At 38.5% G+C, this 276,712-nt stretch overlaps 6 protein-coding genes and 1 non-coding gene across 14 annotated transcripts in view; 4 read left to right on the top strand and 3 right to left on the bottom strand.

Annotated features, from left to right (window-relative positions):
* The first annotated feature begins 40,058 nt into the window (after window positions 1-40,058).
* On the top strand, window positions 40,059-176,827 carry LOC127619103 (nucleolar protein 4-like). The gene is made up of 11 exons (XM_052091859.1): window positions 40,059-40,394; window positions 70,680-70,835; window positions 73,697-73,808; window positions 82,555-82,664; window positions 115,252-115,399; window positions 171,006-171,340; window positions 172,033-172,209; window positions 173,128-173,316; window positions 173,609-173,731; window positions 174,131-174,335; window positions 175,655-176,827. The coding sequence occupies exons 1-11, from the start codon at window positions 40,059-40,061 to the stop codon at window positions 175,870-175,872; spliced, it is 2,109 nt and encodes a 702-aa protein (XP_051947819.1). The 3' UTR covers window positions 175,873-176,827.
* Window positions 176,828-185,662: 8,835 nt separating this feature from the next.
* Window positions 185,663-201,541, top strand: LOC127619340 (tyrosine-protein kinase Srms-like). Its single transcript, XM_052092223.1, has 8 exons — window positions 185,663-186,467; window positions 189,685-189,806; window positions 190,532-190,698; window positions 193,360-193,507; window positions 195,521-195,679; window positions 199,312-199,493; window positions 199,576-199,732; window positions 200,434-201,541. Exons 1-8 carry the CDS (start codon window positions 186,121-186,123, stop codon window positions 200,631-200,633), a joined length of 1,482 nt encoding a protein of 493 aa, XP_051948183.1. The 5' UTR covers window positions 185,663-186,120; the 3' UTR covers window positions 200,634-201,541.
* A 203-nt stretch (window positions 201,542-201,744) lies between these two features.
* LOC127619338 (protein-tyrosine kinase 6-like) lies at window positions 201,745-226,483 on the top strand. The gene is made up of 8 exons (XM_052092222.1): window positions 201,745-202,153; window positions 214,869-214,990; window positions 215,191-215,351; window positions 216,576-216,744; window positions 219,888-220,046; window positions 221,260-221,441; window positions 225,940-226,093; window positions 226,257-226,483. The coding sequence occupies exons 1-8, from the start codon at window positions 201,762-201,764 to the stop codon at window positions 226,445-226,447; spliced, it is 1,530 nt and encodes a 509-aa protein (XP_051948182.1). The 5' UTR covers window positions 201,745-201,761; the 3' UTR covers window positions 226,448-226,483.
* A 10,170-nt stretch (window positions 226,484-236,653) lies between these two features.
* Window positions 236,654-239,599, bottom strand: LOC127619348 (pancreatic progenitor cell differentiation and proliferation factor B-like). Its single transcript, XM_052092242.1, has 5 exons — window positions 239,401-239,599; window positions 238,831-238,905; window positions 238,633-238,710; window positions 237,291-237,390; window positions 236,654-237,094 (listed from the first exon to the last, which is right to left on the bottom strand). The coding sequence occupies exons 2-5, from the start codon at window positions 238,883-238,885 to the stop codon at window positions 236,971-236,973; spliced, it is 357 nt and encodes a 118-aa protein (XP_051948202.1). The 5' UTR covers window positions 238,886-238,905; window positions 239,401-239,599; the 3' UTR covers window positions 236,654-236,970.
* A 260-nt stretch (window positions 239,600-239,859) lies between these two features.
* trnae-cuc (transfer RNA glutamic acid (anticodon CUC)) lies at window positions 239,860-239,931 on the top strand. The gene has a single exon. It is a non-coding gene; the product is annotated as a tRNA-Glu (tRNA).
* Window positions 239,932-241,270: 1,339 nt separating this feature from the next.
* tpd52l2b (tpd52 like 2b) lies at window positions 241,271-259,111 on the bottom strand. Of its 8 annotated transcripts, XM_052092228.1 has the most exons (10): window positions 258,741-259,111; window positions 255,063-255,214; window positions 254,750-254,898; window positions 253,307-253,366; window positions 250,455-250,502; window positions 249,759-249,860; window positions 245,799-245,825; window positions 245,362-245,406; window positions 243,587-243,635; window positions 241,271-243,494 (listed from the first exon to the last, which is right to left on the bottom strand). In XM_052092228.1, the coding sequence occupies exons 1-10, from the start codon at window positions 258,757-258,759 to the stop codon at window positions 243,408-243,410; spliced, it is 738 nt and encodes a 245-aa protein (XP_051948188.1). In that variant the 5' UTR covers window positions 258,760-259,111; the 3' UTR covers window positions 241,271-243,407. The 8 variants fall into 8 exon arrangements, with proteins under 8 accessions (XP_051948188.1, XP_051948189.1, XP_051948190.1 ...); XM_052092229.1 differs by lacking the exon at window positions 253,307-253,366; XM_052092230.1 differs by lacking the exon at window positions 253,307-253,366 and having other exon boundaries at window positions 245,362-245,403.
* Window positions 259,112-274,534: 15,423 nt separating this feature from the next.
* The window catches only part of LOC127619342 (tripartite motif-containing protein 54-like), a 13,846-nt gene continuing 11,668 nt past the window's right edge, over window positions 274,535-276,712 (bottom strand). The window contains exons 7-9 of the mRNA XM_052092225.1: window positions 276,327-276,451; window positions 275,966-276,219; window positions 274,535-274,881 (exon numbers count right to left, since the gene is read on the bottom strand). Coding sequence (XP_051948185.1) covers window positions 274,813-274,881; window positions 275,966-276,219; window positions 276,327-276,451 — 448 coding nt within the window. The 3' untranslated portion in view covers window positions 274,535-274,812. The remainder of the gene's footprint in view (window positions 274,882-275,965; window positions 276,220-276,326; window positions 276,452-276,712) is intronic.

Here is a 276,712-nt window from a genome sequence, read left to right as displayed (position 1 = left end):
AACATGTAATTATGCTACAAACCAAAAGGCTTAAAAAACATACTAAACAATGGCTACATTACATTATGGCTATGGACAGTTCTCGTAAACCACAAATACCAATGCGTGTGTGTGCGTGCGTGCGTGCGTTTGTTTTGGGACCAAGAGCACATTCCACATTGATGTTCTTCACTGGTAATAACCTGAAAAACACAGTTAGCTGAATAAACTTGTGATTAATTTCCACTGCTGTGGTGTTTATTAGTGCTGCTAATGTACATGTTTTTAATACTTTGTTCATCATTATACATACTCTCAATAATAAGCTACACTGACATTTTCTGATGTCGCACATCTAGAATGTTTTGGAATTGTGCTGGAATTTGTATTTCCTTAAAACAAAAACAGAAAATATGAAAGAAATTCATCCAGAGGGTGTGAATTTTAATCATCATACTGATTTCGTCTGTCTTTACACATTTATTTTTTTGCATCTCCATACATCTCTCCAAATAATACTGTGTAAAACTTAACAATCGAAAAGGAAGAACCTGGGACCGGCTTGACCGGCTTGAAGAAACACATAGACATTTATTTACACTTTTTAGTGTGTAAAGAAACAAACACGCACTGCTTTTCAGCCAGCTACGTCAAATCATAAAAACTCCAAAGAATGCGGACAAGCATGGGGGCCTGGTTAGCTCAGCGAGTAAAGTCGCTGACTACCACCCCTGGAGTTCGTGAGTTCGAATCCCAGGGTGTACTGAGTGACTTCAGCCAGGTCTCCTAAGCAACCAAATTGGCCCAGTTGCTAGGGAGGTTTGAGTCACATGGGGTAACCTATAATGTGGTTCGCTCTCAGTGGGGCATGTGGTGAGTTGTGCGTGGATGCTAGGGTGGATGGCGTGAATCCTCCACATGCGCTAGGTCTGTGCGGTAATGTGCTGAACAAGCCACATGATAAGATGCGTGGATTGGCACCTCAGACGCAGAGGCAACTGAGATTCGTCCTCCGCAACCTGGATTGAGGGGAGTCACTACACCACCACAGGGACTTTGAGCGCATTGGGAATTGCGCATTTCAAACTGAGGAGAAAGCGGGCAAGAATTGTACATCTCTCTCCCGTGTACTATACTTCCGGCTCCCCTCGCTGGATGTCACACGTCCCCGCCCTGCTCACCATAGAATGAGCATGAAGTGATCGTCTGAGTTCCGCAAATGCTTTTGGGTCCTTGAATAACGTGTAAGTATTGGCAGCCGGTGGAATTTCTGGTGCTCTCTTTGGGTAACATGGTGCCCCCTCTAGGGTGTTGGTGCCCTACGCATACTGTGTAGTATTTGTATAGGGAGCGGTGGTACTAAGAACAGTACACTGAACTGAGAAAAAGGTTCAGACTCAGAGTCTTGGACATGTCCACTGAGAACCGATGAGCTGCTGATAATGAGCATGCGTGAACCGATAACTTGAATGAGGGGACGAAATGTAAGTTTCTTTAAGAAGAAACTTTTTTAAGTTGATTAAGAAGACTTTTTTACTTTATATACTTTAGACATGTAGCTAAAACATCTGCATTTGCACATCATTGCCCTTTTTGGGTGCTTTAGTTGAAAAACTTTAATGTAGGAAACTTATCCAAGATTATTATTATTTAACTGAATAAAATGTAAATCAGCTATATGCACTCCCACAAGGCTTTATTTGAATGTGTTTCGACCGTGTATTTTGATCCGCTGGGATAATAGCATTACGTATTAGTGACGTCATTACGTGATGATGTAAACAAACTTGTGAATCTGTTTTTTGAACCGATTCATTGAAACAAACTGTCCGAAAGAACCAGAACCAGGAGCATCAATGGGTGATGCTATGAACAGACCTGTGCATGCCTGGGAGGGTGAACAGGGTGAAAGAGATGAGAAAGGGAAGAAGGAGGATGGGAATAACAAAAGGTAGAGAGAGACAGGCTTGCCAGCACGGACATGCCGTCGACTGGCCCTCAGCTCGCTGTCGTGCTACCGTCTGCGACGCCGGGCGATGGCACTGGACTCCTCAGCCATCCCTTCCAGTTGCCAATTGATGCAGTGTTCCAGCGCCACCGGATCGAGCACTCCCTCTGAGTTGCAATACTCAGTCAGCGGCGAGGACTCCTTGACGGCGTGTCCTTCCTCCTATCCGGGTTTTGGCACCAGTGTAACACTGGTTAAAATGGGCAAGGAGGAGGCAGGAACCAGACGAAGCATCAAAGTAGTATTTTTTATGAAAACTTAAACAAAACCACAAACATGGCAGCTGCGGATGTCTCTCTCTCTCTCTCTCTCTCTCTCTCTCTCTCTATCTCTCTCTCTCTCTCCTGAACTGCCACATCCAGTTCGGCTTTATCCCTCTCCTCGGCTGATTAGCCCAATTGGGGGCTAGCCCGGCCCTCCTCCTCGTCACATACTGTGTTCTCTTTATTCTGAGAAGTCTGTTCCATGCTCGTTTTCTTGCTCTCTTTCACTCTTTTCCTCCAAATTTTTTCTATCATTGACTGTCACTCTTCAATCTGCATGTCAGAGCCTGTTCTGTACAATACAGTGCTAAACAAGAGGTGTGAAAAGGTGAATGGATTTCATTAATCAAAAGAAACGGTAAGGACTTGCACAAAAGAGAATAGGGATCAAAGACACAAAGAGAGTTTCTGAATGTAATTTTTTATAAAAGCAACCTCAGTCATAATTTATCTTTGAACTTTTCCTATTAAAACATTTAAATAACCCTAGAATATGCATATGTGGATCAAAAATGAACCAGCGTCTAGTTTTTAAGACATACATTTTTACATGAAGTGGTCTTTTGCTCTGCCACTCCAAGTATTCCTCAGTTAAGGTGTCTTCTATCATTTGAACTGATTTTGTTTTATTATTATTTAGTTGATTTTTTGTAATAATAATTATAAGAAAATTTGCATCAATACCCCTAGAATTTAACACTGGTATTATTTTTGTAATAAATTGATTGTTTTCAGTTATGTAGTTAAATATATGTTAAATATCATGTTCACATTTATGTGTAGTATGCAAGTAGAGAAAGTTTTAGTTCAGCTGATAATTTATCCAAAGCGCTTGACACCCATTACATTGACAGTTCCCATGGAGCAACCTGAGATTAGATGCCTTTTTTACAGTAAGCGCACAATGACAATAGCTCGTGGGCCAATTCTTAATGTGCTTGAAACTGCAACTTTTCTTTATTCAGTACTCCTCTCCACTCCAAACAACAACAATTGCTACACAGAGTAATATAGGAGTATAGTGTCATAGTGGCAAGTTTATTTATATGCACATTTCAATGGCAATTCACAGTGCTTTACATAGAAATTGTAAAGAAAGTACAAGATACAGTGGATTTAAAAAGTCCACACATCCCTTCTAAAACAGCATGGTTTTGTGATGTAAATTTTTTTACAAAGATAAATCATATCAGAATTGTTGCACCTTTAATGTAAAAATTACAACCTGTGCAATGCCACTGAAAACCAAATTGACAAATTTCAGAGAAAAAAATACAATAAAAATAAAAAATAACCTAACTGCATACGTGCACATTCCTGAACTATTGCTTTGTTGAAGCACCCTTTGATTTTATTACAGCACTCAGTTTGTTTGGATAAGAGTCCAATAGATTGGCATATCTTTAATTGGGAATATTTTCCCACTCTTCTTTGCAAAAACATTCCAGATCTGTCAGATTGTGAGAGCAGCTCCCGTGTACAGCCCTCTTCAGGTCTCCCCACATATTTTCTATAGGATTCATATCTGGGCTCTGGCTGGGCCATTCCAAAACATTAATCTTTTTTGTTGAAGCCATTCTTGTGTTGATTTGGATGTGTGCTTTGGATCATTGTCATACTGAAAGGTGAAAGATCTCTTCATTTTCAGCTTTTTAGCTGATGCCAGAAGGTTTTGTGCCAAAACTGACTGGTACTTGGTGCTATTCATGATTCCCTCCACCTTCAGCTGAAGAAAAGCAGCCCCAAAGCATGATGCTGCCACCACCATTCTTCACCATGGGTATGGTGTTCTTGTGCTGATGTGCTATGTTGTTGCCAAATATACCTTTTACAATTTTGGGCAAAAAGTTCAATCTTGGTCTCATCAGACCATAACACATTTTTCCACATGTTTTTGGAGATTGGATATAGGATGTTGCCGGGCTTGGATGTTTGTTTGTTTTTTCTTCAGAAAAGGCTTGGTCTTGCCACCCTGCTCCATAGCCCAGACAGATGAAGAATACGGGAGATAGTTGTCACATGTAGGGAGCAGCCAGTACTTGACAGAAATAGCAGCAGCTCATTTAATGTTGCTGTAGGCCTCTTGTCAGCCTCCCTGACCAGTTTTCTCTTTGTCGTATACATTTTGGAGGGACGTCCTGTTCTTGATAATGTCACTGTTGTGCAATAATTTCTCCACTTGTTGATGACTGTCTTCAACGTGTTCCATGGTATATCTAATGCCTTAAATCAAAGCACTCACTGTGCTTTCCCAGCTAATTAGGTGTGAAGACCTATGTATCAATATGAAAATGCAAAAAGGTCTGCACTCTAAAAATACTTTTATTAAGTTCAAACAGGAGATGAACATCGTCACTGTACTATCTAAGAGTGTGTGTGTATATATAAAATGCCTTGGAATTCTTTTTTTAGGGATACATTTCAACAATGAGATCCAATTGATGCTTTGTAAGCTCTTTGTGGCCCATGGCTCTTTTCGTAGCATGCAACCAAGACAACCTCTGCAAGAACAGCTGAGATTTATTTGGAGTTAATCAGAGTCACTTCAGGTGAAGACAGGTGTGTACTATTTCACATGAGCTTGTCGATTGGTTGATTCTGAACACAGCCACATAATTTATTACAGGGACAATCCCCCCAGAGCAACCTGGAAATAAGTGACACAATGGTGGTGTCTGTGGGGATCGAACCAGCGACCTTCTGATTAGCAGGTATGTGCTTTAGCCCACTACGCCACCACTGATTTTCTCTGAAATGTGTTACTTTGGTTTTCAGTGGCATTGCATAGGTTGCAAAAAGTCTGATATGATTTATCTTTGTTTAATTTTTTACGTTACAAAAACCTGCTGTTTTAACAGGTGTGTAGACTTTTTATATCCACTGTACATAAAAAAAATTACTATTAAGAACATGAGAAAAAGATCAAATAGAATAATTAAAATGAAAGAAAGACAAAAGCAAAACGATTCAGTGAAATCAATAATTGCAGCACAGTGCTTAGTCAGAAAATGCACAGTTAAACAGAAGTGTTTTCAGTCTGGATTTAAATGTGGCTGCTGTTGGGGCACATCTAACATCTTCTGGAAGCTGGTTCCAGCAGCGGGTGGCATAATAGCTAAACACTGTCTCACCTGGTTTTGAGTGAACCCTCTGTATGTCTAACTGACTTGATCCTAATGATCTGAGAGGTCTGTTAAGTTATTATTCTATAAACAAATTGGCAATGAATTTAGGTCCTACACCATTAAGTGATTTATAAATGAGAATAGTTCTAAATGTAACTTGAAGCCAGTGTAAATACTTAAGGACTGGAGTAATATGCTCATATTTTTTAGTTTGGGGGAGAATCCTGGGAGTGGCATTCTGAATGCGCTGCAGGTGTCTAATGGTCTTTTTGAGAAGGCCGGTTAGGAGTCCATTGTAGTTGTCTAACCTAATGATGATGAATGCATGAAAAGGCTCTCTAAGTCTTGGCTGGATACAAAACATACTGTCTGTCAAAACTGTCTGACCTCAGTGCAACATGAGGATGAGCTGATCGCCATTCTAATATAATTTATCTTCTTCATGATACAGTATTATTCTGTCAGAGAACATTTCACAAGCAAGCTGTGTTGGGTGGTTTGTTAGTCTCTCTACAGTAGCAAAAAGAGTGCGGTGTTTTTTATATTGCTGTTAATAATGTTTGAGAAGAAGGTCTGTCTAACTGTGCCTAATTCTAAATTGAAAGCATGAATGCTGTAATGTACTTCAAGTTGTGTTTTCTACCACACTCATTCTGCTTTCCTGCATTTTCTTTTCATGTTTTTCACTGCTGTTGTGTTTCTCCAAGGTGCTTTACGCCTGCCAGTGATTGTCCGGACCTTTACAGGAGCAATGCCATCAATGGCATTTTTTACTTTTGAGTTAAAGTTATTGAGGAGATCATCGAGTAAAAATAATTGATTGTGACACCTGCATCATTGTCTGATGGCATATGTGTGACAGACCTCCAAATGAAGAGAGCAAGACCTCAAACCTTTTTACGCTCTCGACTGGTCTCAATGCTTTCTCTGCACCGCTGTCAATCCCACAATTTACTTTGCGAGCATGGCGCTTGACTTCCATAGGAATTCATTGAAAACACCCACTCGGGTGGGCCTGGGTAGCTCAGCAAGTAAAGACGCTGACTACCACACCTGGAGTTGCAAGTTTGACTCCAGGGTGAATCCAAGGCGTGCTGAGTGACTCCAGTCAGTCTTCCTAAGCAAGCAATTAACCCGGTGGCTAGGGTGGGTAGAGTCACATTGGGTTAACCTCCACGTGGTCGCTATAATGTGGTTCTTGCTCTCAGTGGGGCATGTGGTGAGTTGTTCATGGATGCTGCGTGGATTGACTGTCTCAGACGTGGAGGCAACTGAGATTCTTCCTCCACCACCCAGATTGAGGTGAATTACTACACCACCATGAGGACCTAGAGCGCATTGGGAATTGGGCATGCCAAATTGGGGAGAAAATACAATAAAAAAGGGGAAAATAGAAAAGAAAACGCCAATTCAACTCAGCTCAAAATGCACCAGTAGAAATGAACGGTCAGAGAAGCACGGTACGGTCGCTTTTTTGCTCCATCTCATGAACAGTTGCTGCATAACTGCTCCTCTTGTACACTCTCATGAACAAGCACAGGACAGCAACGATCTGTTAAAAGTTTCATGAAATAATACCTTCGATTTCGGTTTGTTTCTCACCAAACCTCATCGAATGCATTCAGAATAAGACACGAGTCGAATACAGTAATTCATTAGACTTCTTAATTAAACTTTTGTGTCAAATTTGATGTTTGAAGAGGTAGTCACAATAAACTGCAGTTGCATTACATCACTGAACAAAATCACCATTTCAGTTCAATGGACTGCAAGAATTGAAGCTACAAACAGATTTGAAATATTGTGAAATACTAGCTTTTGTTTTAAACTGAGTTCGGAAGTCAAAAAGCTTTAGGCAGTGAACTGAAGTAATGAATCCATCAGTAGGCAATAAAATATGATTGAGACAGTGATAATACATGTATGATGTTAATCTCACCCTGTTTGTATAAATTCCAGATTCTTTGACCTGAAGTTCTTTGATTTGATCATTTCTATTTATCCAGGCCAGTCATGCTTGTTCACACCTGTCATCCATTAAACACCTAGTGTGTGTGTGTGTGTTAATGGTATGTGCATAACTGCGAGTTGGAAAAGTGATAGGGAGAATTTACTGTTACACTTTTCAGCAAAAAGAGAAAGTGAAATTCCCACAAGGATTTACTAGTAGACACCCTAAAGCAAATCCCTGAACATCTGCCACATACTTATGGCAGGTTTTGAGATAAAGATTCTCACTGTCCACTGTGTGAATGTGTACTGTGTTTTATAATATTTGAGATAAAGAAAAGATGCATGGTATGGACAGTTTTTGACTTGTGGGCCTTTAAACACTGAAATCTCATCAAAAGCACCTGTTTTCAAAATAGCCCAGTGTGACAGAGCTCAGGATTTTAAAATGAGTGAGACATTTTTAAATCATTACTGTTTGTCTTTTGAAAAGTTTAATTCAGTTTTTTTTTTTATCAAACACTGCAACAAGTTGAAAATATGCAGTCAGTTTAGAAGTGTTAATGTAAGACCAAGTTGTTTTGATATGTAAGTTGCCTTTATCAGAATCCGAAGTTAGATCAACCATATAGTTGTAGAATGTTTTGCTACGTAAGGACATAGAGTATTTTATTCTCCTACAATGGCTTTTTATGTTGGTTTCAAATGTCTAGTTTATACTCATGTCTGAAATTGGAGTAATGTTTGTGAATTCTATCCTCCAAATGAAGTTTCCAATATCATCATATTTTTATAATAGCTCTTGGGTAGACAAGTGAACACAACAAAACCATACTGGCATATACAGTGCTAGTACTGTTCAAGTTTGTAGCATGAATTCTTGAACTGAAATGGTGATTTTGCTCAGTGATGTTATGCAATGGCAGTTTATGGTGACTACCTCTTCGAACTTCAAATAGGATGCAAAAGTGTAATTAAGAAGTCTAATGAATTGCTGTATTCGACTCATGTCTTCTTCTGAATGTATTCGATGAGGTTTGGTGAGAAACAAACCGACACAACAAAGGTGAGCTATATAATAAATGTAAGGTTGAACGCTGTTCCAAGGAATAGTTTTTTCCCATGTGTTTGCATGTTGTAATTTTATACAATTTAATTATAATTAATACAATTTTTACAAGTTTTGTTACACAATTGTTTCTGTTTAAATTTTTCTGAAAAACCTAAAAATAGGCTATTTAATGGCAGATTCACACTGAAACAGCTAGCCTCAGCCTCACATATCTATCAGGTTTTTCCTGGCAGTTCGCCCATTCACAGAATGAGGTGAACAAAAATTAAAACCAACACAAAAACTGAGCACACAAAATAAAAACTGATACCCAGACTACAGCCACCAGGGCTGGTAAATAAAAAACCCATGATAGGATCAAATAACAAAGGAAATGAAAACAACAGGGAGCACTGGACCCGAATCTGGCTAAAGACCAGAAAACTACTTCACCTAACCAACAAGGAACACCAAACGGGAGCAGTGACAATGATCAACAGGTTAAGGCAATCAACTAATAATCAGACAGATAATCAGGCAAACGAGGGGGCGGGTAAATCACAAAAGACACAGACAGGAGTGCACATGGCCATGAAAAACCAAACAGCCAAGTACATTTGCACAACAATTGACAAGGCACAACAGAAACAATACAGAGATGAGACTGTAAGAATCCTGCCACAACAGCAAGGTGTAACCACAATATACACAGTGACATGTCCCCTCCCAATAATCAGATAGGGCCAGATAGCACCACCCCACCCACTATTCACCATTCAATATTTGGCAAAATTTGCTGTTTTTAATAAAAAATATGTCACATACAGTATGTGATTCGTATGTCATTCTTATTTTGAATATGAAAATGTTAACAGAGCAGTTTTCAGCATATCAGGCATAAGACAAGAGTGAGTGTGTGTGTATATCGTAAAGGAATTGAATGAATGTGTTTATCTGACAAGCTTCTGAAGTACCATTTTTTTTTAATTTATTTATTTATTTATTTTTTATTCACTTGATATTGTCTTAGAAAATTATCCATAACACAAAGTAGAGGGTTTTCACTCTCAGATTAAAACTAAGACCTGTGACTTGTGGCTTCAACTGAGTTTTTGGGTTTTGGCAAGGACATAGTCATATATTTGTAATTCAAATATTATTAGGTAATAATTTAAAATCAATTAAAATAATTTATTTGTCTTTTAATTCAGATTTTTGTCTCCTAAGAATCTTCTTTTTTAAGAGGATGAGCCACCAGTTAAAGTAGTTCACTTAAAAATGGTAAAATGTACTTTTACTCACTAATTTAATCACCCATGTGTTGTTCAAAACCTATATACTGTTTTTTTTCTTGGAACATAAAAATAGATATTTTAAGCAGCTATATGCCATAAAACAGCAGTTTATAGTGAGCAGGAGCTGATGAGCTTCAAAAAGGACAAATACTATAAAGCACTTTTAAAGGTTTTGTGTAAAGACATCATTACAGTAGTCCATGTGACTCATGCATTATATTCCAAGCTTTCTGGGGCCACACAACAGCTATGTGTTGTATGGACTACTTTTATGGTATATTAATAATGATTTTTATTTCTTTGGACCTTGACAGCAGTGATCAATATTAATTTTATTTTATTTATTTGCATGGAAAAGAGCATCGATAGGATTCTTGAAGAAAAGTTTGTTTTAAGATTCTACTGGGGGAAAAACACAGTGAGAGACAACTTGACAGCATTAAATAATTTTGTGAATTTTTTTTTGCTTGCCAGTTGACACAGTCATGTCATTTTACAGATACATCAGTGATGAAAAGAAATTCAAATTATATTAATCTTTTCTTTGATATAGCACAAAAAAAAAAAGAAAGAAAAGATGACTGAAACTGGCAAATTGCTTGCAATGTAGACACAGTGATAGTCTTGTCCTGTGTAAATTTCTGTGTGAAAATAATCACAAATAATAAAACCTAAAATGTTGGGACTTTATTGCATTTAAAGCCTTTATTCAGAAAATGATTGCATTCAGAACCGTTACTGTTTTAAAGGACCAAAGATGGCAATTATATTTGTGACCTCAACACCCATGACCCCGCACCCCCAAAATGGTTTGTCTCCCCCCTCCCCAATGTTCAAGTTATGGTTACAGCCTTGCACAACAGTAAAAACAAAACTACATTGAGAAGGCAGGATCCTGACAGTACCCCCTTCCTGGCATCCCAAAACGAACAAGGAAAAAACAAAAACAAAGAAAACCAACCATACAAGTCCAGGCAGAGGGGGCAGGGCTGGAGGGACAGACCAAGGCATGACCGATGGAACAGTCCAAGGCTGAGCAGGCGGGACAGACAAGGGCGTGGCTAACCAGACAAGGACCGCCAGGAATGGAGGGCAGAAAATAGACCAGGGAGGCGCATGCAGAACCAGCCAAGGGGGGGTGGAAACCAAAGGTGGTTTCTTAAAGGTGGGAATAAGATCTGGCGGGCAGGGAGGAGGATCCAGATATGGGGCGGGGTCCAGTGGCAGTGGAGGTGGCTCCAGGAAGGGGGTGGGGGCCGGTTGATCCAAGACATAATGAGGTATGGCGGCCTCAGGACGGGGATGATGTCAGGCAGCCTCAGAACGGTGTCAAGACAGGGAAAAGGTCAGGCAACTCCAGAACAGGGTTGAAAGGAAGGGTGGCAGCAGCCTCTGGAGAGGGGTTAGACTGGGTGCCGGCTGCAGGGGACTGGACTGGATCATCATTGTTGCAGCCAACAGAGCTGCAGCCGACTCGGACCCAGGGATCCATCTCCTCCTCCTCCTCCTCGAGGGTTGTTGGAAGAGATGCTGCAGGCTCGGGCGCTTCATGGGAAACAGTGGCGAGGAAGGCCGCCTCCTGGCAAACAGTGTCGTGTAAGGCCGCCTCGTGGTGAGCTGCTGCAGACTTGATTGAAATATGTGTGAAATATTCCAGAACTTTAAATTGGCTGAAAATTTTAATTTAATACTTCTTGGGGGAACTCAGAAAAAAAAGAAAAGAGAGAGTGAGAGAATGTGAGACAGAGAAAGAAACTCTTTAGGGATTTTTCTCCTCATGTGGAGATGAGTCTGTCAGACCTCAGGTGAGCGTTTTTGGCTGCGGTGCTGCTTTTTCTCAGTGTGGACAAATAAATTAATCTTGAAGGAGACAGGACAGAGTCAGGGTGTAAAGTCAAGTGAAGAGGGGTTAAGGAAACATAACCTGAAGTAAATTGTTGTTCCCAAACAAAAGCATGACTCTTGAGAGTAATTAATGACCAGATGAGGATTTGAAACAATTAACAGTAATTTTGGGTAAACTTTATCATACTTTTGTTATAAAAATCCATGAGGGGTGGAGAACGTGGGGCACTGCTCAAAGACAATGTCTGATAGGGGGAAAGTTTGTAAGAAATGGTGCTTAATATAAGGTTTCATAGCCCTTCTAAATCATTATGTGGGTTGAATGAATTGTTGATGGTTTGTTCAGGTCATGGTCCAAGAAGCTTGGGATTCCATTCATTCTGCTCTATGAACTGTCTATTTAATCTATTTTGTAATGAAGGACAAAATAGATTTTGCCATTTTGAACTGTCAGAATGTTACAATTCTTTTCAATGTTTTAATATTTCTGCTGTATCTGTTTTGTTACCCCTGTGGGGGTTTTATTCACTGCACTCCCTGCTCTGTCCATGCACAACATGTTTGCCCAGAACAGAACCATACTGCCAACAACCAACAGATTGCTTAAATTACAACAGTCAGTTCTGGTCCTCAAATGTGATTGGATGAGAGAAGTTCCATGAGTACTGATGCCTCAGAACATCAGCCCTCAGACGCTTCACTGTGTGTATCACTCCGCTTGTGTTCGTGTGGTTCTAAACTAAAGTGTAAGAGCAGTGCAGATGTGTTAAGAGCTATATGTGTCTCTTTACGTTTATTTTTGTGACATCACTGATTTTATCCAGGAGGTGGTGGTGGCAAAAGACCATTTTTGTGTGTAAAATAAGTAATATAAATATAAGCCATATCAGGTGACGTTAAGTGAGTCAGCGTCAGTCAGTGTTTTTTTTTATTTATGATTGCTTGGATTACTACTACACTACTAAAGCTATGAAATGGCTTTAATCAATGACATAAAAATGACATTATCTTAAGAAAGCTGACAGAATCTCTGCTTTGGAGTGTGCAGCAGGTGATCACACATGCTCCATCTCTCCCCAAAAATGAAAATCCAGTCATTGTTTACTCACACCTCTGTTGTTAAAACCCTATCTGGCTTTATTTCTTTTTTTTTATACAAAGGGAGAAATTGTGAAAAATGTTGTGCTCAGTGATGTCAGACAGTGGCAGTTGATAGTGACCTATGCTTATTACATTTTTATTTAATAGGAGGAATGTGACAGGGTGGAGGGCGGGGCCGGGTTGTGATTATACACGCCCGGTCCCTTATCTGGCTAATTAAGCCCCCGAGAGGGATAAAGGCCAACTGCGGATGGTGGTGTGATGGAGAGAGATTGTTTACGGGCAGCTGACCGTCGTGTGTTTATGTTTGAGTCTTTTGGTTTATTTCGTCATACGTCAAATTGTTATTTATATTGTCAAGACGGTTCTCACCTCCTCCTTTCCCTTGTCTTCAGCACCAGTGTAAAGGGAACAAGGGAAAGGAGGAGGTGAGAACCGGCTTGACAATAAAAATAATAGTTTAATGACGAAATAAACCAAAAGACACAAACGTAAACACGCCGGTCAGCTGCCCGTAAACAATCTCTCTCCATCACACCACCATCCGCAGTTGGCCTTTATCCCTCTCGGGGGCTTAATTAGCCAGATAAGGGACCGGGTGTGTATAATCACAACCCGGCCCCGCCCTCCACCCTGTCACATTCCTCCTATTAAATAAAAATGTAATAAGCAAACTTTGTGGTTACAGTGAGGCACTTACAATGAAAGTGAAAGAGGCCAAATTCTAAAAATGTAAAGCTTATAATTTCATTAAAGTACTTACATTTATTCTTCTTTTTAAAACTTGTGTATTATTTGAGCTGTAAAGTTGTTTAAATTGTTGCATACTTGGATTCCAGGGTTTATGGTGTTACATCGTCATGGCAACAAATTTGTCAAATTGGATATAACTTTACACAGAAAAGCTTAGTAATTGGTTTTATTAATCATGTTTACATGCATATTGTTTATGTCTTGTGGCTATAAGTTTGAAACAAGTATTTAAACATTTACTTCCATTGTAAGTGCCTGACTGGAACCCAGATTTTAGCTTTGTTAAAGAAAAGCAGGGATGATCAACATTATGCCATAAATGCTGACAATTGAGCTTAACTTGCATTGAACCCGGAATATTCCTTTAAAATTACTTAGACAGATGCATGTTGTAACAATATGACTCTGGGAAGCTGAGGTATAACAAGTCAGAGCTTGTTATTTGTCCATAGAGTCTTCAGTCATGAATGCTGGAAGGGGAACCTGCTCCACTTACTCCAATGATCTAACCAGTGAAAATGAAAAGGTAATATAGAAATAGATACAAACATCAGGAATTGTGTCTCACTCTCTGGCTTTCACTACCAGTAACTCTAGAGATTAGTTTAGAGTTTTATTTTTATAAAACAGCTTTTTCCAGTTTAACAGCTGTATTACAGCACAACCTAAACACTTTACTTGACCCTATGATCCTTTAAAATTTAGCATCTCTCTAACAATGTCTGTTTATTTGCTGGAATTCCAGAAATGTGACTGTGGCAGGGCAGAGGCCGGGGCCGGGTCGTGATCCTACACACCTGGCCCCTAATCAGGCTGAGAAAGATAGTTAGGGGTAGCTGTGTGTGTGTGTATGTGTGTGGGGTTCAGTTTACTATTAAACTATTATTCATATTATCAAGCCGTTTCTCGCCTCCTCCTTCCCTTGTACCCCCTTTACACTGGTGCCGAAACCCGGGAAGGAGGAGGGATGCGCCGTAGTAGAGTCCTCGCCACTACTATCCACCCCAACGGAGCAGCCGTGCCCATCTGCCGTGGGACGGAGTAGCCCGGCTGCCTGAGAGCAGACGAACAGTCGGCGACCGCGAGGGGAGAAGGGGCACCTAGCTGACCGCCTGGAGGGGTCAGGGGCAGGGGGGGAGACCCCTACCAGCTGCTAAACGCGGCAGGGTCATGGGAAGGTGCTCCCAGCCGACTGCCTGGAGCAGGAGAACCGCTGCCAAACGTGGTGGGGTGTTCCGTCTGCAAGGGGCCAGAGGACTGCCTCCAATCTGCACGGGGAGGCGTGGCTGTCGTCCATTAGAGGGTGGAGTAGTGGTCGAGGACCAAGCTATGGCATATCGGAGAACCGGCTAGTAAGTGTTTTTTTCCTCTCTCTCTCCCACTGCCACTCCGTGTTGTTTTTTGGCAGTACTCCACTGTTACAGTGAGTACCCTGTGTTTTAATTATAATTTTTTCCCTCCCCCTGTACCCTCCCAGATTCAGGAAGATGGGGATGACCTACCGGCAGACCGGGATATTTTTACAGAAAAACAATTAAAAAAAATTCTCATTAAGAATACGATTTTTGTCCCTAATATTAAAAGTATAACTAAAGAAAAAAAAGCTACGATCTAACGTGTATTTTCTTGATAAAAAAATATGATTGTGCCTGGTAATGGGTGCATGTAAATGGATAGAAATAGCACTTTAGCTTAGCATAAATCTAAATGTTCACATGACAATTTACACAAGGTCATATGAATGTTTTTTTTTATTAGCCATTTTTATTGACTTTATGCAGCAAATCAAATAGACACAACAGAATATGCAGAAACAAACCACATGAAATCATAACTTTTCCACCCGAACATTAAACCCCAGAGTAAACATCAGGATTCAAAACAGTAGAAACATTCAACGATCGACAAAGGAATGGAGAAACAAACAGGGTTTGAATACACAGGATGATCACAAACGACAATCAGGTGCGAACAATGACAGAGTGATGAGGGCCGAGAACCATGGGAAATGTAGTGCAACACGGGGCAGACAACAGGGGATTGTGACACTGCCAATCTCCATGTACCTGTTACAATGAGTAGGTAAAGGGTGAGGATCTAAATGCAGTTGGTTTTTATTAAATGTGAAAACAGACAAAACAGGAACAAACGAAACATCCACGATGGGAAAATAAAAATAAAAGCACAAAAACATCAAGGGACCACGAACGGGGAGAACAGGTTGAACAGGGCGAAGAACAAACATCCGTACACATCAACAGTCGACAGGGGAATGAAGAAACAGCAGGATTTAAATACACAGGAGACATGATGACAAAACGAGACACAGGTGAGAACAATGATGCAAAGATGGCAGTGATGAGATCAGGGAATTGTGGGAAGTGTAGTTTAGACAGACAAGTGGGCAGACAACAAAGAAAATGTGACATGGAATGTGATCAGTGACGAGTGAAACAGAAAACACGGGGCAGACAACAAGGGAATCGTGACATAACCCCCTCAAAGGAGCGGCTTCCAGACGCTCCTCAGAAACAAAAAGAAAAAGGGAATACTCAAAAAAATAAAAATCGTCCAAGGAGTAAAGGGGGGGGGGCAAACAGACGGACCAGGATCAGGTGGTCTGGGAGCTGGCCACAGAGCAAAGACAGGTTCAGGAGGCCTGGGAGGCGGCCTCAGGACCACAGCCATGGGGGACTCCGAGGGCGGAGCCGAGGTAGGCGGAGCCGTGGACTGCTCAGGAGACCACATTGTAGAAGGCTCCGGAGGTGGAGCTGAGGGAGGCTCAGGAGGCGGAGCTGAGGGAGGCTCAGGAGGCTCAGGAGGCGGGGCTGAGGGAGGCCCTGGAGGCGGAGCTGAGGAAGGCCTAGGAGGCTCAGGAGGCGGAGCTGAGAGAGGCTCTGGAGGCTCAGGAGGCGGAGCTGAGGGAGGTTCTGGAGGCTCAGGAGGCAGGGCTGAGGGAGGCCCTGGAGGCTCAGGAGGCAGAGCCGAGGAAGGCCTAGGAGGCGGAGCCGTGGGAGGCTCAGGAGACAGTGTCGAGGAAGGCCTAGGAGGCGGAGCCGTGGGAGGCTCAGGAGACGGTGTCGAGAGAGGCTCTGGAGGCTGAGCCGAGGAAGGCTCAGGAGGCGGTGCCGAGGGAGGCTCTGGAGGCTGTGCCGAGGAAGGCTCAGGAGGCGGAGCCGAGGAAGGCGGCACCGTAGGAGGCTTTAGAGGCGGAGCCCTGGAAGGCTCAGGGAGCGGAGCCATGGGAGGCTCAGGAGGCAGAGCAGAGTGAGGCTCGGTAGGCGGAGAGCTGGAAGGCTCTGGAGGCGGAGCCGAGGGAGGTAGCACCGTAGGAGGCTCTAGAGGTGAAGACCTGGAAGGCTCTGGAGGCGGAGTCGTAGGAGGCTCCGGAGGCAGAGCCAAGGGAGGTGGAGCCGTAGGAGGCTCGGGGGTGCAGCCGTAGGAGGCTCGAGGCTCAGGATGCTTGGGAGGCGGAGCCCTAGGAGGTTCTGGGGCGGAGCCCTGGAAGGCTCAAGAGGCTCAAGAGGCAGAGTCCTGGAAGGCTTGAGATGCGGAGCCCTGGAAGGCTCGAGAGGCGGAGCCCTGGAAGGCTCGAGAGGCGGAGCCCTGGAAGGCTCGAGAGGCGGAGCCCAGGGAGGCTTGGGAGGATCGAGAGGCGGAGCCCAGGGAGGCTCGAGAGACTTGAGAGGCGGAGCCCTGGGAGGCTCGAGAGGCGGAGCCCTGGGAGGCTCGAGAGACTTGAGAGGCGGAGCCCTGGAAGACTCGGGAGGCAGCACCCTAGAAGGCTCAGGAGGTGGAGCCCTGGAAGGCTCGAGATGCGCTGGCTCTAGGACGGTCATGGCTACAGGTGCTGGCTCTGGGACGGTCGAGGCTACAGGCGCTGGCTCACTGACGTTCGAGGCTACAGGCGCTGGCTCACTGACGTTAGGGGCTGCAGGCATTGGCTGGTTGGCCGTGGTTAGCGGAGGCTGGAGAGCAGAGGCCTTTCTTCTCCTCCTCCTCCTCTGGGCGGATGAAGTTGGCAGCGCTGGATCGTTGATCACGGCAGGCGTGGGGGTTGGCTCACTCACCGTGGCTGGCGAGGAAAGCCCAGAGGCGGGAGCCGGGATCAGGAGAGGTGGCTCCCCGGCAGCGAACTCCTCCATGATGAGTCCCACATACTCCCGCCAGGTGCAGTCTCCGGTCTCCGGCAGTTCCCGCCACCAGTGTTTGGGAATACCGAACCGGTACGCCACCTTCAGAGTGTGGTCATCCCAGCCGGTGTAACTGGCCACGCTGGTGAAAAAGTGGGAGAACTCCCGGACTGTCCGCCTGTGTCAGCTCCGTGAGGAACCCTGCTAGATCCATTGTTGGTTGACTGTTCTGTTACAATGATTAGGTAAAGGCAGACGAGGGTGAGGATCTAAATGCAGTTGGTTTTTATTAAATGTGAAAACAGACAAAACAGGAACAAACGAAACATCCACGATGGGAAAATAAAAATAAAAGCTCAAAAACATCAAGGGACCACGAACGGGGAGAACAGGTTGAACAGGGCGAAGAACAAACATCCATACACATCAACAGTCGACAGGGGAATGAAGAAACAGCAGGGTTTAAATACACAGGAGATATGATGATGACAAAACGAGACACAGGTGAGAACAATGATGCAAAGATGGCAGTGATGAGATCAGGGAATTGTGGGAAGTGTAGTTTAGACAGACAAGTGAAACACGGGCAGACAACAAGGGAATCGTGACAGTACTACTCCTGAAATGAGGGCACTCCACCTGTCTACTGATCATAACACTTCCTAGAACACAATTTTTTATGTACTTTATCCCCTATATTAATGACCGCCCCATTGTCTAAAATACAGAGTCTGAGGCAAAATGAAATTTGAGTGCCCAATACATCACACATTAAACTCTGAACCCTCAACCAAAAATCTTGGATCTTAAAACACACCAAAAAACATGGGTTGTGTCCCCATCTTCTGATTGGTATTGCCAGCAGGTGGATTTGTATTTAAGACCAAGCCTATACAATCTAGAGGGGGTCCAATAGAATTGATGTAAAATCTTAAATTACATAAGGCACACCCTTGCATCTCTAGATATAGACTTGATTTTTTTTAGAATCCTAGCCCACACTCCCTCCTCCAATACCCAGTTAAAATCTTTCTCCCATAATCTCTTGAGAGAAGTTGAAGCTCTGTCCCCCAGACTCTGTATTAGCAGGGAGGAATACACTAATGCCTCATGGACTTTTACAAAAACAGTAATCAACACTCCCAGAGTATCTGCTGCTTTAGCAGGGTGTATGCTACTCCCAAAAATAGTACATTGCAGGTGGCGTAGCTGTAAATAACTAAAGAATTGAGACCTGGGATCCCAAAATGTTGAACCATATTTTCAAAGGATTTCAACACTCCACTCTCATATTGGTCAACAAGCGTATTAACCTCCCTCACAATCCACTCTGTCCAGCAGAAATGGGGTTCAGCCATATGCTCGAAGCAATATTTAAATAAATGTCTGAATTAAACACTGGACAGTTTTGTCCATACCACGTGCAAATGCGAGATAATGGGGTGTAACATAACTTCTCCGGTTAGTTTGATAGAATGGCTTTGCAATGGCGAAATAGAAGCAATAACTTCCTGTTCAATACAAAACCAGGGAGGGGCTCTCTCAGGAGGAAGCGACCAATGTCTGAGACCAAATGCATAATAATAAAATGAAATTATGTGTAGGCCTAGCCCACCTGTGTTAATTGGCCTATGCAACTTAATGAAATGTAATCTGGGACGTTTACCATTCCAAATGAAGGACATCACTATGCTGTCAAATTGCTTGAAATATGAGAGGGGGACATCTACAGGGAAAGATTGTACCAGGTAGTTACATTTTGGAATACATAGATCTACATCTATCTATGATTGGGAAGGTTAATACAATTAAAATGAATTGTATTCCAAAATGTAACTACCTGGTACAATCTTTCCCTGTAGATGTCCCCCTCTCTTATTTCAAGCAATTTGACAGCATAGTAATGAAGCCCACCTGCTCACATCCCTAGAAAACCTTTTTTAATTAAAGGGTTAAAATTTACTCTTACTAATTCACACAAATTTGCTGAAAATAAAATACCCAAATACTTAATGCCCTGTTTGGGCCACTGGAAGGTGCCCGGCTGAAAAGCTGTTACTGGGCAGTACGCTTCCAGAGCAAAAGCTTCGGATTTAGACTGTATTCTGAGAACTTAGAAAATGAATGAATAATTCTTTGGAGGCAAGGTATAGATCTAATAGGGTCAGAGATGATAATAAAATATCATCTGTGTAAAGCAAAAGTTTATGCGCTGCACCTCCTGCCATCACCCCTGGAAAATCACCCTCCTTTCATATCGCAGCTGCTAATGATCCCAGGGCATGACAGAACAATAGTGGGGAAAGAGGGCAGCCTGGTGCCCCTATCCAGAATAAAATAATCTAATATTAGTCCTTTTGTTTGTACCGCCGCTACCAGGTGTCTATAAAGTAACTTAAGACATCCAATAAAAGTATTCCTGAACCTGTACATTTCCAAAATCATAAAAAGGTAATCCCATTCTACCATATCAAATGCATTTTTGGTGTCAAGTGAGAAGTAGAATTCTTTAAAAGCATTATTAATATCAATAGCTGAGGTAAATATTTCACCACCAGCAGATTTTACTGAGGGAATGGTAGAAAAAGACTCTCTGTTATATATATCTAGCCAGAAGTTTCCCTGACTTGTCCCCCAATAGGTAAAACTTCACCTTACATGACAAAATAGTATTATATCTGTATTTCAAATGGGTCAATTCCCTGAGGCCATTGGATGACATTCTGTGCTTCAGCTTTGCCTCAGCACTTTTAATATTTCCTTCCAATTCCATTAGTTCTTGTGATTTGGATTTTTTGGTCAATAAGGCATACTGTATGATCCAGCCCCTAAGAACTACCAACTAGCCACGCCCACAGATACTAAGGACCAGATGGTCTCCATATAAACATTGAAATGCCTTTAGCATTTGTTATAATTCAGATTTTTGCAAAAGTGTTACATCCAACTATATGATTTCTTTTTCTCTGTGTGTGGCAACACCTCTAAACACACCAGGGTGTGATCTGAGACTAAAATGTTTCTAATTGAGCAATCAAAAACAGATGAAATGAGGGACATAGATAACAAAAAATCTATTCTCGAGTAAATTATGGACTGACGAAAATATAATCCAAACCAGATGGGTTCAAATGTCTCCAAATATCTGTGATTTCTACACATCCTGTGAAGCATCAATGTTGCTCTAGGGGGCTTACACACTTTTGCTTCACTATTATCAAGGACTGAGTCCATCAAAAGATTAAAGTCTCCTCCCAGCACTATATAAAAAAATGCCCACCCTGTATTTTCCCAAAATGTTCAGCTTCCTACAGAGCAAGGTGCATTTCTTGAAGAAACACTATATCGTATTTCTTATGTTTAAGAAGATAAATAACCTTCCTTCTTTTTATGGGGTGCCCCAACACATTCACATTCCATGTGGAGAGAGACAATCCACTCATATTAACATTTGACATTTTGACATATAAAAAAAAAAAGTGTGTCAAAGACAACATTATAAAGACCACATTCCAACATTAGTGCCACAATTAAACCCTGAACATCTTCTAGAACAAAACGTGCACATTAACTGCACATATCACAGCGCCAACTGGCACAGTAAATGCACTGCTACGAGAGCCCCCGCGAAAATCTTGCCAAGTCCGGTGATTCAATACAAATTTTGTGAGACAGAATTACACAGCAAATGTTCAAATATTGCCAAAATTTTGGCTAAACGATTAAGTAAACTTATGACATCTCTTATACATATAGATCAGGTGGGGTTTATTCAGGGCCGTAGCTCTTCTAATAACATTAGGCATTTCAGTAATATCATGTGGCCAGTAACAAATGAGCAGACTCTGGTCGCTGCCATCTCACTTGAAAAGACGTTTGACATGGTAGAATGGGATTACCTATTCAAGATTTTGGAAATGTATGGGTTTGGGAATATTAATTTTATTGGGTTGATTAAGTTACTTTATAGACACCTGTTTGCTGCGATTCAAACGAATGGGTTAATTTCAGATTATTTTACTCTGGATAGGGGTACCCAGTAGTGTTGCCCTCTTTATTCTTTATTGTTCTGTCTTGCCCTGGAACCATTAGCAGCCTTGATAAGGATGGAGAATGATTTCATTTCACAGGTGGCATAGCGCATAAGCTTTTGCTTTACGCAGATTATATTTTATTATTTGTCTCCGACCCTACTAGATCTATGCCTTGCCTCCACAGAATTATTAGTTCTCAGGATACAGAGGGAATTGGTCTAAATCCGAAGCTTTGGCTCTGACAGCGTACTGCCTGGTAACAGCTTTTCAGCCGGACCAGGATTTGTCCCTTCAGCCAGCCAGACCCTTTAATAAAACGTTTTTCGAGCGATGTGGGTAGATGGGCTTCATTAAATTTATTTATGGCTGGAAAGATTCATGTTATTAAAATTAATTGTATTCCAAAATTCAATTACCTGCTACAATCTCTCGCTATAGATGTCCCTCTCTCTTATTTCAAGCAATTTGATAGCATAGTGAAGTCCTTCATTTGGAATGGTAAGGATCCCAAATTACATTTCAGTAAGATGCATAGGCCGATTCACCTAGGTGGGTTACTACCCAAGTTTTTGTTTTATTATTATGCACTCTGTCTCAGACATTTGGCTCATTGGATGCTTCCCCCTGAGAGAGCCCTTCCCTGGTTTTGTATTGAACAGGAAGTTCTTGCCCCTATTTCACCATTGCAAAGCCTTTCTATCAAACTATCCAGAGAAGATAAGTTATACCCTGTTATCTCACATTTGAACTCGCTATGGACAAAAGTGTCCAGAGTGTTTGATTCAGACGGATATTTAATTGTTGCCTCGAACATATGGCTAATTTATAAATTAAATTATATATTAATAAGTCTCCTTTCTGCTGGTCAGAGTGGATTGTGAGGTTAATACGCTTGGTGACCAATATGAGAGTGGAGTATTGAGATCCTTTGAAAATATGGTTCAACATTTTGGGATTCCCAGGTTTCAATTCTTTAGGTATTTATAGCTGCGCCACCTACTCTATACTATTTTTGGGAGTAGTATACACCCACCTAAAGTGGCAAATACTCTGGGTGTTGTGATTATTGCTTTTGGAAAAGGTGATGAAGCATCAGTGTATTGCTCCCTGTTAATTAAGAGTCTGGAGGACGGAGTTTCAACTTCTCTTAAGAGATTATGGGAGAAAGATTTAAACTTGGTATTTGAGGAGAGAGTGTGGGCTAGGATAAAAAAAAAAAATGCCAAGTCTACATCTAGAGATGCAAGGGTTCGCCTTATGCAGTTAAAGATTTATTCTATTGGACCCCCTCTAGATTGTATGGGCTTGGTTATAAAGACACACCCACCTGCCAGTCAGAAGATGGGGACACAACCCATGTTTTTTGGTGCTGTGCTAAGATCCAAGAATTTTGGTTGAGTTTTATGTGTGACATACTGGACACTCAAATTTCATTTTGCCCCAGTCTCTGTATTTTAGGCGATGGGGCTGTCAATGCTAATATTGGAGAAAGATATGGGGGGAGGGGTTTAATTGATATAATTTGATTCCGTATTTTCTGTTATGTTTATTTAATGGTATAATGTGAATGGAATCAATATAAATTGTCAATAAAAATAATAATAATTAATGTGGTGGGTGTATACAGACCACCCCCAGCAGTCTCTATTGCAATTAATGAATTAGCAGACTTATTTGTATGTACAGATGCTGGTTCTAGGCAACTTTAACCTAAATTGGTTAGCAAATGATTGAAATAGTCTAAAAGAAATGTGTGACAATCTCAGTCTATTAGTTTAATGATGAACCAACCAGACCTAATCTGAAGGATCCTTCAAGATCAACATTGATAGATTTGATACTGTCCAACAGGAGGGACAAAATGATTGATCATTGTCCTCTAGCCTGCATTAGAGGTGCTAGATTGGATCATGCTCTAGGATTTTTATTAAAAGAAATGTTAAAACTTTTAATGAACAGGCTTTCCTCAGTGACCTTGCTGATAGTAATATAGATGCACATCATCCTTGAGAAAAGCAAAAGCCAATTATCACATAGAAAAAAAATTGGAAAGCAGTAAACATAAATAAAAACAAATCTTCTATAGCAATTCCTTCTTATGTCACATTTAATGACTGCTTGATAAATATGCCATCAGAAATCTGTTTTGCCTTTCATACATATTTTGCTGCTGCAGGGAATCAGTTTGATATGGTATACTCAGGATCTAATCTTAATAGTAAACCTTTGGCTCATGAGCCCTCCTTAAACCCTACCTCTCTATTCACTCTACAAGCCTTCACTGCCTCAGTTGATAGAGAGGCACTTCAAGCTATCGACTGTAGGAAAGCAACTGGGGAGGATAAACTCAACCCTTGTTTTTTTTTATTGATGAACAAATTCTGTATCTTTTAAATCTCTCCATTTCTACTGCAGTTATCCTTCAGGTCTGGAAATCTGCACATGTAATCCCTCTGCATAAGGGTGGTGATAAAAATGATCTTAATAACTATCGTCCAATTTCCAAATTGTTAAAGTTCTGGAGTCATTAGCTAATAATCAGCTCAAATCATTCCTCTAAAGAAATACTGTGTTAAATCCACATCAGTCTGGTTTCAGAGCTAAACATAGCACTGTCACTGCTATTCCCTTGGTTACAAATTATATTTTATCTGCTGTTGACAAAGTGAAATATTGTGCTGCACTCGTTGTCGACTTATCAAAAGCATTTGACACTGCTGATATTGCAAGAGAAGCAATGTGATATTGGTTTGGATTTCAAGTCCTGTAAATGGTTTCAGGACTACTTGTCTAATAGGCAGCAATGTGTGATGTTGAGAAATGATTGTTCTGTATTTTTACCATTGTTGAAGGGGGTTCCACAAGGTTCAATATTGGGTCCTATCTTGTTCACAATTTATATTAATAATATCACATCTTCAATGCCCATTTTTATGGGGATGATATTGTTTTGTATTGTTTTGCTAATACTGCACATTTAGCCATTGGAATCCTACAACAAGGCTTCAACAAATTGCAAGAAGCACTCTACCACTCTTAATGGACATAGTATTGAGAGGGTCTCGGAGTATAAATATCTTGGTAGCTGGTTGGATAAAAAACTCACATTTATATTCCACATTGACACACTGGTAAGTAAGCTACAACAAAAAATATTTGTACAGAAACAGACCTAGTTTTCCTCTGCTTAGTAGGAAGTGGATAACTGAAGCATCTTTTTGTCTGTCCTGGATTATGGTGATGCTAACTATAGACATGCGTCTGCCTCCACTCTTAAACCCTTAGATTCTGTTTATCACTCGGCCCTAAGATTCATTACCGGTGTCATTTATTATACTCATCATTTCATTCTGTATGAAAAGGTTGGATGGGTATCTCTAAAAGTAAGATAGTACAGGTATTGGCTTCACTTTCTTATTAAACTGGACCCATAATCATTACTTGACTCACAAAATGATTGGTTATTGATCATTGTCCCATGTGCAAACACTAAACTTGGGAAAACTGCTTTTAGTTTCAGCGCTGCACATATTTGGAACATTTTCCAACATGCATTAAAACGTACACTTATATCTAGGTCAATTTAAAACCATGATTACAAACTACTCCGTTTTTGGATGTAATTGTTTTTTACTCTGTTTATGTTGTTGTCTGTGTTGCTTTTCACATTTTTGTGTGTAATTCTGTTTTAATTATAATCTTGACATCACTGAAAATGAGGGCATACTCTCAATGACTTCTCGAGACTTTATCAAAAATATATGTTGAATGATGCTTTTCATATGGCTTTTCATATGACTGAGATTTTCAAAATTAATCTATAAAAATCCAGTATAAATATACAAATTATTACATGTCCACAGTGCTAAAAGTGCCCGAAGTTGACTTAAGATTACTTTAGGTACAGTAATGGATAAAAGTAAGCTCATGTGCCAAACCATGACAACTTAATAACTTAACTTCATTGTGTCTGACAAACCAAATGATCAGCATTGTAATGCTGGTGACATAGGACTGAGCACTTGAGATGGATATAATGACAGTTCTATGTGCTGTCTTTGTTGAAGTGCTAACTGAATATGTTACAGACGAACTTAGCTACTGTACAACTGTTTTGTGTCATAAATATACATGGTGAGAAACGGTGTGTCGGTGCTGAAACAGAAGTTCAGACAGGAAGAAGGGGTTTATACACACTTCATCAGACACACACGGGGGCTTACTGGGCAAAACCCCAGGAGTCTCTGATATTCATCCCACACACACATGTTGGTGCGGCTAGCCTTATGAGGACTCTCCATTGACATAATGATTTTTATCAGTACAAACTATAGATTCTATCCCCAAACCCTACCCCTAAACCTAACCCTCACAAAAACTTTCTGTATTTTTACATTAAGTTTCTCTCGGGTGCAGACCACAGATGTAACTGTGCAGGGTAGATTGAGTTGTGGTGCACAGGTGGACTTCCTGCAGTATTTCACCCCAGGCACTGCAGCCCTAATCTGGGCAGAACAGACCGCCTGTGCAGGCCACTTTGAGGGAAGAAAGGCCTCAATATGGGTGCCTTGAGGAAACATAATGCAGAGGGCTTTCTGAATATTAACACTGGTGCTGTATGGTGACATGCAGGTGCACATGGTTTGTATGTGTATTTGTTAAAAGAGATACAAATACTCAATTAAAGGGAACGTTGACCTAAAAATTAACATTCTGTCACCTTTTACCTACCCTAATGTTGTCCCAAACCTATACAACTTTATTTCTTCAGTGGAACACAAAGGTTAGGCAGAATGTTAGCCTCTCATTCACTTTCAGTGCATCTTTTTTTATACAATGAAAGCATTCAAGTGTACAAAACATTTCCCCAATATTCAACCATTTGTAACACTGTAAATGTGTCTATTTCTGATTATTCCAACTCAAATCTGTTGTTTGCCCTTGTTACTTAGTTACCACTCACCTCTGCAGTTCCAGCCTCTCTCATCGCCCTGGCAACCGAGCCATCTCATCGCTTACCTCCACTAGTGTGCCGGGCCTGTCCCAAGGCTGACCCCTCCCCCTCACACCCCTCCATCTCTCCTCTCCCTCCCCACTGCCTAATTTAGCAGTCAGGGGGGTAGGGCACAAAATTATGGCAATAACGAAACACACACACTTGCTAGAGCACCTCTCTCTTGTTATAATAATGAGAATTATTCCTTCCAAGTGAGAATTCTTTCATGATTTCATTTCCACGAGCAATTCATGCTAATGGGAACTATGGAATGAGAAATTAGTAAAACCATGAGCATTTGCCCATAATATCGAACATTAGAAGCATTTGCTCATTTAGAAAGATGGGTAAAATTTCATAGAACAATCGCATAGGATAATATATAGTGTAATATGGTGAACACACCAGAAATTAAAAATGATTGACCCCCAATATTCAGATTAATGGACAATCAACATGGGTTTTTCAATGGGATATTTTTAAACTTTGACATCGGGTCGCCCGTCATCTTAAATATTTGGTTTGACAAAGCCTTTTATATAGACAGCTTATATTGAGTTCCTCGTGTATTATGTGAATCCCAGATCCAATTAATCAGGAACGTGCAGTTAGATGCATTAGACACTAGAGGACAGTATGGGCTTTAATGTTCATTTAAAAGTATGGCTCTCGTCTGGACAGTGAGTGACAAAAAAAAGACACAAGAAAATAAAGAGCAAATCAGGTTGCTGAAATTGCAATGTAGAACACAAAAGATTGAGCTGGAGTAAGATGTGAACGTGGTGATAGAAAGAGAGGGGAGACTAAGGAGAGACTAATTTAAGTGGTTAGAAAATGGTAATGGAGGCAAGGCCAAGGGCATTGCTGCTGCTGACACACTGCTGTAGCACCTCAAACGAGACAACAACAACAATAAAACACTCCCTCCTGTGTGATGACGTGCAGAATGTACAGAAAATAGCAAAAAAGAACTAGAGTGTGTGCATAAACTGGAGAGAGAGAGATAATACAAGAAATATGTGTTACATTTACAATTATTAATTAAGTCATTATTATTTGTATAGTGCCTTTCACAACACACATCGTTTTCGAAAATCAAACATTAACAGAAAATGAAACTGTAATATCTATAATGTCTTAGAGTCATCATTGTGTAGTTTGATTAAATACAATTATGAAGTGTGTATAAAAATAAGTAATTAAATAATAATTGTATTTATAACCCCATTGAGCAAGCCGAAGGCGACTGTGGCAAGGAACACAAAACTCCAGAAGAAGTTGATTAATGGAGAAAAATAAACTTAGAGGAAACCAGACTCACTCTGTGGGCCAGTTCCCCTCTGGCTAACTTCATGAATATAATGCCAATATTGCTTCTGTACAGTGCAAGTCATGGTTTAAAATTAGTAAACTAAGTAACTGTTAAGGGCCAGTGTTGAAACAAATAATTTTTAAGAACTGTAAGATTAATGATTTTGGATTTTTTTTATCCTTTGTAAACATGCACTGTAATGTTTTTTGATAGTGCATCTTGCTGTTTTATCAGCATCTAGCACAAAAGCACCTCGTTTTTTAGACGCTGTGTTAAAAAGACCTTCAACTGTTTTTTTTTTTTTTTGTTTGTTTTTTAGCGCAAAGAACAGGTTAATGTGAATGATCCTTTACAAAAGAGGACGCAAGCAGAAGCAAATTTTTAGCAAAGTTTTAGACAAACTTGTTGGCTTGACGAAGCCTTTATTCTAGCTTGCTAGATAGTCAGACAGACTGTCACAGAACATATATACAGTATATATATATATATATATATATATATATATATATATATATATATATATATATATATATATATATATATATATATATATATATATATATATTATACTGTAGGCCTATATATATATGAGAGAGAGAGAGGGAAACTTATAACAGAATAAAGGCCTTTTGTGGGTTTCATTTGAATTTTTGACAGTTGGCATTTAAATTAACAAGCATTCCGTTGGCCCATTTGAACATTACGTCAATATAATGCTGCATATGAATATCCATACTTCTCTACTATATAGTATGCCAAAAACAGTATGCTAATTTAGTATGGCCGAATCCACAGTATTCATGAAGCAGTAAGCGAGAAATACTCGGATGACCTACAATTTCCGGCGAGATTTTGAAGTGCGGATCAACTGGACAATTTATCATCCCTTAATCCCTCTGGAGCTGAGGTGGTCACTTTCAACACACTAGATTTAAAAGAACGGTGGTGAATCGTGAGCCGGACGGCTCTTCTCAACTGTAAGTGTTAAATGTACCAAGATAATTGTTATTTGTGCTTAAACGGTGCTTGTTTAACAAAACCTGATCAGATTGTTGTTATTACATCATATATATTCGTGTCACAAGACAATGCCCACATCCCCAGATGAAGTATGTCCAAAATCTATCCATATTACTCGCATACATACCTAAAAGAACATACCGGTACTGTTTTGCTAGCAGATAAGTACATCCTTCATCAAATACAGTACATACTGTAACAGTGCGCGATTTCGGATGCAGCATAAGTTTTTTCCAATATTCGATTGTCAGCTAAATCTGATGCGAAAACCGTAAATCTGATCAGTTGAATAAGTAGCACACTGTTCCAGAACAGTTTGTCAAGAGAAAACAATTCAAGTAGTACAACACTAGAGTAGAAGTATATGTGTTGAATTTTTTTTAGGAATTGTTAATCAAGCAATTGTCATCCATCCATCCATCCATCCATCGTCAACCGCTTATCCTGTGTACAGGGTCGCGGGGGGCTGGAGCCTATCCCAGCTAACATTGGGCGAAAGGCAGGGGACACCCTGGACAGGTCGCCAGTCCATCGCAGGCAATTGTCATCATTAAACCCAAATTTAGAATTTATTTTCTTTCTTCTGTGGAACACAAAATTCGATTATAGGGAGAATCGCTCACCATTCACTTTCATTGAGTGTTTTTTCCATAAAATAAAAGTGAAGGTGACTGAAGGCAACATTGTAGCTAACATCTCTTTTTGTGTTCCACGGATGAAAGGAAGTCATATGGGTTTGGAGCAACATGAGGGTGAGTTAATAATGACAAAATATTTATTTTTTAAGTGAACTATCCCTTTAAGTGCAGATAAAGCTTTGTAAACTGAAAACAATGGCTGTAGATTTTCGTCTCTATTCTCAAACATTCTGGAAAATAACAGAATCAAAAAGGAGAAGGGAAAAGTACAGGGATAAAAATGGGAGGGGAGGAGAGTAAAGACAAAGCCCAACCAAAAGGATTGGCCTTTGAGAGAGAGACTTATTCTCCCTTCTAACACTGATACTTGCACACATTCTGTAAACACCTCAATACAGGCAGTTAAGACTGGTACATGTTAGGCTGACATCAGGGCACAAACTGGAGGTAGGTAAGATGTCAAAAGTCAGATGAAAAAAGGTCTGACCCAGAAGACTCGATATGACCGAGCATGTTGAGGAAAACTCAGAAGACTTTTATAGTAGATGATGCAGGAAGAGAGATTTGTTTATTAGTGTGGTTATCTGCAGATGCTTGTGAGTGGGTCTCCATAAATGTATTTGAAATCTTCATCTGACTTGTGGTATTGGAAAGGGCAGAAACAACCTAACGAGTTAGTTTATACAGTACTCTTGCTGGTACTCATATGCATATGAATACATCTGTGCCCTGTAGCTGACTTAATTGCTTTACAGAGACCAGCTAGACAAGAATGAGTATAGATTTGGTACTACTACTCAGGAATAGAGACTGTATACAGTATCTCATGAAATCAAAATTAGGGTTTTTTGTTTTTTAGTCCATGTTTGTTAGCTTTGAGGTCATCTATATGCTAGTGTTCTCTCAAAAGTTGACAAATGTAACTTTTAGTAGTGTGAACATTTATCATTTTGTAGAGTGCTTGTTCGACTATTTAAAAGAATGACAAGCCCTTTGATATGATCAGCTCCCACTTCCTGCCCGGCTGAAAAGACTAGACCAGCATGAATTTCCAGCATTGATAAACCAGCATGGTTTGGTGCAGGCATAGAACTGATTAGCCATGCTGTTCATTAGAGAAAAAATGGTCAAAAAGCATTGTTTTTTATCAGTGAAAGTGGTTGACCATGGTAGTCTTTTTGGTTAAGCATCAAAAACGTAGCATGTGCTGATGACCAGCAATGTCCTAGTATGACGTATGAGCCCCATCTTTGTTCCTTTATCTCCATCTCCATCAGTTAAGCCACAAGCCTCTTTCAGAGTCAGTTTTTCTTTGTCTTCTCACTTAAGGGCCGTTCACACAGAAGTCTTCTAACATTAAAAGATTAGACCCAGCGCAATTTATGGAACAGAATGCAGGTGTCTCGAAATGTTTTTTTTAAAAGTTGAAGATATTTACATTTTGACAAGGCATCTTTAAAACTCTGCACTAATGTCATGAGACGCTTAAAAAAGCAGCAAGAAGCCTAGTCTAGCACATTGCAAAACAATTTCAATACAGTGCTCCTGTGTGAACCACCCTTAATATGATTGTCTTAGTCAGAGTCTTAAACGATGAAATTGAGCTATTGACCAAGCAGTCAGGGTGTTGAAGCTGCAGGTATTTGTAACATTGAAAGCAAATTTGGTGGGTTTACAAAGACCAGAGGTAGTCATTCTCATTGTTGCACATGTACTCAACCAACTTTCAAATTTAGGAAGCACATAACAAAGAAGCATAGAGCACTGCTGTCAGCATTCTGGTTCATAGGTCATGAGGACACTGCTATGTCTCTTATACTGTTGATAAATGTTAGAGGGAGGGTAACACATTTTTAGTTCAAATGGTTTCTAAGTATATGGACACTTGTATAATCTATAACATCTGATAGAGGAATAATTCAGTTAGCAAGGGAAATTTCACCAAAAATGATAATTTTGTCATTATTTACTCAACATTTTGCTGTTTTTATTCTAAGAATGTGCAGGTCATGCTTGGCATCTTTTTTTGTTTTTTTCTCTTAGACCTCATGAGCAACATGACACATACATTTCAAGTGGATTCCAGGTCTTTGGTGTCTCCAGGCACTATTTTGATTATGGAAGATGGATAGAGGATCGTTAAACAGCTATTATGGTCGTGTACAGTCTTAGGACAGCCCGGTAATGAGGTGCAGTGCAATGGATTGATGGGTGTTTGGCTCCACACTATTTCAAGAGACCAATGTTGCCCTAGTTTCAGCCACTGGGACACCACAAAACAGACAAACAATGAATTTACATTTACAACAGATCATGAGTTAGCCTGTATTTGTGATGGCCTTTCATGCAGAACACAGTTTAAACAATACAACATAACCAGACATCTATGAATATTTAAGCCGAAAGATGTTACAGATTTAGTAGCGAAAACATTAGTTTGCTCCCATAGTTTGAAAATACAATATAATGGAGTTCTCAGTTATGTTTCATTTACGTATCAACTGTGTCTCAGATATTACTACAAAAATTGCTGGCAATTGTTGACAGTAAGAATATAGAAGAATTATAAAATAAATGTTGATGGCATAGCTCAGATAATTTGTTTTTGAAAGAATTCAATTTCCAACTTTTGATTGCAAACAGTATCTTGGCGAATCTGAACACAGTTTGAGACATTGTTGAGATCTCTACTGAAACTAGCCGAGACGCATGTGAGATCTTTTACTCAGGAGAAATATCTGAGAAGTGGGAGTCTTGCAAAAGTCTCAATTGGCTCTCTATATAATGTCTTTGCTTCTGGAGAGACAGTTAAGGTTTTAACAAGATCTCATTTATGATTCTTCCCTTTCTTAGGGTCTGCACAATACATTTGTTTAAGTTTAGCCCTGCTGTCTTGCTATCGGTCTACATCTGTCGATCACAACATCGTATCTTTCTAAATCAATTTCAATACTTCTATTTTCAACTTTTGGCCTAAATCACAACCAGTAATCTGCCACACTAAGCTCATGTGATGATTCCGCAAGATAGACACATCGAGTGTTTCCCCTGTTCAGCTTCCTGTGAAAAATGAGGCGAGAGGTCTGCGGGTGCAGCGAACGGCCCTTGGCACGCAACTGAATGGAGCCATGGATGTTTGGGGTGGATGTTTCCTTCTCAAACCAAATTCTCAAACCTTAAAGATGTTTAAGGGCAGTGATGATTATGCAATATCAGTACTTTCTACATGGAGGGAAACCTTTATATCACAGAATCTCTCTATACTGCTCTTAGTTACATGTGCAATTTGTAATAATGTCTCTTCTTACCTCATCAAATCTTATTTGTACTGTTATACATTTATGTGCAAATTATCCCTTGTGTGAACTTCAAATTTTTCAGATTGTTCTCACATTGCATTATATTGTGCTTTATTTTTTGTTCATTATATTTTGTTCCTACGACGTCTCAGGGCACCAGCCTCTTTGGAGGCACCCTCTTGTTGCTCCACACATTGTTTAAGGTAGGAAGTGTTGGCTAAATATTGTAATAAAGAGTAATCCCATCTTATTCATTCCAACCCAAATATCCCATTTTCTCCACAGGGGAATAGATATATAACAATAAGTTATATGTCATATAGACCTTTTCAGGCCACTTCAAGTGTCAGGCCTGAATTAAAACCATGCAGTGCTTGAATTTGAATTTGAATTGAAACAAGATCTATTCTATAATCAGTAAGACCTTTTGCATTAACAGAAATGGAAGCAGAGACCAAATTACAAAAATTCGTGCACACATGTAAGTCAGCAGGGATAAGCAGCACACTGTACCCTACACCCACTCACAGCCTCTGCTGATGACTGCCGTCATAGCAACAGATAGACATAACTACCCACCGTTACGCACAGTCCTGTATAGAGCAGAGCGCTACACACACATATCTTCACAGTCCCACAGCTAGGCACATATTGAACAAGGACAAAGGAGGATAATACAAAGCTAATGCATTATGCACCCATTTCATGTAGTTTCAGCACCTTATGGGCTCCTGTAAACTGTCTTCTTTCTTATACTGTATGTAGCGTTGGGTCTGATTCATTTCAATAAATATGATGAAAAAACATTCATCAATTAAAGTGCTGCAGTCCCTGTGCTGAATTTTATGTCTTTGTTGCAAAAATACTTTGTTCAACGCTGCTTGTTCATAATTTTTCCGACTAAATAAATAGGGTGTTTTTTGTTTTGTTTTTTTGTTATATTTAGTTTAAATTGATCAGTTCAAGTGCAGTCATCTTAATTGAGATCTTCATTCATTCAGTGCCAGATAAATACTGCTCTGATTACAGAAAATATATGATATCCAATATTTTTACATGTATATAAAAATGATAATGATACCTACCCAGTTGCTTCAGTCAGTACATGTACATGCACTTTAAAAGTTCAGTTGGACTAAAACAATTATTTGTCCTTGTGATGAGGAGGAGGGGGTGGCCTGGCTGTGATGGAGCCCTCCTCCTCGTCACACTCCTCCCCTGCCCGATTCAGACCAGGGCGCCACCGGTCTGACTAACTCCCCCCCCTTCTCTGGAGGGAGGTCAGCCGTTGGTCCACCCTGCCTCCTGCGAACCTGGGGGAGAGACGATGGGAGGCGTGGGGAGAGGGAAAGGGTGAGCGGAGACACACAGAGAGAGAGAGAGAGAGAAAGAGAAAGAGAAGAGAGAGAAGAACTTGCTCGCCAGCTCCCGGACATGCTGTTGCCTGGTCCTCAACTGCTCCTCTGCCCGGAGGCGGACGCTGGCTTGCTCCTCCCCCAGAGAACGGCATCGAGTCCTATGGCCCCTGGTGAACAGAACCACTCCGTCCCCCAGGGAGACGGCCGTGGCTGCTCCCCTGGCGGATGGCAGCAACGAGGACTATGCGACAGAGCATCCCTCCTCCCTCCCAGGTTATGGAACCACTGTAACAGTATAAAGGACAGGCAAGTAGGCGGGAACTGGCAAAACAGTCAACGTAACCTTTAATGAGAAACTCAACTTAAAACAAACATAAACAAATACAGACACATATGCAACGTGGCTGCGTGCGTGTCTTTCTGTCTCCTGAACCTGCGTTTCCGGTTGCCCTTTATCTCGCTAGCCTGCTGATCAGCTGATTCAGTGCCGGCCGTTCTCCATCACAGCCCGGTCATGCCCTTGTCACAGTCCTTTTTAAAATATAATTAAAAACACTTTAGTCCAGCTGAAATTAGTCCAATTTCTGCGAAGACGGACTAACATACCTAGACTATGCAATTGTACCTCGGCTTCATCCAGCATGTAACCGCGTAAATCGGATCCCTCTTGGCCTCACCGCAGTGCACATGCTCTAAATGACAGAGGTGATGAAGTGTATTTAACATTTCCTCGGCCTTCCTTCAAATATTCAAGTACACATTGTGTCATGTATACAGTACTTTTATATAGGGCTGGGCGATAAAACATTCTCGATATTTATTGTGGAAATAAAATCCACGAAATCGATTATAAGCTTTTGAGTAATTTTCGATATTTAGCCTGTGTTCTTCATCTAGACGATCAGGTGCATGCTGCTATAAATGCAAGCAGTACGGCTTTCTCAGTCTATATGCAGTTGCTAATGATTAGGCTACACATGTCACCGTGTTCTGGCTCCGGACCCCAGATTGATTCCATCTGGACTATAAGAAATGATAAGGATGGTTGTGCCCTTTCATCGTCTCTAGTAAGCAGTGTGACAAAACAAAAGTGTGTGTACACCAGATCTGATCTTTCTGCACTGTATTCTTGATTATTTTTCTCCTCCCTTCATGCATCTTACTTCTTTTCCCTGCATGTGAGTCGCAGCTTTAGACTATAAAAATATTCCTTCTAATTTTAGCTTTATTAATCAGCATATTTTGAGATTTAATATTAAACCAATTGATTTCTGTTCTCATTTTGTGGCATTAATCATATCTGGCATGGATGACAAGAAAGACAATAAATTTACCATTTTGTAGTCTAGTCTTTCTCACTGTAATGAAAATATAAAATGGTCCATTTTACATTTTCTACATTTTCTCTCAGAGTTACCCCTGAACCCTCATATAGTATCATACCTCAGGCACAAGGACTTCTGTGCTACAATACATGGGAATCTGAATGTAATGAAATATCAAATAATTTCAATATAAACATTATATGCTGTCATAATTCTTCAAAATAAACAGATGATTCATGAACAGAACATTCATGTCCAACTGCACTTGATTGATAAACTCTATAAAATATTTGAATATTTTGGTAGAAGTTCCCTTGGATACAACTGCTTTGACTTTCTCTGGGCCCCCAATGCAGTTTTGTATTGACTATTTTTTACTTCTGCAGTTTGGAAATAAAAAAACAATTTGCAATGTGCAAATGTGAATGTATATCGTGATAATATTTTTGGCCATATCGCCCAGCCCTACCTGGACAGATAGCTAGGCTACACAAACATCTTACTTTTTGTTAGTTGCTTGAAATGTAGTGAACTACTTCTTCTAAAGAGTAGCTTGACTGTAGTTTAACTCTGCCCCTTAACACAGCTCTGAGTGTGTTTTTAAAGTTTTCCTGTTTCAGTGGCATTCCTAAAATGAAAGTTTTTTTTTTTTTGGACAAAAAAACCAACAACAACAAAAAAACAAAACAAAAATAAAGAGGGGTCAAGTGTTTGGCATCATTTAAAAAAAAAAACTTTTCACATTTTTAATTATATAGGTTATATCAGCATATAAATTCTGAGACTTTCAGCCTATTACTTATTTTTCTGATTTTACATTATATATCTCCGGGTGTAAATAAGGTAGCTTTGAAAAACGTTTTGCTCCCAATCATGCCACCTGTAACTGAGTAAAATTTGTGTTGATACAAAAGCATGATTACACAACAATGACTAAAGGTATGCTCTCGCTCTAAAGCATGCTGCCATGAGTACTTGTACTTGGCGCCATCTCCTGGTGGCCATATGCAAGAGTGAAAGATCCTCTCTGCCCATATTTGGATGACTTCCACATCTGGTTGCAGCGATCTGAATCCTAATATGATTGGTTTAGCATTCCACGATGCTGGACAAAGTACTTTAATTTCCGATGAAGTCATCTGATCCAGGATCTGATTCTAACATGTTTTAGCCAGATAGCACATTATGTGCTGCGTGCACATTGTGTGGATTAGCTAATGATCTATACATACGATTGTAATATTTTATGCTATAACTATGCTATTTTCTTATCTATTACTTACTATATTTGTGTCTGTAATTAAAACAAAGAGGTTGACTATATTCTACTCTTTGAGAGCTTTCCAACGACATAAGCTATTTGATCAGTTTGATGTTTTTACTGATTACAATAATATGTGCAATGTACAATTATTATCAAAAAGGAACAAAGAATCAAAAAACCTTTCTGCATATTTTAAAGCACTTGTTCAGTTTTAGTCATATTGCCCAAATGCATTGTAAAATACAGCTTCTAAGCATTAAAACAATACCTATTTTGTGTTGGTCAAGACTGTAGTTATTAATATTTTCAATTACAAAAAATCCTCAGCTGGCCCACCTGTTATGAGGTTCTCCAACACTGCTGGTCACATTCTTACATTTCAGTGTTTATTTGAGGCACATGGCTAAACCATGAGAGGTAAAGTCGCAGTATGACACACAAACTGTTCAATACTAGAAATCACAACAGTCCCAGATCACAAACTAAATTTCTTAGAGGCCAGGGATGAGAAACAATGCAGCCCAAACCAGCGGTTGTGATTTCGACAGACTAGAGTGACAAACATTTTAGGGGAGAGACTTGGGCAAACCACAGATTGACCACTTTTGTCTTGAAGCAGATGCTCGCTACTCTCTTGGGCCAGATCTGAAAAGGGGAAAAGGAGGCAGGGAGGGAGATGGCAGAGTTTTGAAACCCACTTTCACTTCCCAAAGTAAAGGGCTATTTCAATACAGCTCTTTCAACCAAATTTGTTTCCGTGTGCTCATTGATAGTTTTTGCTGAAATGGTAAGTTTAGGCCCAGGGCATGTTCTGGAGACAGATCTACCAGTAAAAATCCTTCTAATAGTAGTTTCAGCATATTAAACTGATATGTAAGAAAGTATTTTAGCAACTTAAAAAATGACTAATTTCACCTTTAAGTTGTTCATAGATTTGCTAATTTATTCAGCACCTCTGCATTTACTTGAACAGGGAAAAACAGAATACAGCTTTTAAAGGAACATCAGTGAAATGTGGATCAATATAAAAAGATTTGAAAGCACCTTTTTAACTATGACACAATTGTTTGCATTTTCAGCACACTATATGTTTGTATATCTGTGTTGTGTCTGATTCAGACACAAAGCACTTGCAGCTGCACAAACGCACTCAACCCAGAACATAACATCCATGGTCGCTGTTCTTCAGGTCTCCTGGATCGCCTACATTAATTCATGATCTGGAATAGTATTTCTCCACTCCAGTCACTTCATTGAGTACTCTAGGAATTTGTGTTGGTGGAACCCCCACAGTTGATGATTCTGATTTAAAGGTTATTTTTCATTCACTTCAATTCTTTTTTATATTTCACATTCATTTATGGCACCAAATAGTGCTATTGGACTGTTCATTTTCAGAACAAGATCTAAACTGAACTGAAGATATTTGTATATTACTAATACAAAACCTCAAAGCTCTTTGACAAGTTATTAAATAATTTAATACAACATTTCATAAAATACACGCTCAGCAGTATGCGCATGTTAATAATCTAATGTGTTTGTGTTTTTGTGCAGCTCTTAATATTTTTTTATTATTGTAAATAAAACCTCCTAAAGGAATATTCTGGGTTCAATACAAGTTAAGGTCAATCAACAGAATTTGTGGCATAATGCTGATTATCACACAAAAAAAATATTTAAACTTGTCCCTCCTTTTCTTAAAAAAAAAAAAAAAAAGAAAAGCTAACATCAGTGAAGATTTAAAAATGGTTAATGGGGCCAATCCATAAATGTTAAAATACTTCAAAAGTATAGCCACAAAACATAAACAGTATGTGTGTTAACATGTTCTTTGTGTGATAAAATCACTTACTAAACTTTTCTGCATAAAGTTAGCCAAATTTACAATGATCATGCACTGTCAAGAAACCCTAACACAACTTTTCATCTAAAATAATACACAAGTTTTAACAGAATAGTTAATGTAAGTGCTTTTATAAAATTATAAGCTTCATATTCCTGCCTTTAAACATTCCAAAAAATGGCCCCATTCACTTCCATTGTAAGTGCCTCACTGTGACCTCGATTATTTTTGTAATTTTTTTTAAGGAGGGACCAGTCGAAATTATTTTTGTGGTACTCAAAATTATGCTAGAAATGCTTTCAATTCATCTTAACTTCTTTTGAACCCGGAATATTTCGTTAAGTGTCAGTTTGCCAATTGTAAACCATTCTGAGACACTTGTGTGTGTCCATTTGAACGTTAATACCAAATTAGCTTCTCAGAAACATATGGCCATCAAGATAAAATCATTTGAGAAAATAGGACTAATATGTTGAAAACATAATTTGATGAGTGATTTTAAACTCATATTACGTATATGCTCGATAAATGTTTTGTGTTTTTTTAATTTTATTATTATTTTTCGAAGCTGCAATCTAAATTGAATTTGTTTAGCCTGGAGTCTCTAAACTCCAATACAAAAATGCAATGTAGCCTAAATTAATAGCCAGGTCGAAAATTCAGTTGCCTCATTTGTGCGGGACAGTCATTTGCTTTGTGTTCATTTGGGCTATCTGAACGTGTGCACTTCCTGGATCTGGACTGTCTGATGTGCACCTAGTGCCAGCGCGCGAGGGACGCCCTCTCGAATCTATTCAACACACCGCCTTATGGGTCAGGTAGTCTGCCTCATATCTCATATTACAGCGAACAAGCACAATCCCGACCCACATCGAGTCGGTACAGGAGCACCGAGAGTCGCCCTCATTCTAACAGGTGGTAAGCGATTTCAGGTGGAGCTGAGGGGGTGTAGCTGTTCATTTCACTGAGCCACCGTCGCTACATCTGCCGGACCTGTGCGCGTCTGCGCGAGCGTCAGTGAACACTAAATACGGATTTCTCGGTTAGCAATCCCTGGGCGACTATATTTATTTAAACAGCTTATTTTGTATGTATATGCTTTAGGCTTTTTCCGCAGCAATTTTTTTCCTGAAAAGGACAGGTTGGTTTTAATTAGCCTTCGGCTTCAGCATACAGGTGGGCGAAAGCCGTTTCTAGGACGGCCCCCTTCTTTCAGTTCCTCAACGGGGGACTGTCATTTGTTTGTCATCCTTTGGGACAGAAACAAACGGCTCAGTTAACAGGTGCGGGAATAGACAGATACACTGACGTTAAGTCGTGTGTTTTGTTTTGCGTGGCACGCGACTCACACATTTGAAAAATACATTGTTGTTCGCAGCTAATTATTAACTTTCTCGGCATTTCTGACTGAAAATAGCATTTTTAACGAAGCCTCTTTCGTTTAAAAGGAGGGAGACAACGATATGTCAACCAAAAAACGGATGGATTTATCGAGAAGGAGCCGAAGCCCCGCGGTGTCCGACGGCGAGATGTTTGGGGATTTTCAGGAGTGGTGCCTCCGCACTTACGGGGATTCCGGCAAGACAAAGACCGTCACCCGGCGAAAATACAACAAAATTCTCCAGACCCTCTTGCAGAGCGACGACTCGGAGGGCGTCTATATCGAGAGCAACCACATCAACGCCAAATTTAAGTTCTGGGTGAAATCCAAAGGTTTCCAAGTGGGGAACATTGACGGCGAACAGAACGAGAATGGAGCAGCTGACAGACCGGTCCTGTACGTCCCCATCAAAGCAACGGTGAGTACGGGACCTTTTTTTCTCCCAGTCTGCGCTTCCCACGCCAAACAAACTCGTAATAGCGCGCAATATTTGCCTATGCAAAGCCACGCGCACAATGGCGCACATTTCACGCGCTCTCACAGCCGGTACATTTTGCTCCCGGTTATATTTCTGTAATTGTGCTTCCTCTCAGGTCTCCAGTAACCACTTGTTCGTGTGCCACTCCTCCCGGTATCCACGGGAACGAATGTGAATGTGTTTTAAAATGCTCAATTAAGAAATGAGTCCAGTCGTATGTGCCCGTGTCTGTCTAGTATTGGTCAGACAATCATTCTTATTAAAAAAAAATGTCAGTGTCTTTTTTAAGCCCTTTTCTATAAGTGTTGTCAATTCATGCAGGTGTTTTTGTTTAAATACCATCCCGCATTTAAAGATTGAATGGAACTGATCATCAAATAGACAAAACATTGTAACATGAGCATAATAGGTTTCCGACAAGTGTGTTTGTGATATCCTGTGTTGGAAACCTTATGGATGGGTGATAACATGGTGCTGTTCCATACAGGACATTGCCCATTTCTTCAGACCTAGAATTTAATATCATAAAATGATGCAGCAAACAGTTTTTTATTCATCTACCACATTTAGAATGGCACTTATGCAAATAAAATAAAAAATTATAAGGAAAAACATCTCAGATGTTTGATCTTCAGAATGTCTTTGTCTATTCCAAAGTGTTCAGCTTTCCAAACCGTTGACTTTATTATAATAATTGACTAAACCCAAACACACCTGCCGATTTGGTTCACCTGTGTAGCGTAGTGAGACAATATGGTGGTGTGTGGTATTATTGGTGAAAAAACAAGCTAGAAATACGTGTTTGTACGAGAGACTGAAAGCAATCAAGTGAGACCGAGCGAGGCATAGACAAGGTGAGTGGGTCAGCTCTCGACAGAACAAATGAAATAATGAGGAACCCAGATGGAGATTCAGCTCATAGCCACTTCACTGATAAAGGAAAGGAAATGGGTATGATGGAAAAGTTAAGATGGATGTGTACCCTGATAATGAAGTGGCTGCCCCAGATTTGTCCTATTCAAATACCATTTCTCTCTCTCTCTCTCTCTCTCTGAGTATGTGTGTGTGTTCTGCTTTCTTTATGTGACACCCCCTATTTAAATCACACAGGGAGGCTAATTGACAGTAATAGGAGAAACTGAGTGAGAGAAAGTGATTCCCTCACCATTCAATTAGCAGTACAGGGCTATTTTTGACTGTGATGCAGCGTGCATATATCTTAACATACTGATTACTGATTCAGACACTCGGATGAGTACTGACCTGCTGGTGCGCTCAGCTTCGAACAAAATCTGCTAGGGGTCAGTGAGGTCACTTTGAAGAACCACCAGTGAATGAGATACTCTCTTTCAACATAATATGGGTATTGCCTGCAGACTTTACATTGAATGTGGGAAATGGAAAATCTCTTAAAATGCAGATTTTCACAAAAATGAAACTTGTGTCAAAGATCACCTGAAGGCTCAGATGTTGTTGTTGTTGTTGTTGTTGCATGAATTCTAATGCCTGTTACATTAAGCCATTTCCGTGCAACCCAGGTAAGTTTGAGTTTATTTTGAGCAAACTAGTTTTTTCAGTCTCAAGAAGGCGAGTCGGTTTCTGAGATGCTCCCTACAATTGTACAGAGCGGTTATCTGAGTTACCGTAGTCTTTCTATCAGTTCGAACAAGTCTGGCCATTCTCTGTTGACCTCTGACCTCAACAAGGCGTTTCCATCCGCATAACTGCCGCTAACTGGATTTTTTTTATTTTTGGCACCATTCTGTGTAAATTCTAGAGACTGTTGTGTGTGAAAATCCCAGGAGATCGGCAGTTACAGAAATACCCAGACCAGCCCGTCTGGCATCAACAATCATGCCACGGCCGAAATCAATGAGATCACATTTTCCCCCCATTCTGTGAACATTAACTGAAGCTCCTGACCTGTATCTGCATGATTTTATGTATTGCACTGCTGCCACATGATTTGCTGATTAGATAATCACATGAATAAGAAGGTGTACAGGTCTTCCTAATAAAGTGCTCAGTGAGCGAATATGTATATTTAATGGATTCAGATTTATATATTAGGCTATATATTAAGATATTATAAGATTGTCTATTATGTAATATTGCATTTCTTTCTATTTCTTTACATAGACACACACACACACACACACACACACACACACTAGAAATATTTAAACAGAAAAATCATAATTTGAATCTGTAAGACTTTAACCAGTTCTTTTAATCGTCATTTTCTATGTAATTTCATAAAAACGGCTTTCTATTTGTTGATTATATTATTGATTTAGTATCAATACCGAGGTACCAGGGCTGGTATCGTATCAAAGCCAACATTTTGGAATTGGAGCAACCCTATAGTCATCATTAAAATAAATAATTAAAAGAGAGTTAATTAGACACATTAATTAGACACAGGCGCAAGAACCACATATGCAAGTATGCAATGCATAGGTGCCCCCCACGCTAATTAGGGGACTACACACCCATTTTTTGGGCCAGAGAAACTAAGTGTACATTGTGTGCATTATGAGACGTTATACATACAAATATAAAACAAACTGAATGCTGAAGTTTAATTTGCTGAAGTTTAAAATCTGACAACTATTAATTTCTCTAGGTGACATTCAATCCTGCCTGCAGATCACTGAACAGCCACGTCCTTCTCAGTCTCTAAAGTGCACACACTTGGTCTCTCTTTTGTGGTTTCGTTTTTGACACTGGTTTAGATGAAAATGTGAGAGCGTTTTTGGCCGATGCAAAGAGATATGGCCTGGCCCACCAAACAGCTTTCATATTACCAATTCTTCAAGCGAACCATGCCGTTTCAGACTAAACTGCTAGTGTGAAAGCCCCCTACTCTATGTTTTGTTATCAGTAGAACACAAAATGAGAAAATTTCTTAACATCTCCTTTTGTTTTCCATGAATGACAGAAAAACAAATGGATTTGAAACAACATGAGGGTGAGTAAATGATGCCAGAAATGTTTATTTTTGGGTGGACTATACCTTTAAGGCCTATTTACTCCCATATTGAAATGAAAAAGCACTGCATCATATATTTGCTTTAATGCAAGATACAACCCTTCTGAAAATATAGATTTCACTTGCTTTAATACCAAAAAATTCCATCTGTACGGTGCCGACATGAAATGTGCCGCCGGTTTTCAAATATATTTCATAGCAAATATTCACTCTCGATGTGAACAGGCCTTTAGCTTTGAAGTCTTAAAGTCTTGCCTTTTCATTTAGATCAGGGATTACCAACCTTTTGTCAGCTGAATCCATATGACCAAAATTATTTACTTGAAGTACCCCCTAAAATTGTAATTAATGCTTCTCACTCAATCAATGGCTATAATGATTTTTTACATTTTCACATGTTGTTATTTTGCAACAATTAAAGCAACATTTAAAAGTATAATGTAAGTGTTATATTTGATACATTTGATGTTTTAATAATGATACACTTTTATTCAATTTAATCCAGCACTGGAATTTCTATTACATTCTCGCAAACCCCTATGCAGTTCTACATTGTTTTATTTACCTCTTATTTGTATGTCTTGATGTAATAGTTTCATGTTAGACTAGATTGATCAGCTGTTCGTAATAAGATAATGATTAGCCTGTCATTATGACATACTGCATTCTCTCTCAGACACACAGTGCATTACTCATCAAAACACTTAGCTTGAAAAAGTTATTTCCACATGTGTTAATGGCTCCTCATCTGACTCCCCTGACCTTAAGCGACCCTTAGAACAATTTCATAACATACTGTATGATGAGTGAAAGAGAGAGTTACATGATGATTATGGGATGAAAATGTTTATGGATGGAGGGAGAATAGAAAAGATTGAAAGATGGAAAGGATTTTCCCATATCAACACAGAGAGAGGCATGATTGTGAGAGAGGCTGGGAGAAAGCAGAGGGGATTTCAGGGAAGAGAGAAAGAAGAAATTATGTTGAGAGAAGGAGAAAGATGTGGCTGGAGGAAACAGTCATACAGCCATCACATGCAGTTGACACCAGCGTCTGTGGACACTATTAATAGCCCCTAACGTTTCTCTCTTTCCTCATCTCTCTCTCTCTCTATCCAAAACATAGAGCAACTGTTGCAGAAGAGGGCTTTTTCTCTTTTGCTTATTTTGTCCTGAAGCTACCAGATTGGGGTTTTGTGGGGGTGGGTGGACCAGAGAAGTGAGAATACCATGGAAGGATAAAAATACAGGGCAGTAACCACCATAGACTATTCATAATCGTGGTTGATCAGCATGGGTCATGAATATGTGTGTGTGTACAGAATGTGATATTGTGCATTGTGCTAAAACACGCCAACGTTCCCTAAGTCTGAACTCTTTCTCTCTGTCCTCAGTTGTGTGTGTGTGTGTGTGTGTGTGTGTAGTCTAGTCTAGTCCCAGCTCTGCCTAAGGGAGCATCTCAACTGGGACGGCCTGTTTTATCAGTCATTTCATCTCAATGCCCCAAAGGAGCCCCAAACACTGAGATTCATTTCTGAAAAACCTCCCTGAGCACACTCAGTAAGAGTGTTTGATGGTTTGTGTGTGTTTGTGTTCAGCCATGTGCAACTGTAGAGAGTAGAACATGGACGTGCTTGTACAGTTTGTGTAAATTGACAACATTTCTGATATCATCAAGGGCCTCACTCCTGCAGTTGGGGCTGATTTTGCAGCTGATGTCTGACATGCCATGATGTGTTTACCACTAGTACATGTGCAGTCCACATGTTTTGTGTCACCTTCAGTCTAGGGATGTGCAAAACTACATTTACCAATCAACTTGTCAGTTGCCTGAACCTGATTCCAATCAAGAGTGTTTTGCTTAGAGCAGGGTTTTTTAAACATGATCACGCAGTAAGTCCCCATGTTGTTTCCCAGAGATCCAATACCCTAGTATCGGCCACATTATGCCGACTGACTGACAAGCGCCACCTCCTATTGGACATTTTTGCATTGGCTCAATTGTGTTTCCCATGTGGTGTAACCAGAAGCCTGTTGTGTTAGCAACATAAAACCTGTGGGTACCCGGGTTTGCTTCCCGTTTTGAAACCAGGAAGTAATTTTGTTTGCATGCTCAGTGATGAACCCTATCCCTATGGCCAGTCTGCCCTGCCAGGTAGTGCTAGGGGGTCTGCAGAAAAGTTAAGAGAAAAACATTGCAAAATAAAGCTATTTAAAAAGTTAGCTACCGAAATTATTACTGTTTCATTCGGCTATCTATAATACAAAGAAAATATTTCAAATAATATGTTAATTTAATATGGCTTTAGTACAACAATATAAAAGTGATTTGACCAAAAAATTGCAATCAACATGTCTTTATAATATCACTTATTATTTTTATCACACAGTATAAATTGGTCTGTATAGGCCTACTTGAAAATATATTGCTGCCATTACAGTATATATTATGTAGGTGGTCCCTCTCAAGGGGATCATCATATTTTGGGGCCTTTGGCACTTGTTTAGGGTGCTTTTACAGAAGTCTTGTTAAAAAGTGTGTTTTGTTTGCACATCAATTTAAGGCATAGTTCAACAAAAAAAAGAATAAAAAAATTATTATAATTTATTCACATGCCATCCCAGATGTGTATGACTTTCTTTCTTCTGCTGAACACAAACAAATATTTTTCAAAGAATATCTCAGCTCTGTAGGTCCATACAATGCAAGTGAATGGTGAACAGAACTTTGAAGCTCCAAAAAGCAGAAAGCGGATGCATAAAAGTAACCCATACGACTCCAGTGGTTAAATATATGTCTTCTGAAACTACGCAGGCACTTTGAGTGAGAAACAGATCAATATTTTAATCCGTTTTTACTATTAATCTCCACTTTAACTTTCAGAATGTGAATATATATTATGTAATATAGTAAAAAAAGCAATTAAACGTTGATCTGTTTCTCACCCACACTTATTATATCACATCTGAAGTCATAGATTTAGCCAGTCTTATGGATTACTTTTATGCTGCCTTTATGTAATTTTTGGAGATTGAAAGGTCTGGCCACCATTCACTTGCATTGTATGAACCTACAGAGCTGAGATATTTTTCTAAAAATGTCAGTTTGCATTCTGCAGAAGAAATAAAGTCAGCACTAATTGACTAGACAGTTGTTGGGGGACTAGTTAATTAGTCAACCATTGTGACCCATTCAGAAATGAAACATTAATTGATCAGCTAATTTGAAATTCTTTAAGAAACCTAAAAAAGGAAAACTTAATTTTGAATGTGCCACTTTCCCTTTCATGTTATGGACACTAAGGATGAGCTACCTACTCACAACACCTCCTTCCCCCTGAGTTGCTGTTACCCAGGGCTCAAATATCTCAAAAACACTCTCTCGTACACACAAAGCAGGTGTAGGGGAGCAGCTGGTAAGATTAGTGTCTGTTTGTTTTTTGGTGTTGTATGAGGACAATGCTCTGAGTGGTTAATCATTTAGAACAAGTCAAGAATGGTCTGGCAGGGGATCCAAAGTGAGAGTTTGGTGTACACAGTCTGGTGTAGTCCTTAGTCAGGAAAGACACCACATTTAATGTTATTGTGATTGAAAATGAGGCCATGAGCGAGGGAAAGCCATGCAGTCCTTTCAGTGGGCTGTACTATCAAAATAGTAGAGCATCTAAATAACAGATGTGTCCAAAATCATATCCATCTTTTCTGGAATATTTTGTCCACAGGCCATTTTTGAGATGATTCATTTGAATGAAAGACAGCAAGGTATTAAACAGTACAACCCATTGAAGAGACTGTACATCTATCTCGCATTACCTTATTCTCAGTCATGAAACAATTTAATATGGTGTCTACCCTGACTAAGTACTATGGTCAACAAGTGCTCTCGGTTTATTTCTGTAATTTAGAGATGAGAAAACCAGATTAAACATCTTTTTCACACTGTCCTCTCCTCTTTTTCTCAGATTACCACTGCACATGCTTCACAGCCACACACACACACACACACACACACACACACACACACACACACACACACACAGATGCAGTGGTCCTGACCCCCCTCTGCTAGTTGAGCAGCTGTAGATGTTGCTCCAGCAGTAATTGTGGTAGTGAGTGTGAGAGAGGGAGTGGATGAGTGCAGGGGCAGAAGATGAGGAAAAAAAATAGTAATGCATAGAAATAGAGAGTAGCGCTCTGCTATAGTGAGGGGATATATAGAGGTTTTCAGGGCAGATAGTGGTCAGTGTGTTCTCTTGTACACTCAAACACACTGTTCTGTTCTCTACAGGACTTTTAAGAGCTGCTACAGGTAACAGAATATCAAACAATAGACCTTACTCAGGGTAGATGCCTTATTTGATTTGGCATGAATGAAAAAATTCTTATACTTTGATTGAACAAACTACAAATCCTTCAGGTCATTAATTACTATATCCAAGCTCTTAACTACACTTCTATAGACAAGGGGGGTGTTGCATTCCTCCCAATATTCAGAATAGTGGTCGATCAATATAGTTATTCCAATGGCCGATTCTTAAACTTTATATTTGGACCCTGGAAAGCTAAATACGTGGCCACATACTTGCATCTATCCCTCACAGCCTTATTTTCATTCCTGCCAAATGATAGATTTCATCCACCCTGACTAATGTTTGTAGAATAAATAAAGTGCTCTTATTACAAATACATTGCTTATGTTCCTCATTTGTAAGTCGCTTTGGATAAAAGTGTCTGCAAAATGTCTAAATGTAAACATTGACATTAAGACTGTGCATGGACTGTGGAGAGAAAGAATTTGATTAGAGGGGAGCTCTACGTCACACTCTGTTCTAGTGGAACTAATCGATTTTAATAAACTTGGTGTGAAGCCACCTTTGATATCTGCAAATCGAGTGACTCAAACTGAATATTCATGGGATATTCATAAGGTTTTGCGATCAAGGCACCTTCAAACAAAAACAAGTGTTTCATCTGAGAATGGTTTATAATTTGGCCTCCCCTGGTGACCAGCCATGTCAGTGGCCCATACATCCAGCTCTGCAGCAGTGACCACAGATTCAAGACTGAGAGGGTGATTATTTATGAATTAGAGGAAAGAGGAACTGTCGTTCCACTACACTGGAAGTCTGACAGAAACACCCACACACAGATGGGAGGGGGGCTGCTAATGACAGGCCAAAATGATTAGTTTCATTTATCACCCGTGAACAGAGAAATTAAATAAGTCTAATTTTCCTGTTAACTAGAAGGAGATTAATGTTATGAGACACAATACTGAAACCCTGCTTTAAGTGTCTGGTCTTCAGTGTCTTATTCTAGTGCCAGACTTCAATGGTCTGTGCCAATGCAGATATTTACAGAACAGGGTGGCACATATTAGCTTGAATCCTAGCTTGATTCTCCTGAAAAGTGTAAACACTGTGATGCTATGAAACATAACTCTGTTTCTTTGAGTGAACTGACTAGCCTGACATAGTAATATTGGCTCAATAAATGGCATAAGGTTAGGGCAGGAATAGTTAAGTGGTGAATAGTGAACATTTTGTCACAATTTGCTCACCCTCATGTCTTAGGTTTTGGTGAGAATGTAATTTTTCAGCATTAAGCGAAAGCTATGTTATGTGTTCATGAGCACTATGAGAGAAGCTTGTTCACAGTGGCACACATGCTCACGAGAGAATTTGAGTTGTTTTTAGCTATAAACTTATGTAATTATATGAGCAATTCAGGGTTGTTTCTGATCAAAACCTATCGAATGTCTTCAGAAGACTTGGAATATGATGCAGAAGTCGCTTAGAACAACTTTTTTGGCACTTTTGTGTCCTTTAACACGGCTCCAGACTGCGACTAAAATGGTCGCAAACACGAGTAAAAATAATTGATTGCGACAATAAATTCAAATCTATTTGGCGACAGTCAGGTTGTGTGCGTTCATATGCGGTTTCATCAGATATTATCTCATGAGTTATTGAACAGTAGCAAATTCTCAGTGCCAGCAAAGTCTTCTCTGCAGGCCTAACATGACAAATATATAAATATTTTTCATCCTTTCATTCTCAATCACCTTTTTGCCTATGCATTTTTAATCTCTTTCCACTCTTAATTAATCTACAAACAAATAGAGAAAATCGCAAAAGATTATCCAGTCAGAAGCCTGAAGCAGCATGTGAGTTTGAGCTCCACCCCCTCAGGCTTTCAGAACTTCCACAGAATCCCTCAAGTGAATAGGCATCTTAAGTCAGATTGTCAGATTCATCAGCCAATCAGATTGATTTATTTGTTCTTGGTGGGTGTGATCTTTAGGATATGTCCTGTTCGAGGCCTTTAAACTGGCCTTGAGTGACGCAATCACGCTTTAAGTGACGTAATTTTAAAGTGAAGAGTGCGAGATCGTCATCGATGACACTATCGCCATTGAGAAAGAGATCCTTATGGATTTACAAACATGAGATGTTCTGCATGACAGTGTGATTGCTTAATTTATGAAACAGGAAAGGAGGACTGATTTCCACTTCCAAAAAATTGTAAGTCAGTAAGTGATTTTTGCATTGTTATAGGAACATCAAGAGTTTTCTAAGTGTAAATTAGGTTGCTTGAGCATTCAGTGTTGAATCAAGTTTTGAAAAGCGCTGCATTCCATTCAACTCGGAAAGTCATATTTTACAACTTCCTACTAGGAAAAGTGCAATGGGATGCATCTTAAAGTCAGAATTACAACTTGTAGGCCCCTGCAGAAATTCTCAACACCAATTTCACAGAGATGCAGGTGCATGATGTCACACTTTGTATATCTCCCTGCGTGTCGACATGTTTGTAAGTGATGAACATTCACTTTATTAAGTAATATCGATAAATGAATTTGTTTCCACATTACATGATATTTAAGCTTGTTTAACTAATGCCTGCAGAAACAGGTGTATAAAACATTATAATCTCGTTTGATAATCGTACACCTAAAGCACAGATGGTAGCGCCACAGCATTGTTTATCAGTTGGGTTGCTAGGAGACAACTCTAATGAGAGTCAAACTCCTGCTAAGCTAACGGGAGCATTGCAGTTCCGAATATCGGGGAATGGAATGCATTTATGGTCTGAGATATCAAGTAGGAAAATCCCACATCCAACTTGAATGGAACACAGCTTAACCGTGTATACTGACGGAATGAAATGTTTTGCTAGCAACATTTTAATCGCAAATGTTATGAGATCGATTTTACCTCCTTGATAGATTCATATGAAAAATGTGTTTTCTTAATGGCATGAATCACAATGAAGGCCTAGACTTAAAATGCACAGCCGGCCGCTGTTATTGAATAAATTTTTAGAGCACACACTAGTATGTCTCGTGCTGCTTTTCATCCTTTCTGTTGTGATTAGCTTGCTGCATGCAGCAACAAACCCAGGGCGAGAGAGTCGTGAACAAATTACTCTTTTGAACCAGGTCTTTTTCATGAATCACCAAAAAGAACCGAGGGTTTAAACTATTTTGATTATCAGTTATAATCGGAGTCACTTTCTCAGTGAATCAGATGTAGTGTCAGTGAGTTCACAACTAGGAGCGCATACATTTCAAAATAAGAGTCCCGTGTGTTGTTGGGGCTTCTTTATAATACAAGTCCCGCATTATGTACCACTTTTATTCTTCTTCTGGTAATTATTGATTGGGAATGTAGTAACACAATAAACTGCATCTGGGACTTCGTTCAATTTGCACTCGTGTGTGTGTGTGTGTGTGTGTGTGTGTGTGTATATATATATATATATATATGTATATATATATATATATATATATATATATATATATATATATATATATATATATATATGCACCATTTGGAGTAGATTCTAGAGAATGTTGTGTGTGAAAATCCCAGGAGATCAGCAGTTACAGAAATACTCAAACCAGCCCGTCTGGCACCAACTGAGATCACTTTTTTCCCTATTCTGATGGTTGATGTGTAAATTAACTGAAGCTTCTGACCCGTATCTGCCTGATTTTATGCACTGCTGCCACACGATTAGCTGATTGGATAATCGCAGGGATGATTGTTGATGCCAGATGGGCTGGTTTGAGTATTTCTGTGACTGATGATCTCCTTGGATTTTCACACCCAACAGTGTCCAGAATTTACTCTGAATGGTGCCAAAACAAAAAACATCCAGTGAGCGGCAGTTGTGTGGACGAATATATGTAATAAATATATTTACTTGTTTATTTATTTATATATACAGTATATGAGCTTATGACACTTAGGACAATTGAGGGACTTGTACACATCTATTACACAAGGTGCACACATTCATTGATGCTCAAGAAGGTAACACACTACTATATGCATACTACTTTATGTAAATATCTGTAATGTTGATTCTGAAAGGCAGTACTAAATAAAAAAAATATTTTATCTCTTAAATTTGTATAAATTATGAAAACATTGTGAACACTTATGAGACAAAAGGGAATCCAAACTTATCTTCTCAACTATACATACTGTATAATAAGCCTCAGATTAATGGGCTTATATCAGCAATTTTCCCTCTCTTCAGCTTCCTATTTTGTTCCTTAATAGCAATCTAAATCGAGCAATTCTGTGATTTGGCAACTAAAAACAGCCATTTGGCTTCTTAATATTTCAGTTGAGCCAAGTCATTTTTTTAGTCTGGAGCCGTGTTAAAGTGAATCACAATCCACTGCCATTGTATTGCAAAGATATGGGGGATTACCATTAAAACATCCTTTTGTGTTCTGCATAAGAAAGAAAGTCATATGGGTTGGAAATAATACATTTTTGATTGAACTTTTTCTTTAATAATCAGCAATATGAAGATATTGGAACTGATTATGGAATCGGCCAAGCATGCATGGTTATCTTCCAATATCGATAATGACAAAAGCCCCAAATATTGACTGGTGAATCTTTTTGTGCCTTATGCATGCCTGTATCACAGGTAAGAATACAAACCCAGGGCCTGGGTAGCTCAGCAAGTAAAGTAAATGCTGACTACCACACCTGGAATCGCAAGTACGAATCCAGGGCGTGCTGAGCCAGTCTGGCTTCCTAAGCAACCAATTGGCCCGGTTGCTAGGGTGTGTAGAGTCACGTTGGGTTATCCTCCTTGTGGTCACTAGAATGAAATTCTTGCTCTCAGTGGGGCGTGTGGTGAGTTGTATGTGGATACCGCGGAGAATAGCATGAAGCCTCCACACGCACTATGTCTCCACGGTAATGCACTCAACAAGCCACATAATAAGATGCGCGGATTGACGGTATCAGACGCAGAGGCAACTGAGAGTCCTCCGCCACCCGGATTGAGGCGAGTCACTACGCCACCATGAGGACAGTGAGTGCATTGGGTATTGGGCATTCCAAATTAAAATAATACAAACCCAGTGCTAACAGTAGACCTTCACCCATCTTCATTTACACGGTCAGCATCTCACTGCGTCTGCACACACTGTGGTGACTGTAGGACAGCCTGTGGGGTGAGTGACTGTATTCTGGTCTCCCTGCATTCCTTCAGTTGCCATGGTGAAGAGACTCTGTGCTCTAGAGGAGGATAAATTAACAATGTTTTAATTGGCTCATGGCTTGGATTTACAGTGTGCCTTATCTCAATACTGTCCTTTTGCATTACCATACACTCTGCATACAGGTATATGCATTCACTATGGTAGGTATGTTTGAGGCCTCAATAAATCCTAATAGAGAAGTGTAACCTCAAGTGTGTGTCCAATCCTATTTCTCTTCTTCACATGAAACTGAAGTGATTAACTGTGCTTTTTCCAGCACACACACAGCGTTTATACCCTGAGACCTAATACGACCAAAACATACAATTTCATTGCAATTGGGAACTCTGAGTACTTCACCAATAGAATGCACAGCACTCTATTGAGCAAACTAATCATGCACAGAGAAAAGACGACAGATGGACAGGGAAATACAAAGTTTGAGGGATAGAAAGAGCAGGAAGAGAAGGGAAAGAAAGTTTAAGGTGGGGAAAGAGCCTTATGGGACTGAGAAAGGGGAGATGTAGTGAGTTGCTTGGCTGTCTTCTGTCTACATAGGCAGCTGCATTATAAGTAACGTTTCACACCTAATGCATTTTTGTGTCCATCTGTGCTGCTTTTCACTTTTTACTATGTAAACATGCATTATATAGACATCTTTGAACATTTTGCCAGTTTTTGCTTTTTTTCAGCGTCTCACACAGGGGTGCCACCATTTTTTAGATGCTGTATCAGGTCAAAAACATTTGTAAAAATGCGACTCGAGACACCTTACTTCTTTTCTATTTGTAGCCCTGCGACTTGTGGAATGACATGTTCGGTCTGAAATCTAATACTGCATCATAACTGAGATGGAACGTCATCAGTGAATTATTTGCCACAATATTTTCATAGGAAGCAAATGCATGCCACACAAATAGCGCTCCTCACATGAAGTGCACATAAGACTTAATTTGCAATTGATTCCAGTAGAGTTTGATGTAAGCATTGAAATTGCACACAGATATTTGGTAACAATTTTTATTTAAGTATATTTGTAATCAACATATTTCTTAACTTTATGTGATACTACATGTGACTTTACCTTGTGGCAATAATGAGGTATCTTAGGGTGTACTCTAGGCAATCTGTACCGTTTCCGAGCACGTTTGACCCCCAAAGTTCGTTTGACTAGTGTGATTGCTCAGTACTGTGCCCGGGCACTGTATGCTGAACCATGCCTTGGCCCGCTTGATGAAGTTGGCTCAGGCATGGTTCAGTTGGCTCAGGCTTGATACACATCTAGTGTGATCACTAACCGTGACTGAGCACGGAACTCGAAACATTATGTCAGTGATGCAACTGTTTCATTTAACAAACATGCCGGCTCTCTAGTACTGCTTAGTTCTTCTGAAAACAATGAAGATAGGAAAAGGAAAATGTATATTTCATGTATTAATGTAAAAGTGTGGAATAGGGTTGGGTATCACCTGTCACCTTACAATACGAAACATATTGCAATACATATGTCACGATTTTATATATTGTGATACATCACAATATCATAAACTGATTCGATTACGAATAACTTACAATTTCAATTCCAATTAATTTGTGTATATTACAGTAATATACTGATGTCTAATGAAGAGCATGTACCTCGAAACATCACGTTTTTGTCTCTTGATTTGGAAGTAACAGTGTGCCAACTTTGTTGTGTGTTTACAAGACATGAATTCACAAATAGCTGAATATAAATATTGATACATGGATCTAAAGTATCAATACAATGACATGAGAAAAAGTATTGTGATGTATAGATATTTGATTCTATCAACATAGCCCTAGTGTGGATGTGGCCTTAGATGGCAACATAATTATGCTACCAACCTTTTGAAAGAGCCTTTGTCTACATCCACACTAATCCGTTTTTGCTTTTTCCTAACTTCATAGTTTCCGGTGTGCGGTAATGGAGAATGTTTCAAAAATGTTTTCGGTGGAGGAAAACAGTTTTAATGTGGATGAGAGGTGTAAACTGGTGAAATCATTGCGATTTAAAAAAATAAAAAGACTTATTGGTTTGCAAAAAGCCTTTGTGTACGGAGCACTCTTGTGATTCCCGACAGCATTTTAAGGAAAGGCAGCGCACTAGGTTTAGGAACAGAGCTAGCTTGTGTGTTCCCTCCCCGAGGCTCTGTGGTTAGTAAGTCAGTGTGGACACACAGGCTCCATCATTTATCCATCAGTTTGTTTACCTACGCAGCTATTTGCCAAGATTAGCCCATAAACTGTGACCGTCTGTCACAATTAGCGCTAACCCAGTCAACCTCTTTCTATTCCCACTCGATCCTGCCCATCTCTCCGCTATAGATAAATCCCTCTCTTCGCGCATGCCCTCAGAATGTTGCCCCTATGCTACACATTCCCTTTGTTTTCGAAGTGTGCCAAACAGACAGCACTTGTCCTGAAGAGGGTACAAACCCGTTGTTGAGACTTGGGACAGGCAGATCTGCTCAGGCCCCCTGTCTGCTGCTTGGGGTGCGACTGTATTTGAGCACTATAAATGTTTGTGTCAGTAGCTATGTTTCCATCCAAGTTGCACATTTTATTCATGCAAAAAAACATAATATTGCAAAAACTACTTGCGAATAAAGCCACGTTTCCATCATCACTTCCGTAGAAATTGAAGCCACTGTGACTCTTTTATTAATAAAATATTGCAGTTTAGAGCAATCAGACAAAACACTGTTAAGAACTATGTCCACCTTACAGGTAAAATAGCCAATCACCTTTTAGATACATACGTCACCTGTACAAGCTGGGAATTTTTATTTTTTTTGTTTTTTTGCCTAATCTGAGATAAAGAAGTACAATTTATGATTCAAGTGTTGTCAGATTTTACTGCTGATTTGAAATATTTTCTTTTATCATAATCTTGACCAACCATTCTTTTTTTCTTTTTTCTCCCCAAATTGGAATTCCCAATGCACACTAGGTGCTCATGGTGGCATAGCGACTCGCCTCAATCCAGGTGGTGGGGGACGAATCTCAGTTGCCTCCGTGTCTGAGACCGTCAACCCACGCATCTTATCATGTGGCTTGGTGAGCGTGTGTGGAGGCTTCACACCATCCGCCACGGCATCCACGCACAACACACCATGCTCACCACCGAGAGCGAACCACATTATAGCGACCACAAAAAGTTACCCCATGTGACTCTATCCTCCCTAGAAACCGGGCCAATTTGGTTGCTTAGGAGACCTGGCGGGAGTCACTCAGCACGCCCTGGATTCGAACTTGCTAACTCCACGGATGGTAGTCAGTGTCTTTACGCGCTGAGCTACCCAGGCCCCTTAACCAACCATTCTTGACATTTATGTGTTCCCCATTCAAGTACTGTAGATACTGTAGGAGCTGCACTTTCATGACTATAAATAGCTTCCCGAGAGCGTTTCTAAGATGGCCGCTAGTGGACTGACTTGCTAGAAAGACTTTGGTATCAGCTATATTTTGATATTAAGATTTGTAAGACTATGATAAGCTAGCTGGCTAACATCAGTTATCAAATGAGTGTGAGTGGAGTTGGTTGGCACATGATTATTTTTTTTGGCACATTGGTCTGGGGCTTTGTGGGGCCCTAGGTAAAATCATTGCTTTTCAAATAGCATAATTGGAGGTAAAGAAGAACAATTTATGATTCAAGTGTTGTCAGATTATACTGCTGATTTGAAATCTGTTCTTTGATTGTAATCTTGACTAACCGTTTTGTAGATTTCAGACCTTCTTCATTTAAGTTATTATCTGCTCTCGTATACCGCTTGTTTACAAAGAACAATAGCTGTCAAATAGCATTCCAAAGATGGCCACCAGTGGACTGACTTGCTAAAAAGACTTAGCTCTTTTTTTATTCATCAGTTTCAGTAAATGTGTTTCCATCATTGGTTATGTGCATTTCTTCTTATCAAATATAACCTTTATCAACCTCAAGGCAGAAGTTTTTATCAGCATTTTGGAGATTTAATTTGCATCTTGGTGTTTCCATCCAGCAGTTTTTATGAGATTTTTCAAAATGTGCATAAAAATGCATGGATGGAAACCCAGCAAGTGTCAGCAGGTTTTTTGCCCTCCTAAGAATTGGGCATGTGCTCAGCATGTGGTGCAGGTGTAAGTTTTTTGTGAGAGAATGCATCCTTTGTAAACACACACTAAGAAACTAAAAAGCTGCCTAATTATTCAGGGCTTCCTTAAAGGGATAGTTCCCAAAAATGTCAATTTCGTCATTGTTTACTCATCCTCATGTTGTTCCAAATCCAAATGACTTATTTTCTTTTGCGAAACACAAATGGTGATTGTTATGAGACAATACACAAATTCTACATTATAGAGTTGTTAGACAGGATGTCATCCTCAGTCACTATTCATTTTCATTGGATCCTTATTCCATAGAATGAAAGTAAATTGTGACTGAGGCTAACATCTTGTCTTACATCTCCTTTTGTGTTCACTGAAGATAGAAAGGGTTTGGAACAATTATAAGGGTGAGGAAATTATGACAATTTTCATTTTTGGGTCAACTAACCCTTTAAGACCAATTAGTTGACTAGTCCTTAAGGCAACCCACAGACTAGTCGACTTTGAAAGTATATAGTTCTGCACATCCCTGTTGTGTAGTTACTGTTTGTTTGGAAGTATTGTTTGGAAGTAAGGGGTTGGTGTCTGTCTCGTCCTTTTGGCTGAGCACACATGTCTAAAGGGCTTCTTCCCTCCACCGCACTCCTCTACCATCCCTCCATCTCTCTGTTTCCAGAGAGGCGGAGATGTGGGGGAGCTGTCGTTACCGCCGTTGTTACCGCTCCTGCTCCGACCCAGCTTGTCTCCTAGCAACAGGGCTGTTTGGTCCGGGACTAGGGAGTGGAAGCAATAGAGAAAAAGAGTAGCAGAAAAGGAGAGAGTGTTGAGAGAGAGAGAGAGAGAGAGAGAGAGAGAGAGATTAAAAGGGAAAGGGAGAAAACCGTAATTATCTGGTGCTGCTGAAGGGAACGAGGGTCTGGAAGAGCAAAGGAGAGTTAGAGTAAGGGAAAAACATTGAGGTGCTAGATGATAGGTGCTGGCTGCTCGTAGAGGGGGGGAATGTGAGAAATGGAGGGAATGAGGGAGGTATAGCAGGAGGGATTGAGGGAGACTAAAGAAAAAAGAAATGATTCTGTAAATTTTTCAGCTACTCCATATGTGTTTTTGGCAAATCAGGCAGTCTTTGGCTGAGTCCGACAACGAAGGTATCTGCTTTGCTGTCCAGTCAGTCAATGACTTGTCAGGCAGTGTTTTTGTACGAAGCATCTTTGAAGGAAACTGGTTTCAGACAGCCTTCCAAGGAACCGTAACATCACATCTAATGATCTAGAACCAATTATTACTGCTATGCAAAATTTAAGAGCAGTAATTACCATTTTCTCAAAATTGTGGCTTTCAGACTAGAGTGTAAATGCAGTAACTACAAAATTCACACTTCAAACTTTGAAGCCAATTTTCTCATTTTTATAAAAAAGAAATTGTCCCCAATTTGAAACGCCCAGTTTCCAATGCGCTCTAAGTCCTCGTGGTGGTGTAGTGACTCGCCTCAATCCGGGTGGCGGAGGACGAAACTCAGTTGCCTCCCCGTCTAAGACCATCAATCCATGCATCTTATCATGTGGCTTGTTGAGGTTGTTACCGTGGAAACATAGCACGCGTGGAGGCTTCACACTATTCTCTGCAGCATCCATGCACAATTCACCAGGTGGCCCACCGTGAGCGAACCACATTATAGTAACTACGAGTAGGTTAGCCCATGCTACTCTAACCTCCCTAGCAACCGGGTCAATTTGGTTGCTTAGTAGACCTGGCTTGAGTCACTCAGCATGCCCTGGATTCGAACTTGTGACTCCAGGGGTGGTAGTCAGCGTCTTTCCTCGTTGAGTTACACAGGCCCCCTAAATTTTCTCTTTTTAATGTCTGTGCAATAACTGCGCTTTGACGTTGCAGGGCCGTAATCAAGCAAATATTTAAATAATTCAATGCTTATTTCTCAGTAGATGTTGAGATGAACAGCAGATATACGAATATATACAAGTATAAAAAGTAGTTAAACAGTATAATTGACAGAGCATCATTAGAGTGGGCGGTTGTTGCAGAGCTCTTTTGGCATGCTTCTTTTGGTCGTGATTCTCAGATTGCTTGATTATTTCTCTCCAGGATTCACGGGTAGTGTAGTTCTTCACCAGACATTCTGTTCATAAACACATTTTGTTATAAAATATGTAAACAAAAATATGAAATAATGTGTGCTAATTGTTTCAAAGGAAGCATATACTTTCAATTAACAAACTTTTTATTTTAAGTTTGATAATTTACCGTTAGTAATCAATTCCCCTATGGAAAAAATTAAGTGGGGTTTTTACATCCGGACCCACACTCTTGTATCTCAATAGAAGGGATGTTACACAAACATTGAATTCAGACGTACCTTGATATCTCCCTACCATTTTACAGGTCTCGGGCTGTGATTTCTAAATGTTTTGGTGCAATAAATGTGCACCTAATTTAAAGAAATCAAAAAAATCTGTTCTTGGCCTTTCATTCACAATGCATGTTTGTTGAGCTCATGCATGTACAGTAATCTCTCCAGAACAGTGTGCACAAGATGCCATGTTGCAGTGGCACAAAGAAAATGCAAATGTTGGACTGTGAGTGTGCGTGGGAGCAAGCCACAAAGCAGGACAGTCTGGGTTTACCCTCTCAGGGTTCCGTGACTTTGACCCAGTGCATTGGGGTGGGGTTTGCCTTGAGGTGCACCCTGTATGAGCACGTGTGCATGTGTATGTGAGAGAGAGTGTCCTGTCTGCTGTGCCTGAAGGTGCTGTGCTGCCCCACTCCCTCCTGTGTCCCACATTGGCAAGCGTAGTTGAGCTGCGGCTGTCACACACACTATCATCCCAGGCCGCTGATGTGCCCTGCAACGCTGGGAAAAGGGGGTGGGGGTTGTGAAGGCTGGGCAAGCATCATGCTACAGCAGCATCTCTAATAAACACACACACATTGGCCAAGCCTGGCACACGTGTCCTATCTCCTGAAGTTAATGTAGTGGACTGGAATCCAGCAGTAAACGTGTGAGTGTGTCACATAACTGCAGCGGCTTGCGGATTGTCAGAACACACCCTGTGCCACCATCTGTAATTCTGTGCCGATGTTTATCATATAACTATTCTTGCCTTTGCGTCACATGGATAAGACTTTAAACATGATTAATTGCAGGTGGATTATGAGTTTAGCTGCCTTTTCACTGTCTGCAACTTACAGATATGACTGTGACAATTCGCCCCCTAGTGGCAATCATAATGAACTTACAGTTTTTTCGCCTACGTAAATGTGATGAATCCAGTAAAGGAACATGACAGCAAGAGTATTTTCTCTCAGCTTATTGACCATGTTGTGATAAATATATAATTAATTAATTGGTATCCCTATAGAACAAATGAACGCTAATATTTTGCAAGGAATATATCTCTACACGGGACGCACGGCTTCCCCTAACATTTCTTAAGAAATGCAGCAATGATGAGTTTAATTAACAGTATATACAAAAAAACTAAAAACTAAAAAAAAAATATACATTTAAATCTGAATCTTTTTGCTAGAAAAAACTAACTAACCATATCACTCTTAATAAATTAAAAAGTCTTTTTCACATGGCTAAAGCAATAATTAAAAAAAACTATGCATTTCGGCATGGGAGTCACACAAACAAACTTCACAGGAGAGAATAACACTCATCTAGTAAGTCACATTATTACCTTGATAACCCTAGTGTTCCATATTCGCCAATAACTACTTGTTTCCATAGTCTACAATTTCATGGAAATTGAGCTTAAAGGTGCACTCTGTAAGTTTTTGTTCATGTTGTCTTGGACTTACACTGCCTGACAACTAGGGGTGTAGATGCAGCATCATTCAAACACAATAGTTTTCAGATAAAGATGCCAGAGTAGACAATCACTATTCACAGTCAGATTAATGATTAATGTAATCCTGAATAAATAACCTTTTATAAGGTTACTGATATGACTGCTGTCTTCTTCTATTTATTTATTTATGAGTAAAACTTTTAATGAGGAAATAATAAAATAATAGAACAACAACACCTACACTAGTAATCTGGAGAAATCTGGATATAATTCTGAAAATCTAAATATCAAAGAAAATGTATAGATATGGACTAAAATCTTAGTCCTCATTTAATCCATGATATTTCATAGCATTTCACTTTTATATACAAAAAGTATATTTTTGATTAAGTTTTTGTTTTCTGTTGAAATATAAACATGATCAATTCTTTGTATTTTAAGAGTAGATGGATTACAGGTGTGCATAGATTTAAAATGTTTAACCATAGGATACTCTTCATTATCCCTCCCAATGGCATATTTATGCTCAGCCAGAACAAAGAAAGACTACATTGTGGACACTCCGATCTATAGATAACACGAGTCATTCTACAATTAATAAAATGTTTTATAGTATAAACCTTTTCTGATATTGCATCTAGAAAAGTTTTCCTTACCCTACATTCTCACAATACTAAAATTTATAGCATTTAAAAGTAATCTGTCACTTAAAGTAGTACTTTTCTTAAAACTTAACAATAAAGAGTCTGAGAAGGTCTCTCTCAAAAACTCATCACTCATCTTTTTCTGCAATTGTGCTATATTTTGTTTCAAAATGCACTTTAATAGAGTTTTTTGGCTCTGATTTTCCTTTTCAACAGTTCTATCCTTCTCATCTCTTGCACTCATGTGTTTGATTTTACAACAGATTACTATTGCACCTCCTTTATCTGGTGTTTGTAAAACAATTTAATAATTTCTCATCAAAGATGTAAGAGCCTCATTTTCCTTTTTAGATGAATGAATCTTTTGACACGTCCTATTATTCTACTTGAAAAGCTCCTTAAAGTAGCATTTTGAACCATAGGACAAGAAGTAGATTTGGGTTTAAAAATACAACCTGGTATAGTAGAGACATGCTGTATTGTGTATTGATGTATTGTGATCTAGACAAGGATTTGATATATACTATGCTTTCAAATGCACATTTCTATAAAAGCGGAAAAGGTCAATTTTGTATCAGATTGCAAATTCATGTATGTTGGGGCAAAATACAACCCTTTGGATAAGACTTTTACACAGTTCTTTGAAAGATGCTCATTGGAGATGTGAATCACAGTTTCAGTCTATTCCTGCTCTGTGTATAAGGGTGATCTTGGCTCCCTCATTCTTCTCTCTTCATATTCCTCTTCACTCTCTTTTGATCTATCTGTGTGTTACCCCTCTGAGTGATAAATTTTTTTAATGTTAGTTGTTTTTAGAGAAACCCTCATTCTCAATACTAGTAAGGCTGAAGGAAACTTTCCTTGAAGTCATGTGGGACGAGTGTTGGTTTGACTAGTGCCATGCATAGAGTCTACCTTCTTTATGGTCTTTTTCATCTCTTTTAAATTTCATCAGTTTTACTTTAGTTCTCTCATCTTTGCATCATCTCTGCATGTCTTGGTATATCTTGTAACTTCAGCAATTTGAGCTTGAACAGTCTGAATGTCTTATTTAAATTCCACTATTAGAAGCAGTATAAAGTCAAAAGAACATTTGTTCAGAAATGCTTCCCTCTTATCTCTAAAATGTGTTCTATTTTGTCTACCATATGCTGGGAACTTCTTGATACGGAGCCTTCAAGGGATCAAACCATTTCTCAAATAATCTGAGAGTGTAGTAGCATATAGATTACTTTTAAGTAGGTACTTCAAATTAATTTACAACATCTGATGAGGAAAACATCTGTCTATTTTCTTAAAAAATAGAAGGGATAATTATCCTTATTCTATCTTCATCTGAATATAAAAAAACATGTTATTTCTTGTTTTGACTCCATTCTGTGTAGCGAATATTCCACCACAAAAACAACAACACAACGTAAAGAACGTTGTGGAGAAACTCTCCAAAAAAGCCAACCCTTATGTTTGTAGTCAATACTTAAACAATGTTTTGATATATAAACTTTATAAAAAGATTAAAAAAAACTTTCCACTCTTTAAAGAGCCCATATTATGCTAATTTACAGGTTCATCGTTTTATTTTGGGGGTCTCCTTGAATAGGTTTACATGCTTTAATGTTCAAAAAAACACATGATTTTTCTCATACTGTACATTTCTTCTCGCCACTTCATCCTCTGGCTCAAACTATTTGATTTACCTCCTGTCTCTTTAAAGCCCCCTTTCCAAAAAGCCCAGTCTACTCTGATTGGTCAGCTAGCCTAGTCTGTTGTGATTGGTCAACTGCGTAGAGCGTGTGTCGGAAATGTAATGCCCCTTACCATAACCGAGTTTCAGCTCCCAAGTCTTCCTGGACAGCTCTGTAAACACTACTGTAACTATGGTAACAGTGTGGTCGGTTTTTGCCATACCAGTTTGAGCCAGAGTCCGAAAATGAATTAAATAATGAAAGTTTGGAAGAACAAGCTGATCAACCCAAACCACCTTCGCAAGCACGACTTGAGCAGGATGTTTAACAGTGGTAAATTTTAATTTAGTAGCTTTCTTACAAGTACACTTTTATTGTTAACCTAACAAAGCTTCAAGTTAAAGACACGTAGTACATCTAAGTTAATCATCTTTTGCTGGAATGGGTGTAGCAGAACTTTTTTTGCCAAGATTTGAGCAGAGAACAGAGGCTTACTCCCTATTAGTGAGCAAGTTAGCCATTGACTACCATGGATAGCGGCTGTAATATTTCAGTTTGTAATTATATAATTATATAAGACTCTTGAGATCGACCATTTTGTTACACAGTTTTAGGTAAAAGCTGGCCTACAGCTGAATAGTAAACCCTTACCAAAACAATAACATTACATTGCAAGATGTAAAATGACCGTTTGTAAAAATAAATCCATCTCCACACGTGATCACATGAACAGTCTGCATAATTCTACGCAACTGTAGGTAAAAGTGGGCCTGCAGTTGATTAGCAAAACTATTTCAGCACAATAATATTAGCTAACAGGTTAGCAGAGGCCTGCAGCTGTGCACTGGGTGTACACCGTAACTACAATACAAAACTCAGCATTTGAACTCTCGGTTGCAGATAAATCCACAATGAATCAAACATACTTAAAGGTTGTGATCATGAAGCGCCAGATTGTCCCAACAAAGTGGGAACTGAACCATCTTTCAGGAGTAACTGTCTTGAAAATCCGGCATCAGTTAAGGTTGTACTGCTAAATAATTAAAACAAATTTGAACCACTGATGCTTCAATTCATCTGCCTTTGGATGTCCAAACAAAGAGGTTTTGCTTTTGCAGTGAAGAAAATAGCATCTTCTTGACATGGCGACAACACTAACTCAACTCATCCTGGCCTCTACTAGAACTACGTTTGTTTGAGGACAGCCCAAAGTAACATGGCGGGCATTATGCAAATGTGTTACATAGTGGCATAGATACTTCACAGAAGAAATGGCTGAATGACAATCCAGCCGTTTCTTGTAGTTCTTGAGCAGTGTTGTCTTTGGGAGGACGTTTTGCTTGGACTTTGTGCTTTGAAACTTTGCAGACCTTTTACATGCACAAACAGCTATATTACACACTAAAGAAAAGATAAAATCCCAACAAGCATAATAGGCTCTATTTAATATGGTTTAATTAATGGTATTAATAATGTGGCCAAAGGATGTGCAAAACTACCAATGTAAAACTGTCAGCTAGGCGACTAGTTAGTGCCAAGGAACCCATGCATTAGGCTGCATTTTATCCATTTGTATTCAACAAATAAATATAGGCTAGGCTATATGATATATAATTTTAACTTGGCAAACTAATTTTGATATTTTAGAATATAAAATATAACTTTATTACTATAGGCTATTACTATTATCATAATGATAATTTTGCAACATACAAATGGAGGCTAAAGAGTAAACTTGTTCAAGAACTGTTGCTGGGGCTGTTCTGAATTATGACACATGACAATTCCCCTGTAGTCCCGATGTCATTGCATGTTATTTGTATATGCATCCCGAGATAGTCTGAGATCCTATGCAGCGTTCTCATAGACAGCACTATTCTTTACAAACTGCTCCCAGATGACTGACAGAAAATGAGAACTCATAATTTGCACATGTTCCACGAGACACGGTAGCGCTGCGCGTGTTGGCGCCAAAGCACAAATTAACTTCCGAGCACGAATGCAAATCAGACGCGCATCGACGACATTCCTTTTAAGGTTTTCTTCAAAATAAAATCAGGTGTGTTTCCTCAAGCACTCGACTTTGTGTCTAGTGGCAGTTTTTTGTTGACAGTGGCCGTTAAATGTGCGAAATCACCTGCCACAGTGCATGAATTCCCTGGCTGTTAGATTATAAATATTGCAGGGGCGCAACATAGTTTACGGCATCAAAACTATTTATTAAAACAGTGTCAGACAGAATCTGAAGAATAACTTCTGACAAATACTCTCCACAACATCTCTCAAATTAACTTTTGGATTATGAATAATAACAGGAACATTGATCACAGCATTTTCATGTCCGACAGTAAACAAACGGCGCTTTGATGGCTGTAGCAGACAAAAACGTCTAAGAGAGAAAATCTGTTACGTGTAACTCTGCACAAATATAGCATCCTATATTTATCTATTAATCACTGGTGCATTAAGAACAACGTGTATTTTTTATTAAATAAAAAAAAAATGTCACTAGGGAGACTTTTAAAATTGTTTGGCTCAAGAATCGCGATTTGTAACAGAATACATTTTTATTCCCCAGCCCTAATATTTTATCAAATAAAAGTGTAAAACATCACATCACTATCATGCTGTTCGTTCAAGTGGGAGACTGGGGTTTAACTCCCGCGTTAAAACCAGGAAGTAATTATGTTTGCATAATAAGTGACGCCCGCGATTTGGAGGTTCCATATTCCCTCTAACATAATTTATTTTATTCACTAACCATTAGGTTTAGTTTTGGGTAATGAAATACATTCCTTTTCACCGTATTACTTCCTTCAGAGCTTAAAACAACTCACTGTACAATTCGCTTTTGGTGCCTCTCGGTGGACGCAATTCAAAAACACTTCCTGCTTTGGCCACTGGGGGCACCGCTTCAAATTTAGGTAATAACATACCGAGTTTGGCTGAAGAAACCTCAACCTATTCTTTTTGAATTCACTCCGAGATCAGTCTGCAAATACGTATAGAAAAAAAAATGCAAGGGTTTGCAAAAGTGATGCTCCATCAAGTGACCAACTTTTGAGAATATTTTTGCTGCAACACACTCTGATGTAGATAGTGAGAATCTCCAGTTGTGCTTTTGGTAATCCAATTTGCTTTTACACACCGGTTTGATCACACGGCTCAGGGACATGATCTAATCATAAGTGCGAGCTTAGCGAAGTTACTGCGAAGTCATGCATTTGTACTTGGAAAAAAAATTAAACAAGTGCATCGTTCGATTTTTTTTTAGAAGAACGGTAAATCTGTAAATGTTAAGATAAAGCATTTAGATTAAATTAAGTAACACTAACCCCTGTGGCCCTGTAGCGGCAAGTGGGAAGTGTCTGAGTGGGGAATGTGATGGAGGTGAAGGACCAAGGCTGGAGGAGAACATCTCTGCATTTGATGCAGGCATAGCATGGAGCAGCAGAGAGCTCTAACAGAGCTCTAACATATGTGGATAAGCTTGGTTAACATATGTGGATAAGCATGGTTAGCTTGCTTGTTGGCCGCTACGACTCCAACTTTGACTCTGAGGCTTTATGCATGTCACATGACCCTTCAGCCCTGCACACCTACCCAAGGGGCCAAGTGGTTACAGTGGTAACAAGGTTGGCTATCCAGTGGGAGCAGGAAGCTGGATCCCCAAACACGCTTAAAGCTCTATTAAACCTAATGTTGTGCACCTTGGCACAACAAATGTCTGCAAGGCATGTCTACAATTATTCAAAGTAATTTCCATTCACAAAAAGTACCAGTATTACTATAACATTATACCTTGGAAAACCATGATGTTAATACCATGGCAGTTTTTGAAGTACCTCAAAGAACAATTTTGTTTGTTTACCAAATTCAAGTAAATCAGTAAAACAGAATGATTACCATATTCATTTTGTATATGAAATGCCATGGTATTGTAATCTGATACCACCACTGAAACATGGTACAGCCAGTCTTTTTTAGTTAATAAATCTTAGTTGATGTTCACTATTTTGGGTGCCACAACACTCAATAACTGATCAGAAATACTGTATATTGTCCTTATTTTAGAGTCTATTCTGTAAGCCATGCTGTGATCCTATCCGCTTTACCGATGAGGCACTCCACCTCTGATCTTCTTGTGGGAGAGGTGAAAATTCTCCACAGAATTCTAGATTCAATGCTCTTAAAGGTCCAACTGAGATTCAGGGCTTTTCTTGTTTCTGTAGAATTCACAACATGTGTCATACTGTATATCAAAATCACAACATTATATATAATCAGCACTTTAGTAGGAACACATTTACACCTACATTCATGTGATTATCTAATCAGCCAAACATGTAGCAGCAGTGCAATACATAACATTATGCAGATATGGGTCAGGAGCTAGGGTTGTTGCGATACGATAATCATGACTTATGATACTATACCAGGTAAAGGATCATGATACCACACGATAGTGTGTTAATTCTTACACAGTTTGTCATGGCAAAGGTGGTTCTTAGAAATTCCACTTGTTGCTCTGGAAGTGGTGAAAATAACTGATGGATGTACAGGAAGAAGGCTCAAATGGACTAATTTGTTGTCTAATACATTCTTGGATGAAGTAAAAAAATTACATTAAAATAAAATCTTCGCTGCATCTAAACAGCCAGTTCAAACATCAATGTCTTTAAACTTTTATTCCATTATTTCTGTGATAATTTGAATGTTGGTAACATAAAAATAAAGATATTGTTATGTTGAAAATACTTTTTTTGAGCATCTGTTTCATAATTATAACCACTCTCTCCTGGTAAACAGCAGCACAAGTGCAGATTACACACACACACTGGTTCGATCACACAGCTCAGGGATGTGATCTAATCATAAGTGCGAGCTTAGCGAAGTTACTGCCATCATGCATTTGTACATGTAAAAAAATTAAACAAGTGCATCGTTCGATTGTTTAGAAGAACGGTAAATCTGTAAATGTTAAGATAAATCATTTAGAATAAATGAAGTAACACTAACCCCTGTGTATTCTGCAGAGGCAGTAAGATTTGTGTCCAAAGGTGTTTAATAAGGTTGCTGTTGTTTCCCCCTTTTGACTTGAAATCTCTGTAGACATTCACAGCCGATGGGTTTTTCTGGTCTCATCAGCCAAAACCCATAATAATTCCAAATCTTGCTGCTTGAATTGTGTGTTGAGACACGACAGCCAAATTAACACGCTGGGATTCTGACATGTGTGTGAAGCATGGGAAAACCACTCATTGAAAAATAAACAATACCATAAAGGGGGCAAATTCTAAACCGCATGTTGCGTGCGCTCTGAAAGGGCACTGCGTGAAGGGGACACCTCTCAAAGACAATTTTTTTTTATACACTACCTGTCAAAACTTTTGAAACACTTGACTGAAATGTGTCCCATGATCTTAAAAATCTTTTGATCTGAAGGCATGTGCTTAAATGCTTGAAATTAGTTTTGTAGACAAAATTATAATTGTGCCACCATATTAATTTATTTAATTTTAAAACTAAAATAAATACAAATGTTTTTGAAATTGATGACTTGGACCAAATAAAGAAGAGAGGCCAATAAGTGCCCAACATAGATGGGAACGCCTTCAATACTGTTTAAAAAGGATCACAGGGTGATTCCTCAAGAAGTTGGTTGAGAAAATGTCAAGAGTACATTTCTGCAAATTCTAGGCAAAGGGTGACAACACTGAAGATGCTAAAATATAACACAGTTTTTAATTATTTTGGATTTTATTTAGTCACAACATAATTTCCATAGTTTAATTTATGTTATTCCATAGTTTTGATGACTTTACATTCTAAAATGTGTAAAAAAAATATATTATCAAGAACGAGTAAGTGTTTCAAAACATTTTACCAGTAATGTAGGTCTGAATTAAATGAAGGTTTTAGCAAAAATAATACTTACTACCGCACATATACTGTACAACATATCTTACAGTACTATAGTATTAACGCTACTATCGTTTAAAAAAAATACTGTGGCACAACCAGTATTTTGAAGCTTTAGTGTTGCGATACTACCGTAGCACCGGTCTGTCGTGTAACCCTATCAGGAGCTTCAGTTAAAGTTCACATCAACCATCAGAATGGGAGAAAAATGTGATCAGTGATTTGTGACATGAATGTTGGTGCCAGATGGGCTGGTTTGAGTATTTCTGTAACTACTGATCTCCTGGGATTTTCACACACAACAGTCTCTAGAATTTACTCAGAATGGTGCCAAAAACAAAAAACATCCAGTGAGCGGCAGTTCTGTGGACGGAAACGTCTTGTTGATGAGAGAGGTCAACGGAGAATGGCCAGACTGGTTCAAGCTGACAGAAAGACTACAGTAACTCAGATAACCACTCTGTACAACTGTAGTGAGCAGAATAACATCTCAGAATGCACAACACCTCAAATCTTGAGGAGGAAGCAGAAGACCAAGCCAGGCATTATATTAGGACCTAATGTTCCTAATAAAGTGCTCAGTAAGTATATCTGTACACAACAGATAGATAGATAGACAGACAGACAGACAGACAGATAGATCGATCACAATACATCAGGGGCTTGAGCCCACACCCCTTTCATTCTAAAATCTAAAGGTGCCCTTCTGGACGTAAACAGAAATAAATAATTAAAAGAAAAGAATTGAATAAAAATGGCATACTAACAGTAAGTATGTGTCTATGTGAGATTTCCTTTGAGTGGAAGTGGCATTACTGTACATAATATTAGGCGCACAATATCATGGTATATGAATGTGGTAATCAGTTGAGTACCATTGTATGTATCTGATACATCACTGATGCATGGTTCCGCAACAGTATGGTTACAAGGGATATTACAGTCCTAATAATAAATTACAGAGTAGTAAAATATAATTATTTTAATGTGAAAAGAAATAAAGTGAATGTGTCAGTTGAGAATGATGATATCAGAGTGGAAGCAGCAGAGATGAGAGAGAAAGTACAAGTAGTGATTAGACAAGAAAAGATAAGCCCTAAGAGAAAGGACTGTAATGTTACATTAGTAATGCCAGGGTACTGGATGATAGTGATTACCATATTCATATACCATGTTTTATGGTATGGTTTTAATGTGGTACATATAAAAAACAAGATATGGACCATGTCTAAAAAACATTGTAATACTATAGTACATTTTTCAAAATTGAAAGATAATAGAGTAGGATGTTGTAGGTGATGAATTATATTCATGAATTGTAAATTATATGATATTAATTATATAAATTCGAGTATTTATATAATAAATGAAAAATATTTAAATACTGTAAAAGTTGTTTAAAATTAGTATGTTTTAGTAGTACTCATCAAATAGTTTTAGTATACTTTTGTTTTGTATATCTTTCCGCCCCTGCTGAGGTCTGTGCACGCAGTTGTTTTACAGCCGTGATGTTTAAGCTAAAGTGAATTTCCTTGACTTTGTCTGATTGCAGTGTGTGGACGGGGGTTCAGGGCAGGATAGCTGCTCCCTGAAGAGAGTCGCTGTGGTGGAGGACTTCTATGACATCATCTATGCCATGCATGTGGAGATCAGCTCCGACCCGGCTAAAGCACCCAAACATGCCGGGCAGAAGAAAACGTATAAAGCGGTGAGTAAAGAGAGGAACTTCTAAGTTCTCTTTCTCTCATTTTCTTACTTCTGATCAGACATGAAAATATATTTATGGTCTTTTACAGTTAAAATGGAACACCCTATGTGACCACCCCCTTTGCTACTGCCTATTTCTGTCTGTCACTTAAAGTCTCCTTTACGTTGACAGACTGATCTATTTCCCCTGTGATTTTTATGAAAAGAAGCATGTCGCCTATGGTGTGTGCTGCGCTCCTGCTGTGTTGTTGTTGTCATTGTGTGATTTGTGGGACAGAAATTCTTGCTTCTGTGATTTTTGGGTGATTCAGTCTGAATGCACCACATTACCCAATAAATGAAAGCTGTAGGCTGTATGCTTATTGTAACACACACACACACACACACACATACACTACACATGCACTCTTTCTTTCATTGTTTCATATTCTTTTTTCCTGTTTATTGGTTTATTAATAATTTTTGAATAATAATTTAATATTTTTGTTTGATTGTTTGTTTGTTTCATTCCCTTTGTTTTGTATCCTTTCTTTTTTCTTTATTTTTCTTTCAATTGTTTTCTTTTTGTTTGTTTGTTTTGTATCCTTTCTTTTTTCTTTATTTTTCTTTCAATTGTTTTCTCTTTGTTTGTTTCTTTTCTTCCTTTATCGTTTGTTAGTTTTTCTTTCAATCGTTTCTTTTTTTCTTTGTTTGCTTGTTCATTCTTTTATTTTTGTTGACTTCTTTTTGTTTATTTCTTTTGTTTGTTCATTTGCTTGTTAGTTTAGTCTTTCGATTATATGTTCTTTTCTGTCTGTCCTTATGTTGATCAGTTAAAATTAAAAACGTGTTTCTTTTTGTTTGTTTGTTTGTATCTTTCTTTCTATTGGTTGCTTTTCTTTTGATTGTTTGTTCTTTTTTCCCTTTGCTTATTAGTTCATACATTTTTTTGTTTGCTTCTTTTTGTTAGTTTTTTGTTTGTTCTTTTGTTAGTTTTACTTTTAATAGTTTGTTAGTTTTTTCATTTTATTTCTTTTTGATTTCTTTTTTCTTGTTAATTTCATTATTTTAATTTGTTTCTTTCAGACTTTCTTTTGTTTGCTTGCTTGCTTGCTTGCTTTCTGTTGCATTGTTTTGGTCCGAGATGAGGATTAACTCACATTTATAGGCTATATTTATGTCTACAAAGAACATATATAGCACTCTGAACCACATATGGCTGACAGGGAAACATGGGAAGTGAGAGTGACATGGGATGCTCTCACCTATTGTGGTTTTCACCCATTCTAGAGCATCTAGTGATGCTGCCCTCTCTTGGTCAGTTACAGGAGTTAATGTTTGCTCTCAAAAGCGATCTATGTATCATTTCCTCTTATATGATATTTCCAATAAATGCATAAATAATCTTGTTAGATTTTTTTGGTTATATTTCGTTAATCATTTATTTGATATGTGGTTTAGATTGACTAACACACACTGTTTCCTTCATGCTGTTCCTCGTTTCTCTCACGCCTGACAGCTGTTGGTCTACTAGGGGAGGGCAGGGCTCTGAGCAGTGGCTCTTCTCGCTGAGCAGAACTTTTCACTGGGCATCAGGATTTATGTGCCTGCTTCTCCCAGGATCTCCTGAAGAATGCTTGCTTTGGAAAGGAGAAAGCTCAGTTTCTTTTACAGTTGTATTGGCAGTGTAATGGGGTTTCTGTGTTTAGATGCACTCATGTTACCATTACACACACACACACACACACACACACACACACACATGTTGTGTTTCCATGTTTTATGGGGACTTTCCATAGACATAATGGTTTTTATACTGTACAAACTTTATATTCTATCCCCTAAACCTAACCCTACCCCTAAACCTAACCCTCACAGAAAACATTCTGCATTTTTACATTTTCAAAAAACATAATTTAGTATGATTTATAAGCTGTTTTCCTCATGGGGACCGACAAAATGTCCCCACAAGGTCAAAAATTTCGGTTTTACTATCCTTATGGGGACATTTGGTCCCCACAAAGTGATAATACTACACGCACACACACACACACACACACACACACACACACACACACATGTTTTTGCTGTACCCTCCAGCTGTGGTGCCATGGATGCCCATGTTTTTTTGTTTCCCCATGGGAGAATGGAGAGACATGAGGGAGTTTAAATGAGGGGGTTTATTCTCTTTCTTTGTCCAGTTTACTAACAAAAGGGAGAAGGATAAATAAATGAGAGAAGAAAGGCAGTTATAGAGGAAGAACAAATCAGAAACAGATACTGTAGTTGAAAAGTATATAACCAAGAAACCAATAAAAAGCTTCAAATGTTTTGAAACGTCATGGTGAATAAACAGCTCTTTTTATTGCAGAATTTATTGCTTTTGTTTACTTAATTGTAGAGGAGGATTTAAAAGTTGTTAATTATGTGTAACTTACAAATGGATGCTCTGTTCATACACTTGTTCTGAGTGGTAGTCTCTGATATCATAAAAATATAAATTCCTAGTGTTAAAATATTGATACCATATTGTGTGGTAAAACACTGCAATACTTTTAAATATGAATTTCCACTCCACCTTTAAATCCGACTTATGTGTGTTATTCCTTTAATGCATAGGTATTTGTTCAGTAATTTTCATTATAATCCTTTTTGCACGTTATTTTCGGTGTCTTTGAAGTGAGATCAATCAGATATTAAGCAGGAAAGCTCTGACACTACTGAGCTTGGATACTAAAAACACTCAGAGTTTGTAGGATCAGTGGGTTTGATTGATCATAAGTTTGAGTTTAATATCGTGTGTGTGTGTGTGTGTGTGTGTGTGTGTGTGTGTGTGTGTGTGTGTGTGTGTGTGTGTGTGTGTGTGTGTGTGTGTGTGTGCAGATAGCAGAGACGTATGCATTCCTGCCCAGAGAAGCGGTGACCCGTTTTCTGATGAGCTGTGGAGAATGTCAAAAGAGGTTGCACATCAGCCCCAGTGTAGCAGAGTTCAAAGGTACCACATAAAAACTACACGCACACAGACCAACTTAGACTAGACCATGGACCTTACCAAGAGTCTAGCTTGGATAATTTTGCCAAGAGGCTGTTTTCCTGTATCAACATTCTTGCTGATTCTTGAACAACACTTCTATTAACCAATACGATTTTAAATATGCACTAGATAGACGTCTTTTACCGGTGTCTCCAGTTGTATGTTTTTTTTTTTGCTAAATGAGTGCCCTTTAACCCTTAAATGCATGGGAATGTCACCAAACACTCATTACATATTTGGGTCTTTAGAGACCCAGCACGTATTTCTATCAAAATGGATCTACAAAATGCCCAGATATTGTAACATTTTCAAAATATTTTCAAGAATATTAGAAAGTAATCAAATAAAATATATTTTTATATATTATTTTTCTTATTAAAGAGATAATATTGACAAATCTAGAACATTATTCATTACTTTCACACTGAAATTTCATGAGACACAACTGGTTGTCAAACAAATATTGAGCTACACAACACATAATCTACACATACCGTAATTTCCGGACTATTGAGCGCACCTGAATATAAGCCGCACCCACTGAATTTAAAAAAAAAATATTATTTTGAACATAAATAAGCCGCACCTGTCTATAAGCCGCAGGTGCCTACTGGTACATTGAAACAAATGAACTTTACACAGGCTTTAACGAAACACGGCTTGTAACAAAAATAAATAGGCTTTAACGAAACACGGTGTGGCAGCGGGGGCGTAGTCAAGCGCCCGTCCGGGAGAGAAAAGCGGTAAGGGTGCTTACATCAAGTGCTGAAAACTGTCACACTGGTGCCAGTGTGACAGTTTTCCCAAGAAGGACACATGAAGCAGGGCACTTGACGTTCCAGGTAAGGCTTTTAATGGCCACAGCAATGTTTACAATCAATTTTATAAAGTTTCTCAATTCTTCTATGCGCCAACACTAGACTGACGTGTGTCTGTCTGTCACTCACTCACTCTCTCTCTCACACACTCTCTGCTGCCTTTTTATGCCGCTCTCCCCACGCTTACTGAAATTAGACACAGGTGTTAGACATTAGCTCAGGTGTAAGCGCCCTTACCGCTTTTCTCTCCTGGACGGGCGCTTGACCACGCCCCCGCTGCCACACACGGCTTGTAACAAAAAATTTGCAGTAAACAGTAGCCTAGCAAGAAAGTCATTGGTCACTATCTTCCTCCGCTTGTGCACATGAAACCACTGAAGTCATCTCCTTCGGTGTCGGAGTTTAATAGCCTCAGCTTTAGTTGTCTTTTTGCACTGAGTCAATTCATCACGCTGCTGTTTCCAGCGTCTCCCGTGCAGCAGCTCTATTTCCTTTTCCAACAGCCAGATCAATCGCATTCAACTTGAAAGCTGCATCATATGCATTTCTCCGTGTCTTGAGGGTGACAAAATGACTACCATAATCAGAATGATGGGAAGTTTGAGCGCGCTCGATTTAATCTAAACAGTAAACAAAAAAGTTGTTTGACCTTAACCAGTTCGGCAATTTCATTGGTCTAATGAAAGCTTCATGCCGCCAAAAAACTGAGCACGTCACAGAATGTTTTTTTTTTTTTTTTAAATAAAATTTGAAAGCGGGAAAAATCCATATATTAGGCGCATCGTTGTTTAAGCCGCAAGGTTCAAAGCGTGGGAAAAAAGTTGCGGCTTATAGTCCGGAAATTACGGTAATTATTTTCTCGGGCGCTTATTGAGTCTAAATAAATGCACAACTTGCATAATTTCAGTAGGATACCCAAATGACAATAGTCATATTATTCTGTTCATGTGTTGTACTTGCTATAGTTTAATTCTATGTTGTTTCTTCATCAAATAACAATTAAAATGTAAATCAAGTCAATTGGTGAAACAACAGCACCACCTTGAGTAAGAAATAGCATGTATTTTATGTATGTGTACACATATGTGGAACAGATAATTCATCACAGATAATTCTGTTTCACAGAAAATCAACATTGTATAGTAGACATGTGTATGAATATAATGCAAATTCCTCTTATTTAGACTTATGTAGATATTATATAATCATTAAAAATATAATTTATTGAAGGCCGACTGCAGATATGGAAAGCAGCATAACCGTGCACCCTGACAAATCAAAATTGCTGCAAAAAAACAGTCATGCTGCAGCTAAAACAAGGCTTGTTTGTGCATTAAGTTTCATTTCAAGTTTTGGCTTTCGTGCGTGGACGTGTTTTTAAAATGTCAGTTGGTTTTACTAGTTGACTGCCACATAATATATGATGGATATGGCATCTTATTCATTGTGAAACTGTGTTTTCTTAATGGCATGAATCACACTGAATGCTTAGACTTAAAATGCACAGCCCACAGCTGCTAATGACCCTATACACTTTTGGTATGTAAAACATTATACTTTAATACTTAAACATACTTAAATACTGAAAAGAAAATAACTCTTAACAGTACTGTAACTGTAATCTGATTACAATAATTTGAAATGTAATGCACTACTCTACTTTTAGTACCCAAAATTAATACAATTACAGTAATTAATTTGAAATTATATTACCCCCAACACTGGAGGCAACATGTCTTTTCCTGTTTTTTTTTTTTCTTGCGAAATGAGTGCCCTGCTTTAAGGACACAATCTCTGGACACGTGCGTTGTGTCTATGTAAACATGCACTAGATGGATGACTTTGACCGTTCAAATTTTTCTCACAAAATATGTGTCATGTTATAAAACACTGTCCTAAGTTAAAAATGATTCAAATAAAAAAAAGCATGTTCCAATTCACCTGCATTTTATGCCATTCTGTTACGCTTTGTCTAGCTTTTTGTAAATATAATAGTACTTCGCAAAATCACGGTCACTGTTATACAGAAGGACTGCTCTAGGTATACAGATTAAAAGTATCAATAACATAAGTATCAACTTCATTGAGGGTTGTCTTTATAGCTAAACAGACATTTCCATTTAAGCTATTTCATCCATCACTCCAAAGAGATCCACAGAGCCAACAAGCCAAAACGCATTCATCCTCATACACTCATACATATTCATTTTCACAATGCATCATTGGACAATTCATTGTCTTTGTTAGGAAAAACCCCTCTCATCCTTTTTGCCCCCCCCCCCCACTCCCCTTGTGCCAGCCTGAAGCTAATGAAACCCCCTCTAGCCACGCACACACACACGCACAGATCCAAACACACTCTGATTAGGCTGCAGTCACTGGAGTGTCCCGTTAGCCTCCCTACACTTTGCAATTAGCCCAATTATAGGCCTTTTAACAAAGAAAATACCTCTGAAACCAGATTATTTCTATCGAGACAGACTGATAGAGGGAATGTGAGTGGAATCCATTGGGGGAGGAATTTGATTGGGAGACTTTCACGGGGACAAAGAAATAAATGGAGAAATGGGTAAAATTCTTCATTCTTTGTTGTCAAAAGTCATTACAGCAAAGCTGTGATCCTAGTTCATCCGCAAACCTAGCAGTGTGTTCTAGAACCGATTGCCAATCAGATGAACTGGCTTCAGATATCCCGCTTGCTGTGAGATAAGCAGAGAGAGTGAGCGAGAGGGAGAGAAAACACCTCCTAGGCCTGAACTGTCAAAGTGTTGTGTCAATGTTGGACTTAGGTTGGGTGTTGCTCATAAAGAGAGAAGCTAATTGGCTTCTTGCCCATGGGGGTGCGCATATCACCCCACCCCACCCCACCCCCCAAGCCTGCTCCTCTCAGCTCCAGAAGCCCAGACTAAAGTTCAGTGCTGAATTATTAAAAGTAATTAATTACTGTACTCTCACTCTATATTTAATTGACACTCAGGCTGTGGTTGACATGAGCTTTTTTGTCCACATATTTGCTGTTGTTGCCGTGTGGCTTAATGCAGAGATTTATATATAGGTACTGTGATATTAGTGGCACATGTTGAGGATGTGGCAAAATCATATCTACACACTTTTTTCTTAGCTTTGAAATCATTTTTCTGAATGACAGATATGTGAAAGGCATTTAGGCTAAATATAAAAAAATCTAATATAAAATAATATTTTATATTACGTTAATTTATACTTTTGTTTATTTTGAATACTTCAACATTATCTTGAACCTATTAAATATTTTCCAACTGAGAGAATTTGCTTTGAAGGAGAATACTTTCTTTTGTGTTTCTAAATAATTAATGAATGTTATGTTGTCTTAATCATGGAATTTCGTCTATTAATGTTGTCCTGTATATGACAAGGCTGCTATTCTAATATTCCTGGATTATAATCCTACATTTTTATATTATGGATTATAATCCTAAATTTTAAAATGGTAATCTGACCCAGAGCCTGAAATAAGTTTGATAGACTTAGCCAGGAAGCACAACATAAATTTAAGACAGTGTGGTCCCGTTCCTCATATAACCACATATAGAAAAACATTTTTTTAAGTTGCATTTCTAAATGAATACACAAATAAATATTAAGCTGTTTGTTTTTGCACCCTGCTCCGAAAATCAGTTTCAAGCGTTTCAAACTAGCTCTTGAACACCTGTCCATAATTTTAGACACTCTTCTGTAAAAACACATGTTGAAAAAAACATTTTAGAGGTGCTGGTCACATGTAACTTTGTTATGTTTTTACCATACAAATGCACTTTGGCCCATGCTTCAGGATGGATAATGAATATCATGAATCATGAATAATTAAGAGGAGGTACAAATCTTACATTTCTACATCATATCTAGAGATATTCTCAAATTTAAAAAAAAAAAAAAAATTTTATTCCCATTTCTCCCCAATTTGGAATGCCCAATTCCCACTACTTGGTAGGTCCTCATGGTGGCGCAGTTACTCACCTAAATTTGGGTGGCGGAGGACAAGTCTCAGTTGCCTCCACTTCTGAGACAGTCAATCCACACATCTTATCACATGGCTCTTTGTGCATGACACCGTGTAGACTCTGGACGTGGAGGCTCATGCTACTCTCTGCGATCCACACACAACTTACCACGCGCCCCATTTGAGCGTGAAAACCACTAAACGCAACCACGAGGAGGTTACCCCATGTGACTCTACCCTCCCTAGCAACTAGGACAATTTGGTTGCTTAAGAGGCCTGGCTGGAGTCACTCAGCACGCTCTGGATTTGAACTTGCGACTCCAGGGGTGGTAGTCAGCGTCAATACGCACTGAGCTACCCAGGCCCCCTGATATTCTCTCATTATTAAATTAAATCCAATACCTATTCCTAATTACAACAATTCTAACAATAATTATTTTAGAATGAGAAATACATGCATGTTATCATTGTCTTCCATCTTGTGTAACAGCGTTCAGTTTTATGACCCTTTAAGCACCTTTGTTTTACTCAGGAACTGACAAATAGCAAGTTTCCAATTAATTTATGTTTTCCACAGATTAATGTAAGGATTGTTAATTGTTACTAAAAGTGTGATATTTCTGCACAACTAGTGCCAGCAAACAGAACTTAAAAAAGCATACTTTGTTTTCAAAACAGCTTTCTGAAGGCGCACTGTCTGCTGTTGAATAAACAAACAGATAGTACCACCCCCAACTCATGCCATTGGTCGAGTCAATGTAAATAAAACTAACAGAGGAATTTTCATAGCGCCACAGAGACATAGTGTTTACAGTTTTCAAGACAATTAACCTATGAATAGTTGTATCTGCATATTAAGCTGGTATAGGAGAACATATTTTAACACCCAATAAGCTACTCACTTGAGCTTTAATACATTTAAAATAAATGAATATATTTTCATCAATAAATGGAATAAGTAATCCAAAACTAAACAGATTATATTACCTAAAAAGTGTAATCTAAAATATTATGTCACTGATTACAATTTAATTCATGTAATTTGTAATTGTGCTGCGTTCCATTCAACTCGAAAAGCTGGAATTTCCAACTTCCTATTATGAAGAATGGAATGGGATGCCTCTTGGTGTCAGACATCCAACTTCTTGAAAACCCTTCAACCCGTATTTCGCCGAGATGCAGGTGCGTGACTTCACTCAAACATGTCGGCATGCAGGAAGACATTCACTTTTATTAAATAATCTCCATCAATGTGTCAAAATCCCTATATTACATGATAATTTAACCTGTTTAGCAAACATTTGTAGAGACAGGTGCTCAGAATTCCATAAAATATACCGTATTTTGATAATCATACACCTGTACAACAAATGGTAGTATTGCAGCATTGTTTGACAATATGGTTGCTATGAGACATCTCTGGTGACAAGCAAACACCTGATAAGATAACGGGAGCATAGTAGTTTTGTTTGCTTTAGAGGTCGACCGATTTTGGTTTTTTAATTGCAGATGCTGATATCACATAAGAGCAGGGTTGCAGATAGGCCAATAGAATTCTGATATATCACATAGTTTAATACAAAAGTAATAATATAATATACTTAAATTGGCAAAATTATAAATTAACTTTAATTTAGCATTCTGTTTACTCCATTTCACTTTTTAACTTTGTTAAAATAAAAATAAGTTTGTGTGTGTTTTAGATTTTAGATTTAGGTTTCTGTTTAGTCTTATCATTTTAGTAATTGTGTGCACAAAGATATTGTAATACATTACAATACATTTACATAAATTTCTTACAAAAAGACAGAGTCAATCTAGTTGTACATACAGTGAATATGACATTTACTGTCGGGGAGTAATGGAATACATGTAACGGGATTACGTATTTAAAATACAAATTATAAGTAACTGTATTGTTTCAATTGAAACCCTGCATGCAGAATTCTGTACAAATATTCCACAAGTACACCGGCACATAACAAGTGATGCATGCAGGGCAGAATTAGGCAAATATCCACTAATTATAAAAATATATAAACGGCAATCAAATTCTGGAAACATCTAAAACTCAGTGACCACCTCTCACACCAGTATAAAGCCCTGCATTACCAAGAGTTGAGCATAGAAACCAATTCCCTCTCTCAACTGGTCTGGAGCTTTAGTCCTGATGCTTCACCAATATCTACTAACCCTCATCGCACTGGAAACCTGGACCAGAACAATACAGCTAAACTAATTATATACAGACAAATTACAGCACTAATAAAACATATCACTTACTGCGAAACTCAAACACAAAAACAGAGTAAAATGCAAATATGCAAAGCTATCTGGCAAAAAAAGAGAATACACCATGGCAGACTATCTGTACACAGTGACAGATAAAACACCTTGACAAGGTACAGACTCAGTGAATGCAACCTCACTATAGATACAGACAGACACAGGAAAACATGGCTGCCACAGGAAGAAAGGTTGTGTCCACACTGTGATCCAAACAAAATCGAGACAGAGCTGCATTTTCTAACAGAATGCACAAAATACACAGCCATCTGGGAAAAACTTCACCACAATATGAAACGTATTCACAGCACATTTGACAGTTTAACAAACATTAAAAACTGCCCTTCTTATTCTGCTACAGAATGAGGGACAGTGAGTAAACTGACCCGAGTCTGCATCTCCAAAATACTTTACTTGGCCTTTTCTAATAATGTTTTAGTAATATTAAAATTTTCCTTTATGTGTAACTTTAAACTTGTGTACATTTTTATATTTAACTTGATCCTTTTTACCTTTATTTGTCAAGAACACATTTTATATTGTTTTTTTATATAATTTGTACATTGTTTTATTTGTATGCAATACGAATGTAAAAATATTTGTCAGAGAGAGAGAGAGAGAGAGAGAGAGAGAGAGAGAGAGAGAGAGAGAGAGAGAGAGAGAGGAACGTCAGCAGGTAATAGGCTGTTTTGTGAGGTTTAGGGGTAGGGTTTGGGGATTGAATCTATAGTTCGTACAGTATAAAACATTTAGCATTATATATTAGAGCATATTATTATTTATGTCTATGGAGAGTCCTCATAAGGATAGCTGCACCAACTTATATTTGTGTGTGTTTAAAAGTGAGTGTGTATGCATCACCGTAACATACAAATACACATACTCTTACACATACAAATTAAGCACCAAATCAGTCATCATTATTTTCCCTGTCAGAATCATTATCATCATGATCCTCACACAAACATTCACATTTTTTTCACACCAATCACAGGAAATTGAAAACAATGTAGAGGCCTTCGGTGGAAATACTGCAGCTGTGGGGGGAGAAAGGGCTTAAATGTCTATGCATATTCATGTGATTTGCATATGTATGTTTTTATAATTAGGCATTTTGTTATTTTTAATTGGACAAAGAGACAGGAAACACTGGGGCAGAGACTGCGCTCTAGTGACAGCTTACAGAAATAACACAAGACTCCATACATTATGTGCAAAACACTTAGCCGTGCTTTTTAGAGAGATTGACATGTTAGATATACTGAATCTATAATATACATACATATAATAACCATCTATTTTTTATATTATACTAGGGAGGGCGGGGCCGGGTCATGATGCTACATACCTGGCCCCTTATCAGGCTAATCAAGCCTCTGAGAGGTGTAAAGGCTGACCGGAGACGTTGGTGCGACAGAGAGAGAGATTTACGGGCAGCTCTCAGACACCTGTGTGTGTGTGTGTTTGTCTTTTTGGTTCAGTTTTATATTAAACTATTATTTATATCGTCAAGCCGGCTCTCGCCTCCTTTCCATTTAACCCCTTTACACAGTGATTTACTAACCACCTCTGAAATGTCATATTTACTCATTTACTCATTTTTCCATTTACCTTTTTTTCTCAGAAAACAATCATCCAACCTCTCTGGCTGCTGACCTCATAGACTACAACATGCCACTCACAACAACCTACCTGAAACAGAAGAAATTACAATGCATGAACAACAATGAGCAGGTACAGGACAACTCTATCAATCTCTCACAGTTCATTTGGCTGATCCTTTCTGTTTTTCCTGACTGATATACTGCAAATATTTTGCATAGACTGCTGTGTTTCATTTCAGTCCACCCAGATTGTGTGGGATTCATTTTGGGCATTTGTATATTACTGACAGGAGGTGTTGTACTTAATTGGTTTGCCAAGAATTATGACCAAGAATATTATATTTTATAAATGTCAGAGAGTAAATATAGAGTATTTTCTACTGAGGTAGGTATTTCAGGCACACACAAACACTGCCTTTAAGCATGCACTCCTAATAGGCATTGATATGAGCCCTGCCACATTAGCCACTTGTGGGTGGGGTGGGTGGACGTGACTTTGTGTGGAATGATATTTAGAGGGAATGACAGTTCGTTTTATTCTAATTAACAAGTGTTTTCAGCAGCTGGCTAATTAGCTGAGGTGTGAGAAAACCAGTGAAGTGCCAATCTAATGCAGAAAGGCAACCCATTCTTAGAGTCATGCGCACCTCGATTTATACATACATGCACAAATGCGTTTAACTCTTCCTCACCTTTCCGTGCTAATTTTACTTGTTTGTTCAGTTGACACTTGCTTGCTGTAATTATTGCTGGTTATACTCAAGACCTTTCAAATGGCATTACTGGGCAATAAAGTAATTGGCTTGTCTGGTTAGAGGTGCATTTGTTCTGTTTATATTAGTTACATTTTCCTCACCCCAACCTGACCAGCACCACGAAACTCTCATTTTCATGCTTCAGTTTTCTAAATCTCTTTGGCCGAAAAAGTATAGCCTGAAGATACTTGCAGGGCTGGTCACCAACATACTGTATGTTGAGATTTGGATGCACGTGTGCTTTACCAGCCAAGTTTTGATTGTAAATAGTATGACTGTACTGGTCCACCAGCATAAACCAGTCTAGACCTGCATGGAAATTATAGTTAGTCTTTGCTGGTCTTTTAAGCAGGGCTCTTATTTCAGTACACAAACATCTCTTTAAACTCAATATTTTTTTTGCTTACGAATACAAGCAAAGAAATGATTTGTGTTGCTGCAATTTGATATAATTTTCTATAGAACCAACTTGTGCACTCCAGTTGTTTGCTTTCAATTTTGCTGTGCAATTTTTCAAAGAGTTTCTTTAGAAAAAAACAACAACTCATGATGCTCGGAAATATGCATTCTGAATACATACTTTGTTTTTATGTGTCACTCTTTGTGAGTGTTTACTTTAAGAAAATAAAAGGTAGCACACAGGAAGTGTACAAGAAAATTCCCCAACTAATTATACCATGGGCTGTATGTATAAAACATCTCAGAAATGCTCTTAGAAAATGGTCTTAAGCTTTGACTTATGTGTCAAACATATTTAACAAAAAGTAGGACTTGTGTAAATAAGCTAAAAGTTACTTTAAGCAAAGCCTAAGCCTGATTCTTAAAGGGATGTTCACCCAAAAATTAGAATTCTCTCATGCCATCCCAGATGAGTATGACTGACTTTCTTCAACACAAATGAAGTTTTTATTGAAGAATATCTCATCTCTGTAGGTCCATGCAATGCAAGTGAATGGTGACCAAAACTCTGAAGAGAAAGTCTGGTGTCTCATGCGCCAACCACCTGTGAATGTGTGCACAGTTGTATGGAGTATACTTTGACAGGCTCACGTTCGAGTCTGTCAAAGTATACATCAAAATGGTAGTATATCTATGGCTGTACATTGAGGGACTTACAATGGAAGTGTATGGGGCCAATCTATAAATGTTTAAATATTCACTTTTTACACATGATATAAACAGTATGCGTGTTGGGGGATCTGGGTAGCTCAGCGAGTAACGACGCTGACTACCAACCCTAGAGTCATGAGTTTGAATCCAGAGCGTGCTGAGTGACTCCAGCCAGGTCTCCTAAGCAACAAAATTGGCCCGGTTGCTAGGGAGGGTAGAGTCACATGGAGTAACCTCCTCGTGGTCGCTATAATGTGGTTTTCACTCAAGGTGGGGCGCATGGTGTGTTATGCGTGGATGCCGCGGAGAATAGTGTGAAGCCCCCCACACACGCTATGTCTCCGTGGTAACGCACTAAACAAGCCAAGTGATAAGATGCGCGGATTGACTGTCTCATACGGGGAGGCAACTGGGATTCGTCCTCCACCAGCCGGTTTGAGATAAATCACTATGCCAACATGAGGACTTGGAGCTTATTGGAAAAAAGGGGAGAAAATAAATGTAAAATAAAAAACAATATGGTTGTAAACAAACCTATTTGTTGAATGTAGTCAACAAACCCTAAAACGACTGTAAAAATGATGCTTTTACATTATAAGCTTCTCATTTTTGCATTTAAACTCCAAATATTGGCCCCATTCACTTCCATTGTAAGTGTCTCACTGTAACCTCGATTTTAGCTTTTGTTTAAGAAAATTTTAAATAATTTTTTTTGGTAATCAACATTATGCCACAAATGCTGTCGTTTGAGCTTAACTTGTATTGAACCCACAATATTACTTTAAGAATTAAGTGGGTTTTATACATACGGCCCCAGAGCTGAGATTTGATGCAGCCGGGTAAGTGGGCATATGACATTCAGGAATTTTGAAAACAGCCAAAGTAATGGCATCCAAAAGATTAGGCAGGGGTCTTAGGTGACCCTAGGGGGTCATGACGGTACTACAGGGGTACTGCAATTATTGTTTGATCTCAAAAATGGTTTTGTGAAGTAATAAAAATATGTGTTCAACAAAAGTTTACATTAATAGGAAGAAACATATTTAGATATAGTTAAGTTTAAAAATGCACACAATTTTAAATAATATGTGACGGAATGCCCATACTCAGTCTCTCTATACTTCAAGGGGTCCTAGGAATTTCTGTTAGAAATGTTAGAAATTACATTTCTAAAGACCTCAGAGTAAAATCTGATGGAGTAAAGCAGATCAAGAGACTGAGACAAAGCTGTAGAAAATATATATATATATGTATATGTGTCTGTGTATATGTAAAAAGAAAAACAGATAATCAAAATCACACACGTTGTCAGAAAAATTAACTGAGGTCTCAGATGAGTATAAGAGAGAGAGAGAGAGCAGAGAAGCAGAGGATGTGGCAAGGAGGCTGGTCGGCCCTGCAGGACATGTGTGTCCAGCTCAATTCAATAAAGACGGAAATTAGCAGCATCCTTCCTGCAGGCTGCAGACTCCGGCCTCTCACGGGGGGATGGAGGAGATTAAGGAGAAGGGAATGTTCATTATCGTTTATGTCCCTTTTTTTCCCCATTTGCTGTATCTCCTCTTCAGGAAACTCATTTCATTTTCACTCTCTCTTTCTTGCACACCCACTCTCTCTCTCCCTGGGGAAGGACATGAGATCTTCAAATATTCTCTCTCTTTCTTGCTCACCCACTCTCTCTCTCTCTGGGGAAGGACATGAGTTCCTCAAATATTTAAGTTGTGAATTATAGTCATATATGAACAGATTTTGTATTTTATACCTTATACATTCTCCCCTTTTCGTGTGTTTGTTATTTTGATGCATACTCAGCTCAAGATGTTGTCCTTCATGTGACAGTCAACATTGCAGAGAAATAGCTGCTGTATTTGTAACGTGTTGTAGATTTTGTCCATTGCCACATTATGAGTGTCACTAGTAATTGTGATAAAGTAGGTGACAATCAGGGGACAAGTTTTGCAGTGTGAGAGTGTGGAATGTGTCATTTGTTCTTGAGAAAGTTGCATTGTCCTATTTTGTCTGTAGGTGGCAGATTTATCAAGCAATTCATACTGCTAACTGCTAAACAGAGTTGGTTCATTATATTTCAGGGTTGTTTCACAGATCAAAAACCACTAGGAATGTGAATACTTATTTTATAAAGAATTATTCTGTCTAAAATAATAATTTATTAAGAACCAAGGGCATTTCTGTTACATTAACAGATTATCTTATTGTATTTGGTGACACTTTTGATTAAATACCATTTAATTTTATAAGCTAATCTCCTTTTGTCATTTACAAGACCTTACTTTATCAGTTTACCTTGTAGTAAACTGTAATTTAAAGGACAATTACTCTGATTTTCCTCTTTGCTCTTATAAATCTAAATATAGAGCCTGGTGTTGTCTTCTATACGCTGGCATGTATGGTTTGTATTGTGAGCTAGAATACAATTTTCCGATTCCTTTGAATTTATGAACTTCTCTTGAGGGCTCCATTAGTGAATCATAAATCAAAGTCTGTGTATGTTCGTGCACTTAGATGTTCGCTGGGTAATTGAGACCGTATCAGGGTGGAGAGTTGGCCAAATTGATCTATAGGAATAGAAGAACTCGGCCGACCCTTAGCTGCACTCTTTTGTGGAGAAAAGAACAAGCTTTTGGAAACAACAACACCAACACATCCCTCTGCCAGGACAGAATAAGTCTGCTGAATATTTCTCAAAGCATTTGCAGCCAACAGTATTTGTAGTTGTATTATTATGTCATATAGTCATTATGATCTTGATAAGACAATGAGCATAAGCGATGAATGCACGATACATTTTGCTCGTTATTTTTAATTTAAAGAAAATCATTTTAAAAAGGTCATGTGATTTTGCTCTAAGAAAACACACACACACAGACAGAGAGACACAGACACACACATTCTCTTCAAATGGTACAAGGAGAAGATTTCTAGCCCAATTGTTGCGTTTGCATTAGAGGAAGATGGAGGCAGAAAAAGAGACAGGGGATGTGGACTGCTCTTAAAAGGTTTGGTGATTCTGTACCTCACTCACTGTACAGTAATTAGAGCAGTGAGTGTGACGTCAGCGGTCGCAGCCCCGCCTCTATTCTTCAGGGCTGTTTGCTGGAGAGGGTCTCGTGGCTGCCACAGTATTTTTGTAATATTAAACGGCTAGAGAGACTGGAGAAGAGAGTAGCTCAGCAACGAAGGGGGTCTTAGAAGAATATTAAAAACAAATTGCGTCCACCAGAGAAGGTAAGGAGTCAATTTGTCCCGCATGTTTTTATGATCTTAATTTCCCCTCAGCAGTAGAATGTCATTTTGTTTACTAGTCCTCGTGCAGCACGTTATATTTATTTATTCTTCTAGTTAGGGTTTAAATGATGACCATTGTACATTTTCAGTTGAGCACAAGCGGTGTTCGTGTTATCGCTTAGTTTAACAAATAAAACGCTCTTGCCGATCAAGTTAAAGGTTAATGACCGAATAAGTGAAGTCATGTTATTTTAACACGTTTATTATTATTGGGTTTAGTGTTTTGTCATCGCGAGACCTTTGCAACAGGATAGCGTCGAAACACGTGCTTTAAATTGTATTTTAGCATCATCCTTCAGCATTTTACATAAAATATTTTAGTTATTGACCTAATGTATTAATAATGATGACACGCATTCTGCACTCTTGATATACAGTATTGTTAAAAATGCATGTATTCTGACAGTAGTGGGTTTTGACCACGGGTTTTGTTGAATGAAAATAAATTCGCTCTCTGAAATGGTAACTTTAACATAATCGGACGGTAGTGAGTTTACAGAGTATTTTTGAGAGAACATTTAAATGAGTTAAATGATCGTTGATTTCTTCTAAACTATTCTTAATAGCTAAATATTGTATTAAAAACGTGTCCAGCACGTGCCTTTAATATTTTGTTGAGGGTTTTCCATCAGGATCTGGCAAAGCTGGTTTTACATGCTATTGTTACATCGTGCATTACATTACATGAAGCCCTGAAACCAGAAAATACCTAACAATATCACAGAAAGTTTCTTTGTTTGTAATTCATTTTCAGATGTTGCTGTCTTTTCAGGTTCTGACATAATTTAGGCTAGAGTGAATATAGAAATATTTTTTACAATAATTAATGATTTAAAGTTATTTAGGCCTTGCTCATGCAATCTGCTCTGATCATCTGACTCTCAGCAGGTGCTTTTGATACACTGCTGTGGGCATCTTTACTTTTCTTCTTAAACCAAATAGTTTTTCAAATTTATCTCACTGTCTTTTGAACATTTTCTAATCCTTCCTCTGTGACTTGTGCCACTCCTTCTATGACATATCATCTTTTCTGTCATGACACACTACTCCACTTTATTTCCTATTCTGTTTCATGCCTTTTACCGGTGCTGTTTAAACAGCAGGTGCTGGTTTTTAGGTGGAACAGCAATGCAAATAAAGAGGAGAGAGGGTGCACGGCCCGTCGTCTTAGTCCATAAAGGGTTAAAGGCTTTAAAACCGCCTTAATCATCCTCTGCCTTCTGCCAGAGCTCCACAAGGATAAAGCCTACCAAAATAAAATCACTTTTCCTGACCTCCACGTCAGCCTGTCTAGTGGGAGGGAGGCTCCCTGAGCCTTAATCTCTCCCTAAAGCCAAGCTGTGCGACAGTGAGGATCTCCTCGTTCTCCTTCTCTCCCTTGCTATCCCTCTCTCGCACTAGCCTTCAAAATAGCCAAACTCCTCCTCTCCCATCCCTCGTTTCCCTTCCTCCTCCATCCGTCTTGGGCTCTTTCTCCTTCTCCCCCTCTGTCCTCTCTGATTCCTCCTCTCTCCGTCCCTGTGTCTATTGTTCTTTGTATTGTCCCTGTGGTATTCCAATGACTGTCTCTTTACTCCCTCGTTCTCTGAGATGGTCTGTACCAACCTCTGCTCTTGCCCTGCCATTACAAGGCACATCAAATTCCCATCTATATTCCCAAGATGTGGCTTTTTCTGTGTCCCTTGGGTCTGTACGACCACTTGTTCATGCCTCGCGGCAGATGGGACTTACCATATATTAAAGTCAACATTATATAAAAATTGCCCATGTTTACTTTTTAAATAGACATTGTTGGTCTAATTGAGTGCAATTCATCATTGGTATATGTTATTCCACAAAAAGATTTTTAACCTTTCACCATCAAGTAACTAATAACTTGTTCCACATCTGGAATGATTTTCCGGTTTGGCTAATATCAACAAGTCCTCTTATTTTTCAGCCCTGTCCCTCCAACCACCTTGCTCTATTCTGGCATGAGGTGAAGTATGTCATTATGCTACTAGTAATAATTACAACTATAAAGTATGTTTTCAAACAACCTTAACCAACACCCCTTAGACTCATCACGCCCTTTCGCTCTCTCTGATTCCCTATGAAAAAAAGGCCACACTAAACAAAAGGTGATAAACGTTTAACGTCATAATAAACAAGAACACTATGACATATATACATGGGACAGAATGCGTGGCAAAGGAATCGGGTTGTCTGATAACATCGCCCAATTGAATGGCAGCTGGGTGTGCTGGGGATCCAGCACATGAGGTAAGATGGTTCTTTTGGTAACTAGTATGCGTAATGATACATATTCAGAGTATTTTGTGAATTATCTGAAGCTTGACAGTAATGAGCTGATGTGTATGGCAATACCTTTAGTGTAGCTTTCCTGTCTAGAATCAACTTAGCAAGTTTGGCGTCTCATGGAGCCCCAACAATTCTCTCAAATTCCTCCACCTTGAAAATTCGACGCCAGTGTTCACTCTGGTTTTACTCTGTTCTCTGTCTTTTAGCAAATCTTTAAATTTTGGCAAAGCTAAATTTATTTTCCTCTATAACACGTCTGCCATGGTTATTCATATTTCCTTTCTAGTTCAGGTAGCCACACCCCAAACTCACGCTATAGGTTGAGCTAGATTGGGATGTGTGGGGCTGAGTGGGTAAAATATAAACATCAATGTTTTGATTGGGAGGCTCATTGTTTATACTTTTGGGGAAGGTAAACCCATGAATGGCTTACTAATAGTTGACAATGAACAATAAACTGGGATAGTAGAACGTATCATAAAACAAGTGACATACTTTACCTTTAAGGCCAATTCACACTGCCCCAACAAACTCCAACAAACACGTTTGTTGGGTTTTTGTTGGGTCAGTGTGTTCACCCTGTTCACCTTGTTGGGGCAAAAACAGTTATTCTGCTCAGCATTCTAAATCCAACAGCCAACATTAGAATCTTTGTGTTTGTTAGAGTTCATTGGGGCAGTGTGAATACCTACTTTTTACAATCCAATTTCTAATACATTATATTGCAGAAGTATAAAGAATTGCAAATATTTAATGTTGAATTAAAAATGTTCCTCAATTTTCAAGGTCTATTTGATTTGTCTTAGCATTGCCATTGCCAAAGTTGCCACAGCTGTTTTGAGCTTAATTTATTCTAAGTGTCACTGAACATCTATGCCACTGAGCAATCTATTGTCATTACATCCAAGTGTCCAAACCGAGTATGCTTGTTTGGAATGTTATTATTGTTCTTGCACTTATGAGTGTTGAGCTAACCAATGAGATGCTGATAAAAATGGTACTGCAAGATATTAACAGTGCAAGATATGAAAAGGAGAAGAAACATCCATAGAATCTGTATATAGAAGAAGATATTAGATATAGATTCATCTAACCCTTTAATAATTGGCGATTTCTTAGCTTGAGCTGGGTGAGTTGAACACAGGTATAATGAACTGCTTCAAAACTGGGTAAGTACCTAATTCAAAGGCATCCTATTTATATATAATTTTAATCACTATAGTAGCCTATATCCACAACATATATGTAATTTAACAACTGACATCTGCACAGTGAAGCGAATGAAATGGTGAACTTGAAATAAATTAACCGCTTAGTCAGAATATACATAATTTGAGTTGCGTAATTTGCGTTGTGAATACAGTGTTTCGGTAAGAAACACACTTCACGCAATATAATCTCCTTTTACGAAAAAATGAATAAGTCTCTAAAGCATGAAGATTTCAGAGTACAGTAGGCTAACTTCTAAAAAGTAGCGCTTGGCTGATGCTTCGTGGGGTTGTACTGTACATAAGACTTGTTGAATTACTTGCTGAATTACTTCCCAGCTGAAAAGATTTCCATGCATCTTATTCTGGCCAAAGAATTCTGGCCCACCAGATAGAAAGAGAACGTATGAGTGACAAGTAAAGCAAAAAACCACAATTTGTTTAGTTTGTCATTTAAGGGGAGGTTCTTGCATAAAGTAAACACTAAAACAATTGTGTGTATATTTGATCAGAATTTCAGACACAAATTTTATTTTTTTTTTACAGACAAGACAAGGTGCAAGATATAGTTCTGCTTGTAGAAATCTCGTTAACGCACTACTACTCTAAGTGGCTCAAACAAAACTCTGAATTATATTTCAAAGATTTAATGAGATAAATATAGTTTGCATGTGCTGCGTGCTTCAGCTGTGAGTGCTTGTGAATGTGTGGAGCCGGTGTTGTGCAGACACAAAGACACATATCTTGCTCATACCTTTTAGAGATCCTTGACTCATACATGGAAAACACTATAATGAGCATCACGTGCCTTGTTTGTAGAAGCTGACAGCGAACAGAGCAATTGCATGAGGCACATACAGACTACATATTTATTATTAAAAAGCAGCCTTTTGCTTTTTAATAATCACTTTGAGTCATGCAGCAACCGGCTTTTCCGAATTGAGAAGCTACCGTCGTAACAACACAGAAACGCTTAAAAAAAAAAAAAGCTCAGTTTTAATGGAAAAAAGGACGACAGAAATAGATCACTACTGTATAGTTCTGTATGTAAAATTCACTGGAATACTACTACTAATAAGAATAAATCAATAGAAATGTTATTATATTAAAGTAATATATCATATCTGTGATGCAGCACTTAATTTGACAAAGTATAGCTCCAAACGGGTGATAAAAGCACTTCATTAGATAAAATAATACAAATATATGTTGAAAATTAATTGTTATATTTTCATTTGATTAAAGTTTTAAGGAGTTAATTTATTTAAACACCATTTTGATAATAAAATTGAAATAAACTGTTGAAATTCAGAAAAAAAACAGAATTCTGAATTGCAGAATTGCTGACAGATGAGTCAGCATAATTAAAATTTCACAGTTATGATTGTTTTAAATCAAACTTTGAGACTGTACGGTATATTATATTTGACTCTCCAGTGCTGGAACAGGGCTAAAACAAAGTGTGGATATAGGTCTGATTATGCGAGACTGTAGTTTGAATCACTTTTCTTTGCAACAATTTTCATTGCATGACTGCATTTATACGATAGCCCATATCGGCGTTAGCTAGCTAGCCAGCTGTATTAATAGCTGTTAGCTAAATTTGCTGGATGATGACAGTAGCTGTTTATAAAATAGACTGTACATTATAAATATGTTGACACAAGTCAGTATTAATGTGATTCCATCATATCTGTCATTTTGATATATCAATGTGCTATTGTTTTATAATAATATATTGTATATATTTTCTGTATAACCAATTTACTTTACACTAAAGAATGGATCTTTGAACGTCATGAAAATTATAAGATTCCTGCATTTTGTGAACATTGGAACTAGATCTGAATAAGTAAGTCTGTCAGGGAAAACATTAAATCTTTATCATCATCCTTTTATCTTTCCCTTCAGTTTGTCTTTTTTCTCTTAACGTTTGTAATCGTACTTGATCTTCTTGCTTCGGTCTCCATTCACAATCAAGCTACTCTTGCTGAGCCTTGTCTTGTGTTACTGAGAGACTAAATTGATCTCGCCCCTTTGTCCTGCTTACAGAAAGGCTAGGACACTGCAGACAGAGATGACATGATCAGTAGCAGAGGTCATTTAAACAATAGTGGTTGGCTGCATTGAGAGGTCATTCATTGGTCGCTGAAAGAGAGTGCAGGGATTGGTTGCAGAGGTCACAAACTGCACTATGCTACTCTTCTCTGCTGACCTGGATAAAACCATTGCCTCAGGGTATATCTTACAGGAAGTGAGGTCATCTCAGTACAAGTATTCTTGGAGAGGCATTTTTTGCAGTGTTGTCTGGATTATATGTACACCACCATTTCTTTACTGTCATGATGGTCAACATTCCTGACAGTAAGATCAATTTACTTGAGGACCAAAATTTCACAAGATATTAAACCTTTTTTTTTTTTTTTAAGGAAATATACAACCCTAATCTTTTTTCAAACTGAATAAACTAGCCTAATTGTTTTTTCTTGTTTTAAGCATACGTTATCAAACATTTGTGAGGTTTAAGCTTAAAATAAAATAATTAATATCTGCCAATAGGTGAGAAAAATAAACTAAAAATAATGATTAAGATTGTTTTTTCAGTAAAAAAAAGATATCAGAATTTTTATGTTGCTATATTCTAATGTCACCCCTCTCTTGATTCAACTTCACTGGCTACCTGTAGCTGCCTGTATCAAATTCAAGGCTTTGACTCTGGCCTTCAGGACAGCTAATTGAACCGCACCCTTTAACGTTAATGAATGTCTCCTGGTCTATTCTCCAACTCACTCTCTGTGGTCTATGAACGAGCAGCGCCTGGTGGTCACATCACAAAGAGGCTCAAATTCTATTTCACAATCTTTCACTTTCTCTGTTTCACTGTGGTGGTTGAGCTTCCAACATCCACATGATCTGCTTATACCACCTCAACATTCAAGAACCAGCTGAAAACACATCTGTTACATGATCACTTAAACAATCCACACTAATTGCACTTACTATTGAACTTAACTTGCACTTACTGTACACAAAAAAACAAAAACAAACAAACTACTGTCTCTTTCTTCTGCGCTAGCACCTATAGTACTCCATCCACCTTGAGAGCTTGGCAGTGCAACACTGTAGATGGTGTTGAACTTTGTATGACAAATTGTTTGCTAAGTTCCTCATTTGTATGTCGCTTTCGAAAAAGCATCTGCTATATGACTAAATGTAAATGTAACATTGCATAAAGGACAAGCGACCGTATGTTTCTACATGCTGGTCCTCGACAGATATTTTTCAGCCTTAAAAGAAGATTAAAAGAGCTTTTTATTGTAAAGATTTGTCTTGAAAAGCCTGGCTTTAAACATCAGTATTGCTATATCTCTCATGGAAACATCATCTATGCTAAAGGAAAAAAAAGAGGACACATTTTTGTCTTATCTCAGTAGGAGTAAGTATCAAAGGCTTGTGTGATCTACATGGACGTGAGAGTCATTCAATAGAAAAAAGTGAGAATATATGTTTAATGGCTTCACTGAAGCCATGCTTTTAAAAACCACATTCTCTCTGCATGAAATATAAGACAAGAATTACTGTTCCTTTAGCTCAAAATCTAGAGCATGGTACTTGCAATGTCAAGGTAAATTATCTGCAATTTTTACAGAAAAAGAATGTAAAGATGCTACACTAAAAACATTAACTGTTTAACAAGTAGTTACCTTAACATATTTACTTAACACATTTTATTTTATTTTATATTTTATTCATATAGTTAACAAGACAACATGTCAATTTAAATTTAAATCTCCTATGTTTTTTAAAAGTAAAAAGTATGAATTTACCATATAGTTAAATAAATCATTTTATTTACAGAATAACAAGGCAATACATGTACTTCTATGGTAATCCTTTGTTAAAATTACAGTGAAAAACAATAATAGTTGTTCCCATATTTCTTTATATTTTCTGTCGCCTCACAGCAAGAAGGTCGTGGGTTCAAACCCTGGTTGCCCCGGCCTTTCTGTGTGGAGATTGCATGTTCTCCCCGTGTCTGTGTGGGTTCTCTCCGGGTACTCCGGCTTCCTCCCACCATCCAAAAGACATGCAGGCTAGGTTAATTGGTGTCTCCAAAAAAATTGCCCTAGGTGTGGATGTGGAGGTGAGTGTGAGTGTATGTCTGTCTATGTGTGGCCCTGCGATGGACTGGCGACCTGTCCAGGGTGTCCCCCGCCTTTCGCCCAATGTTAGCTGGGATAGGCTCCAGCCCCCCGCGACCCTGTACACAGGATAAGCGGTTGACGATGGATGGATGGAAGTAGCCAACAGTAGAAAACCTTTATTTATTTTTTAAATATAGGACATGTGTTTGATTTAGTAATGCTGCTTGGAGTGATCATGTGTCCTGCAGAGTGGGCGAAGAGGTCACATGTTCATGTCTGATTCAGAAAGCAGAGCAGGTACAATTCTTCCCCCTTTACGATAAGTAATTGATTTTAAGCTGCTATTTTATCATGAATACAAAGGATCTCTCTCCGTTGGACCAGAGATCGAAGGAGAAGTAGCCAGCAATTTCTCTACAAACACGGGAACTTCAATAAAGTTTAAAAAGCATCCCATGTGGCACCTAATGAAGATGATTGAGAAAATGTCATGAATGTCAAAATCAAGGCCAAGGGTGGCTACTTTGAGGAATCTAAAATATGAGATGGTTTAGAATTGTTTAACTTTTAATTTGATCGCTGTATAATTCCCATATTTCCATTTGTATTATTTCATAGTTTTGATGATGTCATGTAGATATATACAGTAGATAATAGATATAATTAAGAATAAGTGTCCAAACTTTTGACCAGTGCTGTCAGGGTCCGAAATTAACACCCGCCAAGTGCCAAACGTGGGTACATTTTAAATTTGGCTGGTGAATTTTACAGTGTCGCACGCCATTCTGGCGGGTGCTTGTAAAATAATGTAACATGTTCCAGTTTTGTCCTCAAGGGGGCTCTGTAGCCTACAACCAGTAATGTTGCAGGTGTTTACATTGAAGCTCTCATTAGCTAGTAGTTCTCCTCATTGATAGTCTCAGTTAGCTGTTAAATAGAAGCAAGATAATGTCGATGTTCAGGAGCGTTCATGCGATCGGGTGAAGGGACGACTATTTTCGAATTTCCATTGGATGTGCGAGTAACCTCCACACATACAAATTCTCTGGTAATGACTGCATTGTAACAAATCATTTTCTTGACATTTGGTTTTGTTAACTGTTCTTGAACATGCATTCTTCCAGTGATGCATACAGAAAATTGGAATAAAATACTTCACAGTGTTTCCTGTACTGCCATTAAGCGCTGCAGCAACCCTCACAGCTTCTTCTACGTGAGACATAAAGCTCTACCAGAGTCAGGGGCGTAATGTAAACATGTTAATGCTTCACACTGTTTCACCCCAATTTTCAAGCCAAATCTACACCCTTGACCAGAGCAGACATATTCCCAATCAAATGAATCCTTTGAGCCAGTTATTTTGAATCTACAGCATGAGACATAACACGTGACAGTGTAGTCTTATTCCCAGAGAAAGTATTGTTTTGAGCCGGTTCTTTTTAGTGAATCAACAACTACAGCACTACCAGTGTTGTCCAGTTCACAAATGAATGACTCTATGAGCCGGCTCTTTTTAATGAATCAAAGAATTCTTTGGAGCTGACTGAATCACTCACTCCAAACAAACCAAGATCTGTTACTGTGTTAGGTGTACTTAAGGCTCAGGAGTCTGTTTAATATATAAATGAATTTTGTTATAATAAGGAAATGATCTGAAAAAGAATTCTATATGGACTACTTGGCAATTCAAATTCATAAATAATTAAATAAAACAATACATTTCTTTAAAAAAGCAGTTACATTTTAATCATGCTTACAGTATTGTTTATTTGTCAATAATAAAAAATTAAATCCACTTGTAAAATGCAATAAAACAATTATTTAAAAAAAAATGTCCGGTAAGAAATCTGATTGGCTGATATATTTTTTTCATCAACCAGCCACCTTGGCTGGTGGGCTAAAAGGTAAATTTCGGACTCTGAGATCTGTATTTCTCTCATAAAATAGCAGTAAAGATTTAAAGCTTTAGTTTAGCACATCAGATTTCATACAGATTGTGGTATAAGCACTAAAAATGTCTGTTATTGAGGATAAGCAGGTTCACAAAGTCCACTTTCAGGGCAGCTTAAACCAAAATCTGACATTTTTATCACAAGACAAATCTGATTTCTTCTTTTTTTTTTTCAATAGAAAGCTGCATCAATTGTAAATAGGCTCAAAGGCTATTGACAGTATCTGAGCTACCTCAGGATACAGGAAGTCAGGCAGTTTGTTGGGCAGCTAAAGTGGTCAATGGGAATGTTGGTAGTGCAATACCTGTATTTCTAAGGCTACAAACACAACGTGTGTCCTTAGGAAAAATGGCCTTGAACTGGAAAGTGGATTTAGGGCTTGACAAGAAGGACTGCCCGGGGCCAGTGTGAGAAAGATTCAGGCCAGTTGCTAGAACTGTCACTTGCCTGATCGGGCCAGTGCTGCATTTATAACATTAGTGCAAGAAAATAAGCAAGAGAGATTGTCATTACTTTTGGTCCCTTAAAAAGTGGGAGGAACATATACAAACTATTGTAATTCCTACACCGTTCACCTGATTTGGATGTAAATACCCTCAAATTAAAGCTGAAAGTCTGCAGTTAAAGCACATCTTGTTCGTTTCATTTAAAATCCATTGTGGTGGTGTACAGAGCCAAAAAGATTAGAATTGTGTCGATGTCCCAATATTTATGGACCTGACTGTATGTGTATATACACTCACCTAAAGGATTATTAGGAACACCATACTAATACTGTGTTTGACCCCCTTTCGCCTTCAGAACTGCCTTAATTCTACGTGGCATTGATTCAACAAGGTGCTGAAAGCATTCTTTAGAAATGTTGGCCCATATTGATAGGATAGCATCTTGCAGTTGATGGAGATTTGTGGGATGCACATCCAGGGCACGAAGCTCCCGTTCCACCACATCCCAAAGATGCTCTATTGGGTTGAGATCTGGTGACTGTGGGGGCCATTTTAGTACAGTGAACTCATTATCATGTTCAAGAAACCAATTTGAAATGATTCAAGCTTTGTGACATGGTGCATTATCCTGCTAGAATTAGCCATCAGAGGATAGGTACATGGTGGCCATAAAGGGATGGACATGGTCAGAAACAATGCTCAGGTAGGCCGTGGCATTTAAACGATGCCCAATTGGCACTAAGGGGCCTAAAGTGTGCCAAGAAAACATCCCCCACACCATTACACCACCACCACCAGCCTGCACAGTGGTAACAAGGCATGATGGATCCATGTTCTCATTCTGTTTACGCCAAATTCTGACTCTACCATCTGAATGTCTCAACAGAAATCGAGACTCATCAGACCAGGCAACATTTTTCCAGTCTTCAACTGTCCAATTTTGGTGAGCTCTTGCAAATTGTAGCCTCTTTTTCCTATTTGTAGTGGAGATGAGTGGTACCCGGTGGGGTCTTCTGCTGTTGTAGCCCATCCGCCTCAAGGTTGTGCGTGTTGTGGCTTCACAAATGCTTTGCTGCATACCTCGGTTGTAACGAGTGGTTATTTCAGGCAAAGTTGCTCTTCTATCAGCTTGAATCAGTCCGCCCATTCTCCTCTGACCTCAACAAGCATCAACAAGGCATTTTCACTCACAGGACTGCCGCATACTGGATGTTTTTCCCTTTTCACACCATTCTTTGTAAACCCTAGAAATGGTTGTGCGTGAAAATCCCAGTAACTGAGCAGATTGTGAAATACTCAGACCGGCCCGTCTGGCACCAACAACCATGCCACGCTCAAAATTGCTTAAATCACATTTCTTTCCCATTCTGACATTCAGTTGGAGTTCAGAAGATTGTCTTGACCAGGACCACACCCCTAAATGCATTGAAGCAACTGCCATGTGATTGGTTGATTAGATAATTGCATTAATGAGAAATTGAACAGGTGTTTCTAATAATCCTTTAGGTGAGTGTATATATATATATATATATACATATAAGTCTCAGGCACATAAGATATTTCACAAAAGCTTTGTCTTAAGATGGTTTTTATGTCTTCAGCTTTAGGAAAATATAAATGTTAGACTCCCAAACATTAATTTTGAAATAGAAAAGATTAGAATAGAAGAACAGGGTGCTCTGCAACAGATGTCATGGCCCCCACAGCACCCCCCACTGAACATCGTGTCAGTCTGAGATTACATGAAGAGACAGAAGCAATTGAGACATCCTAAATAGATAGAAGAACTGTGCTGAATTCTTTGAAGAAGCTTGGAACATCTTACCTGTCAACAACCAAGAAAAACTGTGTCTAGGTGTACCTAGTATAATTGTTGCTGTTTTAACTCTTTCCCCGCCAGCGTTTTTAAAAAAAGTTGCCAGCTACCGCCAGGGTTTTTGACGATTTTCGCTAAAATGTAATGGCCCGCAGAATATTTTCTTCCATGAATATATGAAGATGCTATATATCAAAATAAAGATCTGAGCCTCTGCTTTTAGGCAAAAAAAAAACGATTTTATTTTCTCTTCATTTGTTCTTTTTTTATTGCCACTTGAACAGAGGTAGGTTTTGTCAAAAACAACATTTCGGACAAAAAAGCTGATAAAAAGGCATTTTTATCAAACAAGTGCTTTAGTATTAGTATGGTGTTCCACTTCATGTTTGAGATGATCGCAGTCTGTTTCTTTGATCAAAGAGTTGCGTACTCTTTCAAAACATGCGCGCGGGTCTTCCTTACCGTATACCACCTAAAACACGGATACCCGTGTTTGGCGGGGAAGCGTTTTTTCATAAAACCCGGAAAATTCCGTGTTTGGCGGGGAAAGAGTTAAAGGCAAAGGTGGTCACACCAAATATTGATTTAGCTTTTTTTTTATGTTTACTGGACTTTGTATGACATTAAGTGATAAATGAAATCTATTCATGGCATTATTTTTGAAGACATCCTCACTATGCAACATTTTTAACAAGTGCCTAAAACCTTTGCACAGTATTTTATTTTTATATATATATATATATATATATATATATATATATATATATATATATATATAAGCATTTGTATGTAAATAAAAAAAATAATATTTCGGTGCATCACTATAGGTGCTATAACTAAAACAATCTTTTTTTATTATTTCAAAATACCTTTTTAGCTTTTTTTGTATTTCATTGGTCCCATTTAGGCATTATTTAACAAACTTTTATTCAGGCCTGGCTCTATTCTGGTACTATATGTAACACCCTTTTTTTACATTCCAATAAATTCCTGATGAATAAAATCAAGTCACACATTTTTTCTTGTTAAATACCATCGTAAATATGTTACAATTTTGAAGTATAATGGGTTGCGAACAGCAATTCATGTTGACTTTAACATTTTGTTTTGTATGCACAATCCCTTGAAACAGAGCTGTGAAAATCTGTGCCTCTGTCTTCTTGTTTGGAGAGGAAATACAAATATAGCTAGTAGCTATTCTGAGTTCAGGTTGTGTTCGCTTTTCAAATTTGGCAGAAATAGTCAAGTTAGGTCTGGTTGCTGGGTCTTGGTAACGGGTCGGGTTCAGGCTTCAATTTAATGGCTGTGCAAACCTCTATGTCTCATAGAAGAGTGATGGCCCTTCTAGATGCTCTCTTGTCTGTTTCCTCTTTTTGGATTTTGTTCAGGGCTGCGTGTAGAATAATGGGCAGGGGTGATAACTGAGCGTGCAGATTCTGTTTCGCTGCTCTTCTGAGAGAAACAGAGGGGCAAAGGCAGGCAGAAATAGCTCCTCTCTCCTCACCTCCAGATCAATGAAGGTCCAGTCAGAATCATTGATCATAACCTGACATCATGTAATAGAATGCTTTTTTTTTTGTGCCTGTGGTGGACACTGGGGTGTAATATCACAAACAGACACGGATATCAATCTGTCTGTTTGTCCTTCCAGTGATGCTTAATTATTTATTAACATTTTGTCTTAACAGTCTTTAAACCTAATACAATTTTTAGAATAACATAACATAATATTGTCATATTAATGTGCATGACAGTGTAGTGTTTGTGTGAAATGGACTACATTTTGGGGCTTTTATAGTGGTTTTCTAGCTTTACAGCCCACGATTGTTGAATGGAATTGAGCTGCATACATATTCTTCAAAATGATCCTTTTGTGTTCCATGGACAAAACAACAGCATGCAGGTTTTCTCTTTTCTCATATTACGGTCCAATTTTCAGTTTTGGGTGAACTATATTATAGTGTGCTTTGGATGAGAGCTTGCAGAGTGTGTTTTGCCATGATGGTGTATGTATGCCACGTGTCAGTGCTGGTATTTTCCTTCTTCATGGCTGGTTTTCCTGCACAATCAATATTCTGCAGTAGAAGCTTGTGTGTGCGTAAAATTCGAATGCATGTGTGTTTATGCGTGCAGGCTTACATGACTTTGTAGAGCAATGGCACTCTTATCAATACATTCTCCTTCTGTGTTGAAATGATACAGTGTGCTTTCTTAGGTTGCTATTGATCCCTTCGCACAGAGAGAAGGAAGTGAAAGGTGAAAGAAAGAGCAGGATGCTTGGACATCTGTTGGATTTGAGAAAAACAGGCAGCTTTGAAGTGAGTGACAGCTGTCAGTGTTACTCTTGAGGGCCTGGAAAGATCCTGTAACTTTGTGTGTGGTGGATGTGTAAGAATTTGTCTGTCATGAGCTTAATCAGACCTTCAGTCCATGTCTGTTTGTTATAAAGCTATCTATATTTTACATTTATATGCAGATATACACATTAAAAATGGACATTCTTTCTCTTCTGGGAAAACTGAGCAAATATTTTGATGACTCATGTTGCGGGATAATTTTGTCCAATCAAAATGCTTTTATGTCATTTTTAGTCATTTTACAAGAAGACATATATATTTTCAGTCTAGACACAAACTTTCATGTTTTTTGTTTTGTTTAATTCTGTCTCAATCAGTTTCAGTATTGCAGATCTTGATCAGTTTCCATGGCAGCACACATATATGCTTTACATTCTTCCATCTATTTATTTATTTATTTTTAAATCTTTACATTTATTTATTCTTTTGGAACCATATCACCATCCTTGCAGCTTTTACTATGGGAAGAAAGAGAAGAAAGGTACAAAGATAGGGAAACTAATTGTAGATTGAATAAAACGTGATGGAGAAAGGTATCGCTTGTTCCAGTGGTACATGCAAAACAATCACACAGTCACACTCTGGAAGCACCATGACCAGCTTACTCATTTCTTGAAGCTACATTGACAATTTTTTTCCATGCCAAATTATACATTTTAGAAAAAGTGTCCAAAACCACAGATATCAATATTTATAAAAGTTATTTTTCAAAAATGTTAATAATTTTCTATGGCATATTTTTTTATGCGTGATGCATACAACATTTATCAGGTTAATTGCTTTGAACTTCTTGACTTAAACTCATGCATTATATTTAGGTAATGTTGGGTTTTGCACAAGAACACTAGCAGCCAATTTGGTGAAATGAGAAGAGAAGGTTGCAGAGACAGACAGGAAGGGTTAGCTTGCTAAATGGATTAGCTTTAAATGGCCCGGGTATGGTTCAAGCTTTGGCTCCAAAAAGCTTTCTCGGTAACTCAGCCTTGAAGATCCGTCTCTAAACACACAGAAGGGGCCAATCTCCTTACAAAAGCTTTTTTTTACGAGTTTAGGAAAACATATGTAGTCCCAGCGATTTTGTGCTTGGGTTACTCTGTCTCAGAAATATACTCATTTTTATTCATATTTGAGTGCCTTTGTGCTTGACAAAACCAATAGTATCCAGCTGCAGACCCGCAGCACCACCAGTTTCAGAACCCCAGCGCCAGAACCTGAAGTGAGGGGCGGAGCTTACGTTCTAAACATCATACTTTATACGTATGTTATAATGATTCTTTAAGGTACAGTACAATAAGCACTTTAAAACATTGATCTTGTGTAATATAATTGTATATAGTTATCCGTTTCATTGTATTATGAGAGTTTCTTCCTGATCATGATGGTGAAAAAAAATGCTTGAAACTTATGGGCATTTTATATAAAATATACTTTATTTCACAGGAACATGTGCATCATGCATTTTTCTTTATGTAAAATAAAACATGTCAAAAAACTAAAAAAGAGAGAAAATTCAGCATAATTTTAAAAGAAACAATAAAAATATATACAACAAATGACCAATTCACCCCTAGGCCCATTTTATCATGACAATCCTGTATAAATTAAACTTAAAATGTATCAAATGAGGCATTCACTCTCAGGCCCATTTTGTCCTTGCATTCTTGCTAAAATAACTCCATGTCATCCCTGAACACAAAATGAAATAGAAAGGGCTCTCTGGAAGCTTCTGACTGTTCCAGGAGATTGTTATGGGCCTTTTCCTTGTGGTCTTCATTCATTCGAAATGTCTCTACAAGAGATGAAAGCACCACACAATAATCTCAACGTTAAAAAATCCCCTCAACTATAAGGTAACATTAACTCACAAACAATGCATATAACAGAGGAACGTGGAACAAACACTTTAACACCTTCACAAGATGTCTTCAAAACGTCACCGCAAGGCTCATTTACAACACGCAAAAATGTATCGAACCATCCGTAGAATTTTTTTTTTTAATACAGTAAAGTATGACAACATATTCAAGCTTCATTAAGATGATAAAGTTATGCACAAATTAAATATTTAGCAGATAAACGCTGAACTTAATATATGCGATAATTTTTCACAACATGATGTCAAAAACGTTAGACAACGTTACACAACTCACCATGCTCTCCGCCATGCTTGTCTCATTGTCAATAACTCCGCCCCTCACTTCAGGTTCTGGCGCTGGGGTTCTGAAACTGGTTGTGGTGCGGGTCTGCAGCTGGATATGTCTCGACAAAACAGACCGGCGTGCCTCTAGAAGGTGGGCATCAATCATTGAAGGTACATTAGGCGCGCGTGTGTGTATGTGTTTCTGAGATTCCTCTGTAAATAAGGTATAGTTCTCCGAAAAATAAATATTCTGTAATCTTTTAGTAACCGTAATGTTGTTCCAAACCAGAATGACTTTCTCTTTGCTGTGGAATGCAAATTGTAATTTTTTAATTTTTTTTTTAAAGAATATTATTGCTGGTCTTTTCCACAGAGTGAAAGTAAATGGGGACTTGTTCTGTCAAACTTCAAAATGACTATAGATTAGCCAACATTGGGGGGGCCTGGGTAGCTCAGTGAGTATTGATGCTGACTACCACCCCTGGAGTCGCAAGTTTGAATGGAGTGACTCCAGCCAGGTCTCCTAAGCAACCAAATTGGCCCGGTTGCTAGGGAGGGAAGAGTCACATGGGGTAAAGTCCTTGTGGTTGCAAATAGTGGTTTTCGCTCTCAATGGGGCGTGTGGTAAGTAGTGCGTGGATTGCGGAGGGTAGCATGTGTCTCCACATGCTGTGAGTCTCTGCAGTGTCATGCACAGCGAGCCACGTGATAAGATGGGCGGATTGGTGGTCTCAAAAGCGGAGGCAACTGAGACTTGTCCTCTGCATCCCAGATTGAGGTGAGTAACCTCACCACCACGGAGACCTACTAAGAAGTGGGAATTGGTTATTCCAAATTGGGAGAAAAGGGGATAAAAAAAAAATAGCCAGCATAGATTTTTAGTACTGGTGTAACTGAGTCAGGTCCTTGCTTGCAATGCTTTTTCAGTTCTGCCCACAAATTCTCAATCACAGTGAGGTCAAGACTTTGTGAAGGCTACTCCAGTACCTTGACTTTGTTGTCCTTAAGCCATTTTGCCACAACTTTGGAGATATGCTTTGGATTATTGTCCATATGGAAGACCCATTTGCGACCGAGCTTTTAACCTGTTGATACGCAATCGCCCGCACGCTATAGTGACTTCAGTCTGCTTACATTTTTAATATATAATTTACTGTCTATAAATGTAATTAATGTTAACAAATTATAAATTTTTGCAAAGATCTAAGGGTTCAACATTGATATCCAATCTCTATTTCACGATAGCAATGCTCCAGAAACAGCAATTTAGTTATTTGTGCCAGGAGTACAAAGCATGCAATATCAAAACGGGACTTCATACATTTGTTATGAAAACATGATCGCCAGATGAATCTTGTTCCCCACGCTTGGGTCAATTGTCCATGACAAGCGTTCATTAAAAAACATCCAATAGCACATTTTGTCCATAAAAGTGATAAATCTGAGAAATATTGATATTTATTCTCCATTGTTTACATGAGATCTCGCCTGAAAGACGCCCTTCATCATCGTTCTTCAACAAACTATGCAATCTGAGCAGCATTAATGTTGTAAAACTGTATATGATCTTATATATTAGTCTTGTAAACAAAATGAGCCTGTCTCCAAAGTCTGTTTTTAAAAATGGAGCGTAGTTTTATTCATAGCCAAGCAGTGCAGTCAGATTTTGTGCCATCTTGAAAGGCGGAGCCTGCAATTTTATAGAGAAAAAAGCTTGCAGGAACCTCATTTTTTGTTAGATCATCTTTATACTTGTGGCTTTGAGAACATTGTATTTCTGGGTTGTCTTGGCACTTTTATTATTGTTTTTTTAGATTATAAAAACATGTTCAGCACAAACTATTTCCATTACTATAAACTTCAGCTTCTCTAACTTTAAAAAAATAACAACATATATTAATTAAAAACTTGGGAAATAAAGCCCAAATTGTCATCTTTCAAAAAATACTACAACCGTGTCCATACTCCAAAGGGTCCAGTAAATACAACCATTTAAGTTCAGGTATGCCATTTCATGGTTTGTGCTCAAAAAGGTGGTGCGTATCAACAGGTTAACTTCCTGGCTGATGTCTTGAAATGTTTCTTATATATCCACATAATTATCCTTCCTCATGATGCCATCTATTTTGTGAAGCCAGTCCCTCCTGCAGCAAAGCACCCCCACATCATGATGCTGCCACCCCCATGCTTCATGGTTGGGATGGTGTTCTTCGGCTTGCAAGCCTCACCCTTTTTGCTCCAAACATGACAATGGTCATTATGGCCAAACAGTTACATTTTTTGTTTCCTCAGACCAAAATATATTTTCCAAAAAGAAAGATCTTTGTCCCCATGTGCACTTGCAAACTGTAGTCTGTCTTTTTTTTGGAGCAGTGGCTTCTTATTGCTGAGCAGCCTTTCAGGCTATGCCGATATAGGACTAATTTTACTGTGGATATAGATATTTGTCTACCTGTTTGGGATTGATGTGCACTTTTCGCACCAAACTACATTCTAGTCTAGGAGACAAAATGCGTTTCCTTCCTGAGCAGTATGATGGTTGCGTGGTGTCATGGTGTTTATACTTGCGTGCTATTACAGATGAACATAATACCTTCAGGCATTTGGAAATTGCTCCCAAGGATGAACCAGAATTGTGGCGGTCCACATATTTTTTCTTTGTGGAGGTCTTTGTTGATTTCTTTTGATTTTCCCATGATGTCAAGCAAAGAGGCACTGAGTTTGAAGGTCGGCCTTACAATGCATACACCTCCAATTGACTCCAATTGTCCAATTAGCATATCAGAAGCTAATTGGCTAATTTCCTAAAGGCTTGTATGAAAACTTGGAAAATTCCCACTGGAATTGTGATATAGTCAATTAAAAGTTAAACAATCTGTTTGAAAAATGACACTTGTTAAGCACAAAGTAGATGTCCTAAACAACTTGCTGAAACTATAGTTCGGTAATATGAAATCTGTGGATTGGTTAAAACATTTTAACAAATATAGATTGACAAATATTTTAATTATGTCAATCTAAGTGTATGTAAACTTCTGACTTCAACTGTAGATGCTCCCCTTTGGCACACCGTTAAAAATAGACTTGCTCCTGAAGTTAATGATTTTTTAAAGACTTTACCCCTTCACACACTTAATTTGTGCTGCCTTAGAGAATTTATTGCTTGGTATACAGCGGAGTGGCTAACAGGCTAACCCTGCTAATAAAGTCACTCTACAAATGTCTGGACTTAACTGACTCCTGGCTCAGAGTTTCAAGCTGTGTGAACATAAATCAGTTAAAGTGATAAAAAGCTCCTTTCATTCTCACCAACCAAAAAGCATATCATTATGAAGCAAAGTTAATCAACTAAATGAGGACTCTAACTTGTTGAACAGCGAGAGGGGACTAAAGTAACACCCAGCCTGGCTGAGACGACACCATCTCCCAAGGACATGTGCTCTTTGTGCTTTCTGTGTCCTTTCACACATGCTATATATCACACACACACACACACACACACACACACACACACACACACACACACACACACACACACATTTCTCAGACAAAAGAAACCCTGAAACACACATTCACAGCCTACAGACCCACTTTCCACAATCAATCACACCTCAAATGAAAGAAACCTGGTGATTGGACTCCCTTTTAATGATGCTGTCTATCTGTTATTCCTAGTAAAGGGATAGGTCATTAAAAAAATGAAAAGTTCGTATTACTTTTTCTTTTGGGGCACAAGTCTTTGTATTTGCAACAACATAGCAGGGATGAACGAATTTTCATTTTGGATGAACAATCCCTTTAAAGACAAAAACGATGAGGTGTGTTTCGTAAATAGAGAGAATGCCAGGCTGTCCCTGTTCTCTCTATCTGCATAGGCAGCAATTTGTCAGAGAGGGAGATGGAGAGAGAGAGAGAGTAAGAGACAGGAATGTCACCTGCATGCTGATGAGATGAGCGCACATGCAGGATCGTTAATAAACAATAAAAACTAATAAAAGACAGAATTGAGCCGTGGGGTGTTGGGAGATGGACTTGGAGAGATTCGACGCTGATGACTTGCATTATTCAAAATTGTATTAGCTGTGCAGTGCTGATCGTGGGCTTGAAGCGGTTAAATACGGTTTTATGGGGTTGTAATTGAAAAGGTGTTAAATGTCAGATTAATACAGGCTCTCATTTGATGTTCTTTTGGAAGATGATTAAGAAGGTGCTGGAATGTTTATATGCTGACTTCAGTGAGGGAATGTAAATGCAGAAGATTTGAGTAGGACACGCAATGGACAGATATGTGTCCGCTTGAAATTACTGAGTAGGGTGATCCTCTTTGTTATCTATCTGACGTATTGAGACTTGGCTTGAAGCAAGTCTGGCTTGACCTCATGACCTTTTAAGGATGCCTCTGACCACTTGTCTTGTCTGTTCCTGTCAGCTGAACCCTGGGCATCATTTCTGATCTCTGGGGAGTCATTTATACACAATGCATACATCACACACAGACTATATCATTAAATGGATAGTTCACACAAAGATGAAAACTCACTGTTTACTCACCCTCATGCCATCCCAGATGTGTATGACTTTGTTTATTCAGCAGAACACAAAGATTTTTAGAAGAATAGTTCAGCTCTGTAGCTCCATACAATGCAAGTGAATGGTGATCAGACCTTGTACCTCCAAAAATCACACAAGGAAATATAAAAGTAATCCATATTGGACTCCTTTGGTTAAATTCATGTCTTCAGAAGCGATGTTATAGGTGTGGGTGAGAAACAGAACAATATTTAAGTCCTGTTTTACTATAAATCTCCACTTTGAGAAACTACACAGGCACCACACGTGACTTTCAGATGGGAAAGTCGAGATTAATAGAGAAAAGGACTTTGATATTGTTCTGTTTCTCACTGAAGACATATATTAAACCACTGGAGTCTCTTGAATTACTTTTATGCCGCCTTTCTGTGCTTTTTGGAGCTTTGAAGTTCTGTTCACCATTCACTTGCATTGTATAGACCTACAGAGCTGAGAGGTTCATCTGAAATTTTTAGTTAGTGTTCAGCAGAAGAAAGAAAGTCATACACATCTGGGATGGCAGAGGGTGAGTAAATGATGAGAATTTTCATTTTTGGGTGATTTTATTTCTTTAAATATATATATATATATAAATGGTTAAAAAATATAGTCATTAAATTAATAATTAAATGACTCGATAAATCAATAAATATCCCTTACGTTTTAATTTTAGCACTTGTTTGCATCCATTTTCATTTAAGCAATATCTTTGGCTTGATTTTTCATTTAAAAAGCTTGGTGTCTTTTAATTTTCAGAGTTACAGTTATCTGCATGTCACTCAACGGCAGTTAGCGTCACATTACAGAATAGATTTCTTTGGACTTTCTGTTATTTTTTTAACACTGTAACATGGCTGAGCTCGGTACAATATGATTTCTTGTTAATTCTTGCAGATGAAGTTGCCAAACAACTTCGGAGTAATTTGGCCCTACATAATACACATCTGATTGCTGTGTTTGCATGAATTGTTTTGAAACTCTGATTAACAATTTCAACATAAAAGCTAAATTGACACCATTTACTTTCATAATGCATGTTCCTGGTTTTATTGTGAATGATTTATCAATGCAATTTATTCCAAAGATACAAAATGTTTGTCTTCGTAACCTTTCATCAAAATGTAATAACTTGCTTTGCTTGTGAAATTACTTTCCTTTCTGGTGATGCCAACAAGCCCTTGTTGTTTAACCCCTCCCCTACCTCCACCTGTCATATAAAGACTACTTTTCATGATCCAATCTATTCCCAATGGATAAAATTAAGTTCTGCCTTAATTTTCTTTTCTCTTTAAATGTCCTGTATCACTGAGCTGTTTACATGCATGTTCTTACACTGATTATGGTTATCCGAAAACTGGTAAGGTCATGTACCATGTACTTAAATGCCATTCTTTTATCAGGTTCATAAACGGTAAAAGGATAAACCGACCGACAAACAAATTACCCACATTTTTGCCTATTTCCCTGATTTGAATGTGGTATGTAATAGGGCTCTTGTGTTGATACAGATTTCCCAATTCTGTTTCACAAGCTCTTGATATCGATTCATATGTGTATATTTCAACAACTTTTACTCTCAACACGCAGTGAAAGGATCTCGCTGCTGAATACTCCACCACTATACTAAACAATTAATTCACTGGTTCAGCCAGTTGCCAAATATATAAATTTTAATCACATAGCGCAAAATTTGGTTGCAAATGCGAAGTATTGTTCACTTGAATGTTTACGTTTTAATGTCAAAAGCAGAGAATAATCTGATGACTTCAAATCTCAAGTTAACTTGGTTTCTTTTCATTGAATGCACATACATGTGGTTTATTTATAGTTATTTCTGCACATTAAACTAGGATAGGAGAAAGTATTTTAAAGTATTTATCAAAAACGTACACAAACGGATAGGAGAGAGTGGTAGGAAGAAAGGGGAGAGTTCCTCTCCCAGTGCTACATCAATAATGCACTGTCCAGTTTACATATGAAACTCCTTAACCAATCAGATCTGGCACTGCACTGGTGGCAGGAGGTGTAGGGTGATTGGCAGCTCTGGGAGGGAAATGTGGTGCTGTGGGGTTATGGGGTTCTCCTTCAACAACAGATGGGTCCTCACCCACTGTCCCTATTGCTGCCTTTTCTTTTGACTGTCTAATAAATCATCCTCTTCCGTCCACAACATTATGCTCCGGTATTACACTGCTTTACAAACCTGGCACAGCATGTATAGCAATGTCAACTGAGAAGTTCAAGATGCTCTATTTATTTATATATATATATATATATATATATATATATATATAAGAACATATTGCAGACTCACTGTAACTACAGAACAGAAGTGGTTGAGCTCTTGAGATCATTTAGAGACATTAATTTTAGGGTACAGGTTGTTAAGTTATTAAAATTAAATAATGGATATCATCCAGAGGTGGAAAGGTTTGCTGTGCTGCTAGACCAATTTGGCATTATCAAGCATGTTACACAAATAAAGGCAGGAAGTCAAAGGAACAAATATATTTTAATAGCCATTATTTCATAGTAATTATAATTACAACAAAACATTTGTCATTTAATTATCAAGATAATTAATTCATTTTTTTTTTTTGTGGCCTTTTTAATTATTAAAATGTTTTGTTTAATATGACATTAAGGAAATAGCTGATGTTGTTAAATAACCAAATACGTGGGTAGCTGACATGAAATCTAAATAAAAATATGACAGAAATATAAAAAAAATGTCAATTAAAACGTAAGCGCATGCGATTAATTAAAAAAGTTTTAAATCAATCTTTTTTCTTTATCGTGATGAATGCATTTACCGTTAATACAGCATAATCCAATAAAAAACTTGGAGGGCAGAACCTTTGCGATTGTGTCTGCCCGGAGTTATTACACTGACAAACACATAACAAACATACACATCAGTGATTCAGTGTTAGTGATAAAGTGATGGGGAAAGGACCTCTTAAGATGATGTGTTGTACAAAACAAGCCCAGATGGGACTTGTGATAGAAATCAAGTATTTACAGCCTATGCAAGGCACATTTTAATTACTACAGAAGCACGTCAAGTCCTAACTATCACAAAAACAGAATGAGACATTTTTGTCTGTGTAAAGGGATCAATGGAAAGGAGGAGGTGAGAACCGGCTTTTCAACATAAATAATGGTTTAATAATAAACTGAAACTTTAACAGACAAACACACATGACGGACATGTCTGTTAACGATCTCTCTCTCCCGCACGATCCTCTGTAGTCGATGTTTATCCCTCTCGGAGGCTTGCCACAGTCTGAAAGCGCTTTTCATGTGGAGTTCAAAGCAGCGCTTGACGCTAAAGTCCCGATGTGAATCATGATCACAGCTTCACGATTGCTGTAACAAAACGAATAGTCACAGTCTGCTGGTAAATTAATGTTGTGGAGGATGAGAGTTTAAGAGATTTAATGTGCATTCCAATAAAAATGCTACCTAAATGGGGACTAGTTCTTTCAGTTAGTCAAACTCCCACTTAGACTTTGGGAAACGTTTACAGTTATTTTTATTGGTGCTATTTTAGTGCATTTCTATCTTTATACTGTCGAAGGCTTTGTGTGAAAAATGTTAAAGCATTTATATTACATATATTTTTTCCCCTAAGATGGAAATAAATGCAAAAAACTATATTTAGAGTCAAATTTCAGCACTTTCAAAATCTGTGGTTAACTACGAAAAATTATGTGATTGTGATTTAAACGATTTACCGTGCTAATAAAAATTGGTTTGCCACATTACAGGACCATTTAAATTGAAACAATTAAATAAAAAATGTGATTAAAAATGGTGATAAACTTCCCATATATGTTAAAGAAGCTTTTTAACTCTCTTGAATTTCTTTTCTTTTTTCAAGACTGAAGAAATCTTTGGATAGATAATAATTTTCTGTGAATCCAGCACAGAAACCTTTAACATTGCACATCTACTTGTTGAGTTGCTTCTTCTAAACATTAATTTTAAGGAAATTATGCTATCAGATATGGCAAAATACAGAATGTTGTCATTTATTTGATTCATTATAAAAGACTTCCTCACTACTGACTCTGAGCTGCAAACAGTGTCGCTGGGGATTTTATATATTGATTGAGAGAATGGATTTATTTGGGAAAACAGTCATTTATGTGAAGAAACTGATTATGAAATAGGATGATGCCAGAATTGATGGCACAAATGATTAATTTTAGGAAATGGATTAGCATACTGAGGAAATTAATTATTAATTTGAGGTTGCTGATTTGTTTGACTGAGGGTTTAACACATTATTACTAGTGACGCTGCTTACCAAGAAATGTGTCACCATTACTATTGCTCATTCTACTGTAAATATTAAACTTTGTGATGTAACTTGTACTGCACTGTTTGTGCTACAGATATAAATTATTGAATAAATAATATTTAATAACAGCCCCACTCGGCAATGAGCACCTCTCCTTGTTTTTATAATCTTCCATTTGGCTTCTTACTAGTATGTTTATGTTTGGTGTGCCTGTTACATAAAAGTCCACAACTTTCTTTTTTTGCTTTTAATTTATAGATATGCAAACTGTAGGAATAGATTGAATAAACATTTTAAATGCTTGTAGAATATCAGTATCAGATTCATACCTTTTGGAAGTATTCTTTTTTCTTTACTTCAGACATTTCAAAGCATGTTTGTGAGTAGATAAATAGACTAGTGAATTTCTGTATCTTGTACATGTGGCAACACAAAGCATTATTCATGCATGTTAATAAAATATTTCTGATAAATATGCCTTTTATTACTAAATTAATGTCTGCAGAGTATGGTGTTGTGGATTTCAACAAGACTTCTAAATGCTGGTCTATTTAATGATTTTCAAAGCAATCACACCAAAGGAGACATTTATGAATGGCTCATCTGATTCAGGTTTTCAATTTTGGCTTCATGTTTTCTGAGACATAGTGTGGGGCATATACCGTGCATTCAGAAAGTATTCAGATCCCTTAATTTTTTTTCACATTTTATGTTGTAGCCTTATTATTCTAGAATGCTATAAAATATTATTTTTTTCACATCAATCTACACTCCATACCCCATAAAGATAAAGTGAAAACCAGATTATTTTTATAGCTTTGCAGAAAAAACTGAAATACCATAAGTATTCAATGCTTGGTTGAAGCATCTTTGGCAGTGATTACAGCCTCAAGTCTATTTGGATATGATGCTACAAGCTTTGCACACCTGGATTTGGGGATTCAGCTGAGACTTTATACAGAGTCGAGACTGCAGCCATCCGATCTGAACTTGAAATCACACCGTGTGCATTTTCATTCATAAGGTTTCCACTGTGATAATATTGGCTTCACATACTCATCAGTGCTTTATCATTTTCTATATGTTTATTTAAAGTATCGCTTTATAGCTGGGCTTGTTGGATGATCATCAGTCTTCTGAATATTTTTTCTATTATTCAGATTAATTTGTTATCCGTTTTGAAGTCATTATTTGTGCCTTTCCAAAATAGGTATTCAGCTTCAGGCACATCCCTAATCTCGAGCTCAACCAGAGTGACCATCGGGTTCTTGGCCACCTCTCTTACCAAGGCTCTTCTCCCCCGATTGCTCAGTTTGGCCAGGTGGCCAGCTCTAGGAAGACTTCTGGCTGTTCCAAACTTCCATTTAAGAATTATGGTGGCCACTGTGCTCTTGGGAACCTTCAGTGCAGCCAAAAGTTTGTAGCCTTTCCCAGATCTGTGCCTCGACACAATTTGGCCAATGAGCTGCAGGCAGTTCCTTTGACCTCATGGTTTGGCTTTTGCTCTGATATGCATTTTCAGCTGTGAGCCCTGATATAGACAGGTGTGTGCCTTTCCAAATCATGCCCAATCAATTAAATTTTCCACAGGTGGACTCCAATCAAAGTGTAGAAACATCTCAAAGATGATCCAGAGAAATGGGATGCACCTGAGCTAAATTTCAAGTGTCATAGAAAAGGGTCTGAATACTTATGTCAATGTGATATTTCAGTGTTTTATTTTTAATGCATTTATCAAATTTTGATAATCAAAGTTAAAAAAAAATTATTTTGCTTCGACATTAAGTGGTATGGAGTGTAAATTGATGTGGAAAAATAAATATTTAAAGCATTTTAGCTTAAGGCTGCAACATAACAAAATGTGAAAAAAATGAAGGGGTCTGAATACTTTCTGAATGTGCAAAATATACAGTATATTAGAAACTGTAATGCAGCACTTTTCATGTTACTTTCTCCTTAAGAAGAATTGCTTAAGTTGTATCTTTCCTCATTGCAAGTTGCTTTGGATAAAAGTGTCTCCTAAATGAATAAATGTGTGTATATATACACAGTGTGATTTGGGCCAGTAATCATTTTGGTCATCCTCTCCTGGTGGGTTACTGCAGTCATTTGTGTGTGTGAGTGATGCTGTCACTCAGCAAGGGGGTGACTGCTCTCTCTGACAGCTCCTCATGGCCTGTTTGCCTGCCAACATCACGGCTCAATTTGACTTTCACATCTATTCTAGATTTGCACACACATGGCACTGATATGAGCAATCCTGCCTCAGCTGTTGGACTGACATCTCTCTGACTGTTTCTCTGCAGGATGAGTGTTCAGTGAGTAGTGAGGAGTTTGATATGAGTGACCCCACATGGATATCAGCTGAACGTCACGCCACACTATCTGATCTGAACCATCCCTCCAGCACAGAGAGGATGCACAGCCCACAGAACACACACAAGGAGGAGGACGGTAAGAGATCGGCTCATCTTCATCTTAATTGATCCTCTGAACCCTCTCATAGCTAGAGAGAAATGATACGGTCTCAAATGAAATTCATGTGTGCATGTTTTGTTGAGTTGTGTTGGACCAGGGTATATTCGATTTATGTTTAGTTGTAATTAGGTTTGTTTAATTTGTGTCTTTGTAAAATGACTTAAGTATTAGTTTTCATCCTTTATAGTACAGCACAGTAGTGGAAAGAGTACTGATTTTACAGTACTGTTACTGAAGAAATAATTAACTTTATTACAAGTAGAAATACTGAGAAATATTATGACTCAAGTAAGAGTAAATGGGTAGTTTGCTGAAAAACTACTCAAGTAATTATGTTACAAGTTACTTTATGAAAATTATATTATAATATATTATATACGCTTCCATTTTTAGAACACAGACATTTTTGTTATTGAAAGAAACGTATGCTTCCTTTTGCCAAGGATGCATTAAATTGATCAAAAAAACTGTCAAAATCATTAATTGCCAATATTATTACAGTTTGAAATAATTGCTTTAAGTGATATTATTACATTTTTTCTATACCTGTAATGGCAAATATGTACTGTTTCACCTATTCCTCACAAAAGCATTCTAAAGTGCTAATTTGGTGCTCAAGAAAATGTTGTTATTATTATTAGAACAATTGAAAATGGTTGCGCTACCATGCGGAAATCACTATACAGTGGGTTTTCCCCCATTTGCATAGTTCTTACAAGTTGCTTTACACTTGCCAGTCAAATTTAGTTTTTATAAAAAAGAAAAGAAACACATTTCTCCTGAAATTCTAACCAGGATAGTGAGGGAAGTGGACAGCCAGATGCACAACAAAATCACAGTCTCTAGTTTGAGAAACAGACTCCTCACAGGTCCTACACTCCTAAACTAGCAGCTTCTAAATGCCAAGGACCTGCATTGCTGCAAGAGAAATGAAAAGAGAAATTTCCTTGGTGAAACAGAAAATTTAAAGAATGCAACATTTATTTAAATAGAAATAGCCATTTGTAATATTCTAAATGTCTCTAAATTGTCTCTAAACTACCAGTGCATTGTGACTGAAACACATTCCTATTTCAGGTTAATTCTCATTTACTTATGTACAATTATTTTGGCTATTAAGTTAACATACTGTACAAAACTAATATAATGCAATATCATAGAGGATGAAATGTATCCTCTATGGAATGAGATTTTTAAGCAAACTGTTATCAACTCCTACATGCCAACTGAATAAAATATGGCAAAAATAAACATTTCACAGTGTTGAGTGAGAGATATGATTGATTCAAAAACTAAAAGTGGTTATTCTGTATAAGTATTATTGTATTATAGTTTTAATAATAATGTCTTAATTAACATTATGGTTATTTAACATATTGAGATATTATTATTATTATTATTATTATGTCAGTTGTAGCTTTTGAGAAACAAGTCAAGTTTGATCAGTGGTTAAACATGTTCAGACGGTTCCCTCGTACCAGAATGAACGGCTCCTATCCAGAATAAAATTAAATGAACAGTAAATCTCCATATTACACTTCTTGTATAGTGATGGGGCAGAAAGTCTTGGAGAAGCTAGAGAAGAGGACACTGTGGCAGTTTATGAGAGCTACTGTGCCCCGCGGGCTTCCGTTGTGCCACGGACAGTGCGTTTTAGTTCATAAACCGATTTAGTTCTTAAAACTTTCTTCTTCCCAAAAATTCTTAAATATTATGTTTTTTATGTTTTGTTTTACTTTTTGGTGAAAAATTATTATAGCGAAGTTGAATACTTAATTTTTAATAAACTTAAGTAAAAGTACTATTATTTATTTATACTTAAAGTATATATTTTTTTACACATTTACTCAAGTACTGTATCTAGAGTAGTTGTAATTTGGTACTTTCCATCTCTGGTACAGTACCACAAATTGTTGTTCTGCCTATGACAACACACAACACTTTATCAGAAAATACAACAAGTGAACTGTGATTATTTGTTTTACTTGTCTACTTGTCTGATTGCGTGGTTCTTTTGGACTCAGAAGTCAATTTCTCTGTAATTCTTTTTCATTTGTATTTTAGTGCACATTTATTTTCTGTTTTGGTCTTGTTCTTTACAAGCTCATTTTTGTTTTCATGAGGGGTTTAATTAGTTTGACATACTAATTTAATAATTAATCCAGATTAATCACATTGGATTCATGGTTAATGCATTAACGCATTAAAACAATAGTCCTGTGTAGTTACTAGGTTTGTTCATTTGTATGAATAATGCTCATAACATAGATTTATGCAACAGAGCTCTTTACATGCCTTGCTCACACAAAATAGGGCACAACAGATTCAGTATTTCTCAAACTGCATCAAAACTGTTTTTGTTAACCAACATATTTTTTTCACGGCTAGATTTCGTCTTTGTATTTCACTGCTATTTTTTGATATTGAAAAAGGAAGTATGGGTGGGACAAATGGGCCAAAGGTTTTTAAAGGTTTTAGACCAATTGGTTTTACATCACTGTCATGAACCGTTATTCACAACTTGCTAGTAGGTTGCAGGTGATATTTGGAGGAGGGACATACAGGTACTCATTCCTATAGAGCATTTGATTGGACAGAAATCTGTGTACAAGATGAGTCATCAGTACTTTTGGTCTGTTTTCCTGGAAGAGAAAGACATTTTAAATGCATATTTCTGCTGAAAGTGAATTTTGTCAACGATTAGGAGTACTTGTAAAGGTACATTCCATGGCATCTTTAAGACTGCTTCAGGTCTTTCAAGGGAGGTAAGAGGAAGTCTCAAAGGTCCGTGGTGCTTCACTGCATTCTCCAACAGATTCTCTGTGTCTATGAAGTGACATTAGCAACCCAGAAAGCTCTGTGTTTAGATAATAGTGGCAAAGCAGAGAGAGTTTTCTCCCCCACTCTCTCTATCTATCAATATGTGGTGGATGTATAGCTGTAATCTTCCTGTATTAAATGCAATCCAAAGCCTGCTTTTGATAAACACATCCATACAGCTTTCTTTTCAACTGCTTCTGATAAATGTATACATGCAGAGGCGCATAGACACCCACACAGGCAAAAAATGACTACTGAATCACAAACTGAACTGTTTTCACAGTGATGGTAACTTCTAAACCTTACCTCATTCACCCTTTCTTGCTTCTTGAGTCATGCCAGATGAAGTCTCTGTTCACAGGGGATCAATTCATTCTTATCAAGAATACATAGTATCAAAATTAGTTTCAAAATAGGATTCAAAACACCCTGTTTTTTGTTATTGATTAATGCAGTAGTTCTTAAAGGGCATATCATTAAAACAGGATTTTGCTGCCTCTTGACATAAGTGTTTGAGGGCATTTTCTCACTTTGGTTTTCTTTAAAAGAATCAAACTCTGTACTCCCTTGAGGGAACCAAAACATGATCCAAGTGAAAAAGTATACCCAGTACACTTAAAATTCACACGTGGCTGGCTTCACAATTGAGTTAAAGCTTACTGTGTTCAGATGTTCAGTTCATTTTGAAGGGGTCTTCATTTGAAATGTTCAGCCAAAATGTTTTAAACCACAGATCCATGAAACCAACAAAGGGAAAACACCCTGTTTGATGTGCTGTTCTATGTTGATATACTTTTAAGTTCAGCAACGCTTGTCCACCCATATCATTTATGACACTCTCAAAGTCCTTATACAGTATATTTTTACATATCTTAACATTATTCAGTAAACTTAAAATATATTGTTTTAATATATTTTATAATAAATAACTTTAAATCAATAGTTTTATATTTTTCCATCATTTGTAATGTATGTCATTCTATTACATCAGTGCTTCAGTGAAACAAAAAATCTATTCAAATAACAAAGTGGTAAAAAAAGTATATAACCACCCTTCCATTTGCGTCACGGAAGTATCAGTCTACAACAGGTGGAAAATTACTAATTCAATTTTCGATCTAAAGACAAATATAAATGTAAACAATAATGTGAACTTGTTTAGGTTGTCACAATGCATGTTAAGCACAAACTGCTCCATGGAAATAAAGCTAACTAAATTTGAGCACCTTCTGGGATGGTCTAAGGTCATTTGCAGCATTCTCATAGCCAACAATAAACTCTTAACAAACAGCTTATCAGTGATGTGCATTGACTGCTTTCACTTGCTCTTAAAAATATTATAAAATGTGTTTCTTCAAGCGTGTGTCTTTGTGTCTAACAGAATTTATTGCTTAAAGGTTAGCCCACGTCAGTGGCTATTTAGATGTTTTAAATTTAGGCGTTTTATTGTTTGGCCACCACAGTGGTGGGTAGATAAGCACAATTACCCATGACATAGGCTTCCCGCATTTGGCGGGTGCTAATTTCATACCCTGGGCTACTATTTAATGAGTTCCCAGCTCCATGGTTTTGTAATTTCCCAATTTTTGATCAACGATCATCATCTGTCAATGAGTGGCGCAATCAGCTTTGGGATATTTGTCAGATATTGTTGATATCCGATTACATCATCCAGTGCCCAGCCATTGTTGTAATTCACCTTGGAGCTGGTTGGTTTGGCTCATAGCTTAGAACCCTTATGGAGGTTTTTTGAAGTCCCTTAGGAAGAAATTATTGGGAAAAATACCTCAGAAACAAAGACAGCTGAAATAGTGATCTGACACTTTTGCACTCTTACTTGAATGATGAGTTCTATGAGACATTAACAGTGAGAGACGTACACAACCCAGCTGCACACTGAGAGGATTATATTCAGGGTACAACGAGAGCAGTGGCAGACCTCAGTAACCTTTCGCTTGGAGGACAGTCATAGGCGGGTCCTTTCAGAGCACTCTGTGAAGCTGACCCTGAGAGCCATCAGCTGAGAAAGACCACAAGACCTGCCATCCTAAACCCCTTTATCGCCAGGAATCTGACAAGAATATAGAGCAAAGAGGATGACAGATGAAGAGAGATGATGATGGAAAAAAGAGAGGTATAGGGACGTTCATGTAATCAGGACTTCTATCTCTGGCAATTGGAGTTGCTCTTGAAAGTGGAAAGTTCTGGTACACAAACACCTTTCTCACCTCAGGCAGGTGAGATTCCAGATTGCCTTTACATGAGGAAACAGCATCAAATGTGAAAATGTTATCACTTGTAGAAAGTTTCGTCTGCACTGCAACCATGCAGACAACGTACTGGTTGGCCATGTATTAGGTGTAGTCATCTGGTTACTTTCATTGTACTGTTTGGCCTCTTGTAAAAGTTAATCAATGTCTAAATGGCAAGTTACTCATGCTGTTAATCTCAACCTAAACTGTCTAACCTGTGGACTGAAAACAGTAATTTTGCTTGTGTTCTATTACGTTAATGTTGATTAGTGCTTTGTTGATGCAATCGTATATCAATATATTGTGATTCTTTTTTTATATTGCCATCCATCCATCCATCTATGGATGTCCCAATACTCAAAGTGAGTATACATGAGTAGCGTAACAACTTTTTTTAGTACTTGCCGATATGGAGTCCGATACTTGTTTTTTTCTGAACTCAATATCAGCAGTTTATTTCAGTTTTATCATCAAGATTTTATTTAAATAATTAAATAAATACATTTATCAAATTAGTATAACAAAAATTGTATAACAATTAATTTTCAACATGAAATTGGATTATCTTTTTCAAATGAAGTGATTTTATACAGAACCTCACAGCACAATCCTAAATACAACATTGGCGTTATTTTTGTCAAATAAAGTGCTGCACAATAGAGCATCACAGATGTGAGATATTGCTTGAATATAATACAGTTACTACTGATTTGTTATTATTATTATTAGTATAACAGTGAATATTACATAACTATACAGTAGCTATCTATTTCTGTCATACTTTTTCATTTAAATTGAGCTTTTATTTTGAAGTGTTTCTGTGTTGTTAGGCCAAGAGCTCTGACGTAACCACGACAGTTTCCCAATCCGGAAAAGCCAGTCGCTACGTGAATCACGCTATTAAAGTGCAAAAGGCTATTATTTAAATAAATAAATATGTAGTCCGAATATGGCTTGTCCTAAAAAGTGAATTAGCGCTCTGCCTGCTGTCATCTGCTACAAATAGAGCATGCAATGCTCATAATAGTGTCTCCCATGTATGAGCCAAGGATCTCTTAAAGGTATGAGCAGTTTGTGGCACAACACCAGCTCCACACATTCACAAGCAAACAGAGAATGTGCAAACTATCTATTTATCTCATTAAATCTCAGCTTTTTCTGTTACATAATCCCACTATTACATGACGTGATTTTAATTTGTGGTTTGAATGTTTACATAATGACATTCGTATTGTATCGGTTTTTGGTACCGGAGCATTTTTACAAGTACCAGAACATGAGCGTGGTATCGGACCTGATACCTGATATCCGTCCGTCCGTCTCAATCCGTCCGTCCATCCATCCGTCCGTCCATCCATCCATCCCCAATTTTCTACAGTTCAGTTAATGAAGAAGCAGGTCGTCTATAAGTGCAAACTCTGAAAGCGGAATCGCCGTACACATTTTGAGCTTTTTTAATTGCTATCCAGTTTGACATCATGACACATCATGATATAATTAATCGTGACATATGTATAATAATGTGTGTCATCCTATTTGAGTATCTGTGAGCCCCAATTGGGGTTGGAATGTAACAACTTAATTTTGGCCATAGTTTTGTATGTTTTCAAAGCATTGCCAGTGCGTTTCAGTCATTCAAACAGTCTGTGAAGTGATACCCAAGATTAGGCACTCTATTTTTCAATTAAACCACTTAGGTGGTCCACTTAAAAGGTTTCTTCACTGTTTTGCATGGTAAAAGAATGTTTATTTGAATCTAGGTGCTCAGTGTATTCATAAATGTTATTACCTGCTGGTGTAATTGCTTCCTGTAAATGTAAGGGAATGTGTATATATAGGTGTGTGATCAGGGGTGTGAAGTATCAGTCTTGACACTGTGGCTTCCTATGGCTGTGGCCTTGGTCCTGTGCCCACTCATTCACAGTGGAAGAGCCTTAGGGTGGAAAGAGAGAGAGAGAGAGAGTGAGTGAGTGGGAGTGGGGGGGGTTGGACATTGGAGGCTGCATGATGGAGTAAAAGAAGACCAGCCTCTGATGCCTGTACATGCTACAAACACACAAAATATGTTCTCCTATCCAGAGGTTAAATTGGGCCGGAGCGCACTGGAGCGCAGCTCCGCCTCCTCAGGTCCACAACACACCCTGACGGAGCTCAGCTCGGTCTCCTTCAGCACCAAATATTGTTATTCCACTTGAATTATTTTTAATCTCCTGACTCCTGACAAATACATGGCATATGAGACTGAATAATATACACAGAGACACCCAGGCTACATGGAATTATCAGATGTCATAAATGCATTAATCGCTGATTCAGCACCCCGCCCACAGCCATCAAGGGAAAACTGTCACAATTCTAAGCGTAACAGCGACGTTACCATGGAAACCCACTAAATGCTAGAGAGATAGAATATATCCGAATATGCTCCTGTCTGTAACTTTATCTCAGCGCTTCTCAACTGGTTTTGCTTCAGGACAGATTTTACATTGGAAATCAAGTGTCGACCTGCCATAGATTAAACATAACCTGTATTTAATGTATCCTGGGTCGCATTTCCTTTTATGTTTCATAGATTTGTTCATGGTTTTCCAGTACAAGGACATGCATCAAATGACATTATTTTTGTTGTTGATGTCAAAATCTACAGAAACTGTACTTATATGGGCCCATTATTATCTCATTTATTACATAATATTACATATTTATACACATATTACACAGAAGGAAAGGCTCCTCATTACCATGGTTAGGTCAGTGTGCTAGTCTTAAATATAGTAATAATAATAATAAATTAATGTATTTATGAAAAATAAATACTAGCTGAAACACATCTTGAAACTTTAAACGGCCACTGTTGATGTCTAATAATAATTCTAATAATTCTACCTTTAGATTATTTCATATGAAACTGAAACATTTTACTTTTACTTCTGAAACAAATTTGTAAAGGTGATGTGTGTAATTATTAATATTTTTAACTATTTTGGTAAAGGGGCCACATCGGGCTTTAAGTAGTGCATGGGGGCACATTGTATTACTTTTGAGATACAATGTTCTGCATTGATTTGGTTTTTGTAACTTTTAAGGCCAGAAATAGTTGTGTATTAAATTTTCTGAAGTGTATCTGTGACTAATGGGACTATTCTGCAATTGCTTAAAGTATTATATTGCTCTCAATACTTTTCTATCAGGCATTACACAACTCAATAAAGGCGGAGATTATACATTTATTTTGCCAACTCTACTTCCCTGTTAATTTATTATTCAGTTTTAATAATAATAAAAAAAAAAAATGTATAGAACGACTAATGTTTGTCGCAAAGCGGACGAGTTGACACTTTCTTTTCTTTCTAAAAGTGTCATGATGCGTTTCTCCTCGATGGTTTTCAACACTCAACAGAATAACACAGGCTGCATGAATATGATAAATAATTACTGCAAGAGTTACATTAACATACAGGTGCGAAGGGACTTCAACGTTTCTAAATTGCACAAATAAAAAATACATTTACATATTCGTCTCTTGCAATATTTTCAAATATGTTCGTTTCATAAATTTTCCGAGGGTGAAATCCATTGCCTGCCTGTTAACATTCAAGATAAAAAATTATAATAAAATAAGTGAATTGTAAAGTATTTGTCTTTGTTTGAATAACTATTCATCCCTACCTTACACATTAATACTGGAAAAAGAGCCCCTTTGGTGTAAAAACACATTACGTCATTTTACGGCGGGATTTTGAATGATGACCATTCACCGTAAATAAGGGCTCCCCCTCCCTACAAAAGCCAATTTAACCACTGCTCCTATCCCAGTTTAATATGAAATGTCAACTATAAGTAAGACATCTATTGGTTGATTTCCCCAAAAAGTGTAAATATTGTGGCTCTGTAGCACTTTGAAAACATTGCTGTATTTGCTCTACTTATGGTTGTCTCTGCATATTAAGCTGGGTTAGGAAAAAATATTTTAACATAACAAATTGTCCAATGATTATATTGCCTCTAATGCTGTTCTTTGTCTCAAATAATTGAACTGTTTAAAGTCCCAACACCTCGAATGAAACCATATTCTCTGAACAGATGCTGTCAAGGTCATACTCTGCCCCAATGCGCCACAATACCCCTGTACATCACTGCACCCCGTGATCGGCCTGGAAAGGTTCATCAAATCCCTGTTGTGGTGTATAATAAACCTGAGCTACTGCATTATATCAGTGCAGTAGTGCACTGAAGCTCTTTACTAATGCATTAGAACCCTGCAGCGATGAATTATGTCCCTTTACTAGTGAACAAGTGAATCATATTCTCACCTGGTTATTATGCATTTTAAAAGGCATTATTAGTTGGAGCCTTGGCCTAGTACTTAGAACGTATGCTCCAGACATGCTCATGCAGGAAATGCAGGTTCAAATTGGGCCTGGAATGTGTCTCAATCCTATTCCATCTCTTTCTCTACCTAATATGTGTCAAGTTCACATTTCACCCCAAAATCGAAATAATGTATTTTGTATAAAGCAAATGAAGCCTTTTTATTTAGAACCTAAGCTATTTCTTTTTTATGAAAATTAAGCAAAAATACTGTTTATGACCTTTGATAAAAGAAAGGTGTTAACATGATCAGACACGTTGTCAGCTTATTAAGTATAAGTGTACAATTGTGCGTGTGAATGCGCTCCGTGTTATTTAAATAATAAATTAAAGTCAGTGCAGTAATTACTTCCATGATGTGTAAATACTTCACTATTTAAGTAATATATAATTATATTTTCATTGCAGCAATGATCATTTTATTTATTTTTTGCGTTATGGGGATATAAGTTGGAGGGTAAATATACTTAATTAGCAAAACATGGAAACACATTTTAATGCAATTAATACAATTTCTTTTGATTATAGGGTGAAATGTAACCTGGAGGTGTTTTTGACAGTTTTCGTGAAATGTACATTTCAATCATTAAAAAGTGTCAAAAAGAAGTCAAAAAAATAAAAAGGCATTATTACACATTCATAATCCCCACAAAGATTTATCATAATCAGGTCATAGTGCACCTTTGCCTGTGTTGGCAGGTTCCTTGGACGTCATCAGAAATCTGGTCATAAGCTGAAGCGCAGGCAAGCTTAAGCTTCAGTGATTCAGACCTGCTATTAGAGCTCAGATGGATTTGAATGACCTTTGTCATTACATTCGTGGATTTGCTTCAACCCTAGTGGCAAAGTAACCCAAAGGACAAGTACAAGTCCAGCCCTGAGCCTGTGTTTGTGGTGGTGGGGAAAGTAGGCCATGTGAAAATGACAGTGTGACTTTGATGGCTTTCCATCTGGAGGCCAGTGATGGAGGTTAAATGTAAAAGTAAATAATTAGATAAAAATAGTAGCTTCACAAGCTTGTTTAATGCTCACCTAAAGGTGTGATTATCCAAGGGGCTATTAGACATTGATATAACAATATTGCCCTTGCAGTCAGCATTTAACCAGTACAGAATTCTCAATGCTTCTTTTAGAAGTTAGAACTTTAAAAACTCTGACAAAGCAGTTTATATAACCATATATAATGAAAATGCAATGCAATGAATGTTGTCTAATGTTGAAATAAATTGCATTAACAATTTATCACACAATATTTGTGGTCAATTAACAGATATGCAATATAGTGTGCATATAGTGTCAAGTACATTTCTGTTATGAAGTATGTGAGAGTCTTAAGTTTGTGTACACTGATTGTGTTTGTCAGTGATTCCTCTGGCTGCACTGGAGAGCATGTTAACAGATGTAGAACATCAGTCGTACACTCTAAAAGATTATGCTCACACATACAATACACACACCAGCAGACCTGTCAGTTAAATGTTCCTCATCTCTCCTTTTCTAACCTCCCTTTATCATCTCCTTTCCTGTCACCTCCCCTTCCCTTCTCTCCTCATCTCTCCTTTTTACACCAGTGCTCTCTGTATTCACGCTATCCCTCTGTTCTCATCCTTTAGACACCTGCACCTCTGATCTTCTCTCTATTGTCTCAGCATTTACAGATAGATAGTTCAGAGATTGAACAACAACACCAGCAGGCACAATCATCAAATGCAGAACAAGTGAGCGCTGATGCACATGTCTTAGAAGAAAAACTCTCTTCCAGGTGCTTGAATGAGAAGTCTGAAGCCCTTCGTCACTGCTGCCAGTGATTTACCTAAAGCACTTAGTGTGTGTGACTCAGACAAAAAGCAGGCTGAAACACGACAGTGGAATCTTCATGAAAATATGTGATATAGCCAGTTGTCTCAGTCCTGGTGGTGTCTGCTCTGCTCTGGTAGAAGATGGTGATTACTGGCATGTGGAGACTCACTGGTTGTCTCTTTATTCTGAATATAGCGATACCAACAGTTTTTCTTTTTTTTTCTGTTGGACTTCTTTTCTCAATTTTTTGGTCTGTTGCTTCATTTTATGGACTCTAGTCAGAGATGCCATATTGAATTTGAAATGGAGGTACAGTCTGTTCAGTGGGCTGATAAAACATCCTGGAAATGATGTAAGCCAGATTCGAACTCCCTTTAAGATACATGAGCACCATAGCTCAATGTGTCAGAGCACTTGCTAACTGCTAGACCATGTTGCTGTTTCTGACTCCAATTCTAAATGAATTCACACAATTATAGCATGCAGCTGACCTCCAGAAACTGTATAAAACAGCGGTGTTGTGTCCATCAGGCGAGTTGATGGTGGCATGCTGCTCTGATTGAATGACTGAACGGTTCATTAATGCTTTCAGGTCATTCTCTCTGGTTTCAGCAGGTCACCGATTCTTATCTGATTCAGCCATCTGACCAGTTAGCTATAGACAGAGATCACAAGCCTATACTGAAGAGTGCAGCTATTTCCAATAAACTAGGCTGTCAATTCTTAAGATGTACCGTGTAAGTCGATAACATTTGAATACGCAGATGTGAAGTCATTTGAATCAGATGTTCGTCTCCGTGTAGGTCTGGGGGAAAAAGACTATGCCCCCCAGCATAAGCCTAAAGGCAGTAAAGAGTCTGTGTGGGAGAGACAGAGAGAAGCCAGGGGCGCTAATCACATGATCACCTAATGGAAATGTTATTAAAAATGCAAGGCCATTAACATGACATTTCCCAGTGTGTGTTCTATTTGATTATGAGTATGTTTGCCGAGTTAATCTGAAGGACCCGGAGTGAGATAGTGAAGGATGGAGGGGAGAAATAGGCAAGAAGCAGGCCGATAAAATCTGAAAGGCTCTTCAGATGAATCATACAAAAGAGAGAGAGCGAGCTTGAAGAACGGACCACTGTTCTCCTCCCCCCTCTTTTATGCACATGATCAGGCAGCCCCCTCGCTCATTATGACTGCATGTGGGGGCAGTGACTGATTGAGATGCGTTTGAGGATAAAAAGAAAGATGGAATGTGAAAATGTCCTTAAGATCCCTCTCTTTTTTTTGTCAAGATGAGAAATGTGTACTCCCTGGGTCTCTTTATTGTGTTTACTAAGCTAAACTTTGGGAATCTTTGTGGATGTACTCACAGGTAAAAACAAATTTTCTTCTTGTAAAGGGTAGAGTAATATCAAGTCCTAACCATACACAATGTGAAAAAGTGACAAACGATAAAAGCTATCGCTTTAATGTTGGGGCAAAAACAGAAATTGTCTAAGGGTGCTTTTAAACTAGCACTTTTGATGCGCACCCAGGTTCTTTTGACCTCAATGTTCAGCTTGTTTGGTTGATGTGAATGCTATTTTACAAACTCGGGTGTGCACTTGCGAATCATACTCAAGTCCACTTGAAAAGGTGGTCTTGGATACATTTAATGCGGACTCCAGTATGATTCGCTTCTGAGTCCTGATATGAATGCAATTTATTCTTAATCGCATAAGGGAACAGCTATTGATGACATATATTTAGCTTCTTTTATATGCTCCCAGTCGCAATTATCAATGTATAATGCATGCTTCTCTGCTTGTCTTCAAATAAATCACCTTCAGAGCAGCTCACATTCTTCACATCATTTCCAACACATCCACAGGTCTGCGGCAGAGAGCTATTCTGTGCGTTTGAAGTTTTGTTGGTAAATCCAAAGAGACAAACACTTCAATAAAACAGTCGAACAGGCATCTTCTCTTGAGTAGTTACACTGGTAAACAGCTGCTGCTCGTACTCATCGTGGCACCCATGTTGATGCCAGTTGGACCAAAATAATGATATGTGAAAAGGCCTTAAAATTCTCATTGTTTAATGCAGGTACATTTTTTAAATATTCTACTTTTGATCGCATAATGTAGCATCTCTTTGGAAAAACCTTGCGTTTTTCACCAACATCTTTGTGAAGCGTTAAATCAATGGATTTTCATTTGATCTGTTAAGAAATGTTAACTCTAGCACGTTGACCCTTAATATGAGTTTTTGTCTATACAGCCGTGACCCTGACATCGCTTTATTTCTTTCATTTAGTGTCACACTGGGTGGCCTCACCCACAGTGAATTCTCATTGACCTAAAATTTCACTTCACATAGCTGCATGCAAAATATCAAATAAGTTTAATTGGTTTCTCCATCACATTGCGCAGCATTTTTGTGTTCATTATGTACAGACAAATTGCTTGTCTCTGTAATCTTATTGCTGCTTGTCAGGTTAATACATGGTATCAGGGTTAGTCTGTAATTATATAATTAGCATTATTAAAAAACAATAGAGGTCTATGGTATATCCTCATTTAGATAGCTACTGAAGTTAGTGTGTGTGTTGGGGGTGCTCTACTGAAGCGCTCATTTGCCTTGAGAGAGGACGGTTTCCACTGAGCCAAGACCAGAGGTTGCTTAATTATTAACTGCCACCCCTCAATGCATCCTCAAATAACAAGGGCTTGAATTAATTATTACACTTAAAGGTTTATGCACATGACCAATGGCTAACAGTGTGTTTTGTTTGCAGGAATGGCAGCCTGCTGTGATTTAGCGCATGCATGTGTGTGTTCGTTATCTCAGTACAATTAAATCGTAGACACCTGATCAAGCCATAAGGTTGGTTTACTTCTAATGAGTAGTGTGTGTGTATGTGTGTGTGCATGCTGTAGAGTTAAGGATACAATCAAGGATGATGAGGTGGTGCACTTAACCACACACGAATCGCACATCCCATCGACTATTTCAACTTATTCAGCATTTCTCAGAATTCAACCCTCAATGTTAAAGAGTGTTTGTGTAAGCACCCTTTTTGCAGAGGCCTTGCACCTCTCCCTGATTGTTTTATGGGGAATGGGTATGGTACATTTCAGAGAGGCTGTAAAAAGGTTGCTCCATAAATCTCCAAAACGCCCCTGAAATTTGGACCCGGCGCTATCAGCTTCTCCGGCTTTTACTGGAGGGCGAATAAAACACCCTATTGGAGGAAGGAGATAAGATAAACCATTATAAAAGGGGCACTCAGCCGTGCCTGTTTGTTCTTCTAAATTTAAAGAAGGTGTGTTTGCAGCACCCAGTGACCTTGGTTCAATTGCCAGTCATCAAAAACAGTGACAAACATGGGTGTTAATTAATGGGAGATTGAGTAACAAAAATGTTCCCTTAAAGTGTTAGTTCACCCAAAAATTAAAACTGTGTAATCCTTCACTCTCCATCATGTTGTTCCAAACCCATATTAATTTCTTACTACCGTGGAACACTAAATAAGAAACAATTCTTAATGTCAGGAATGCTCTTTTTAATAATGGGAAATGGGGCTGTAGAACTCCTATATTTTAATGTATTCTATATTCTGTAGAAAAATATTTAAAAAAAAAAAAGCATTCTAAAAGTACCATAAAAATAGTCCATACAGCTCGTGGACCATTTGTAAGTCTTCTGAATCCATACGATTGATCCAAATGAAATTTAAGTTGTCATTTCTAAAAAATCTTCCCTTCTGAAGTAGTTTTCAAATCTCATTTAAATTATGATGTGTTACGACACATAGCACCAGGTTTGACGTCACTGATGGGAAACATCATTGGATGTTGCATGTTTCGTGATTGACATCAAATTTGGCGTCACTCGTCGTGATGTGCCATATTTTAATGTAATGAGATTTGAGAGCTGCAACAGTGGAAATGATTTTCAGTGAATACCTACTTCAATTTCAGTCTATTCTTCATAATAATCTGGCATAAGAATAATTGGAATATAGCCTTATGGACCACTTATAAGGTCCTTTTTTGTCATTTTTTATTTTCGGAGCTCAACAGTCCCAGTTCCCCTTATGGAAATAAGCACTTATATAATCTTTTGTGCTTCACGGAAGGTACAGTTCAGGTTTGTAACAAGAGTTTAATTAAACAATGACAGAATTTTAATTTTTTGGTGAACTAACATTTTAATATGTGGTGCGCCACCAGCAAGGGCTTTTGGAAAAATAGCAGGCGGTATTAAGATCTGGATCAGCTTATGGAGCAGTACCAATTGTCGACCTTTGGCACATTTTCTGTGTTAATGTTGGTGTTATGCTGTTCTAGAGAGGGATGCATTAGAAAGAGTTGTGAAAGGCACAGATGTGAGATTGAGGGATGGGGGATGGGGGGATAACATGGGATCACCCGGTGACCCAGCTGTTGGTCAGAGAGGGACTCACAAACACACAGATGTGAAGTTAGCATAGTTGTTAAAAGGAGAGTTAACCCTAAGCTCCACCATGCCCACCTACTATCCCCATCCTAACCAGGCCAGAGGATCAGCCGTACAGTTTCTGTACATTACTCTCCCTCCCTTGATCTCATCTTTACTACTACTGAAAACCCTCTTAATAATTTTAATGAAGTATGCGCCCAAGCTTTTACACTTTTAACCCTCAACCAGTTGAATCAGTAATCTCATGGATGTCTGTCAACAAGTTCTAGGATCATGTGACTTTTCACTATCACATTCCATTACAATATAGAGATCTGAAATGTAGGTGGCGCTCTAATGCATTTTCCCCTCAAGGATGAGCTCATCTATAGACATAATTTTCAATACGTTGACCTGCCTAGTAAAAACTGAGATGTTGTGCAAGCCCTAGTATATACTGTGTTTAGATCGGTTTACCTGCCCACTGTCTGTGTGGAATTAACGGTCCATTCATTAGCAATATCAGCATCTGTGTTTGTATGTATCCTCTAATCATTAAGTACTTGACTTCAAAGACTAATGTCAGGTGAAATCCTCTTTCAAATCACCATCTGATGTCAAGCCTCGTCATGTATTTGTTGTAACAGAAAACCTATTAGTCATACAGGATTAAACTCTAGTCTGTAGGTAAACTTACACCGCACACGCTGTGGGTTGATACCATTCAGTCGATAGCAGTCATCAGGATTGCTTCTTAATTTCCAGAGAACTTCCTGTTTTTTTTTTTACTTTAAGGAGTGCTGATACTTTAGCTCTCTCTCTCTCTCTCTCTCTCTCTTGCCATCAGTGCTGGTACACTCATACATTAGTGCAAGTGGGTTTGTGTATAATTCTGCCCCCTACCCACTGAGATGATTGGAAGTTGTTTTGTGCTGAAAGGAAATTAGACCAGATAATGCTTTCCCACAATTTAGCTTCTGACTGACAACATGTGTACAATGACTGAAGTCATAGTGGATTGCAGTGGGACATTAGACCTGCAGATTTCATGCAATATCTTGTGAAGCATGATGCAACTTTGGAAGGGGCACAAGTGGACGTATTGGCTCAAGACATGACTAAAGGGACAAAAAAGTATATGTACTTATATGTAATGTAAATCCCAACCATACACGTTTTAAATTCTTTTGTATCTAAACCAGCAAGAAAAATCACAACTGAATTTGAATTCTGTTTGGAAAAGACCAGCATTCTGCTCTGTATTTTGATCATATTTCCTGTGTCCTACATGAAAAAAGTAATATTTCTGGCGATGTGAGGGTAGGTTGATGATGACTGAATTTTCAGTTTAAAGTGAATGATCTGCAGGTGTGACTTTATTACTTTCCAAATTTAAACATGTAAAATGTGATTTCTGCAACTACTTTTAGGACAAACACTTTTTACTTATAATAATCATGTTACTTTGCTCATAAATCCTAGAGGGTACTTATTTATTCATCACCAACAATTGGCCCTGGGGGATTTTTTAAATTCCCCACAACCTCAGGGCGAGGAGTTGGCATTGCCACTGTTTTTAGAATTTTCTTTTTAAATGCAGTATGCTACCTACGTATATGTATTTCAGTTTTGAGGTCCATCTATTAAAGCTTGACGCCCTGGATCGTGCCTTATGTGCACTTGTGTACAGACCTCCCAGATTTAATAGGGACTTTATTGAACAATTTTTGTACTGTCTCTCTGGACTGGTTTCACATGGCGATAGACACCAGACTCTTGGGGATTTTAATATCATGTATGCTGTCCAGCAAATCCACTGGTAAATCAATTTCTCTCCCTCACCGAGTCTTTAAACTTTGTTCAACAAGTCACTGGTTCTAACCACAACATGGGTCATGCATTAGATCTGGTGTTATCTTATGATATCTCTGTATCTAACTTGAATATTGGCATCTCTGAACATTATTCAATAATTTTTCAATCTGTCTCTACTTCTCCTCTCTCTACTACTTCTCTGTCACTCCCGGTCCATTTGCTCATCTACTGCCAATCCTTTTTCAGAATTTTATTTATCGCATTTTACTCATGATGTCTCTTATCATGTCAATACTGAATCACTGGTTAAAGTCAGTCAATCTTGTACTTTCACTCTTGATAATGCCACTCTGTTCAAGCCAAGGAGATTTAAGGATGTTTCACATCCTTGGCTAAATGACCTCACCCGTGGTCTCTGACAAGAGTGTAGAAGATGAGCACAAGTGGAAAACAAGCTTCAGGTCTCTTTTGACATCTTAAAGGTATATTTAACAAGCTATCAAAGAGCAGTGAAAGAAGCAACGTTTTTCTCTAAAGTAATCTCCGATAATGCAAATCGACCAAAAGTATTGTTTAATACTATCCATATTGTCTTAAACCCCATGAGAGATGATTTTTTGGATGCTACTCAAGAGAACTGACAAATTTATAAACTTTTTTACTCACAAAATCGAGCTTATTAAAGGTGCTATTGTACGGTCACAATTTGATCAACCACTAATACTTCCCCGTCCAGCTCCCTCACTTTGAACAAGTTTCTTCAGAACAATTAGCAGATATAGTCACCAAGATGAACTGTTCCAATTAAGCTGGATATTCTATCTCTGCACTTTTTTAAAGATGTTTTTACAACTATTAGTTCCAGTGTGACAGCGATAGTTAACAGCTCCTTAGCTAATGGAGTTGTTCCAAGCAGTTTTAAGCATGCAATTCTAAATCCTTTGTTTAGAAAGCCTTCTTTGGATCCAGCAATACACAATAATTATAGGCCAATCTCTAAATTGCCTTTTTATTTCCAAGATCTTGATGTTCTTGATATAGATATTTTTCTCTCATGGATTCAGGCTTACATGTTGTCTTAGTCTTATTAGATCTTGGTGCCGCATTTGACACCATCAACCATAATATTCCTCTCGATCGTCTCAAGTGTAGGGTTGGCATCCAGGGTATGGCCATCCAGTGGTTTACCTCCTATCTAATATAAAGGATGTTTTCTGTAAATGTAGGGAATTTCTCTTCTACATCGGCTCATTTATTATGTGGCGTCTCGTAAGGGTCAATTTTAGGACCCTTATTATTTTCTTCTGAGCACTATTTTCCAGAAGTACAGCATATCCTATCACGGTTATGCTGACAATTCCCAATTTTAGTGAGCTTAAACAAGAAGTTTTCATTTTATAACATCCTAAATTGCTTCATATAGATTAAACATTGGCTGGCAAATTTTTTTGACAATTAAACACAAGAAAAACTTTTCAAAACAAAGTTTTGATTTTAGGTCCCTCCATGTCCTCCTTAACTGACCTGGCCACCCAGTTAGCTGCTCTGTCATCGATTGTACAAGATCATGTAAGAAGTCTTAGTGATTTTAGATTCACCATTACTTTTTAATAAGCAAATTAGTGGTGTTGTCTAGGGTAGCTTTTTCCATCTTAGATCTATCTCTAAAGTCAAAAATTTTATTTCCAGCAAAGACTTGGAAATTGTGATCCACTCACTAATTTAGACTATTGTAACTCATTGTACATTGGCCTCCCTCAAACTGCATTATCCTGCTTGCAGCTAGTTCAAAATGCAGCAGCTAGACTTTTGACAGGGTCAAGAAAGAGGGATCACATTACCCCTGTATTAGTGTCTACACTGGCTTCTCGTAAAATTCAGGGTCGATTTAAACAATTTTGCTTAATGTTTACAAGGCACTAACTGGTCTCACGTCCAAATACATCAGTGAACTTCTCATCGCTTACTCCCCCACCACAGCACTCAGGTCTTCTCATCAACTACTTTTGAGGGTTTCTCGTTGTCGCTATAGATCAAAGGGTGATAGTACCTTCTCTGTGGTAGGTCCTAAACCCTGGAATAGTCTCTCTTACCATGTGTGGTCAGCTTCTTCAATAGCCATTTTTAAATCCTCTTTGAAAACATATTTATATTCTTCAGCATTTGAATAGGACTTTTTAATAGGTTAAATTAGGTAAATACTTGATGCAGTTTTTAATTGTATCAATTTATTATTATTATTTCTTTTTTTGTATGTATATAATTCTGTCATTGTATATTTATTGGATTGATTTGTAAAGCACTTTGGGTCAACTTCTGTTGTTTTTAAATGTGCTCTATAAATAAAGGTTGACTTAACTTAACCCTAAGTTTTAATTGGCTTCTGAAAGTATCAAATACCAAACACACTCTCACAGTCTGAAATCATGACATTTTCCCACCATGGTCACCTGTCTTTCAAACTATAATGACTTTCGACATTTCTTTCCCCAAGTGTAGAGGGAAAAAATAACACTTCCCTGATCATCCATGATCTTGAATGATCAAAGCTACCGTTGAAAGAAAAGTACTTGCCTGCATTAAAGCCACACAAGCATAATTAATTACATTTAAAGCTACATCATGAAAATCATTACTGATAAGATACAGCCTAATGTCAATTACTATAGCATGTCTTTGGATGTCTCATCTTGCAGTATCCGCATGGGGATTGTCCTCTTAAACCGACAGTGGAGGCTTAGCCTCAGAAACTAAATTGCCTAATGATATTAGCACTAATTATAAAACTCCTACTAAATTTACCTGGTGCTGAATAGAATGGGGTTGCACTTTCTAAACTGCTTGCGACTTCATGGTAGCCAGAGAAACTAACCACTGTAAAGCTCATTTTACAAACATTTTGAAGCGATAAATATTACTTTGCTTGGTCATTCATGTGCACATAACTTAAAATTATAATTTTTCTGACGTCACTTGAAGGCAGCATATAAAGGTAATCTGGGGGAGTGTTGTTAGCATGATTTGTCTATTTGACTGCTAGCGAAAATATTTTTTGTTATAGCAGAGACTGAATTTATACTAGCACATTTAAAGACATCTAAGAAACTTTCCCTGCAGTCACATTTTTAAGGGGTTATCAAAAGATTAAACAGTGCAGAGCATTGTGAAGATGCAAAGGTGCACAGTAAAAACACAAGGTCTCTGTAAACAGCAGTTCTCTGTGTTTATTGCCCGTAGAGTTTTCTGTCCCTGAAATTGTCCATTTTCATTTTCACATTCACTCATCCCCTCCCTCTTTCCCCTATGTCCTGAATCCTCCACAGTTTATCTTCCATACAGCCTTGAAGAGAGGCCAGTTGGAACTGGTTTGTACAATATGTGTGAGAGGTTTACAGTTATGACTTGGTCTCAGTCCTCTTCGTCACACACAGATATCATTCTTGATATCGTACAAATTACCCTCTATTATGGTTGTCACAATGTTTATTTTTTATATACTTTGTTTTTACAGTCAATTGTTGATCAAAAATTTAAAAGAAACACACATAGCACAGATGCGGTAAAGAAACCTTGCGACGACTCTTGTTAATGTGCACTGAAACAAAACATGTGATGCTTGTTGAACTGCTGCCATTCTTAAAGAGACAGTGCCGTTTTAGTGCTGGTTCTGAAAATGAATGTAAACTCATTGTAAATACTTGTCAATTGTACACAGTATTTCAAATAGTGACAGCTCATATCATTAATATAAATGCAATTTCATGACAATATTAATTGATACAATGTAGAATTATTTACCTTTTTAAAAAGCTAAAATGTGTTTATAAAAGATTATAAAAACTACCATACTCTAAATATGTTTTTATATTTTCCTTGCAAAAAAACCTGTGCTTGGCTAGAGATAGAAAAAAGTGCAGCTGTCTCTTACAACTTTTGAATGCAACCTATAACATTTTTCAGAACATGCATTTATGTATAAATTTGCCTTAAAATCTGCTTTGATCTTCATCTAAGTTACAGAAATGAACAAACAAGGTCTGCTTCAACTAATAAAACACACATTATTGTACTGTTCTTGTACATATTGAATACATCGTTCAAACATTCACAGTGTAGGATGTAAAAAATATGTGAACCCCTAGGCTAATGACGTTAATAAAAGCTAAATAGAGTCAGGAGTTGCAAACCTGGCATCCAGTTAATTAAACGAAATTGGAGGTGTGGGTTAAAGCTTCTTTGACTTATAAAAAGCACTCAAACATTTTGAGGATGCTTTTCACAAGAAGCATCTGTTGACGTGGAACATGCATCACAAAAACAGACATCACAAAGCTAAATCAGTTTATTTCTATTAGCAGGGTCGCAACCACCATAGACATTAAGGGGGATATGTCCCCCACGAATATTTAATTGTGAGTATATGGTTAAAGTCTTGCCTATAGGGCAGTCTATAAACTTCTACATTGACCATCAGGATTGATGAAAATCTGACAAATCTGAGTAAGCCATATTTGAACTCAAATTAAACATACTGTATGATATAGATCCCAGTTGTGCAGTACAATCCAAAGAAAGGACTGTTTGGCTGTCCATGCAGCAGCAGCCCTCCTCCTTCTCTTGGTTCCGTCTCCTCCCCCATCACCATCCCTGTGATGCGGCACTGCCCCTTCAACACACCCACCTCAATGATGGTTCCAATACCACACAGACAAAGGCATAGCATTCTGCCTCAAATATCCAGGACTCTGGAAAGCCTTGTTCCTTTAGTCTTTGTCAAGATATGCAGCTCGCTGCTCCAAAAGACACAATAGCTCTGTGTTTCAACTGACTCAACTCTCAATTGATTTGAATAGAGTTTGTCCTTAGCATGTTGCTAAGCTAATGGTGCTATACTCTTAATAAGCACACAAATTTTGGGTAAAATAATACATTTTTAATTACACTGAACTATTTTTATGATTTGGTACTTTTCAGTTTTGAACAAAAGCTTATCTATAATCAATATTTCTCTCGCCTCTTCCGCCATCTTGGATTTCTGCAGTTGACTTCTATGGGAAGGATGCATGCCATACTGCCTCAGAATTTGGCAAAAACAAAGTGTATAATTAAGATGCTTACCTTTTGGAACAACCTTTGCACTGGGAGTGTGCCTTTGATGCCTTCAAATGCTGCCTCCATCTCATAGGTTTGGGAACAAAGTGAAATGTGTTTGTGTGTGGTGCTTCTTTACATTTGCAATGACATTTACATTATTGTCTGAAATCATACTGCGTATTTGTGCACGTCCATGCATAGTTGAACGTAATTTAAAGGCGTGAATTGAAAATACATCCTTATGTTCTTGTTCCGTCCACTTTTACATGTGTAATCCAGATCAAATTAAATTTATTCCCTGAAGGCACCTGTTTCACCAGCAGTTGGCCCACTATAAATTCATAGCATTATAATTTTCTGATGCGTATGAATCAACCATGTCTGGACGCAAATTAAAGATGCAAATGTAATGTCCTTTGCAAAAGCATCTTGAGACGCGAGGCGGGCCGCATTATTTTGCCCACAGACTGGGGCGTTCTCAGCTGACAGGCAGTGGTCTGGAGGGAGGGAGGCACAGCATATGGAGGCGTTTATACACCAAACAAAGAAAACCATAAATTGTTGGCCACAATGGTGCACAGGCTCCAACCTGATCAAAAAGAAAAGGCAGAGAAGGGGAAAAGGTGGCAGTGTTCTTATCGTTAACAAAAACTAAATGGAAACATTTTCTTATAACTGAAATACAAATAAAAACACAATTGTAAAAACTAAAACTTCACTTAAATACATTTTCATGACTCCAAAATGAACTTTGAAACCTACAACCTAACTTCATTAAACTTGAAAATGCTACTAGATAGCGATACCACTAGACTGCCCTGCGAAATTTCATACGTTAAATATATTTAAATGATATCAGTTAACACACTATCTTAAGCAGCCCTAAAATATTAAAATTAAAATAAAATGATACTGGAAAAACTAAACTAAAATTAGAAAACACTGAAATCTAAAGATAATAATAATAATAATAATAATAAACTACTTTAAACTAAATTTGATTGTAAGGATACATTAAAAAATAAAATTGAAATAAAAGATAAATTGATCATTTATGTAGAACTAATAACCCTGGAAGGTGTGGTTTGTATCAAGGCTGTGAATGTGTCTCTCGAATAATTCCCTGAAATACAACCAAACTTTCCACGGTTCACCCTTTCCTGTCTGTTTTTCTTGAGTTGTTTGTTGATACGGTGAAGTACCTGTGTGAAAATAAGACTTCTCTAATAGAATGCAGAGGCCTTGAATGGTTGTCACAGGTCATAAAGACTTCATAATGACTGCTGGATTGCAGCGGGCTGCAGTAAAGATGCTATCAGTGTGCTGTCACTAATGGGCCGTATGGACCCAAAATAACCGGTCTGCGCTGTGCCCACATCACTGCTGCTCTGACTTTCAATCACACAGTGAATAACAAAATGTCTCTCTATATGCCCCTAACACAAAAAATATTCACTCTTTGAACACTGAAATCTTTCTTTCAAGCGATTTGATTTTGTTTTTTTTCCCGGCAGATGCTACAATAGGTAAAAATTATTTTTATTTGAAGGAATGACCATATCTAGGGACCAGAATATCATGCAGTCTTATGCATGAACTCTAATGACTTGGACCAAAAAGTTGTCGTAGCAACGTGTTTTGCATGGAAGAGCACCAAAAATGTAATTTATTTTCCTCTTTCTATCTTTTAAAGTATATATGTGCTTTTGGGCAGTTCTGATGGTTATCAAAAGGGATCCACAATTATGGCTTTTATGTGGTGGAGGTTTGGGCTGTAATCTTTTTCACCTCAATGTGTCTGCAGACAGTGTTCCTGCACACACACACACACACACACACAGTACACACACAAACAGTACACTCTACCCATTCTCCTTCATTGCAGTCCATTAAATTGAAAGAGGCTGTTAGCCATTAAGAACAAGGGAGAGGAGAAGGATAGAGGAAAGGAGGCTTTGTGTTATATAGTAGGTCCAAATAAAAGGGTTGCTTCTGTCTGACGGTGCCACCGCCTCCTCAGCTCTATCTTCTCTCCTCCCCCATCACCATCCCTGGGATGCAAGCATTGCCCCATCAGCATCCTGCACGGACTCAGCACTGGAACTCTGGACAGCCTGCCTCATTGTTTGGGATTCCATCTCAATGGTATGCAGCCTGATCCGGCACTTAAAAATGTCTGTACTAGGGGTAGGGATCAGATGGGACCTGGCAATACGATAATATATTGATATCTGGGTCGTGATATGATAATATAACAACATACTGTAAAAATATACAGTATTCTTTTTGTTTACTGTATTGCTATTAATTTACTTTTATTCATTAAGCAGACAAATAAGAATAATACAAGCAGGAACAATTAATACAAAGGAGAAAGGAATAGGTAGTGCTTCATACCAAATTTATGTAAGTACCAGAGTAGTATAATGATTCAGATACAATGTTACCTAAATAAAAATACTTAGATAACACAGTGAAACTGATGTTTCTTGTCATGAAACGCTAAATAGCTACATTGGTAAAAAGTCAGCAGTAGTACTGATAGTGGTATTTACATTGATGATGCAAACAAATTATGGTTCAGATCCAAATAATACAATGGAAAAAGCTACCAGCAGAAAAGGGGGCAGGGAGGAGGGTGGAATCGAACTTGGGGTGGACATAGCTATTAAACCAAGTGGGAAAAAAGCCTTGGATTCTTTGTTTTGAGTTAGTTGAATAAAACCTCTAGTCTGTTCATGTCTGAACATTAGAATATAACATTTGTTCTGAAAAATGGAGAATTTGAAATTATTTGTGAAGTACATGATTGCAGTGATTAGGATTCCAGAGGAGGCTTGTTGAAGCCACGGCCGGGTCTTTGGCAGAAATGGAATGTTCATTCCCTGAGCTGCAGGCTTCAATAAGAGCGAGTTTGTGTGCTAGGCGGATGTAGGTGGGTGAGACGGGGTGAGAAAAAAGGTGAAACGTGCCACTCCCACTCGTACAGAATCGCCTGCTTAATCGCTTCTCAGACTCAAAAAGCCGAGAGGAGCCACAGGCTGCGTCTGCACTCTCATGTGACCTCAGAGTTATGTGGGCTGCTCTGACTGCACCACAATGCAAATCACCTCTCATCGTCAGCTACTGGCGCAAACACACATTTGTGTGAATTCTAACTGGCCGATAAGTGTGTGTGTGTGGGGGACATATTTCTGACATGGCATTTAATGAATGTTAAAATTAGTCACTTGGGTATCTAAAGAGCCTCACTTGCTCATTTCCTTCATTTCTGACTACACCGTTGTGGTGACTTCTGATAGAAAATTTCAAGGGATAGTTCACCCCAAAATGAAAAATTTGGCGTCATTTACTCACTCTCATTTCTGTGCAACAGTTAAAGAGAAATGTTTGAATGACCTTTCACAGCGACCAGTGACTGTCAATTTTTAAAAGTGAATAAAGACTCGATTAAAGCACCATTAAGGTAGCCGCTACAACTTGTGCGCTATATATTAAGTCTTCTAAATTATGTCTGAACAATAAATCAAAATAAAATCAAAATCACGGTATGACGTAGTGCGACTATCAAACTGCAAAGGCTGCAATTTAATTAAAAAATGTGCTGGTCTCTTGTGCACAGAAGAGTGGATGACATATATTAAAAGGCCATTGTCAACTCTGTCACAAACTTTCAGTGTACCGCCAAACTAAAAGCTTCCACCAAAATAAAGGCCCACATACTTATGCAGGGTAAGGAAATATTACATAAATATGGTACTGTTTTATAATAATAATAATATAGTTGTTGTTAATATTATCCAAAAAAGTATTTCCTTAATTTATTAACCTAATGATAACTTATTAGGTCGCAAAAAAAATTATGATAAAGTGTTCCGAGACCCTATCATGAAGTCGACAGTATGCAGTGAACAGATACCATGTGAAGATGATGTGAATCTGTTTTTTCCTTTCTGTGTTTCACTGTACTTTTTATATATTTAATTTGGTTCTTTTTAAGAGGACTCAAGTGTAAACACCCTTTCTTGAACTGTATTTATATTGGCAGTAGAGCATGTTTGCCCATGACTTAATTTTGGTCAAAAGAAAACACTAGTTTGTTTTTTTTATGTTAATAGTCATATTACAGTTCAAATCACAATCGCAATATCTTCAAAATAATTATAATTAGATTTTTTTCCCCCAAATAATTCAGCCCTATTCTGAAGTCATATAATGGCTTTGTGTGAGGAACAGGCTGATATTTAATTATATTTCAATGCATTATTGAAAATCTTGCCCTCCCCTGAAGCTAGCATTTAACCCATGTTTTTGTCCAAATTTTTTAAATGTCTGTTTGGGTACTACAAATGCGAGAACCGGTGTCGATTTTAGTGAATAGAAATTTAAATGTCAGTCCATTCCTCGCACAAACCTATCAGATTTCTTCAGAAGACTTGGAATAAAGCGCATAGCATATGTAAGTCATTTGTACTACTTTTATGTTACTTTTATGGTCTTTTTTTGAAGATAAACAGCCCTTGGTCACTATAAATGCATAAATATATAAATATATGCACTTAAGCTGCATAATGATTATACTAAAATGTCTACTTTTGTTTTCCATTAAAAAAAAAAAGCCTATAGATTTGGAATGGCCTGAGGATGAGTAAATATTATGTGAGTAAATCATTTTTTTGAGTTAGCTATTCCTTTCAATGCTTCCTACAAGAGCTAAGAAAGAGAATCGATAGATTAGCAGAGGTGCAGAGAAGGGAGGGAGTGGATAGGGTTTCTTTATTGCTCTTAGTGGTGTCGTCTGTTGGCATGTGGGAACAGTGCAGGGAGAAGTGTTAGCTCTCACCCTCTCAAGGCCATAGAGGGAGACAGATAGAGAAGAAGGGAGGGAGTTAGAGTTCTATAATACACTCCAGCAGCTCAACATTATTGTGCTACCCTAGGAGAGGATGTGGAAATGACAGCCATGGCAGGAAACAAGCTGGGGTAAGAGAAAAAGAGGGTTAGGGGCCATGTGGCATGACTTGGAAGGAGGGAAGATGGGAATAGAGTAGAGAGATGATTAGAAATTACTCAGAAGATGGGCTATTAGAGAAGGGATGTGCACGGTAACCGTCGATAATATTTGGTTAATTGCGAGGGTTCACAATTGTGTATTTGTTGGGAGTCGGGACTTGGGAATAAAGAACGTTTATTGCAATGGATATGCTTCCAACACTACTTAAAATAGCAGTGAATGAAGTCCAGAGCTGAGCTTAAAAAGCACAATACATAGATCTTCAAATGATAAAATCATTTGCATTAAATTTAATCAAACTGTCACTGCCTACCAATGAAAAATATGTAATTTAATGACCTAAACCTGATATGTGCTCCGCCCAGACAGGTTCACATTTCCATACGGCAGCAAACACTAGTATTATCATGGAGTTGTGCTTTATTAGCCTCTCCAGGATGCTTTGATATTTAAATGGTTTAGCATTGTGTGAAATTATTGTGTACATACCAGAGAAAAAGAGAACAAATATTGGCTCACCGTTTATCAAGCGCTGAAACTTTTCCAGGTGAAAAACCATCTGGAATCATGTGCAATAGTGTCACATTAAATCCTCTTTGCAACCTAAACTTCATCAAAACACTGGTGTCTCAAAGTTCTTTTTAACTTGACACACTTTCTAAAAAGTTTGTTAGTCCTGTGCGAGACTCTAAATAAAGGGAGATGCAGTACAAAGGTCAAAGACATTGGTCCAGCATGTGTTAACATAGAAAAGCACTTGGAAAAACAGTGAAGATGCACAGAGAACAAAAACATGTTAGCAGCCCCTAACTCCCCACATACATAGAAAACTGACCCGAACCGTGCCCAAAACCCGACGTTTTTTTGGGTTCCGTCGGGCTCTGTTTGGATTGAAGACCTCTATTGCACGTGAAGAATAACCAAATAGTGATTTTAGTATTCGAATAGCCGTGTGTCGAACGGTTAACTGAATGACGTGTACCGTGCACATCCCTAGATTAAAGTAACTAGAAAGAAGAGGATGGTATTTGCCTGTGATAGATCTGGTGATTTGCATTTGTGTGTGTCCAATCGTGTGCTTAATGTCTTGTATCTCATGTGGAACCAGACAGACACATATGTCTGTGTCTCACAAACAAACTGAAGCATGCTCCATAATGGCTTACATTATCAATCAAACGGCATTGTCTTAGAGATATTGTTAAAGGGATAGAATGAAAATGCTATAATAATTGTCTCATTCTCACTTTGTTTCGAATCAATTTGACTGACTTTTTTCCGTAGAACAGAAAAAGAGATGTTGGGCAGAATGTAATGTCTTAGTAACTATTCACTTTCATTGTAAAAGATACAAGTATATTTTATATTTTGAGTTATACAACATAACATCCTGAGCATCATTTGTCAGGATCATGAACCCATGTACTTTTTTTTTCTTACTGGGATATACTATATCAAAATACACAAATCCCCAGAATTATATCGGTTATGAGCTTAAACACATGATAGGTCACCTTTTTTTTAATGCTATTTTGCAAAACTATATGGTGGTTAAAGCGGTGATTGACCCTTATGTTTAGAGGTGTTTTGAAGGCCTGACTTGAGTCTTGTAAAACTGCCTTGAGCCTATATCGTGTGTGTGTGTGTGTGTGTGTGTGTGTGTGTGTGTGTGTGTGTGTGTGTGTGTGTGTGTGTTTGAGAGAGAGAGAGAGAGAAATCCTGCAGTGTGTAATGACAGGATAGAGGACTGAATATTAAACATGAAGAAAATCTTAATGACGCTTCCCAAAAGGGGAACAGCCTTGGAATGTCAATGACCCAGATTATGATCACCTTTCTGCTAAATCTTTTATAAGGAACAAAAATGTGAGCAAATTTAATTTACAATAGAGCAAGAGGAAGAACCAACAGAGATGCCACTGCTGTTTAGAGGACATTTTAAGAAGATCATGAATGAATCATGACCTGTGTATGCGTGCACATTTGTTTTGTGAGGTATAAGGCTGTAGGATGTGTATCGGTTGGCAGGATTGATGGCATCGGTGTGAGGATTGTAGCATTTATCTTACTTTTGCTGGATTAACACGCTTTGTAGTAATCCAGGGATTACACTGTTAAGTGAGATATCATTGTAAAACCACTAATTTCTTCAGCCTGCTCATGGAATGAAACAGAATCATGTCTCGCTGCAGGAACCACTTGTTCACAACCTTTCCAATGTAGTCATATCACTAACAGCTACACAGACTTTCCTCACATCTTTTTTAGAACTGGTGCTAATCGCAAACCTCTCCAAACATCCTTGGCATCTCCGATAGAAGTTTTGTTCAGTACTCTTTGAGATTAATCTCCATGGAATGGATTCGGGTTCCTCTGTGGTCCTGAAGGGCAGCTTTAGAGTTACCTCTTCCTCCATCTGTCCAGGCTCTGTGTCCAGTATGTGGGTCAGCTCTCCAGAACCCTGCTAGGAACAGCATGAGCACTACCAAGGGAGGAAACGGTTCACCTCTTTGCCCTATTTACTGCTAGTGAAGTCAAGTTACAAGGGGAATTATCAGGCCTTATGCTACTGCTTGCATGCAGAAAAAGAAAAACTGAATGTGTCCATGTTGGGGATTGGAAGCTAGGGCATTGCTTATCACGAGCAAATGTTGTGTTTTTGAAGCAAGTTTGCTGTTGTTGCTAAAAGACTTCTTAACTAGTTTAACCCACAAGAGTTCCATAGTGAAATAGATTCAACAAAGACCATCCTGGTTGTCCATAGGGATGGTAATCGTAATGAATTTAATGATTCTTGTTCAGATTCATCTTAATGAATCCTTAAAGGTTTCCTTAAATTTTGTGTTGATACAACAAAGCAATCAAAAGTTATAGCATATCAAAAATGAATTATCCAAGCGTACAGAAATGCTTCCATGTGTCCAAATGCCTCTTCAAACAAATAAAACATAATAATTGTACATAAAAACTAATTACACATGTAAACAGAACAATAAATAAGAGTTTGCATAGCATGCAGACATGATTTTAGTAATGAGATTTTACAGAATGAGTGTCATTTGACTCATTGAGTCTTCATTATTGTGAGTAACATTGCACTTCGTGTGGATTATATAATGATCTATGCATCCGATTACCTTGTGTGTGCTGGCTCGTTTGAAAGACAATTGCCTCCGAAGTAAAGGTATGTGTTATTTTATATTCTGTTCTATTGTTCATGAAGTTGTATGCAAAAACACCTGTTCACATGAAACATAAATGTCAGTGACATATACTTAGCTATTACTCTCTATATTTGTGTCGGTGAATAAAACAAATATGCTAGTTGTATTCTACTATTTGAGAGCTTTCCAACGACATATGACATATGGCTATTTGATGAGTTGGATGTTTTTCTAATTGCAATAATATGTACAGTGCAATTTATTTATAAATGGTCAAAACACCTTCTAAGCTTACAAACTATGCATATTTTGTGTTGGTCATGTCTGTAGTTAATATTTTGACAATTCTTTTTTTTAAATTGGCAGGCCCATCCAAGCTTAAAGGGTTAATGGTTCTATGGACAATTCTTACTTTTGAGTAAAAAATATTAGGAAATAAGAGATTTTTATTGCATGTACTGCCCTCAGCAGTCTGTTTCCCAATGATGAGATTATTTCAGAGTTCATTTCAGAGTTCATCAGAGCATATATATCAAATCAGATGTCAATTTAAAACAGTCCTTTGCAAAAAGCTGATTGATTGAATTCTAACCAGTCTCTCGCCTGCTCTCTATATCAAGGTCCAAGTTCTGCACCTGTTTGATTGAGTTTGAATTGTACAAGACTCTACAACTTTCTCAAACACATGGGCTAGTTTCTGTGCATGTGTGACCATCAGATGGATTTAATTAGGGTTACACAGCTTTCAGACAGAGGATTGATTGGTCCTTGCAGGGCATAATAACACAGAATACTCTCCAGGTACTGACAGATCAAGGCCATTATTATAGCTCAGAAATGCCAGACTGTTGCTGACAAAAAGATACAGCTGCTCACTAGCTTTTGTGTGCTGCACAAGGCTCAGCCTTGGATGGACAGCCAGACCGTTCATGGATGGTCTGATGCATATTGCGCACAAAATTGTTCAGAGCTGGTGATCAGATTAGAATCTGCAGTTCTAAACCGATTGGTCAGCTGCTACGCAACTTTCGAAAGCAAGAATTCATGGGTTTTTATCAGTCCACTGGAAAGATATTAAGTCTGAACAACATTTTACAGTTCGCCATTGTTAAAATAAGTTACTGCTTTGTTGTACGAACTGTGGTTTGCTCGTTTTACTATCCGGTCCCTTTGGAATGGGTCAGGCAACCCTTTCTAAAGTGGTCTTTTTTGGCAGAAAAGGCAAAAATGTTCATTAGACTTTGAGATATGCTTGACAATGGTCTAAAGTCGGGCTGTATGAGACTTGCACTGCCATGATGCAAATAAAGATATTGTTTGTTCACTCGTGTGGTTTGGTACCAGCTCAAAATTTGCAGATCCTCATTTCCAGTCTAGTTTAAGCAGCCTTGTTTCATTTAAACAGGAGGGTATTTGGTATATTACGATGGAAAGGAGCTGCACAATATGATTCTGCTTCAGCTCTCTGAAGATGCTAATGGACCTGCCTGGTCCTTCAGAATATGATGAGAGGAGAAAGAGAGAATGTGAAAAGACAGATAGAGAAAGAGTCTTGGGGCGGCATCTCTGTAAACACTGCTGAGTCACACACTTAAGAAGCACAAACCACAGGAAACCTGACCCCCCACATACTTGCAATCAACCTTCATCACTAATATGTGTGTGTGAAGATGTGGCATCTTATGTTGATTCTGCATTGTTATTTTTGTTCAGAATAGAGATGATGACAATTTATGATTATTATTTGCTTGTTTGGAGCCTTTAGTTGAAATCTTTTAGTGCAGTCTGCATTCTCTCTCTCTCTCGTGCTCGCTCTCTCTCTCTCTCTCTCTCTCTCTCTCTCTCTGTAATCCACTTTGCTGGAACGTGGAGGGGGTAATATGTTTTGACAGAGGCATGTGACTGCTCACCCTAAATGAGGACTCATTGTCCATAGCCATACTACCGCTCCATCCCACTGTATAATTACATTTGTAATTTTTGTAAGCTATAAAACAGCACAGAATCGACTGTACAGCTTGAACTGACCCTTTAATACAAGTTAATGCCTGCAGCTGAAAAGAGACCTACTTCGACCACACTCATCCTGGGAGGTATAGGATTCCAATAAACTGCTGTTTTGCATTTTAAACAGGTATATTTCAGCACGGACAAACTGGAGCAGAATTGATTTTCAAGAGCTTTGGAATTAAAGGAATAGTTCCCTCCAAAATGTAGCGATGTTTGATTCAAGAACTAATCAGTGAGTGCGTTTACATGCACACCAATATGCTGATAACCTAAAAATCAGCTTATTCAATGCAAGAATATTCTCTGCTTTTTTCAACTCTCTTGAGCTACGGCAGATGATCTATTGCATTTGCTTTGAAAAATAATGCACAGTCCACCTTTTTTTGAAGCTTAAAATCTCTAGTCCCCATTCATCGCAATAGCATGGATAATAGTAGCCAGTACATTCTTAAAACATCTTTAGTGTTCCACAGAAAAAGTCATGTTTGGAATTACTTGAGGATGAGTAAATGATGGCTTTATCCCTTTAAAGCCAAACTGCCGTGTGAGAGCGGGACATTTAGTCAGGATCTTACTGTCCATTAGCGTGTTGGCAGTGTTGTGAGTCTTAGTGTTTGATTCTGTGGCTGTCTCTTTTTCTCACACTCTCTCCTTCCCCACCCTGGTGTAAGTATTGCCTGTTACTTCTGGCCTTTGTCCACACTTGTGCCTTGCAAGATGTAATCATTCAGTCTCCTGTCTTTCTGTTTTTTTTTCTGTCTCTTCTGCTCTCCCAATATTCCTTTTCACTACCTCAAGACCACAGCAGGAGGAAGATGGTCCCTTTAACACTGCCAATGTTCCTTGTACCCTTCCCCCACCCGTCTGCCGGCACCTCTTTCTCCGTCTCTGCATTTTTCTCACTCTTTTTTTATTTTTTTCCATGGCTCTGTCCAAAAGCTGAAAAATAAATGACAATTTAAAAAAAGAACAATTTTCACTTATCCAGACTTAAGTATTTTACATTAATTTTGCTAGTTCACCCAAAAATACAAATTCTGTCATAGTTTAGTCACCCTCAAGTTGTTCCAACCCTGTATTTCTTTCTTCTGTGGAACACTTTCATTGTATTGAAAAAAGATGCAATGAAAGTGAATGGTAACCAAGACTAACATTATGCCTAACATCATATTTAGGCTTAGAACCACATGGGGATGAGTAAGTGATTTCAGAATTTTTATTTTTTGACGATCTGTCCCTTTAACAAGTACCTTCATACAAAAATGCTGTCTGTTAAGTCGTTGAGTGGCAGCTGCCTTAGGTTTCATACACAGTCCATGCAGGAGTGGTGCACTGCTGTATACCCCCATCTCTTCCCTCTTGTTTCTTTCACCCTCATGTTATCTTCCCCCTCTCTTACTCTGTCTCCTTTTCCCTTCATTCTGGCCCTGTGCCAGGACGTGTGCCTGCATTCAGAGAGACACAGAGGGTGCGGATGGTCTAGCAGTCTCTGACACCTATTGTGTTCGCTCTCAAGCTGAACTCGATGAATGTGTGTCTTTGTGCATGCACATGTTTGCAGGTTAAGGGTGTCAGTGTGTTGATGGGTATAGAGCCTCCCACTGAAAGCCATTTCAGAACAGATTTGCTTCACGGTGGTTATTGGAAATCATTGCATGTTTTGAGTACCACTACAGACCTGCAAATGAGTGCATGCTTGTGTGATGAGGGAGAGAGAAGCACCCTTTTCCTCGCACTAAATTCCTCCTGTCTGTGTGATACAATATTCATTAACTTGGAACAGAGGTGAGCAAGATGTAAGGGTGTGTGACTGTGTGTGACTGTGTGTGTGTGTGTGTGTGTGTGTGTGTGTGTGTGTGTGTGTGTGTGTGTGTGTGTGTGTGTGTGTGTGTGTGTGTGAGTGTGTGTGTGTGTGAAGTAAGCTGCTATTACACCTCTCTATCTGTTGTACGTCTTTTTCTGATCTCAAAAAGATTGCATGTTGCAGTGTACCAAAGTATGAAAATTGTAGTACTGAAAAGAATTATAGTTAATTACTAGGGCTGTTAATTGATTAAAATGAGAAAATCCCCCAAATGACGATAATTCAAAGGATTTGAGTAATTGTAGCAGTGAGAGGTGTAAACATTGCAAAATTAAAATGCATTAGTGTAGATGTGGTTTATCACATTTTGTCTGTGTTATTTTATAATAGTATAGGGTACGCATGCGTCAGACGTACATTGTTGGCAGTCACATCTTGCATCTTAAGCACTGCGTTTTTTAAGTTGCCGTGTCAAGTTAAAATACATTTAAACCTTAAGACCTCTACATTCTGTTACAGTTCAGCTGCACTCTGTCTAGCTGTTTTTGACTGCAAGAACTCGTCCTGTATGAACGACTCCTTACTCATTGTGTGCTGTTTGCCTGTAGTAAGTGTGGTTTGGCCAGTCAGCGTTATGATAAAATGTGTTTTACAATTAATTGCTCTAAATTAACAGCCCTAGAAATTGCCATATTATTTTACCATATTATTGCCATATTATTTTTTTATTTTATATTTATTTATGAGTATGGCTGGGCGATATGACGATATATATCGTGGGAACAATATAAAGTCTCAACCGATTTTGAAATATCGCGTATATCGCGATATGTAAATATCCATGTACGCAGTTGCAGTGCATGCGTATCTATCAGTGGAAAACAGGCTTGTGCGGGGAATGAGTTGCAGCAGCTGTGCACACTGGTGTAGTGGCAGATTCACTAAAGGAATTATGCTGATCAGGCAACAGCGCAAACGCGCCCACAAACTCGCTGCTAATTCTTTACCATTCTGATTTTGCGGGCCAATGCAGCAGTCCACTGTCATCTGACACACTCTGCTGGGACAGCGTAACTTGATCCATACACATAAATCATCTCTTTTACATGCCGAGGTTCGCTTGAATTCACCGCAGATCTGTACTTCTCCATCATTTGATGAATTATTGCTGATATGATCAAGAGAAAAGTCAAGAAAATGAAGGGGAGCTTGTTTTAAAAACAGGTGCGACATCTGTGGTGTAAAAGATGACAGATTAGAAAAAAAAAATCTGCAAACTGTGTTGCGTGACGATAATCACTTGTGGTAATACAAACAATCTGTTTTACCACCTCAAAATGAAGCATGCTAACGAATATTATGAAAGCCAAAAGATGTGCTCCGCATTTATTCCTTTTTTCTTTTCTTTTTTTTTGCAAGAAGTGTTTTGAAATGTATTTTATTCAAGACATGTTATTGTCGTTGTGTATTTTTTACTTAAATTATGTAATATTTTCTTTGTTGCTTGCTTTGAAAATATCTTGAGTTTCTTGAGGAAAGTTTATAATACTGTTGGTCAATAACATATCAGACCGACATGTGGCATAATGTGAAATTGATTAATATGGTATGGGTGATTTAAAAGAGAGTGTAATTTTATTTTTAACTTTGTCAAGTTCTAAATAAGGAGAAAATGATATAAGAGGAAGTAGTTTTCACTTAAAAATATTTATTTCACTGACTGGATTTTTCCAAAAATAGGCACTACAATATGGTTATTATTATGTTAACTGATTTTCATTGATTTTCCAGAAAAAAAAATACTAAATCGCGATATAATAAATATGATATATACCGTTATCATGGTATAAAATGACTCGTACTATAAAATATTGTTGATTTTGGTCATATCGCCCACCCCTGCAAATGAGTCTCTGCTGACACATTATATTGTATTCTAACCAGACGCAAGGCGATGCGATTTCAGCGACTTCAAGCTATATGTCGGTCCACACAAAACTGCTCCGTGACAAGGCAGAATCACAGCCAATCAAAACATATTTGATTTTTAATATACAGTTATGAGGTTATGACTGATCTTTTACTTTAAAGTTACTTCAGTTTTGTTTGTGTTGATTATTATATCGGTTAAATAGCAAATTAACTGCATGTTCTGGACCCTGTTATTATTTTTCAAAATAGATATTTTTGTACTGTACAAAGTTCCCTGTAGAATTTACAGCTTTAGCTCAGAGAGACTCATATGTAAACAAAATGGACATTATAAGTAATTATGTCTAAATTAATTAGATTTTGAAATTGCAATGTAATCGAATCGAGAGCTTGTGAATTGGAATTTAATCAAATCGGATAATCTGTATTGATACCCAGTCTAATGGTAGAGATACCTTTCAGCACTCTTAACTTTATTGCATTGCGTATGGTTAGGACAGTGATACTGTCTTTCAGTTCTGACTTCTGCATGAAGCTTCCTCATTCCCAGTAGTATGATTAAAACAGTCATTGAGATCACTGCAGTTTTTGTTTTTCCGTGATCTCTGCATGCACAAAATAACAGACTGAGATCCACATGTAACTTTGGAGCACTGACAACACAACAGAAAAACAGTGGGTTGTTCTGGCACAAGGCACTGTCTGTTGTTGAATGTGTGTGTGCTTTATGGCTACTATTAGCCAGGCTACAAAGATACACTGTACTGAGCTGAACAAGGGAGGAATGTTTCTGGATGGCGTGTAATTTTGACATCCCTTCAATCTCATGATAGACCCTCCTCCCATCCTCTTCTCCTCCATCCCCCTCTCTTCTCCCTCAGTCTGCTGTCGTCCACACTGCGCTAAATGACTATTTGTTTCTTCTCTCAGCACAACCATTCAGAGCAGAGAAATGTTTCTGTCTGCACGCACAAGAAATATACACTGACACATCCACATCTATTTCTCTTTATGTTTCTTCTCCACACCTCCATATCTCTCTCATCCCTGGCCTCTAACTGTTGCAGTACCAATATGACACAAAAGATGGCAAAAGAGGAGATGAGCTGCGGCAGATAGAGTTACTGCCTTGGGCTCTCTGTCTTTATTTCTCTAGCCCTCTGTCTCTTAGTCTCTCTCTCTCTCTCTCTCTCTCTCTCTCTCTCTCTCTCTCTCTCTCTCTCTTTCTTTCTACTGTATATGTCTCTCCCCTTCCCTTTCTCTTTTACTCTACTCTCTTTTTCATGGGGAATTGGGTGAAAGGCCAGGCAGTGCTTTCACAGGACTGTCTACTCGCATCCTATTACCAGCTGAACTGCTGATATACAGCATCTCAGGCTGATTGCAGCTCTACTGTACCTCTAGTTTGACCTACTCTCATTTATAATGCTACTTAGGCTTGCCGTTTATGACTGGCATGGTGTTTTTACTATAGCAGGGGGGAAATGTTCAATTTTTGGATGTAAAGTGTAAAAGCCTTACAAAAATGGCCATGTTAAGCATCTCTGTTTCCCCCTAATTCCATAGTTATTATTGTTATTACAGTAAAATAAAAGCAACTTGTAGATTAAATGCACTGCACTTTCTCACTAGCAATTTGGTGCGCACACGTGGTCGAATGATGTCAAAGTTGTGTTTGTTTGAATAATGTGAACGCTGTTTTCCGAACTTGGGTGCACACCCTTGCAACGCACCCTGGTCCATTTGAAAGGGTGGTCTGTGGTACGGTTCATGTGAACTCCAGTACGGTTTGCTGCTGCTATGAATGCAATCGTACCAAATCATGGAAGTGAACCGCTTGTGATGACGTATAATTTGCATCTTTTATATAAATTGTTCATAAAACCATGAGAATGTGTACATCATTCATAACTATTCCTATGTACATTTTTAATTGTCAGTTATGTAATAATGTGTAAAGGGGCGGTCACACTACATTTGTAAATGTTTAAATTGTCCATAACCATTCCTACATACATTTTTCAATTGTGTAAGAATGTGTAAAACGTTTGTAAATCTGTGCTGCTTATAACCATTAACATGCAAGACCATTAACATTCTATTTGCTCACGTGGTTGCTGGGGATTCTTCTTCTATCTGCTTGCATGGCTGTGTCTGTTTTTGGCTATGACACATAGAAACACGTCTTTATCAAGGTAAACCATAGCCAAATCAGGTACCGACACACATCGCTTTCTTAGATCATTAGTTTAAATAAATCCACACATAGCTAGGCTGAGTCATTAGTTAAATATATTCTGGGCCTGGTCTAGATACACATCACTAGCCATTTAAACCTTTTCAGCCCAGCAGGCTCAGGCACACATAGCGATTTAGTTCATTAGTGTTATGCCATTTGGCCAAGCAGGCCAACGCACACCTAGCTAGCATACACCTTGTGCACACGGTACTTCGGAGGAGCAGCAGCAGTACACAAGTCTTGGTGGTTGATTTGCTAGTTTGGGGAGTTGTTTTGTTTTATGAATTTGTGCAGCTTCCCTGCTTTGCTGGGGGATTGTATTTACTTTGTCTAATTGTGCAGCAGCATTTCATACATGCGTCATGGCTTGTGTTTTTCTAATTGTGCAGTCCACATGCTTAACTCTGTGTATGTTCTATCAGTAGCAAGTCTATGTCCTTCTCTGCAGGAGCAGCAGTGTAGCAGATCCAGTCCACCAAGACCAATATCATATTAATGTATCATACCCACATTAACATGCAAAATCTTTCAGACAGTTGTCATGACTGAACTGTTGTTATCTTGGTAAGCTTTTTAAGGAATGTGACGACAAACCCACAAAAAAAAAAAAAAAAACCCACTGATTGTCAGCTAGAATAACTGATTAAAAATATCTCTCAGCCGAACACAATGTACCAACAGTATAAACTGTACTTGTCAGTCCTCTATTTGTAGTTGTTTTGTCTGGACTCTTACAGACAAGCAGATTAGCCACATAGCAGCCTTCAAGTGCAAGGCCTCATGGAACAGCCCACTTACTGCAACCTAGAAAACTCTCTTTATATATTTATATTCAAAGAACCACCAGCAGTCCTAGGAGAGACAAAATGGAGAGGAGGAGAGATTAATAGATGGCTTTTCTTTATTAAATGTGAAAGGCAGTTCTGAGCCCCTCTCCAATTATCTTTGCTCATTTTGGATCCCAAACTGGGGAATTTCAGCAGGGCCCATTAAATCTACCTGATAACTGGTCTCCCTTCAGCTGTGCCATTAGGATTTACACAGGGTGAGTGTACGAGTGATAGTTAAATTTAAACTCAAATCCTCAACTCCTCATGTAGTTGTGCACACTATGAAGGTTTTAATTCATAAAACCGAGCGGTCTTCAGAAGTCTGTGTATAGGATGTTGGTAGTTGACATTTTAATATATTTGGTAAAGTAGACATGTGTGACATGCTATACTCCAAGGTTTTTAAGAAGCATTTTGCTATTATTGGGTGACAAGGAGGGGGGCATGGTCAGGCCATGATGGAGCATTGCTGGCTCTGAATCGGCTGATCAATGGAAGAGCGAGATAAAGAGGCGGCCAGAGACGCCGGTTCGAGAGAGAGAGACGCATGCGGCTGCGTTGCGTGTGTGTTCATTTGTGTTTTGTGCTGTGTTTTGTCATTGGGCATGGCATTTGCTGTTCAGCCAGTTCCCGCCTCCCCCTTGCCCGTCCTTTAACTATTACAGTGGTGCCGAAACCCAGGAGGGTGGAGGGATGCGCTGTTGTGGAGTCCTCGCCACTTAGGGGAGCAACCGCGGCCGTCTGCCAATAAGGGGAGGCGGTTCCATCGCCAGGGGTTGGAGGACTCGCAGGGGGAGGTGCAAGCTGGCATCTACCAGAGGCAACAGTGTGTCCGGGAGCTAGCCAGCAAGTTATTCTCTCTCCCTCTCTCTCTCTATCTCTCTCTCTCTCTCTCTCTCCGTGTGTGTCTCCCCTCGCCTCTCCCCCCAGGTTCACAGGAGGCAGGGTGGGCCACCGGCTGACAGAACGGGAGAGTCAGACCGTTGGCACCCCGGCCTGAATCGGGCAGGGGAGGAGTGTGACAAGGAGGAGGGTGTGGTCAGGCCATACTAGAGCACTGCCGGCGCTGAATCAGCTGATCAGCGTGAGACCGAGATAAAGGGGCTGCCGGAGAGAGACACGCGGCTGCGTTGCATTTTTGTCTGTGTTTATATTGAGTTTTTTCATTAAACTTTACGTTGACTGTTCAGCTGGTTTCTGCCGCCTCCTTGCCCGTCCTTAAACTCTTACATATTGTTTTTACAATTATCAATGCAGTTTTTAGGACATCCTGTTCATTGAAAAGACTATTTGGAATATTTGTACCATTAAAAAAATTATTTGTCACACTGGAAGACCATTTAATATGAACTAATTAAGGAAAAAAGTTGTATATACATTTTTTTAAAACCCTTACAGGTTATAACATCTAAAAAAAAAATACAATTTACCTTATACATTCAAATAGATTTTGGGGAAATGTAAATATTTCCCTTGCATTTTAACTAGCCATCCCAAAGACAACAAAGAAAGTGTGACGCATAACAGTGCTTGCCATTTGTACTGTAACAATCAAAGCAATTTTAGCAATCATAGCTGCCTCCTGTTATTAGTTTTTCAGAGCGACATACAGTAAAGTGCTGTAAAATTTTACATACCTTTACATAATCACAAATTGAACTTTGTTAGAATTGTGTAAGAGCAGGAATACTATATAAGTTATCTTTGTAAGTATATATATGTACTATATAAGGAAGCTATATTTGTTTTCTTTTAGGGGAGACACAATTATGTGGGCAAGTGTATAAATGGAATGCGCATACCCAACTGGATAGATGAAGACACAAAGTGACTAAATGAAAGTTAATCAAACATGTTGATTTCGATAAAAGAAAACAAGAAATTAAATTAATTGTTAAACGCCATCTATGTTTGAGTACATGCTCAGTCTTGCACAGAGATCCTGCTCTTCCCAGGTGTCTCGAGTGAAGATTATCTGCTGTGTCATTGGCACCAGGACAGTAAAGGACAAACCAAATAAGAGGAGTCTCTCTCTCTTTCCTGCAGCTTTATTTCGTTCAATCTTTTCTGCTATCTTGCTTTTCTTGCTTTCTCTTCTTGTTTCATTCCAGCACAGACTCACGCTTTAACTCTGTGTATCTCTCTCACCTCTCAGCATATTCATTCTCTCTTTTTACACATTCTCACCTGTTTCAAATACTTCCTTTTTCCTCTCACTCTACTGCTCCATCTCTCCCTCTCTCTTTTGGGTACAGAACAGCTGTCATTGCTATAATGGTAATGCTACAAGGTGTGTGGGGTGGGGGGGGGTGTTGCTATGACAATGCCAGACCTTGTGCCAGCATGGGTAGCAGCTCGTGCCGCGTCTTAGCAGGATAATCCATTGTAATCCCGCAAAGGGGAGTCCGACACACATACGCTAACACACACACATACTCCCTACTGGGCGGCTGGGAAGGAGAAGTAAAAGAATTAGCATCTGTTACTGCTTGTGCTCAGGTCATCTCCGCTGAGGCCTGGAAAAAAAACTCGAGCTAACAGAAGCTACCGGGCTACACAAGAAAAAACACCCTACAGTAGCACTCAGATCTATCTACCATGTAATACAAAAACTCATTGATTTGGTGTCGTCAGTGAAATTGACTGAATGTGCTGAATTGACTGAAGTGCTGAATGACCAGTCTGACTGTTCCTCTCAGGTTCTCATTCTGTTGCATTCTTCCTTTAGGTCATGTTGCAATAAATACTATTGCATTTGAATAACTGTTAATGCACTTACTCTTTCATACTGTTCATTTAAATTGTTTGTTCTTTATTTTGTCTCAGTGTCTTACCTACATCTTAATTTGTATCGTGGATCGTCCCATTTGGTTGTGGCATACTTTGTAGTATTTGTAAGTCGCTGAGGATTATCTGAACCGGTCCCGGGCCTCCCCTAGGTCGACTCAGCCTAAAATGAGTACCTGGTGCGGTGTGTAAATATCGCCACTGGGGAGCCAAAGGCGGTCGGGCGTGGTGCTGGCCACCCACCCCCTCGTGTACCGTTCCGGCCTTCATAGGTGCTCGCTAACAGCACTTGCCCCTACAGTTTGTTAAGGCTAAATGGGGGATCTTTGTCTGATCTTTGTGTGTGTGGTTTACGAGGACCATTTTTTAGGTTACAAACTGGTAATTACAAGGTTATTATACTACAAATGTGGTTTATGAGGACATTTCTAGTGTCCCCATAATTTAAATAACTTAAAAAAACATATTAAATGATGTTTTATTGAAACTGTAAAAATGCAGATAGTTTTCTGTGAGGTTTGGGTTTAGGGGTTGTGTTAGGTTTAGGGGATAGGATCTATAATTTGTACAGTATAAAAATCATTATGTCTATGGAAAGTCCTCAATGATAAAAACGTGTGTGTGTGTGTGTGAGCGCACATATATACTTCATTGTGGAGACCAAATGACCTGAGATCACCTACATTGTGGGGCCCAGATCTCCACGAAGGAAATGGCTTAGTAAACATACTAAACTATGTTTTTTGAAAATGTAAAAATGCTAAAAGTTTTCTGTGAGGGTTAGGGGAAAGTATAAAGGATCTGTATAAAATCCATAAAATGCATGGAATCTATGGAGACTCCCCTCAATGATATAAAAACAAGTTTGTGTGTGTGAGAGAGAATCAGTGTATTATTTGTTTGTGACAAATGGAAACCGAGTCACGCTGTGTGTACTCTCATGACCTCATAAACTCTATGTTGAGTCACAGGATTGTGTATGTATTTGTTTGCATGAGTGCATTTTGATTTGTTTGTGGATATGTACGTGCAGTATTTTCCATGCATATACATGGGTAGTTGACACATAACATGTCATCACAATTTTAGGTTAAAATGTATGTTAAAATTTTTGTGAAAGGGAAAGTGTAATTGTCTGTGTGACAAATACATTTTTTCAAGAACAAATATTCATTGTATCAAATTAATTCATTCATAAATACGGTATACATAATATTTATGAAAGAATTGGAAAAATACTAATTAGTGCATGTCAATATGAAATTTCTGTTTTTCTTGTTATGTAATTGGACAAGATGGAAAAGGGTCAGTGGTGAATTTCTTACCATGTGTGTTGAAACGTGTGTAAGTGTGCTCATGGTGTCAGTTTTGGCGTGTGTGTGTGTGTGTGTGTGTGTGTGTGTGTGTGTGTGTGTGTGTAAAGGCTCACATGGTAAAGTTGTATTTTTAGCTCACTTATTCATGCTTTACTTGTTCTGATGTTGTAGAATTGAACTGATTGAATTGTGAACTAGATTTTAGTTTAGTGTGCTGTCCCCTACAAATACACACACACTGAATTAGCTGCAGGCAATGTTGTCCACATGACAAAGTGTAATTTAATTTATTCGCCCATTGTGGCACTAAAGAAACAATTCCTTTAATTAATGCGCTGCCTTATCTGTACCGTTTATTTACATCAATGTTCTCCATCCAGACTGCAATGAAAACATTGATTTATACCGGCTCCTGTAAAATATGAAATCGCTGTTGTAGATTAAATCATATTGATTAAAATGTTTGTGCTTAATCCTGGGAAAGATCAGTGTTTAGGCAGAGTAAAGTTTGATTTATAGTTCATTTTATTTAACAAGTTGTTATTGCAACCAGTGTAGAGAAGTGCGTATTTCTTTGATGTTAAAAGAATGAGGCTTGAGCTAACAGTGCTGAGCTGTCAATGGCTGACTGATTTACTGATCTGTTGGAATGGCTAATCAGCTTTCCTGATGCCCACTGAAAACTGAAGGATTTACATTATTAAAGATATTGCCTATGCACGGTTACAAACTATGTAGGCAGCTGACAGCAAGACATCTTGCTAAGGCAGCATACTAACTGGAATGGAATCTTGCAAGTGACACATTTGGAAGGCTCTTCATAGAGAGCAACTCTATTTAGCACACACTAGGGGTGTAACGGTGTGTAACATTTTCACAAAAATGACCACGGTATTACGGTTTCACTGTATTTAGGTGCATTGATAATATTAAAAGCAGTTCAATATTTGGTTATGAAATAGGCTATTTCTGATAAACACACAGATAAATATATCAGTTATAACTATATAATTCTTGAACTTTATTTTGGATTTCTTCCAAACAACAGGACTTCCTTTAACTTTTGGTCTTTAACATCAGGACACTCTCCTAATCCGACAAGGTAATAAAAAAAGAGGTAAACATTAATAATAAAAAAAAATTGGCAACATGTACAGTAGTTTGATTGTAACTAAAAATATTTTGTTATTGTTATTTTATGATTTATGAAATTGCATTCAGTAATTTGTGATTTAGTTCATTTCTACAATACCTATTAAATATATATGATTCTTGTGCAGTTTATTTATTGCCATTTTGTCCAATACTGACAATTTTTGCCACAGTTTCACTGTCAATTTCTTGCATGCATATGGTCAATGTATGTTTCCTGAACCCCAAAAGCCATGCATTTTGTAAACACTATTTAGTACTATGTTTTACAAATAAAGCATATTATTAGTATTATCAAACACATTGGCCTGCTGTTGTGCTAAGAACAAACAGTTGAAACAAGGTCTTAAATCCGTTTGCTGCATAAACATACATTTAGCCTAACTGGTCATTACAGATCATGTAAAACTACATTTGAATCTAGTGTTTATATGAAACGGCTATAATTTATTATCCTGTGTACTGTATTTCCACTTGCATTCATCTCCGCAAATTCCGTGGAATGGTGCTCATGGAGATGGTGCTTAAGGTTTGAAGTGTTTCCTGCCTTTTTTTGCTGCAAACTTTACAGACTGAGTAACAATCAACATTGATGGTGCCTTGTGGGTCTTTCACATAGCCAAGTAATCCCAGACAGCGGACTTCAACCTCTGTGGCAACGGAAATAATGGTTCAGGCTCAGACTGTCTCTAAGATGCACTCATGCTGCGCTCTTTTCGTGCCATACTTCATACTGCATGTCACCTTTAAAATTCAGTGACAGTCAAATGCAACATGAGGAAGGCGCAATTGAAAGATTTATTTTATCTAGCCAAGTTTATATTATGTGTGTAAATGTCGCTGATTCTGTCTTAATTAAACTGATTTGGTTTTTAGAAAAGTTTTAGATAACCGTTCGTTTTATAACCGAAGTATATTGTGTATCGCTACATCCCTAGCACACACTACACAAAATAGCGCTACTCACGTGAAACACAAGAGATGCAACTCACTATTGTTTGCAATAGAACTTGATGTTTACATTTTTCTCCATGTGAGTCCAATTAGCACAATCATATTTGTTAGTTTTTTTATACCAAATATTATTACTATACACATATTGGGTACAACGGTACATTTAGAATAGATTTCTTTATTTTTTATTGGGATTGTTTGGTATTGAATGAATTAGTATATTTATAGTCGACAATAAATGTGTTTAAATGCAGGTTTTTGCACCAAATATGCTTTATAAGCCAACAACGTGTTGTCACTTAAAAGCCTTAAATGGTTTTCTTTTATGGGATGAGTTGAGAAACTGCAAAAAAGGAAAGCCATTTTACCAAGATAATACATTTTTAGCCATTTTTTTTTTAACTTGCAATTGACTTAAGACTTAAAATTGCATATTAAGCAAGTAAATAGTCAACTTTAATTTCATGTTGACTTTCAAATTATGTCTAGGTAGGCAGCTCACTAGGTTTTATAGTGGGGTTTTTTCCCTCCCCAATTTGGAATGCTCAATTCCCAATGCACTCTTAAATCCTCATGGTGGTGTAGTGACTCGCCTCAATCCGCGTGGCGGAGGACAAATCTCAGTTGCCTCCGTGTCGGTGACCGTCAATCCGCGCATCTTATAATGTGGCTTGTTGAGCATGTTACCGTGGAGACATGGCATATGTGGAGGCTTAACGCCATCCACGCACAACTCAACATGGAGAACGACTCATCGCAACCATGATGAGGTTACCCCATGTGACTCTACACTCCCTTGCAACCTGGCCAATTAGGTTGCTTAGGAGACCTGGCTGGAGTCACTCAACATGCCATGGAATTCGAACTTGCAAACTCCAGAGGTATAGTGCTTTTGTAATTCAAACCGAGCTGCAGGTGATTGTGGTCATGTAGAGTGAGAGTGCATGTTCATATGTCTGTGTGGTTTTGTGTGTGTCTATGTTAAGCATATAATTTATGATGAGTTTGTTGGCAGCTGGTGGCTGATGCAGCACTTTGTGCTTCCTGCCTGCCCTCTGCACCCAAGAGAATCATGGGTACATCATTGATTGACTGACTGTGGACCATCCTCACAACCTGACAGCAGCACAACGAGCCTGGTTTCAATCGCAGTGCTTGTGTGTGTGTGCATGTGCCCTTGTGCCTCTAAGACCCTTGCCCTCTTAAACACTCACACTCACACACACACACACACACACACACACACACACACACACACACACACACACACTCCAGTGTTGTCCTGTCCCCTGTGCCCTAAATGCCCCAATGAATCACAGTGACATTCAGAGCAGCTGGACCGCACTGTCAGCACACTCTTTTTTCACTCCCCAGTATCCGAGCTCTGGCTTCTTTGAGAGGAGTAGGAAGTGATAGTGTTTGAAGACAGGGTGGGTCTCTATTGTGCAGAAGTGAGAGAAAGAGGTTGAGATGGAGCAATGGGTGTAGAGGAGGAGGAAGGGGAGAATCTGCCTCCTTTGCACAAGCTGAATGTCAGACCAGGAAGAGAAAGTGCAAAAGAGAGAGGAGTATGAAGAAAGTATGGGTCACTATGGTCAACTTTTCCTTCAACATCCGACATGTCAATTAGTGTAGGTAGATTAATTTATCGATTTTTATTTTTTTGTAGTTCAGATATTTTTTTTAGCAATAATGCTTTAATTAGTGTTCTGTATTTTCACTATACAATTTCAATGTAAACCCCTCTCTGAAAATGTTATGTTTTTAAATTCATCCCCTTTAAAGTACTGCCAATACAGACGGACATCCTTGGCCCTTGTATTGCATCTCAGCATTTTTCTAAATGTCCTGCCATGAACACTGCAAAACGGGACATCTTGTCAAGTTAAAAATAGTCCCACTTTTAAAAATGCATCTCAAGAAACCAGTTCACCCAAAAAATTTAATTCTTTTATCATGTTGTTCCATACTTGTATGACTTTTCTTTCTTCTGTGGAACACAAATGATGATGTATGAAAGATTGTCATTCCTCACTTTCATTGCTTTGTCCAAAATGAAGGTGTATGGTGACTGAGGCTAACATTCTGCTTAACATCTTTTGTGTTCCACGGAAGAAGAAAAATCATATGGGTATGGAAAAACAGGATAAGAGAATTTTATTTTTTGGGTGAACTATTCCTTTAAGACTTAGTAGACTAGTCATTCAGGCAATTCCTAATGTGAAGAAAGGAGGGATGAGAGAGAGAGAGAGAGAGAGAGAAGCTGTTGGGAGTGCATGTGTAGGTGTGCTGTGAATACATGTTAGACTGCAGTAGGGTGGACTTGACTGACAGGCTGTGGTTTATTGGAGGAACCCACTAATTGGAGGTCATCTGCATGAGTTAAAAAAACAGTCAGTTACAGCACAAGGAGAGAGCAGACCTTCTCTCGATCCCTACTGCTTGCTACCAACCTATTTAAACTATATTTACATATTTGTGTGGGGGGATGCTCAAAAGTTCACAAGCCATCCTCTTCACTAATAACCGCATGGACTGCGCACCCCTTGATGAAATGTTTGTGTTGTGTGACTCTACACAGGGCCTGCTGGGTAGGCTGGATCATTATGCCTGATTGGTCATTACTGAGATTCTGAGACAGGAAGCACAGTGGTGCTATCGACAGATGTGCCTGCACCCCTCTGAGTGTCTGTGTGTGTCACAAACAAACACACACACCTGCAAGAGCAATTGCAGATAATTGTGAATAAACAGCGACAATCACTTGGCCGACTGTTTTTTGCTCAAAGATGCACACATTTGTTTACACTGTATCAAAATAGTATCTCTTAACATATAGTACAATAAAATTAGTGCTCGACTGATTTATCCGTCAGTCGATATTAAGCAGTCTTCACGGTAAGTTGCTAACTAGTTTGTGAAATATATACTGGACAGTTAATAAAAAATTACCCCATAATTTTCCCTTTTCAGTTTAACTAATATAACGTTAACCCTGTCCTTGACAACCATTTCACTCATGTTTATCACACCTGTTTGTTATGTTAGCCAGCTCTAGTTTGTCAGTTCAGTCAGTAATGTAGCAGATTGAAAAGTAAACTTCAGAGCATCTTTTTGCTGCTCAGCAGACAATGGTTCAGTGATGGATTGTGTCTGTTGAGTGTTGATTTCACATTACATTATTACTTAGTTGGTAAGACACAATGCTGCAAAGTAAAGAAACAATACCCATCTTTTAATCTCCATGACAATAAGCTTATAACTATCTAGCTAACAATGTAGCTACTTTCATAGCTTGTCAGCTGAGTGGAAGTTTAAACATGTATTCACCAAACTGTTTTGTTCAGGATTCAGTTTGGTACCCACTTCAACCGAACAATTCCAGTCATTGCATTTATAAAATGTAATATTTAAAAGTCTGGTTTTCCAATGTTGAAAGGTTCCCCTGAACTTGTATAACAGAATACGGTGTAACTCCCCTGCCGCTGTTTATCTGATTTGAGAGGCGTAAATGCTTCTTGTTTTACAACCTGCCCGTAATTGACTGGCACTATTAAAATAGTCAGCATTTGACTGATAGTAAAGAGTACTACTGATGTTTATTTAACTATTTATTTTATTTCAATTTATTCTTTATTTAAATGGTCAGCCATTGACTGATACTAAACATACAGTACTGGTTTTTATTTAACTATTTATTGCATTTTTATTTATTCTTTATTTTCTCAGTGTTCATTTCTAGAATTTGTTGACAATGTATAATAATAATGTCAAATATTCATAGATAAAAGTATATGTTTAAGAAAGCAGCCGTCCGTGTACCTTTGCATTGTCATATCGGTGCAAAATCAGTGCACAATCCACATAGTAAAGGTCTATTTTCATTCCAGCTGAAAAATTAACTATATCAGCCACCATATCGGTAATCTGTGAATTTCCCTCCTCTAAAATCGGTATTGTTTGGGCTCTAGATAAAATACAATTCAGGAGTGAGAATTTCTGGGTAAATTGTTCGTTAAACCATTCTTACGTAAGTTGTTGCATTGAATTTAAGACCGTTATTTATGCAAGAATGGTTTCACTAATGATTTGCCCAGAAATTGCATAATTTGACATACAATGGACACATAACATGTTAAAAAAAAAAAAAAAAGTCCACAGAGTCAGTATGGTCCTGTGGATGATTGATTTGGGAAACCACAGGTATAGCAGCACGTTCACAGTCAGCTTGTTTATATGGCTTGTACTCTGGATGATTAAAAGGGGAAATTCTCTAAAGGATGAAACTGGACCAGGGCCAGTTGAGTGACATGAGCCAGGACTAATCACATTTCATGCTTGTCACACGGTAAAGGAGATTTTATTGGCCGGTCGTTATTCCCGTCAAATGGAAGACAAGTAATTCAGGAAGTTGCCACTTGCTTTTGGGGGATGAGTATCATGTTAAGGAGGTTAACATGGGAGACTCTCTTTCAAGGAACCTTGACAGACTTCTTGCGCTATGTAGATATGGAGGTCTGGCCTTGCTGAAGCACAAGGCTTTGTGTGTTTGTCCGAGCTGGTCTTAATACTACAGTCAGTATGTTTGCATACGCAGTTATAATCGAGCTCCAGCAGGGTTTTGTGTAGTCGAGCAACAGTCTTCATCTGTCTGTCCAAGTATACATGACACAATGCATAATTGAATATTGGAAGGAAGAATATCATCTGAGGAAGTGCCAGTAATACATGTTGTGTACAATGCTGAGGGTAATTGTGGTCCCATTATTGTGGATACATGCTGGACTGTGCCGAGCTGAATCACATTATCTAGGTCTGTTAGTCCGACATGTAAAAATCAGACTAAAACCTTTACATGACATTTTAAAAAGAGGAATTAATGTTTTAGTCTGACTAAAATCAAACTTTTAAGTGTAAGTAAACGCACTGACTGACAGCATTGTGCTTTTTTTTAATAATAATCCAAGGAGGACATATTGGTTTTGGTACTGGAATAACATCATATCAACCATAAAATTATAAGTGAACCTTAATGAACATATTAAAATAACAAAACGATGCATGACATGACCCCTTTAATCATGTGGTTGCTTGTGCATGCATGCATGTCAGAATATTTTTTTCTTAGAACCAATTTAACCTCAATCCCTTCGCATATCATTGGAGAGATACAGTGGGGTCAGAAAAAAATCTGACCGGGATTTGTTTTTCTTTTAAACCTGGATATAAACAGAAAATTGTAAGATTCTGCACTATTTTTGTAGTTTACCAATCAAATGTAAGCAAATTTGGAACCAGGGGCACTTGCAGGATTTAATCTTAGGGTACGCACAGCAATCTGCCTAATAAACCTTATATCTAGTTGGGTCCAAGGGCATTCAGACAGATGGGTTATCATGTTAAAAAAGCAAAAGGCACCACAACGAATAGAGTAGAATGCAGGTGTCTCGAGAGGCGTTTTTATCAGTTGAATAAGTTCTTTGACACGGTTTAAAAATGCAGCGCTCCCGTGAGAGTTGATTAAAACACAGTGAAACGTGACGCAGTTACGTTACATCTATCTAGCAAATGTTTACATGGTAAACGGTTGAAAAACAGCGCGAGCGGATGCAAGAAAACGTTCAGTTTGAACAGCCCCTTGTTCACATTACACAGCACTAGCTGAAGTTTCTCAAAGTTACCTCTCAAAAAGACAGTCTTTTGTTTCAGTTGACTGTAGGTAAATTTACACTGTATCCAGCGCTGTATTCGTAAATATCCCAATACTGTTTTACTGTGAGAAACCACTCCAAATGATTCAGTGATAGAGCGCTTTGAACGAATTTCACTGAATCACGAATTGATGCAGACCATTTTGCAAGCCCGTTTGGCCAATTCACTGAAAAGAACAGACTCCAAAGGAATTATTAATTCGCAAATTGGGCATTGCTATTTCTTTTAAACAGCCAACAGAAATATGGGACACATTTCATGATTGATAAAATATTCGGAGATTATATATTTCTCATTCCTGTCACACAGTGCGTACGGCCATACAGCTGCAGGCGTCACTGTTTGGGACATTGACCTTGTTAACTCCTTTGTACATAAGGTCAGGTTTCCTTGCTTCTATTAAAGCACACAAGATGCTCTTTTGGAGGATTCTCAAATCATACTGGATAACTTGGATTATCCGGGTTTGCACATAAAGGGGACATAATCCTACAAAGAAATTGTCTCAATAACTCAACAACACAATTGTTATGCTTATAATAAAATGTATGAAAATGTAGCATTTTATTAACGAAAGAAAGCAAAAGAGAAGCATTTTTGGTCGCAGACTCTTGGACCCTATTCTGTAACTGAGAAAAACACACCTCACTTCAAAATCAGCACTTCAAAAGCCTGACTGCTGCGGCCGTTTACTGAGCAGGGGCAAGAAAATAGAGTATTCAGGACATCACAGTGCAAGAGAGACACATCCACTATAGCCAAGAGTTTTGGAAACGCACACATTTCATGTACTGTACATTACATTGGGTGCTTTCTCATCTGTCCTTCACAAACCTCCCTTCAAGACACCAGTGAAAGAGTGAAGGAGGGATATACTGTAGAAAAAGAGTGTGTGTGGTGAAGTGAAGCCATGCAGGTTTTTAGCAGAGCTGGCAGGCACTAGGCCAGCCCTCCTTTCCCTGCATGAATACTCTTTATACTCCAATAAATATGCGGCTGTCTCTGCCACACTCACCCCCTCCACACACTGCATATCTCTTTTTATCTCTCCTTCTTTCTTTTTAGCTGCTTCTTCCATTCCTCCCTCTTTCAGTCTTTCTACCTAGCTCTCTTTTATCTTCCTCCCTCTCTCTTCTCATCCAGTGTCCTCCACAGATAATTTTACCTTCCCCCATACTCCGTTTGCTTCCTCCCACCCCATGCTGATGTTCACTCTGCCCCTGACTCTGACCTGCTTCCTACTGCCCTCCTCCCCTAATTCACTCTATTCCTCTTTGCATCACACCTTCCCTCCCTGTCTCCATCCAATCTCCATCCTTCCTTCTCACCAGCCTGTGCCCTCTCCTCTTCATCCAATCCATCCTGTCCTCTCTTCCTTTTCCATTCCCTTTCTCGTTTTCACTCTTTTTTTTTTCTTCTTTTTTTTCTGTTGGCACTGTACTCTGACCCCAATTCTGCCCTTACTATGTTTTCCTCCTATTGCTGCATGTAGGCATTACATCTGCACATACACACTCGCACAGACTTTATTACTTATTTTGTTGTTGTTTCCATTCTTTCAGTGTGTCTCCATCTCTTAAGATATTTCCCTAGAAGTTTGCAGAGGTGTGGATGTGTATGTGCAGTTGATATTTATGATTTGTGGCATAAGAAATGGTATTGTTTCAAAACATATATATTCCTGAGTGGCAGAAGGTGTATGATTTTATAAAACGGGGATGTGCGTGCGTGCGTGCGCGCGCCAAATAACAACTTCTTGCTTAATTGACTTTGGTGTATTGGATAAAAAAAACAGTCGATGGCTTCTGCATACTGTATGTGTATCTGTGGATGCCATGATGCTTTCAGTGTAGTGCATTAGTGTACTAACTACAGTATTTTAGCATTACACAAAGAACACTTGGCAGTGGACAACAAATAAATTCTTCACTGTAAAACATTTCCTAAATTTTAACTGTAAAAGACTGTAAAAGTGCTACAGTAAAAAAAAACTTTATTGGTTAACAATAGTTACCTTAAAATATACGGTAAAACATTTTAATATATTTTGTTAAAATTACATTTTTGTAAAATGTAAAAAGTATGATTTTCCGTATAATTAACTGTAAAAATTATACTATGTTTAACAAGAGAGTACATGTAAATTATTGTTCAAATGACAGTAAAAGCAATAATCGTGCATTCCCAGAATTCCCTGCATGACCCATCACGTTTCATTATACTTTATGGGAATAGTTATGTTTCTTCTTATGATTAATATCAGTTATATACTCAGTTATATATAGTGTTATATTGATGTAGTTTAGTTAATGTTTATTGTGATATTTTAATTTCACATGTGTTACCCTGATGGTGTTTAGTGTTTGTGTGAATGACACTCAGCACTGTCTCTACATGTTTATTGGTCATTGCTTCTGGAAGAGACACTATTGATGAACTTCATGTCATCATGTGTCCTTGTGTAATTACTACGGTGATTAAGTGAAAAGCAGATTTTTGCAGTTTCAGAAGGTTAATATATCAAGTTTAATATTTAAAAATATAAACGACAGTAATGCACTGTAAAATATACAGGCATCATAATTACATCCCGTAAAGCCTGAAATGTGGTTATCTATTTCTTACTGTGAACTTCTGGCAACCATGGCTGCCAGTTTTTTACCAAAGATTTTACAGGATTTTTTTTACAATGTTGTTTTTGACCGGGGCATCTTCAATAAATAAATAAGCAATAAATAGACTAAATAGGCTTTACACTTGCATATAGACACGGAGTAACTGCCCAAAAGTGCCCCCTGCAGACAGCTTGATGCATTTTAGCTGCCTGTTTGTGGAAGAACATGTTTGATTTGAAACAGTTTTAACTGTTAATGTTGATTCTTTTAAAATGCATCTCCTGTTATTTCAAATACATTTTCAACTTTTTCCTAAATTAAAACTTAATGGAAAAGTACATTTTTCATATATATTTTAATACTTTCTCTTATCCCAGTTCATTTCCATGAAGAGTATAAAGGCTGTGGCTCTATCAACAGTGCTCTGTTTATTAGAGTAGACTGGCATAGCAACCTTGGCTCAACCAGAGTTGTCATGTCATTCAATAATGTTTGTCAATTTTATTAGCAAATGAAAATAAAGTTACAACTATATTTAATAATGTGCAAAATGTTACAGTGAGTTGAAACCTAAACCAAATATTCAAACATCTTTTAAAGCAAATATTTATTCATTTAAACATGTATAAACTTGTATAAGACCTGGCAACAACCTGAAATGTGCTCCTTCAATAATAGCAGATGTTGAGTATACTGAAGTATTAGGTATATATAATAGTTATTTTGAGACTACATTTTCAGTATAATTAATTTTCCATGTTTTTATAGACTGTTTAGCATTTTGCACTGTGTATAGCCTATTGTTATGGCAATGGCTTATATACGAGGAGAGATACACATTTAGAATAGCGTGGATCTTAGTTCAATTTCACCTTCATGTAAGTTATAATATTATATCTATGTTGTGAATAAGTTAATTAACCTTATGTAGCCTATATATTATGCATTTGAGTAAAGTAAATAACCTGCTAGTAAAGAAGCACTCCAGTTTACTGTTGTTCTTTCAGCTCCCACAGTTCAAGGGTGAAAATCCCCAAAATACTATGACTGGATAATTTGAATCATCAATATATTAAACAATATTTTTCTTCATATTTTTGTCAACAGTATGTTTTAATCAAGATAATTTAATTATCATCATGAATTGTATTTTTAATCTCATCTTCATTATTGCTAACCACATAAAAACAATGTAGTCAACAAGTATTTTCGTCACTTATTTAGTTGACTAAATGAACACCACCCACAACCACCTTTTTCATTGACCAATGGCAGATGAGGGCAGTGTTTAGGAAGCCTGTATGGAAAGAGTAACTATTTCTGCAATGGTGTTTGGTGCTTCTACTGAATCAGAAATTACACACACCAACTTAAGAATAATACAGTAAAACTGTATGCGGTTGGCATCAAGCTCAATGTGTGTGCTTTCTATCATTCCAGTCAGCATTGTTTATTTATAAAATGTGTTTGTGGTATTTATATTTTCAGATGACTCATCTTCTGAAAGTGGAAGTGGAAATGGGTTGCACACACTGACTCCTCCCTCGGTGGGTGTGGCTGGTGTGAGTGACAGTACAGGAGCCGAGGTTAACGGGAATGGAAACGTTACCACAGCACCACTCGACTTCAGCACAACATCCTCACCGTCATCCTCAGAGGACCAGCAACCAGTAAATCTCACAGAGAGTTTGAGTCAGGCCCTTCCTAGTGCTGCGGCCATGCTGGCTACCTTTAACCCTGAGCGTGCAGAAGAGCTACGCAGAAAATACCCTAAATCTTCAGAGCTATGCCTTGGCAGAGACATTAGGGACTATACCAATAAGGTACACACAACTACAGTTGTCAAGATAACACACAAAACAAACACCCACAACAATGTTTAAATAACCTGTACACCAGTATGTTTGTTCATTTAGGCCAAAAAAAGTATTATTACTATTAGCAATCGTGCAGTAACATTCACACACTTGCTATTGGTACTGCCAGTGAACTTTGCCCTCACCTTTGTGCAACAGATTGTAATTTGTTGAGCATAGAATGCATGTTGATGACAGTAATGAAAGCCACTCAATCAGACCTCATTCATCCAGTTAGCTTGCTTGGAGCATCTGCATTCTTCATTCAGATAGAAGCAGAAGGATTTGAACGATCCACTGAACAAGGCTTCGGTCTGAAAAGAAACTTTTTCATTTTGTCCGTTTTCCATGGCTATCCTTCCGTCTTCTTTTTAATTCTATTTTCTTTGTTAAAGGAAGAGCACAAAACTTGCACTCATACGAATTCACGATCTGAAATGCAAGAATGTCTTAATGTGGTTAGACCTTGAAGACATGGTTTTCATCAGTCAGAGCGCTGTCGGTGGGCATGAATGGCCTTATTGGTAGACATCATCTTCTTTTTAATACATCTTTCAGTCCCTCATTTCAAAGGCTTTTCTGATCATCTATACACTCATGCATACTGAAGGCTTACCTTGGTTCTTTTGTGTGTGTGTTTTGCATGTGTATGCATGCAGTCTCCTCAATACAGTTCTGGGAGCTACGACTCAATAAAGATGGAGATATGTGCTGAAGATCTGACTGTCGGTCGGTCTCAGGCTGACGACGACGATGATGACCACGATGACCATGATGATGGTGATAAGATAAATGATGTAGAAGGAGTCGACCCCGAGAGGCTGAAGGCCTTTAATGTGAGTAATTGCATAAACAAATCAGGACATTCAACTCAAGAAGTGATATTTGGTTTTCTTCTGCATGAAAAAGCCATAGTCTCTCTTAGCCATAGATCTCTAGTATTCAATACAAGTTAAGCTCAGTTGACAGCTTTTGTTGCTTAATGTTGATTTCCACAAAAATGTTATTTTAGACTCATCCCTCCTTAAAAAAAAAAAAGCAAAAATCTGGATTACAGTGAGGCACTTAAAATGAAAGTGAATGGAGGCCAATCCGTAAACAAAAAAATACTCACGGTTTCAAAAGTAGACACAATATATAAACATTAAGCCTGTTTACATGATTTTGATAAAATCACTTACTAACATTTTCTCAACTTAATACACAAGTTTAACAGAATAATTATGTAAGTGCTTTTATAAAATTGTAAGCTTCATATTTCTGCCTTTTAAACCCTCCAAAAATTGGCCCCATTCCAAAGAAATGGAGGGACAAGACAAAATAATTGTTTGTGGTTGTCAACTTTTTGCCACCAATGCTCTTGATTGATCTTAACTTGTATTGAACCTGGAATATTCCTTTAAAGTCTTTATTACTCATGGAAACCATGCGATCGCTCTCGTGGCTTTATTTGTAATTCAAACTGCAATGCTTGAATGCATGTTTTATGATTTGATTTTTACAATATTGTGTTTTCCAAGCCTGCAAAAGTAATAGAAATTGATAGAATTTTAGAAGTCATTGACGTTTTCTAATTTTGCTTAGCTTTACAAAAGAGCAATATCTAGCCGATTAGATATTGTAGAGTAAAACATGCTGGCAAGCCACAGTGATGTTTGATTTGCAACGAATCATTCTTTTGAGTCATTTCTTTTCAATGAATCAATCTAAACCGTTCACCAATCAGTCTGAATTTTATTTTTATTTCTGTTTAGATGTTTGTGCGTCTGTTTGTGGATGAGAATCTGGACCGTATGGTGCCAATCTCTAAACAGCCTAAAGAGAAGATCCAGGCCATTATTGAATCCTGCAGCCGCCAGTTCCCGGAGTTCCAAGAGCGCGCTCGCAAGCGCATCCGCACCTACCTCAAATCCTGCCGCCGAATGAAGAAAAACGGCATGGAGGTACACTCACTGCCTCACAGAGCTGCCCCATCTGTTTACCTTACATTAAAAGATGTCATCTACTGCCTCCTGGTGGCTATTAAAGCACATGCAAACCAAGTTTTTCAGAAATGCAACCTAGTTTTGTGATATTTAGTGTCTTTGATATTTATTGGTATCACATCCTGCGAATAAAAACACAAGATTAGCATGAAGTTAATATCATTCTGTAAATATTCTGAAATATCAATAGTTCTAAAGCTGGTACTGTTATATTTGTTTGATTCATTGATCTTATTTGTGTTTGTTCCAGCAGACCCGACCCACACCACCCCACCTGACCTCAGCCATGGCCGAAAACATTCTAGCAGCAGCCTGCGAGAGTGAATCACGCAAAGCTGCCAAAAGAATGCGCATGGATGTCTACCAGGCACATGTGAGTAAATTTGAAAAAAATGTAAGGGCAAGTGACCGCTCCATTAACTGGCCCCAAACTCTCCAAAACTGGCCCTTGGCCACCAGGTCATCCTTATTGTTGAGCCCTTTGTATGTAATAGTTTAAAGGGGTCTGCATGTGGCACCTGGAAGTGTTCTGGTATCTCTGTTTATTTATTTATGCATTTGGCAGATGATTTGATCCAGAGTGGATAACAGTGCAGTCAAGCTATACATTTCACAGAACATGTGTTCCATGGGAATCGAACCAATGACGTTGACATTGCTAGCACCACTACAAGTTGAACTACAGGAACTGTTGCTTTTTGTCCCGCTTTGTTTTAAAACCGAGCTAAATGGAAGTGCACGTATCTGATGTATATCTCTTTCTTATTTACAGGAGGAGCCGATAGCACTGGATAAGGCTGTCCCTCGTGAGCCGGCCTCGCTTGCCCACTCTGCATACTCCCTTGCTGCCTCAGCGTACTCCCAGGACCAGATGTATATCAATGGAGGCCTCAACTACAGTTACCGTGGTTACGGTGGACTGTGTGCCAGCATGCCACACCCTGTCTCACTGACAACACCTACCGCCCAGGCCAATGGTGAGAGACAATGTAGTGATACCTATAATTGAAAAGGGCAGAGAATAGTTTGCATTTACACACATTTATTTTTTTTCAGAAGTGATGGAGTGGGTCTTTCAGCTTTTAAAAGTGTTTTTTTAATTTCCTTATTTCCTTACAAAGAACAGTACTGTGCAAACGTGTGGCACTTGTGAGGAATATTGCGTAGTGAGGATGTCTTCAAAAATTCCATTAATAGTTTTCATTTATCAATTAACGTCATACAAAGTCCAGTAAACATGTATATAAAAAAAAAAAAAGGCTAAATCAATATTTGGTGTAACCACCTTTGTCTTCAATACAGCACCAATTGAAAAGATCTTCTATATATTTAGGCTGTCTCAGATGTCTCCCTATGAAATCCCATACTGACTTGTTCAGTGGGGGGGCTTTGTGGGGGCAATGTTGCAGGGTTCCCTGTTCTTCTATTGTATTCGCAAATGGAATGTTTGGGAGTCTAAAATGTATATTTCCTAATGACACACTAAAGCTGAAGATATAAATAACCATCTTAAGACAAATGCTTTTGTGAAACATATTTGTTGTATGCACAGTACTGTATATTTCAGAACTACAATATGAGTGAGGAGATACATTTCATTACATTAATTTCTTTTTGTGGTGTGCACCAGTTGTCTCCACAGCCAGAGACACCACATCCAACCCAGATAGCACTCCGACACAGTCAAGTTAAAATAAGAGAAAGACCGCCGGCAGATGCGGCAAAGGGAGGGGCCAGGCAAACCAATATTCCGACAAGATGTGCCAAACGCACCCACCGACAGTACTAAAGCAGCCCCCAGACCCAGACAGTTAATAAAGTATATAAGTTATATATAGTGTGTATAAATAGAATGTTTTTGGAATTGGATTTCCCATTACATTAATTTCTTAGTATTTGGGATATTCTTTAGCTTTCATGACAGCTCACAATGGTCTCAACAAGTTTGTGCAAAACCTAATTCATGCTATCCCAGCGTAATTTGAGAATGATTCAAAGAGCATCTTGTTTGCTTCAATGGAAGGAAGGAAATTTGGCTTTTGTGCAAAGGATTTAACATGGTCAATGTCACACATTGGCCTAGAAACAATACAGAATCTTAAATATTTTGTAATCGTTTAATGTTTCTTTGTTTTCATTTTTTTTAAATCCTAAGACTTTTTGGTTTAGCCATCTTTAAAAATAGATTTTGAATGCCAGATTTTCATGCAGACTTTTGAATCTCACTTTTGAATGTCCTTGCGCTTACTCTCTATTCTTAGTTGTAATTATTTTTTTCTCTTCACACATTCCTCAGGGCCTACTGATCTCAGTATGAAGTCTTTGGCCTCTAATTCATCCTCGTCAAGCTCAAGTAGTCTCGGGAGGAATGGTGGAGGGGGCGGGGCTTCAGCTCAGCTCAGCCATACAGAGGTGGCGGCTGTGCGTCAGCTGATCGCGGGATACCGTGAATCTGCAGCCTTTCTGCTCCGATCGGCAGACGAACTGGAGAACCTCATACTACAACAAAACTGAACTGGTTTCTCTCTCTCTCTCTTTCTATATACATGCCCTTGTCCCTCTGGACCACATAACTGACTGTGTCCCTTACTTGTGGAGCTTTCATCGACATCATCATCCTCATCATCGGAGGTAATATTGGGAGATGAGAGAGACTATACACACGGTTGCATCAAGCTTTCACGTTCATATCGCTTCAGCTTGTGGACGCTTCTGATCGGAGTGAGAACATTTGAGAGATGAACTAGAGAACAAGCAGGGGGATGGATGGGTTTTAGTGGAGATGTGTGAGGAGCTTTGAAGGACACGGCAGTGCTGCTTTACCAAGGAGAATCTCAGACATTTTGATGTGTCTGTATGCACCTACTGATTCATAATGTCTCCTTAGCCTCGCTTCTTAAACATCTCCCTCCATTTCATTGAAGTTCCACCTCCATGCCCCTTTTGAGAGCCATTGATTTAGGATTTTCTTTATTTTCTATCTACTTCAAAGGAGGAATTATGGCACGCCAGTCCTCCCGATGGCACTATCAAATTGAAGACACTTTTGAGTTTGAGGCATAATGGAAAGAACGAAAAAAAAAAAAGAAAGAGCATAAAAAAGAAACCTCTGTATTTGCTGTAAATAAGCACTCTCTGTTTCCTGAAGCACTTTTCCATTCGTTCTTACCTCTGAATCATAACTTGTGCATATAGATACATAGGTGGATGCTCACCTGGAAATACCTCAGCCTGTCTGTCCTACTCTCTCACTCTCTCTGCAGTCTCCCGCTTTGCATGGGGGAGAAGAAAATTATCACCTGTCTGTCCTCAACTTCATGGCCAACTAGGTCTCAGCAAGCTGAGATTGAGGCATTGAAAGCAGTGAGTGGGATGAATTTGTTTCTGTAATTCAAATGCAGATTCTCCAAATCTCCAAATCTATTTGATACACTAATCAGCCAAAACATTAAAACCACTTGCATAATATTGTGTAGTCCCCTTCGTGCCACCAAAACAGCACCAACCCGCATCTCAGAATAGCATTCTGAGATTATATTCTTCTCACTACAATTGTACAGAGTGGTTATCTGAGTTACTGTAGATTTTGTCAGTTCGAACCAGTTTGATTATTCTTTGTTGACCTCTCTCATCAACAAGGCATTTCCATCCACACAACTGCCGCTCACTGGATGTTTTTAGTTTTTTTGGCACCATTGTGAGTAAATTCTAGAGACAGTTGTGTGTGAAAATCCCAGAAGATCATCAGTTACAGAAATACTCAAACCAGCCCATCTGGCACCAACAATCATCCATGCGATTATCCAATCAGCCAATTGTGTGGCAGCAGTGCATAGAATAATGCATATACGGGTCAGGAGATTCCGTTAATGTTCACATCAATCATCAGAATGGGGAACAATATGATCACAGTGATTTGTGGCATGATTGTTGGTGTCAGACGGGCTGGTTTGATTATTTCTGTAACTGCAGATCTCCTGGGATTTTCACACACAACAGTCTCTAAAGTTTACTCAGAATGGTGCCAAAAAAGAAAAACATCCAGTGAGCGGCAGTTTAGCAGATGGAAATGCCATGTTGATGAGAGAGGTCAACAGAGAATTGCCAGACTGGTTCGAACTGACAAAATCTATAGTAACTCAGATAATTGCTCTGTACAATTGTGGTGAGAAGAATATAATCTCAGAATGCTATTCTGAGATGCGTGTTGGCGTAGTTTTGGAGGGACCTACTCAATATTAGACAGGTGGTTTTAATGTTGTGGCTGATCTGTGTATGTTCCGATACATTTTAAAGGGATAGTTCACCAAAAGATGAAACTTCTGTCATCATTTACTCACCCTCATGTTGATCCAACCCCATGTGACTTTTTTCTGAGGAACATAAAAGATGTATGGCAGAATGTTTAGTCTCAGTCACCATTCACTTATATTGCATCTTTTTTCACATACAATATAATTGAACGGTGACTGATGCTAACATTCTTTTTAACATCTTTTGTGTTCCACGCAAAACCTTGTCATAGTCATACTGGTTTGCAACAACAAGATGTTTAGTAAATGATGATGGATTTTTCACTTTTGGGTAAACTATCCATTTAAATATATTGAACTTTAACTGGAAATGGCTGATTGGACTTTATTAAGTGTTCTGATGAGGTTGAGATATATTCCTAATCGACTGGGTCTTTTTGGGACTCGCCCCTTGCTGTAGCCCTTTCTGGTGCATTCAAATCTTTCACTTGCAAATGCCAACTCTGCACTCCATTTCCTTTCTATGAGTCACCCCTGTTCTACTCTCATCTATACTGTGCCCTTCCTTTAATCCTATCCATTTCTCTTCTCCTTTACCTTCTACTCTGGAGTGATGGAGGGGGATAAAGAGGAAGTAATTGAGATGGAAGGAGGATGAAGCTGTTAGTCTTTTATCTGTTGACTTTTCTTAATGTCCATTAATCCACTCTGCTGCTATGGACTCCAATTTAACGCCACATACCTGAAACCTCAAGCCTCCCAACACAACCAGAGCACCTCAAGATGAAGCAAACAAATAAACGTACAGGCAAAAAATGAACCGAAAGATGGACAATGGAAGAATTCTTGGAAGAAAGACAAAAACTGCTGTGCTGATTTATCACAGTTTTGCATCCTGGCCGAGAGAATTTGTTTAATACAGAGGGCTGCTTTTGTTTGCTTTGCAGTCGTATTTTTGTTTGACTTTTTTTGTTTTAAGTGTTCAAGTGCTTCAGTGTGTGCTTAAAGATTTGAATTCTGTCGTGACTTACTCACCCTTATTTACTTACTTTTACGAGGAGCATTTTTGAAGAATGTTGATGCTGTTTTTTCTCTGTGCTGTGAAAGCGAATGGGAGGACTGAGTCTGTCAGGCCCCCAACATTTTTCCAAACATCTCATTTTGTGTTCCAAATGGGTTTAAAACAACATGAGGCTGAGTAAATGACAGAATTAAAATTTTTGGGAGAACTAACCCTTAAAATCTGTCATTTGCTCCATTTGCACACAGAGGCAGTGATTGAGGGGATTGGAGGCTCTATATTGCACTTCTAGTGGGGGGTGGAGAAGGAATATCGCAATGCAAGAAGATAATCAAAAGCATTCCTGGCCCTAAAGGAGAGAGATTAATATAGAAAGGCTACCATAACCCCTGCTGAGGAGATTTCAAAATCAGTAGATACACTCAACCCTGCATAAATGAGGACCTATGTATGACTGAAAGAATGATGATGTCCATCCATTCAGATGTTTCCGAGAAATCACGAGTGATAGAGTGACTTGAGTGTGTGGGAATATGTTTTCAAAAACATTCAGTGTATGTGACCAGAGACTCCACTACCTCTTAAGACATATTTTTGTGCAATTTTGACACCCCTGTCCAAAACAAACATGCCGAATTAATGATTTCTGGGAGGAAAAATGAAATGTATTATATTTATGAAAAGTCTTGGTAGACATACAATTTCAGCCTTGTGAGTAAGATAGAGATTTTTCATTAGAATATTGCTGTAGATGTGAAGAAATATGCAAAATTGACAGTGTGAGGCCTCTCCTCAATGCGCTCAGCTCAGTGCGGTTGCTCTCATTATAGTGGGCCCATGCTCCTTTTTGTTTCTCTAATTTTTTGATGTTTATTTTAAGAGAGAACATGGTAAATAGATGTTTTTAGTTCTTCTTGTGCTTACTGGGTGAATCTCTCGAAAGCATGTCATGGTAACACTTCACACCCAAAAGCAAACAATAAAAGTGAAATTATATTTTGAATAAATACAATTAAAATATTTTTTAGAACCAGTTGTATTTTTTGTATTGTGACATTCTAAATAAATACAAATAAGCAGATTCCCCCCAAATTCAAATTACTATAATATTTTTCCTCATTATTCTCAAAGGTGATTCTCATTAGATTAATTTTAGCCTTCTTAAAGGGATAGTTCACCCAAAAATGAAAATCCACCTTCATGCCATCTCAGATGTGTTTGATTTTCATCTGCTCAGCTCTGTAGCTCCATACAATGCAAGTAAGCAGTGATCAGGCCTTTGAAGCTACAAAAAGGAGATAAAGGCCTCATAAAAGTACTTCTTCAGACTCGGTTTTGGGTAAGAACAGACCAAAATTACCTCCTTTTTTACTGTTAATCTTGCCATTTCAGTCTCTAGGCACGATCATGATTTCAAGCTCGATTACACTTCCTAGTGCTTGACGCATGCGCAGAGCACTAGATGGCACTGCAGGAAGTGGAATCAAGCTTGAAATCATGATTGCCAAGGAGATTGCTGTCAAGATGTACTGTGAAAAAGGAGTTACATTTTGGTTTGTTCTCACCCAAAAACCAGCTGGATCACTTCAGATATGGATTTAACCACTGGAGTCAGATGGTTTACTTTTATGCTGCCTTCATCTGCTTTTTAGAGCTTCAAAGTTCTGGTCACCATTCACTTGCAATGTTCTACAGAGCTGAAACATTCTTCTAAAAATCTTTTTTTGTGTTCTGCTGAAGACAGAAAGTCAAGTGATGGCATGAGGGTGAGTAAATGATGAGAGAATTTTCATTTTTGAGTGAAATAACCTTTAATAGTCATTTTAACCGTATTACAGTAAAAGTACTGTAATTCAATGTTTTTTTTTTTATTATTAAACAACACAAATGACCATGATGTTTAAATGCTTTACTATTTAAATAATATTTTCTATTTTTTACATTAAAATAATGAGAATAAGATTTTCTTTTTTATTACGTAATGAGAATTGGGGTGCTTAATTGTCATGAAAATAATTCCGCAATGCACACCATTTTAATTGTCTAAAAAAACAGGCTTTATTTGCTCTCAGAAAAATATGATTGCTTTTGATTTTGGGGTGAAAAAGAATCTGTACATGTTCTTGACAGGTCTCCTTCAAAGATCAAACTGCCTCATGCTTTCCTTCTTTTCTGTGTTTTTACTGTTTGTTTTTTTCTCTCCCATGTTCTTGTCCTGTCAACAATACAGATATAGATGGTGAGAGGTCAGATATAAGAGAATTCCAGCTGTCGTCTTGCCCTGTTCATTCTCTACCTGTCTTTGTCATCTCTCTTTTTCTCTCATTGAGGTCTGATTGACAGGGGTATGGGTCCCACTGCCTATTAAATTGACTGTCATCCCCTGCTGATCATACACCAACCTCACATACTACTGAGCTCTGCGATGAAATAGTTAAACATTTGTGTCGGGACTGCTTACCGCATGTGTGGGGAAGCTGAAAAGCAAATGGTTCATCTGTTCAGAAGGTTTTAAATTTTTTTGTCTCCAGTTCACTAAAGGACAGCTACTTAAATACAAACTGTAAAACAAGGCAAATGACAATCTTGAAAAAGGTGTTACTAGTTCACGGTTTTGAATCCATGCTCTGTGTTGTGTGTGCGGTTGTACAGTACAGTGTGTCCGGGGGAGTGAGGGGTAATTTAGCCATAATCAACATCTCTCACTCTCAGACCGCGAGTTCTGCTGAGGACTTCTTGTGGCCCACTGTCGAAAACCTTTTTATCTGATTCCTGTTTTTATTATAATTATCTCGATTACTATTATTTTGTAATTCTTTTTGTATTGCAAGTGGTCTTTTCAGAACTGTTTTGTAACAATACCGACATCACATATGAAGTTGTCCTGTATGCCTGCCTATACAGTCCAAACAAGGATGTCAACACACCAGGCAGCCAGCCAAACCATGGTCACATCAGACTGCACACAAACTTTCACACCAAGGCCAATCTGCTCAAGTGCTCTCTTGCTAAAAATCAATACCACACTGCACAGGCAATGTGCATTAACTTTGAAGTTTAAGTAATAGATGTTAGCTAACAGATGTTAGTCACTTAAGAGTCAGATTCCCCAAGAACTTTTATCTCAGTACTGCATCGGTTAAGATATTTAGGAAAACATCTATTTCCTTAATTTGATAATGCACCATGCCTTTAAAAGGGCTTAACAGAAGTGATTGTCATTTTATGTCCCTTAGTATTGTAGAAACACCTTCGCCTTCCCTTATTTGCTGTCACATCCCCCTTTTTGTTCATTTTTATTTATTTAAAGATAGATTAAAAATCAGCACCGTTATCTACTGTGATGTTATGTATGAGTAAACAGACCGCTTGTCTCATGTCCTTTTTGTTTCTAACACAACACACTGATTGTCCTATAAGGGTTCAGGCTTTGCATTCAGGTGTGACACTGGTTATGGTTGCTGCTAAACTACACAACTTAAAAAAAAGGTCTGCTTTGATCAGATGTATAGCTCTGAAAAAAATGAAAGAAAAAAAATCAACTTGACTTTTTATTTTTCTACCACAGTGGTGTACAGCTACGGTCCAATTAATGTGGTTCCCCTTTTAGTCTGTTATCTTTTCTAATTTGTCGGTGCTTTGGATCTTTTCTGTCTCTCCTTGACTTCTCTGACTGTATAAGGAGCTGCTGATGTCAGCTCTGGTTTTGATATGTATGTAATACCAATGTGAAACTGTCTTATTTCCTCCTCATTTTGGACTCAGTGGAAGTGTGATGTTTACATGTACAGATTTTTCAGATTCTCTTATTTTGTTGTTCTCATTGTTGTTATTTACTTACAATGCCCCCTCAACCCTCTCCTTTTCAGACATTGCTTAATTTGATCTAATTCCTTTTTAGTGATGGGAAATGGGACTTGCTTCATTAGGATCAATGCATTTAAAGCAAGACTGTCGAGGAGACGCCCATCGTTGCCTTCGGGCAAACCCCAATCACTCTCTCTCTAACTGCTGTCAGAACATATCAAATGAAAACATGACCATTTGTTCCTTAATGATTAAAAGCCATTATCAAGCCCGTCATTGGGTGCAGACATCAAGTATTAGAGTCCTAGAACAGCAGACTGAAAACCTCAGGTAAACGATTACTGTTTTATAGTTGAAAAAAGTCTTATTGGCAAACCATTTCCCCTTTAATACCATAATATATACAGGAAATAATTCTTTTTTATATATATATTTATTGTGTTATATATAAATATATATAACAGTAAATACTTTTTTTCAGTACATGTGGCTAAATATTTTAATTCTTTAGAAATTGTTGATGAATACATATGTAAAAAAAAAAAAATTGAAAGATTGAATGAAAAGAAAAAAAATGATTTCTGTTGTTTAATGCATAACAGCATGGGCGGCTCCTAACATATCACTTCCATTAATGAAAACCAATGATTTGAGATGAAGCTTTCTCCAGTGGGATGTCATTGAACATGACATTGTGACTTTTTTTCTTTCTTCTCCCAAGCTGTACGTCACAAAGCTAAATATACTAATAAAACAGTGTGCTATATATCAAACAGCTTGCAGTTAATCTGTTTTCCTAAATAATTATTTACAATCATCATTGTACATCATTGTGTGTATGTACAGTATGTGAGTGTTTGGGTGAAGTTTTGCGATCCAAATCAAACTTGAAATCGCAAACATTTAACCCCTAGGATGAAATCTGCTTCCTGAAGGTACTACAGTGCATCCTGAAAGTATTCACAGCGCTTCACTTTTTCGACATTTTGTTATGTTACAGCCTTATTCCAAAATTTATTAAATTCTTTATTTTCCTCAAAATTCTACAAACAATACCCCATAATGACAACGTGAAAGAAGTTTGTTTGAAATCTTTGCAAATTAATTTTTTTATTTTTTTTTTAAAACGTCACATGTACATAAATATTCACAGCCTTTGCTCAAAACTTAGTTGAAGCACCTTTGGCACAGCCTCAAGTCTTTCTGTATATGATGCTACAAGCTTGGCACACCTATTTTTGGGAAGTTTCTCCCATTCTTCTTTGCAGGACCTCTCAAGCTCCATCAGGTTGTATGGGGAGTGTCGGTGCACAGCCATTTTCAGATCTCTCCAGAGATGTTCCATCGGGTTCAAGTCTGGGCTCTGGCTGGGCCACTCAAGGACATTCACAGAGTTGTCCCGTAGCCACTCCGTTGTAATCTTGGCTGTGTGCTTGGGGTCGTTGTCCTGTTGGAAGATGAACCTTCTCCCAGTCTGAGGTCCAGAGCGCTCTGGAGCAGGTTTTCATCAAGGATGTCTCTGTACATTGCTGCATTCATCTTTCCCTCGATCCTGACTAGTCTCCCAGTTCCTGCTGATGCAAAACATCCCCACAGCATGATGCTGCCACCACCATGTGTCACTGTAGGGATGGTATTGGCCAGGTGATGAGCGGTGGCTGGTTTCCTCCGGACATGATGCTTGCCATTCAGGCCAAAGTGTTTAATCTTTGTTTCATCAGACCAGAGAATTTTGTTTCTCATGGTCTTAGAGTCCTTCAGGTGCCTTTTGGCAAACTCCAGGCAGGCTGTCATTTGTCTTTTACTAAGGAGTGGATTCCGTCTGGCCACTCTACCATACATGCCTGATTGGTGGAGTGCTGCAGAGATGGTTGTTCTTCTGGAAGTTTCTCCTCTCTCCACAGAGAAATGCTGGAGCTCTGTCAGAGTGACCATCGGGTTCTTGGTCACCTCCCTAACTAAGGCTCTTCTCACCCGATTGCTCATGACATGCACTGTTAACTGTAGGACCTTATATAGACAGGTGTGTGCCTTTCCAAATCATGTCCAATCAACTGAATTTACCACAGGTGGACTCTAATCAAGTTGTAGAAACATCTCAAGGATGATCAGTGGAAACAGGATGCACCTGAGCTCAATTTTGAGTGTCATGGCAAAATACTTATGTACATGTGATTTAAAAAAATAAATAATAATTTTTAATAAATTTGCAAAGATTTCAAACAAACTTCTTTCACATTGTCATTATGGGGTATTGTTTGTAGAATTTTGAGGAAAATAATGAATTTAATCAATTTTGGAATAAGGCTGTAACATAACAAAATGTGGAAAAAGTGAAGCGCTGTGAATACTTTCTGGCTGCACTGTAAATAACATCTTAAACCCTTAAAATGCCACAAAATTTTGGGAAGAAGTAAGCTTGTGGTGTAATTACAATTTGATTTAATGGATAATTTGCCTATTTGTCATGATTTACCCACAGTGTCATTCCAAAGCTGTATGACTTTCTTCTGTGGAAGACTAAAGGAGATGTTAGGCAGAATGTGAGACTCAGTCACCATTCACTTTCATTGCATCTTTTTCCATACAGTGAATGAAGCTCACATTCTGCTTAACATCTCCTTTTGTCTTCTACAGAAGAAAGTAATTTGGGTTTGAAACACGAGGGTGAGTAAATGACTGTTTTCATTTTTGGGTGAACTTTCTCTTGGATTCATAACTAAGAAGTCAATGGAAATTCCCAACAATGTATAAAAAAAAAACCATGTGTTTGTGTTAAAAAGTAATAGAATATAGAAGTTTAGAAAGCCATTGCTGATGCAAATGAGTGTCCATAAACAATATTCAAATGGAGTAATCTTTAATCAAATCAAATTTGGAAAATATAAATATTTTAAGTTTTGTTTATTTACATAAACATTGCACAGTTTGATTTGATGGAATTTGGTTAGGAAACTGAAATGCATAAATCTAAAAATAGGCGTGTTCGTGTGTGTGTGTGTGTGTGTGTGTGTGTTATTTATTTATTGTGAGAGGGACGTGTTTTTAATGCAGATATTTGGAGAGATGCATGTGCGTTTCAAGGATAGATCAGAGGAATCTAAATATAATAAATGCATGTTTCAAGCTCTTGCCTAGTGAACAGATGATCGCACCACAGGACAAGAGTCGCTTTCAGCAAAGTTACACACTGCGCGGCATTTTGCTCTGGAGCGGATAGAGGCACCAAATACTGCGGCGCACACCACCACCATCATCATTATCACACCACAACACACAGCGATCAGCCGCAATCATCATTTATGAAAGGAACGCCATGGACGAATCAAGCGCAATGGTTGTTTAAAAAGAGGATACATTAACCACGACACCTTCAGCTCATCCGATGGTTTCACTCAACACTTCTCCAGCATGTCTTTTCCGCATACCTACAGCGCGATTATTTGTTTGTGCATGATCCATCCCGAAACAGAACCGGTTTCACCTGATCCTCCGCTATGCACTGCGTTAGCTGAGCAAAGGTAAATCCCGGTGTAGAGTCACGCACGACGAACGGTCGCTCACCATCGACAAGGGACCCTCACACCGCTTTATTTTGAACTTAAACCTTTTCGCTTTGTGGAGAGGTGCCTAATATTGTGCTACCCTGGCGTCCGTCACTGGTGGAAAGACAGGGTTGGGATGGAGAACTGTTGTCGCAGCTGTATGCCATGTTTGAAGAGGTTATGGGACTATATATGGCCTGAGTTTTACTATCCGAACGTCGTTCGTTCGGCCGAGATCCGCACCGTTTCAGGTGATATCCGGATCCCGTCGCCGAAGAAGAAGCCGTCGCAGCTCTACGCGGCTCTGTTCGACTTTGAAGCCCGAAGCGAGGAAGAGCTGACGGTGAAAGAAGGGGACAAACTGTCTGTCATCGAGAAGAGGGGAAATTATGTGCTTGCCAAGAAACTGACCGGGTCTTTGGAGTCTGGTTTGGTCCCAGCTAATTACGTGGCCCTAGTGCAAGATGAATTCGCGAACTATAAGTAAGTCCAGACTCGGAGAATCTGCTGAGTAGTCAACATTTGCTCTGCACTTGATGGGGTTTAATGCTATATGGTTATGTAGAAGAGATATTTCTTAGAAATAACATTTGAATGGTCTTTTCATGGGAAACTAGCCCTCGATACGTGAGAGATCCCACTAGTCTTTTCTATGTGGTGCACACCTTTTTCCAAGAACTGAAGTAGATCTTGCCAAATCTTGTCAGCAGGTAACAAGATGTTTTAAATTGTTTAACAGTTAGTTCAGGTCCTATTGTATCGTATCGGGTGGCTTTTCTGTGTTATATGGGATTTCCAAATAATGGTGGGGATGTTTATTCATTGTTCAATTTTATTTCATTCAATGATTCAGTCAGTGACTGTATCTGGACGTTTCTTATTTACTCCTCTAGGTGCCGACAAATTAGCGTCTTATAAGTCATGAATGAGTCTTTCGATCATTGACTCAAATACTTCATGTAAAAACACTGACCATAGGGGCCTGGGTAGCTCAGCTCAAAGACGCTGACTATCACCCCTGAAATTAGCTATTTCGAATCCCAGGGTGTGCTGACTGAGTGACTCCAGCCAGGTCTCCTAAGCAACCAAATTGGCCCAGTTGCTAGGGAGGGTAGAGTCACAGGGGGTAACCTCATCGTGGTCACTATAGTGTGGTTTTCTCAGTGGGGCGCATGGTGAGTTGAGTGTAGATGCCACGGTGGATGGCATAAAGCCTTCACACGCGCTATGTCTCCGTGGCAACGCGCTCAACAAGCCACGTTATAAGATGCATGGGCTGATGATCTCAGGCGCGGAGGCAGCTGGGATTCGTCCTCTGCCACCCAGATTATGGCGAGTCACTACGCGACCACGAGGACTTAAAAGCGCATTGGGAATTGGGTATTCCTAATTGGGTGAAATAGGGGGAAAAAAGTGCCCCCCAAAAAACACAGACCATTTGTCCGAAAACGCCTACTTTCAGAGTAGCTACTGTTTTTGATGTAGGACACACTTCTCGGCCCCTAAAACAGTACTTTAGGTATGCATGCAAGTAGTATGAGTACTTCAATTGAAGAAGTGGGTATTGACCCCTGACCTGAAGTTGACATAACCACATCTACTCTGGTTTTGGTAAACAAGCACAATTTAAGCACTAAAGAAACAACAAAGAAAGTAAGAAACAACTTTATTTGTATATATCTGTATCTCTTTCAATTAAAAATAGCCATATGACCAACTGTTCTTTTAAATTCAGCATTTTGAATGTGATTATGTGATAGTAAAATGTCCAGTCGATCCACATTTCAGAATCTCGCCAGAAATAGTAGCTCATCTGGGTATTTATCGCTTGCTGTTTTATGAGGTTTATTAGGATTCGGAAATACTACTCCATTGGCATACTGTTCTTGTCATACTGTATAGTAGGGAAGTATGGATACCAAAAACAATAAAAGTGATCAAGAACGATTCGTTCACTTAAAAGGTTTGTGTAGCACCCCAAGTTCGAAATGGCATGCAATATCTATCTATGTTAGTATGCCATTCCGACCTCAGTCGACACACATGCCTCAACGGTCAAAGTGAACATTGTAAATGACATATAGAAGGCACAGACCAATCAGCTGTGTGCTCGAATACACTTCATCGATCATTAAATGCGCTTTAAGCGATTTTAGGTGTTCTAGAATTTCCACAAGCTGTCAAAATGAGCCATTGTATTAGCCACGGCCTCTTTTTTTTTCCAAATCCCCACACTCCAAAGATACCAAATGAGCTTTATTGAGACCACCAGGAGAAGAACAGTTGTTAAAAACAACAGCAGCAAAATAGCACCCTCAACTGACAACTGTTATGAGCAACATTACATAAAAATGGCATTATGCCTCAATATTCGCAGCAACTGCAATACTATGAGAACGAGCAATAATCAAAGCAAGCAAGTACAACCCCTAATTATTTATACCATGATCAATGGAAACATGTAAATGCTTCACACTGCAACCCCCCCAACAATCAAGCCAAATCTACGCCCTTGTATACCGGCACTGTCTCACCTATTTCAAAATGGACTTTATCATTGTCCATGAGAACAATGGATTATGCTCTGTTTTATTTCATTTTGTTACTGTTGTTTGCTTCTATTGTGTTGATGTAACGGGGTCAGTCGATTACTATCCTCATTGTGAAGCCCTCTGGGTTATGTCACCGTTGTGTGTAGTAGGCCTCTCCTACACCTGTCACCTGGAGTTTCACTGAAACTGAAGCACCGTGGGATTATGCTTGAGAAGCATGTGCACTGGGCCACACCCATATTTTACATGGCAACACTTTGCATGACGCCACAGTGTTTACTGTGAGAAGCCGAACAGTGGCTTATGTGGGCAAATGGTGAGCCCTTTATTTATTTATTTTTTAATAAGTGGAAATAAGTGTACACATGCCCAGGTCACCTTTAACCTGATAATGATGCATATTTTAAGACTTCTCCTTACAGTAACGTGTCTGGATGTTTAACTTGAAGTTTTTTAAGAACTTTTTTTTGTTTAATAGTTTTTATAGATTCTTTTATAGAGTCTTATTGCTGTAGTACAGCATTTGTTTTTCTCAATAAAAGTAATACTCTAGTCTATTATTTTGATGTATGTTTTTGTTTTGTTTTTTAAATTAGCATAGATTAAAGGCAGTACAACCAGTAATATAAATGTTTTACAACTTAAGATATCATTATTTTTTGCATTCTAGTAATTTGAATGATATGAAAAAAGCTTCATATTTTTAAGGGGTGACCCAGACATGTTCTTGACAGTACAGCTGTATTATTATGACAAAAATCATAATTGACGATCATTTTCCTGGATATTGTAATTGCGATTTATTTTGAGAACTGTTCCTGAATGACTTTATTGATGTTTTAAACATAATTTCAAGACTAGTTGCCTAAACGGTCAACTGACCCTCATAGAAGAATTAAAAACAAGCTGTTATTCATATTATGAATCAATTATTCACAGAAGTGAGTAACAGGCTTGTCTGTGATTGGCTACAATGCTTAGCCAATGCAAAAACACATGGTGAACAGAAATTTAAATAGAAAATGTAGATGCAACATGAGTAGACCTTCATGCACGGCTGTAACTGTAATCTCCGGTATAGTTACATTTATCTAAGGATTTGTTACTTCAGCGAGGTATTCAGCTACTCTCTGTGTGTCTGTTTACAGATGGTACTATGGAAATATAAACAGACAAAAAGCTGAGAATCTGCTTCTGGCTCCTCAAAATAAAACTGGTTCCTTCCTGGTGAGGATCAGTGAGAGTCACAGTGATGAATATACTATCTCAGGTTTGTTTCCACATTTCTTCTCCCTCTGTTTCACACACTCTTTCATTTGAACGCCTGGAGTTTTCTTTCCAGTCTGTATTCCCTTGTCTTCCCTTCTCTCATACATCATCTTCATTTTCATCCTCCTCCTTTTTTCATCTACATCATCAACATAGCCTTTACTTCATCAATCTTTTTATTATTGTCTGCATAATATGTCCACTCCATCCACACACACCAGTTCTCCATCCTTTCAGGGATCAAGCACATCCCTCTTTCTCTCTCTCCCCATAGCTTGTAACACCACATTGGGCCCTCGTGTACAGCTGACTAAGCGTTTTCTATCTCCTTAGAAGAGTAGATGTAGAAAACAAGTAAAATTTCAAAACTTCATATACAGATATGGTTATTTTACTATGCTAAAATCATGTTATCGTGAATAATGTTTGCGTCTTGTGGCTTTACGTTTGAAACAGTGTGTGTTTTAATGTTTATGGACTGGCCCCATTCACTTTCATTGTAAGTGCCCCGTAATTGTATTATTTTTTATAAACGAGATACAAGTCTAAATTATTTTAATTAATTAGCATTATGACAGTAATATGTGTGAAGTACTGTCCATTAAACTTAACTTGTATTAAACCCGGAACATTCATTTAAGCATTGCAATGCCCGGTGAACCCAATGTAAGCTTTACTGATGAAAAAATAAAAACAACTTGACTACTTTTATTCTGTGTTCCACAGCCAGGAGTGAAAATAATGTCTTCCATTTTCGTATTCAACGCTCAACGATTGGTGCTTACTTTGTATCCGAAAAGATCTCATTTGCAACTCTGGATGAGCTTATCAGATACTACCAGCAGAACTCCAGAAGTCTGGGATGCCCGTTAGAGCAGTCATGTGTACAGCAAGTATGATGTTCTTAAAATTTAATACAAACATGTTCACACAAACAGATTTTTCTTTTTCTGTTTTATATGATTCAGTGGCATGACTCATTATCCTAATTTTAATCAGTTTTTGTTCTCTAAAACTAACTCTCAAAAATAGGCTTTCGATATCTTGGGGATCAGTTCCTCATTAGCGATCCATTTAGTGATATACTGTAGATAAGCATTGTGTTTGTGGAGAAGTGACCATGGGCGCTGTCTGTTGTGAGCCTGCAGTGGTTATTTTGGTTTTCACATCTCTCGTACATCTTAACAAGCAAAATCATGTTGATAGGACTGTTTTTCCAGGACTACCAAAGATATTGATTCAGTCACCATCAGTTTATACAGTTATACACACCTGAGACTTTATTAGGTACAGTTGTGCATCTACTTATTCATGCGATGATCTAATCAGCCAATCATGTGGCACCAGTGTAATGTAGAACATAATGTAGATACAGGTCAGAAGTTTCAGTTAATGTTCACATCAACCATCAGAATGGGGAAAAATGTGATCTCGGTTATTTCAACCACGGCATGATTGTTGGTGCCAGATGGGCTGGTTTGAGTATTTCTGTAACCTGTTCTTTAATGTATTTCTGTAAAAGTTCAATGTGTTATGCATTCTGAGATGTTATTCTGCTCACTACAATTGTACAGAGTGGTTATCTGAGTTAACATAGTCTTTCTGTCAGCTCAAACCAGTCTGTCCATTCTCACCTGACCTCTGTAATTAAAAAGCCATTTTCGCCCACAGAACTGCCGATCACTGGCTGTTTAGTTTTTCGCAGTATACTCTTTGCTCTCTAGAGACTGTTGTGCAATCAACAGTTACTGAAATACCTAAACCAGCCCGCCTGGCTTCAACAATCATGCCGCGGTCGAAATCACAGAGATGAAATTTTTCCCCTTTCTGATGGTTGATGTGAACATTAACTGAAGCTCCTGACCTGTTTCTGCATGATTTTATACATTACACTGCTGCCTCATGATTGGTTGATTAGATAATCGCACGGTGAGTGATAAACAATGTGTACACTGATAAGTATTATGACCACTCACAGGTGAAGTGAATAACGCTGATCATCCCATAACAAGACCACATGTCAAGTTTTGAATAGATTAGATGGTAAGTGAACAATCCTTCTTGTAGTTAACATGTTGAATGCAGGAGTAAAGACCTGAGTGACTTTGACAAAGGCCAAACTGTTATGGCCAGATGAATGAGTCAGAGCATCCCTGAAATGGCAAAGCTAGCGGGGTGCTCCCTGTCAGCAGTGGTGCGTATCTACCAACAGTAGTCCGAGGAGGGACAAACCACAACCTGGCGACAGGGTGTTGGGTGCTCAAGGCTTATCAGTAGGGCAATAAAGGCTATCCCATCTGGTCCAAACTGACAGAAGGTCTACTATGGCACAAGTCACAGAACATTTTAATGATGGTTACAGGAGGAATGTGTCACAACACACAGTGCATTGCACCCTGCTGCGTATGGGTCTGCATAGCCGCAGACTGGTCAGAGTGCCCATGATGACCTCTATCCACCGTCGAAAGCGCCCACAATGGGCACACGAGTATTCGAACTGGACCTTGGAGCAGTGGAAGAAGGTTACCTGGTCCGATGAGTCACATTGTTTTTTACATCAGGGGACGGCCGTGTATGTTTGCTTCATTTACCTGGAGAAGTGATGGCACCAGGATGCACTGTGGGAAATCGATAAGCCGGTGGAGGGAGTGTGATGCTCTGGGCAATGTTCTGCTGGGAAATCCTGGGTCAAGCCATTCATGTGGATGTCAATTCACCCCTAATGGGAGCAGCCGAAAGAAAAGAAGTCTATATAGGTCCTAATTTTCAGTTTGCACATCTGATACTATTGTGGGAACAAGTGCATGGTGGCAATTGGCATTGTGTCAAAAAGCATTTCACACTATTCAAAGTTTCTTTTCAACAAACAAATGTTGATATATGACACATTGTGGAACTGATGTTTTAACCCAAAACAAACCTTTCTTCACTGTAATGATTTGTTTTCTCAGATCAGTCTTATAAGTTATAATTGTATCCATTCTTTCCCACTTTAAGCCTCATGTATATGCACTCAATAATTCTTTTTAATGAATGTTGTCTTGGACTTACACTGACACCTAGCAGTGTGGATGCAGCATCATTCAAACACAATAGTTTTCAGTTATCAATGACGTTGTTGAAATTCAATATTCACAGTCAGATTCATGATGAATTTATTCCATGATTGAAAGTGTCAAATAACAGGATGGTTACTGAGCTTAAACGAGTAGCGTGTGGTAGGCCATGTGACCCTAACATGACGGGCCGCCCCATGAGGGGGCCCTCTCTGTGTAAAATAAAACCGGTTTTATAAAGATACAGAGATTACTGGAGTCATCATTTCACATGAGTGCTTATGATTATATACATATGTTTCCAAAGTACAATTAATTTCTTTAGGAGTAAAACTTTTTTAATGAGGTAAAGATTACTTCGTGAACCTTTATGAAAATGTAACTATGTACTAACACTCTCAGAATGTAGAGCTGTGTGTAGAGCAAAATGTATTATGGGGAGGAGATATTCTTGGAACAGATCTTTTTGAACCTGTGTGGGTGTGTGTCCACGTGCAGAGAGAGCTGTTTGACATGGAACCGTGGGAGCGGCCGAGGGAGGAATTTCAACTAATTAAGAAGCTGGGAGAAGGCCACTTTGGAGAGGTTTGGGAGGCTGTCTGGACAACCAAGAAACAGAAAGTTGCCATCAAGATGCTCAAACAAGGTGTGACATCCTATGCATTTACACTTGACAGAGACAGTGATCTCTATACTGGAGTGCAATATATACTGTATACTGGAAAGCACTATATGCTATACACTGAAAGGTTTTTCAGCCGTATTGTTTCAGGAAGTATTTTTCCCATTTATTCTTTCTCCATAAAATCCTTTATAAAAGTGTTATAAGTCATGAACCAAACCAACCAGGTGAATCACTACATTACCAACTTTGTTTTGAAACTTTGTATTTGAAAATTTGACAAAAAGACAAAGGTACAAGATTGTATAAGTTACATCTTAAAAAAGGGAATGAACTACAATCCCATAAAGCATTGCATTTCGAAATATAAAACAATGTAACCAAAAAAAAAAAATTATGATTTTTAAAGGAATATTTGTGGCATAATGTTGATTACCACATTAATTTCAACGCTTCCCTTATTTTCTTTAAAAACAGAATATAAATATCTTCTGGGTTAAAGTGAGGCACACAATGGAAGTTAATGGGGCCAATTTGTAAACATAAAAATACTTACTGTTTCTAAAGTATAGCCACAAGACGTAATGTAAAAATGCATGTTTACATGATTTTAGTGTGTTAAAATTGCTTACTAACCTTTTCTGTGTAAAGTTGTTTCCATTTTTACAACTGTTGCACGATGACATAACAACAGAAATCCTAACCCTAAAACTAACGTAAAAACATTTTAAACAACATTACAGGTCAAATAAAACACAAGTTTCAACAGAGGAATTAATGAAAGTGTTTGTACAAATCTTGGGTTGATTCTCATTCAACAGTGTGTTTTGTTATGGTCACAAGTGTATTTGGGATGTACAAATCAAAGAAACCTAACCACAAAATTACTTTTATTTCAATATATTAGCTTTTGGATTTGGTCCCACTCTATATTAGGTGTCTTTATCAACTATTTACTAACATTAAAATACACATAATACAATGTATTTATTGAGTAACTACATTTTGTTCTACAAAATTCTCACAAGATTCACATTTGCTGCTTCTGAGGTTGAGGTACAGGTAGGTTAAAGAGTAGGTGTAGGGTTTAGCTTAGGGTTACTGTTTTGGGTAAGGGTAGGGTTAGGTTTATGTTTAGGATTAGGGGTAAGGTTAACAGTGCAAACAACAGATGTAATTATATGCAGGAACTTTAAATGTAAGTACAATGCAACAACATGTATGTACATAAACAGGTACATTGTATTAAATGCTTAAAGGGATTCTTGACCCAAAAATGAAAATTATCTCATTTACCCACTCTCATGCATCCCGGATGTGTATGACTTTCTTTCTTCTGCAGAACACAAAGATGTTTAGAAGAATAATTCAGCTCTGTAGGTCCATACAATGCAAGTGAATGGTGTCCAGAAGCATATAAAAACAGCATAAAATTAATCCATAAGAAACCAGTGGTTAAATCCAAAATATTTCAGAAGTGATATATAGGTGTGGGTGAGAAACAGATCAATATTTATATCATTTTTTACTATAAATTTTGACTTTCACATCTGAAAGTCACATGTGGCATCTGTTTTGTTTCACTTTCACATCGGAAAGTGGAGATTTATAGTAAAAATGGACTATAATATTTAACTGTTTCTCACCCACACCTGTCATATCACTTCAGAAGACTTTGTGCTTTTTGGACCTTCGGATTTCTGGCCACCGTTCACTTGTATTGAAAGGACTGACAAAGCTGAGATATTCTAAAAATCTTTGCTTGTGTTCAGCAGAAGAAAGAAAGTCTTATACATGTTCATCTGGGATGGCATGAGGGTTAGGAAATGAGAGAATAACATTTTTTGGGTGAACTATCCCTTAAAATGCATAATAGTTAAAAACAATATAAAGTGTTTTGTTTTGATTTCAAGTTGTTCATCATCTGGGAACTGTATCATACTGTATCTTGGAAAAAAAGATAATTGATGATATTACAGAAATGTAAAAAAAAAAAAAAAAACATAAATGTTGTTGCTCTTTTACTCTGCCCTTTAGAGGACACTAAACTGGATGAATTTGTCAAGGAGGTGCATGCACTGAAGAATCTGCACCATCCTAAACTGATTCAGCTTCTGGCTCTCTGCACTCGTGGGGAACCGGTCTACATTATCACGGAGCTTATGATTAAAGGAAGCCTGAAAGCGTATCTGTCTTGTAAGTGTCACACCAATTATACATGTGGGTATCTGACATGACATGGCAGTGTGATAGGCTATAATTAATCTAAAGCTATTTTGGACAGCATTCTTGAATAATGGTCATACATACAGTTTTTATGATCTCACTTAATTGAGCGTACTTCTAAAAAAATCATTTTTCAACCTAAATTGTTACCGTCTGGTTACTGTTGTAACCTCCGTTCCCCGATGGAAGGAACGAGACTTGTCGATTGTAGTGACACAAGGGGTCTTTTCTGAGAGCCTCGCGTACCTCTGAACTTGAGAAAAGGCCGATGTCAAATTGGCAGACAGAATTTGCATGTCCCGCCCCCGGGCATACGGGTATAAAGGGGAGCGGGCGAGCGACTGTCAGACAGGTTTTAACTGAGGAGCTCCCCTTCTGTTACTCACTCGACGTTGTGCCCACGAGGATGCCACACTTCTCGTAGAGTGTGCTCGAAAGTGGTGGTGGTGTAGTGGTCTAAGCACATAACTGGTAATCTGGTAATCAGAAGGACACTGGTTCGAACCCCACAGCTGCCACCATTGTGTCCTTGAGCAAGGCACTTTGCTCCAGGAGGATTGTCCCTGTAATAAGGGCTCTGTAAGTCGCTTTGGATAAAAGCGTCTGCCAAATGCATAAATGTAAATGTAAATGCTCGAACCTGCAAGGGAGGGGGGGCATGGCCTGGGTGTGATAGGCTAGGGAAATGAAATAGCATCAACAACCCAATGAGATAACCTCTGTTTGGAGACAGCGTTCCCTTTCAGACAAAGAGCTGCTCAGAGCATCTAAAGCCCTGCATGCAGTCCATGTAGACACACAAAGCACATACCAGACACAGCAACGAATAGGTTGGGTCAGACTCCTCCCAGGGCAGCACTTGCAGGTTCACAACCTGGTCCCTGAAGGGGGTCTCAGGAACCTTGGGCATGTAGCCCGGTCGTGGTTTTAGGATGACGTGAGCATCTGCCGGACCAAACTCCAGGCAAGTGTCGCTGACAGAGAATGCTTGCAGGTCCCCTACCCTCTTTATGGAAGCGAGCGCGATCAGGAGGGCCGTCTTCAAGGAGAGGTTTTTGAGCTCGACTGAATCAAGCGGCTCACAGGGGGATCTCTGAAGGCCTGAGAGGACCACTGAGTGATCCTAGGAGGGGAACAGGCTTGGCCGGGAAGGGTTCAACCTCCGGGCGCCTCTAAGAAACCTGATAATCAAGTCATGATTACCAAGGGACTTGCTGTCTACTGCGTCGTGTTGGACAGCCTACCCTCCAACCTCTCCTGCAGGAATGAAAGCACTGAATGAACTGCGCATCTCTGCGGGTCTTCAGATCTGGAAGAACACCAATTTAGCAAACAGATGCCACTGAAAAGCTTAAGCCTTGAAAAGCCTTAAGCCTTTTCCTCCTGAAAAGGACGTTCAATGCTCTCTTGTGTATGTTGCTCTTTTACCAGAAAAAAACTATTTTAGAGGAGAATAAACTATTTTAGAGAAATCAACTCTTTTAGGAGAGAAGCGCTGTTGATGCGTGCAGAGAGGAGAAAGCTGCTGGAATGCGCTGACAGATCCAACAGAAAGCTCTCTTGCAGAGGTGGGTGAAGCAGTCGTGTGACACAGCTCGCTGATCACATACCGCTCGGCTCCGAAGAAAAAATCTGTCTGACAGCCCGCTCCCCTTTTTACCCGTATGTCCAGGGGCGGGTCATGCAAATTATGTCTGCCAATTTGACATTGGCCTTTTCTCAAGTTCAGAGGTACGCGAGGCTCTCAGAAGAGACCCCTTGTGTCACTACAATCGACACAACGTCGAGTGAGTGACAGAAGGGGAACTAAATATTTATGTTGTATATAAAAAAAGTTAATGATCAATTGCACTCTTCTAATTTCTGTCATTCTGTATTGTACACTAGTACATACAGTATATGATCGCTGTGTATATATACCACTGTGGTGAAGCTTTATTGGAACTGTTTAAAAGTACATTAAATCATCTGACAGAAGAAAAGAATTAGGAAATGAGGTCGACAGAAAAAGAAGATTGTGGCATACTATAACAGGAAGGAGAATGCAGAAAAGAATTGCATGCAGAAAAGTGCACTAGACTCTGTAAACTGCATCATAGTTTCTTGTTGTTTTTTTACTGTTGAATTCTAACAGTGACTTGGAACATACATACTGAATAGCTGAACATAATCTTAGGTTGACTTCTTAGTTCACCCAAAAATGAAACTTGTCTCATGATTTACTCACCCCTCATGAGTATGACTTACTTTCTTCTGTTGAACACTAACAAAATTGTTTAGCTCTGTAGGTCCATCATTTTGAAGCTCCAAAAAGCACGTAAAGGCAGCATAAAATTAATAAATATAACTCCAGTGGTTTAATCCATGTCTTCTGAAGTGATATGATAGGTGTTTGGTGTTAGGTGTTTTTTTATTAATTCTCCCTGCCCAGTAGACATCGCCCAAAAAAATAGACCACTGCAAATGTATTCAAATTCAAGTAGCTCTGCTTTGTTTTATGGCTTGGGTCCATTCATCTTCCTCTTGATCACATTGCCGAGTTTTGCAATGGGGTTCAGGTCTGGAGATTGGGCTGGCCGTGACAGGGTCTTGATCTGGTGCTCCTCATCCACACATTGATTGACCTGGCTGTGTGGCATGAAGGATTGTCCTGCTGGAAAAAAGCAAAACTCAGAGTTGGGAGTCACATTGTTGGAGCAGAAGAAAGCAAGTTTTCTTCCAGGCTAACCTTATATGTGGCTCCAAAAAGACTTTTCTGCCCGATTCCAGCCTTGCTGAAGCACCCCCAGATCATCGCCGATCTGTTCATTACCTGGAGATGAACTCAAAAAGGGGTTTTATTCTGAAAAACTAAAAAATACAAGGGTCGAGGCAAAACAGGACATGAATCAACCCATGAGAGGGATAAACAAATAAAATGCAAAAACAGGCATAAAACAAAATGCAAGAACCAGGAACAAACCAGACTGACAAGAAACTATCAGACAGAAACCACAAGCAATGATCCAACACAGGACAAAGAACATGGGGAAATATCAAGGGATAAATGAGAAGGGCAGGTGAAGAAAATAACAAAAGATCAGGGAACGAGGGGACGGGGCCAGGTAACAAGACAGAGAACAGAAACAGCCAGGGCAGAGATACACATGAGACAAAACATAAAAACAACCAGAGTGTCAGGATTCTGTCATACAAGTGAAAAACCATGACTAGACAATGACAGGATCCTGACAGCGACAAGTAAATAAACTACAATTTCTCATTTGGAATGACATGAGGCTGAGTAAATTATGACTGAATTGTCAAGTATGTTGAAAAAGGAGACTATCCACATTAATCCAATTTTGCTTGTAAATGTATTTCTATGTTTACTGTACACCTCTCATCCACAATATAACAATGTTTTCCTCAACCAAAAAAGGAGACTTTCGAAATTCGCTCTGTAAACTTGGGGAAACGATGACTTTAGGAAACTGAGGTTTTTACCTTGATGTGGCCTTGATCACTATGATATATTTATGCTTCACAACTGAGATTGCCCTATCACACTGAGCAACTCATCGCGTTTCCTTATAACCTCTTTTCCACTTGTCTCCCTGTAGCACCAGAGGGTCAGGTGTTGACTTCTGCTCACCTCATCTACATGGCTGGTCAGGTAGCAGAAGGAATGGCCTACCTGGAGGATCGGCATATTGTCCACCGAGATCTAGCTGCTCGAAACATCCTGGTTGGAGATGACCTTGTGTGCAAAGTGGCTGACTTTGGTCTGGCTCGCATCATCAAGGTAATAACCAGGATGTCAAAGATGCATCTGGACTTCAGCATGTAAAACGTTCAACTGATTGTGTTATTGTTCGTGTTTGTAGGATAGTGTGTATACAGCTAGTAGAAGCACTAAGATTCCTGTGCGATGGACGGCTCCAGAAGCTGCTCTCTACCAGCGTTTCTCAGTGAAATCTGATGTCTGGTCATTTGGAGTGCTGCTCTTTGAGATGATGTCACGTGGAAAAATGCCATATGATGGTATGGGTCTCTCTGTCAAAAATTATTCCTACTGGCACTTTCCACATATAGGGAACGAAATAGTGCCTGAAACTCTTAAAGGAACGTTCCGGGTTCATTACAAGTTAAGCTCATTCAACAGCAATTAGCAGACCCTCAGCTATTTAAAAAAATAAATAAACAAAATCGTGGTTAAATGAATATTCCGGGTTCAAAACAACAGACAGCATTTGACAACATTATGCCACAAACGCTGTCAACTTGTGTTGAACTCGTAATGTTCATTTGACGTAATCAGTACCCTAATACTGGTACTTGTAATCTGGTAAACACTGTAAATCTCTGATTAATGTTTAAGGATAGGCCCTATTTACTTCCATTGTAAGTGCCTTACTGTAACTGCAATTTTTGCCGACTTAACGAGTCGAAATTATGCCACAAATGCTGTCGAGGTAAACTACATAACATTTTTGTGATTTCTGCAATTTTATGGACTTACACATCCATGCATAAAAACAGGTTTGTGTGAAAAATGTGGGACACATATACAGGAATAATTTTTTACTATTATTTTTCCCTTCAATTACTTTAAAAACTTCACGGGACACCAAAGTGTATGATATTTGTGGAAACTGCCTACAATTTTTGATCCAAAAATATGAAATGGTCTGTTTTTCCCTTTCTCATTTATATGCAATGCACTGTTTCCACCATAAATGCAGGGAAGAGTAATAAGGAGGTTTTGGAGATCCTGTCATCGGGGTACAGGTTACCATCTCCAAGCCGTTGCCCCCCAAACATCTACCGCATTATGATGGAATGCTGGCATGCTGAGGCTTCCAAACGGCCCTCATTTCATGCCCTTCACAGTCAACTGGACAATATCTACTCCAGAATCTACTTCAAAACCATTGAGGTGTAGAACGAAAGGTCGACTGAAAAAGAAGATTGTGGCATACTGGCACAGAAAGGAGAATGCAGAAAAGAATTGCATGCAGAAAAGTGCTCTAGACAGAAATGCACAAATGTGTACTCCAATGACAGGGAGACAGGCTCTCTTTTTGATTGGGTATGTTTAATTAATGATGTAAAGTGCAATATAAAATGCTTGTTCAAGAAAAAAGATCACAGGAGAGGAGTTGAAAAGTGAATGAGAAGTGAATTTCCTTATTCTGATAGGGCCAGATTATCAATAGCTTGCAAAAGCAACTCTTGATCATCAGCAATATCAAGCACTTTGTTATGCTCTAGTCGTTCACACAGCACTTCCTCATAGTTTATGTTGTGCTAGAGTTGATCTGGCCCATTCAGATAGGAACAGGAGATTATCTGATATTTTTGAAGGTGAGAGTTTATGTTTACAAACGATTCACCTGCCAAAATATGGATAGGTGTCAAGGAAGTGAAAACTTTGGCCATTATACGTTATCATTATTGAGTGATTTTAGCCTATGTAAAGGCAGGCTGCACAAGGAACTCTTTTCTACCAGGTGTATGATCTTGAAACTAACTGTGGCTGACACAGGAGCCATATGACAAAACTACCTGGTTAAGTTTCCTCATAAATGGTTTTCGTAGAAATAACATCCATGTAAAAAAAAATATTGTCTTCCAATAAGTTATACGGAACCTAAGTTATAAACAGGAGAGTGGACCCTTTGTTGTATTCTGCAGACAACTCTTGTAAATAAACTATTTTTTCAGTATTCATGTTTCCTCACATTCTTTAGAATTTGTTTAGCAAATATCAAATGTAACCTTATCCAGGATGTGAGTTTAAACAGAATTTGCAAGCATGATTGTTTTATTTTCTCTTGTACAGCAACCTGAAATAAAGTATGGGCCTGTATTAGCCTACTGAACTTTGTGTCATTGCAAAGGCGTGGTAAAAAAAAAAAAAAGATACGGAAGGTTTTAGGGGCCGTTCACGCCAAACACGTTTTTACATCCGTCTTAGAATGTCTGAAATCATGCAAGTTCCATAAACTAGAAGACGCGCTTTGCGTTCTTTACTTCAGTTGAGCGCCGAAACCGCGGTCATTTTCATCACATGGGGGAATGGTTGAGGACAACTTGCCCATGTCTTCAGACATTATGGGACAGAATATACGGAACCTCAATAAACGCTGACAGTGGCTGGGGCGATGGTTCGAGCAGGACCGTTAACAGAGAGACGGAGTCTGCAAGTCGTTACACGGATTCACGAAATGCAAACCAGCCACCTCAGAAAACGGACAGTGCTGCTATTTATACGGCTCTGTGGGACTTTGAGGCACGCCACGTCGCGGAGATGTCGTTTAAAGCCGGTGATTTGTTCCAAATTGTGAGTCGTTCTGGAGAATGGTGGACCGCGAGAAAAATAGACTCAAATGCCTGTGTTCTCGCGACCGGTGTTGTTCCATACAATTACCTGGCGCGCGAGGAATCGGAAGAGTCTCAACCGTGAGTGACAAATTAAATTTTTCACGTTTGTTTTGAACAGGAGTATAGCTAAAATTAAAGGAATATTCCGGGTTCGATACAATGTAAACTCAATCTTCAGCATTTATGGCATAATGCGGATTACCACACATACACACACACAAAAATATTTTGATTTGTCCCTCCTAAAATATATATATATATATATATATATATATATATATATATATATATATATATATATATTACACTCACCTAAAGGATTATTAGGAACACCTGTTCAGTTTCTCATTAACGCAATTATCTAACCAACCAATCACATGGCAGTTGCTTCAATGCATTTAGGGGTGTGGTCCTGGCCAAGACAATCTCCTGAACTCCAAACTGAATGTCAGAATGGGAAAGAAAGGTGATTTAAGCAATTTTGAGCGTGGCATGGTTGTTGGTGCCAGACGGGCCGGTCTGAGTATTTCACAATCTGCTCAGTTACTGGGATTTTCACGCACAACCATTTCTAGGGTTTACAAAGAATGGTGTGAAAAGCGAAAAACATCCAGTATGCGGCAGTCCTGTGGGCGAAAATGCCTTGTTGATGCTAGAGGTCAGAGGAGAATGGGCGGACTGATTCAAGCTGATAGAAGAGCAACTTTGCCTGAAATAACGTATCGGTTACCTAACGTAACCTCGGTTCTCTCTAGATGAGGGAACGAGTATTGCGTAAGCTAGCTTACGCTACGGGAAAGATTCATCTTTTCTGAGATATTGAAGCCAAAAAATTATCCTTAATTTTTGTATCCATTGTCAACGCAGTGCGGCAGCTGCAGACCTTGAGCGGGCTAGCTAGCGAGCTCATAGGTTGCTCTGCGGCAACTGCTGCAGCCTATAGACGAGCTTGGGCGAACTCGCATCCAATGAGAGGCGTCCGCGCGCTCACTGCAACAAAGCCCGCCAAAATGGGCGTGACTAGAGTGCATATAAGCGTAGTTCGTAGGCTGGAACCCTGGTTTTCATTGACTGAAGCGAAAAGTCGCTCGTGGCGCGAGCACGGCCGGCTACGCAATACTCGTTCCCTCATCTAGAGAGAACCGAGGTTACGTTAGGTAACCGATACGTTCTCTTACGAGAGGTTCTCTCGTATTGCGTAAGCTAGCTTACGCTACGGGAACCCATTGTCAACGCCGTGCGCGCCAAGCATCCACTGTATGAGCCCCAGGGAATTAAGGGGGGACCCGGGGAGCCCTTATGAGTGGGGAAATAATATTTGGCCGGCAAGAATGCGGGTCATTGATTGTGTAATACATAAGCACATAGTGGGAAGGGAACGACAGAGCGGCGGTGCCGGTCTGTGTGGAATGTGTCCCATCAGTGCAGCTCACCAGGGGAGCTGTAGCGTATTAAACCGCTAGTAGTTTTGCCTGCAGAGCGGGCACTTCCATATTGTAAAATCTGACAAAGGTGGAGGGGGAAGTCCATCCCGCTGCCACACATATGTCGTGAATGGAAATCCCGCTGGACCATGCCCACGAGGATGCCATGCCTCTAGTGGAGTGAGCCCTAATGCCCAACGGGCATGGCAGGTCTTTTGACGCGTATGCAGCAGCAATAGCGTCCACTATCCATCTAGATAGTGTCTGTTTCGAGGCGGCGAGACCTTTGGTGCGCCCTCCGAACGAAACGAAAAGCTGCTCAGAGCGTCTGAAAGCGGCGGAGCGCGCAGTATACAATCTCAGTGCTCTGACCGGGCAAAGGAGATTGGCGTCGCGTTCGCTAACGGGTGCTGGCAGCGCCGATAGGGAAATGACCTGTGCTCTGAAAGGAGTACCGATCACCTTGGGAACATAGCCGTGTCTAGGCTTTAAAATGACCTTGGAGTCACTTGGTCCAAACTCAAGACACGCAGCGCTGACAGACAGCGCGTGAAGGTCTCCCACACGTTTGACTGATGACAGGGCAGTCAGAAAAACGGTTTTGAGTGAAAGGTATTTCAAATCCACGGATTGAAGTGGTTCGAAAGGGGGGCTTTCATAGTTTCGAGAACTATAGAAAGATCCCAGATAGGAACCGATGGGGGCGCGGGGGGTTCATCCTTCTAGCTCCCCTGAGGAAGCGGATGACCAGCTCGTTTTTACCCCATGACTGGCCGTGCAGGGGTTCAGCGAACGCCGCAACGGCCGCCACATACACTTTGAGCGTGGATGGGGATCTGCCCTTATCCAGCAGCTCTTGTAGAAATACGAGCAGCGACGACACCCCACATGTCCGCGGGTCCAGGTCTCGGTCGGTGCACCATTTTGAGAACACAGACCATTTTGACGCATAGAGTCTTCTCGTGGAAGGGGCTCTAGCGTGTATGATGGTGTTTATTACTCCTTCTGGCAGAGCGACGGGTAGTCGTTGATCACCCACGCATGCAGCGCCCAGCGCTCTGGGTGGGGATGCCAAATTGTGCCGCGAGCTTGAGAGAGGAAATCTGCTCTCACTGGGATGGGCCACGGCGCTGTCAGTGACAGCTGCGTAAGCTCCGGGAACCATGTCTGATTCTCCCAACGTGGGGCTATGAGGAGCACCGAGTGACGCGTTTCCCTGATCCTCTGCATTACCTGTGGCAATAGCGAGACGGGAGGGAAGGCGTAAAGCGGGCGTCTGGGCCAGTCCTGGGCCAGCGCGTCCTCGCTTTTCGAGAAAAATATTGGGCAGTGAGAGTTCTCTTTGGACGCAAAGAGGTCTATCTCCGCTCTGCCGAATAGGTGCCATAACGTCTGGACTGTTTGAGCGTGCAGGGACCATTCCCCTGGGGGAATATTGTCTCTGGACAGTCTGTCCGGGCCGTCGTTCAGGTGGCCTGGCACGTGCGTCGCCCTCAGCGAGCGCAGGTGGCACTGGGACCAACTCAGTATGCGTTTCGTCAGATGGAAGAGGTTCCTGGATCTGACACCGCCCTGACGGTTTAGGTAGGATACCACAGATCTGTTGTCCGAACGGACCAGGACGTGGTGACCCTGAATGACCGGGAGAAAGCGCACGAGCGCGTACTCGACCGCTATCATTTCCAGACAATTTATGTGAAGGAGCTTTTCCTGAACTGACCATAGGCCGAAAACCGGAGAGCCCTCGCAGACCGCGCCCCAACCCGTGTTGGACGCGTCTGTCGAGATGACTTTTCGGCGAGATACAGCTCCCATTGTCACTCCCCGCTGATACCATTCGGCCACTGTCCAGGGCTGCAGAGCTGAAATACAGGTCTGAGTCACCTTGATGGGCTGGCGGCCTGTGGCCCAAGCCCGGCGAGACGCGCGGGTGTTTAGCCAATGCTGAAGCGGGCGCATGTGCAGTAAACCCAGCTGAAGTACTGCTGCGGCTGAGGCCATGTAGCCTAGCACTCTCTGAAATTTCTTCAGAGGTGTGAGGCTGTTCATCTGAAATGACGCGGCTAGTCGCTGCACACGGCGCGCGCGCTGTGTAGATAAGCGAGCCGTCATTGCCACTGAGTCTAGTTCTATTCCAAGGAAGGAAATTGCCTGACTGGGCTGTAGTGAGCTCTTGGTCCAATTGACTGCAAGGCCCAAACTGTTCAGATGACTGAGGAGAACTGTCCTGTGAGACAGAAGCTCCGTATGTGATTGTGCCAAAATCAGCCAATCGTCCAAATAGTTCAGAATTCGCAAACCCTGACTCCGCAGGGGTGCGAGCGCCGCGTCCATGCACTTCGTGAAAGTACGGGGTGCTAAGGACAGGCTGAACGGAAGGACGGTGTATTGATAAACCTGGCCGTCGAAGGCGAATCTCAAGAATGGCCTGTGACGGGGATTTATCTGAATCTGAAAGTATGCATTTTTCAGATCGAGAGAAATAAACCAGTCCCCCTGGCGCACATGCGCGAGGAGTTTGCTGGTTGTAAGCATTTTGAACGGTCTTTTTGCAAGCGCTTTGTTCAAAACCCTGAGATCTAATATTGGTCTGAGGCCGCCGTCTTTCTTGGGGACAAGAAAATAACGGCTGTAAAACCCCGACTCGCTCAGGGGAGGCGGCACTCTCTCTATGGCCCTTTTGCACAGAAGGTTTGCTATTTCTGAACGAAGCATGCACGCTGCTTCCGTGTTCAAAGTAGTTTCGAGCCGCGCTCTGAAGCAAGGAGGACGGCGATCGAACTGTAGCAAATAGCCCTGTTTTATTGTGCTTAACACCCATTCGGATATCCCTGGAATATCTTCCCACGCTTTGAAGCGTAATGTTAGAGGGTGAATGGCCAAATCGCTCTGATTGCCGCACACAGCGCGCTGAACAGAATGTGTGAGCGCGCTTACTGTGCTTATGCTGGACTGCTCGCAGACAGCATGGACAGGCTGTTCTGTGAGTGACTTCCCGATTGAGGTGAATGGGGAAAGAGTCACGTCTGTTAAGTGATGCGCAAGCATAGCCACGGGCACGGGACTTACATACAGAGAAGTGTTTGCTGGCCGTGTGACAGAGCGGGCAGAGAATGGGCGCGCGCACGTATTCGTGAGCGCATTTATTGACTCTAACACTCGAGTGGTTCGTAACCGCTTTTGAGTGTGCTCTGATGGGGACACGGAACGTGTAATGCTTGTGTGTAGAGGTGAACACTAGATTGTGGGCACATTTTCTACACATAAGGCTGGTCGTGTGACAGAGCGGCCAGAGAATGGGCGCGCGCACGGATTCGTGGGTGCGTTTATTAACCCTAACACTCGAGCGGGTCGTAACCGCTTTATGTGAGTGTGCTCTGATAGGGACACGGGACGTGTAATGCTTGTGTGTAGGGGTGAACACTGAATCGTGGGCACATTTTCTACACATAAGGCTTTATTTTGGGTCGCCGTGGAAACGGCGTTTGAGTGCAGGCAAGCGGGTAATATCACCGGCTTGTTGGCTGCTGAATCCACCACTGCAGTAGCCTGAGAGAAGGGGACTGACAGGGGGCGTACGGGACTTACATACAGCTGGCCGTGTGACAGAGCGGGCAGAGGAGGGGCGCGCGCAGGGGCTCGTGGGCGTGTTTATTAACTCTAACACTCGAGCGGGTCGTAACCGCTTATGTGAGTGTGCTCTGATAGGGACACGGGATGTGTAATGCTTGTGTGTAGGGGTGAGCACTGGATTGTGGGCACATTTTCTACACATAAGGCATGTTTACTCTTTACAAGATTTCTTTGTGTCGCCGTGAAAACGGCGTTTGAGTGCAGGCAAACAGGTAGTATCACCGGCTTGTTGGCTGCTGAATCCACCACTGCAGTAGCCTGAGAGAAGGGGACTGACAGGGGGCGAAGCTTTGACGGTGGTCCGGCCGTCTCAACAACGCTAGGAGGACTTCGGTTGCTCAGGTTTCAGTACAATCTTAGGCCGAGGCCCGCGGGGGGCGGCGGCTGTCTGAGCGCGATCGAGGGCGGCCGCCCTGTCGACGCTGAGAAGTCTGGCTTGTTGAGCTGGGCGCTGTGAAGAGGCTCGTGCAGGAGGCTGGTCACGTGGGCGGCCTGCAGAGGAGCTAGCGCGACGAGGCAGAAAGAGATTCATGGCTTGGGCTTCAAGAAACGGTCAACAATGCCACTCACCACGGAACCGAAGAGACCAGACAGAGAGAGCGGCGCGTAGTGCGTTCAGCTTCTCCCATGTCGGCTAGTCAGATCTGAAACAGCCTCTGTCTGTAAGACGGCCATGGAATGTAGAGCAGATGCGGCTTGGCCGGCGGCGGTATAGGCGCGGCCAACACAGGCGGAAGTAGTTCTGCAGGCCTTAGACGGGAGCACCAGCTTAGACCGCCATCTCGCGGAGGGCGGGCAAAGGTGCGGCGTGGAGTCTGTTGGGAGCCTGCTCAGGGGGCGGTGACCACTCGAGCCCGAGGCGGTCGACGGCCTGTGTGAGGAGGCGCGTTAGTTCCCCTTCGACTCCGGCGCGGGTCCTGCTGGATTCCTGGGCCGAGGAGGAGGCGTGTGAGCCTGACCACTCCTCGCTGTCCGAAGCCATGATGGAACAGCCCTTATCCTCCGCTTCTTCGTCCGAGATGGCAGCAGAGCAGCCGCTCGGCGGCAACTGCGCGTCCCGGGTGGGCGGGGAGGGTGAAGGCGATGCTCGAGGGAGGGGCTCCGGCGAGGCAATCGCTTCTACCACTGGTTCCGGCAGCCTTTGAGAGCGGCGCTTTTTACTGCGCGGCTGAATGGAAGGCGGCGCGGCGGCTTCGGTCCTGAGCGCTTCGAGTCGAGCCCGCAGGGTCGACATCGGAAGCTCCTCGCAGAGATCGCATCCGCCTTCAGCGAGGGCGAGCTCTGCATGCCCCAGTCCCAGGCAGAGAGCGCAGATGACGTGGCGGTCTCCGGTGCTGAGAGGGGCGCGGCATGAGGCGCAAGTGGAGCGAGGCATCTTTAAAAAGACGCTCGTACTCTTTTGTGAAGTTCATAAGAACTAGCTTGCTTTAAAAAGGATACGTCGCCGGATGGCGTAGCTCGCAGGACGGCTGAAGGTGGCGAAGACGGCCGGCTTCTTCGAGCGCTGTCCACGCTTGCTTGATGCCCCTCGAACGGCGACGCGGCTTCCAGTTCAGAGATGCGAAGAGCTTCGCTGAAGAGATGAAAATCAGGGTTCCAGCCTACGAACTACGCTTATATGCACTCTAGTCACGCCCATTTTGGCGGGCTTTGTTGCAGTGAGCGCGCGGACGCCTCTCATTGGATGCGAGTTCGCCCAAGCTCGTCTATAGGCTGCAGCAGTTGCCGCAGAGCAACCTATGAGCTCGCTAGCTAGCCCGCTCAAGGTCTGCAGCTGCCGCACTGCGTTGACAATGGATACAAAAATTAAGGATAATTTTTTGGCTTCAATATCTCAGAAAAGATTAATCTTTCCCGTAGCGTAAGCTAGCTTACGCAATACGAGAGAACCTCTCGTAAGAGAACCACTCGTTACAACCGAGGTATGCAGCAAAGCATTTGTGAAGCCACAACAGGCACAACCTTGAGGCGGATGGGCTACAACAGCAGAAGACCCCACCGGGTACCACTCATCTCCACTACAAATAGGAAAAAGAGGCTACAATTTGCAAGAGCTCACCAAAATTGGACAGTTGAAGACTGGAAAAATGTTGCCTGGTCTGATGAGTCTCGATTTCTGTTGAGACATTCAGATGGTAGAGTCAGAATTTGGCGTAAACAGAATGAGAACATGGATCCATCATGCCTTGTTACCACTGTGCAGGCTGGTGGTGGTGGTGTAATGGTGTGGGGGATGTTTTCTTGGCACACTTTAGGCCCCTCAGTGCCAATTGGGCATCGTTTAAATGCCACGGCCTACCTGAGCATTGTTTCTGACCATGTCCATCCCTTTATGGCCACCATGTACCCATCCTCTGATGGCTACTTCCAGCAGGATAATGCACCATGTCACAAAGCTCGAATAATTTCAAATTGGTTTCTTGAACATGACAATGAGTTCACTGTACTAAAATGGCCCCCACAGTCACCAGATCTCAACCCAATGGAGCATCTTTGGGATATGGTGGAACGGGAGCTTCGTGCCCTGGATGTGCATCCCACAAATCTCCATCAACTGCAAGATGCTATCCTATCAATATGGGCCAACATTTCTAAAGAATGCTTTCAGCACCTTGTTGAATCAATGCCATGTAGAATTAAGGCAGTTCTGAAGGCGAAAGGGGGTCAAACACAGTATTAGTATGGTGTTCCTAATAATCCTTTAGGTGAGTGTGTATATATATAATTAAGCAAAAATTGAGGCTACAGTGAGGCAACTACAATGGAAGTGAATGCGGCCAATTGTTCGTGGTTTCATGGCAGAAAAGTTTAGTTTATAATTTTATAAAAGCACTTACATTTATTTTAATGTTAAAACTTGTGTATTATTTGAGCTGTAAAGTTTTTTAACCCTTGTGCGACCTTCTGCATTTTTTGTCTTTTTCATTCTTGTTTTTCCCCATCATTTTGGCTATATTTCTGCCAACAGCATACATTTTGCCAAAGGTGTGTATTTTCTGGGGTATTTTGATATTTCAACCTTAGTTCCTATATAATATATTTATAATACACTGTGTACACAAAATAGTTACACTCAGGACCTTCAGGAAAATAAAAATATCCTCATTGAAACCCATAAAAACGGCCAAATATGATCCCAGTCCCATTAAAGCATAAAATCCTGAATTCTATTATATTTTGCTTTCATTCTGGAGCCCTGGCTTCAAAATTGAATTTGTTATTTTTCCCAATGGATGGCAGCATTTTTCTCATGTTTAGACTATGGAGAAAATACAAGCTTTTTTCCTATTTTCTGTTTGCTATATTATAGAGCACTGCAGGCCATTTGAATAAACCATGCAGCTAGAATTGAGTGGGTGTGTTGGTATGGATGTCAGAGTGTGTTTTGTATGTACAGTATCTCACAAAAGTGAGTACACCCCTCACATTTTTGTAAATATTTGATTATATCTTTTCATGTGACAACACTGAAGAAATGACACTTTGCTACAATGTAAAGTAGTGAGTGTACAGCTTGTATAACAGTGTAAATTTGCTGTCCCCTCAAAATAACTCAACACACAGCCATTAATGTCTAAACCGCTGGCAACAAAAGTGAGTACCTCCCTAAGTGAAAATGTCCAAATTGGGCCCAATTAGCCATTTTCCCTCCCTGGTGTCATGTAATTCATTAGTGTTCTCAGGTGTGAATGGGGAGCAGGTGTGTTAAATTTGGTGTCATCGCTCACACTCCCTCATACTGGTCACTGGAAGATCAACATGGCACCTCATGGCAAAGAACTCTCTGAGGATCTGTAAAAAAGTATTTTCTACATAAAGATGGTCTAGGCTATAAGAAGATTGCCAAGACCCTGACACTGAGCTGCAGCATGGTGACCAAGACCATACAGCATTTTAACAGGACAGGTTCCACTCAGAACAGGCCTCGCCATGGTCGACCAAAGAAGTTGACTGCACGTGCTCAGCATCATATCCATATCCTTTGGGAAATAGACATATGAGTGCTGCCAGCATTGCTGCAGAGGTCAGCCTGTCAGTGCTCAGACCATACGCCGCACACTACATCAAATTGGTCTGCATGGCTGTCGTCCCAGAAGGAAGCCTCTTCTAAAGATGATGCACAAACAGTTTGCTGAAGACAAGCAGACTAAGGACATGGATTACTGAAACCATGTCCTGTGGTCTGATGAGACCAAGATAAACTTATTTGGTTCAGATGTTTTCAAGCGTGTGTGGCGGAAACCAGGTGAGGAGTACAAAGACAAGTGTGTCTTGCCTACAGTCAAGCATGGTGGTGGGAGTGTCATGGTCTGGGGCTGCATGAGTGCAGTTTATTGAGGGAACCATGAATGCCAACATGTACTGTGACATACTGAAGCGGAGCATGATCCCCTGCCTTCAGAGACTGGGCCGCAGGGCAGTATTCCAGCATGATAACGACCCCAAACACACCTCCAAGATGACCACTGCCTTGCTAAAGAAGCTGAGTGTGAAGGTGATGGACTGGCCAAGCATGTCTCCAGACCTAAACCCTATTGAGCATCTGTGGGGCATCCTCACCACGGAAGGTGGAGGAGCACAAGTTCTCTAACATCCACCAGCTCCGTGATGTCGTCATGGAGGAGTGGAAGAGGACTCAAGTGCAACAGGTGAAGCTCTGGTGAACTCCATGCCCAAGAGGGTTAAAGCAGTGCTGGAAAATAATGGTGGCCACACCAAATATTGACACTTTGGGCCACATTTGGACATTTTCGCTTTAGACATTAATGGCTGTGTGTTGAGTTATTTTGAGGGGACAGCAAATTTACACTGTTAAACAAGCTGTACACTCACTACTTTACAATGTAGCAAAGTATCATTTCTTCAGTGTTGTCACATGAAAAGTTATAATCAAATATTTACAAAAATGTAAACAATTTAAATGTAAAAATAGTGTGTGTGTGTGTGTGTGTGTGTGTGTGTGTGTGTGTGTGTGTGTGTGTGTGTGTGTGTGTGTGTGTGAGGAAAAACAACAGTGGCATTATATAAACGATTAAAATCCTGGAAATTAATGAATATTTGGTAGTTATGATCAGGGCTGATATTGGTTAAAAAAACTAATTGAAAGTGGAAAATAATATTAATATTATTATGGCAGTTTTGTCCTCTAAAGACCTCTGAGTAACTTTTTTTTTATTGACGCACAAGGGATAAATCGTTATTATTTATGGTCGTTTTAAGGTTTACATGTTGTCATGGTATCGAAGTTGTAAAATTGGCAATAACTTTTCTCAGAAAATGTTAGTACGTGATTTTATCACACTAAAATGGTTGATGTCTTGTGGCTATACTTTTGAAACAGTGAGTATTTTAACGTTTATGGATTGACCCCATTCAATTCCATTGTAAGTGTCTCACTGGAACCCAAGTTTTTGCTTTTTTTTAAAAGAAAATGAGAGACGGGCCTGGGTAGCTCAGTGAGTATTGACGCTGATTACCACCCCTGGAGTCCCAAGTTAGAATCCAGGTCGTGTTGAGTGACTCCAGCCAGGTCTCCTAAGCAACCCAATTGGCCCGGTTGCTAGGGAGGGTAGAGTCACTAGGGGTAACCTCCTCGTGGTCGCTATAATGTAGTTCTCGCTCACGGTGCCGTGGAGAATAGCATGAGCCTCAACAAGCCACATGATAAGATGCACGGATTGACGTTCTCAGACGCAGTTCTCAGAACTGAGATTCGTGTCACTATGCCACCACGAGGACTTAAAATTTTTTTGAGGCAAGTTGAAATTTTACCTGGAATTAGGGCTGCATGATTATGACAAAAATCATAATTGACTTGATAATGTAATTGCAGTTATTCATTTCGATTAAATTACTTTTTGTTAGCAACTGCATGACATATTCATTATGTTGGCTACACATCAAAAACTAGCTGAGAATTGTTACTGAATTGATTTACTGCATAATAAACAAGTGTTTTCATTTTTGTTTACTTTTGGATTAAATTATACATAAAAAGTGTGCAACACAACAATACTAGAATACTAGGTTGTCATTTCTGATATGCTTATAGACTAATTTAAATAGATTCAATCAACACTATTCACTATTATTTAACTGCAGCAGCTGTCATTGTAATCTCGATTATTTTTCCAATCAATCGTCCAGCTCTACCCAGAATACTCCTAAAGTTAGAGCTCCGCCTATTTTGGCATGAAGCTGTGAAGTGCACAAACATAATTTCCTCAGAATTTCTTCCTTAAAGGCAGTGATCATCTCTTGTCTAGAAGCCCTCTACTGCCGATGATATATACACGAGTCAGCGGGCGGAATCTTCACAGGAAGACTTTCCGCTCCCCCTGAGCGTGCATACACCACTGACAGGGTGATGCTCCGCGCACTTACAAGGGCGGTCAAAGAGCTACACACATACATTGAGCATACACGCCAGTTCAGACTGTCTGATCAGCTCTTTATATGCTATGGAGGATGCACAAAAAAGGAATGTCCATCTCCAAGAAAATACTTTCTCACTGGATTACCCTGGTTTATGAGTCACAGGGTAAGACTTGCCCAAATGGTGTTAAAGCACACTCAGCTAGAGGCATGGCCTCCTCATGGGCATGGACGAATGGTGTGTCCTTACAAGACATATGTTTTGCAGTAGGATGGTCCTCTCAAAACACACTTTCAAGGATTTACAACCTAGAAGTAACATTTGTTTAGGCACTTGCTATTCTTTGGCCAAAATATATATACTTATGCTCCTCCCTTTAAGTACGGGCTCCCCATATTTTTACACAACTGCCTGCATTCAGGCCGTTATAATTTACCATAAGTCACAAGCACTTTCATTATAAATAGACTCCCTTCCCGACTGGGTTCATGAAGGTGTTAATTCATACTATATGACTATAGTTCATATATTAATTATGAGTGCCAACATGAGGATCACTCACTGTGGCATACTCATGTCGGCTGCCATCCCACAAGACTGCAGCATCATGTTTCCTTTCGGGGAGGTTATGACGTGTAGTGCAGCATGATGGGATTCTGTTCCCCATATGCATTAATACACGCAATGTCAAGTGTACTGAGTCATAAGGGAATGTCTCGGTTAAATATGTAACATCGGTTCCCTGATACGAAGGAAACGAGACATTGTGAACACTAGCCGCACTACGAGACTCTGAGTTCTTGAGGTACGAGCGATGCACTCCTTGTTCTCAGTCAGAAAATGGTGTTTGTGCACCTGCTTTTATAGCGGACAGGTTTGCATCAAAACAGGCGGAGCTCAAACACCATAGCCAATATTAGAATATTGCCATTATTGTAGAGAGGTTTCAAATAGGTAGTGTAAGAAGGCACACCCATATTTTTATAAAAACACAATGTGTCATTCCCTTCATCTCAGGGAACCAAGGTTACGTACATAACCGAGATGTAATTCTGCCTAGGTGCAGCATTATACATTCTGTGTAAATCCTCCTTTTTTGTGGCATAGCTTATATGCTTAGAAGCTGCTTTTACTTTGCAAAATATCCAGCGAGGGCTGAATAGGTGCACTTGACAAAAGGAAGATGTGATTGACTGTTGTCTATGTGTGAAAGGGAAAAATAATTCTTTAAAATGTGGTATTATGGGAGGATCAATGTTGGGTGCAGTAGGCTTTTTTTTTAAACATCTTTTTGTTGTCATTAATTGTGTGTCACAAGAATATACAGTATATGATCCCAGTAATTATTATATTTCTTTAGGTGGTTCTTTGGAAAGATGAGCCGAGTTGAGGCTTTGAGTCTCCTCATGTCAGCAGAAAATGATGAGGGATCCTTTCTCGTGCGAATCAGTGAGTCTGACTCTGTGGGCCATGTACTCTCAGGTGTGTGCATGTGTGTGCTGTTTTTTTAATAAGTTTATTTAGTATCCTCGAACATCTGATACTATATGCCAAGCAGATGTAAGTCCAGTCCTAATTGTTGAAGAATGCCACATTTTCCTATTTTTTTTTTCAGCCTGAAGGACTTCTGTGAAATTCAATGTATGTCTGATCTATTTCTCATTCTGAACCTATTCTTTCAGTGAAGACAAAGAACAAAATGAAGCACTTCAAAATCTACCAGGCTAGTGGTCTATTCTATTTAAAAGAGTCTCTTAAATTCTCCAGCATATTAGAGGTGGTAAAATACTATCAAACGCATCCATTGGGCTCTTTGGACAAACTGAAGCGACCCTGCATTCAGGTAAGATAGAGTCTAGCTTGCTCACTCTCTTTTTCTGCTACTTATGAGAATCTCCAGTCTTGCTCATTCTCCTCTCCTCTGCTTGTTGACATCTTTGCCTTCTCTCATTCTCTTTCATTTCTGTCAACTGGGGAAGTGGTTTATACTGTTGCTTCATTTTTATGAGAACACGAGTTTCCTTTTTAATGTGCGTGACCATTTGCATTAAATACTGTACAGATTTGGATTAATGTCATCTATGTAGGAAAAAAAAAGAAAACATAGTTAAGCAATATCCAGGTCAGTCTAATCATGAATACGTCCCCGTAGCAACTTTTTGCCTGCATCATCAAAAAGTCATTTTCATGCTGTTCTCACGATTCTTTCACAGGCTCGACAGTATTCAGGTTTATCACTTGTTTAACCACAATATTTTTTATATTAATATACTTATAAATATAAGTTTAATTACATTATTCTATCGTATAAATATTTTAGATCCCCTAACCCAACACCTTTCCTAAACCTAACCACTTATAAACAATATAAACATGTTCCAGGCAGGTGTAGTCACAATAAATGTATATATATTACAAAATATAATATATACAGTATATATATATGCATCTGTAACTGAAAACTATCGAGTCGTGCTGTATTCAGGCAACTTGGTGTCAGTGTAAGCCATACTTTGACATATTTCATAAAATTACTGAGTGTACCGTTAACATCTTTGACGTCAAATCAGACGTAATGTAAGATAATTGGTCAGTTTGTGCATTTCTTCTCAGCAAAAATAGTTAAAAAAAAAAAAAAAAAAAAAGACAACAAATCACTGTGTTCAGTTTGTAAAAAGTACTTATTTGTCACCAAACGAAATCTGCAGATATTACAGTGAACAAATCTTTTTGGTGAATTGATTCAAACATCCTGATTCACTTGAAATAAATCTAAATACCCACCACTATTTGGAATGCTGCAAATACAGACAAGACAAGTAGAGTAGTGAAAACAGTGAAGCATCCCAGTGGTATTATACTGTATATCAGCACTCTTGGAATGTCACTTGGCCACTCAGATTCAAGAACTGGAACTACAGTAACTGTTGTATAATGCCTGATATCTGATTATTCATAAAGAATCTTTATTTAAAACACAGTAAATTGGAAACGTGTTTATAATTCTCATATGTATATAGTTTTACATCACCTTCCTGACACTCCTGACTCACCTTTCTGGCTGTAGAAAAAGCCTCTGCTGCAGGATCTGTCACACACCACGGTTGATGAGTGGGAACTGCCTAAAGAAGAATTTACTCTTGAAGAAGAGCTTGGCAGTGGCCACTTTGCTGATGTTTACCGTGGCAAGTGGAAAAATAACATCAACGTGGCCATCAAAATCCTCAAGAACAATGGTGAGCTTATAGCTAGAGGTGGATAATAGGGTGCACACTGAACCTAATTCTCATTCTAACAGTAACAGTACATTTCTATGGAAGCGTGCAATTCAGATATATTTCCAAGTTAACTTTTAAAGGAATATTGCAGGTTCAATACATGTTAAACTCAATTGACAGCATTTCTGGCATAATATTGATTACCACAAAAAAATATTTTCAACTCATCCCTTCTTTTCTTTTAAAAAAGATTTAGGTTACAGAGAGGCGCTCACAATGGGAGTTAATTGGGCAACTTACAGCACTTAATTCTTCTGTTAAAACTCATGTATTATTTAAGTTGTACATTTCTTTAAATTGTCATTTTTACAGTCATTTTAGGTTAGAGCGTTGCGTCGGCAAAGCAATCAATATGCTAAATTCGCTATAATTTTACACAGAAAAGGTTGGAAAGCGAAATTCTAAAACTAAAATAATTTTAACATACATATCTTGTGGCTATATTTTAAAAAAAGTGAGCATTTATGTGTTTATTGATTAGCCCCCATAGAGTTCCATTATAAGTGCCTCACTGGAACCCAGATTTTTGCTATTTAATTTTTTTAAAGAAAAGGAGGGATGATCGTGGAAATCAACATTATGCTATAAATGCTGTCGATTGAGCTTAACTTGTTTTTTTACCCAGAAAATTCCTTCAAGTCAGCAGTTGAGCATGTCTTTTTTTTCCAAATAGAAATTCCAAGTTTGACTGAACAAAAATGTGAAAATATAGGTATTTGACATCTGTGTCTCATAAGAAAGTAAGAAAGTTTGTGAAGCCTTTAGTTATTAAAATCTACAGCCTGATCTTTGATTTGTTCTGATGTCAGTGAAGGAGCAGTAAAGGAAGGTTTCATTAAATAACTAAAACTCACATCATATTAAACACTTTGAGTCAACAGTCTGTGCTGGGAAAAAGTTTGACCTGCCCTATAGGCAGTGCTGCGTAATGGATTACATGTAATTGAGATTATGTAATCAGATTACAAAAGGAAGTACTTTTAATTGGATTAAATTACAGTTTAAAATACTTGTAATCTTACTTTTTGATAGATTACATGATTACGTATTAACAAGGTAACAGCAGTAAACTGTTAACAATTGATCATTTTCATATCAGTATCATCATATTCTTATCTCATAGCGCTCTCACAGATGAACAATAGTCTCACAGATGAACATTGAGCATGTGCTTCATTTACATTACAGCAATAAGATATTCACCTCAGCTAAGGAATAGGTGATGGACTATTACTAAGTAGTAAGGGTTAAAAATATGTGTGTCAGAGTTTTGAGCTCTTAGCTTTGACCTAGCAATGTCATTGCTGTTGATTTCGGGTTAATTACAGTTTGTTCATGTAATGTTTTGTAACAAGGTTAAAATGGGAAAGGAGGAGACGGGAACCGGCTGAACAGTCAAAGTAATATTTAATAAAACAAAAAGAGCAAAACACAAAGGGTCATAAAACTGCAGCTGCGTGTGGCTCTCTCTCTCTCTAACTGCCGCATCCCACTGCATTTATCCCTCTCCTCGGCCGCTTAGCCCGATTGGGGGCTGGGCATGCATAGTCACAGCCCAGCCCCGCCCTCCTCCTCGTCACATGTTTTTAATGTTTTATGTACTTAAAATTAACTAGATTGTTTTTTATATATATTATTTCTTACGCTCTTAATTAAACTTGACACAATTGTTTCTTATGTGAATATTCTTATGTGAATATTTTAAAAAATTTTGGAATAGATGATGGACTATCAGTAAGCATTAAGGGTTAAAAGTGCTTCAGTGTTTTTAGATGAAAGCTTTGACCTAAAAAACTTAATTTCTGTTGATTTTATGGTCATTCATTTTCATTCATTTAATGATCGCTTTATATTGATCTTATGGTCATTAATGATCGTAATGCTGCTATTGTTTTATGCACTTAAAATGAACTTGATGCCACAGAGTTTTGAAATGTAAACTTTTGCCATGCTCTGTCATTGCTGTTATATATATTGCTGTTATTTAGTGATTGTTTTTCATTAATGTAATGTTTAATGCACTTTTTAAAAATGTCATACATTTTCTTACTTTTTGTACTTTTATGTTAAAATGATTATCCTACTCAAATGCATGTGAGATAAAAAATAATTAGGTTGAAAGTAATCCAAAAGTAATCAGAATAGATTACACTAAAAATATAATCTATGACATCATGTTACTGATTGCATTTCTTATAACAAGAGGTCTTTTGATGCCTCATATGAAAAGAGTTATTATTAAACAGAAAGCTGGAAAGAGTTACAGAACATTACTGCTGTAAATATAGTTGCTTTCATAAATCTTATGTCAGAAAATGGTACAGACATGCAAATAAATTCTACACCTTTGTTTGAACCACCATTTCCCAGGAGTGTATGTCTAAGTAAAACCTTTTCATAAGCAAGAAACGGAGGACTCTGTTCTTATAAAAGTGTTTTTGACCACCTGCTTTGCTTGCAGCCTCAGGACATGAATACCCAACAATTTTTACAACCAGCAATTTTGGATTGTACATTGCATATAAAGCATTACTGGTGGCTGCCAGGTATATGTGAGCTGAAGCTGAACAAAATGTGGGTCATGCAGAGTGGCATTGATCCTAAACACATTACACTAGTAAATCTACAACTGAATGGCTGAGCAGAAAAAAAAATGCATTTTAATTGCTTATTCAAAACCCTGACTTTAACTGGAATGTTGTGGGTTGGTTCACAAGGTGGAATTAATACAGGGCAACAGATAATTATAAGAGCTTGAATACTTCCTTACCACAGTATGACTATTACAAGCACTTTTTTGCCTACTGTTTCATAAATGTCCTCCTCAATTGATGTAATACTTTTTGCACACAATATAGTGGGTAAGTGTGCATATTTTGATGTTTCCTGCTTAATTTGTATTCTTCCTGTACATTTCCTATCAATAACTTGTCATGCATTACCAATGTAATTTACCCCAAATTTGGAGTTGTTTAAATAGCAGGAGTTTGATGGCCCTCTTTGAGACTCCTGTTTGATTAGAGTGACAGTCATGAAACTTAATCAAAGTCTCTTCCTGGAACTGTCATAACCTGTGTTTTCTTTGTCTCTCTCTAACACAGATAGTTTTAAGCAGAAAGATTTTCAAATGGAGGTCCAAATTATGAAACGATTGCGTCACAGGCACCTAATTGCTCTCTTTGCCATCTGCACTTCCTCTACGCCATATTACATCATCACTGAACTCATGGAAAAGGGCAACCTGCTCAACTTCCTCAGAAGTTAGTCACTGTCCTCAAAAGTCTGTCTCGTTTCGAAGGCTGCAGTATACCGAGTGTCCTCTTTTATTCAAATCTCGTTTTACGAGACGGTCTTCGTAGGACAAACGGAACGTAATGCTATGACAGAACGCCACACTGCGCGAGCGCTTTGAGAAGGGAACAAAGTCCCTTTAGAAGGGAATGTATGGGGTAAATTTGAGGAGAGTTATAAAGATGTAAAGATACATTTTACAGGTGTAGTCTGCACCCATTTACTGAGGTACTTCAACTTGGGAATGAACATTCCTTGCGTTTGAATATCATATATTTACAGGCAAATTGGCTTCATTTTGTATTTATTTATTTATTTTACCATTCAGTTGAGTGGGTTGTGAGTACAAACGAAGGATACACCACAAGCATCCCCCGAAGGCTGCGTTTGGAGTGACAGCCTCGATGACGTATGCGGCCGACAAATGCGACCTCCGGAGGACGCATCCTTCCAAACGAGACACAGCCATAGTAGCACTGTACAATAAGTTTCCATTCGTTAAAATTAGTTAATGCATTAGGTATCATGAGCAAACAATAAACATATTATTTACAGCATTTATTAATCTATGTTAATATTAGTTAATAAAAATACAGTTGTTCATTGTTAGTTCATACTAGTTCAAAATGCATTAACTAATAAAACGTGTATTACTTTATGTTGAAACTAACATAAGCTAAGATGCATAAATGCTCTAAAAGTAATATTCATTGTTAGTTCCTGTCAACTAATGTTAACAAAAGGAACGTTATTGTAAAGTGTAACCAAATTCATATTTATTTCATCTTAAAGGTGGTGTTTTTTCTAACATAATTCCAACTCCCCCTGGCTGCATCTGATTGGATGAACAGTTAGCCCCACCCCAAACTCATGCCATTGGTTGAACCAGTGTTGTTATGCTCAAACAAACAACAATGTTTTGAAAGTACCACAAAGCCACTTTGTGTTCTCTTTTCAGGGAAATCAACCTATAAATGGGTTACTTTTATATTTCATTCTGCATATTAAACTGGGATTGGAGCATTTATTTCAACATAAAAAATTACACACTAAACCTTTACATTTTGATGAACTTATTGCACTAATATAAAGCACATTTTTCTTGTGTATATGTGAGTGTGCTTATTATGTCTTCCTCTCTCACTCTATATATATATTTATATTTCTCTACCCACTATTCAGGTTCTGAGGGTGGGGCATTGGACCTGTTGTCTCTGATAGACATAGCAGCTCAAGTGGCAGATGGGATGGCATATCTAGAGGCTAATAAAAGTATTCATAGAGATCTTGCTGCAAGAAATGTTCTAGTTGGAGAGGGATGTTTATGCAAAGTTGCTGACTTTGGCCTAGCTCGAATCATTAAGGTGAGTGGACATTTAATTTTTGGAACTTCAAAAATCTTCATCCCTCATATAGTAGCACTGCACAAAAATTGCATTCTTATGTATACTGTTGAAAATGATGCCCTCTATCATTATATTCGCATATAATTATATTTAGCTCTTTTTACCATGTGCAAGTGGTGTCCTCCAAGCATTGTCCTCCTGCATGGGTTTTATTTTTATTTTAGTTAAAAAATACCCTCTCTCATCTTTTACTCACCCTCATGCCATCTAATATGTGTATGAATTATATATCAATATTCTTCTGCTTAACACAAATGCAGATTTTTAAAAGAATATTTCAGAATATATCCATATCTTCAGAAGTGATATGATAGATGTGGATAAAAAACAGATAAATATTTATTAGTAAAAAATGATTAACTAAATATTGATCTGTTTTTCACCCACACCTATCATATAACTTCTGAAGATATGGATTTAACCACTGGAGTTATATGGATTACTTTTATGCTGCCTTTATGTCTTTTTGGAGCTTCAAAATTGTTTCAATTGTATGGACCTACAGAGTGCATTGAAAGGCACTTTGGGGAGGGGACCCCATTTAAAGAGTAGTTCCAAACATAAGTAAGAAAATAAATCTTGTCACAAAGGGCCCTTCCACTAGACTGTTAGCAAAGGGTACATTCATACAGTAATGCCACTCTCAATGTTCCCTTAAGAGTACCCACTTCAAGGGCTCTGCACTTCAAAGTGATTAGGACATAGGTATGATCAGTTTCAACTGAAATTTGCCCTCTGTGTAAAACAATAAACATGTAATTACAAAATTTACCAATTAATTTTTAGCGAAGTTGTACTTCCAGTGGCTGCTAGTCAGCAATAGATACTTTACGTCTGGCCTAAATAACTTCAAGACAACTTGAACTTGGACTATTAAGTTACTCCAAGTTAACAAACAGCCTCTATAGCCTATCTGTATGGTTACATAATAGTTAAAGCAATACAGGTAACATAAAAATTCAATCTCAGAAATTATTAACATTATCTAAGGTATTATCAAGGTTTTAATGTTGGGTAAAATGTGCTGACTACCACCCCTGGAGTCGCTTTTCACAAAATCACTTTGATGCAAGTATGAAACTTCTCACTTTAATGCTTATATACTTGGTGAATGTAGTACAGTACTTCATGCTACATGTAATTTTTTATTTAATTAATAGCACTGAATTAATGCATCACTAAAAATAATTGTTTTGTGATGCCTCTGTGAAAGTGTTGTGAATGTACGTTAGGGTTAAGAATATAGTAGATACTATATGTCCTGCTGAGAAAAGTGTGCTATATGCTCAGATTTACCTCTATTATAATACATTCTTGGCTATTTCTTGGCAGAAAAAATATCCCACCTATATTTTAACACATTTGTTATGGTAGCGAAACATGCCATAAGCTATTTTCTGCCTGGGCAGTGCAACCCACACTTTAACACATTTATTTAAGTATTTCCTGCTGACAAGAAATGCTGCTCATTTCTATTTATGGGTATTATGGTAGCCTATCCTGAGAGAGAAGCACATTTTGTCAATGTTGTCAATTTAATTTTCATCACTTTGTTGGAGCTATTGGTGCAAGCAAAAGCGTACTCACTCAGAAAACATATAGATAAAGAAACAGTGCTGTACAATATCATCAAATCCTTAGTCTCCAAGAAACCTGTCCACATGGAATTCAATTAGTGCATTGTATAGAAAGTTTTTCTGGTTCTTGGGTTTTCAGCTATCAGCCACTAGCAAAATATAGCCACGTGGTCTCAAGTTCTCAAACACTCACACAAGTTGCACAAAGCACACAGCCGCTGACTACCACACCTGGAGTCTCAAGTTCGAATCTGGGGCATGCTGAGTGACTCCAGTCAGGCTTCCTAAGCAACCTATTGGCCCGGTTGCTAGGGTGGGTAGAGTCACGTTGGGTTAACCTCATTGTGGTCGCTGTAATGTGAATGTAAAACCAAATCTAGGGCAAGCCACATCGGTTAAATCTATAATAATATCAACAAAAATCATAATAATTGCATGAATTCTTTCCTCAAAATAAAAATGGTTTTATACTGTTTCTGTTTCCAGTTTTAAATTGAATCAATAGTCAGCTTTAGCAGGTTCCTACACATTCATACATGCAAAAATAAATACAAAAAGCTTTACATTTTGTGAGTTAAATAATAAAAAATCAGCACTTCAGTAAAAATAGTCTGACTGATATGCAGCCACTCAATCACATTTGGAGGATTTTACATCCCCATGCCGGGGAGGGGGGTGCTTTGCGTTGCTTCAGGCCATCGGGCCTCATGAACGGCGGTCTTCTCTTGACCCCATCCCTCCTCCTTCCCGGGTTTTGGCACCAATGTAAGGCAGTTAAAGGGAAAGGAGGAGGTGAGAACCGGCTTAACAATATAAATAATATTACATTTTTAATATTTAACAGGGTAGCTGCCCATAATTCTCTCTCTCTCTCGAACTGTCGTCACCGGCCACCTTTATCCCTCGTGTGCCCATCAGGCAGATTGGGGACCAGGCGTGCATCATTCCAGCCTGGCACCGCCCCCCTCCGCTCTACAATGATATACTGTATATATGACTCCCAAGTTGCTGGAGCTCTCTCTCTCTCTCTCTCTCTCTCTCTCTCTCTCTCTCTCTCTCTCTCCCTCTCTCTCTCAATTTGATTCAATTCAAGTGAGCTTTATTGGCATGACCGTATACAATGTACAATTTTGCCAAAGCATTGAGTAATAAACATATTTCAAATATTTAAAAAAAATCACACAAAAATACATGTATATTCAGTAAATAAATAATAATGATAATAAAATACAAATGACAAAGTAAAATACAGAGAGCAATGAGGAAGGGAGGAAAAAATTTAAATTAAAATAGCAGTTTGAATAGAGCTGTAATATGATGAGGGGTCAAGTCTCTCCTCCTCATATGATAACAGGAGGACACATACTGCACTGCCAGCTGAACATTCTATTTTCTCTCCCATAAGATATGAAAGTTTGTCTAAATCAATTATGTCCTGGAATTCAGGTAGAATATGAGCTATTTGTGTAAAGTGTGTGTTTCTAATGGTCTCATATTTACTTCAGTGAGTGAGGAAGTGCAGCTCATCCTCCACGACTCCTTCAGTGCAGTGTGAACACTCTCTCTCTCTCTCACACTCTTATTTAAAATTTTGTGCTGCTGTATCCTCGGCTGATATTCAGTCTCCTTCTATTTTCCCCTTTCTTTCACCTCCTCAGTCTGTTTCAGCTCTTCTCACTTCCCTTACGACTCAGTACACTTGACTTTTCATAACTACGCATATGGGAGTGCCATCTCACACAACATAGTTGAAACCTCTCTACAATAACGGCTATATTCTAATATTGGCTATGGTGTTTGAACATCGCCTGTTTTGGCGCGAAACTATCTGCTATAAAAATAGGTGCACAGGCACCATTTCCTAAGAATTCCTTCCTTCAAGACAGTGATCATCTCTTGTCTAGAAGCCCTCTACCCTTCGCTGTCGATATACGTGAGTCAGCAGGTGGAATCTTCATGGCAGCGAGAACTGAGTAAAGATACTCATGATGGTCGCCGTTCCACAAGACTGCGCCACAATGTTTCCACTCTGGGAAGTTATATCGTGTAGTGCGGCATGATGGGATTCTGTTCCCCATAAGCGTAGCTACTCAAGACTCAGAGTTCTTGAGGCAGGAGCAATGCGCTCCTTGTTCTCAGTCAGAAATTCTGAGGAAATGGTGTCTGTGCACCTTTTTTATAGCGGACAGTTTCGTGCCAAAACAGGCGGGGCTCAAACACCATAGCCAATATTAGAATATTGGCGTTATTGTAGATAGGTTTCAACTAGGTAGTGTAAGAAGGCACTCCCATATGTGTAGCTACACAATGTCTTGTTCCCTTCATGTCAGGGAACCGAGGTTACATACGTAATCGAGACGTTCTGCAGGCACTGTTTGTGGTTTCTTTCCTGGAAACTAGACTGACATACAGTATAATCAAACAAAGGATGTAACAACACCTTTCATCCACTTCTAGTATTGCATCCTGGTGATTATGAAATTACTCTTGAATTTGTTTAGCAATGCATGTGGGACATTCTCATCCTGCATCATGGAAATATCAGGAGGTAACTGTGTTTGCATGATGGACTAAGTCCTGTGAAATGGATTCATATTTCGTTTCCGTATTCTTAAGCAGGAAAATAATCAAACCTAATTAACTTTTTGTACTTTTAATAAACTTCATTACTGGTGAGGGAGAGAACTTTTAACATGAGACTTCATTTGTTAGCATTAGGTAGTGGTAGGTCCAATTTATGAGATTAAATAGTGGCTAAGCAGACCCTCCATCTTTCATAGGTTTATACAGATGCCTGTGATGTATCTGCTCAATTTATAGTTTCACAATTGTCACAGTACTTTTTGGAACTCTTAATCTATGTCTTCATTCATGTCTAGGAGCCTATTTATATATCAGATGAGAGGAAAATGCCATATAAGTGGACCGCCCCAGAAGCTATCAGTCATGGCTATTTCTCAGATAAATCTGATGTCTGGTCATTTGGCATTCTGGTTCATGAAATTCTCACCTATGGAGGAACACCTTATCCAGGTCAAATTTCATGATGTTTATTATTGTATGTGTTATGTTTTTGTTTAGTTTTTTCAATTTGAGACTACTGAGAAAACAATTACTTTAATGGTCCAGGAATTGTAAGATAAATGGACAGATCTAGGTTAAATATTTGATTGAAGTTTTATATAATTTGTTATAGGTTTTTCATCAAAGGAGGTGTTTATTGAGATCACCGAACACAACTATAGAATGCCTGCCCCATACAAATGTCCACAAGGCATTTATGACATCATGCTATCTTGCTGGAGTGCACAGCCAAAAGACCGTCCAACTTTTAAGGACCTGAGGCAAAACCTAGAAGTCATCAGCCGCTACAGTGACTTGGACTGATTCTGCAGTTTGATTTTACACCTTGTGAACAGACCGCTTCAGGGAAACTTGGAACATGGATCATGGAACAATTCTTAAAGACAGAGGAACTATCTTTGATATGTAGATTTGTATATGCATATATATATATATATATATATATATATATATATATATATATATATATATATATATATATATATACATATATATATATACGGAAAGTATTCACAGCATTTCACTTATTCCAATATTGATTAAATTCATTATTTTCCTCAAAATTCTACAAACAATACCCCATAATGACAACGTGAAAGAAGTTTGTTTGAAATCTTTGCAAATTTATTAAAAATAAAAAACGAGAAAATCACATGTACATAAGTATTCACAGCCTTTGTCATGACACTCAAAATTGAGCTCAGGTGCATCCTGTTTCCACTGATCATCCTTGAGATTTTTCTACAACTTGATTGGAGTCCACCTGTGGTAAAGTCAGTGGATTGGACATGATTTGGAAAGGAACGCTATATAAGGTGCACAAACCAAACCAAGCCATGAAGTCCAAGGAATTGTCTGTAGACCTCAGAGACAGGATTGTATCGAGGGACAGATCTGGAGAAGGGTACAGAAACATTTTTGCAGCATTGAAGGTCCCAATGAGCACAGTGGCCTCCATCCATAAATGGAAGAAGTTTGGAACCACCAGGACTCTTCTTAGAGCTAACTGGCCGGCCAAACCAAGCAATCGGGGGAGAAGGGCCATAGTCAGGGAGCTGACCAAGAACCCGATAGAGCTCCAGCATTTCTCTGTGGAGAGAGGAGAAACTTCCAGAAGAACAACCAGCAGCACTCCACCAATCAGGACTGTATGGTAGAGTGGCCAGACGGAATCCACTCCTCAGTAAAAGGCACATGACAGCCTGCCTGGAGTTTGCCAAAAGGCACCTGAAGGACTCAGACCATGAGAAACAAAAGATTGAACTCTTTGGCCTGAATGGCAAGTGTCATATCTGGAGGAATACCATCCCTACAGTGAAGCATGGTGGTGGCAGCATCATGCTGTGGGGATGTTTTTCAGCGGCAGGAACTGGGAGACTAGTCGGGATTAAGGGAAAGATGAATGCAGCAATGTACAGAGACATCCTTGATGAAAACCTGCTCCAGAGCGCTCTGGACCGCAGACCGGGGTGAAGGTTCATCTTCCAACAGGACAACGACCCCAAGCACACAGCCAAGATAACAAAGGAGTGGCTACGGGACAACTCTGGGAATGTCCTTGAGTGGCCCAGCCAGAGCCCAGACTTGAACCCGATGGAACATCTCTGGAGAGATCTGAAAATGGTTGTGCGCTGACACTCCCCATCCAACCTGATGGAGCTTGAGAGGTCCTGCAAAGAAGAATGGGAGAAACTGCCCCAAAATAGTTGTGCCAAGCATGTAGCATCATACTCAATAAGACTTGAGGCTGTAATTGGTGCTAAAGTTGCTTCAACAAAGTATTGAGCAAAGGCTGTGAGGCTATGTACTTATGTTTGTGTGATTTGTTTTGGTTTTTATTTTTAATAAATGTGCAAATATTTCAAACAAACTTCTTTCACGTTGTCATTATGGGGTACTGTTTGTAGAATGTGGAGGAAAATAATTAATTTAATCTATTTTGGAATAAGCCTGTAACATAACAAAATGTGGAAAAAGTGAAGCGCTGTGAATACTTTTCGGATGCACTGTGTGTGTATATATATACACACACACACACACACACACACACACTCTACCGGTCAAAAGTTTTGAAACACTTACTCATTCTTTATAATATTTTTTTTTTCTTCCACATTTTAGGATAATAGTAAAGTCATCACAACTATGGAATATCAGAAATGGAACAATGGGAATTATGTCGTGACTAAATAAAATCCTAAATAAATCAAAAACTGTATTATATTTTAGCATCTTCAGTGTTGTCACCCTTTGCCTAGAATTTGCAGAAATGTACTCTTGACATTTTCTCAACCAACTTGAGGAATCACCCTGGGATGCTTTTTAAACTGTATTGAAGGAGTTCCCATCTATGTTGGGCACTGAGTTACTGTCAACTTTGTCAATTCAAACCAGTCTGGCCATTATCTGTTGACCTCTTATCAACAAGGCGTTTCCATCCGCAGAACTGCCGGTCACTGGATGTTTTTTGTTTTTGGCATCATTCGGAGTAATCGCAGGGATGATTGTTGGTGCCAGAAGCTCTTGTTTGAGTATTTCTGTAACTGCTGATCTCCTGGGATTTTCACACTTTCACAGTTGAAAGTGTCATTAAATATTCCTTTATTGAACCGGCATTAGCAAAATCAGCATAAAGCTATATGTAGACTAAATGTGTATGTGTTAAAGACCATAGTCTTCAAAAGTTTATAAAACAATATTCACTGCTTTATGTTGCTTTTGTATGATTTATTTTATATTGCATTGTGTTACAGGGTAGGTTCACACACAAAAATTCATATTCTGTTTACTTTTACTGGCTTAGAGCATTTGTATAGCAATATTGAATTGATTTGCCAAATGTTACCATTTGTATCATTGAAAGTTTTACTTGGCACAACAAGCAAACCAGTGGATCATCATGGCCATACAATATGAAATGTCACCAGCAGATGGAGTATCACGATAAAGATTTAATGCGATGTAACATGCAACCAAGTTAGAACACTGAATTGATGTCTCCTATATTTTCAGGTACTCCAAATGTAACACATAAATATATATTTTAATCATAATGTGGGTATCAGAATTTTGCAGGTTTTATGTCTGTGTTGTTTGAACACTATTACGTTGCATAACTGCCATTAAATTGCACTAACGTAAATGTATTTTGTAACATACAATTTTAGCATAAATTGTAATGTATGTACAGGTAGGCCTGTTTTATTAAGCTGGTGCTTGAAACATAATGAAATGACCGAAAAGCTCCATCTTTATACTGCAACTTTATGTGTCTAGAATGTAGATCTACTGTATCCATAAGCAAAGCTATATTCACGCTTGAATACAAGTATAACCATACCTCTATGGAAACAGCGACTCGATTTGTTTCAGATACAAATATTTTAACCTAAAGAGATGTTCTCTTACACTGACACTTTTTAACAGTTATGTTTAATCGCCATTCTATTAGTAGTCCACACGATTGTAGATTTGAACACCTACAAATGTATATGGGATCAGTTAAGAGTTCCTGTATTTCACAGTAAGTGATGTAGTTAAGAATGGTGAAAATTGAAGTAAATATAAAATTGAAACCTTAAATAATCCAATTAAATTCAAAAAAGGAGAATAAATGTTACGCCTACACCAGCATAACAGTTTCGCTGTAACCCTAAGAAACACTAGCATGTATGAAAATCATTCAACTTTGCATCGTCACTCATACTAGGACTGTGATGATTAACGGTGACGTGTCGTGAACCCTTCCAGGGAAACTCCAGTAGTTCCCCGTGTGTGAGTGATTTATGGTCGGACATGCGGCGGGGGGCGCGGGAGAGTGCTGTTGATCGTGCTGGTCATGCCGCTACAGCGTGATCAGATTTAGAGCCCCTCTCTTTGGTGGAGCAGGCAAGGAGACCAAAGGCCGTATTTTTTGAATGGATGTAAATGGAGGAGATACTTCAGTACGCTGAATAAACTGCTTTAGTGAGGAAACAGCTCATCACTTAATATATGACCGCCTGACCGCTAATCTTCAACATTATTTACACTAAACATTCCTTTTGGGGTGAATTATGTGTAGAGTTTAGTAGGCCTACGATAAAATAGCTATTTTATAAGAGAAGTCTTGGACAATTTTGCGACAGGTAAATGTCAGTTTATGGCACTGCCCATTCATTTGTATCATATCCGTAATGTATCGGGAATAGTTCACCCCAAAAATGAAAATTGTCTCATCATTTACTCACACTCATGCCATTTATCTCCACTATCGCTTTCACATTCTTTTGTTTTTGGAGATTCAAATTTGTTGTGCATATTACCACCTACTGAGTAGGGAAGAGATTTCATAGTAAAAAAGGATAGGCCTATTGATCTGTTTCTCACAGGCCTTGAAACAGCACACAGTAGCAAAGCACAAGCTACTCACAACACCCTAGCATCGTAGCAGTGACTTTGTACAGGCAAGGATCACTCACCTTTCCTTCAGTGAATGTTAAACTTAGCTCTGATTTTATATTGTGATGAATAGATGTTACTGTGTGCATGATATGATGCTGTTATGTCCCATACTGATGTTTTTAGCATTGTTGAGATAGCCCTTCTATCAATATCGCTGCTCAGCATGTGTAGTTTCATATACTCTGCTTCAAATAAGTATATTATAGCACTTCTTCTACTGAAATATTGTCTTTAAACATCTAACTGTGAACATTTATCATACAAAGTAGTTTGACTGTCAAGCCATGTCACTCTTTTCTGGTTTATGGTCTTTAAAACTAGGTCAGATTCCCTGCATGGCTTCTCTGGGCAGCAACACCCTGACAACTGTGTGTCAGAGAGCCCACACGTAACCACAGCAGTGATGATACAATACTTTTGAAAGTAACAGCTCTAATCTAGCCAAGCTATTTTCATAACTTTTCCATATTGCCAACACTCAGTGGATGAAGAGAATAAATATACAGAAATATTAATAGACGAGGAAAGGCCTGTATTGATGAATAGCAACAGGTTTCATATTGCTCTTTTACAAATTTATACTGTCAAAGAGGTCAAGCCACAAAAAGATGTGCGCCCACTAACCTCCATCTTTGGCAACAGGCCAAGTTGTTACAGTGTTATGGGGGGATTGTGTTTCGGAGCTTCAGTGCTATCATGTGAGCATAATTATCGGTTAGAACACTGTGCTCTTATTCTAACTCTGTATTCCTTTGGATTTAAAATGTGTAATGGGGTACAAGAAGAAATATATATGAAATTCTTTGTTGTTGAAGTATCTGTTTCTGCATGTAAAATTATTGGATGATTTGTGATGTGACAGTATGACAGTAGAGTCATAGTAACTGTAGTTTACTGTAGTAGAATTGTCAACAGAAGTTTTTTTATGATTTTTTTTAATTGTTCTCTTTGGAAATAATACAACATCAGCAGCTTGTTGTAGTATGGACCATGAAACAGAAAAAGAAATGCCCTTAAGAAACCTATTTTAGTTTTGTAAAGTGATTTTAATATTACTACTATTTTGTTGAGTAGTTTTAATTAATACTTATTGAATGTTTTAATGAATGCATTTAATTTTATTTGTTGTCTCATGAGTTAGATTACCCTCCTCAGCCTCCTTATCATAAGAGAATCTCAAGCGATTTCACTTTTCTCCCTTTAATTCTCTGTCCACCATTGACCTTTATACAGAATGATCTTTAAGCAGGTCAGAACTGTCAACAGAAGATGTAAGTGAGCATGCTCCACCGACTAGCTCGTCCTGTTCAAGACTCTTTGGTTGGCAGGTCACATGAATCTGGTTCTTGTTTCTCCCCCTTCTGAAGTGTTCCTGTTTTCCTTGCCAGGCAAATATAGGTCAAAGTGGATTGATAGTTTGCAGGTTTGCCCTAATTTACAATAACAAATTTGGATTTTGGGAAGCCTTGACACTGGAGAAAGGCAACAAGAACACAATTGGCAGACAGTTTGCTTATTAAGACAATAAATCCTATTATTAATATGTTTAAAAAGTTCATATATAAATACCAGTAGCTTCCACGAGAATCTGATATCTTGTGCAAATAATTTCCCTTGGCACTTGCATAAAAGCAGAGGGATGCGAAATATTTTAGTAGAGCAAAAGCAAAGCATCCCAACAACTCTTCCTTGGACCTTCTCCTTATTCAAATGTCCCTTTTCCCTGTCACAGTGTCCCTCTCAAATGGTCAGGAAAGGAGATGGGTGGGACTATTAGTTCCTAGGCAAATAGCATTTCCTTCCAGGAGCCTGGAGCAAAGGAGGAGTGTGATATAAAGAGTCCACCTTGAGCTCATGTGTGTTTGGATATACGCAGCGATTCTTTAGGCTCAGTTTGGCCCCTGCTTCATAAGATTCATAAAGTATTTTCCTGGAACATTTATGCTGCCATTGGACTTTAAGGATCATACACATGACAGACAGCTTACAAAAAGGCAAGGTCCACTTGAAGTTAACATCAAGGCATACTAATGCATGGTCTTTAAAGTAGGCATACTAAATAGCTTATTTTCAGATATCAATAGCACCTTTTTTCTATTTAAAGAAACATGACATTTTAAGTACAGAGCTCTCACTCACATATATCTGTATATCTGTATATATATATCAAGTATACTGATCTATGTTAGTATGTGTCTATATTGACATGCCACTAACCTAACAGGTCTAGAATATTGCATTTGTCCAATAACTTATATGCAACTGTTTTTAATTGAGTTGATTTCGTAGTTAGAAATGGGCACAAGGGTCTTGCTGCTGTTTGTTTTGTGTTACTGTGTATGATCAGAAGGTACATCTTCATGTGACAAATCACTGAGATCACATTTTTTCCCTATTCTGATGGTTGATGTGAACATTAACTGAAGCTCCTGACCGTATCTGCATGATTTTATTAATTGCACTGCTGCCACACGATTGGCTGATTAGATAATCACATGGATAAGTAGATACACAACTGTACCTAATAAAGTGTTAAGTGAGTGTAAGTAACTGAACTTCTATATTCATTTTGAAATGAATTACAATGAAGTTGATTAAACTTAGAAAGTCAAGTTTACTTTAAAAAGACATTAAGCTCATTTAAAAAGTTATATTTATTTTTCATCAACTTCATGTTCTGTTTAAACATCTTCGCCTCTTATGTTGACACAACGTAACATTTTAGTGCAGCATGAACACAACTTTAAGTTGAAACAACAAGATTTTTGTACAGTGTAATGGTTTTTTTTTATACAAAGCTAATTATAATTATTAAAGTCTATAATTTTAGATATGCTTTGTAATAAAACAGTATACAAACAGTTTTGCTTTATTTCTTAATTTGATTTTTCAATTAATGACATCCACAAATGTCACCAAAGGGAAGTTTTGTCAGATTTAGCTCACATTCATGGACACTTTTTTCCCCAAATTACAGCTTAGTACATATACACACATGCACACACACCTTAAACAGCCTTCTACAGATGTAGTAACCTTACACAATCTTTCAAAAAGATCAAACAAGATCAAGTTTTCTCTTTAATCTCACACTGTTTCACTCTCTCATTTTATCATCACAGTTTACTGATGATGTAGTTCTCACAAGTGTTATGCCGCTGTGGCTTTACACAAAGTGTTCAGATTGTGTTCAAGACCAGTTGTGTGTTGACTTGACATAGTGTTTAGGACTGGTGCCTGAAATCTTGTTCTTAGGGGAGGAGTGAGAACCGGTCCAGAGATGTCAGATTCCATTGTGTATTCTTACTGAACATATTCTATATTAAAACAGATCTATACTAATTTTTGCCTTTTTTCTTTTTTTAATGAATGAGGGATGTGTAGAAATTATTATTTATCATAACTTGTATTGAACCCTGAATTTCCTTTTAATATCAATATCTTTAATGATTTTAAAAACACTTTAGATCATTCTTAACAACTTATTAACCAGCATTCAATTTGCAAAACAAACTGGGACAAAAGTTAGTTCTGTGCCCTTTGACACACCTGTGATTCCCCAACAACAACCAACAAGTTGTTTTCAGTAAACAATTTTTTTTTTATCACGATAAGAGATTTTGGTTTTCATTATGGAGGACTTTGACCAGTTTTTGCTCCCAGAATTCATCAGGAATGCAATTTATTTCACTCTGATGATTACATTTGTGCCCATACCATAAAACTCCTTCAAAAGCAGTGACATTAACCCCTTCTTTCCTGTATCTCCACAGGTTCCAAAGAACATTTCACTTTCCAAGCAGTCAGTTCAGTCATATTTGCACATAAAAGCTGACCATGACCTCAGTAAATGCCCCCGTCTGTCTGCTGGCTCGGAATGAGTTTTATCGGAGTAAGTACAGCACTATTTTTAGCTCTTTTCTGTGTTTGACCAGCTAATGAACACGTGTTATGCTGCTGACTGCTTTTCCCAAAGCTGAACTTTTACCTGAATTTACAGCACACACTGTTCTTATTTTAGCTTTATCAACTCATATTTTGTCATTGACTAGTTTGTTGACCAAATAAAAACAAGAATCTCCCTCCTTTTTTGTGAATTGCCCAAAAAAGACCTAATTCGATTGCTTACACAGTACAGAGTACTAAAAATATCAAAGGTAAAGTAGTTGCATATAAAACTTTCTCAAAACTCTGCATTTAAAAAGGACTCTCTGGAAAAATCGCATATTCACAAGGATTACACTATTTGGTTATTTTCAGAAAACATTTTAATCCCCTCGCTTTTAATAAAATGCATGTCTAAGTGGATTTACTCTGTAGGACATAGGTCACTTTAACTATTTCAGATCTTCAGATTCTGTTTGTTTGTTTTTGTGTGCAGGCATCTGCCCAACAGACAAAATGAAGGCAGTCAATAGTCTTTCTGATCATTTAAAGGAACCAAATCAAAGACAAGTGACTGTCTGGGTGACCAAATCCAAACATCAAGGTATGATAGGAAACCTACTTAGAACAGTTGTTTTAATCAGCTAAATGCAAACAGTAGCAAGTAACTTCCTCTCCCATTAGAGCAACTTTTCCAAAATGACTGAATTGAACATTAAATAAACACATTTGCTTATTTATTTCTATGAGCTAATGTTTTTACCCTTTAACCATTTTGTGACCATGTAGCAGCCATAGTACATAACTGATAACCCTAATTCATTGCATTCATTTGTTTGAGTAAACTCATTCTCTCAATTCCACTGAGTAATGGGGTCTCCCAAAATGCAAGACTTAATTCAGATTTGCATTTGAAACATTGTTTCTACTATCGTAAATAATTGTAATTTTTAATACGTTTAGATCAGAATATCACAGTTCAAATAAAGATAATAACAGATTCTAGGTCAGTCATTAAATAACCTTAATTCTCCACAGAAATGCATATACCAGTAGCTGCACATGCACAAAGACAACTGAGATAGCGTTAACAGGGTCCAACTTGACCGAAGTGGGCACAGATCACCTTAATAGTGACATCACACAAAACAACTATTTGCAACAAAACAACATATATAATTCAACAAAAGAGATAAAACATCTATGAATTCTTAATACATCTAATATGTTCTCTCTGACCAAGGAAACAATTAAATAATTCAAATAGCGAGGAATGGTGGGTATTCCCGTAGCCTCAATTTTGTACTCAATAGTTTGAGTTATTAACACTTGAAATCTTTAGTCTATGGATTTTTTAAATAAATCAGTTCAATGAACATAAATATTTGATTTATGAGCCCAAAACCTGATATTTCAAGTAATACATAAGACAACTTTATATTACCAGTAATGGCATCTTTAAGGTTTACAGTATAGTAAAGCGAGTTTACCAAGAGTTAGTAATTCTGTCCATCTTTCTAATTCTGTTTCTGTCTTTCTGAATACAGATTTCTCTGGACATATGTTCAATGGCTGGACAAAAATTTTGGTTTTAAAGAGCCCAACATGCAGTGGAGCCTCTTCCAAATGGATAAGCCCTGCTGACCGTGTGGTCAAGTAGACGCCTGCACAAAAAATAAAAAATGTTTTTAATAATGATTAGTTGATTATTTTAGTTATTTTAAAAATAATAATAATAATAGTTTCTATAGCACTGTTCTACAGAGCAGCAGACAGCATATGTGGACTTGAATGTGTTGCTCCTATCAAGTGTAGATTCGGTTTTAAGTCTGTATATCTAAAAGCCTTTTATGTTAGAGAAAAACTCATTAATTTATATTTGTATTGTATAATATCCATATAGACATTTATTCTGCCTCATTCATCTTGCACAAAAAAAAAAAACATTTACATTTACATGAGATGCCTTTTTGTCTCCAACAAAAACTCCCAAACACAGCACCTGTCAGAGTTTCTTAGCTGGGACTTCTTGCGGAATACAGAGAAATAACTAACAGAAAAAATACAACAGAATCAGCATGCCACAGAAAAGGCTTTTTAGTGTATCTAGCAATCCACCTTTTAATTGTTAAAGGGGGGTTGTAATAAAATATGAAAATGTTTTTTATGATTATTAAAAAACCAAAAAAAAAACAGTAGTGGGCTCTTTAAGAAAATTTATTGTGCTGAAAATACATACAATGACAATGAGTAACAAAGACATGTAACTCCACTAGTGTTACAGATGTGTAAAAATTTACAAAATATTTTTGCATGTTTCAGTTATTCCATTTTATTATGGTATATATATAAAACAAGGAGTACAAAAAGAAGAGAAACAAATACTAAAACAAGCCATTATATGCATGGGAGATTTAATAATTAAAAAAAAATAATAAAATAAAAAAAAGGGGGCCATTTCCGTCCCCTAGCGTTGGTGTCCTGAGCTGGTCTCAGATTCAGGATTTGGGAGAACTCCCCACCTCCGACTTGCCTCCATCACGCATTTCGCTTTCCTGCCTTTTCACCATCTCACGGGCAACACAGGTCACCTGCCCATTGGTCATGCTCATCACCCCTGACCTAGAGAGTGACAATCAGATTAAAAGATTAAACAATAAAATAAATGCAACCATTTAATGGACTGATCTTGATTACGAATTCTAAAATCCGCAACTGCAGTTATGATTAACACCAAGCAAGGATTCATGTTACATGCACAAAATGTGGTGTCAGTGAAACTCAATCCAATGACTCCACTTTAAGATACTGGACTCACTTCTGCTGAGCCTCTTCAGTCAGAGTTCCCATTCCAGGCTGATTCTGCTTCCCAAAGAAGAAACTGGACCACCAATGACCAGAGTCCTGTTTGGGCAGACCTATGGGACAATGAAACAATTAATCAGAACAAACCAAGCATGGTCATTCTTTCCTCTAAAGCAGCTTAAACTTCTAATGGATTTAGTACACAATGATGCAAGCGCCAACTCAATCACCATTAAAGGTGATGTCATTGGATAGCAGTGTCTCCAAACAAAGACATTTAGGCTGGTGAATGTGTGTGCCATGTTGCAGTCAGGTAAAACGTAACATGATCAAATGGCACAATCCAATCCCAAACAGATGGCTAAAGATGCGGTCACATTTACACGGCAAAATTACACAGGCAATTTTTAAATTAGTGTACATTTCTAACATTATACTTTGTATTGTATTTCCCTGGAATTACCCTGAAGAAAAAAAAAAAAAAAAAAACACAACACACAACAAGTTAACTCAGATAATTTTGTATTAGGTTTCCAGTACAGCTGCTGAGAGAGTGGCCAGACATCTGCCATCTTCACTCTTTTGATGGCCATAATCATTGCTCTTTTTTCTTCTTCATTTGGAACCCTAACCCTTAATTGTGGAAATGTAAGTGGCATTTTTTATTTTCATGATTGAGCAAATGGGTCAGCAAAAATTTTATTTGGAGTGGTCACCCATCTATCGTGGTGAATGGGTGTTCCTCAATAGTATGGAGTATGGAGCTAGAACAATTAATAATTAAGTGTTTGAATCTAAAGAGTGGTAATTTGAACTCTAAAAGTGACAATTAACAAAATTGAAGATTTTTGTGGTGCATTTTATAAATTTGTATGTTTTTAAATTGCCAGGTGGAATTAGCTGTACTTATTCAGATTACAAAATAAAATAAAAAAAACTAGGTCAAAGGTCATGTTCCAAAGGGAAAAGTGGAGATTTTCAGAATAGTAGAAATCTGAACAAAGCTGAGCTGGCAGTGTCCAATGTCCACCTCTTAAATAATTTAAAACCAAAAATCTTTTTTTTGTTTTTTAACAAATTGATTAAATATACCACACAATCTCTCAATTTTGTTAATTGTCACATGAACAAAATTCAGTTTCAGACACCTGTCATTGTTTCAGCTCCATGCAATAGCTGATTACTCAGAAACAGTCATCAGATTGCCACACACATTGCATTAGATTGGTGATGTGGGTGTATTCTGTGAATTGTTGCATTGTGTATAAAATAGTCCAAATTCCTAGATAGTGTGAAGCGAGTTATATCAGGACTGCTGTAATGTAGTGGGGGGGGGAATAACAAACACAACTCACCTGGATGATGTGGAATAACCTCCCCACTATACTCCGAGCTGCCACACGAACTGCTACTGGATGTAGAGCCAATGCGCCCTGGTAAGAGAAAACAGTCTTATAAAGCAAATTCTCTGTATAGCATTAACTATTTTTAGAGGGGCAACCATACACTGTGGAGCACCAAAAGTAAAGTGCATGCCCTTAAATGCTACTTACTTCGGTAGTAGTCATGAGTGGCAACAAGAGAACCACTAGCTGGGATGGCTGCCATTTTACAGACTTGTGCAAACCCTGATGGAGGAGGGGGATAGGACAGTTGGTCAGATATGGCTGCTTCTATACCAAATAGGGCACTTCAACATAATTTATCATCCAAACTCTGAAAAACTCAGAAGCTTTTAATGAATACAAACAAGCACAAAAGAAAACATTAAATAGGCATTTAAAAGGTTGTTACACTAACATGTGCCTGAATCCTGGCTTGGGTTAGTTGTTGTAAGGGCTACTCATTATCCTCTTTAGTGTACACCAAACTGACATTATGTCACATGAGACACTGAAGAGCATTACACATTATTTTCAGAAGGATGCACAAACAAATGACAGTAAGCACACGTACTACAGCATTTGGTAAAGGGATGTACATGCAACCACAAATTAACGTTTTGTATTAGACATGACTTCCGTTAAAAAAAGACAGACGTTCTCAGTATCTAGATAATAAACAATTGACCCAAAACAACCCGTCTGACGTTGCATCCTGTAAAATAATTGCAAACAACTCACCTTCTTTTACCGCTCGTGTTGATGTTATTGGAGCACCCTGCTAGATTCAGTCGGAGGTTTTGGGGAGAAAACGCTAGGCGACGGGGCCCATTTGAAAAGGTTTGGATGGATAATATACTCCACGTCGTGAAATATGTACCGCAATGCTGTCTAACAAAAATAACACGTTCGCTGTCATTTATATACCGAGATGACGTAAACGGCCAGCAGTGGCGAGCGGAGGCGTGACCTCTCTGCGTAAGCGTGTAGCCGGATAAAACCAGCTAATACAAGGACGGAGCGGCTGGCGCTTTAATTCTGTATGTTCAAGGAAGGGAAAGAAAAAAAGTCAATATTCGTCATTCATCCCATTAAATGTAAAAATACATGAATACATAATCTCATTTACATTCTCAAATATTTACATTTGTTACAAATGCTACAAATATATAGTGTAAAGAGCTTTCAATCTCTATCACTTCCCTGGTGGTCTAGTGGTTAGGATTCGGCGCTCTCACCGCCGCGGCCCGGGTTCGATTCCCGGTCAGGGAACAATTGTTTTTATGTCTTGTTTCAACTAATCTGAACCTTTGCTGACATCTAAATGCTGCTTGTAAATGTTATGTGACGATAAAAATGTAGTTTATAGAGAATTAATATTCGCATTGTACCAGAACTGGCAAACCATTGGAGAAAATCAATTTAAGCAAAAATGTTAATACTGTGATTGAATAAAGCCGATGTTTGTGTTTTTAGTCATAAAAGATTTTGAGATATTTGATATGCAAAGTCTTAAGGGAATATTCCGGGATCAATACTATTTATGCTCAATCGATAGCATTTGTGTCATGATGTTGATTAGCACAAAAAATATTTCAACTTGCCCATCCTTTAATTTTTAAAAAGGCAAAAATATGGGTTGCAGTGAGGCATTTTCGATGGGAATGAATGGGACCAACCCGTAAACATTAAAGGTAGCCATTATTACTTTAATCGATAAGTGAACGTGTCAAATAACAGGACGGGCACTGAGATTAAGCGAGTAGTATTTGCCTGGGCATGTGATTCTAACATGGCAGCCCCCTGTACAGACCCTCTCCATGTAGAATAAAACAGCTTTTATAAGGTTACTGATATGACTGAACTCTTCATTTTGATGTGCGAGCTCATGATTTCCTACATATACTGTATTGCAAAATTACAATTCATGTGCAGTTACAAATCTTTAGGAGTTCATCTTTTATAATGAGGAAAAAAACTACCGAGTGCACCTTTAAAATACTCACTTTTTCAAAAGGAGAGTCACAAGACACAAACAGTATGAGTGTAAACATGATTTTAGTGTGATAAAATCACTTACTAACCTTTTTAGTGTAAAGTTATATTCAATTTTACAACTTCGCTGCAATGACAACATAATGCAGTAAACACTAAAACAACTGTAAAAGTGATGATTTATACAACTTTAAAACTCAAATAATTCACACATTTTTACAGAAGAATGAATGCTTTTATAAAAATGCAAGTTTCACATTTCTGCCTTTAAACCCTCAAAAAATTGGCCCCTTTTACTTCCATTGCAAGTGTCTTACTGTGACCTCGAGGTTTTTTAGGTTTTTTTTAAAGAAGATGAACGAGTCGAAATAGTTTTTTGTGGTGATTAAAATTGTACAACATATGCTGTGAATTTAGCTCAAATATTCCTTTAAATGCAAACATATGAACTATTAATCATTTGAGAGAGAAGGCAACTGTATACTCGCCCAGCTTGACGAGGACACGCGCTTCAGTTGAGTTTTCTGCTGGTAGTATAATACTGACATCTACTGGCGGATTTACTCCACTACGATTATACAAGGAAGAGAAAAAAACCTGGGAATGACAAAACAAGCCATTTGAAGTAATGCTTTATTGATATACAAACATACATGAGAAGTATTACACCACTGTTGTTTTAAAAGAAACAATCAGAGCCTTTATTTCTGGACAGCAAGACTGAGATACCTAATTTAAAGCTATGGTGCCTGTTCCCCAAACAACAACCTACCCCTATAATTTGTGTGCGTACTAGTTAAAATAATAATAATAAAGATATTTAATAAATGTTCCTGCTCTCTGAATGTTTTAACAACAGGAGTATCCGCTTATTTAGTATGATGGCATAACACGTGAATTCCTATAGAAGGTTATGTCAAGCAGCTCTGTGTAGATGTAATCCTCTTCATCTGTCAGTCAAATGTACAAAATGCCTCACATCTCACCCAGTCAAACATGTAATCATTGTGTAATATACTGAAACAAGGCCACCCAATGACACACATTAAAGTGTATGCAATAACAGGATAAACATAAAAAAAAAAGAAGGGGAAAAAAGTTACCATTTACCAATAGTGAAATATACTCCAATACATTCTGATGTGTTAGTTTTGGTGCATGAAACATTTTGACACCAAAATGTCTATGGCATCTGCAGAGTTGAGGAGTAACAGAATACATGTAATGGGATTACATATTTAAAGTACAAAATATAAGTAACTGTATTCCACTACAGTTACATTGAAAAAGTATGTTGATTACTGAAGAGATTACTTTGCATTTTATTGTCATTTGATTAATTTAATATTTAGTCCTTTCAGATGGAAAAATGTCTCCATATAAATGATGTGATCCAAAGTGCATTTGAACAGCAGTGAAACACTTTCTTATGATGTGTTACATTCATACGAGCAGACAGAGAAGTAAGTTTGAAGTTTGGAGCAGAAGAAATAGAAATAAACCTTGTGTAAATTGTCAGCTTTACGCTAAGCTAAAATGCTATTTCTAGCCATTTTACATGCACATGTTACCAAACACAATCATATTTTTATTATCAAGAAACTTCACATTGGATCATAATTTCTTTTAACTAGTAAAACTTTGATATTAGGGCAAAAATCATATTCTTGATTATAATTTATGTATTGTTTCCCTGTAAAACATCAAAAAATCCGTAAAACAAGATAATTTTGATTAATCTTGTTTTAAAAGCAACACTGCATAAGATATTTAGGTTTTTCAGAGAAGGTATTTTTAACATGTATTTTGTCTTTCTGTACTGGCAGACTTTTTATAGTCAAAACAAGTGAAAAAATCTACCAGTGCTGAAGAAGTAATCCAAAGTATTTGTAATACGTTACTGACCTTGTGTAATCTAACTAAATATGTTACAAATGACATTTTACAGCATATATTCTGTAATCTGTAGTGGAATACATTTCAAAAGTAACCCTCCCAAACCTGGGCATCTGCTAACTGGCATACATAGCATGGCACAAATCGAAGGCAAGCAATTTCTGACAAGCACAGCATAAATAAAACATTCTCATCCATTTGAAATTTCAATTGAACAAGAGCAAGAAAGAGCAAAGGTACAAAGAGAATAAAGAGAAAACAAACTACTAGATGTATAGTTTTCTAGAAAGAAAAAAAAGTTTGATCACTTTGAGTGTGTAAGGCAGACTGAGAAGATCAGACATTCACAAGTGTACAGTAAAGCATTAATTCACATTGTACTAAGAGTAGAAAATAACTCAACCGAACGTTCAGCAGCATAGAAAATTGCAGCATTTGTTATCTAATGTTATCTAATATCCTCCCCCTTTTAGATTAACATCTTGCAACCTTATTTTTACCATTCTACTATCTGATGAATGCTGCTTGGCAGTAACGTTTAAATAGTTATTTATATTCCTATATCGATAAAAGTTATGTAAAAACTTTATGCAGAGCAGTGTAAAATAGTTTATAATATAAAATGATTCAAACATTTTTTTTTGTACAACCTGTAATGATTTCATGGCACAGAACCTGTAGGGTGTGTTTTTAATGGTGCGATCAGGCAAGCACATGCTAGCAGTAGGTGGAGGGGTGTCAGAGGAAGAAGGGATAAAATAATTAAGAGAGAAACGGAGGGAGAGAGAACTGAAGTGTGGGTGTAGTCAGGATTCATAAAGAAATAATATGAGTGTTTAAGTCAGGAGGGTGGGCTCTCAGAACGGAGCGTTGTCCTGCACTGAGTTCGACTCATTGGGAGAGTGGGCGCTTTCACCATTGGCTCTCCCTCCAACCACCTTTTCCTGAGAACAAGGAAACACAAACAGAGAAAGATCAGGGAATTTGCAAGACAACAGCAATGACAAATCCAGATATAGGTAAAGTTAAGCCTTACCTTGATGTTTCCGACTTTGTCCTCAAATGATTTAAAGGCTGGAGAGTTCCTATAAAACAAAACACACATTATACCCCATGGTCACAATGGAGGGAACATTGCAACTTAGACACAATTAATAGAAATGGGACGATATTGTTATCTTATGATTCGGATCAATGTACGGATATGTGGTTCATGATCCGATATAATCTCGATTCGATATGACACTTAAAAGGATAGTCGACCCAAAAATGAAAATTCTCTCATCATTTACTCTCCCTCATGCCATCCCAGACATGTATGACTTTCTTTCTTCTGCAGAACACAAATGAAGATTTTTAGAAAAGTATCTAATCTCTGAAGGTTCATACAATGCAAGTGCATGGTGACCAGACCTTTGAAGCTCCACAAATCACATAAAGGCAGCATAAAAGTTATCCATGAGACTCCAGTGGTTTATGTCTGCTGAAGTGATGCAATCAGTTTGGGTGAGAAACAGATCAATATTTCAATCTTTTGTACAATAAATCTTCACTTTAATTTTCAGAATGTGAAAGTAAAAGTGGAGATTTATTGTAAAAAGGTCTTAAATATTTAACTATTTCTCACCAACACCTATTTTAATAGTTTCTAACGACAGATTTAACCACTTGAGTGACATGGATTACTTTTATGCTGCCTTTATTAGTTATTATATACATTAGTTCAGTGTAGTCTCATGTTGCGCCATGATACTGGAGGAACATTGTTTCCTTTCACTGTGTACTGTTCTAACGGTATATGGTTGAAATGACAATAAAAGCCACTTGACTTGACTTGACACTATGATTTTTGGAGCTTCAAAGTTCTGGCCACTATTCACTTACATTATAGGGACCTACAGAGCGGAGATATTCTTCTAAAAATCGTATTTGTGTTCAGCAAAAGGAAGAAAGTCATACACGTCTGGGATGGCATAAATGAGAGAATTGACATTTTGGGGTGAACTATTCCTTTAATTGACAAAGTATGACAGAATTTGTTTAATTTTTTAGAATTTCTTTTGAGGAAAATGTGTTTTATTTTTTCTCATCAGAATAAAGTTGTTTAATACACAATATAAATGCAAAATTCAAATAAGTGTTTCCAATATATCTTTCTCTATAATAAAAGATCACAAACCAATAAACCTTCAAAAATAATTATATTTCTGCAGATCAGGCGCAGGACATTCTTATAATAAAATTTTTCCATGTGAAACAATTCTACATTCTATCAATTAATATTATGTTACGAGATTATTTAAATAGTTATGATATGAGCAGTCACTGTTATTTGTATAGCACTAAAATAGTACTGTCTCCATAACGCATTTCCATAATGCAGGCCTACTAAGTTCGAAGGTTGCCTGTATAATTTAAAGCATTAGCTGGAAATAATTAATTTCATATGCAAGCAAAACGAACATTATAAATGAAATATACCTAAATTAATCAGAATCAAATCAAACCGAGAGCTTGCCATTTGGAACTGAATCAAATTGGGAAATCGGTGTCAATACACAGCCTTAATGCCTTCTCACTTTTACAGAGCTTTACACAAGGACTCACTCAAGCAATTCATATTTTTCTATTAAAAAGGTTCTTGAAACATTTAACACTGCATTACATTTAAATGTATTCATTTAGAAGACACTTCTATCCAAAGTTACTTACAAATGAGGAATGCTACAACAAAAGTAAGTGCATCCCAATGACAAGCTATAATATCTTAAATGCCCAGTGAATTAGCAGCAGTCTACCCTAATACTTTACCTCATTGCTGGCATACTTATTGAATGGCGAATTGAGTAGTTGCTACTTCGAAAGCATTAAAGAGAAAAAAAAGAGATGTGCATGTTAGCAAGCACGCAGGACAGCACATAATGCAGAGCGTTCAGTTGGGTTACACCAGACACTGATGTTAATATATCTGTGATATTTTCAAACAATATACCACAACACTTAACAGAAAGGTGCTTCAGTCTCTCATCTTTAAATCACACCATCATGCAAAAGCAAGTAGGAATACAAATATGCAGGATTTTCAAGATAAAACAACAATTATAATTAAATTATATCCAAAATATAATACAGCATTATCCAAAATGATATTGGCTTGGTATTAAAACAGAGCTATAAATATGAAGAGCAGGGTTCTACTTCTGTTTTGATTATTTAATGAGTACAATTATGACATGAATCATTCTTACCCAAAGGAGTTAGAGAAAGGGAGAGCTCTGTAGACCAAGCAGAGGCAGCAATTAAAAAGAAAAGGGGGATACAAAATCAATCAGGTTGGGCGTTAGGCATCAGGCATGACCAAAGCAAGCAGAAAGAACAAAATATGCAATGTGTTTTCCATAACGAGTGATTAATAATGAGGTGCATCCACTGGTTTATAAGACTATCACACTTCAAAATAAACTCATTTTGATGTTTAAGAATTATGATGTTAATTGACATATACAACGAGTTCAAATGCCAATGTGATGTAATTTGTGATGATTTCTAAAGAATGAAGAATGGGGTTTGGAAGGACTGAGCAGTGGAGCTTTTTCAGATAAAAGCAGCACTGGATCTTTTGATCTGTTCAAATAAGCTATTATGTAATGGAGACTGACTCATGGAGCAGCTAATGATTTTGATTCTGATGGTTGATACAGGCCCTCTGAGAACACACTATGAAAAGATCATGCAGACCAAACTAAGAAAACATTTAGAGCAGTGGTTCTCAACTGGTTTAGCTTCAGACCCAAATTTTATATCAGACATTAAACAATTTTGGTAAAGTGTTTGGTCATCAGTTAATTCATAGAACAAAAAAATTATCTGAAAAATCAAACACTGAAATTATGTAAAAGAAATTACCACAAACTGCATATATAATGTTAACTTCTTGTGGTTAGACTTTTTTTTTAAACAATTTGTATTTTAATATTTATAGATTGGCCTTACTGTAACTGCAATTCCAACATTATTCCACTAATGCTGTCGACTGAGTTTAACTTGAATGGAAACCAGAATATTAACTTATTTTTATTGTTGCACAATGATGCCTCCAAGCAACATATCTAAAATGTATATATTCAATTATTATTTTTCTAATTTTGTTTTTGATTTTAAATGAGGTCAATTTTACTCTACTCACTGATTTCATAATACGTACAGTAGAGGGTTAAATGGTTTGATCTCATGCGTTTACATGGACACCAGAAAGTGACTCGTTGCGAAAGAGATTTATTGTGATAGTGGCAGTCCTGTTTACATGCATTGTATAAGCAGCATATAATTGTCTACTGTATATATGCGGTAAGTAAGCAGCTTTCACTACAGCAACCTAATTCCCTGTGACGCTTATGTAAATAAAATAAATAAACATGGTATCTGAGGACTGAGCTATTTTATTTGACATTTCTTCACTTTCTTTTCAGATATTCCAGAGTTGTTCACAACCTGCAGCAGAATTCCGCTGGTGTAGTGGAATTCTGTATAGAATAGTATAGAGTATAGTGGCGCTTCCCTCTTACGTAAAACTCTAGGATTCCCCCAATGTATGAGCACATACAGAAATGTTGAGTTTTTTTCTCTCTATCACCTTCAATTCCAATATACAGTTCTGAAAGGCATGGAACACCTCAACGCAGCTTCAAAAATCTTGTTAAAAAAAGCTTCAAAAGCTTGTAATAAATGCTCTGTTTGCTTTATCTCCCTAAGATCATTCCACTAGATGGTAGCAAACAAAAAAAAAAAAAAGATTTTTCTATCACAACATACAGATCTGAAAAACAGGTGGTGCCCTAAATAAACTATGATTTGTTCAAACAAAACTTCTGTTTACAATACTTTTTTTTTTGCTGAACTGGATTTTTGTGTTTGAGTGTATGTGTGTGTGAATGTAATTTTGAGTATGATTGTTACTTATAAATGTTGACCTTTTCTAAAATTTTATGGTGAGGCTTCTCAAAAAAGACAGGATGTCTGTGGGAGGAATTTGGGGCTCCCCCTGCCTTTCAGATCTGTATATTGTGATATAAGATGATAGAGGAAAAATATATTTTTCTAGTGTCAGCTTGCATCTAGATGAACGATTTAAGACTAAAGTGTAGAGAAAAAAAGCAAAAAAAACCTTTAATACAAGCATTTGAAAATGTAACATAAAAAAGGGGAGATTTTACCCTTAAGGACAACTTGACAGTTAAGACCAAGGAGGGGATAACTCCTTTTTATGGCATAAGGAAATCGGTGTTCTCGTTTACATGATGTTTTTAGAATGCCGCTTTCTGCAAAAACCCTGGAATAAACCGTTTTAATAAGTGCATGTAAACATGGTCATTGGCAGCCAATAATTCACTGCACAAAACACATTGTGGTCAGCATTAATCATGTTTATCTTCATGGCAGGTGGAGCTGTATTTAATTTAGCCTAGTTTTTCCTGGTTTCACAGGATGAGGGCATGTTAAGCAACCTGCCCATGCTGTCATTGCCAGATAAATATGCATGAAACTTCCATAAGGTTTGACTGGACTTCAATAACATAAAAAAAAAACATATGAGAAGTTGTTAAGCCTATTTATTTGGCTATCCTAACTATGCACAACTATATGGCAAGTTGCATTTTATAATTCACATTTAGCATTGATTTTTCAGCAATGCTGTCCGTGACTATCAGAACAGTTCTTTGGCCCATTTTTGAGTCATGACACAAGATCCACTGATCTGAAGCATCAGGCAAAACAGGCCTCAATCATAGCACTCATTTTCTTCAGACTTTTGTTTGTGTTAGAGGTGGGGAAGAAAGTTAAATAAAGGTGTGCAAATAATAGTATGAGAAAGAGGGAAGAAAAAGCTGTACAGTGAATCATAACTTGGAACATGCTTCTGTTTAATCATATGCTGACTAAAACTGCCAAATGCAGACGAAGGCAGAAGTGGTTTCGCTAAGTGTCATTGGACTGCATTAACACATGTTACAGTTAATCAGTTTAGAGTGATGGACGAATTGAGGATAGCAAAGGAGTGGATCAAGAAACAAAAATATGGGATGTTTAAAAGTCACAGTCATGAAACAGACAAAATCACAGGCACGTGATGCAGAATAACACACACACACACACGCACACACATACACGTCGTGCGCGTACACACACACACACACACACACACACACACACACACACACACACACAAAAGGCTGTTTAAGATAAATCATGTGCAATAGCGATAAAATGACACACCAATGACTGAGTAAGACAAAACAAATGCACATTAACGAACAGCTATGATTTAATAATATCCATGTTACCCAGGAAAAAGTGAATAAAAAAGCGAATAAAAACAAAAGACAAGTTAATAAGCATTAGCAGGCAGGTTAATAGATAAGACTGATTATCTAACTCTGGCAGTCATAACTGTGTTGTTTTATTTTTTATTATTTTTTCTCCCCAATTTGGAATGCCCAATTCCCATTATTTAGTAGGTTCTCCTGGTGGCGTAGTTACTCACCTCAATCCGGGTGGCGGAGGACAATTCTCAGTTGCCTCCATTTCTGAGACCATCAATCTGCAGGTGGCTCATTGTGCGTGACACCGTGGAGACTCACAGCATGTGGAGGCTCTCCACGATCCACGCACTACTTACCACATGCCCCACTGAGAGAGAAAACCACTAAATCGCAACCCCGAGGAGGTTACCCCATGTGATTAACCTCCCTAGCAACTGGGCCAATTTGGTTGCTTAGGAGATCTGGCTGGAGTCACTCAGCACACCCTGGATTCGAACTCGCAACTCCAGGGGTGGTAGTCAGAGTCGATACTCATGGAGCATCCCAGGCCGCCTGGTGTTAACTGTGTTAAGATATCTTGTGAATTATTTACAGCTGCTTTGGCAATTGATGCTTCTTATCTTTATAGGTAACAGCAATTTCGATTTAGAATTAATTGTATTGCTTCAATTGAACTATGACATAAATTTCCGACACACTGGGTGGTTAAAAAAATTCCAGGGGGCAAATATTGCCCTGTTATGTATTTGTATTTATTTCTATATATATATATAGAAAGAAAAAACTTAAATAAACTTAAATTAACTGCTGCAGAGTCAAACTTGTAATTTTCAGACAGAATAAGAAAGACAGGAAGAATGGAGATTGGCATTTTGACTCCATTGTTACCTCATGTCTCCCAGTTTCCTGCTGATGGCTGTGCCCACGGTGGTGAGGGCAGCCGAGGTCTTCTGTCCAGCCTGAGACAGTGTTTCCTGAGTCTTTTTATAACTTGAAGAGGAAGAGAGCAGAGAGAAAGAGAATGCGGGAGAGAGAGAAAAATAAAGAGGTGTCATGAGAATTCACTAATGTCCATTAACCTATAAAGACCCTTTTAGACGTGAGTGAAACAGTTCAACCAAGGGGTTAGTCACACCCACTTTGACCTGTAAATTTAAAATATAATTGTTAGTCACAATTAAGATAGTCTCTAAATATATATATATAGAGAGAGTAAGCATACCATATTCACAACAACATCTCCACCAATTGCACTTCACACACACAACAGAAGAAACTGCAGCTGCAATATAACCATTAATTTTCATTCACCTCTACAGCACTAATAATCAACAAAATAGACCCAATTTTCCAAAAGTCCAAAATATAGCAAGCCACCATGAAGCATCTGCCCCCTACATGGTGTTAAAATAGATAGTTTACCCAAAAATGAAAATTGTTTCATCATTTACTCCAAACACATATTAATTTCTTTCTCTACTATCCCTTTAACGAGGAAACAAAGAAACAAATAGAGACACAAACACGTAAAAAAGAAAGCAACCTTTAAAATAAACAAAATGAACAAAGAATGAAAAAACTCACACTTCAGAGCTGGTAATGTCATCCAGAGTGGCTGAAGCTGAAAGATATCTACAAATGAACAGGGTAATACATTCAAATCTCCACTCTCACCAAGAAGATATGCACGCAGATAAACACAACTTAAAGAAGAAAAAAAAACGCATACAGTTATGGAATTCAGATCCCACCACACAAGCAGAACTTAAACAAGGCCGGGTTGTACAGCCAGCAAAACAATACAAGATTAATTTGCACAGAACCCTTACAGTAGACACAAACTTCAGGGATATTGTTTGCAAAACTCATGTGCTCAGTTTAAATATGGAAGTACATTTGGAAGGAGCTTTCAAGCACTAAAAGTCACAGAAAGACTAAGATACTGCTCAATATACACCCATGTTATAAAATAATTAAAAAAACGTGTGGGTTAATGGTGAAAACAAGTAGCATGTAAGCGCAGAGGATATTGGAAAGTAAACCTTAATGTAATATTCATGACTGCAGTAAGTGTACAAAACTGCAAACAGCATTTTCACTTGGTTGACTGGTCCATTGCCAACAAAGCAATCATTCATCTGCAAGAAAACACTTTTCTTACACAAACAAAATTGAATGGCCTTTCTTTAGACATCTGTCTGTTGGTTTGATTGCACATTTGAGATTGTGTGTGAAGACGGAAGAGGAAACTCTCACACTCTCATGATACTGCAGCCTGTCTGACAAGTTCAGGTCTAAACCTATATTCATACATCTAAACCTATACCTAAAGAATGAGAGACACATTAAAAAAACAGAATGAATGTTATGATACATTCACATCATAGCGTTCATGTTTTTGTGGAACAAGTAATTACAATTTGGAAGCTCTGGGTTCTCTCACCTCTCATCTTTTAATCATTAATCTTACATTTGAGTCAATATCCTTTAGTTTTAAATATCGCCCACCAACATCTACTCAGTTAATAGATGACTTGTATTACATTAAGATAACAAATATTGGAGTAATATTCATGCTGTATATAACTAAAGAACTGGCTCCCCCAGCTGAGCCTGGTTTCTCCCAAGGCTTTTTTTCTCCATTACCGAACATCTTATGGAGTTTTGATTCTTTGCCACAGTCACCTTGCCTGGCTCACAGGGGGCATACAGACAAATAATTTTAAAAGCATGACTTTCAATCATGTTTTCATTAGAACTGCTCCATGAGGACTTGAGGCACTACAGACAATACAGCATAGTTTTCTGTTCCAGCATCAATTTCTGAAAAGCTGCTTTGACACTATGTGTGTTGCAAAAAGTACTATACAAATAAAAATGACTTGATTGAACTATTGTGACATCATGCAAAAAAACGAATAAACAACCAAGCTGGCAGTGGCTTCAAGAGTTCAAAGCTGTTAAGGCGTGCTCACACAAGTGGCATGTGGTGAGCGAAGGCGAGCAAGCATTTTCAATTCAATTTCAAAAGCGTTGAGGGTGGATGAGAGTGTCAAAAAGTTGAGCAATGCTCTTTTTACGCAAATGAGGAGCGGAAAACACTGGGTGCCAGCCAATTACTATGTGCTAAAGTGGTGATGCCTGTCATAAGCCCTTCAAAATATGCCTAAAATGCTGGAGTTTCTGCTGGATTCCGTGCCTTAATAAAATTATTATGTTTATTTCAGACTTGAAACAAATGAAGATTGCACGCATTCATTGTGGCAATACTGTGGCTGGGTAAGCAAGTGTAATAAATCAACACCGTTTACATACTTTGGGCATTCGGAAATTAAGCTGGCATCTTTCCAACTGTAATTGTGCATAGGAGATTATTTTATTGCTTGTGTACTGAAAACAATGATAGACACTCACTTTACATATAACGAATATGTCCAAAAGCTACAGCTCTCTAGCATTGAGAGCGATGTTGAGTGGATTTCTTCCGCACCAGTGGACACGTACCGTTAACTTTGCGTGCTGAAATTCCATGGGTGAAATACAGTCATTTCAATGGGAATCCGCTCAATCACAAACTTTTATCTCAAACTTTGACAGGCGAATTTGCTGTGTTGACCAATAGGAAGTTGCTTGGTTTGGCAGTGACCTCTGTGTGGGCAGTGCTTCATACACAGCTACACTGAATATTCACAATGGATAAGGATATCATTTTAGTGGTGAGTTTCTTTTAAACTTCACGCTCCCAGAGTATAAAGTGCAGCATTATAAAGAGGCTAGGCAACAAAAGTTTTGCTGGTTTCGCACACGCTCAACGTCCGCCCAAGCTTAATTCGCCCGTGGAATTTTGCCATGTAAAGGCAAATAATGCTGCACATTTAGTCTTATATTTCTGTTTGATATGTAATTTTATTATAGCCAGTATCACTTAATGCACTATCTTTGTTCTTAAAAAATTTGCAATGGCAAAGAGAGATTATATCTCTTATATGAATGAACGTTATATTTATATAGCACTTTTCTGACACTACACTCAAAGCGCTTTACACCATGAACAGAGGACTCTCCTCAACCACCACCAGTGTGCAGAATCAAAGCTGGATGATGCAATGGCAGCCATAGTGCGCTAATATGCTCACCACACACCAGCTATTGGTTTAGCTTGTTAGGAGTTAATAAATTAGCTTAGTGTGCTCATTTGATGTGAAATGTTCAATACACAAGCTAGATTTGATGCACTGTCAATCTTATTGAAATGTGGTCAGCATGGCAGAGAAACCAAAGCAGTTTCCTCCTGAAACACACCATTTGATGGTGAGATGTCAAGGGTGAGTTCTGGATTGTGAAATGCTCCACCATCCTCTGTCTGGAGTGTAGGTGAGAGGAATTCATGCATTAACAGCAAATCTGGATACATGCCAATGCGGTCAAACACTCACATATCACACTCTGTAACCTTCTCATTCCACTGGCCCAGCTTCTCTGCCACTGTGGCATAGCTAAAAAACACAGACATGGATATGTGCTGCTTCAAGCAGAGCTGAATGGGCCGTGCAAAAGCAAAGCATGGCATTACTGCATTATCTTCATAATGATCATGACCTATCTACTCTGACTGACAACAGACCAATAACTTCATTACAGACTAAGTAATGTTAGACTGACACATCGGCCAATATTTTAATTGACCATTTTTTAAGATTATCGGACAATAACTGCGCCTAAATGTTCGATTGCCAGATGTGGTCATTCTGCCTATTGTAAGTTCAAATAGCCTTGTCAACATCTAAAAAAAAAAATTCAAATACTTTTTGGTAAAAATAAATCTACACTCTGCTGTAGCTCGCAAGAAATTCAATATTTATTAAAACTTTGCAATCATTCAGTCTTGTGACCTTAATCAGGCATTAAAAAAAAGATTGCATAACCAAAATGTTGTTTCAATTAATATTGGAATTTGAGTAATTATTGTGTATAATAAGCGTTCATCTAAGTGTAGTAATTTTGTGTACATCTAATTTGCTATCATTAAATTGTGTTATATATCTGCATTATATTAATATAATATTTTAATGCTTGGAAGCAGTTTAAATCTGTTATCTAACATGCATTTGGTCAACGTCTTTAAATGTTGATTTGAAACAACACTTATCTACTTGAAAAAAAAGGCAAACATCTGTTGTTTCGGTCTAAAATCCAGAAAAGTTGCACTCTAAACAAATGGACATGAGCTAAACAGATCGAAACAAAATGAGTGATTCATGGTTGAGTTGGACCACAATACTCCCACAGTGGCCTTTGAAACTCAACTGCCATTTGTCAACTGATAAAACAATTACACTGAAGGACATGCAATTGAAAGCTTAGATGCCTGACTATAATATATACAGAGAACAATGGTTATCTCCACTCCCTGGCTTTTTCTAATGCTTTCCAGTAGTCAAGTAAAATTTTACAGAATAATACAAGTGGACAAGTCTTTATATGAAAGCTGATTTCCAGTGGCATAAAGCGAGAGGAATGCGTGCGAGCTGGTGGAGAGCACGCTGAAGGCTGGAGAGTATGAGCTAGAAAGGTTTCAGTGAGGAAAAAACAAGAATTCCTCCACTGATGGCATCAGCTAACAGCTTGCAGTTACAGGATCTGCCACAGTACCAAGTCAATACCCATTTATCCTGCCACTTCAATAAACATCTCTCAATTCTAAAGCACCGGAATGGATTTAACGATGTTATACAACACTGCCAGTGTAGTGAGGTGCATGTGCAGGATCTATAATAGGGCTCAGGGTTTGGCTTTGTATGTGGCAATCCAGAAGACTGTACCTGTTCCTCCTGGGCTTGAGTAAGCGAGTGGGACATGTAGAGAGCAGGCATACTTACGCATTTGAGGTCTGGACGTCCTGCCAGCTTTTGGTGATGTTCTGTTTGAGCTCACTTAGGGTGCTGAGGCCCAGTTTATGTTTCAGCTCCGATGCATGGCGCTCTTTAGCCGACAGAACCTGTCGCAAGGTGTGGATCTCCTCCTCAACCTGATATTAGGATATTATTGATTTTTTTAGGGATGTAAATACAAAATAAACTCTGCAAAATGAATATATGAAGGCTCTAGCTAATGACTTCAGATAATATTATTTTTTTTTTACACACTTATTCAGGATGGGAAGGCAGTGTTGGGCAGTGGCTTTTGGTTTACCTTGGTGAGCTCTAGTCTCAATTCCTCTGCCTCCTCCTCTGTAAGTCCTGGGGGGAGAGTCACTGGATTCACACCCGCTGCCCCTTTCTCCTCTGGCACATCTGAGAGCGCGTCAGTGCCCAGACCTTTATGTGGAGAGTTCAAATTGATGTCTGTAGTTTGAAAGAGAAAGAGAGAGGGTGTGTTTGTTTAGTGATACGAGTTAAATTATGTAATTTTTACGACACTAACACAACAGCAAATTCAACCAAACTGAGTTGCAAAAATAACAGTAGTTTCCAAACACATGGAAGCTCAAAGATGTGATGCTGCATAATTCATTTTCTGTCTCGTTTTGAGATAAACTAATTTGAGATAAGTTCGCTGTTCTTTTCTGCATATCACAGTGCCTTTTTTCTATCCATTCTGCATAATGCGGCAGCTCATTTTAGCTTATCGCAGCACATTCGTCCCGTTTCGCAGCCGACCCACCGGCCTGCTCGGTTCTCCAGATGGCCAGTCCTCCCATGATCGGGCCCAAAGTGCATCGGCCCACCAGGAAAATGCCCGGTATGCCAGATTACCAGTCCAGCCCTGGTTATCAGCAAAAACTCACCCTGTTGCGTCTGTTGCAGGAGCAGCTGGGAAGGTTCCGCTGTCGTTATATAGTATGAGATGTGAAATAAAAACTTCACTGATGCCTTGTGGTGTTTGTTTTTACACATGAGACTACACTCTGCATGGAGAGGAACACCTCAGATGCAGATTTAAAACATCAACAATGAAAAGGTATGTATACAGTACACATTGTCAAATTATAAAGTTATTTTTTTACTAGATGCTGCATTAGTAGAGAACAGCAGTATGTTTGACTACAAGGCTGAGAGGACGCTAACATTAAAGCTAACCTAAAGCGGTTAGAACAATGTGACAAAAATACACGCAAGTCCTACCCAAATGTCTAAATATCACGATTGTTACCATATATTACCATGTATTTGCATTACTTTATATCCAGCTGGTCGCGTTTATGCTTTCGTTAGCCATCTAAGTTCAACACACATCTGATTTCAATAAAAAAAATGTATCCTCACTGTAATTCGATGACTTCAGATCAATCACATCCTTGCGCTAAAAAAGGCTAGACAGAGCGCAACAAATACAGATTAACAGAAAGCAGGTGTCTCAATATGCGTTTAAAGTAATTTTTAATTAGACACATCATCTAAAAACAGCACCCTGCACAAGACGCTGAATAAACAAAAACAAAGGGAAATAAAAACGTTCGTGTAGCGTGCGTTTGTATTGAAAAACAAATGGATGGTTGCAAAAGCATTCGGTGTGAACAGCCCCTTACAGTTGGTGGAGGTCTTTGGCCGTTGCACCTTGCTTTCTTATAAGCATTTCTCAGATTAAGCAATGAGTTGTTTAAATGCTTTGTAAGGAAAGATGTTCAACTTGGAAATGTCTCGAGATCCTCACATTCATTCCAGTCTGTTGTGTTCTGTCTGTTTGAACAGGCCGCTCATAGTCTGTGCCGCTTCACCACAGAGTTCAGCCGAATACCACTGCTATCTGTGAATAATGCTACTCTACATAAAACTGTACTGAATAAAAAAACAAGGTGGTATTTCGCTGTTGTTATAAAGCTTGAGTCTGGAGTAATAGGAATCAGTGCAAGTGTAACACTATGTGAACTGTCTATTGAAGCGTTTTCCCCCTCATTTGACTTTTGACATAACATTTGAAAATATGGACAGACTAACACTTTTTATTTATTTATTTTATGCACATTAGTTTAAAATGAAATGCTCTTTTTTTAACAGCCAGGATAGGAATGTTCTATGCAATAATATAACAGTGCTGAATGGTTTATGTATTTATTGTGACCTCTTGTGGAATAAGGTCAATTTAAAAATCAGCTGACTTTAAAATTCAAATATTAGTTCATATATTTATTTCATTTAAAAAAGTGCAATACATTTTCATGATTCAGTCAGTACTGTTTATTTTTGTAATAAATTTCAGCACTATTTTACTCATATTTTTTCATTCAGTATCAGTTTTAAAAACCATTCGGTTTTATAATCGGTTATCGGCAAGTATTGCCCAACTTAGTTATCGATATCAGTAAAATCCACTATTGTTCGACCTTTATCACACAGTATCACTGCAGTGTGTTTAGAGTCCCACCCACACCGTACACCAACACCTACCCCAAAATCTAACCCTAACTTTACAAAAGTTAACCAAGGTTTTACTACACTAGTTTCACCATGGTATTTTGCAGTAAAATCTAAGTAACTACAAAATTAAACAGGGTTACTAACAATATTAACACTATATTACTGTTGCAACACCATGGTTAATTCCATTAGAAATATGGCTTCCACCAGATTATATGGTTATTGCAGTATTACTACAGTAAAACCATGGTTAAGTTTACCCAGATTAAACCTTTCTCACATCTCCTGACCATCACTGTGACGAAATCAATGCAAGCCCATAAAGCTTTATAATATATATATTTTTTTTTATTATAAGTAGTATTCAAAGAAAATATTAAGAGTAAAACAGGAAACAGGATGGGAAATAACACACAGCATATGTTGGCACTTCAATCTAATGGCTCAATAGAGACTCATAATATGGTATATATCTGGTCACTATAAACCTATAACCACTTTTAACTTTGTATTTAACGGTGAATTCACTTCCAGGGCAAAAGACAAAGACACAAACAGCAGATCAGGGAAGAGAAGCAGAGATTTCAGTGCAGTGACAAAATGCCTTCAATATGGCTGCAGCCTGTTGCTATGGGTAACACCAGACAGAACAGCTGGACTCATTTCAGGGCCTTCAACTTGTCATTAAAGCAGTTATGCTTTTTTTTTTGTTTTGTTTTTTACACGATAATGGTACAGAAATACATCACATTTTTACAGACGTAATTTCTTTCTTAGTCTACAGTCAATGTGGGCTTAAATAAATGTTGTCTATTGCTTTACAAAAGTGGAACTTAAATTAATGTACATAATAGGCACGTCTTAAGAAAGATTAATCAGATTAAATTATCAGTTCAAAGGTTTGAAATTGTGCCCAATTTAGGTCAGGCTGTGACAGAGCGGTCACGTGGCAGTGAGTTATGTTAATGAGAGGTGTCATCCAGTCCAGTCGCTGTCAATCTTCATGACCCTAAACTGCCCTTTTTTATTTTATCACTCTCTAAGCAAATATAACCAAAGTACTAGTTTAAGACAGTAAAATATCTCACAACACTCAATAAACTGGTTGTTTGCCAACAAGTCTTCATTCATACTTGGTTCCACATTCAGGGAGCTTCCGTTTACTTTTGTTAAAAGGAAATGGGAAAATGTTCAGGAAAGTTACAGAATATGAGGTGACAGGTCGTAATTTGATTGGGATCAACTTCTCATATGTGGCTTGCACTTAAATTAAATTAATCCAATACAAACACAAACTGCATCGTGATTGGTTCACTGCGTTACTGGCTCAGCACAGTAACCTGATCTCCTGCCCTTCTCTCCCCTTCACCATCGGACATTCTCTGCGTCTGGGGATACTGAGATTAGGCGTGCCTAGAATAACATACAATTTCGCAGGAGAGCAATTTTCTACATTATAAATATTCTTATCTTGCAACAATGTATTTTCGTGCGATGTTTTGGTTTTGTTTACCTTGATTGGCGGAATCCATATTGTCGGGAAAATGTGTTGGTTTAGATCTTCACAATTTTGTCTCGACAGTTACGCAATTCGGAGAATGAGTACCGAAATGTTCGAGCGAGGCGTAGATGCGTGCCTTCTAGTAAAACATCCCAAAATGTCGTTGTGGTGACAACCAAGGCAAGAACCCGGGTTCTACAAAGTTGGAAATCTATTCACGGACTCAAAATTCCCGGGTTAATTACTCAAAAGCGAAACGTTGTTAAAACACAGTTGACTCCTCTTTCCTACCGCTGTACGGTATACAACGAGCTGCAACCTAATTTTCATCTAAACAAGCCGTCCTCCGAGCAGGACAAACAACACTGGTCTCTACGTGCAACCGGCTGTGAGTCGAGTGCGAAGGGACCGTCTACAAAGTGCAACACCGAAAAGCGATACAACAACTTCACTTAGAGTGTCACCAAAATCACTTCACACACCAGCGGTCTACTGTTGGTAATTCTACAACACTTAGTTTAGAGAAAAATGCTTTTGCATAATTTTGGGGAATTTTAATAGGGAAAATATTCAAATGTCTTCATTTTTAATGTTTTTAAGATAAAGTGTAGTGGCAACAAATTCATGTCAAACACTACAAGACCCCTGATGGTTATATGAAACCACCTATTTTTTTAAAAATATATTTTTTGCTTAATTTTGCTTAATTTTAACCAGAATCTCTTAAGCATTGAAATCATTTAAGAAGGTGTCATATTTGCTTTCCACAGACCAGAAAAAAAACAGAGGATTAGGCTTCTTTCATGAATTGACATACAAACTCAAACACACAATCCATCTTATATTTACTCAACTGCGTCTTCTGAGAAGGGTGAAAGTTTGGTTTCGGAAAGCGGGGTTCACCCTGAACAGTTTATTGGTATATATATATATATACACCCCTTTGATGACTAATGACCAATAAGTAAAAAGATATACAATAATGTTTTTACAGGTGTTGTCCAATTCTCTTGGTAAGGATTCCATGTTACATTGGTATAAAGTATGTGATTTGGTCAAAGTTACAAAACTTTGATATCAAAATGGGAATCTTGTATTTTTAACAGTTTTTGATCCCTAAATTCTCCAGACCTAAACCTTACTATATCTAGTAAGAGTTAGCAAAACTCACCAACAGCCTCTTTAGTTAGGGCTGTAGTACAACACACAATACAAAGGGGTATCTTTGTTTGGTATTTGTGCTGCTGTCATTCAAAGGCACTGCATGTGAAACCATCTTGAACAAGTTCCACACTGAGTCTACATGGGGATACTTAAATTAAACATACGAAAATGTTAACCGTAGGAAACCTTTAATGCCTAAAAGTATACAATATTTTATTAATTTTATCCCTGGAATTTTACTGCAGATTATCTACAGATTATCCACTATTCAGATTACCTATTGATGCTTTAAAACAATTAAACATTAAGTCTCACCCAAACATCATCAACAGCAGTTTTGGGCAGGTCCTCATTTCCATACCAGGAACAGAACTCGTCATTTGAAACTGAAAAAATAAATACATTTCTAAATAAATAAATACATACAAGTTTGTAGGATGTGCTCAACATATTAATTTAGTATTTCGAACGATACCCGAGACTGAAGAGATTGTTTTGATGAGTCAATGTGAATTGTCTGTGGTATGTTTGCAAATTCCATCACTGTCATCTTGGCCATCTGTACGGATGGCAAAACATGATCTTACACAGTAAAACTACATGTTGTTTTATCTATCTTAAAGACAACATGTCGCATAGAATCACCAGCATAACAAAGATCCCACAATTGGTGTCATCTTTCTGGAAGGTGTGGGTTATCTTGCCAGACTCCCACTTGATGTTAACCCACTCCTCTTTTCCAAGTCTATTCCGGCGCATCTTGAAATACTGTATACAGGACGAAAGGAAAATCAATTTTGGTTTATTTTTGCCCTTACTCTATGGCTTCACTAAATGTGTGTGTAACCTATGTACATCCGATAATCTATTTTATATTACCCAAATCTGTAGCCAGACTTTTTGGAGTCCTCAACTTCATTTGACCCTTGCAGAGGATCAACCACAAAAATGTGGTTTGAAGATACTGTTTGACAAAGTCACATCATTAAACCATACCATCTTCAAATATGTGAGCAACAACAACAGCAACAATAAATATAAAATAAGCTTTTTTAAAGTAAAACTTCATAACCCACAGTTGACAAATTGATACACAGCACTGAAAGTAAATATAATGTACAAAAAATTACATTTACTGTACTAAAAAACTAACAAGGCATTATAAATAGGTATATTTTAACATTCTACTTAAAAGTATTGAAAATTGACAGCTGTCAGTACAATTTGGGGTCATAGTGAATGAATGAGATACTGTTGAATGAATGAGATACTGTTGGATAATCTGAGAGCTTTGTTAAATCAATCATTTAAAATGATCACAATAAGATAGGGATGAAGACATTTAAAAGGCACATAGCACTACATGAGTAACTGTACACTCACCAGTGCAAATTACTTATATTGACAAATCCAATAGCTCCATCATAGTCATCAAATCTGACCTGATAAAATGCACGTAAATGGAAAAACATCTGTATTTTTCTGTAATATACAGAAGTCAAATATGAATGCTCTATTTGGAACTGGAAGAGTGGTTGGAACAGTGTAAAATTTGGAGTTGGCAGTATGGGGCTTTGCTTAGTCTCTCTTTGCCCAACCCTCCTGAGACTGAGTGATGAATTTTGGAAACATGGATTTAAGGAGTAACTGCTCAGAGAAGTTGTGAGACATGATCTGCTCTCTGTATCTCCCCTGTAGAGGACCATACATTTTCCTGACAAAGGTCCCTGGCCTCAGTCGCCTCTGCTTTTTTCAGAATTGACTGTTTAACAATTCCAAACCATCTCTCCACATGGTAGTTTGTGTCCCTTGTTTTACTTGGTCCAAAGGTGTCATCTTCTTTGTCAGATGCATATCTTTTCAAATTCTTCAACAGCAGACCACTCCAAGGAGTAAAAAAATAGTATCTCAAAAAGGACATCAACAATTTTCCTCATCATGTGGGGGTCTCGGCATCCTTTTTTTCCCCCCAAGCTCTCCCTGTGACTCCTACGAGACCTTGTTGAATTCATATGTGAAGGGAGATCTGCCAACAATTGGGTAAGAATTTCTTCTTCTTCCTCATCTTCCTCCTGAGCTAAGGGGCTGTCTTCTAATATTTCTGTCTCTTCCATGTCGGGAATTTTGCATTCTTTTATTAAGTCCTGCATGGCCTTCAGATTAATCAGGCAGTATTGGAGTTGTGTTTGGCAATTAATATAGTGCACTGTGAGCAGAAGATTTTGAGTGCTGTGGTCACTAAGGTAGTGTTTGCAACCTGGCCAGAGGTGGGAAGAGTAGCCAAAAACTGTACTCAAGTAAAAGTACAATTACTTAAAAAAAATTACTCAAGTAGAAGTATTAACATAAATAATTACTTGAGTAAGAGTAAGAAAGTATCCAATTAAAAGAGTATTCAAGTAGTGAGTATCTTGTTTCTTTCACAAATGACATAATGGATGCTGACTCCCCTATATTCCATTACATAATACACATTTAACATGTATTACAGAATTATTATTGTTATTAATGGAAATTATATCTTCATTCACCACATGTTCCAAACCAGTATGATTTTGTTTCTTCCATGCAACACAATAAGGAGATTTTAGACAGAGTCACTAATAGTGACACAATAGTCACTATTTACATTCAGTGAATGTTTTTTTTCACTATATTTTGAAAGTGAATGGTGACCGAGACTGACAGTCTCTATCATTCTGTCTAACATATTTTGTGTTCCACAGAATACAGAAGGTCACACAGGTTTGGAACAACATGAGGCTAGGGAAATTATGACAGAATATTACATTATGGCTGAGCTATCATTTTAAAGGGATAGTTCACCCAAAAATAAAAATGATCTCTTTATTTAATCACCCTCATGCCATCCCAGATGTGTATGACTTTCTTCTGCAAAACACAAATTAAGATTTTTTTAAGAATATTTCAGCTCTGTAGGTCCATACAATGCAAGTGTCTAAAATGTTGATGCTCCAGAAAGCACATAAAGTCAGCATTAAAGTAGTTCATAAGATTCCAGTAGTTAAAGCCATATCTTCAGAAGTGATATGATAGGTGTTAGTGAGAAACAGATCAATATTCGTCATTTTTTGCTAGATATTCTTCTCAGTAGGTGATATGCAGAATCACCAAAAACACAAGAAGAACAGTTTCTCATCCACACCTATCACATCACTTCTGAAGATATTGATTTAACCACTGGAGTCTTATGGATTACTTTCATGCTAACTTATTTTATTTAAAAAAAAATTTGCATTAAAATAATGGCACCTATTAACTTGCATTTTATGGACCAAATGAGCTGAGAAATTGTTCTAAAAATCCTCATTTGTGTTCAGCAGATTAAAGAAAGTCATACACATCTGAGGTTGCATGAGGGTGAGTAAATAATGAGAACTGTAATTTTTTGGTGAACTGTCCCTTTAAGGGCTCTTGTCAGATCTGGATGAATTTGTCAATACGAAGAGAGGTTTGGAAACCTTTATTACGGTGAAAAAATGAAAATATCCCACAGGAACATTATATATAATGCTGAAATAAAAACCAAAGCAAGATCATGCTTTATTAATGCCTAATTTCACTATTTCATAGCCTTTAGTTCTTATTTCAGTGTAGTTACAGTTTTCAGTTTCGAAAGAATTTAGATCATTAGTTCTGTACAGCAGAACCTCCGCTCTCTAATCGCAGAGTACGCAGTCTGCTTAGGGCTCCAACTTAGGGCTCGCAGTCTTGCAAATCTCGATGTGTCTGAAACTGCCCACTGTCCACTATATAGTGCAATATTTCGTGTGTCCGCCATTTTGTAAGATTGCCTGAATTCTGAGTGACCACTCATTCCCTACTTTTGTTCACTCATTCTTACCCACAATGCACTCTAATTTTGAGTGTACATTTGATGTACACTCGACGACGGTTAATTGCCCATAATCCATCATGGGAAGACCTACGAGCTGTGAGTTTACTGCTTCCTTCATCCTGCAATGTTTTATTTCATGCTGAATGTATTAAATTGATTTTGACAAAAAATGACTTGATTGAAATAACATAATAACATATAGAGATACAAAACATACAGATACATTTTAAAATGTACTTGTGGCAGGGTGGAGGGCGGGGCCGGGTCGTGATCCTACACACCCGGTCCCGTATTAGGCTAATTATGCCTCCGTGAGGTTTAAAGGCTGTCTGCAGAGGGCCGTGCGGGAGAGAGAGATCGTTAGCGGACATGTCCGTCATATGTGTTTGTGTCTTTGTTTTAAGTTTACCATTAAACTATCATTTATATTATCAAGCCGGTTCTCGCCTCCTCCTTTCCATTGAATGCGTTACAGTACTCTTTATTTATACAGAATTTTGCAATTAGGCAGAAGAATTCTTTATTTACTAAATAAATCTAAATATTATATTACCTCAGGAGACTGAAATCCATGGAAATGATAATCCGTGCATGATTTAAATATTCGGTTATAACAATGTAGATGATAATTTGGTCTGATGAGGGCGCTATGCGCACAGAAACACTTGTATTGGAGTTGAAAGATACTAAAGTATAACAAATAAATACAAAAATGTACATTTTATAAAATGTGTTTACTCTTTATATTAACATGTATATTAAAAATGACAAACAGAATGAAGATTTATTGTATTAATATATTATTTAATAAGAATAACAAGTAAGGCCCAAGTATTTTAAAAGTTCATATGTGATGTTGTTTCTGCGACAGCCCCGGAGCTCTGACGCACGGTGTATACGTCAACATCCGAATTCAATCACTAATTTTGTTCACTCACTGCTGAGAAATAGTGCACTCACTGCCATTCACTATGTAGGAAATAGTGAATGAGTGAACGATTTCGTACACAGCCATTCGATCGCCTCACACCCACACATCTCTAATGCGCGTGCACCGCGCACCTCTCTATCGCGGCACTCCAGTTGCCAATTACATGTTCGGCAGAGCAAAAGGCATTTACACTTAATTTGTTTACATGGATTTAAACAGTTAATCAGCCTGAAGTAGTTGCGATAGTTTTAAGTATCCCCACGAGGGCGCAGAGGAAATGCGTAAATACTGCTCATGACACGCAGGACCCTGGATAAAGCGCACTGATATATTATTGCTGCACTGATATAAAAATGTTAAAATCTAATGTTATAAGAGCCCAGTTACAGAATCCCCCTGAAAATGACCATCACCATGTCACAGAAAATCCTGTGTTATCATTAGAGCCACGACTTACCTCAACGTCCTGCCTTAAACTGGAGCTGCAATTTGAACCTTGAAATATCCGCTTGTCTTGGTGTTAATGAACATTGCATGGCAAAACTATTCTTTTTTCACTGTGCGGAGTGAAGAAAGTGTTTCACTTAGTTAGAAGAGCATGAGGCCGCAGCAATAATAGACTTGGCTTGAGTGACAGTCTGTGACAGCCCGCAAAGCTGTGAACTTACGCTGTCGTAAAAGTCCTATTCAATAATCTCTCAATAAATTACACATTAATTAAAATTAAACCCAGTAATGTAACAACAGGAACACTGCCCATTGTAACAAAGTAAAAGTAAAAAAATTCACTAGAGAGTAAAAAGTAACCACTTTTAAACCTACTCTAAAAGTATTTTTTTCCCGAAAAAGTTACGCAAGTAAATGTAAAAGAGTAAATATAGCACAGATGTAATATGGACAATGGAACTATTGTTTGCCATTTCTTTTCATGTTCAGATTGGGCTCCTCTCTGCACTGGCACCTTCTGTTGTTCGTCTTCTGCCTCACTGTCTTCTGTGTCCTCATCTAATACTTCTTACTCTACTGGAAGTCCTCTTTGCAGTGACATCTTCTGTTGTTCATCTTCTGCTTCATTCTCTTCTGTGTCCTTATCTGATACTGGTTTGATATTGTGAATCATGCTCAGAGGTAGGTCCTCTGTCCCACTGTCTTTACAGGTCTCTCTTCCTCAGCCTTTTTTGTCTTGCATACTGATGGCTGCTTATTTTCACAATCACAATTTGATTTCTCCATTACCTGAGCATCTCTAATTACTTTTCTTGTTGTTTACTAACCAAATCCCTCACTCCATTTTGATTTCTGGTCCATATGACCGACAGTCAATGACGGTTTCTCTTATTATCTTGACCAAATATGGTTATAGAGAGTTCAGACCAGACTTCTGAAGAATAACCTGTATCTCTGTTTGTAATTATAACACTCTTCATTGTTCTGACCAAAGCATCCATTCCACCAGCTATTGCACATAAGACTTTCCTCCGAGCTCTGTTTCGTTTTTTAACTCTTCCCATTATCTTCAAATTACCTTTTGTCAAGAAAAAGTAAGTATGTGTAGTAAACTCTTTTGGCAGTAAGAAAAGGTGGTTCAATACGTAAAGCTACAGTTGGCACTTTAAACAAACAGTATTTAAACATGTCAATGCATAATTAAGAGAAGAAGAAAAAATGTTTTTTACTCTAATCAATATCCCTAAATTGTCATTTGAGCCATATTTCAACACTTGGTTAATGATAGGATAGGCACATTATGAGTCTTTGTGTGCTGTTTATTTCTGATATACATGTAGAAAAAAATCTAATTTTTTTGGGAGCTTAAATTCTGTAATATTTCAGTTACATTTTTTATTTTTGAGTCAGAACAGGTATACAAGCATAGCTCAACTAACTATGTTAATAACTACAATGAAAAGACTATAAAAACAAAAGATTACTTACATGTAACCAAGGAATGGGACTGGAGGCAAATTTACATGGGAATCCAAATGCATGAAGTTTTGAAAGATTTATTTCCCCATCACAGTTTTTTTGCATATTTAATATGATCACTGCAGGTAAAGCTCAATTGAAAGTTGCTCCTGATTTGCTAGTGACTTAGAGAGCCACCCTATGAATAAAACAAAATGTAAAATCTCCAAAATTATACAAAAACCTTTTTTCCCTCAGTGTTTTAGTATAACCAACAGGAGACCCCTGGTGGTTGAATTGAATTTGATGGTACTACACTGTATAAGAGTGAAGTTATTGAATATTTTTCCCCAAATAAAAAGTCCACAAAATTATGCAAAAGCAAATTTCTCCAAACCAAGTGTTGTAGAATTACCAACAGTAGACCGCTGATGTGCGAAGTGATTTTGGTGACACTACACTATAAGTGGAGTTATTGAATATTTTTGTTGAATCGCTTTTCGGTGTTGCACTTTGTAGACGGTCCCTTCGCACTCGACTCACAGCCGGTTGCACGTAGAGACCAGTGTTGTTTGTCCTGCTCGGAGGACGGCTTGTTTAGATGAAAATTAGGTTGCAGCTCGTTGTATACCGTACTGCGGTAGGAAAGAGGAGTCAATTGTGTTTTAACAACGTTTCGCTTTTGAGTTATTAACCCGGGAACTTTGAGTCTGTGAATAGATTTCTAACTTTACAGAACCCGGGCGATCACAGCCAGCTCAGCTTGATGGTCTGTCAGCTCGCTTTCTTTCCGGCGCCCTGAGATGACGTTTAGTGCCTTTCAACCAACAGAAATAACAGAACAATACGATGCCTGACATACTCTTTTATCTTGATTCAGCAAAACCTAGCAGATCAATACACAAGAAAAGCAACAAACTAAATACTGCTTTCTTATGTAGGCATTAAACTGTTGTTATAAACAGGCTTCTATTTATTCATGAAACCCAATGCATATTACAAAAGAAAACTCATAAATCAGAAATTATATTTTGTGTTGCATGACATGAGTAATGACATTACAAGGAAATGCTCAATTATGTTGTATAGTGATTTACAATACATTTCTAGCCATATAATTCACCGATAATACCTGTACAGTACATAGGAAGTCAATTGTGCCACAGTCACATACGGTTCACTCATTGCACACTGACATTTTTTTTTTTCGTCAAGTAGCCTACTTGCACATTGCAACTCTTGTTTGTGTATCTTGCACATCTTAAAACTATTGTTTGTACGTTTTTGTATGAGTCAATATCACTAAGTGCCTTTGGTGTCCTCATCAGAATCGCTCAGTCATCATGATCATAATGCAAAATAATGAAATTCTGAGGTTTTATTATAAATGGCCAAACACTTACACACATACAAGTACAATGATAAGTCTCTTGAAATGTGTTTTTCTGATTTTATACCATTTTCTTTGATTGGATGTATGTGATTTTGGCATGTCCCACACGCTACTCAGCTAAATTCAGTGAGTCTAAAAAGTGGTTAAATGACATAAAATTAAAATACTTTTTGAATGTTCTTATTGTCCTCATCAAATTATTTAATAAAACAAGTCATTTTGATTATTTATATTTTATTTTCATAATAATATTAAGCATTTTGCATGTGTCCCTGAAATTGCTGTCCACCCTGTCATTATTGGGTAAACGCCCCTTTAATAAACCAACTGATGTACACAGTGAAATCCCCTCCCCCATTTGGTCTTTCTTCAGTGGAGGTTAAAACATCTGCTGCACACACAGTAAGTATCTACTCTTATATTTCCTAATTTTCATCATATTGTGTTTGTAGTTGCGTGTTGTCAAGCTTAATATGCCCACCCTGTCATTGTTAAATATTAATTTCACAATATCTGCCAATATTTTAAACAGTGCACAGTCAGCTTCAGTCAGTGAATCACTTTGCTAACTGCTACACACCATGTGCTCATTAAATGCTAACTTTAGCCAAAAATGTCCACCCTGTCATTGTCCACCCTGTCACCAAGCCTTCCAATGACAGGGTGGACATGGTTCATGACAGGGAGGACATTTACAGTTTTTGCCACATTTTGATTTTTATTTCACATATCAGAACAGTTATAACACGTTATAACACATATTATAACAGTAGATTATATACATGTTCCAGTCCATAATCCAACGTACTCCATAAGGGGCTTTTGCACCGCATAGCTCTAGCAGGGTGGTAGGGGTAGGGTTAGGTTAGGGTTAGAACTAATTTCCCCTTGGACCATATTTCTGGTTGCATTTGCACTGGCAGTAGGAATTAAGGGTTTCTTGTTGTTCCTGTTGTTTATTTAATGTTCCTGTTCTCTTTTAGTTCACCCATTAAAGCATTTGTCCAACCTGTCATGCCAGGTTCCACCCTGTCATCTTGTTGTCCACCCTGACATCTTGTTGTCCACCCAACTTTTATGAAAATAAACAAATTATTTTAACAAGTTAACAAAACATCGTGTGCAATTTCTTAATAAACAAATGAGGCCCAGTTAGTATTGTTTGAAAGTTTGACTAAATATCTTTGTTGTTAGATTTTATTTAGAAAAGAATGTGCAACTATCGCATATTTTATTGGGCAAAACATATTTAGGCAGTAACTTCTTTATTATCAAAAGACTTTTACCATTAACTAAAATGTTTTGTTGGGAAAGGGACACATTATCTTTCTGCAGATCTACATTTTATAATCACTATGCAATGAAAATGTATTTATTCTACTTTGAATTTGTCCATGACAGGGTGGACATATTTTATGGTTTGGTTGTATATTGTCAGCTTGCAGTTAATTTATAAAAAGTGCTGGAGCTTGACCAATATGCATTTCTAACAGCCTAAGGTCTCCTTAATACAAAACATATAAAGTTAAATGGAAAATCTCAGATTTTTTTTGTGGAAATTGTGAAGTCTCAAAGACACTTTATGGTGATTTTGACCCGTATATCATAAATTATGTGTATTGTGTATATTGTGTTTGTTGTATATTGAGTAAATGCATTTATAATATAGGCTACACAGGCACAACTGACTTCCTATGTACTGTACTGTTTATATATATATATATATATATATATATATATATATATATATATATATATATATATATATATATCATTCTAGCTGTCAGTTTGTCCAGATACTCTGGTGAAATTTCACCCCACGCTTCTTGTCGGGCACTTCTCATGCACCTTACAGTCTAACTGACGCCACAAATGCTCAATGGGGTTAAGATCCATAACACTCTTTTCCAATTATCTGTTGTCCAATGTCTGTGTTTGTTTGCCCACTCTAACCTTTCCTTTTTGCTTTTCTGTTTCAAAAGTGTCTTTTTCTTAGCAAATCTTCCTATAAGGCCTGCGGCCCTGAATCTTCTCTTTACGGTTGTAAATGAAACTGGTGTTGAGCAGGTATAATTCAATGCAGCTGTCAGCTGAGGACATGTCTATTTCTAAAACTAGAGACTCGGATGTACTTATCCTCTTCCTTCCAAAACAAATACTGTGTAGGTCCCCCTCGTGCCAGCATAACAGCACCAACCCGCATCTCAGAATAGCATTCAGAAATGCTATTCTGTATTCTTTTCACCACATGTGTACAGGGCAGTTATCTGAGTTACTGTAGACTTTGTCAGTCAAACTAATCTGGCCATTCTCTGTTGACATCTCTCATCAATGTGGTGTTTACATCCACAGAACTGCCCCTCACTGGATATTTTTAGTTTTTGGCACCATTCTGAGTAAATTCTAGAGACTGATGTTCGTGAAAATCCCAGGAGATCAGCAGTTACAGAAATACTCAAACCAGCACAGAGCCCCCCCACTGAACATCGAGTCAGTCTGGGATTACATGAAGAGAGCAAAGCAATTGAGACAGATTAAATTAAATAGATAGAAGGACTGTGACCAATTCTCAAAGAAGCTTGGAACATCCTATCTGCCAATAACCAAGAAAGGTGGTCACATCATATACTGAGTTAGCCTTTTTTATGTTTACTGTAATTTGTATGATTGTGGAGGCGAGGGCGTGACCGAGCGGTCATCTGGGGAGAGAGGAAGTGGTAAGGGTTTTCCCCTGAGATTAATTACTGCTAATTGTGATTTCTATGTTCACAGTGAGAGGCGGGCAGATAAAAGGCTGCCCAAAACTCCAGAAAGGGAGAGAGAGCCGAGCCTGCATGTGTGTGTATGTGTCTGTGCAGCCCGCAGTGTCAAGTGACATTTTCTGTAAATTGTACAAATAAAATAACTTTTTAAATTGGATCTTTCGCCGTCAGCTTCCTCCTTTCCCTTCTCCACGAACGAAACGTATTACACTGGTCCTGAAACCCAGAATTCAGACGAAGAGAATATGCTGTCATGGAGAACCTCCCCGGTTCTCTCTCCCCTCCTCCTTCCTTCCGTCTTGTTCCATCTCCCTGGAAACAGGGAAACATTCTAGTAACAGTCTACTGCTCCACTTAACCCTGTCTCTCTTAACTCTTCATCCCATGTGAAGGAGCCCACGGTCACAAATGTGGGCGGAAGGATTGTGCCAGTTTGCTGGAGTTGCAGGGAGCCGGTTCATGGCCACGAGCAGTGCCCGGAAATGGAGGTGAGGGCCTTGATCTGGGTCCCTGACGCACCACAGACCGCCTTCCATCGAGCAGGGATGTACCAATAATCTGTGAGTATTGAGGAGGGTACATACCATGCCTGGGTGGATTCCGCTTGAAATAAAACCTCCATCCATCAATGCTTTGTTCAAAACGGGGCATTGGATTTAAATAATTGGGTAAGGTGAGGTGTGTGCAAGGAGATATTCATGATTGTCCTGTAGTGACCATCACCATAATATTCAGGGGACAGAAGCGTAATATTGAGGCGGTGGTTGGCAACTCATTATTGAAGGGATTGTGTGTGGATGAGTTCTGTGTGAAAGTGAATTGATGTGGTATGTGCAAAGCTCTGGCTGGGGAGGTGTGGCCTGGGCTGTCTGCAGCTGCTCCGCGTCAGGCTGACACTGGGGAAGAGTGTCTCTACCTCTGCCCTTTGGAAATTTACTGCAGGGGATTTCTCGCAAGAACAGTAGTAGGACGAAACACTGCGACATGCCTATGACCAAGAGATTGTGATTGATGGCAACAATCTCATATCCATACATTTAAATTATAAATGATTGGTTATATAGAGAAACAGAGGACACTTGCACACAATAAAGACAACCCAGCTGTTGGTACCAAAGAGCCGCTGGGAAATGTTATTCCAGACCGCTCATTATAATCTGATGGCAGGTCGCTTGGGACAGGGGAAAACACTAAGCCATCTCACGGCCCATTTTTATTGGCCGAGCATTCATGGGGATATTCGGGGCCGGGCTGTTCCCCCCCGACCTGAGTTGTGTGGTGGGCAGAGTTGGGAGGGTTACTTTTGAAATGTATTCCACAACAGATTACATGCTGTAAAATTATATTTGTAACATATTTCGATAGATTACTCAAGGTCAGTAATGTATTCTAAATACTTTGGATTACTTCTTCAGTACTTTTCACTTGTTTTGATTATAAAAACTCTGCCAGTACAGAAAGACAAAATACACATGTTAAAACCTAAATATCTTATGCAGTCAATAAAATGTATCTTGTTATAAGAAATTTTTGATATTTTTACAGGAAAACAATACAAAATAAAATATGAAGAATATGATTTTTGCCCTAATATCAAAGGTCTTACTAGAAAAAAAAAGAAATGATGATCCAACGTGAATTTTCTTGATAATAAAAATATGATCCTGCATTGGTAACATGTGCATGTAAAATGGCTAGAAATAGCATTTTAGCTTAGCATAAAGCTGACAAAAAAAAGCTGATATATCTTGTGCTCCAAACTTACTTCAAACTTACTTGTCAGCTCTTATGAATGAAACACATCATAAGAAAATGTTTAAACGTTGTTCAAATACACTTTGGATCGCATCATTTATATGGAGACATTTTTCCATCTGAAAGGACTAAATATTAAATGAAACAAATGACAATAAAATGCAAAGTAATCTCTTCAGTAATGAAAATACTTTTTGAATGTAACTGTATTCTAAATACCAATTATTTTAATTGAAACTGTAGTGGAATACAGTTACTTATATTTTGTATTTTTTAAATACGTAATCACGTTACATGAATTTCGTTTCTCCCCAACTCTGGTGGTGGGTGTATGTGGAGGTGAGGGCTTTGCCAAGCATTCTTTGGGGTGAGAGGAAGCGGTAAGGGTTGAGATGAACTGCTGCTAATTGTGATTTCTATGTTGACAGTGAGAGCCGGGGAGATAAAAGGCTGCCAAACACCCCAGAGATGGAGAGAGAGCCGAGTCTGCATGTGTGTGTATGTGTCTGTGCATCTTGCAGTGTCGACTGTGATATTTTCTGTAAATTGTAAAAATAAAATACCTTTTTGATTTGGATTCCTCGCCTCCCGCTTCCCCTCATCCATAAACAAACCTTATTAAAATGATGTTAATAGATAACACTAGTTAGTTTTTTTTTAAGTCCCTAAAATGTTTTCATAGTACTGTATATAATATATATATATATATATATATATATATATATATATATATATATATATATATATATACAGTATCTCACAAAAGTGAGTACACCCCTTACATTTTTGTCAATACTTGATTATATCTTTTCATGTGACAATACTGAATAAATGACACTTTGCTACAATGTAAAGTAGTGAGTGTACAGCTTGTATAACAGTGTAAATTTGCTGTCCCCTCAAATTACTCAACACACAGCCATTAATGTCTAAACCGCTGGCAACAAAAGTGAGGACACCCCTAAGTGAAAATGTCCAAATTGGGCCCAAAGTGTCAATATTTTGTGTGACCACCGTTATTTTCCAGCACTGCTTTAACCCTCTTGGGCATGGAGTTCACCAGAGCTTCACATGTTGCACTTGAGTCCTCTTCCACTCCTCCATGACGACATCATGGAGCTGGTGGATGTTAGAGACCTTGTACTCCTCCACCTTCCATTTGAGGATGCCCCACAGATGCTCAATAGGGTTTAGGTCTGGAGACATGCTTGGCCAGTCCATCACCTTCACACTCAGCTTCTTTAGCAAGGCAGTGGTCATCTTGGAGGTGTGTTTGGGGTCGTTATCATGCTGGAATACTGCCCTGCGGCCCAGTCTCTGAAGGGAGGGGATCATGCTCTGCTTCAGTATGTCACAGTACATGTTGGCATTCATGGTTTCCGCAATAAACTGTAGCTCCCCAGTGCCGGCAGCACTCATGCAGCCCCAGACCATGACACTCCCACCACCATGCTTAACTGTAGGCAAGACACACTTGTCTTTGTACTCCTCACCTGGTTTCCAATACACACGCTTGACACCATCAGTTTATCTTGGTCTCATCAGACCACAGGACATGGTTCCAGTAATCCATGTCCTTAGTTTGCTTGTCATTAGCAAACTGTTTGCGGGCTTTCTTGTGCATCATCTTTAGAAGAGGCTTCCTTCTGGGACAATAGCCATGCAGACCAATTTGATGTAGTGTGCAGCGTATGGTCTGAGTACTGACAGGCTGACCCCCTTTCAACCTCTGCAGCAATGCATATATATATATATGCAATGTGTGGACACCACACACCAAAGTTTTTCACTCATCGTTACACTTGTGTACATGATGAAGTCACATTAAAGTGAATTGATATGACTCAAACACAGATAAAAGATAAGGTGAGATAACAATAAATCAGCGAGTTACTTTTTACTTTTTTAATACTTAAGTACAATTTAATGTCAATACTTTTTTACTTTGCTTTTGTATATTTTTGGCTTAATACTTGGAATTTTAATTGAGTAAAATTTTCACTCAGTATTCATATTTTCACTTAAGTATAATTTCTGTGTACCTTTTACACCCCTGACTAATTCCAATCCTTTTTTCTCCTTTTGATCAAATCCTTGGTAATGCTGCATTCACATACAGTACAGTATATTCAAAATGCTCTGCAGCAGTGCCTATATGTTACTGTCAAGGAATAAAAGACACATCAGATGGATTGATAAATTGCAGAATCAACATATAAATAAAGAGCTGGATCTTATAACACTGGTTTAGTATTATTAGACTGTTGGTACCTGTTGACTCTGCCTTTTCATCTCCGCTATATAAAAATAATGCACTAAATGCTTCCCCATATTCGCTGTAGGATGACCAGGAAGCACAGGAAATAAAGGATGAGGGTGACAGTCTGAAAAAAAAAAAAATGGAAGTTAGGGTTTGCACCAACTAATGGTCTAGATGATTATTTCTGTTACTAGTTGATTCATTTGGTTTATGTCGATCTAATCACATGATTTCAGGTTTCACGTTTGAAACTCAATTATAAACGAACCGCACTGGATGCTTTTACATTCAAGAACATTTGTGATCGGAGTTAATTTAGAGTGGTTATGCTAGAGCTGTCAGAATTAACACGTTAACTCGTGCGATTAATTAAAAAAGTTTAAGGTGTTACTTTTTCTTAATCGCGATTAACACATTTACTATTAATAAAGCATAAAACAAAAAGCCCAGATGGGACGTGTAATAGAAATCAAGTATTTTAATTACCACAGAAGCACGTCAAGTCTTAGCTATTACCAAAACACATAATGAGACGTTTTTGCCTGCAAGCGCTTTTCATGTGGAGTTCAAAGCGGGGCTTGACACTGGCATTGACGCCTTGACACAAATCATGAATGCGGCTTCATAACTGCTGTAACAAAGCGAATAACCACAGTCTGCCAGCATATTTTGGAGGATCAGAGTTTAAGAGATGTAATGCCCATTACAATTAATGTGCAACCTATGGGAGACTAGTTCTTTCAATTATTCAAACTCCTAATCAGACTTTGAGAAACGTTTAATGTTACTTGAATTGTTGCTATTTTAGTGCATTTCTATCTTTATACTGTCGAAGGTTTTGTTTGGAAAATGTTAATAAAGACTTATATTGTTACATATTGTTTTGTTTCCTAAGATGGAAATAAATGCATTTTAACGTATAAAAGTATATATTAAAGGAAAAGTATATATGGTGTCAAATTTCAGCATTTTCAAAATCACTATTAACTGCAAAATAAATGTGATTAATTGCGATCAAACATGTAAATGAATGACAGCACTAGTTTAAGCACAAGCCAAAAATGTACAAGCCAAAAGTCCTGTGAACCACCCTGACACTGATGAAGGGTTGCCTAAAGGTTGACAAAAACGCAAGCAGCACATAATCATTAAATATCCTTATATAATATATGAGATTGACAATGCACATTTTGAAAGACATCGAGTACCTGATGAGTGCTTAAACCATTCTTCTCACATACAGCCTTATTTCTGATGTCTGCACAACTCTCTGCTTGTGCCAAAGTATCCTCCATTGTCTCTAGCATGGGGCTCCTCATCTCAGAGTCCTCTGATTTGAGATCATGATCTGATTCAGAGTCAGGTTCTGGGGTAGACAGTGTTTCAGGTTCAAACTCAGGTTCAAACTCAGGTTCAGGCTCTGATTCTGACTCATCAGGTGAGTCCTCCACATCCTCTTCAACTGTAAGGTTACCAGCATTAATCAGAGGATTATGGCTCAGGTTGTACAAATAACAGCATACAATGGCTTACTCCGAAAGGCTAATCAACTGAGTCTCTGATGCTCACTGTTCATGAAATCCAGCTGGTAGAGGACTCTTTGCTCTGCATCAAAATTCACCTTGTAGTGATCCATTTTCTCATAGCCAGGCTCTATGGTCTCCAGAGTGAAGCAACTAGATGCTTTACTAACCCTACAAAGAAAAGGAAATACACTAATGATAGTTTCATTTTCATAAAATGAAAGTTGACCATTAAATGATTCTTCCACAAAGATACATCTGCAACTGACTGTTGCCTACTTTAAGGTACTAAATAAGTCATGTGTATTTTCAAACATGATTTTGATTATGAAAATATTTAAATTCATTGGGCAATATTAAATGTATAGTTCACCCCAAAATAAACATTATTTCATAATTTACTCACCCTCATGCCATACTTGATGTGTGACT

This window comes from Xyrauchen texanus, chromosome 25 (genome assembly GCF_025860055.1).
Source record: "Xyrauchen texanus isolate HMW12.3.18 chromosome 25, RBS_HiC_50CHRs, whole genome shotgun sequence".
In the NCBI taxonomy this organism is placed as follows: Eukaryota; Metazoa; Chordata; class Actinopteri; order Cypriniformes; family Catostomidae; genus Xyrauchen; species Xyrauchen texanus.
Note: the sequence above shows the minus strand (reverse complement) of the source record. Positions and strands in the feature narration are given on the sequence as shown.

Excerpts from the sequence above, each read along its gene's own strand:
- LOC127619103 (XM_052091859.1), top strand. The coding sequence starts at position 40,059 with ATGTCAACCAAAAAACGGATGGATTTATCGAGAAGGAGCCGAAGCCCC. Across the intron at positions 40,395-70,679 it reads ACGTCCCCATCAAAGCAACG|TGTGTGGACGGGGGTTCAGG; the intron begins GTGAGTACGGGA and ends GTCTGATTGCAG. Across the intron at positions 173,732-174,130 it reads TGGATGTCTACCAGGCACAT|GAGGAGCCGATAGCACTGGA; the intron begins GTGAGTAAATTT and ends TCTTATTTACAG.
- LOC127619348 (XM_052092242.1), bottom strand. The coding sequence starts at position 238,885 with ATGGCAGCCATCCCAGCTAGTGGTTCTCTTGTTGCCACTCATGACTAC. Across the intron at positions 237,391-238,632 it reads GGTTATTCCACATCATCCAG|GTCTGCCCAAACAGGACTCT; the intron begins GTGAGTTGTGTT and ends ATTGTCCCATAG. Across the intron at positions 237,095-237,290 it reads ACTGAAGAGGCTCAGCAGAA|GTCAGGGGTGATGAGCATGA; the intron begins GTGAGTCCAGTA and ends GTCACTCTCTAG.
- LOC127619338 (XM_052092222.1), top strand. The coding sequence starts at position 201,762 with ATGGGGGAATGGTTGAGGACAACTTGCCCATGTCTTCAGACATTATGG. Across the intron at positions 214,991-215,190 it reads TGTGGGCCATGTACTCTCAG|TGAAGACAAAGAACAAAATG; the intron begins GTGTGTGCATGT and ends CTATTCTTTCAG. Across the intron at positions 215,352-216,575 it reads TGAAGCGACCCTGCATTCAG|AAAAAGCCTCTGCTGCAGGA; the intron begins GTAAGATAGAGT and ends TTCTGGCTGTAG.
- LOC127619340 (XM_052092223.1), top strand. The coding sequence starts at position 186,121 with ATGGAGAACTGTTGTCGCAGCTGTATGCCATGTTTGAAGAGGTTATGG. Across the intron at positions 193,508-195,520 it reads CATCAAGATGCTCAAACAAG|AGGACACTAAACTGGATGAA; the intron begins GTGTGACATCCT and ends TCTGCCCTTTAG. Across the intron at positions 199,733-200,433 it reads TGGAAAAATGCCATATGATG|GGAAGAGTAATAAGGAGGTT; the intron begins GTATGGGTCTCT and ends CCATAAATGCAG.
- tpd52l2b (XM_052092228.1), bottom strand. Across the intron at positions 253,367-254,749 it reads GACGTCCAGACCTCAAATGC|CTATGCCACAGTGGCAGAGA; the intron begins GTAAGTATGCCT and ends TGTGTTTTTTAG. Across the intron at positions 245,826-249,758 it reads AGGAAACTGGGAGACATGAG|AGCTCTCCCTTTCTCTAACT; the intron begins GTAACAATGGAG and ends CTTGGTCTACAG.